Raw genomic sequence first — 243,793 nt, forward strand, 5'->3', positions numbered from 1 at the left:
ATCCCACATGCCGCGGAGCAGCTGGGCCCGTGGGCCATGGCCGCTGGGCCTGCGGGTCCGGAGCCTGTGCTCCGCAACGGGAGAGGCCACAACAGTGAGAGGCCCGCGTACCGCAAAAAAACAAAACAAAACAAAACAAAACAAAAAAAAAAAAAAACAAGGGAGAGAGAAGGCGGGTCACAAGCTACCTCAGGACCCAGGCCTGCAGAGCCTTTCAGGGGTGGCGAATCAGTGGTCCTGGCTCGCGCTGTGGGCCTCCCGCTGAGAGAATGTCCTGACTCCTAGTGGGGGCGGGGGTGGGGTGGGGAAGAAGGGACACTGCACCCACAGTGCCCTCCTTTCCTGCATCCCAGGAGCGGAAACCTCTCTACCCCCTGCTGCATCCATACCTGCCTTTCAGGATTCCCGCCTGTCCTGATGGTGGGGAAGTGTCCCTTCTCCCCGACTCCAGGGCTTTGAATCCCAGTTCCCCGCTCCTCCCCTGGCATCTCGCTCTTTCCTGCCTCCTGCCCATCTGTGCTGAGAGTGTTTAGATCTTTCCCATTTAAAAAGTGCAATCAAAAGCACCTCAAACCCAAGTCCCACTCCACCTCTGCCCTACTTCTCCTTGTGTCCTCACAGTCAAACTTCTTGCCAGACTCCTCCTCCTCCCTCCCCCTGCCTCCGCCCCCTGCCGTGGCACTCAAGCCTATGCTGTGATGCAATCAGTAAAAGTCACCTGCCCCTGAAACTGGTGAATTATTTCCACCTAAGTTAGGCCATATTCAAGGTCCTCCCTGTGCAAATACCATCACCTTCACTCACATGTGGTTTTCCACCTCCTGTACTCTGTGATCTAGCCGCCTTGTACTGTGTGGGCTCCCCCCAGTGACCCTCCTGGCACATGCTGTCCCCTTTGCTTGTACTGCTTAGGCTCCCTTCCTCCTCCTTCCTCTTTCCTGGGGATTTCTGCTTAGATGTCCCTGCCTCTAAGAAGCCTTTCCTGATGCCCACTCCCAGACTCAGGTAAGACATGCCCTACTGTGGGCCACCAAAGTCCCCCCAATTTCCCTGGTAGAGCACAGGCCCCCGGTTGAGAGACTTACTGTTTGCTGGTCTGCAAGCATCGCCAGCCTGTGAGCTTCCTGAGGGCAGGGACACTGCCTGGTCTCTGTTCCATTCCCTGCCCCTAGCCCAATGCCTAGCTCCGATGGGTACGCAATTCCCAGCTCCAGATGGATGAATGGACCAATGGCGCTGTCCTCCTATGTGTGTGGGTGTAGGATTGGCGTGGAGCTCAGAAGTTCCGGAGGGCAGTGTGGGATGTAGGACGTTTTAACCAGCAGAGCTGTCCAGCAACAGGACTGACAGCCCGTCAAGGCGGTGACTGCGTGACTCCAAAACTGGGCTTCCATGGTAAAGTCTGGCCTTGGATGGGGAGCATGGACTAGAAGACCCAACAGCAGCCTGAAACTAACACTCAATATCTCCAACTGGCCTGGAACTGGGGCCCTTGCCTCTGGTTCCCCAAGACATGGACCGGCACTTACCACAGGAGACAGTGGCGGCGAGACCTCTTGGAAGAAGTGGTGGGGGGCCGGGTGGAGGTGGTGGGGGACTCAAGTCAGGATCATACACGCCTATCACCACAAGAGGGCGCCCTGGGCTTAGACGTGCCCTGAGCGTGCAGGGGGACCAGAGCATCACCTGGCCTGAGGTAGGCGGGGAGAGCCAGGGAAGGGCTGACAGGTGTGATTAGAGTGGCCGGACCCCGGCCCAATGCTGGCCCCGAGGTCGAAGAGTTCATTGGAGGACAGAACTGTTATGCTTTTTTAAAATTAAATACATATATTATTATCTATTATTCGAAACCTTCAAGAGCAAAATGGGCAATGAGTTTGTAATGTACTCCCCCTAGACGGGTGGGGTGGGATGTCTATGGTTGAGGCTCAGCATTAGGGATATCAGGGGCAGGAAACAGCTGTGTCCTCTCCCATCCACTTCCCTGGAAAGTTGCTTTATTCTGGTTCCCAGCGCCCCTCTCACTCTGTCACCCTGACACGAACCCCCTCCACCCCCATTCTGCAATACTCCTCCTGGCAATGGTGCCATCAGATTGACTCTGAGGTGTGATTTTAAAAGAGGCCTGGAATTTCTCCCTGCCCTCTATCTTCCTTCCATCCGCTCGTTTAGGAAGCCTGAGCACGGATTCAGTCCCTGTGGTCACCCCAAGGCAGGGAGCTGACCCCCGCCCCACATCCCCACGCTCTGGGCCCTACAGCCCATCTGGCAGACAGAAAGAGCTAGAAAGGACTTGTTACTTGGTGGCCTTCCAGGACGCCTGGTTCTCCACCCTTCTCCCAGTCCTGACAGCTCACACCAGCTGACATGACAGGAAATTAGAGTGAACAGAAAGGCCTGCAACCGAGAAGTCCACTTTGCTGAGGTAGGGAACAGGGCTGCGGACCCACCTCACTCCCCAAGAGCCTCCTCCAGCGGTATGGCCTGTTTCCAGCAATGTGTCTGGACGGGGAGGCTTAATTCCTAGAGCCTTCCGTCCTTGAAGCCAAAGAAGCTGCTAGCATGCTCACTTAGAAATGGGGCCTGGGGGGGCTAGTAACTTCCTAGAGGTGCAGCCGAGGGGATCAGACGTAATCCCAGGAGGACCAGAAGGACCCTAGGAGGGATCCACGTTGATCACAGTTTGGGGACAACAGGATCCTGGAGTTAGGCTTTGGCTGCTCTCTGAAAAAGCCCTCCAGCTGTTGAGAGGGGAGGGGGCAAAGGAGGAAGTGGTAGGTCATTTGCATATGATTTGTATGTAATTTGCATGTTGCTCTTTTGATGTCCAAAAGCACTGAAATTTCCTGTCCTTGCTTCTTTTCCACTTTCTTTCCTCTGTTCCTTTCTAACCTCCAGGCAACTCTCTATCTCTCTCCTCTTCCCCACAGCTTTTTCTCTTCCTGGCTAAACAGAGAAATGGAGTATTAGGCCCCGGAGATGGCACCTTCCCCACCTCCCATCTGCCCAGAACTCAAAGAGCTGATTTCATGGAGACTATGAGTGTTCCATAGAAGCGCTCATAGTCTCCATGAAGGAGGGAGGGACAAAGGGGTCTTTTGCACTCTTGTTCCAGTTCATCTAGTTGAAATGGTCATCAGGCAAGTCAGAGAGGGAAGGAATAAAAATCATCGAACCCTGCCCCTTGCCCCACCCAACCTTCGAAGGCCCAGGAAGAACATATGAAGGAGGAGCAGAGAGAATAGAGGGTCTCTGTTCTGCCTTTACTTGCTGTGTCGTGTGACCTTGGGCAAGTCCCACCCCCTGTGGACCTCTGGTCCCTCATACGATTATCTAGGTTCCTTCCACCTGGAGTTATATGCTCATAGAAGGGAAGAGAAGAGAAGAGGAGACTCAGGCTCAGTCACTGGAGGGCAGGATTAAAAGTACCAGCTTTGGAGTCAGGCAGGCCTGGTCTAAATTTCAACTCTGCAATCTACTAGTTGCATGAACCTCCCTGAACCTCAGTTTCCTCATCTATAAAAGGAACCTAAAAATTGTATGTTCCTCCTAAAGGTGTGCTGACTAAATAAAAAGGTACATGCCCAGCATGTAGCACTTTCTTGGCCTATAGGAAGCATTCAATCAATATGGATTGAATGAATGAGCAAATGAATGAAGGTGAGGTGCTGTCTGCTACCTCTCACCCACCCCTCTCACCTTCCCATCCTTCCCCCAATCACCCCCTCCCCTGGTCCGGAACCCCAAACTGTCCTTCCAACTATGAAGCTGTAACGTCCCATCTCTTCCCCAATGGGCCCCATCCCCAAGGGTTCCACCCCCACCCGCATCCCCAGGACCCCAGTATCCTAGGCTCCTAGAGCTGGAAGACCCTTAGAAATCATTAGGTACATGCTCCTCTGGCTTCTGGAAAACTAAAGCCCAGAAAAGAAATGTAACTTTGCACATGGAAAAGAGAAACAGGTTCCAGATACTGGTGGTCAGAGAATCAGACCCTTGGGGAACATGGCTATACAAATGCCATGCAAATAGAGATATGGAAATCACAAGCGCACAGGGGTATATAAACTACGTGCAGGCATTTTTCTAGGATGATGGTAGGTGAAGTGCAGTTGTAGATAAGAAATGGCCTCAGGCTTGGGGCCAAACCTGAAGTGGAGGAAGGGAGGGAAAGTAGAGGAAAGAGGAGGGAAGGAAAGGACAGTCTGGCAGTGTGCCAAGGTGCGGGGGGGGCGTGTCTCTGGGTTCGCTAGGCCTCCCCAAAGCTACTGATCTCTTTCCTCAGCCAGAAGAAACAGGAAGAAAGTCTCCTCCCTTCTTGCCAAGAGTGAGGGGAAGAAAGGATGGTGCGATTGGGGCAGAGTGGTTTGTGTGGACCCAAAGAAGCATTTGTTTCCCTCCTGGGCCACTGTGGCACCCACTGGGCCCTTTCTGACACCTGTTGTGTACCCTGCACTGTGTTTGGTGCTGTGGGGGCAGCCAATCAGTTAACAGCCAGGAGGTGGGATAAGAAAAGTCCCACAGAGCGAGCCACAGGGCTATTAAGAACATTGAAATGTTATGGTAATTTAATAATTAGATCAGTTCACTTCCAGCTTCAGAAAGGAGGTGGCATTTGAATTGTGCACGAAGGGAGTAAAGTGCAGAGCTTTAGAATAGGAGCCCTGATACTTACTGGAAGGGTAACTTTGGGCACACTAAACTCTCTAAGCCTCATTTTTCCCATCTGTAAAATGGAAATAATGAGTCCAGTTTACGAGTTGTTATGAGAACTAAGCAAGATCGGCTGCCTTTCAAGTGTTGGTTAGCACAGTGCCTGATGCACTGAAAGCTCAAAAAATGCTGGATATTATAATGGGGATTATTGGTGTGGATGGTGGGTGGACATACCAACTGGAAAGAACAGTGCAAACAAGGAATAGAGGCAGAAAAGCCCAGGAGTTGTTCTGTAAGCAGGTTGATAGGGAGAACTGTCTGGAAAGAAAGGCGAGGTCTGTCCTGCTGTGGGCACACGGCTTTCAAGGCTTATACGCAGGTGGTCTCTTCACCTCGGCACCTCTTCCTGGGACCTGAAGAGTGGAGGAGAAGGGTGGGGGGAGCTCAGGTGACAAGTCTATGATGGGTGCTGCAGAGAGCACTGGAGTGGGAGTCCAGAGACCTGGTCCCAGCCAGGTTCCTTCCATCACTAGGGAATTGTGTGCCTTTGGACAAGTCACTTCCCAGCTCTGTAAATGAGGAGGTGGCTGTTCCCACAGCCCCTGACACTAGTAAATAGCTTTCACCTCATACTCTCATAGAGCCTCGCAGCAACCTGGGACCTGGTAGGGCAGGCAAGAGACACTATCTTCACCCAGAAAATGTGATAATTAGCTGGGCCCCATCTAGGTCCCAGGATGTGGTGAGGATGCACGGGGGCGGGGGGCCTAGGTGAGCTTGACCACCTGCTAACTTCAGATAGATAGATGCCAGTCAAGATTAACACCTGCCCCGTTTTACGGATGAGTAAACTGAGTTCTGGGAGGTGATGAGCCTTGTCTCATGTCACAGAGCCGGTAAGCGGCAGAGAGGTAGGTTCCAACACCAGATTCTTCCCAGCGCACTCCCGCGGCTTCTCCAAACACTTCCAGAGCTCCTCGCAGAGCTGGGGAGTCTGTCCAGACGGAAGCTCAGCCCGCCCCCCCAACCCCCGCTGGTTAATCTGCCAGGGGTCCCTCAGCAGGGCAAACTGGCGGGCCGGGCGCGGTGGGGAGAGGCCGTTGGCGGGTCCGGGGCGGACAGGTGTTCCGCAGGGTCAGGACCCGCCCCGGCAGCACCGCCTGCCCCCTCCCCCGGCCCCCGGCTTCCCGAATGCAAATCGCTGCTTTGCCTGGGCTGGGGGCCAGGCGCGGGGGCCCTGCCAGGGGGCGTGGCCCGCGGCCCCCGCCCCGCCGCGCCGCTTGCTCACCTGGGGAGTGTGGCAATCCCGCCGCGCCGAGTGCTGCCCGGGTGGGCGGGAAGGAGCAGCGGAGCGCGCGACGGCTGCGGCCACGGCTCCGGCGGCGGCTCCGGCGGCGGCTCCCGCGGCGGCGGCGGCGGCCGTGGGCGGGAGGAAGGAGACCCTGGCTTCCCCGGGGGCCCGGCTGGGGCAGACGCGAGGGGCCTGGGGGGAAGCTGGCTTTGGCCCCGCCTGGGGCAGGATGGTGAATCTGGAACCCATGCACCCAGGTGAGGGGCGGAGGGCGCGAGCTCTGACAGGTGTCAGTGCGCTCGGGCAGGGGAGAAGGACAGGGGCGCCGCTCTCGGGGGGTGGGGGTCTTGTTCCCCAGCGGCCAGGAGAGGGCAGTGTGGATAGCGGGTCCCCGGAGCGGGCGGGCGCTGGGTCCGTCTGGGGGACTTTGGGGAAGAATGAAGGTAGGGGCTACCTACGGTGGAGGGTGGGAGGGCTTCTGAAGCCTCGCCTCTGGAGAGCGCTGGCATCTGGAGAGCCGCAGCCGTGCGGACCTGGGCGTGCTGAGCTGTGGTAGTCTCGGGGAAGTTGCCCTGTTCACTGGTTGCAGAAGGGTGGCTCACTGCTCAGCCAGGGGTGTGGACCTTGGAGTGCAGAAGTGAGGGAAATACGTGTATCCACATGTTGCGTGCTTGGTGTCCCGGGCATTTACGTGAAGTATAGGGAGACTGGATATTTGTAAGGTCTAGGGGGTGCCCAGGAAAAGTGAGTGGGGCTGGGCATTTACAGAGGCACACCTGGGGCAGGTGCCATGGTGCACATGCATTGATTAGGGCCTAGGGAAGCATGTGTCCATGTGTATCAGAGGTGAGTCTACCTGTCCCCAAGTGTGTTGGGAGAGGAGGTGGAGCAGACCCCACCCGTGGAGGTGTACCTGCTCCCCTGCTCCGTGAGTCTAGGCAGTGCTGTAGACTGGTGCGTGGCAGGGCTGGGGAGTCCCTGTGCAGGGGCTGAGCGGGAGCTCTGTGGGACCCCACGGGAGGAGCACAGGGCCCTGTGGGAAAGCGCTTCCATCTCTGTGTCTGGGGGCGTCGGGCAGTGAGAGATACATCCTCTGTGTTCCAAGTCCCGTGCATTTAGATACCAAGCCCTCCTCTCCTCAGGGGTGGGAACGTAGGCCATGGAAATACTTTTCCGGGAGTCAGTTTCCCCTGCGTGAAAGGTCTATGGGCATGGAGTGGACCAAGACCCCTCCATTCCCCCTGCTGATCCCTCCTTCCACAGCCGGGCAAGGACCAGAGCTACTAATCCTGGCGGTTGGACTTGGTGTCGGGGTGGGCCTTCTGGAGGTCTGAGGGCCTGAGCAGAGATGGACTCAACGTGGAGAAAGCTGAGCCTGATTTGGCCATTTCAAACCAGCAACTTGCCTCTTAAAGGGGGCAACACCCAATGAATGACCTTCACTAAGGACTTCAGGGCTGTTGACGGGAATTTTGTTACCTGCTCTCCTTTCTGGAGGAAGAGTGAGAGAGTCAATTCTCGTGACCTATACCCCAAGGAGCAGGGCAGGCTGGAGGCTTTGGCCCTTCCTGGAGCCGCCTATCCTTGAAAGCAAGCAGCAGCGGGTGCACAGAGGAGACCCAGTTTCCCTGACGCAGTCCTGGTGGGGCTGAGTGAAAACCAGCAGACGGTGAGGTGTTAACTCTGCGCGGATCCCCAGGCGCCAGGACACGGCAGGGAGGGCTCGGTGTGGCGGAAAGAATCATCCAATGGTTGGGGAAGGTCCATTTTCAGACCTTGTAGCACCAACGTGGAGCTGGACATAGCTGGGGGCAGATCCCGGGTTCTCCTTCCTCCACTTTCCACCAAGAAGGCCTAGGTGTGCATGGGAGCAAGGCTTGAAGGCACGCCCCCAGCGGGAAGTTCTTTAGGACCAAGATCAGAGACTTCCTGGGGGTTTTCCACCTCACTGTCTACTGGAGGCTCCTGCTCTGGGGGAAGTGGGAAGAGGCAGGGCAGCTGGGACCCAGCAGGGAGGCCGCCTGGGGGCTAAGAGGATCTAGTCCAGAGCAGGAAAGAGAGGGTGAGGATGAGGCGAGGAGGCCAAGCCCTGCATGCGTGGCCTGGGAGGAGGCTCCGGGCTGAAGCTTTTCAGAAGCCCGGGCACCTCCCCCAGCCCTGTGCCCTGCAGGCAGACACAAAGGGGGTGATTGAGCTAAGCCCAGGGTGCGCTGACTCCTCAGGTGGGTTCTGCACCCACCCGTCTACCTGGGGTGGGTGACCTGAGTCATCTCTCTACATTTGCTTTTGCCACTGCTTCCCAGCCCGCTTCTGTAGTCTATCTCCCCTCAGGGCTGTCTGGCCTCCCTGTGAGGTTTCCTGGCCCCTCTGTGGTGTGTGGTTCCCCTTTGGGGACCTCAAAGGGATCGCTCAGTTTGGGACTTTCTGTGGGGCCTCTCTAACTAGGTCTCCATTTGAGGGCTCCCTTTGCTGGGTCTTCTCAGTGGGCTTTTTAGTCTGGGGTCATCTTTGTAAGGTCTTTCATCGAGGGCCCTGCTGTGAGGTCTCTGAGGGAGGATCCGTCTAGGGAGTGTCTCCCCGTGGACCCCTCTCTAGGGTCTCTCAGTCCAGGATCCTCTCTGTGGAAATCTGATCTCTTTTGAGCCCTATTTTTCCCCTCCCAGTGATCCTGTGTCCTGCGGATGCTTTATAAACAGCACTTGCCCTGTAAATCCCCAGTCCTAGGCCCTTGGGGATTCCCCCTCCATTGATCTATTGCAACAGTTTGGGGGGGATGGAGGGGGAGCAGGGGCACACAGAGTAGTGTGTAAGGTCCCCCACTCAGCAGCTCCACAAGCACTGCGGCCCCTGAGTCAGCCCCTCTTTTTGCTCTGATATCCTGGGCACCAGCCGTGATTCAGGTTGGCCTGGGACCTCAGCACGCTGTATTTTGTAGAACACCCCTCACGTGGGAGCACAGACACCTGAGCAGGCATGAGGTCACCAGACACAGGGGCACCCTGGTGAAGGAGGGGCTCCTGCCTCCCAGGCCCAATGCAGGTAGACAAGAGTCAGACAGAAAGCTCAGGATGGAGAGAAGAGACGGAGGAAACCAGCCAGAGGGGTCACCTGGTTAGTCCCAGAGCATCTCTTTTTTGCCCTTTTCCTCACTGTGAGCTGTTCCCTATCAGCGTTGGGAAAGAAGGATCAAGTCTCACAGACTGATACCAGTTCCAGCTCAGGACCATTGGGTTGGAAGGTCTCTTGAGAGGAAGTGCATTTCTCTTGAAGAAGAGGCAAGAGGCATCTCCTCCAGGGGAGAGTTGGAGCCCTGGCTAGCTCAGAAGTAGGACCAGTGGGCCCCTTGAATTCCCTCTGGTAGAAGTGCCTGCAGCCGTGGGTGTGGGAGGGAGAAGTCAGGAGGGAGCTCCAGTCCCTTCCGAAGAGGTGAACATGCGCAGTAGGAGAGAGAGTAGTGGGCCTTTTGCTTTCCTGGAACAGCCTGGACCCAGGAGGTCCAGGACACTGTGGACCCTCAGCCTGCAGCCTGGGGAAGTGCTGCCCCTTGGACTTTGCTCCTGCAGGTTCACACACGCATCCTGGTTCACAGATGTGTAAGGAGGGGCTGCTGCTGGGTCATGCCAAGGCACAGGGAGGGCAAAGCCAGCGGCCAACATTTCGCTCCCGCTTCCGGGGGTGACAGCGCCGGTGAAGCAGATGAGGCGCTGCGTCTGGTATCTGGGTTCTTACATGGAGCAGCTGAGCCTCCCCAGGGAAGGGACTGATGGCAAGGAGTCTCCTCAGTTGCCAGCTAAGATTAGAACAGCAGAGAAGCCTAACCGCACCCCACACCTCTCTCACTCACCTCCGGCAAGTGCTGTCCGCCAGGCGAAGGGTTACGGCGTCTCGGCGAGTTTCGGTGTTGACCCATTTTTAGGCTGAGACCCAAGAGCTCGTACCGCCCATCAGCCTCGGCCTCCTACCCAACAGGAACAGGTTCTCAGTGTCTTAGCATTCTGTGGGAGTTAAGAGGTTTTACAGATCCTCCCACAGCCTGACCCTCCATTCAGACTCAAATCCCTGTCCAATCCCAAAGTGTCACAATGTTGCTCCCATAATGGGTACATCCAATGAGTAGATGTCCTGGCAGAGTGTGGAGGCTTTGACTCCTTCAAAAGTTATTTTTAGACATGATTAGGACTACCTTTTTTAATGTTAATTTAAAACATCAGAGAGATGGCTTTTGGGTAGAGTTAAAGATGGCGCAGGGAATGGGTGTTGGAGGAGTGTTTGGGTTACAGGCATGGAATTATGGTTTAGCTAAAAAGTTACCCTTCTTAAACGTCAGATGTTTGAAATAAGTTGATTCAGAATACCTGGTCATCATCCCACCCTCACCACCTCTTAAACTCTTCTTGTCCCCGTGAGCATTTTTCCCATGAAGTCAGAATTTGGAGAATGCAGATGGCTTCCCAGGTAAAGGACAAATTACGATATTGCTTAGACAGAAAAACCAAAGCTGTTTACTGTAATGGGAGAAGGGGACTCCGATCGAAGCCTAAGTATCTGTTTGGTTAATTCATTTATCACGTGCTTCCTTTGTGCCAGGAACTGTGCCAGGCAGTTTTCATTCAGTATCTTATTTGCTCCTCGCTATAACTCTGGGAAGAATCATTTTTCTCATTTTATTTTTTAGCTGAGAAAACCGAGGTTCAAATATGTGGCCAGGGTCCCCCTGTGCTAGTTAGGATAGCACTGGGATTAAATCCAGGTCTGTCTGCTGTCAAAACCCATGCTCTGAATTCCTGGCGCTACTGAAGCAGGTTTAAAAGCCCACTGAGGGTGAGCACTCAGCCCCTCCCACCCCTTCCCAGCAGTCTCTGACGTTTCCTCAGCACTGTTGAAGGATCCCTATGGGGAAGTGTGACTGAGCCGATCTGGAATAGGCAATGCCCAGCTCCAGCGTGGGAATTCATGGGTGGGATGAAGCTAAGCCCATTTCCCCCCTGGGGCAGAAAGCGTGGAGTAGTGGAAGCCCTTTGCAGACGTGTCCAGGTGGCCCACACTAGTTACTCTGCATATTCATGCATGACAGACTGTACAAAATGTTTCAGACTGCAGCAGGAAGGACTTTGGTTAGGCTGGAGAAATGCCTTCTTAAACGTAGTGCACCGAGAGGGGTGGCAAGTGTGGCTGCAGGGTTTCCCCTAGAGGTCTGTAACCACACAGGACAGTGTGGATGTCTGGGGAGGTCTCTATGGAGCTCCAAGTATTTACCTGTGAGTCATCACTTTGACCCGTCTCAAAACTATTCCTCAAACTACAGTGGCTCCCAAGGTTGCTTACTCCCTCCCCTGCTCCTGGGGTGTTCCAAGGGCTGGAGAACCTCGGGACTCCCCATCTCTGTCTTGCTTGGCATGGCAGTCACCCCTCCTGCATCGCAGTCACTACACCCCCTGGGACCACACTTTCAATCTCTGCCAGAGCCACACACATCATTGCCCTAAAAAAAAAAAAAAAAAAAGAAGAAGAAGAAGAAGAAGAAATAAAAGTCAGTTTCTTCCTGCTTTTCCTGGGGTGGAGGTCCACCCTTCTCCCTCATCCTGATCATCTCCAGACCTCAGGCATCCAGACTGTCAACTGCCCGATTACTTGGAGCAAATTAAGATGGCCTGCTTACCCGGGATTGGCTGGGGAGCCGGGTATGCAAATTGGCTCACCAAGACTTTATCTGGTTTGAAAGAGTTAAAGTGCTGCCCCAGAGAAGGGGTGTGTGGGGGGGTCAACATGATTTGAATAAAATATTCTTCTGTCTTTAACGGCTTCAGTATTTGGGTGGTTTCATAAGGAGAGGAGCTGAGAGTGAGTTAGCACAAAGTTGTCTCTTTCCTTCTCTTTGCTGACCCTTGAGGAGACTTAGGGGCCTCTTAGGCAGTGGCAGCTGTCTGTTGTGGGTAAATGTTTAATTTATTGAAATGAAGCAGGGCAAAGAGGCCAGACCCGCAGCACTTGGGGGCTGAGGCAGGGGGCCTTGTGTAGGTTTTCTCTCTCCGCGGGGCACTGACCTGCCTGCCATCCCTTTCTTACTGAGAACGTTGAAGGAGTAGGAGAGAAGGTAAGGGTTCCCAAGGAGGGCTACGCAGGAACTAGGGTTTGATCACCGGACAGTGGACTGACCTCCGAGAATCAGGCAGAGAACAGAGGCAGGATTGGCTAAAAAAGATGAGAAGGGCAAGCCTTGGTTCAAGGGTACTCTTAGCTCCCAAGGTAGAGTTATTGTGAGGGGGAGGACGACGGGAGATGGATATTTCTTATGCTACTTTAAAAAATAACAGACATTCCCCAAATCTCAAAGGAAATGAGGATGGAAAATGAGAAGCATTCTCCCCCATTCCCCACCCTCCGCTGTACCCGTCCCCTTGTTAAATTTTTACCAACCGAGGCTGGTGATAGAAGGAAGTAGCAATGAATGATGCAGAAGGGAGAGACCCTGCAGTAGCACTGGAGAAAGGGGGAAAGGAGACAAGTCGGGGAGGAGGGGCTATGTGCCCCGAGCTTATGAATATTCTAATGGTTGTATGTTTAGGAATCAGGAATTTGAAAGTCTGATGCTTGTTGTGATTACACGTTCATCTTCGCTGTTTAGTTAAAGCCACATATGTCATAGCGAGAAAAATTGTGACCTGTTACTAAACTCAGTTGTGTTTTCCCTGCAGGTATCAAGATGAGTGGGGATGTAGCAGATTCTACAGCTACTCGAAGTGCTCTCAGCCAGGTGGAGACAGGTAAGGGTCTTCTCTTCTGGGAAATGAAACAGAAGAGCAAGGGCAGGACAGAGTTACTGGGATTCATCGAATAATGGAATAATGTGATATCCCTTCTGGCTTGGTCTTTCAGCCAATCAGACCCAAAGGCTGGGTCTTAGGAAATGAAGGGAATCCCTAGAGACAGGGGGTATGACCCTGGAGCCTTTGAACAGTAGACATTGGTCTACAGTGGAACAAAGCCTCTGAAACTAGGCTAGGAAAGGGCCAGACCCTTAGAAACAAACAAGAAGTTAGGAAGGAGATTCACTGTTTTTGGTTTTTTGTTTTTTTTTTTTCATTTTTAAGTAACATTTGTTTTTTTGCTTTTTGTTTTTTTTTTTACTATTTTTCAAAATAGATCTTTATTGCAGTATAATTGCTTCACAATACCCTGTTAGTTTCTGTTGCACAACAAAGCGAATCAGCCATGTGCATACATGTGTCCCCATATCCCCTCCCTCTCGAGCCTCCCTCCCACCCTCCCTATCCCACCGCTCCAGGTCATCGCAAAGCACCGAGCCGATCTCCCTGTGCTACGCTGCTGCTTCCCACCAGCTAACTATTTTTACATTCGATAGTGTATTTATGTCGATGCTACTCTCACTTCGCCCTAGCTTTGCCCTCTCACCCCATGTCCTCAAGTCCATTCTCTGTCTACCTCTTTATTCCTGTCCTGCAACTAGGTTCATCAGTACCATTTGTTTTCAAGACCCCTAGAAGCAGCAGGCTGTGTTCCCAGCTTCTACTGACTGACGGAAGGCAGAATGTGTCTCTGGTAGATGGGAACTAAGGCCTTTTAGCCCCAGATTTCTCAATAATCCTACTCAAGGAACTAATCAAAGAGGCCCATGTACAAGTGTTCCTCTCCCAAATTACATGCATGTGGGTGGCAAATAGACCCAGAAAGGAGGGCTTGGTGCCTGTAGGTGACTTTGCTTTGTGAATAAAAGGAAGAGGACAGGAAAGAATTGAGAAGAAAGTTTCATAGCTCTCTGCTTTTAACTCCATAGTCCAAACCTTGCGTTGAAAGCTCCATATAATTAAAAAGAACTTAAAGAAAGATGAGCATAAATTGTAACACCACCATATAACTTTAATAGTATCCCAACAAGACCTCAATTAGTCTTTCATCTGGATCATTAGAGGCATAGAAATTAAAGTGGAAGAGAATCGATGTCCCCCAGAGCTAAAATCTTTTCCCAAGTCTTCAGGTGCGGTCTAGTTCCATTCTTGAAGCTAAAAGACTCAAGATCAGGGACACGATAATTGGGGGTCTTGTGGAGGCATCTGCAGGATACATTTACCATAAACTTTTCTGCCCCTCTGCCCTCAATTTAGTATTGAAACTGTCTGTTTACACGGGTAGTGGTACATGTTTTATATTTTGCTTTGTGTCTGGGAATAGTTATGCTTGGAGAGGGTGGGCCAATTTCAAGCACTTGTCATTGATTTATTAGCTGAGTATGTTTTTTTTTTTTTTTTTTTTTTTTTTGCCGTATGCGGGCCTCTCACTGTTGTGGCCTCTCCCGTTGCGGAGCACAGGCTCCAGACGCGCAGGCTCAGCGGCCATGGCTCACGGGCCCAGCCGCTCCGCGGCACGTGGGATCCTCCCGGACCAGGGCACGAACCCGTGTCTCCTGCATCGGCAGGCGGACTCCCAACCACTGCGCCACCAGGGAAGCCCTAGCTGAGTATGTTTTACTAAAGGTCTGTGGAGTGAGGTATCTGTTCTCCCCTGTTGTGAAGAAAATTCCCTTTAATCTCCAGAACTCCAGCAAGGCTTTCATATCAGTTCACCTGATGAGTAGTAATAGATACATCTCTGCTCTGAACTCCTCCCTAGAGAAAAACCAGAGTCCAGAAGCCTTGATTCAGAAGTTGAGTCACCCTTTCCCAGTAGCAGGCTGACTAGAGCCAACTCTGCTCACCTGGGCCAGGTATATTGCCCCAGGTATGTGGTGACACAGCTAAGAGAGTGTCCATGTGGGTGGAAGACCACACCTGGCAGGATAGCTCTGGTGCTCTGTTATTAGTTATGGGACCAAGTCAAGGCAACTGTGTCAGGAGTGAGAAGGACCTACATGAAACCCTGAAGAGCGATCCAGAAGACAGAGGGAGTTCAGAACCTAGGTGGGGATAAGGAAGGTTAAGGCGTTACAGGCAGTCTCAGCAAGTTCTGGCCTCCTGTCTGGGACTGTGGGAGCTTGCACAGACTAGGTTGAAGGAGAAAGAATCTGAACATAAACTGGGACTTTCAGAATACGAGTGTCATCTCAGTGTCTGCCAGTTCAAAATGTGACCCTGGACCAGCCACTTTGCTTCCCTAGGAGGCAGGAACAGATGACTTTTGAAGAGTATGGATTTAGAATCAAACAGACCTGGGGTAAAAATCACAGCTCTGCTGCTTGCTGGTTATATGATCTGATGAGTTAATTTAGCCTCATCTCTTCTAAAGAGGACAATTAACGTCCATCTTAGAGAGTGGGCTGAGAGTTAGCCGAGATATTTAAAGCCCTTAGCACAGTGCTTGGCTCATGACAGCTGCGGTCATCATTTCCTCTAATGGCATCATTAAGATTCTGTGACTCTGTAATGTACACAACGAGACTTTCTGCTAAGTGTTCTGGGGCTGCAGGTAGGTGGGGCGCCCTTCTCCCCTTCACTCAGGCCAAGTGGGCCAACCCTACAGGTTGATTTTGTTCCTTCCACCATTCAGGGAAAGATTCTGTGTGGGTCCTCCTCAACTCCAAGGAGACCCTTTGGTTCCTGCTGTCAGAACGCCTCCATTCCCAGATCCTTCACTTCTAGCGGCTCAGCTTGGTGGCTGGTAGCATCCTTACTTAGGTGACTGTCAAATTACTGCATGTTTTTAAGGGCAAGAAAAAAAGAGGCAGCTAATTAAAGTAACCAAACTTCCTGGAAAGTCATTCTGACTCATTTTTTACAGAAGAAAGCCTATCATGAGTCACAGTGATTACCAACTCGGTTTAATGGCTTCCTTTGGATTTTTAAAAGGCAGATTCCTCTTCCAACAGTGGCTGAATTAAGGGGTGGTTTGTCTCTGGGTTTTAAAGAAACTATAAACAAAGGTGACTTAGAAAGCCCCAGTTCACTGAGAGCACCCTTTGTGTTGTGTGACATCCCCGAGGTGCACGAGGTGGGAGCTGGGAAAGGGAAGTGAATTTCCGCTCCACACTGGCCAGGACTGCAAAGGAGAGCGTTCTCTAGTCCAGACACAGACCTCCCAGTTGGTAGAGACCTGGCAGGGCAGCTAGCTCATCCTTTCCTTTCCTTCGGTCTGTGAGGAAGCTGAGGCATGGGTGGAGAGGGGATAAATTCAGTGTCTTTGTGACAGCACTCGGGACCAGAGAAGGCTCCCGATGCCCTGGCCAGTGTTGTTTCCACACCCCGCAGAAGACTGAAGCCAAGCTGTTTCTAGATTTCTGAACTATCAGCTTTTCTATCTTTCCTTTTACTCCCCATTTTTACTTTTCATTCCTTCTTGAGGCTGACACCGATTTTTTTTTTTTTTGAGTGGTTGATAAGAACATAACCTTACCCACATTTCAAAAGCTCCCAGCTCCATAACCGACCATCCCCAAGCACCCAAGCAGATGACCCTATGACTTTTGACCTCTCTGGTCACAGTGTAGCCTCCTACACAGGGGGGGACAAATACGGTGGGCTTGGGGGGAGGAAGGGAAAGGCCAGTCACATCCACGGAGGCTCCTTCCCATACATACCCAGGCACATGGAGCCAACTGTACATGCATTACCTCATTTAATTCTTACAATTGCCTTTTTTTTTTTTTTTTGCGGTACGCGGGCCTCTCACTGTTGTGGCCTCTCCCGTTGCGGAGCACAGGCTCCGGACGCGCAGGCCCAGCGGCCATGGCTCACGGGCCCAGCCGCTCCGCGGCATGTGGGATCTTCCCGGACCGGGGCACCAACCCGCGTCCCCTGCATCGGCAGGCGGACTCTCAACCCCTGCGCCACCAGGGAAGCCCACAATTGCCATTTTTATCAATGAGGAAATTGTGACTCAAAATGAGAAACTAACTAGCCCAGGATCACACAGCTTCTAATCAGTAATCAAACTCAGTCCTGACTCCAGGCTATTAACTCCTTGCCGATTATTGGGCAAATGTTTTCCCACCCAGACATTTATTTTCCTCCCCATTAAGGAGTGTATGGGGCTGGATAGTCTCTAAGGCCTGAATTTTTAAAGATGTGTATGCAGTCCTGCTTTTCCAAATTCTCTGCCATCAGTTCCCACACCGTGCATTTGTGTGGGGACTTCCTCAGCCCTGAGCTCTGCCCGTCTACCCCGTCACCTCCCTCAGCCCTGATAGCCCCTCCTTCCACCATCCCTCTCAGCCCGCTCTCCTCTGACACCTCCAGCTGCCTTGCTCTGTTCAGGCTCCATCCTCTTCTCTGACCTCGCTGGCAGTCCTCGCTTGTGTCAGACCCTGGGCTCAGAAAGAGGACGAAACAGTCCCTGTCTTCCAGGAGCTTTTCCTCCAGGGCTTCATGGTGGAGTGGATCACAGGGCCAACTTGCGTTTGGAAGAGCACGTTCAAACAGTGTACCTGGACTTTACAACAATTCTGTGAGGCTAGATGGCACCATCCCACTTTGCAGACGGGGCAATTGAGGCTGGTTAGCTGATTTCCCCAAGATTCTGTATCGAGCAAATGACAGAATTAAACTTGGGTCTTTCTAGTGACTGTTTACCCAGAGATGGTGGTGGGAAGATGGGACCAGCGCAGGAAACCAGGGACAGAGGACACAAGAGAGTGGTAGCATCAGGGAGATGCCGAAATTATGGCAGGTGTCTCCAGCCAAGGGGCTTGGCTCTCCTTCTTGGCCAGAGGAGAGCCAAGCCCCTGCTGGGTGGTTGGTCTCATCCAAGAGGCAGAAGCCTTGTCTGGTGCCAAAATGTGCTTGCTGGGGAAGAGAGGGACAGAGCTGGGGTCCACTCACTCCCTTTGGTAAACTGTGGAGGGTGAGAATCTGGCCTTGGAGAGAACTGTCTCCATCTCTTCTCTCATCCTGAGCCAACCTCACCAACACACCACCCCAGCTCCCCACATTCCGCAGGCTCAGTTGTCATTGGTGGAGTGGGGGGTTGCAGGCCCAGATGACAGTGGAGCAGATGCCTTAGGACCCTTGTCCTGCTCAGAGATCTGGAAAGGAAGGGCTCCACGAGGGGAGCCCAGGGGAGGAAAAGGGGAGCAAGAAGTAAGGGGGTGGGGACTGGACTCTGTCAAGCATCCCTTCCTGCTGCCTTTCTTCTTTGCTTCAGTTGCCTGAGAGGTAAAATGGCTCACCGTGTCCCACCGTCCGGAAGGACCACCCAGCGGAGTTAGTTGTGTGGGGACCCTTTGCAGAAAGTCTCCTCACTTAAATCTGGCAACTTTCTGCATGGTTTTAAGATGGAATGGACACGATTATATGGGAGAGCCCAGAGAGGTTAGTGATTCTCCTTAAGGCCCAAAGAAATAATGAGTAACTGACCCAAGAAGAGAAAGCCCCTCTTGGTCAGTTCATTCCTGGGACCTCGCCACCTCCACCCTACTGAGTCCCCAAGAAAAGAGCCAAGGATAAAGAAACTACGTCTCACTGCAACGAAGAGATGCAGTTCCAGGCAGAAATAGGCAGGAGGCTCTAGAGATGTGTGTGGGTTTTAACCCAAATGTTTATGGAATAAAACTATTCTTTCAATGACAGAGAGGACGAGAGAAGTCTAGGAAGTACCTGGGGAGAGGTGAGACTTGGGGGAAGGTGCAGAACAGTCTCTTATTGACAGCTCTTTCTTTTTTTTCTTTGCGGTACGCGGGCCTCTCACTGTTGTGGCCTCTCCCGTTGCGGAGCGCAGGCTCCGGCCGCACAGGCCCAGCGGCCATGGCTCTGCGGCATGTGGGATCTTCCCGGACCAGGGCACGAACCCGTGTCCCCTGCATCGGCAGGTGGACTCTCAACCACTGCGCCACCAGGGAAGCCCTACAGCTCTTTCTAAACGAGACACATGGGTGCACGCACGCACACACACACACACACACACACACCCTTCTATGATTAAATGACAGAGTGGGTATGAGAGCACTTTGCAAAGTGTATGTCACCATACAAATACAGTCCATCACTAGGTTGATAATTATCAGAAATGTTCAGGAGACAAGACAAAGCTCTGTCACTGAGAAGTGTGGGACAAGTCTGCTTGTGCCTTAGACTCGAGTTTCCTTGTCATAATATGGAGGGGGAGAGGGCTTGGGGGAGTAAAGTGAAGAGAATGAGCTGGGTGGGCTCTAGGATTCAAGCCTGGTGACTCTGGTCCTGTGTCTTGGTCTGTACCCACTCTCGCCCTTACCTCTCTGGAGGAGAGAAAGGAAGCCACAGCCTCTCCAGATGTCCAGGGGGAGCTGATAGGAATCCCTGGATTCGGAGAGGATATCTTGTCCATACCTCTCTCTTCCTTTGAAGACATTTCAAAACCATCCCTGGAAAATAAAGGATCTTGTTCTTAGAGCTATTTTCCCCTCATTTATCCTCCATCCTTAAGAAAAGCTAACCTCACAATTTCTCGTGGCCACCTATTCTTGTAGGATACAATTCTCAGTGTCGGGAAGTCCTTTCTTATCTCTTGTCTACAGCCCTTATGCTGCAGCATAAGCCCCTTGCCCCTGGTTCTGGCCTTCTCAAACCAGAGTGGCTTCCATCTCACCATGTTTCCAGTTTCTGCGCAGGGAGATGAGGAGGTACTAATTCACCATCCAGGCCTCATACTGTGGCTGTGTGTGCCAGAGGTCTCGGGAGAGCGGCCTGTGGTGTCAGGAGGTGCCTGCCTCTAGCACACAGAGAACCTCTGCAAATAAAGGAGCTCCTACAGCAGCTCCCACCTGTGCTACCCTTTCTCACCCATATAGTCCCAAACCCAACCCCACAGGGCAGGACCATGCTGCTCAGATGAAAGTGTTGTGAAGTGTTTTTAATAGCAGTGTTTTTTCATATGTTGCTTGAAATCAGGGGGTTTATAACACATTCATGTCCAGAAATGAGTCAAGATACTTTAAAGTCTGAACACACTATATATGAGTGTGTTTAGGAGAGTGTACGTCGCAATCTCAAGAGGGGTAACAGTCCATATGGACTAAATTATTACTTGCCTCTGGGTAGCAGGTATGTTTGTAAATATAAAATTATGTTAAACCTTAACACCAGTGCAGGTGAATGAGCTACACCCTGCCTGGCACCCGTCCCTCTTCCTTTTGGAGATCTCTTTAAGGAAGGCCACCTTCCGCACCCTAGCTGCCATCTCTGCAGCCCCCAGAAGAACGTGGACCTCCTTTTCTCTCCAGCCTAAGAAGAAACAAAGCGAGGGGGCCGGGAGCCGGGGGCGTCTGTGTGCTGTCTTTTAGCATCTGGAGTTCCGCGTGGTTTCATCAGCGGTCATTCCTTATTTAGGGCACCGCTTCAAGCAACGTGGGCTGCAGGACCGGTCGTTTTACTTCCGGTCTGTCACAGAGCAGTCCACAGTCCCACCGTGCAGGACTGGTATGCAGCTCGTACCCACCACACACATTCAACAGGGCTCAGGCTCGTCTACACTGTGTGCACAGGGAGCGCTCGCTAATGACGTACTTGGGGTGCTGTGAACATTTCTAAATGCTTACTCTCTGTGTTTGGAGCATCTGGTCTCCGACCGTAATGAACAGTTGAGACCAGCCTGGCTGTTGGACCACACTTGGAGGTGCCCTGCATTAGAGGATAAGAGTGTGCGGAAGAACGTCCCTTTCCTTTGGCATCCCATGGGCAATGGATACGTCTTATGACCCTCTTAGCATCCCTCCTACTTCCACTGTTGGGGCCGTGGGGGCAATGATGGGGAGATCCAGCTGGAGAGGTCGGTCCCAGGCTATCCTTTGCTGCCAGGGGTGAAACGACACCCATCCCCAACCCGCTACCAACACACACACACACACACACACACTCACACACACACACACACACACACGCCCTGAGCAGCGTCCAGAGACTCAACGCTGTAGCTTCTGGGCCTTAGCCCTTCACTAAGGCACCCAGATTGCAGCCCCCCCCCCCCCCTCATAAGCTGTGAGTAAATGCTTTTGGTCTCTTGGGTCCACCCTCCTCCTTAAGAAACAGTTACAGCAATGAACACCTGGTGTGGAAAAACGCTGAACAAGTGGAAAAAGAATTTGAAAAGAAATGAGCAGCCAAATTAGGGTTCCGTCTTAGGGCTTGAAGAGCAGCCCCAATCCGGACAACTGAAATGCAGTTACACTCGATCTGCCCCGCTCCCAAACACACACACACACACGCCCACCTCACACTCAACGTGCAAGCACACAGACTCACACAATCCCCACCTCAAAGGCCTCAGGGCAGGGTGGGCAGCCTGGCGGTGGGGTCCACACACTGGCAGACTTCCTTTCTGCTCAAGGCTCTATCAAAGGCAGGCTGGGGTGGTCAGGGGGGTTTGTGAAACTACAGGAGGGGCAGGGGAGACGGAAGCTGGAGTCTCTGCCAGCATTTGCTAGTGGGTCCCTCTCGGGAAGGGAAGGGCTCTGCCAGGATGACCCATCCTTAGGAAGAGCTGCTGAGGGGAGAAGCACGTGCAGCTCGCCTTGCATCCTCTCACTCCCCACTCCCCACAGCCAAGGGGAAGAGGGGCAGACGTGTCCTTAAAAGGGAAGCAGCATGAGGTCGTCCCAACTGGGGCTGCGTTTCTCTCATTGGAGCCTGAGGGTCTTGTAGGACAGGGCTGGGGAGGCTGAGAGAATGAGCAGAGTCCTCAAAGGAGGCTGAATTTCGTTTCTAGGGACTTCAGCCACGGACAGTTCACAGTGCCCTCCTGGATCCTCCATGGGCTTAGAGCTGACTGTGGAGAGCTCCCGGGTAACAGCAGGGCCCTGGGAGACTCAGGGAGGGCAGGCCTTTGTGTCAAGCTAGGGGCATGGGAAACAGAGCTGTGGGCATCTCCCCAAAAAGCACTAGTGCTCTTGACTCAAAAAATAATAGGTATTAATTTGCATGGCATTTTACATACAGGTTCTGTGTCCTGCTTTCCATCTCCTATATCACTGGCACCACCGAAGCCCCCTAGGTCTCTCCTCTCCTGTCTCCCCTCTAGGAGCATCGCTATGTCCTCCAGACTCCAGAACTTCCTCACCACCATCTAGCCCATCCTCGGATTAGGCTAGCCTGAGAAAAAAACAGTGGTTGGTCTCGCTTGGGTGAGACCAAATCTGGGTCCAAATTTGCACTAGAGAAGCAGGCAGGAAGCCTGGCAGGTCTGGGCCCCGTTGGGCACCTCGGTGAGGGGTGCCCCACCTGCCTGCTGGGAAGAGGAACAAAAAAATCTAAGCCAGAGAGCCCAGAGAGGGGCCAAAAGGAGAGGAAACCCAGTGGTTGCTATGACGATGGGGTCCTGGCGCCCAATTTGCATAGGGCAATGATTTCCATACTGCAGGGTGAATTTCCATATCCCTGCCTCAAAGCCTGTTGGGGTAGGGAGTGGGGAGAGGGGAGAGGTCATTTGAAATTCAAATGAGGATGATTAAGGTTTTCTTGAGAAGGGAAGCGTGCACAAAAAGGGTTAAGCCGGTTGGGAAATGTCTGCTCTGGACTCCAAGGTATCAAAGGGAGGTAGCACTGGGCTGGCTGCTCCCACCCTGTCCCTGTCCCCTCCCCTCAGGCCCCTGGAGGCCTGAGGGCGGTTGGCTGAGTGAGGTATCAGTGACCTCTGCCTCTCAGGAGAACCAGCTGGGTCCCCATCCCTGCCTAGTCCCAACTCAGTTTACCCCCAGTGTCCTAAGGATGCTTGGGCTCTTAAGAACCATTGAGCGAGTTCTGGTTCTGGGCTCAGGCCTGTCTCTGCTGACGACAGACTAGTCATCTCAGTTTTTCTACCAGGGAAACTGGAGAAACAGTCTGCACCTTCTCATTTGGCTGAGGAGATGTGAGGAGAGATGGAATCTGGACTCATCTCTACCATGAACCTGTGGCAGCAAGTCACCTCCCGTCTTCAGGCCTGAGTTCGTGCACTGGACAAAGGGTCTGAACTTGAGAGTCTCTAAGATCACTTCCGGCTCTAAGATGCTGAGATCCGTGAGCACACGCTGACCCTTTGTGCTCACTGGTTATTATTTGAAAGATGGGGGTTGCTGTACCTCTCAGTTCCTGTAATGTGTTAGGAAGGGCACTGCTGCCTCCAGCTTACCAAGGCAGAGGCATTAAGGGCATAGACTTTGGAGCCAGAGTCTGCATTTGAATCCCAACTTTTCTACTTACTAGTTATATGACCTTGGGCTGGTTACTTAATGTCTCTGCTCTGTTTCCTAGACTGTAAAATGGAGGAAATAATAGGGATAGGCTCCTAGAGTTGCCGTGAGGATTTTTTTATTTGTTTTTCTTTTTTAATATTGTGGAGAGTGAGGAACTTTTTTTTTTTTTTTTTTGGTTTTTCTTGTTTTTTTCTTTAATAAATTAATTAATTTATTTATTTAGGGCTGTGTTGGGTCTTCGTTGCTGCGTGCGGGCTTTCTCTAGCTTCGGTGAGCAGGAGCCACTCTTCGTTGCGGTGCGCGGGCTTCTCATTGCGGTGGCTTCTCTTGTTGCGGAGCACGGGCTCTAGGCACGTGGGCTTCAGTAGTTGTGGCTCACAGGCCCTAGAGCGCAGGCTCAGTAGTTGTGGCACACGGGCGTAGTTGCTCCGCGGCATGTGGGATCTTCCCGGACCAGGGCTCGAACCCGTGTCCCCTGCATGGGCAGGCAGATTCTTAACCACTGCACCACCAGGGAAGCCCCTGCCGTGAGGATTGAATAAGTCAACATGTGTGAGGCACTTAGAGCAGAGCCTGCCATACAGTAATGCTATTTGCCAGTATTAGTAGCAGAAGGACAGAGTGTCCACACGTGACCCAATGGCCAATCTAGGGACCCTCTATTAGGAATATGGGCTGTCTCCTGAGTAGACCTACCTGTGAATTCATTCACTCATGGCCAACACACTGTCCTATCCACCTGCGCTTGGGAGTGGGAAGCTTGCTTTGGTGAAGGACCCTCAAAGAAACTGACTCCAGGCAATCAGGAAATGGCTGGAAGAAGGGGAGGGAGTTGGTGGAAAGACCCCTCTTCCCAGGATCCAGTGTTTAGGGATGGTACGGATTCAAGGAGACTAAATGATGTTTATAGTTCTGGAAAAACCTGAAGGTCTTTTTTTTTCCCCCTTAAGTTTCTGTGGCGACTCCCTATGTGTTTTCACTTGGAGATAGTATGTCAATATATACTGTGGTGCGGTCAGCCTTGGCTGGTGGGCAGACGTGGGCTTGAGTTTCTACTCGGCAATTTACTAATCAGTAACCTTGGGCAAGTTGATTAACCTCTCTGAGCCTAAAGTTTCCTCGTCTGTAAAACGGGGATAATAAGAGCACCTACTCATAGGGTGGTTGTGAGGATTAAATGCTGTCCTATGTATAAAGTGTTTAATACAAAGCTTGGTGCATAGTAAATGCTCACTAAATGTCAACTATTAATTAATCCCTATTATTTGAAAATAGTGTTCTCCTGCCAAAATGTTTGAAAATTCTCTGATCTAGTCCTATTCTCCTATTTTATGGGGAAAGAGAGTGGGGTCAGAAAAGAAGAATGACTTTCTCAAGGTCACAGCAACAGGTTGAGATCCCTGTTTCTTTAAAAGCCCTTTCCCTACCCTAGAGGCAGTCCTCTGTCTTTTGCTTTGTTTTGTTGGACTAAGTCTCCCCCCTCCCCATCACCCTTCCCTCAGAAGTGGCCCCTCCAGCCCTAGGAACACAGGCCCCAGAAGGAGAGGAAGCGACATTACCCCCGGTGAGGGAACGGGCATGATGTCTGGAGGCGGAAGACGGCTGTGTGACATTAACCAGCCCTGCCCTCTCTGAGCCTCAGTGTACTCACTGGTGAAACAGGAGTTCTGGAATCCTGGCCCTGTACAACTCACAGGCAGGCGAGACTCTAAAAAGGACTGGATATGAAAGTGTACTGCACAGAAGGGAACAAACCCAGTGCACGCCCCAAGACCCATGCGTGTTGGCCAGCACACCAGCCCTGCAGCCAGAGCCCTGAGATCCAACTTCCTTTCCTCCAGCTCAGGCGCCGCGACCCAGCCTCAGTTTCCTTATCTGTAAAACAAGTTGTGAGGCATGAATGAAACAAGAGTGTATCTGTGGCAGCTCTCAGAAGTGAGAGTTGTTCTACAAAGGTGAGATAGCATCTCCCATCTAAGCTTTCTTACCACACACGTGCCCCTCTGAGCTGCACAAAGGACGTCTGTGTGCCCGCACCAGGACCAGCGCCCGGCCGCACGCCCCTCTCGGTAGCTATTCCGGCTCTTCCAACCCACCCTTCTCACCCCCACTTCACTCAGTCCCGGGAAGCGGGTGGCAAAGTGTCTCTTACCAACCTTAAACCTCTTTGAACCTCTTCTCCTCTCAGGGCTGGGCAAGGAGTAGAGAAGGGGCTGGTCTGGAGGTGACCTGGGCTATGGTGGAGAGTCAAGTCCGGGCATCGGAGCTCGGGCTTTGTTCCTGCTTTGTCATGTATCACCTGTGTGACCTTTAGCTCATCACTCATCCTCTCTGGGACTTAGTTTCCCTACCTGTAAGTAGGGGGTGCTGCTCTGGGAGTCTCTGTGTGTTCCCCTCGAGCACAAGAAAGTTCTGATAGAAAAATAGCAGCCAAGGTGCTTCTCTGACCTGTGCTTATTTAGAAGTGATGGAAACCCTGGGTTTCTTTAACAGAGTTTTTCCTTTGAAGTTGGATTTTTATTGTTTTCTAGGGTCAGCAGATTATGAGTGGAGGCGTTGCTGGGGAACCTGGCCCTTTGCCCCCGTTCCAGGCAGGGGCCTGAGTCCCTGGCCTCTTCAGCATAGCCTCTGATCATGTTGCTCACTTTAGGCCTCCGTGTGAGGCCAGCAGGAGGTGCAGGGGCAATGCAGGGCGCCCCAGAGAGTCCCATCTATAGCTCAGACTGAGAAGAAACAGGGATTTTATTTCCTAAACAATTCGAAGACCTCGGTGAGGAGCCTTTCATTTATCAAACAATGACGACAGATGATAAAGGGAAGTCGGAGGAGGCTGGGCTTCCCCTTTAGCAAAGGTGGGCAGAGGGTGCCTTCCTCATCCCCACGCTCCTGACAGGTAAGGGCCTGGACAGCAAGGCTTCGGGGTTCAGTCTCATGACTGTACAGGTGGAGAAACTCACTGGAATGCTGATACAGGCCGGGTTGCAAGGAAGCCCTGAGGTCAGTCGTGTTTACTCTGCCATTCTAGAGAGGAAGAAGCTTTAAATCATGAAAATCCCCAAAGCCACAGACGGTTAGAGGTGGAGGGACCCTGTAAGATCATCCTGTCCTGGGGTAGCAAGTGGGTTTCTTCAGGAGAGCTGCTCCAGATCATCAGTGGTGGTCACTATGCACTGAGTTTAGGAAGAGGAAGCAAGTGAGGCGGTCCGTTAGTGATGTCTGCCCTGGGCATGGCTCACACGCTGCATCTTTGCAATCTGCTCTCCACAGCCGGGGACACTCAGCTGGTGGAGAACTGAAGCTCAGATCTCCCGTCCCCTGTGCCAGTGTTCTTCCCACGGCCCATCAAGGACGTCCTGTGTCCTGTTCTTCAGGTGGCTTCAGGGGCCAGCCTCAGTTTCCTCCTGGTCATTTCTTTGCTCCTACGAAGAAGGCGGCAGGAATATCGGCAGCATTTTTTGTTTTAACATGTAAGGAAAACTGAAGGCTATGGAGATCAAGCAACTTGCCCAAGGTTCAGCGTAAAACAGCCTTTGAAGTAACCCTCAAGCTCAGTTTACAGTGTGTTCTCTGTACAGAACTCTGACCGTTAGGCAACTGTGCCCAGTTCCTTGGAGGGATCTCAAGTAACAAAAAAGGTAGGCATGGTGTCTGTGGGGTCTTGGGGAAAAGTGTTTTGACTGGTTTGAATGACCTCACTGGGAAGTCTCGTGGTTTGCTCTGGCGGCTGCCTGCCCAGCAGTGCTTCCAAGGTCCTGGTTGCTTTAATCACTGCTGTCCCAAGAAGTGCCAGCACATTTGCCAAGTGGCATAAAATGACAGTGGAAGTCTTGCTGGGTTAACCTGGGAGCGGAGCTGGTGAGAAGAGAAGCAGCTCAGAAATGGGAGAGGTTCAACCGCATTGCAGAACGCTCTCTGCATGTTTACCAGGCAGGAGTGAAAATCCTGCTGGAACAGGATTCTTGTGCTTCCACCTCCCTCACCCAGAGAATTGCTCCCCAGGCAAACTCACATCCCAGCTCTGCCAAAGCATGCAAATCAGCGGGCCTGTGAGGCTGTGGCTCAGAGGTGGGAAAGCAGAGGGCTGGCGCCGGCTCCTCCTGTCTACTGTCGGACAGGGGTCCTTGCCAGATGGCTCGGACTGCTGACCTGGTGCCCACCAGCTGCCAGGGAAGGAGAGGCAGAGGTGGAAGTTGCCTTTGACCCTTGCGCACCTCCTACAGACTGATCCTTGGCCTTTCTCATGGGGAGTCCATTGGGTATTACCGCCATCCTGGCCTAAGGAAATTCTATCCAGAATCCCGGGTCTCCCCGCCAATTCAAGGTGCCTTTTACCCTCTTTTGGTCACTAAATCCCATTTTCTATGAACTGGGATGTTGTCTTCATAATTAACCCAAATCCCTCGAACTGTATTCTCGGCCTCTTCCTTTGTCTGGAGCTCTTTGGTATAGATGAACAGTTTGGGGTACCATGTGGGACCAGGGAGATTCAGGAGTTGGGGCATTTAGCTGGAGCTTGGATGGAGTCCTCAGACATTGTCTGACTTTTAGAGACGCTAGCAGTGGCGTTACGCCAGCGTGGGAAAGATGTACCACACTGGGGTTGGAGGCATGGGTTTTTGTCTTCCCCTGAAGATCACTCCCAACACGTGCCCATACTTTAAAAGCTCTGTTACCTCGTACATATTATCACTTAACCTTGTTGAGACTCAGTTTTCTCACTGTAAAATGGGGGTGAATAATAATGCTTCATTTTCCCAAAGGCAGAGCGCCCACCCTGATGATCTCTTCAGGTCCCTCTCAGCCCCGTGAGCCATAGTTCCAAGGCGTTTGCGCTCTGGCTTTCTTGCTAGAAGCTTCATGGTCCACAGATTCCCAGGAGACCATGAGAACCAAAAGAGGCTTGGAGAGACCTTAGCTGGTCTCCCTTCCAGCTTGGCACATTTCTTACCCATTTGCCCCCGGGACATCCAAAGAGAGGATTCTGAAGCTTCCTTTGTGAGCCCTTTCTGCCCCATCTCTGCCCTCTGTGTTCATATCTTTTAGCTGTGGGCAGAACAAAGAGGACAGAGGAAACGGTGGGGAGAGTTCTTTGGTCCTTCCTTGCCTCCCTTTGCAAATGCTACACAGTTACCAGCTTCTGGGAGGGGATGAAAAAGCTCTGGTACATTTCAATCAGTTGCATTGAGTCCTAGGACTTTAGAGATGGAAGGAATTTCAGTCTCCTGAGATCACCCCAGATCCCCCTTTTGATATTATCAAATTACCCCTCAATTCAAATACCACTTCTATAACATCCCTGAAATAAGCAACCTCTGCCTGAATATTCCTAGCAGTGGGGAGCCCTGTTGATATGAAACTGTGGGTTTCACTGCTGGACAATTCCACGTTTTACAAAATTCTTCCTTATAATGAGGTGACTCCCGCTTCCCAGGAGCCTCCACGACTGACCTTTGTGGAGCTGGGTCTTTGGAACTGCAGACTAAGCCTGCTTCACATCCATGCCAATATTGGGGGAGGAAGGAAGAGTACACTGACGTTTACTGAAGCACTTACTATGCACCAGGCACTATGCCAAGTAGATCTTTCAAATGTTTCCTCATTGAATTACTTTAAAATTTTTATTTTGAAAAACTTCAGATGCATAGAAAAGAGAAGAAACAGCTTAATGAACAGCCATATACCCATCACCTGGATTTCATAGTTGTTAACATCTTACCCTATCTGTTTCATCCTTCTTTGGGGGAAATATTTTATTTTTAACGTTTTATTTCAAATGCACGCAAAGGTAGACACTGAAACGATGAGCCCCATATACTCGTTGCCTACTCTCAACAACCATCACATTTCTGGCATTCCTGTCACTGGAATATTTCCTTGTAAATTATAGACATTATAACTTTTCAATCCTAAATATGGCAGTATGTGTCTCTAGAACGTAAAAGACATCCAAGGGTAAGTGTTCTCCTCTCTAGGCTAAACATCCTTTCCTCATCTGGGGTGACATCTAAGCCCCTGACCATCTTGGTCCTTATGTTGCACAGCCCAGTTCATCAGGGTCCCTTTAAAAAATGTTGCCCTGAACTGGACGTGATGCTCTCAGCAGAGATCTGCAACGGTCTGCATGCCTGCTAATGCACAGGATAGCATTAGCTTTTTAAGCAGCTACACCGCACCTGTGCAGCACACTCAGGCCAATATTAGCTTCAGTCAACTAAAATTCTCCCTTTTTTGGTTTCTTTTTCACATGAGGCACTAGCACCAGCCTCCTCTCTCTTCCCCTCCCCCACAAGGAACTGCAGTTTGTTTATTTCCAGATACTGTCTGCCAATAAACAGAAATGGGAATCACTTTTTTGTTTTTGTTTGGGAGGGAGAGATGTATTATATTTCTTTAGGAGATTTAACCTCTTTGAAAATGTAAAATACAGAGTATAGATATTTTGATGGTCAAGTATCTTAAATTATGCACACTTGAATTTTTAATCACCGTATATATCTGCTGTGTTATTCCATTGCTCCAGTTTGAGGTTGGTTATTGGTATTGTTGAAAAAACTCTTTATCAGGTTTCACATTGTAGCACAGAGTCTTTTGTTTAAGCTTTATTGAGGTGTAACTGGTAAATAAAATTGTAAGATTTTTACAATGTACATCATGTGATTTGATACATGTATACATTGTGAAAGGATCCCCACCATCTAGTTAACACATCCATCACCTCTATATTTATCTTTTTTTTTTTTTTTTTTTTTTTTTTGCGGTACGCGGGCCTCTCACTGTTGTGGCCTCTCCCGTTGCGGAGCACAGGCTCCGGACGCGCAGGCTCAGCGGCCATGGCTCACGGGCCCAGCCGCTCCGCGGCATGTGGGATCTTCCCGGACCGGGGCACGAACCCGTGTCCCCTGCATCGGCAGGCGGACTCTCAACCACTGCGCCACCAGGGAAGCCCTATATTTATCTTTATATGTGTGAGAGAGAACATTTAAGTTCCACTCTTTTAGCAAATTTTAATTACACAGTACAGTGTTGTCAACTATAGTCACCATGTTATACATTAGATCTTCAGACCTGATTCATCTTATAGCTGAAAGTTTGTACCCTTTTACCAGCGTCTCCCTATTTCGGAACCCTTCCAGCATCTGGCAACCACTTTTCTACTCTCTGTTTCTATGAGTTTGACTCTTTTTTTTTTTGGATTCCACATATAAGTGATACCTTGCAGTATTTGTCTTTCTCAGTCTGGTTTATTTCACTTTGCATAATGCCCCCAAGGTCAATCCATGTTGTGGCAAATAGCAGGATTTCCTTCTTTCTAGTGGCTGAATAATATTCCACCATATAACATGTTATATACATGTAACATTTTCTTTAACCATTTATCCATTGATGAACACTTAGGTTGGCTATAGTGAATAATGCTGCAGTGAAGAGAGGAGTGAAGCTAGCTATCTCTCTGATATCCTGTTTTCATTTCCTGTGGAGGTACACCTAGAGTAAGGATTGCCAGATCATATGTAGCAGATAGGCTTAAAGGTAGGGCATACTTCTGAGCAATTTGACTACTGTAGTTGCCTACCCAGTATGAGGTAGAAAATTAGCTTTATGGGTGAGAGCAGTCGTCAAAACATAATTCCCTAATTTTAAAAAACTCTTTACTTTCTTCTCCTTTTTTTGGTGGAAAAAAACATACAATATTACATTTAAACATAGACTTTACCACCTTAATCATTTCTAATTTCAGCCTCCTCTATCTTTTATGTATACAATTGACCTTTTTTAACCTAAATGTAGGGCTGAGATTTATTCCTGTTACATTTTATGTTGTTGGGTTTGGCCTCTTATTAGAATCAACCAAAATATTTTCTAATCCTGATTTCATCATCCAGTTGTCTGACTTAATCTCGCTCTCTGCTTTAAATCACTTCCGGATTTGATCGGCATCAATACTGCTTATTTGCCTAAACTGTCGGTTACAGTCTAATACTTGGTTTTCTCTGTGTTGGACTTTGGATGCGGTGGGTTTCTTGGGAAAATTGTACGAGTATGGGAGTCGCAAGATCCAAGCTTTAGTCCGAAGTCAAGGTCTCTGAGGCTGTGTGACCACTGCAAGGTGCTCCCCTCTGAGGTTGGACTTCAGCATCTTTCCAATGCTAAAAATAATGCTCCGGCCCCTCTGTGTGTCTGTCCTGCTTTGTTTTCTTTCTGCAAGTGGCTGCCATCTTTCAAAGCCAGAACTTGGATAATAGAATATGATCAGGTTTCTGCAGGTGGTGGCACCTGTGATTTCTTAGATCTGAAGAGAAGATTCGTTTCTGTAGCAGCTTCTTAGTGATTTGGATCAATTAAACACATAGTCATTCAGTTCCTACTACGTGTTAAACACTGTTTTAGGCTCTTGGGGTACAAAAATGAATCAGCTGTAATAACCCTGGCCTCTAGGAGCTCCCAATTTCATGAGGGAAACAGACACACAAAACACTGAGTTTTTAAAAATGTGGTAGATGCTGGAAGAGATATAAACCAGAGAGGTGGAAACACAGAGGAGGAAATCCCTCCTTTTGCTTTGGATAAGTTTCATGGAGGATGTGACAGCTGAGCTGGGTCTTTGGAGGATGAATGTGTATTTTCTAGGGAGAGAGGGCATTCTAGTCAGAGGGAAGAGCATATGCAAAATCCCTGACGAAGGAAAAGGCTCAGCCCTACGGAGGAGTGGCCCGGGACGTGTGGAGCCCAGCCCGCAACTGGAGAGTGCTTCCCAGCATGTAGTTGAGCTTTACTGTATTCCTGGGAAGTGGGTGGAATTGAAACTATGACCTTACTTTGCCGTCAAGATGCCTGAGGTTCTGGAGCTTCCTGCCTTGACCAAGGTCACACAGCTTGGGAGCGATGGAGCCAGGACTTGAACCCCAATTCTCTGACTTCGAGTCCAGGACTGTTTCAAGTATGCCCTGCCGCTCCTGCACACCACAGCTTAAAGGGGCAGAAAACAAGTTTCTGGTGATTGTGGACCAGGATTTCCCACAATACGGTGATTGCGTCCCTTTCCTTCTCTAGGAAAGAGGGGTGCCCTCCTCGCTGTTTCAAAAACGAATAAATTGGGTCCTGGGAATGGCTTGTCGGTCACCTCTCAACCTAGATCATTAAGGCAGCAGCAGAACCCCAAGCAGTGAGCTTGATCTTGTCCTAGGGTTCCCAGACACCACCTCCCAGGCCTTTCCTGTAGGCTGGGTGGGGAGAGGTGCCAGGTGCAACTAGGTCCATGGAACATGGGAGAGAAGCAGGAAGAAGCAGCAGTAAGATGAGGGCTGAGGCCATTTCCCCTCAGCCAGATCTGGAGAGAGAACCAACAGTGTCATCAGAAGTGAACTAACGCCTGTATTAGACTATGTCATGGTGTCTCCACCTAGGCCCCCAGATGCTCTGAGCTCCTTCTCCCCAGCTGGGGGAAGCCATGTCTCCTGAGAATACTCTGACCTGCTTAGCAGTGGAATCAGAATCAGAGGTGAAATCACTTTGGGGGACTGAACCTTTATTCAGCTCCTGGTGCTGAGCTAGTGCCGTGCTCTGCTGTCCCAGAGTAAAGGGGCCTGTCTCCTGGGAGGCCCTGGCTGGCCTGGGCCCCGCCGGTCCAGCCATTCAGTCAGCCTGGGACTCAAGGAGGATTAGACTATGATACCGATGCAGGCCACGGTGAGTTTGATGAGAAGCGGAGACTCCGTCTTCAGGCTCCAAGCGCAGCAGGTGCGTCCTCAAGGGGAGAGGCCTCTGGAGAAAGACCCCGGAGAAACTCCTGGACAAGAGAAATTGTTCTCTTGTTGGCTGGCGGGTTTTAAAATTAATCTCTGAATGCTGTTTGCTCATCTTTGGCATTTTGTGGATCTCACAGACGACACTCTAACGGCATCCGCAGATATCGAAAGTAAAGACTTTTCTTAATTGTTCACAAACCTGATGACCTCTCCAAGACAGACTGTTTTGGCCCTCAAGGTTTCTCTCCCTTTCTAGGTCTCATTCACATGTATGTTATTACCTCTTCTGGAGGTAATGATATTACACCTTCTCTTGCCTTCCAGACACTGTACCTGCCTGGTCTTCCTCCTACCTGAGTGCCCACCCTTTCTCAGTCTCCTTTGCTGGCCCTTCCTCTTCATTCCCAACCTTGACCTTTTTATTCTCCTTCATCTGGACTCAGTTCCTTTGTAAACTCATCAAGTCCTATGGCTTTAAATACCACCTATAAGCTGAAAACTACCCACCCTGTACTTCCGACCTGACGCCCATCCTGAGTCCAAACTCCTCTCCCTGTCTCTCCTGGGATCTTGAATTGGCCTCTCAAAGCTAACAAAGTTAGCTTTTGATTTTATACCACCAGCCAGCTCCTCCCCGAGTCACCCCCATCTTGGGGAATGACTCCACCACTCACTCCATGGAGAAAGCCCAACCCTAGGAATCACCCTTCCTCTCCTTCCCTTGCACCACTCCTTCCAGCCATCAGCTGGCCCCGTCAGCTGTCAATGCAAAATCCAGGTCCTTCTCCCTGCCTGCACGGGTGCCCTTCTATCCTGCACGCTGCCCCCTCTCACCTGACCCACCGCGACGGGCTCCTGGTTGTTCTCCCTTCCTCCTCGCTTATCCCTACCGCTGATCGCCGCAGGTGTAAACACTGAAGTCACATCATGTCGCTGCTCTGCTCAAAACCCTCTGATCCCTTCCCAACGTCCTTGGCATGAAAGCTGAAGTCTTCAGCACGACCCGCCTGCCAGCTCCACGTCGTCTTTCCCCTGGTCACACCCATCCACATCTCTCCAGCCTTGCTGGCCTCACCGCTGTTCCTCAGCAGGCAAGCCTGTTCTTGCCTCACTCAGGTCCCGATCCTTCTATCTGGAATCATCTTCCCCAGACCACCCTGCTTATGGACAGCCTCTGACACACTCTTCCCCTGACCATGTAGTATTGCTCTCCATAGTAACTCTCTTATTCCTTTTATGTCTCCTCAACTAGAAAAGAAGCTCCGTGTGGCCAAGGACTTCTGTCTATCTTTTCCAGTATTATATTTCAAGTGCCTAGAACAGTGCCTGGTATAGAGAGTGTACTTAGCAAATACTTGTGGAATGAATGAATTTGCTCTTTGGTCAAATCTTAAAATCACTTCTTACTAGGCCACCTTTACAATGTCATGAAAAAAATTTTAATATAAAAGCAATTTTATCTTTAAGTCTACCTTCTACGCGCACGCGCGCGCAAACACACGCACACACGCACACACGCACTATTTTCACTTTGTGGGCCCTTCCCATCTTAACTCCCCTCACAGATTATCTATTTAGTCTTCGCTAGTCTCAAAATCAAGCTGCTATTCAAAGATGACTTCCCGTCTCATTAATTTCCTCTTTCTCGGAGTCCTGTAGCCCTCAACCTCTGCTGTCATCTTGCTGGCCCAGCTGCTCTCGGAGATGCTTCACAACCAATCATACAGGCAAGGGCTTCACTGACCCGTTGTTTAGAACAGAGCAGAGCAAAGGGGGCTTAGATGAAAGCTCCAGAGGATTCTCCTGGACCCCATTCATTCATCTATCAGGTGTTTCTTGAGCCTCTGACCCATGTTAGGAACTGCGGTGGCCATTGAGGAGAAAAATGAATGTCATCCTCCTCGTTTTCAAGGAATTCATAGGCTAGAGGGAGAGAGAAGCATGCAGACAAATAAAGAGTTACATGACATGTGCCATGCGGCTGGTAGAGAAGCCTGAAGGACCAGAGAGAAGGGGGACCAACTTTGTGGAAGGGAACAGTGCATGGAGGTGTGGAAACAGAAGAGGTGTGGCGCGTTTGGACATTAGCGAGCTTTCCATGAGTCTGGAGCACAGGGTACCTGGGAGGGAGGGAGATGAGATCATGAGAGGCAGCAGACAAAGCAGGGAAAGTAGGCAGAAACCAGGTCATACAGGGAATTATATGTTATACTAAGAAATTTGGACTTCATTCCAAAGCTATTGAAGAACTGATGGCAAGCAGAAGAATTTTCTGATTGAAAGTTCTGAATTTATTCACATGTTCATTTATTCATTCATTCAACCAATATAATTTGAGCTCCTATTATGTACTAAGCCTAGTGCTAGGCTCTGGGTGGTATTTAATATCATCTTCTTGCAATTATAGAGCCAATAATCCATGGGGCATAAAGGAAGATTGTTTGGCAGCTCCTGCCCTGAAGAGCTATATGAATAGAAAATTTAATTATAGCAAAGAATGGAAGCAATTTCCCTAATAACAGGTATATGTTTAAGCAGATTTTGGTATCCCCATAAATGGAATATTATGTAGCCATTAAAAATGATCTTTGCAAACATAGGAGAAAGATTTATGATGTTCCTTAATAGTGTAGGAGAAAGATTATGACGCTCACTGGAAAAAGCAGGGTAAAAAATCTATACAGAGTGATATATATCAATGAGGAAAAACAAGCATAAAAAAGACCATAAAATATACAAAAATATTAATTGCAGCTGCCTCTCTGCAGATTGATTTTTCTGCTACTTTGTATGTTTTCTGTACCAAAAAGTTTTCTCTATTAAGCACACATTTACTTTTTCAACCCAACATTTATTATAAAGGGAAAAATATGAATAAAACCAAAAATGAAAAGTTGTGGGGGTGGAAACAGGGGTGACACTCATCTACCTGACATGATTTAGGTGTCATCAATGCTGGAGGGCTGGAATAGTGGGAGGCCTTCTTGCCTTCGGGCAATTCCTTTAGGATTTGTGGCTGGTCGTTCCTTGCTCTTCCATTACAGCATGTATCACAGCCTCTGTCTGAGGGCATTTGGCAGAAGCAGTCTGGTGTGGCAAGTTCTAATCTCAGTTAGATTCTATGTGACCTATGGATAAGCCAGTCTCCCCTTTCCCTGGTTACCTACCTTCCTGAAGGAGATTTTCCAAAGACTTTTCCAGGAAATAGGATAAGCAAGAAGATTCTGGCCACAGGGCAGGCATTTTGTTCTTTTTCAAAATAAAGATAAGCCCATTCCAACATCCTATTTTCCACTAACTTTCAGTCTCTTCCAATCCTGCTAGCTATTAATGTTTTCTTTTTTTTTTTAATCTCTTCCAGGAAATGATCCAAACGGCTTAGATTTCAACAGGCAGGTAAGGACATTCAGAAGAAAACCTTTACTCCATGAATTTTGGGGGTCATTCATACTATGTCGGGTGTGGGGACACAAAGAAGATTTGGGAAGTTTGAGGGTGTTTATTCATAGACTCATAGCTCTCAGAATTGAAAGGGGTCTTTCAAGGGCTTTTGCATCCAACCCCTCCACCAATCCACTATCCAACGTTGGGGTCACCTCTTCATTACGTCCTCAAAAGAGTACTGACAGCACAGCCCTATTTAGGATTATCTGCAGGCTGGATGTGGTCTGGAATCTAAGACCACAACTCTTTTCCCATCAAAGCTCAGCTTGAGTTGCCTCTTGGGCAAGTCTGTTTGCATGGCCTGACTATGTGTAGAGGAATTTGTGGAGGTACAAAAGATGGAGGGTTGGGTTCCTCAGGGAACTCCTGATTTATTCTTTTTTTTCTAACATTTTTATTCGAGTATAATTGCTTTACAATGGTGTGTCAGTTTCTGCTTTACAACAAAGCGAATCAGTTATACATATACATATATCCCCATATCTCCTCCCTCTTGCATCTTCCTCTCTCCCACCCTCCCTATCCCACCCTACTAGCTGGTCACAAAGCACCGAGCTGATCTCCCTGTGCTATGCGGCTGCTTCCCACTAGCTATCTATTTTACATTTGGTAGTGTATATATGTCTATGCCACTCTCTCACTTTGTCCCAGCTTACCCTTCCCCCTCACCGTGTCCTCAAGTCCATTTTCTAGTAGGTCTGCGTCTTTATTCCCGTCTTGCCCCTAGGTTCTTCATGACTTTTTTTTTTTTTTTAGATTCCATATGTATGTGTTAGCATATGGTATTTGTTTTTCTCTTTCTGACTTACTTCACTCTGTATGACAGACTCTAGGTCCATCCACCTCACTATAAATAACTCAATTTCATTTCTTTTTATGGCTGAGTAGTACTCCATTATATGTATGTGCCACATCTTCTTTATCCATTCATCTGTCAATGGTCACTTAGGTTTCTTCCAAGTCCTGGCTATTGTAAATAGCCAAAGGAACTCCTGATTTAAAAGAAGAAGATAGAGGACAAAACAGGGGAGCCAGGACAAAAAGAGCTCAGGAAGGAGGGTGTAACCCAGCTCAGTGGGACAATGGAGATACAAGCTGGGCACCTTTAAAGGAACAAGCTGGGTGGAGTTCAAGTTAGTTGGGGAGGGTTTCAGGCAAGGGAAGGTGGTGTTGGATGGATTGAAGGATGGATAGATCTGGATGTGTAAAGAGGGTGAATGAAGAGAGGACCTTCCCATTGAAGTTAGAGGCTGATGGGAAGATCGGAGGCTGAGGGTGAAGACAAGGTGTGATGTCAGAGGCAGATTATGGGAGGGTTCACTGGGGGGACAAAGTCTAAATTGGAGACAAGCAGGAAGCAACACTGGGCCCTAGAGTGAGGCAGAGACGTGAGAATTAGAAACAAAGTCAGAAAGCCTGGTTTTGTGTCCTGTTTTGGCCACCATCTAGCTGTGTAAGTTTGCTCAAGTCACTTAATATTTTTAGTATGAGTTTTCTCACCTGAAAACTTAATTTATTTCATAAATTTGGGGTGGGGGAGGGAACATGTACCGTGCCAGATGTGGGAATACAAAGAAAATTAAGACATGGTCTCTTCCCTGGAGGAGCTCACAGTCTAGATTGAGGAGTGGGGGAGATAGAGATAGAAGGAGAGGGAGAGGGGAGGGGAGAGAGAAACTCTTGAGTGGATAATTATAATACAATCTCATTCATGCTTTATTGGAGGCGTGTAAAAAGCATGGTGTCAAACAGAAATGAGAATACTTCATTCTTCCCGGTAGCTCAGGGCAGGCTTCATGGAGGAGGTGACATTTGATTCTAGCTCTGAAGAGTCAGTAGAGTCTGTCAAGCAGAGAAGAGTGGGCTAGAGTAGGAGACAGCCAGGGGGAAGGAAAGACAACCCCAATTTGGGGATACATTTGATACTCACTAGGGGTCCTTCCTACTCATATCCAGAGTCCAAGTTTAGAAGGAAGTCAGGGGTGGAGGTCAAACTCAGACATATGTTCTTGTCCTCCTTTATCTGTAGAGTGATTCGAAGTCCCTACTAACATTTCCTGAAAGGCTTTTAACTCTGGGTACATCCTTCACAGTTGGAGAGGAACAATCTGGAGTCCTAACCCAAAACCTCTTAGGCAACTTCTGCAATTGTGTTCATTGGGGAAGTTTGCTAACACATGGAGGCCAGCTACTCTCACTCTTCCCTCAAGACCTCAGACAGAGGTAGGCTTCAGTTAAAGACACATCTAAGTGAGCTACAAGGAAGGACTTGCAGCCAATGTGGCTTATCAAACACTGGAAGAGCTACCAAGGGAAGGAGACTGTAGAATCAGCTTCTCTCTCAAGGTCTTTAAAGATGAGACAGATTCTCATCTAAGGGATAGTTTGGCCAGGTTTGTTTCCAGGGCAGGAGGATGGAGGACATTCCCGAGGATTCAGTGATCCTGAAGGAGCTCTCAGCAGGTTGGGATGTGGCCTGTTGCCTGTGCTTTCCGAGGGTCCCAGCCCAGGGTCCACCTCTCATGGTCCCTTGGACGAGATGCACGTGGAGGAGCCCATCCCACACCAAGATGTGGTGGCACCAGCCCAGCCCGGAGGTGGCCCGCTCCACAGGCCTGGTGGGTTTGGCCGCCTGTGTGATCTTTCTAGAGCTTGGGAAACCCTCGTGCTTGGGACAAGGCTAGGGACAGCCCCTCTGGCCCCAGCAGCCTATAGAGAAGCCCCGACACTTTGAACATCCTTTGGGGTAATGTTTCCCCACCAGTTGGGAGAAAGTTTCCTGGCTTCTGTCAGGGGAGGGCCTCACTAGCATTCGCTTCCCTTCGATGAGCCTCATGGGAAGGGGGCAGTTCCACCCTCCCCTGGGAAGGGTTTTTGGATTTCTCATTACTGACAAGAACAGATACATAAAGATCTTTTCTTTAAAGAGGTTGGAATTTTGGAGGAAGAGAGGCTCAGCTGGTCATGCTCATTTACACACTTAGACTGGAGCTCTTCTCTGTGCACAAGCACACATGTCCACGCCCTCCTAAGGCCCTCCTCGCTCCCTCTCACTGCCTCTCAGATGCCTCAGATACCAAGGCCCGCACCCTCACATTCTCACCAGTTCACTTGCGGGCCTGCAGGTTGGCACCAGGATTTCTCAGGCCCTTGCACTGACAGTGATACCCTCATGCTTCATAACAAGGGAAGTAAACCAACGTTGGCGACCCCGAGGCACTGGGCAAAGTGCTTTTGGCACTTTATCTCATTTGATTCTCACTGTATACCAAGTGTTACTATCCCCCATATACAGGTAAGGAAATTGCCTCCCAGGCAGCCCCACCTGATTTGGCAAAGGATTTGAGAGATTAAGTAATCTGCTGAAGGTCACGCAGATTGGTCAGCTGACAGAGCCAGGACTTGAACCCACATCTCTTCGGCTCCAGAGCTCATTTTTCCCATGATACCTTGCAGCATCCTCCTCTGCATTCTCTCAACTCCCCTCTTCCTGAGCATACACACTGTCCTTAGACAGAGGCCTGGGAGCCAGCGGCTGAGTGTGACCTCACCATGACTAACTGGGAGGAAGTGGGAGGTGCAGGGAGTGGGGAGGGGAAGAAGAAGTGTTGTGTAGGAGCAGCCTCTGTGTCTGATACAGAGAGATGGGGTGGCGGACACAGGAGAGCAAAGGATGAGTCGCTGCCCTTGGTGAAGCTCACATTGGAAGGCCCCAAGCCAGTTGGTGCAGTTGGGAATTGCAGCCAGGCTCCAGGCGCACTGCCGTCCTAAGGTTACATGAACGAAGGACGCTGCCGCATCGTGAAGTTTCATGCTGAGCCTCTTAACTTCCTGGTCCCCAGAAAGCAGCCTGAGACTGTTTGGGAGGTAACTGTGAGCTGACCCAGAGACCCAGAAACGGGGCCACCCCTCAGTCCCCAAGAGAAATTAAGACAGAGTTGGGAAGCAACAGAACAAGGCCAGATCCCCGGACAGGGAATCAGAGGTCCTGGGTGCCAGTGCTGTTTCCACCCTCCACAATCCTCTTCTCCCTTCTGGGCCTTAGTGTCCTCATGAATAAAAGGAAGACACTTGCTTGAGATGATTGCTAAGGCCCCTGCAGTCTGTATGTTATGGTCCCATCAATATTCTCGTGCCATATTCTGTTTGGTTTTGCTTCCACTTTCCTTTCATGTTTTTCTTTGAAGAGAAATGGGGAAGAGAGTGTCCGTTACTTCACCCTGAGCTGTAGAGAGTGAGGAGAAATATGTCACGTGGAATCTTTTCAGCCTTTATGATCTTGTGTGATCCAGCGAAAAGAATCTTTTGAAATTCAAGGGGCAGAGACAGGAGGACCCAGCAGGCTGGATCTGGAGCCAAACACTCATTCTTTGAATATTTAGTCATTCCTAAGAGCTGGTAGAGGGTGTCATTTGTAAGAAGATAAATGGCAATGAACTCTGCAGTGCATTCTGTAAGAGACATAAGAGTACTGAGCTCTGAGATACTGCCCAAGGATGTCACCAAAGAGATGGTGTTGAAGCGGGTGACAAGGGAAGAGAAGGGGGTTTGATTGACTGGCAGAGAGGGGCGGCAAGAATATTCCAGGCATAGGAGGCAGTAAGGGTGAAACCTCACTATGTGAAAGGGGACTGTGAGAAGGTCAGCATGGGATGTAATGGTGGAAGATGAGGCTGGGCCAGATTATGTAGACCTTTGAATGCCCAGCAAAGAAGTTTATTTATTTATTTGTTTATTTTGGCTGCGCTGCATGGCTTGTGGCATCTTAGTTCCCCGATCAGGGATTGAACCCGGGCCCTCGGCTGGGAAAGCGCAGAGCCCTAACCACTGCACCGCCGGGGAATTCCCAAGAAGTTTAGATTTTATTCTGTGGGCATTTTCAAGCATAACTAGTTTCATTTAATGGAAGAGCCTTAGAAGGGGGTGTGGGTGAGGAGGGAAGGAAGGATGAATGATGCACTGATGCAAGAGAGGCCTGATGGGATGCCATTGTGGCAGGAGGAGTGGGCAATGCCAAGGAGAGGGATTAAGCACACAGACTTAGAGCCAGACGACCTGGGTTTGACTCCTGGGCTTGGCACTACCTGGCGGTGTGACCTTGGGCAAGTTCTTCAACTTCTGTGTTGCTCAGTCTCCTCATCTTACAGGTGGGGAGAATAATGGTACCTATCTCACAGGGCTGGGGTGTGTGTGTGTGTGTGTATACCTCTTAGACAATGTCTAGAACATATAAACTGTATAGGTATTTGCTGTTATTATTCCTCTGTCAGTAAAGCATGGAGAGACTCAGATTTGAGAGATTTTTGGTATAAAATCAGGAGGATTTTGGCAACAGTTTGGATATGGACAGCTAAGGAAGGGGAAGTGTCCAGCAGGATTCTTAGGTTTCTAGCTTGGGATACTGAGCATTAGTGGGACTGTAACCAGAGATCAAGAGAACAGGAGGTCCAGCCAATTTGTCCAGATAATGGGAAGAGGAAGAAGGGAAGATAATGAAAAATAGGTGCTCCATACGTGATGAGAAATTTGGATCTGGAGCCCAGCAGACAGGTCAGGATGCATACTGAGGAGTCACCATCGAATCGTGTTAACCAAAGTGATGGGAGGGAGGGAGGTCACCTAGGGAGGGTGCGCAGACTGGGATGAGAACCCAGGGCAGACCTGGAGAGAAGGACCATGTAGGGGACAGGCTGAGGAACGGACACCCATAGATGAGACCAAGAAGGAGTGGTTAAAGGGATGGGAGGAGAACCACACCCACAAAGGAGAGACTTTCATGTGAAGGTGGGGATAGCAGACAGCATCACAGCACGCAGAGATATCGTAGAGCCCCAGCCTGGAAGTGGCCATGGTTTGGCAGTGAGGTGAACACTGGTGGCCTCATCATAGCGTCTCTAGCGTCTGTGGCGAGAGCAGAAGCCAGGTTGCTGTCGTCGAGGGATAAGGAGAAGTTAGGAAATGATGGAGACCAGGACTGCAGAATTCCCTTTCAAGGAGTGGGACAGTAAAGGGATGCAGATGTTGGCTGAAAATGGAGACAGTGTGAAGGGAAGGTTTGGGGGGTGAGGGAGACTTTGGTCGTTTGTGGGCCTGGGGAGAGATAGGAGATGCCATAGAGGAGACAGAAAAGAGAGAACATGGGTGGAGGGTTTAGCCTAGAAGAAGAGAAGGGCTCTTCTGGGAGGGAGGGAGGGAGGGAAGGCTGAGTGCCCTGTGGGTGAAGTCAGGAGCCTGAGGGACAGCCTCCCGTTCACAGAGTTTCTCCACTTCCATTTCCTGCTCTTTTTTTTTTGGCTGCGTTGGGTCTTCGTTGCTGTGTGCAGGCTTCTCTAGTTGTGGCGAGCCGGGGCTACTCTTCGTTGCGGTGCGCGGGCTTCTCATCGCGGTGGCTTCTCTTGTTGTGGAGCACGGGCTCTAGGCGCACGGGCTTCAGTAGTTGTGGCGTGTGGGCTCTAGAGCGCAGGCTCAGTAGTTGTGGCGCATGGACTTAGTTGCTCCGTGGCATGTGGGATCTTCCCAGATCAGGGATCAAACCCGTGTCCCCTGCGTTGGCAGGCGGCCTCTTAACCACTGCGCCACCAGGGAAGTCCCCATTTCCTGCTCTTTCAACCAACAGCTAACTTCAGAAGAACATTAGGATGTATCATTGGCTTAAAGGGGCTTGGAGAGTCCACAATGACAGGTGCACACCTGGGGAACCTTGCCCTGCTCTGTGCTGGTGACTTCTGGGCCCCTCGTCATCCAGGGCTGTGGGTGTCCACCAGACCCATCAGAGCAATGTCTCCATCTATGCTGTTGAAAGCGAAGTCTTGCTAGAAGACTTCACAAAAGTTCTCTGAGGCCAGAAGAGAGTCTGAAGCAAGTTGGCAGGTGTCTTTGTCCCTGAGCTTCCTAACCCCAAAGCTGAGACCCAGTGGCCTGGGATTCTATCTCAGCCCCAGGCCTGGCAGCATTCTCAGCTCACCTGCGGCCGCAACATTCAGCCCCCCAGTGCCTCTCTCGGGAACCCGTCCAGCTAGTCCAGAGCAGTGGTCCCACTGCGCTCCCATAGAGTGTTTGGTTTTGAATCAAATGGGATTTTCCTTCGCCATTTTCACGACTGTGAGCTACCACAGATTCTTTTCTTTTCTTTTTGAATTTTATTTTATTTATTTTTTATACAGCAAGTTCTTATTAGTTATCTATTTTATACATATTAGTGTATATATGTCATTCCCACGTATTCTGGCTGCTCCTGGAATGCGTCGTTTGTAGTGTTTAATCAGCTCAATGGGACATCTTCTCTAAAGTCAACAAAATTCAACCTAAGGAAAGGTCTCTGAGGATTCTGAATGACGGAGAGGCTTCTCCGGGGAGGCCCATGATGGAGACACAGGGGAGGGAGGACCAGGCTCTCAAGTGAAGGTCTGCAGTGAAGACATAGTGAGCCCCTCCCCCAGGCACCCAGGGAGCAGCCCCAGGAGGGCCGGCACCACGGTAGCTGAGCACCAGACAACAAGGGAGGGAATTAATAGACCACATTTGACGATTTAGTTGCACAAACCTGTGTCTAGCTGTGAGGGGTCAGAGGGGAGTGGAATGTGGTCCCTGCCCACGGGAGCTCCCAGCTGGTGGGAAGAAAATGTAGCAGAGGCTGCGGAGGGGAGGGAGGGCCCCTGCACTGTAATAATGCTGATGGGGCTGGTTCAGTGAGTCTAAGAAAGCCAGGCAGGTGTGTAGAGCCGGGGGTAGTTGGCCCAATAAGCTGGAGGGAGACTCTGAGAACTCCCTGTGAAAGACCTTGGAGGATGAGAATTAAGGATGGTGAAACTCTGGGTTTTTTTGCGGTACGCGGGCCTCTCACTGCTGTGGCCTCTCCCGTTGCGGAGCACAGGCTCCGGACGCGCAGGCTCAGCGGCCATGGCTCACGGGCCCAGCCGCTCCACGTGGCATGTGGGATCTTCCCGGACCGGGGCACGAACCCGCATCCCCTGCATCGGCAGGCGGACTCTCAACCACTGCGCCACCAGGGAACCCCAGGATGGTGAAACTCTTGATCCTCTGAGGCTTGTTTCCCTCTGCTGCAAGATCTAGCTTCCGGTCCTGTAGTTCCGGGTTGAGGCAGGATTATTGAGGGTAGATGGGCAGACTAAGAGAAGAGGATGCGGAGCCAGCAAGCCACATTTTGCTCAACCCTAAGCAGTAGGGTTGGGTTTTAGAGTGTTGATGTATAACATCCTTCTTCTTTCCCCCTCCAAGCTACCAAAGCAGTTGAAAAAAATAGATACAGGAGCCTGACAGATAGAGCTGCAGGGAGGACAGGGTTGGTTTTTTGTTTGTTTGTTTTTAGAGTGTCTTTATCGCCGAAAAGAAAGTGACACGGCTACCCTAGGACACGTTGCTATAAAAATCATTTAACAGTAAAATTATAAAGACAAAATAATGACAAAGATAGTGGATAATTCTACCAGAAAGCCTAGATGGACAAAAAATGTATAGTGGATATCAAAACATAGCTCTTATATCTTTGTCAAACAAGAGAAGAGGAGACCAATAAAATATGGCTTTTAGGAGATACCCTTTAAAAAATGTACAATTTATTCTAAAAGGCTGAACTGGAACAACAGGCCAGAACTTATATTCACTTAACTTGTTGGGGGACATGGCTTTGATGTGTAGCCACAATGGACTTTCAAAGGCCTTGCTCCAGAATTAAATACATCCACCTGGCACAGATAGAGCTGGTGGAGAACAGACCTTAAAGTACCCTCCTAGCCAACAGGCAGGTCTCAGAAGGTGCCAAGTCGCACACACCCGCTTCCTTCTAAACCTGGGTTCTTAGCCTCATCAGACCCAATGTTCCTTGTAACAAGGATGCTATAAAGCCCCTTTAATATCCTAGAATGAAATTTATAGAAAACATACATAAAAATCGGTAAGATACTCTAATTTATTATTATTTTTTTTTTTTTGCGGTACGCGGGCCTCTCACTGTTGTGGCCTCTCCCGTCGCGGAGCACAGGCTCCGGACGGGCAGGCTCAGCGGCCACGGCTCACGGGCCCAGCCGCTCCGCGGCACGTGGGATCTTCCCGGACCGGGGCACGAACCCGTGTCCCCAGCATCGGCAGGCGGACTCTCAACACTGCGCCACCAGGGAAGCCCAGATACTCTAATTTGAATAAGGATTCAAAGGAGAGTGAAAAAAATTAAAATGATATAATATGTATTTCAGCAAGTAAATGCTTGGGCATTACATTCCTCTGGAAGGTTTGATGAGATAGTAGGATGCTTGCACCTATATGAATGTGACAGACACAAGTACAGACTGATATTGGTATGCTCTACTGGCAGCTGAAAAGCCATGATTTTCCAAAATGTTAAACAACTCTTGGTAAACTTCCAAACAAAATAAAATATAATCTTTCCTCAATTTATACAGAAAATGGCATCCCGGAAAAAGTCAGTGCATATCAGAAGTGTGCAAAAGATATGTTGTGCCTGCATAAAAACTGGAATTGGGCTCTAGGCTCGTGTGATGCGGGCAGGCTTTTTACTGACACGAGTGTCCAGTGGGGCGTTTGAAAGTTGGATGCGAGTTGTACAGGACACGAACAAGAGTTTCTTGTCTGGTACTGTCTTCTGCATTGCAGGATGTCTAGAATGCCTGTCCTCTGCCTGGTGAATGCAAATAGAGCCTCCTGATTATAAAGACAGAAAAACCACCGCATAGATTTCAGAGAATGACCTTCAGGTTTGCTGTCAACCCCAGTGAGGACAGCTGACCTAGATTCACCAGGGACATAGGTCACTTCTACCAGGAGGCAGAGGGCGAGATGTTCCTCTAGCTGTGATCCTTCCACACAGAAAGACAAGGCAGTGGAAAATGGAGTCTCCCCAGCACTGGGAAGAGGCACCCCCAAATAATACCCACAGACCTGCCCTCAGAGAACTTACTTGCTATCCAATGAAGGAGACAGGTCTGAAAAGTTCCTTAAAATGTCAGAACAAGGGATATGTAAACCAGTGCAGCTTCAATGGGGAATAAGCTGGGCTTATTGAGTAACAAGGTCGATGGAGAACAGAATTTTCAGGCAGGAGATCATTGGTGAGAAGAAATGATTCCTTTCTCCAAAGTGATTTCCCCATTGTAGTCAAGATAATATAACAATAGAAATAGGTATTGGATCCTGCCTGTGTGCAGGCGCTGAGCGCCAAACGCTTCGTATTTATTGTTCCCTTTATTACTTAGAGCAACACTGTGAGGTCATTGGCACCATTCCCATTCTATAGATGAGAAAACTGAGACTCTGAGAGGTTAAGGAAGTTTCCCCAAATCACTCCATCCGTAAGTGGGGAATTTAAAGCCAGGCTGGCCAGACTCCAGACTCCATGGCTCTCCCGCTCCATGGCCCTGCTCGTCTTGGAGGAGGCGGTTCCACGTAGCAGTTGAGCCGATTGTCTGTGTTGGCCGACCTCTCCGCGTCTCACAGTCTCATCCAAAAGCGAGAACAGTCATAGAGCCTACTTTCCAGTCATGTTGTAAGGGTTAGTTATAGATAAGATACATAACTTAGAATAGGCTCTGACATAACAGTCATCGACCAATAAACATTAGCTGCTATTACTTCTGATGAATGAGAACCCATAATTTTCTCTTCCCCTTCTCTCCTTGGGTGGCTGCTGCACTGGGCTTGCACCAGTTTAGATGGGCTGCATCTAAACTGGTGTTTAGATGTCATCAGAAAGGAAATTTTTTTCTGAGATCCACGATCTCTCCATCTGAGCTTCCCCCACCTACCCCAAGTTTGGGTGGGAAGCAAATGAGGAGTGTCTTTGCATTTGGATAGGTGGAAATGTGTCCTCCTTTGCCAATCATGCTCTGCTCTTTGGCCTGAGGCTCAGATGTCAACTGTCTCCTGCCTGTGGCCTGGGCAGCAGCCTTGGCGTTAGATGGACTGAGTCTTGTTGAGAGCAGCACGGTGAGGAGCAGGTAGGAATGGGAGCAGCCGGGGTTTTCAGGAGACCTGTCCCTAGAACACCCTGGTTGACCCAGCTACCCACAACACCACCACCAAGCCTCTCTGGGGTACTGGGTGTCGGGCCAGCTCATTCATGCTGCAGCACTGGCACAAGCCCACAGTGCATCTCTATGGGGAGGGGAGACCGAATGTTCCTCTCTGCTCAGGGGTGGGGTGGAGAGTGGTGAGGACACAAGAGGAGGAGGGAAGTGTCAGAACCCTCTCCCTGATTCTGCAGGGATCCAAAAGGGGTTCTTCTTTGGAGATTTGAGTGAGTTGCCTTTGGTGGGTGTAGATTCTGGTAAAGCAGGGCCAGTTCATCCCCCTCTCGCGTAGGAGTCTTTTTGAAGCAGGGGTCTTGAAAAGGAAGCTGGATTTGGCCCCACTGGCAGAAGAAATTAATACCACCCTGAGTTGAAAGGCACTGGGCCGTGCCCTTCATAAGCAGTATCTCCTTGAAACCTTATAGCAACCTAGAGCAGTAGCTTTTAGAACTCCCATTTTACAGATGAGGAAACTGAGTCTCAGAAAGGTCAAGAGACTTGCTTGGAACCAGGATTCAAACCAAGGATGATGGGATGTGCGAGGCACTTTACCTAAAGTTATATCTTACTTGATATTACTTTATCCTTACGACAACCCAGTGAGGTAAGCATGATCATTCCCATTATATAGCTGGGGTAACTATAGCTCAGAGAGGTTAAGTGATTTTTACCCAAGGTGGAGCTCAGATATGCAACAGGCCTGTCTGACTCGACACTGTGTCAGGCTGCTTTTGCGAGAGACCGAGAGACAGAGAGATCCTGCAAATCGACGAGCCCTAATGTTGCCCAGAGCCCCTCATCTGATGTCTGCACAGTACTTTTCCACAGGTCCCAAGCCTTCATGCTCACACCGCAGACCTCTCACGGCCGGGGCTTGCCAGCTTGCATGGCAGAGATGCTATCTGCAGGCTCAGGGAAGGCTGCCAGGGGAAGGGTGGGGCGAAGAAGGGTTCCTACCCAGAGGGTTCCCCTACCCTGAGTGGAGGTACACCTCCCTGGGCCTGTGCGTGAGAAGGGTTCAGGGAGGAGAGGAGCGTTTTCTTGTGTGTGTGCCTGCAGGGCAGGGGGTGGGACCTGCCCTTCTCTTTGCCCCTCTGTCAGAGGGCTGTCGAGGCAGCTCTAGTACCTGGGAGATTCTCCTTCTCCCAGAATCACAGCTGCGGCAGAAAATAAACTTTTCCACCTCAAGCTTCCCTCTCCTAGTCTAGCCTGAGAATGGCTTTGGAGGCCACGCTTAGGGCTCAGGAGCTGTTTCCTTGTACCTACTCAGTTTCCTACCAGGCCACATCCCATCTCACGGCCCCCTCTGCTTGACAGCTTACAGAGGACCCCATTAAGCCAATAAGTTTTAACTCACAATAGCTATTAAACAAGTGTTATCATTCTCATTTGACAAGGGAACTGAGACTCAGAATGGTAAAGTGACTTCAATTAAGTGGCAGAGCCAGGACTTATTCAAAGTACCTTTATTCAGTGTCTACTTGATAATAGGCGCTGTGTCCAGTGCTGGTCTGCTGTCTCCAAATGCAGCTTATTCTACTAATCGGCTGACCCCATCGCCCCCATCACCGCCTGGGCCTCTGCTGCTTTTGTTCAGATCCAGTGTCAGGACTCCCTTCCCTCTCCCCTGCGAGGCCACTAAAGTACCCTTGGCTCCCAACCCCCAAGGATCCTTGGTTCACACCCTGTTTTGTTTTTCTGTCTTGGCAGCCCCTCCCCTGTGCTGGCATCTTCTAACATTTTCTCCACAGACTTTGCTGGCATGGACTGCTGCAGGGTGTCTGGTTTTAGGCTTGCAGACGACAGTGTAGTGGTTAGAGGTCCAGCTCTGGCGTCGCCCAGACCTGGATTTGAATCTCAGCTCTACCGACAGAAGCTGTGGAACCCGGTCACTCACCCTCCCCAAGCCTCAGTTTCTGCCTTTGCAAAAAAGGGGGAAATCATAGCATCAACCTAATAGTATTGTTAGGAGGAGGATTACATGCAATCTTGAGTGTAAACTGTCCGGAACGTAGTAAGTGCTCAATAAACTGGGCTATTGTTGCTCTTGCAACAGTACTGGTTCTAGCTGCCCTGTTTCACATCAGCCTGGCTCCAGCCTGCACTTCCTCTTAGCTCTGCCCTTGGGAGCCTCTGAAGGCCTGAGGTTCACCATTTTCCAGATGGCAGTTCTGCTCATATTCCCCTCAACTGCTGGCATCCCTCTGAGTGCTCTTACTTGTGCCCTTGTACCTGACTCAGCCTGTTACTAGAGGAATAATAAGAAAAATATGCCAGACTCAGTTGGTGCCGGGTAAATACAGGCATGCCTCACTATACCTAAAAGGATGGTTCCCAAAATATTGTACCTAAGTCAAAGTTTTATCAACTAAATTCTATTTTTTTTTTCCACCAAGAGCCTACTATTTAAAGAAATGTTACACTGGATCTTTTCAGAGAATAAAGCATGCCCTTTTACAGTCAGTTGGAGCCAAACCTCATTTACAGGGTTTGCTTAAAATGAGTTACCTATCAGTTTGGCTTTCCCTCAATGACATCTTCTCAAAGAAAGTGTGTGATCCTAACAAGGAAAATTTTAAACTTTACCCCATCACTGTGGACAGGCTCACTTGAGGGCTTGGAAGTGGGTTTGCAGGCCAGTTGGGTAGCTGGCAAACCGAGGCCCAGAAAGATTGGGACACCCAGTCCCTTGGGATAGATGTTGATTCGTGCCGGAACCGGTGGTGCTTCTGTGCCCCCTGTCCCGGGCTGGGACTCTCAGAGGTGAGGCTGCGAGGGTAAGAGCCCCCAGGCCAGAAGGGGTTCCTGAAGCCAACTTCCTTTCTGAGGATTTGGTGCTTCCACTTACACTGGGCCTGGCGGGGCAGAGGACAACGCCCTGGCTATCAGGGCGCTCCCCAGCCTGGCCTTGCCCGAGGCCTGGAAGAGACAGACACTCTTCTGGAATAAAGCAGGGTGGGGAATGGCAGGACCTGGGGTTTGGGACTTTGCCCAGAATCTGGCCACTCAGCCAGGGCACAACACTCTCAGCGTGGGCTGCCCCATCCTGCGTGGGTGGGAGAAGGGTCGGGGGAGTCTAACCTCACAGGGGACCTCCAGGCCCCCTTCTTCCCCCAGCTTAAGGACTTCCAAGTACCGCCGGGAAATGAGCCTCTTTGAAATAATGGAAGTGTCCTGAAGGTAGAGAGGAATAAAGGAAGAAGCAGCACCCCGACTCTGTTTTGAATGAGCCCTAGGACTGACCTCTGGACCCGCGCACACCCCCGCCCCAGCCCCGCCCCCTCACTCCCCATCGCCCTGCCAGCCCGTCATTCATCTTTCCAAACTCAGCTCAAATGTCTTCTTCTCCAGGTAGCCCTCCAGAAGATGGGAAATATTTGAGGAAACAGTCTCTATTGTATTGATTACGGTAGAGCAGTGCCTGACGCAGAGCAGACATTCAATAAGTGTTTCCTAAATAGATGGATTGATGGATAGTTGGAATGAAACTACCTGCCCTGTCGTCTTTCTGCTGCTCTGCTTTTTTCTGCTCTGCTCTGCTTTTTTTGCTGCTCTGCTTCCTGTCGTCTTTCAGCCAGTGATCCGCAAAGACGCACCCCTTTTCCCAGGGAGGTGAGCTTGCTGGGTGTCTGCATACAGCGTGTGTGGTGGGCTCCATCCAGTCCGCTCCGGTAAATATTTCCCAACTTCGCCACATGCTGGCTGGGCCCCAGGAGTTGTTGGATGAGGCGTCTTAGCTGTTTGCTCAGTGGGTGCTGGGTGCCAAGGCCTGCCCTCTAGGGATCCAGGGTCTGCACAGAGGACTCTGGCTAACCTAGTTTTTTAAACTCTTTAAGGTTGAGAGTTCGGTACCCAGCTATATATCTCAAGCCAGAATAGGCCCTTTACAAATGCCCCTTAGGGAAGACAGGACTGAGATTCTCCTGGGACTGCCTTCTCCTGGCCACTTCAATGGAAAGTATGGTTGGGGATATCCAGTGACATCTGATATCACTGTGACTTTATTTTTCATCCACTGTGGAGACATATTTGGGTTGAGCTTCTAACTCTGGAGTGAGTCAGAGACACATAAACCCTTAGGGCTAAAGGGTCCCTTAGCACCTGTCCCCCTGTTCCCAGAAGGCTTCCACAGATCTCTGCTGTCTGGCACCAAGGCTTTCTTCTTCCTTTCTCCTATCCAGTCTGTCGATACACTTATTTATTCATAATATTACGTCTTATGGCTAAATTTTCACCATCTACAGTGACATCTTAAAAGAAGATAACGTAGCAAATTTTTATAAAGCTCAGTATTCAATTTTAACAGTCTGAGATTTTGCATATTTTTGGTATTAAAATATTAATTGTATGTAATGAAATGATGACCTGAGTAGGTGATACTTGTTACTTTAATATTATTTGGCAAAATAAAAGAACACTCTCTGAACTCTGAAAAAAAAAATAGATTTACTTGTCAGGAGCCTCAAAAGCTTAGAAACCAGCGTGATTCCAGCCTAACCTACCTCCTGGGGCACACGTTCTACTGCTGACACCCCTGACAGACGGCCGCTGGCTCCATACCTCTGCCAAAGCTCTCCCACGAATCTGGGACTCACCACCCAGGATGCAGCCCCCTCCAGGGTTGAGCGGGTTGCAATGCTTGGCCATTCTTTCTCCTGATAGACCCCATCAACCTCCCCGTGATGGTCACCCCGTGGTCACCACTCTACCTGCCTCAGCGCCAAGACCCGAGCCCATCCCCTTCACTTGACAGCTGTTCAGTATTTGAGAAGAGGTCTCACGCCTAAGTCTTCCCCTTTCCATGTAAACATCCAGAATTCCTTCAATAATTTCACGTATCAGGTTTCTGATAGCCTTATTTAAAGCAATTATACACATAGTACATGAATGCTATGTATGCTTTCTTGTAAAAATATTTACTAATAGAGATAAACAAGAAGAATTTTGTTCCCTGTTCAGCCTCAGCCCTCTTTCCAGAGGAAACGCCTCTTATCGGTGTGGTGTGTATGTGTTTAGAAGAATCTTCTCTCTGCACATACATGGATATGGATACAATGGAAATGTATAAATATACGTGGAGTTTTAAAAATGCATATATATGTACATATGTAGGTAGGTATAAATTATACAGTGTGTATTCTTTTGAGACTTTCTTTTGAAATTAAAAAATAAGATTTATAGATTGTTTCATGGCAGTACATATAGGATTGATTATGATTATTGTTAATGACCACATACTGTTCTACGGTTTCAATGTGATTTTACTGTTCCATTGCCCTATCAATGGGCATTAGATTGCTTCAAATATTTTTGTGCAATGCTATACAAACTCTTTGAACTTGTTTGTGCCTTGACGCCTTTATATATATAGGTTTCAGTCTGCCAATCACCCTCTTTAAGTGTAGTATCCACAGGCGTACAACATTCAATACCCAGATGACATCTGGCTAGGCCAGAGCACAGTGGGACCCTTGGTTCATTCATTCATCCATTTATTCATTCAAAAAAACTTGGTGGAGCAGGTACCATATCTTTATTGTGCCCTGATTTCTTTCCAAGCGCAGGTAAGACAGTGGCAGGCCTGTCTGCCTGAACTTAGATCCTCATTTCTAAGAACCCTATATAAAAGGTTAAGTAGGGGAACCTCACTCCATACTCTACAGTACTAGGATGGCACAGCCTACCCTACAGATTTTTTAAAAGATAATTGTATCACACTTTCAACTTACATGCTTTTAGGGTCAGTTAACACCTCTCAAGCCCTTTTAAAAAAATCTACACTGTTGCCTCAACTTGTACAGTTAATTTTCATTTTCTTAGTAAAAGATTTTTACATTTCCTCTTATGTTTTATCTTATTACTTTCTTCCCTTCCTTGCACAATTTCAAGATTTTTTTTAACCTTGATGTCATTGTGCAAGGTACTAGCTAGCCCTGCTCCTCATACAGAGGTGTATGCAGGGCACATACATCATCATACTCTAAGGTACTGATAACTTTCTTAACAAGACTGTACAATGAGCAGAGTCCCATGACATGCCATTGGAGACATCCCTCCTGGATGACATTGATTCATTAACTAACACTATCTCAGCCCTTATGACCCCATCTTGACCTCCAGGGACATGTATATATGTATACATACAATAATTGCAGCATTCACCTGATCCTCATTTCTAAGAACCCTATATAAAAGGAAATGAGCCTAGTTTGGGATGGCTTTTTTTTTTTTTTTCTCGGTATGCGGGCCTCTCACTGCTGTGGCCTTTCCCATTGCGGAGCGCAGGCTCCGGACGCGCAGGCTCAGCGGCCATGGCTCACGGGCCCAGGCGCTCCGCGGCATGTGGGATCCTCCCAGACCGGGGCACAAACCCGTGTTCCCCGCATCGGCAGGAGGATTCTCAACCACTGCGCCACCAGGGAAGCCCTGGGATGCCTTTTTAAGTCAGTGTGACACAATGGAAAGAGGGTTGATTCTGGATCTGGTCAGACACAGGTTCAAATTCCAGCTCTGCCACTTTCTAGCTGTATGGCTTTTGGGAAATCCTTTAACTTCTCTGAGACCCAGTTTCCTAAATTCAAGGATTATTGAAAGTATTTATACAGCAATTCTGCATCTATTTAATTAAGTACTTACTAATGGACAGACAAGCAAGATAGGTGTCCCAGGTAATAAATGTGCAGAATCATTAACTTCTTATCGTTTTGGTGACAAAAGCAGGGAAAGCTCTTCCTAGAATAGGTTTTATAGACATTTAGCCCTAACTCTTGAGACCTGGGTAAGACTCAGAGATGATTTTCCTTTTATAGGTAGGGAAACAGATATACTGTCAGAGAGTCCCTTGGCTCAAGTTCACTCCGCCTTTTGGCAATAAATTTGGTAACTGCTCCTTAGCCTTAGAGAATTTAGCTTACACTGTCAATTGTGTGGGTTCAGCCAACCATTGTGCCTGGAGCCCTGTCGCAGGCTAATAAGGGTAACAGGATAGATATGTAGTCAGTAAAAATTGAACCAAAGGGCGAGCCCCCTGTCAAACAGCTACACAGAGCCACTGCAGTGCCTCACTTATCCAGAGAGCCAGCAGCCTCACCAGTTTACAATCCAGCTGAGAATAAGGAAGCAAATGAGACCTGGAGCCAAACCCTTTCTCAGAGCCTCAAACTTTTATTTTAGAAACAGTGGTAACAAACTTAACTCTCTGTTTTTTCTAGCCCTTAGCAAATAGAAGTTGCGAAGTTGAGCTGAAATAGGGGCTGCTAGAAGCAAGGATACCAACAGTAGGATAAAAACCTGGTTGTGAGAAAGGAGGCAGAAAACCTGGAAAAAGCAGAGCTGCAATTTAAAAAAAAAAAAGGCAATTCAGGGCCATTTAGTGCTACTGCCAACAAAGAGACCAAGCACTTCAGTGTCCCCGAGGGCATGATTGCTTTTAAAAAAGAGTTCACAATTAAGATTGAGTCATTGACTAAATTCTTTCAGGTGTTATTCAAGGCAAAGAAGAAATGTATATAATACATTAATAAATATCGAAAACAAAACCAATAAATATCTATCCAAAACTGAAATAAAGACTTGGAGCTACAAGGGATCAATTTCAGCGATTGAAAATCCACTTATTTGCGGAGGCTTCCTCAGGAAATCCTAGAAATTTGAAAGACGTTTTGAATGTTTTCTTATTGAGGCACAGTTGATTTATAATATTATATTCGTTTCAGCATACAACATAGTGATTCAAAAATTTTATACATTATACTTCATTTATTATTATAAAATATTGGCTATGTCCCTGTGCTGTACAATATATCCTTGTAGCTTGATTATTTTATACATAGTAGTTTGTACCTCTTAATCCTCTACCCCTATCTTGTCCCTCCCATCTTCCCTCTCCCCACTGGTAACCAACCACTAGTTTGTTCTCTTTGTCTGAGTTTGTTTCTGTTTTGTTATATTCATTCATTTGTTTTATTTTTTAGATTCTAAATATAAAAGATAACATGCAGTATTCATCTTCCTCTGTCTGACTTATTTCACTAAGCATAATACCCTCCAGGTCCATCCATGTTGCTACAAATGGCAAAATTTCATTCTTTTTTATGGCAAATATTCCATTGTATACATATACCACTTCTTTATCCGTTCATCTGTTGATGGACATTTAGGTTGCTTCCATATCATGGCAATTGTAAATAATGCTGCTATGAACATTGGGGAATTTGAATGAACGTTGGAGAATTTTTGAATTAATGTTTTCATTTTCTTTGGATATATACCTAGTGGTGGAATTGCTGGATCATATGGTAGTTCTATTTTTAGTTTTTTGAGGAATCTCCATACTGTTTTCCACAGTAGCTGCACCAATTTACATTCCCACCAACGGCATACAAGGGTTCCCTTTTCTCTATATCCTCACCAGAATTTGTTATTTATGGTTTTTTTGATGATAGCCATTCTGACAGGCATGAGGTGATATCTCATCGTGGTTTTGATTTGCATTTCTCTAATGATTAGCAATGTCAAGCATCCTTTTCATGTGCCTGTTGGCCATCTGTATGTCTTCTTTGGAAAAATGTCTATTCAGTTTCTTCCCAGGTTTTAACTGAGTTGCTTGATTTTTTTTTTTTTTTATATTGAGTTGTATGAGCTGTTTATATATTTTGGATATTGACCCCTTATCGGTCATATCATTTGCAAATATTTTCTCCCATAGGAGAAAATATTCTCAGTAGGCTGTCTTTTTGTTTTGTCGATGGTTTTGTTTGCTGCACAAAGTTTAATTAGGTCTTATTTATTTAATTTAATTTAATTTTTTAAAATTTTATTTTGCCTTATGAGACAGATCCATCCAAAAAGTATTGCTACAATTTATGTTAAAGAGTGTTCTTCCTATGTTTTCTTCTAGGAGTTTTATGGTTTCTGGGCTTACATTTAGGTCTTTAATCCATTTTGAATTTATTTTTGTATATGGCGTGAAAACCTCCTGATTTATTCCAAGGTATTTTATTGTTTTTGATGTGAATTTAAAGGGGATTTTTAAAATTTCTCTTTCTGATAGTTCATTGTTAGTGTATAGAAATGCAACAGATTTCTGTATATTAATTTTGTATCCTGCAACTTTACTGAATTCATTGATGAGCTGTAGTAGTTTCTTGGTAGTGTGTTTAGGATTTTCTATGTGTAGTATAATGTCATCTGCAAATAGTGACAGTTTTCCTTCTTCTTTTCTGATTTGGATAGCTCTTATTTCTTTCTTGTCTGGTAGCTGTGGCTAGGACTTCCCATACTATGTTGCATAAAAGTGGGCATCCTGTCTTGTTCCTAATCTTAGAGGAAATGCCTTCAGTTTTTCACCATTGAGTATGATGTTAGCTGTAGACTTGTTATATATGGCCTTTATTATGTTGAGGTATGTTCCCTCTATATTCACTTTGTGGAGAGTCTTTGTAAAAAGATGTTGTTGACTTTTGTCGAAAGCTTTTTCTGCATCTATTGAGATGATCATATAATTTTTTGTTCTTTAATTTGTTAATGTGGTATATCACACAGATTGATTGGTGAATACTGAACCATCCTTGCAACCCTGGAATAAATCCCACTTGATCACGGTACATGATACTTTTAATGTATTGTTGGATTCAGTTGGCTAATATTTTGTTGAGGATTTTTGCATCTATGTTCATCAGTAATGCTGGCCTGTAATTTTCTTTATTTGTGATATCTTTGTCAAGTACTCATTTTTTTTTTTTTTTTTTTTTTGTGGTATGCAGGCCTCTCACTGTTGTGGCCTCTCCCGTTGCAGAGCACAGGCTCCGGACGCACAGGCTCAGTGGCCATGGCTCACGGGCCCAGCCGCTCCGCGGCATGTGGGATCTTCCCAGCCTGGGGCACGAACCCATGTCCCCTGCATCGGCAGGAGGATTCTCAACCACTGCGCCACCAGGGAAACCCTGTCAAGTACTCTTTAAGGGAAAGTAGAGACGTATAAAATACAAGATCTCTATTCAAAAATGAAACCAATAAATATCTATCCAAAACTAAAATAAAGGGTTTGGAGTTGTAAGAAATATATTTCAGTGACTGAAAATCCACTTATTTGGGAAGCTTCCTCAGAAAATCCTAGAAATTTGAAAGAAGTGTTGAATTTTAAATCAGATAACTTGAGTTCAAATCAGAGCTTTCCTGCTAGCCAGCCATGTACCTTGGATAAATCATTTACCTTTCATGAACCTTGTTTTCCTCAACAGTAAAACAGGAATAGCATCACTTGCCTTTTCAATCTCATGGGAATATTCTGAAAATACACCAAACTGATATGTTTGAAAGTACTTTGTAAGCTGTAGAACATCATGGAAAGGTATAAGTGAGGTCTGTAGGCCACAGACCTACAGGTGTTGCCTGCTGGTAGACAATGACTCAAGATGCAGCAGAAGAAGGAGATGGATTCCCAAGTATTGCTAAAAAAAATCCACACACACACACAACACACACACACACAGAATACACATATCTGCATACATGTGTGTTTATTTAGAAAATGTGCCCCTAAACCTCTCAATACTTCCCTTTCACCAGGTAAAGAAGGGAACTGTAACTAACTTAAATACCTCATAAACTAAAAACTTCCAGACTAATGAAATTTTGAGTGCTTACTATTTTTAATATTAATTTTATTTTTATTTATTTATTTTTTTTTATTTTTATTTTATTTTATTTTTTGGTATGCGGGCCTCACACTGTTGTGGCCTCTCCCGTTGCGGAGCGCAGGCTCCGGAAGCACAGGCTCAGTGGCCATGGCTCACGGGCCCAGCTGCTCCGCGGCATGTGGGATCTTCCCGGACCGGGGCACGAACCCGTATCCCCTGCATCGGCAGGCGGATTCTCAACCACTGCGCCACCAGGGAAGCCCCTAATATTAATTTTAAATTAAGATTAATCTTAATTTTTTCTAATTTAAAATGAATAATTACCTTTAAAAATTTGAACACTGCAGAAATATCTGACTTAGAAAGTAAATACCTTCTGAAACCCCAAATACCCTCCACTCCATCTATTATATTAGCAGTTGGATTGATTATGTTCTTTCAGAATTTTTTCTGTGTTAGTTCCTTTAGTCCTTCAACAGAGAATTCCCGAAATAGTCCTTTGTTATAAAGGATAAACCTTTAGGGGTGGAAATACATTTTCTATCCTAAAAACTTGCCATTCTGTCTCTTCTTCTCCGTTCTTACTGTTTTGGCCTTAGGCATGTCCTCATCAGTTCTTTACCTAGACTATTGCAATAAACAGCTTTTTAACTAGTTGCCCCACTTACAGCTGTCCTCGCTTCAAATCCATATTCCACACAGCTGTTAACATAATCGAACTAAACAAAAATCTCGCGTGTCCCTGCCCTTTACTTGAGTTACACTTTGCCCCCGAGTCCATCCTCAACTCCTTTGTGTGACCCCCCCAGGACCTCTGTCGTCAGGCCCTGGCTGTTTGCCCAGGCCTCTCCCACCCCACGCTGCTGCAACGCTGACTTGCTTGTCGCTCCTGAACGTGAAGCCCCGTTTCACCATCTGTGACTGTGTACAAGCTACTCCCGCTTCCTGGTATATGCCCTGCTTTACCTTCTCCTGGTGAAACCGTCTTTGTCCTTCAGGGCTCCTCAGAGGCTCCACTTCTCTTCCGTGGAGACTTCCTACCTCATTCCCCTTTCTCTAGCTATCCTCTGCCCTGACAAAGCAAATCACAACCTTTCCATGTGACCACTGTACCGCCTTCCATTGCTGTAAGTACTGCACTCTAGGTAACTGATTTTTTTACTTGCTGTCTCCTAATTAATCTGGAAGGTTCTATTCACCTTTGTGTCCCAGTTCCTCTTGGTATACAATGGGTGTATACCAAATATTTATTGAGCTAAACTGGGAAGGGGACCTTTATGGGGCAGGAAAACCTCTGTTTAAAGCATGCCACATGGAAGACTGTCTACTCCAACTGCTGTTGGAGCAGACCTGGTGTCAGAGGGCCACAGAGGTGCCTCGTTTTATTGGGGGTACCAGAAGAATACAAGAGATAAGGGCCTCAGCCTTACTTAGAAGACCGTTCTCAAATATGAATGTTACCAGGGAAAAGCCTTTTACGTGCATTTATAGCCAACACTCAGGATTTCAGAGACAGGCTTCCAGGTCACAGGCAGTTCCCCAGGGGATGCCAAAGAGAATCTCATTCAGACTTGTTGAAAGTTTGCTTTCAATAACTATGTCAGCCTCACATCCATGTAAAAGTCCCAGGCTACACTTGTGGATGGAAATGTTTACACCAACTGTGTACCACACATGAAAACAGCATGGCACATGGGGAGGCAGAGGTCAACAAGCTCAGTTTTACGTGGGAAATTCTGGGTGGGAACCCAGTGGGGCCGCCTTACAGAGTGGTGTAGGCAAAAGAGGGCCTGGAGGCCAAAGACCCAAATAGAAAGTCAGGCTCTGCTTTTCCTGGCTGTGTGGACATATTAATTCCTCCTAGTCTTGGCTCCTACATCTGTAAAAATGGTTGGATAAGATTTTTTTCCCTCATTGAATCATCATGAAGAATAAACGATGATACTTTTGAAAGTGCTTTTTGATTTCTAAAATCCTTTAAAAATATTCCTTTTTCCCTTTCTCGAACTGATGCTCTTGGAGCTAATCTGTGTGTAGCGCTTCATAGTCACAAGTTGGTGTGTACGCATGCGTGTGTGTGCCTGTGTGCCTGTGTGTCCGGGACGAGCAAGGCATCTGTCCTTCCTTTCATTAGTCTCCTTTGGGCCCCAGAGTAAAATGTACACTGGCGTGAGGATTTCAAGGCATGGCTGAGCCTTGTCTTTCGAAACCCTCTCTACCTCTCTTCTTCATGATGAGGGAGGAGAAAAGCAAATATCAACCCCCTGGAGTTAATTTGTCCATGTGAGAGTCAAGGGAATACAGAATGCTGGTTCTCAAACCAAGTATATTAGGTTACACATCAAGTAGATGTGTGCTTTATCTGTGTCTAAACCTTACCCTGTGTAGGAATGGAGAACTCTGAATAGGGACTGAGATTAAATCTTATTAGAGCAATGGGATTAGGGTTACTACTGAGTTACCTGAGGAGCCAGAATAGGCAACGACATCAGAGTGATAGAAATAGAAGATAGAGCCGTGCTGCAGTGCAGTGGAATGGACCAAATACGGGGTGGAGAGTTAGGAGACCGGTCCTTAGGGGCCCTGCCTTAGTCTCCAGGACTGGCTTGCCTGCAGCTCTAGCTGTGTTGCCCTGAGCAGGTGATTTCTCCTCTCTGGACATCAGGAGTCACAGCTGTAAAATGAGCCGTTTGAACCAGGTGCTATCTACATTTCCTTCCAGTTCTGATGGGGAAGGAAGGGAATCAACACTTGTTGAATGTCTTCCTTGCACCCGACACAATCCGCGCTAAGCTACCTTGAAGAGTCTATGATTCTATCACACATGGTAGTCAGGTTTAGGTAGAAGAACTATGGAGTCAGATAGACGTGGATTGAAATCCCAGATCTATTATTTACCAGTAGTGTAACTTTCAGCCAGTTTCTTAACTTTTCCAAGCCTCAGTCTTTTCATCTGCAAAATGGGTCTAGTGACACAATAAACATACTCGTAGGCTCACAAGTCAACGCCCACTCTCTCTTCTATACCTTCCAAATTTCTTAAGTAGATTCCATCTCATCTATTTTCCTCCTTTTGTGGAGGCATAATCTAGGCCTAGATGGATGAGTGAAGTAAATAAATATTAGATCATGCAGATTTTTAGAGGCAGGGATAGAGCCCGAAGTCAGGTCTCCTGGTTGATTCTGAGCCATGTGCTTGTTTCCTCGATGTCTTTTTTTTTTTTTTCTATACCCTGCTCTAAAAAGGATCACAGAGTCTTTCCATGATAGGCAACCCAATGTATGCAAAAGAACCCAGTGTGATGACAGCCAGTATTCACACACAAGATGATTCCCAAGAAGAGCCACTGGCAAACAGTTCTCAGCGTTTGATTCTGAGACCGTGCTCAGCACTTCTTACCCCACCCCACCTCCTGCCATTCCACTTCTTGGAGAGGCAGAATAGCCATCTATGTGGGCGAATCAACAGTTCTGTGTGGCGCTCCTTCCCAGCCAAAGAACCAGAGAAGGTAGCTCTGTGCCCTTGTCCAACAGGTAGGCGACCAGGAAAACCAGAAGACTCTGATTCAAGACAGATCAGGGTTGGGAATTCCCTGGCTGTCCAGTGGTTAGGACTCGGTGCTTTCACAGCTGGGGCCCGGGCTTCAATCCCTGGTCAGGGAAGTAAGATCCTGCAAGGTGTGCGGCGTGGCCGAAGAAAAAAGATCAGGGTCGAAAAAGAGAGCTTGCATCAATCCAGCTCCTCACTGGAAGCAGACGCTGCTGGCATCTCCCGAGGGCTGGGAAGTGGTACAATGGTTAAAGTTGTTCAAGTCCTGGGCACCAAAAATATCTGGGAGGATGTGTGCTCAAAGAAAGCACAGCCCCTTCCTAGAGTTTTTAAACTTGAATGCACGGACCTATATGCCAGAGGGAGAAGAAAACTTTTATGGGCTTAAAATGATGGGGTTTTTTCAGATATGTGTCAGCACTAGCAGTGCTGTGCCCTAAGAACTGAAGCCAAAGCATTAACTAACGTGACTGATAAGCTTTTTGCATTTCCAGAGGAGGTACAAGCAGGAAAAACAAGGATGCCTCTTTGGAAAGCTGCTTTTCAGGAGGGAACGACCCTAAGTGGCTCCAGCCTCCTAAGAAACCATATGTTTATTAAAGGGCTCCATGTCTCCTCACTTCCATCACTCCTTTGTCTAGAAGTTCGATGCTTTCCAGGAGAAGATCCCAATGTGCACGGGCAAAGGTGTGCCTAGACTGGTCTGTCGTAGGTCTGACTAGAGACCAGGGACTGGATGAGGCCATCTCCCCAGGTAATTCAGGGGAGCATCCAAAGAGGCAGGAGCCTTGGACTCATAGGGAACAGCCAAGAGCCATGGAGAAAGGAGAGTCCCCCAAGCAAAAATACAGCCAGCATTTCTTAGGGGACTCTCAGCCTTGTTCATCTGAGATAACAGATGAACACTTGCTCTACTCTACCACTTGGAATATATTTTTAGGATCTCTTCATGAGCAAAACGTTGTCAACCCTTTTATAGATCAGTTACGAAACAGAAACTCTTCCTGACTGCTACGGAGACGTATAGAAGGGGGGAAGAAAGAAAAAAAAAAATCTTGCCTGTAATTGAAGGCAGGTTGGGAGATGTTCACGCTTTGAAATTCTCCTTCTTGTGAAATGTTTATGAAACACTTTCCACAAACGAGTTATGCAACTGGCACTACAGCTTTGATCATTTTCATCGCCAGTGATATAGTCATTAATGTTGAGTTGTTTGCCCCCCAAGAGAGTGTCATGTGAAATGTCCCGGGGACGGGGCTAAGGCTAAGTACTCCAGCCCCATTGCATGACCCCAAACAGATGGTTAATAAGGAGGTCCAGGTGTAGGTCTGGGCCAGAACATCACCTTGTGGTCTGTTCTCTCTCCCATCCCTGGGATGTTTGTGGTATTGTTTGGTAGATAGAGTGCCTGGGGAGGGTCAGAGGACCATTCTCTTGTAGCATTTAGCCAGTGCCTTGTCGTGTAACGTTACACGGATCTCTGAAGCACTCCTGGTCTCTGTGAGACGGGAAGATAAACATTCATCCCCACACTTCCTGGCTGGGCGGTGAAGCCAAGTAAGGAATGTATGAAGGGCTTCCCGTTCCTCAGAAGGGGCTCTCTCTTCCCAGAATGAGGCTATTTCTTTCTAAAGCAGGTGATGTCAGGGAGTTCGCTGGGATTAGAAAAGATAATCACCCATGATACCTTTCTACCTCCCTGGTCACTGCCCAAGACTCAGTGTAACACCTTTGCACAGCTCAGTGGGTGGAGAAGATCCTGAACTAACAAGCCATGTCTGACATATGGACGGAGGACCGATGGCTGTGGCCAGGCAGAGGCCTCTGTGGTGGCCCACGTCCCCAGGGATTAGTCCTTCCCAAACAGGGCCTGGAGAAATATTTCACTTGCGTGAGAAGAAGCTCCAAAGGGACCCTGGAGACGATCTTCACGGTTCCAGACAGGCTGTGGGTTTGGTTGGGTTTTCACAAGTACGGGGGAAATTGGATCTTCATCCAATTTGCCTCCGGTCCTCACATTAGCAGTCAATGGGATCCAACAGAAGTCTCTCTATCTTGTTTTCCCAATCCACAGCCAACACCCAGTTGCCTGGAAAGGCTCCCATCTTTTCCATTCGACAGCTGAGAAAGGGATTTGTGGATTTGGAAGGGACTTGATTTCTTGATTCCTTATTGTTTTAGCTAGCCCCTGAGCTCTCAGAGAATCGTTGGAGAAGTAAGTGTGCCGGGGTCGGGAGGGAGGGCAGAGTTGCTGCTGTATTTCTTCTCCTAGTCCAGTTCTGCTCTTTCTGAGACCCACCGACCAAAGTGGAGATTTTAGAATTTGTCACAGGAAAAGTAGTCTGCTTTACTGTCTTTCAATTTGGTTTGTTTAGGATCGTCTCCCTTGGGGTTTACCGTCAGCAGCTCACACACAAGGGGTAATGAATTATGAAAAATGAAAGAGTAAGAGGTCAATAAAGCAAGAACTGAGAAGAGGAACACACAGAGTTGTCAAAACGCCCCAGGTTAACACCCAGAGGGATTTTTTTTTGCTATCAGACACTTCATTTTCAGAAGTGGGAGGTCCGCAGTGCCCCTAAAAGAGTTTGGAGGGCAATTGATCCAGGAAGCAGATGAAAGAGTGAGTTTTCTTTTATGATGGCGCTGGTTTCTGAAATTAAGTGTTGCAGGAAGACCTGGCACTGATTCTAACAGATAGCACCCAGGTTGGAGGCAAAGCACATGCTTTCGAGCTGTGTCATAGCTGCACCCCCTTATCTCCCCGTTGCGCATAATGAGTCTATAAAGGAACCCTGCCACTTGCCTCTGAGCTGGAGCCGCGCCAAGCTGCCTGCGGTGGTTCCACCAGTGTGCTTTGAGCTCCAGTCTTCCATGTTCTGCCTCTGTCCCCCTCCATCCTGCCTCACCTATCCGCACTCGGGATGAGGGATGTCCAGGAGCAGGAGGGGGCTGCAGAAGGGAGATGTGGGGAAGGGAGGCTTTGCTTAGTTAAAATCTCCCCTCTGAGCAAAGCTTAAGATTGGTGGTGGTTTGAGATAAGTAGTTTATCAACTATTTTGAGCTTTTTAAAACCTGCTAACAAATGTTTCCCGGGAATCTAGGATGTGAAAACTCTGATTTCTGGGGGAAGGACTAGGACAGCAAGCTTCTTAGATGCAGATGCCAAGTGTGGGGGTGGGGAGAGCTGAAGGGCACTGGGGGCAGGGATGGCGGCTGTCCTGGAGATCACTCCTGGGGGGCAATGCCTTTGGAGTTTTCTGATGTCTAGCTCTCTGCCCCCATTGTGCTACTTCCTGACACTCTCCCTTCCTCTTCTTTGCTTCCAAGACTCCAGAAAAGCCTCCTTAGGTGAGAGAAGAGAGGAGCGATTTGTAAAGACTGTCCCTAAAAGAAGCATCCTCTTACCAATTTTGGCTCAACTAGGACTTCCTAGTGCTGTTTAGATCTGCTTTATCTAAGAACAATACAGCACCATGGACTAGCCAGATTCTGCCAAATACACCACGGAGCTGGAATTTTATAATTCCATTTTAGGACTGAAAGAAAAATGATGTAGAATCACACAACAGATGGGGAAACCAAGTCTCATAGAGATGAAACGATTGCTCAAGGTTACATTGTCAGTTAGAGTCAGAGTTAGGACTGGAAACAAGTTCTAGCTCCCTGTTTGATGTCTTCCTCGCTGTATCCCACTGAAGGATGGAGAGGTGGATTCTGATTATGTCTTTTATTCAGTTAGCACGCATTCGGTTCCGACTATGTACAAGGCACCATATTTAGGACATGAGCTCCCTCCTCAGTCTCTGTCACTCAACAAGATCTTCCTAACTCTCCAACCAAAGGGAACTCTTGATTTACTAATCCAAAGCACCATTGTTCCACAGCAATTAAACACAAGTAGAGGGCTTCTCTGGTGGCGCAGTGGTTGAGAATCCGCCTGCCGATGCGGGGGAAGCGGGTTCGTGCCCCGGTCTGGGAAGATCCCACATGCCTTGGAGCGGCTGGACCCGTGAGCCATGGCCGCTGCGCCTGCGCGTCCGGAGCCTGTGCTCCGCGATGGGAGAGGCCACAACAGTGAGAGGCCTGCGTACCGCAAAAAAACACAAAACACAAGTAGAGCTGTTAGTCTGAACCTTTACCTTGGGTTAAACTAATACAGAAAAGATTCCAGGATGTCAGTGATATTCCCTGTATAAACCAAGAAAATGGTTCAAGCCAGGGTCACTATGGCCAAGAGGTTCCATCAGAGGGTCCCCCAATGTCTTTTATAAGGTATGGTCTAGATCCCAAGCTCCCTGCCATATTATATGAATCCAAAGTCACTTGTATACTCCCTACCCACCCACCCCCCATCCCCACCAGGGACTTCCTGAAACGCTGCAAAAGGATACAGTAAGTCCCCGACATACGAATGAGTTCCATTCTGAGAGCGCATTCGTAAGTCCAATTTGTTCACAAGTCCAACAAAGAGAGCCTAGGGACCCAACTAACACAATCGGCTATATAGTGCTGTACTGTGATAGGTTTATAATACTTTTCACACAAATACATAACAAACAAACAAAAAATAAAGAAAACATTTTTAATCTTACAGTACAGTACCTTGAAAAGTACAGTAGCTCAGCACAACAGCTGGCATACAGGGGCTGGCATGGAGTGAACAGGCGAGAAGAGGTACTGGCTGGAGGAGGGAGAGGAGGTGGGAGATGGCAGAGCTGAAGGATTGTCAGCAATAAGAGATGGAGGGCAAGTTGCAATTTCACTCATGCCTGACGTTGATGGCACAGGTTCTGCTTCCTTGCTGGAACCAGATGCATGTTCGCATCTCTGAAAGTTTGCAACTTGAAGGTTCGTATGTAGGGGACTTACTGTAGTTGTTCTCGGGGTGGGAGGAGGGGGGGGCACAGGTAGTGCTTCCTGCCCTGCCCTTGGGGTGGGGCTGCCACCGAAGGGTGGTGGAGGCTGGAGAGAGTTTGCAAACTGCCACGGTCCCCTCAGGCTGCAACTACAGCAGTGATTGTGAAGGAGACATGTCCCCTCCTGTAGGGAGACAGGCAAGGACTGTCACCTAAGCCACATGGGTGAAGAGGCCAGCTGCAAAGGCAGCTCAGCACGCAGAGGGCAGACAAGTGTGGAAAAAAACAAGGGGGGATGGAGGGGAAACTGGTTCGCAGACTTTGGGATTTCATGGAGCAGGAAAATAAAATACCATAATATAAAGGAGATTGGTAAAGGGTTGCCAATTTTTTTTTTTTAATTTGTGAAAGTGGGGAGTTTTAAAAATACCATTTAGGATCACCATCATTTCCTAAAAGAAATTCTAACATACCACCCCCCAAGAAAAAAGAACATCACCTCGGAATCTAAAAGAAATGTTTAAAGTCACTACAAAAATTCCTCGTTTTTTAGAGTTTCAGTGAGGAAGAGCATATATTGCACTATGTACCAGCACATGGCCCAGAATGGTGTTCGGGAACGATCAGTCCAGGTGGATTCCCCATCTCGAGTATGGTTACTACAGAGAGACTCTCACCTCTGTCCCTTACCGGCTGCCCCGGCCCAAAGGGCTCACTCAGGCAGGAAAATGAAGCTGCAGCCCAGTAGACGCTGAGCTAGTTCTTTGACTCTCCAGGCTTGTCACTTATCTCCTGCCTCGGTCTTCTCTAAGTTTCCACTTCTGTCTGCCTGTGGGGGCCCAGAACTGATGCCCTCCCCCTGCCTCTACTTACAGATTAAAACCGAGGACCTCAGTGACTCTCTGCAGCAGACCCTCTCTCATCGGCCATGCCACCTGAGTCAAGGACCTGCCATGATTCCTGGAAACCAAATGTCTGGGGTAAATGGCAACCCGAGTCGGGAAGCCCTGATATTCTAAGAGGGCCAGTGAGTTTAAGTCAAGCCTCCTGCAAAATGCTTCACCTCTAGATCTGGCTCTCAGTGAATGCAGATTGGGCTAAAAAAAAAAAAATCCCCTGCAGGGAAACTTGGAGGCCTGCATTGGGAGGGGGGCTGGGTTACAGAACAATCCTCTGAAAGATGAAGCCTGGCTAGTTACGGGAAGAAAAAGGAGTCAATCTTGCCAAAACAAAGGAGTAGCCCCTACAATGGGGTTAGCTAGCCCCTAACAATAGGGCTGGGGTCTGCCAGCCATATTCAGGGGAGCCCCATGATGACAGCTACTGCTGTGGTTACAGAGCATTTCTGTCCCCAGTAAGCCCATTTCCTCCCCCAAGGTTTTGTCATACTAGAAGGAATAAAGAGGCATCTGAAATAGTAATGACAAATGTCTGAGAAGGCGGGTGTCCACGCAGCAAGCCCCTTTCTTGACCTGGATTCCCAGGGGAGGAAAGAGCCGACCCTTCCCTGGAAATATTTAAGACTAGAACGTGCATTTATTCCTTCACTTCTTTATTCAACAAGGCTCTACCAAGTCTTTTCTTTGTGCACAGGCCTAAGCTCAGTCCTGTGGGGTCACAGAACCCTTGGGGTCTAGGTCACAGAGGACTCCCAGATCCCCCAGATATTGGGAAGTAGTATTTATTTCCCTTTTGGGGGCTATTGGGAGGAAGCCAGGGGAAACGGACTTTCTGTTTAATCAAAGTGGTTTTATTAAGAATGAAGAACGTGCCTCTTCCTCCAGGAAAGGTTCAGGACCAGGAAATGGCCAAGACAAAAGCGGCTTTTAGCATATCAAGTGGCGTGAGATTTTTTTTTTTTTTTTTAATTAGAAAATTGGGATTGCCTGTCATTTCTAGAGTAAACCTCTGAGAGATGGGTAATACCCACAATCTGTGCCCTCGGGGCATTACCAGTCTAGCTGGGAGACCGTTCTGATACACACAAAAGTTAAATAACAAGGAATGGTTTAAGCAAGACACAGCTTGGCTGAGTGCAGGAGGTGTAACAGCACCGTCATTAATGGGGTAGCTGCTATGTGCCAGACACAGGGAAACAGAGGCATAGGGCAAGGTCCCTATGGAGACCCACAGGACAGGTGGGCGGCGGGTAGGTGGAGCCCACACTTGCAGCTTTTGTAAATTCTGTGGTGCCCGTATCTCCCTGCACAGGACATGGCTTCCATCCATCCGCTCCAGCAGCTTGTACTGGTTCCCGGACACCTACAGTCTGTCTCCCAGTTCCTACTATCTCAGACCCAGCCTGGGCAGCAAGGTGAGAAACCCTGGGGGCTTTTACATAGAAAAATGTGCTAAGGATCTGCTTCTGCCTGCTGGGACCCAAGTGTGGGGCGTGGCTGACTGGCTCATCCTCTAGTATTAAGAGTGGCTTGTCCACCTCAGGGCCCGAGGAAGCGACCTGTTGTGGCCCTCCAGGTTGAGTCTCCTTTTCTGCTTCCCCCCTCCCATCGTCCTCAGTTTCATGGCCAGTTGAGACCGAAGGCGCAAGGGTGGCAGGATCTGGAGCAGAGCAAGGAGGGAGGAGCTCCTTGGGAATCTCGGTCCAGATTAAGTCCCGGATCCTTGGAAATCTCCTCAGGATGTGGATGTGGACTCAGACTTCCACCCTTGGGAAGCTGGAATTCCATTTGGGTAGAGCGGCAGTGCCACCCACAGGCTGTGGAGAGCGTTTTCAGGTTTTCTTCGGCCGGGAGGTTACCCACAAGACAACTTCTCCTTGTCCAAGAACAAACAGATTAGAATACTCACAATAATAGCTAACGTTTCTTGAGCATGGTATGCCAGGAGCTCTGCGGAGTGATTTTCCTGACATCTTTCAAAATAACCTCGTGCGGTAGGTAGTCATATTATGTCACCGGTGACCTACTAGAAAGTTCCATAAACGTCTGTCGGAAACCCATGTTCTTGGCATTGCACTGTACTGCCTCTCCCTCTCCCATCTCCACCAACTAGGGCTGAAAGTGATGAAGTATAAGCTTCCCTCCATTGTACAAATCCCAAGGAGAGGCTTTGGAAATCCAGAATCCAAAGGAAACGCGACTCTGCCTTCTGTCCTTAGCACCTGCCCAAGTTATAGTTATCCTTAGTTACCAAGTCATCTCAGAGTGTTATGATGATGAATGAGAACATATGTGAACCTGTGAGTATTTATGTTAGCTAAACACTATATATCATACTCCTGGAATAGGAAAGGGAAGGTAACCGTTCATTCTGTTTCTTTTTGAAAGGCGGTGTTGTGAAACTGGCTCAGGCATATAACCAGTGAGGTCAGTGTATGACACAGGGGGAAAGAAACAGTTTAGTATTTGGACTCAGAAAAACTCATTGGTTAAAAAAAAGTCCCTTGCTAGCTGTGTCTCCTTGAGAAACTTACCTAACCTCTCTGAGGTTCCATTTTCTCCTCCCTAAAACTGGAATCATAGTAAACCTCTGCCTCACAAGGTTATTGAGAGTTATTTGAAATAATGCATGTGAGAAGGCTTTGTACATTTCAGAAGGCAATGTAAGTGTCAGATTACTATTAGTACTCAAGCTTCCGCCTCCCAGTACAGGGCTCCTTCCAAGAGCTTTTTTGCTTGTGTATTTTAATAACGAAAAATTAAGCCTTGGTTGTTTTAGACCGAGGAGCAAAATGGTCAGCGTCAGTAGATCTACACATCAGTGACCCAGAACAGCTGAGGGGCAACAGAGAACCCAAAGTTCTGCTGTGTGCTGAGTGATTGGGGTGACGTGCCTCACTGTGTGCTTTGGTAGTTTGATGGCCCCATTCCCACAGTGAGAGTGAGAGTTCCTGGCTGTGGCTCTTCTTAGAGGAAGGCCACTGTCATGACCACCATCCAGGCAGAGCCCTTTATGGACAGTTTTCCTGGAGAGAGCCATCCTCCGGCCGTGCAATGAGCAGGTAGAGTCCACACCACCGGGTAGAGTTGCCTCCTGCTCTTCCCTTCTCTCTCAGCCTTTCCTCCCAAGTGTTCAATGTCTGAGTCCTGCCAAGAGCCTCTGACGATTGGCTGCTGCCCTTTGGAGCTGCGTGGCACCATTCCCTTGATCCGGCATCTTTGCAGATCTGGCTCGGCCTTTGCAGCCATCCCAGGGGCTTCTGCAGGCACAACGGAAGCCCTCAGCTCCAGCTTGAATCCTTAGTAGTCACCCCCACATCTCCCTCCCTCTTGGGTTTCTGCAGGCCTGCTTATCAAATCCCAGAGCAGGCTGCCTTGACCCTCCTCAGCCTTTGCACCACTCCAGGCAGGCAGGCAAAGCAGAAGGACTGGTTTGGGGACTGCTGTTGACATCTGTGTATCCCTGTGTCTGATTCGCCTCCACCTGCGTGTGGCGATCCTGACAGTGCCCATGGGGGCCTCTCCACAAGGCTGGAGGTGGGGTGGATGGACATGATTAGGTAGCGGGGGGTGGGGGGGTGGGGGGTGGGGGGTGGGGGGGGGACAGTTATCACGGTTCCAACGCTGTAGATCATGTCTTTTCAGCTGGCCTGGATTTGATTCGTTTGCTCCTTTGTTCCTCCCCTTTCACCCAGGTCTGCAGTCAAATCTTCTCCCCTTTCCCCAGCAGCAAAGCTCTCTCCTCCTCCCACAGACGGGGCTTGGCCTGGCGTCCCAGGTAAACACCCACGTTCTTCCTGTCCCAGCTCCTGACAGAGTTAAGCTCCTAGGCTTCCCCCATCCCCTTGACGGTACACTTACCCCTCCAGGAAGAGGGAATCACAAGGGACTATCCCAGTCGGCACGGGGGCAATTTCAAGCCACAGCCAGAGGAAATGAGGGCCCCAGCATCACTGGTGGAGCCAGAATTAGAAATCAGAGATTTCAGATCCCGGGCTAGCCTGCTCTGTGGGCACGTATTCCACTCCCACCCCCGTCAGGCCCTGGCATCACTCCTCTGAGAACCAGGGATCAGCCAACTTTCCAGGGACGCCAAGGTGACCGCCAGCCCTGCCCAGGTGCTCTCAAGCGCCAAGGGGGAGACCAGAAGCCCAGAGACCTGATATCCTGAGAACACCAAGCCAGGGCCTCTCACCTCTGGGCCTCTCTTAAGAACTGCTCTTCTAGACTGCTTCCTGGAAGGGACAAAGCACGGGTCAGGAGGACGGAGGCCTGCGAGAGGGCCCTTTGCAGAGCTGCTGTGGTGCCACACAGCACCTGTTTGCCAGGGAGAAAAAAGGCACCTCTTCCTTTGGCCAGACGCGGCCTCACGCCAGGGAGTGTGGCTTGGCGAGGGCAGCAGGAGCTACACTGGAGCTGCCACTCCTCCCCTTATCTGGGTGACCTGGTGCAGTTAATGCCTGCACCACTGCATGAGACGCCTCTGCAGAGACGGACATGTGGCACAGTTGGGAACGACTGCAGAGACCCTAATGTCCCTTTTCCGGGCTAAGATCCCCGTGGATCACTCAGGGCCCTGGCTTTACAGGGCTAGAGTCCAGTGGAGGCCCCTAGAAGGGGGTGGGTGCCCCCTAGTGGCTAATAGAAATGGGGACACCAGAGTCCTGAGCTCTTGGACCTTCTCCTGACTGCTCTCAGAATCGCATCATCACAGACTTAGATCTGGAAGAGATCTGAGAGAAGGTTCAAGATCACCTCTCGTGTCTTATAACACGAGAGCCGGGCGAGACCAGAAGCAGAGAGACTGTTTGGAAGCTTATCAAGATCATCCTGAAGCAGCAGGAAAGGGACTGGCTTTGGGTGGTGGCAATAAGGGTAGAGAGGAGGGACTGACAGGGGATGTTGGGGAAGTTGACTCAGTGCAATTCGGCCGCTGATTGGATGTGAAGGGAGTAGGGGGAAGGTCTAGCAGAGAGCTCAAGACGTGTTTGTGGGCTGAAAGAACAAATGAGTTCATGAAAAGGAAGGCTGAGAGAGGACCGAGGCCTTGTCCTGAGAGTCTGGTCCACGCCACATCCTCTCCCGCGGAACAGGATCAAAACCTAATGGTTTCAAATCATTCTGTTCTCAAAGACCCTCCCTCGGGGGAAAAGAGTCCTTAACTTCTCTCTGGTCATCACAAGGCTGCCTGTCTGAATGGGAAGCCTGAATATCTTGGAAGAAAGGAGTAAAGTTAACCCCAGGCTCGAGTAAAAAAAGAGTAAACTGGAAAGGAGTGAAAAGAGGGTGGACTCAGGCCACGCCATCCACATCGGTAGCAGCCCCTGCCCTGGACACAAGCCCATTAGGACCCCAAGCCTAACGGGTTTCTACTCCTTCTCTGTGGACGGGTTGGATTTATTCCTGACCCCAAATGGGCACAACATAGATTCTAGGTATAAGGGTCTGTTCTCCTCTGAAAATAAACTAAAGAAAGAATATCTCCTGACAACCACAAATGAGATCAAGGTGCACGTAGACAGCATTGGAATACCTTTGATTTAAAAAAAACCCAAAAAACAAAATACTCTCATGAAAGAAAATGATTGTTTAGAAAGTAAAACGGCAGTCACAAGAGTTTGGAATTTTATGGAAATTCCATTAATGCAATGAATCTCAGTTGCTCTCTGTTATCTTCAGTTAATGCCTGTTGAACACCTCAAGTTAGTTTCCTTTGTGGAAAAGAACAGGCAAGGCAAACAACCTTTTCCTTGTCCTGTTCTGAGATCTGTTTGGGGGATCTTTGTAAACAAGTCTGCTAGCTCCTTTTATGGTAGAAAACTGAAAGGAGGAAGTTACCTGCTCAGGGTCAAATAGTGAGTCATAGACTAAAACCCAGAAAGGCCACCTCCCTGTCCCACACTCCTACTGTTTCTACCCCAGCTATTCCAGCTATTTGCTAGTCCTTCATAGAGACTCCAATTTCCACTTCCACACCATCAAAATAATAGGAATCCAATCTGTCATCCTCTAAGTGGGCCTATTAGTACAAAATATCAGGAAATGCGTTTGATCTGTTGACTGTTTGTGGTTTGGCTTGGTGTGTGTCTGCTCTTAGGCAGTTGGACGCCCTGGGGTGCCAGGATCCTCTTTAGAACCGCATCTGGAAGCATCCCAGCATCTCCCAGTCCCCAAGCATCTCCCCAGCTCTGGAGGAGCTGATGAACCCAGTGACTTGGAGGAGCTGGAGAAGTTCGCCAAGACCTTCAAGCAGAGGCGCATTAAGCTGGGCTTCACACAGGTTCGGTCTGGGGCAAGGAGGTGGCAGAACTTGGGTTGAGTGAGTAGAGACTGGGGTTCCCGAGTGGAGGTTTCAAGAGCTCATTGTGTTTGGGGCAAACCCACCGTGTTCCTGTGTCCCCTGAGAATGGGGCACAGTTGCCACTGGTAGGGAAAATGGGAACATTGCTGGTGGAGGGGAGAGGAATGAGAGCCAGGCAAGGAGCTAGGTGCGAGGGCACAGCGCACCCAGAGTCTAGGGAGAGAAATAACCAAGTCTCCACCTTAGAGGGAAGAAACTGGAAGTCAGCCAGGGTGAGCAGAGGTTCGCCGGTTGTGGATAGGTGCTAGGATGGTGAGGGATGTGGGCAAAGGAGAGAAGGGGCCTACCTCTCAAAGTTCTTCCCTCTCCATCCCTGCGTGCAGGGAGACGTGGGTCTGGCGATGGGAAAGCTGTATGGCAACGACTTCAGCCAGACTACCATCTCCAGATTTGAGGCTCTAAATCTGAGCTTCAAGAACATGTGCAAGCTCAAGCCGCTGCTGGAGAAGTGGCTGAATGATGCAGGTAGGCCTCAGGGACATGAGGATGGATGGAGCCTTAGAAGGTCTGCAGGGAAGGGGATGGTGACTGGTCCGTGGTGGGGCTTTCTTTCTTTTTTTTTTTTTTAACAACATTTTAAAATTATTATTTATTTTGGCTGCTCCAGGTCTTAGTTGAAGTGTGCAGGATATATTTTTTTAGTTGCACCGTGGACTCTTAGTTACGGCATGAGAGCTTCTTACTTGCAGCACGCGGACTCTTAGTTGCAGCATGCATGTGGGATCTAGTTCCCCGACCAGGGATGGAACCCGGGCCCCATGCACTGGGAGCATGGGGTCTTACCCACTGGACCACCGGGAAAGTCCTCTGTGTTGGGGCTTTTGACAGTCAGTACATAGCACCCTTTCCTCTCCTCCTGAGTCTGGAACCAATTGAGAAATAAGACACAAGAGGCAGCCAAGTAGAGATAAAAATGTCAGCTTCACTACCGATAAAGCACATGGAAGACATAGCTTTAAGTCTGTGGCCACGAAGACTTCCCCCATTTTATTCCCTACCCCAGACACACCCAGCCTAGACCGTAGGACAGCTCGCCAGAGACAAAGGTCGGGTCTGCAGAGCAAACACACTTACCCAGACTGCTGTCTAGACTATGTCTAGGTCAGGGGGGATAGGGAAGTAGGTACTCTAGGGTCTCATGGCTGAGAGGAGGAGGCAGTAGGCACAACACGAGATCTTCATCTGGCTAATTCTTGAGTAGGTTTTCAGAGGGCAGGGAGTTACTCCAAGCTAGACTGGCTGGGAAAGCCTTACAGCAAGAGTGAGCTTTGCAGGAGGATTCAGTCAGGCGTGGGGGGCCAGGAGGTCCGGGTTGTAAGCCAAGGGCAAAACGTTTGCAATAATTAATGGAAGAGTTTTGTGTCATGGCATAGCACGGGACAGAGTTTCTCAACCAAGACATTAGCAACAGCTTGGGCCAGATATTGCTCTGTGGCAGAGGTGGTCCTATGAGTTGTATGCTATTTAGCAGCATCCCTGGTCTCTCCCCACTAGATGCCAGGAGCACCCGCCCCCTGTTGAGACGTGTAAAAATGTCTCCAGATAGCGCCGAACGTCCCCTGGGGGAGTGAGGGTGGTACAGAATCTCGCCCCAGGTTGAGAACCACTGGTCTAGGAGCAGAGCCAGTGTCAGGGCTGGGCTCTCGTCTGTAGATAGTGTGGGTCAGTGGTTACTATGGAGAGAGAGGAAAGCGGGGGACGGGCAGCCAAGGGTGTGACCCTCTCGGAAGTTGCTCCACGTGGAAACAAGGGAGGGGGTGAGGAAGCTCCCCAGCCCACGCCGCCCCGCCCCCGCCCGTGGAAGGCTGATCCTTCGGCGGTTTTACTGGAGCGCCGAAGTGAAAGAGGTGATCAGGAGGCCTTAGGATCTTCGGGAAGGGATCTTGCGGATCGTTTCTTGTGCGATTCCCTGGCTGCGCCTGAATCCTTCCTAAGGGACCTCCGCACCGACCCCTGAAAAGGAAGTGGCTTCCACACCAACATTCCGCCACCAAGTGCCACTGCCTTTAGCTCAGAACACCAGTCCTCATTTTCCTCGGGATTCACATCCAGGCCTACTTATGAAAGACAGGCTCATGAGCATCACTTGCAGGAGCTCTGCCTGCACCCACTCACACCCACACATGCCGCTGATGTCTGGGTGTCCCTGAACCATGACCGCAAACGCCGGACGCACGGCAGTGAGAGGCATGGAGGACCTTTGCCCAGAGCAACGAGGGGAAGCAGGATTCTTGGTCTGTCTGGCTCCCCTGTGTCGGGGAGGGGGCTGCAGAACCTGCCGGGAAGGGTCATTGGACCCCAAGTCCATCGAGCCAGAGCCTGAACCAGCGGCCTTCCCTTCCCTGAGCCTCCTCTGTTCTCCTCCCTCCCCACAGAATCCTCTCCGTCAGACCCCTCCGTGAGCAACCCCAGCTCTTACCCCACCCTCAGTGAAGTGTTCGGGAGGAAGAGGAAGAAGCGGACCAGCATCGAGACCAGCATCCGCCTGACTCTGGAGAAGAGATTTCAAGATGTGAGCGGACCCTTTGGGTGGGAACGGGTGGGCCGACTTGCACAGGGGTTGAGCAGACGCACACAAGCCCCTCGGCACCACCCCTGCTCCCCCATACACCTGCCTTGGGAAAGGCTCGGGACACAGAGACACGCTCCCTCTCCAGGTGTCCCGGTGCTTGAATGAGAGGCTGGGTTCCAGAAACTTCCACTCCCACTGACCCTTCTCTCCCTGACCTCTGTTTGGTGCCCATTGTCCCTCGAGCCCGGAGATTTAAAGACTGGGGTATAGAATCCCAGAGGAGAGTGCATCTCTGTATCCAGTTGAGATAAAGGGAGCAAAGCCAGGGCATTGTATATAAATTCTTTATCTTCTTTGCATTGTTTTGTAGTTTTCAAATTATATATATAATAAATGCTCATTGTAAACAATTTGGAAAATGCAGGGAGGCAGGAAAAAAATCCGCCACCAAATGCCATCTAAATGCATGTCTTTCTATTTCTTTCTTCTACGTACATTTAAATATTTGTAGTCATATTACATACAGACACCTTTTTGAACTTGCAGCAAAAGTATATTCTTGAGCCAATATGTGGACACTAATAATACCAGTTATGTGCCCCGGGGGAGCTGGGGAAGAGAAGAGGGATAAACAGGTGTGGTCTAAACAGGCTCTAATCAGGATCCTTGAGGTACCGGCCTCCAGAGCTTCCATCCACACCACACAGTCCCTAAAGGGCTCTCCTGTGGCCTAGTTCCACCTTGCAGGCCCCAGGCCTCCAGGACTCCTGTCTCTCCAGCAGAGTCTCCAGCACATATGACTCAGGACTTGACGGCTGCATCCTGCTGGCGGGATGACAAGACCCAGCTTTTCCTTCTGATTAAGTTTCTCAGAGCAGCAAGAGTAAGGGAGGGTGCAGAAGGGAGAGCAGGGAGCTACGATCAAAGATTGGGTGGGGGTGGGAGGGGTCAGAACAAAGGAGTGATGGATATGTATTGGAATGTGTGTGTGTGTGTGTGTGTGTGTGTGTGTGTGTATATGTGTATATATATATATACATATATATATACACACATGTCTCCTTTATAGTCTTGATGGGTCCACATGTTTTAACTTTATCATTTCCTAGTTTGAGATAGGCAGCAAGAAATGACGCAGGAGAAGGGTATCAGATTCTGAGGAAAGAACAGAAGGGAGCGTGTGTTCTGGGGATTCTGCCTGCCCTACCTGACTCATCAGTGGGCTCCTCTTTTCAGAACTTCTGAAGAAGGAGCGAGAGAAGAGCCTCCACCCTGTGTCAGGCCCTGTGCTTGGCAGTTTATCCACATTTTCTCATTTAATCTTCATAATCATCCTATACGGTAGGCATTAGTTCTCTCATTTCATAGATGATAAGACTGAGGCTCAGAGAGGTTCAGAAAGTTTCCTAAGGCCACAGAGTAAGTGCTCAAGCCACTATGCCATCGTAGGTCCGATTCTAAAGCTTTTGCTCCATCTATCGTTCTATCCTGCTTCTTTGGATCATCTGTTCCCCACGCACAATTCTTGATCCTATTCTCTTCTCCTCCTGACTACTCTATCCCTTTGGTTTCTGTAGAACCCCAAACCCACCTCAGAGGAGATCTCCATGATTGCAGAGCAGTTGTCCATGGAGAAGGAGGTGGTGAGGGTCTGGTTCTGCAACCGACGCCAAAAGGAGAAGCGAGTCAACTGCCCTGTGGCCACACCCATCAAATCACCCATGTACAGTTCCCGGCTGGTGAGTGGCCCGGAGCCAAGCTGCCTGCCAAGCACTGGGGGAGATGAAGCCTGGAGGGCAAAGAGTCCTCCCTGTCCTAAAGAAGATGGGGGTTGGGGAGCAAGGAATAAATATATAAACAGAGATGCTGTATACAAAATATATATAAGATAAAGAAGAATAAAGAAGGATAAGGAGATAGAAAGTGATTACAGGGAGATGCTTTTATAGTAGAGGGGTAAGAAAAGACCTCTCTGATAGGGTGACATTTGAGCAGGGATCTAAGTATTGAAAGGGAACGAAATATCTGAGGGATAGAGTGTTCCAGGTAGAGAAACCAGAAAATGAGAAGACCTGACATGTTTGAGGAACAGCAAGGAAGCCAGTGTCGCCAGGGCAGGGTGAGGAAGGACATGATAAGCGGGAGATTAAGTCAGAGAAGTAACAGGGAAGTAACAGGAAGCCATTCACCACGGTCTCGCAGGCCATCGGAAGGACCTTAGCTTTTAGTTTTAGTGAAATAAGAAGCCACTGGAGAACTGACATGGGCTGCTATGTGGAGATTAATTTGTGTAGAGGCAGGATACCAGCCTGAGAATTACAACAATCAGGCTGAGAGTGGTGGAGGCGTGGGCTAGGGTGGAGATCATGGTGGTGAGGAGACGTGGCTGGATTCTGAATGTATTTCAACCATGAGCCAACAAGATGTGCTGTTAGCTCAGATATGGAGTGTGAGAAATAAGGCCAAGATGACTTCAAGGGTTGTGACCTGAGCAGCTGGTTGGAAGGTGCTGCCATTTTTGGAGATGAGGAAGAGTGCAGGAGGAACAGGTTTGAGGGGGGAAAAGACTAAGTATTCAGAGCTGGTCGTATTAAGTTAGATTTACCTCCTAGGCATCCAAGAGGAAGGGCCATGCAGACAGTTATATCTGTGATTCTGGAGTTCAAGGGGAGAAGTCAGGGCCGGGAATAATTTGAAGTTCAGGCAGAATGGGAGGTTTGGAGGATACGAAATGTCTTCTTCATCTAGGAGAGAGGTGGTGCCTGGAGGGTGGGGGGAAGGGGGAAGGTTCTTCTTCAACCCTAGGAATGGTGATGGTTGAAGGTTAAGGGAATTGGGGATAATGGTGTTGTCCTCTGTCTTTTAGTACTCAAGGATGGGTGAAATTCAGCCTCGATCTGGGTGGGACATAGCTATTTCATAAAACTATACTATTGTCTATTCTTTCACCAAACATTTATTGACCATCTACTATGTTTTGGTCTCTGTGCTGAGAGATGGGGATGCACAAATAAGTAATGTTTGTTCCCTGTCCCAGAGGACCTCACTGCCTAGCAGAGGAGGCAGACAAATAAACAAATGATAAACAACACGGTGATTTCTCTTGGAGAACTTAGGAGTAGCAGCTAACAAAGCCTTGGGAGGTGGTGGTTAGGGAAGGCTTCCCCAAGGAGATAATTAATACCTGGGCTGAGTCTGAAAAGACAAGAAGGAGTGAAGAGGCAAATAAGTGAGGGGTGGAATTCCCCCAGGGGGATAGTATGAGAACAGTGGTATGGAGGAGGGAGAAGAGGGCACATGCACAGAATCGCAGGTGGTTCCACATGGAGGGATGTTGAAAGATGTGGCTGGATAGATCAGCAAGGCCCAAACAGAAGGGATTATGAACAGGGCTAAGGACCTTGAAGCCCTGGGGAGTTGCTGAAGGGTTTGAAGTAGGGCATTAGTGTGATCTGACTGCTTTTTAGAAGGATCACTTTGACTGTAGTTATAAAGGGTGGTTTGAGAGGCATCACATTTGGTTTCAGAGAGACCAGTTAGATGTGACTGCAGTTATCCAGCAGAGACATTACAAGGGCTGAAGCAAACCCATTTGGTGAGAATGAAGGGGATGGGAGAGATTCAGGAGATAATTAGAAGGTAGAATTATTAGGTCTTGGTTAATAAATTGAAAACCGGGTGGGACAGGGAGAGCGATGAAGGAGAGAGAATACTCTGGGATTACTCTCAGCATTCAGGCTGGGCTGATTGGGTAGAAGCTGGTGCTGTAGATGGAACAATTAATTAAACACAGGGGGAGGAGCTGGCTTAGGAGCAGGAAACCATGATGATTTCAATTCTTTACATCATTATGATATACAGAGAGGCCTGTGCGACACCCAAGTGGGAATGCCCCTGGGCACTTGGAATAATGGGTCTGGAGGTCAGGAGGAAAGGCTAAGATAGAGAAATGGACTGGGAGTCATAAGCACACAGGTGGTAGTTGGAATCCTGGGTAGGGAGGAGCTCACCTGTGGAGCTTGTACAGAGGAAGCAAAGAGGAGAGTTGAGGTCTCAACCCTGGGGAACACTAGCTTTTGAGGGATGGGCAAATGGAGAGCAGCAAGGAAAGAAACTGAGAAGGAGGAACCAGAAAATGCAAAACATTGCAATGAAGTAGATGGAGGGGTGAAGCGGATGTGAAGAGCCCTGCAAGAGTGCTTTGGGAACACAGATAAAAGACCCCCAAATCAGAATGGGGCGTGGGAGGGCTAACCCCCTGATTTGTTTGGAGAACAGATTAGGAGTTAGCAAAAAGAACAGCAGAGTTGGCAGAACGAACAGTGTGTGAGAGGCATGGAATTATAAAACAACATGATGCATCTGGGGAATCACCAGCCTTCTGGTCTGGCTGGAGCTAAGGGTTTAGGACTAAGCCAGAGAGGTGGATGACAGCTAGATCGTGGTGGGTCGTGGATGCTAAATTACTCTCAAAGATATGAAGAACCATTGACAGCTTTAGGTTGGGGACAATGTGATATTCATTCACCACTCCTGTCTTAAATACTTACTGAGCGCCCACCATCTGTTTGGCACTGGGATATGGTGGTGCACAGGATACTTATTGGTGATCTCAGCTTAGAGTCTAGCAAGGAAAACAGACATTAAACAAATGCAATTTGTGATGAAGCCTCCAGAGAAGATGTGCGGGTATTTGAGGGACCTAACCTAGTCCAGATGTCAGGGGCTTCTCGAAGAATGATGCTCAAAGTGACAGCAGAAGAAAGAGTAGACTTGAATGGGGAAAAGGTCTGAGTTGCCGTGGGAGACAGGACGGAAGGGTGGAGATTGTGTGGGGAAGAACATTCTCTGCAGAGGAAACTGTGTACAAAGGTTCTGAGGCTGGGGTGGGTGGGGAGAGGAAGCAAAGAAGGTTGGAAATGGAACCTGAGGAGTGAGGGAGAGTGTGTGAAAGAGGAAGCTGGAGATGGTAGGCGGGGGCTAAATCACGTAGGGCGTTGTAGACCATGTTAGGGAAACTGAACCATGTCATGAGAGAGTCAGATTCTTTAAAGATGGGGCTTTGTTTAGAATAGATGGGAGGCAGTTATCACTTTGGTTCAATCCCAGCCCGGGACACCAACGTGGAGGAAAGTGGCGGGAGGCATGGAGGAGCCGTAAAGGAGTGTCATGGGTTCTCATTGTGCATTCAACACATATTTACTGAACACCCGCAAAGTTCCAGGCACTGCAGTAGACACTGCGGACACAGCAGAGGACCACGCAGGCAGCATCCTGCTCTCATGAATTCCCCAGCCTAGTGGGGGAGGAAGATGTTAAATAAATAATCACATTAATCCTTGTGGCATCCTGAAGGAAGAGACTAGAGAAAGTGTTCTAATCCTGTCTTCTCCTCAGGTCTCATTGGGACACTCTCCATGGGACTAGGACATAGTTTCTTCTGCTTCTGATGTGAAATGATCTCTAAGATACACAGTTAAGGGGGAAAAAAAGAATGACAGAGAGAGAAGGAAGGAAAAAAAAAGGCAAAATTATTCAGACCAGTGTGCACAGAATGCTTCCATTTATATGCAAAATGTTAAAGGAACCATATCTATGTCTGCTTGCATATGTATAGTCTGTCTCCAGAAGGAAGCAGAAGAAGCTGGTCGCAGTGACTAAATAATTATTTATTTAAAAACAACAACAAATTTCTGGGGGTGTGGCAGCGGGGAGGGGCGGAGGAGAAGAGAGAGGGAGGTTATCTATAACATCTCTTACCTCTTACCACACCTGCTTCACACCTGTCTCCACCCTTGGTGGGCCCCAGCCGACCGAGGACGCACCTTGTAAAAGGGCAGGTAAATGAAAGCAGCAGAACCATTGCTGATTAATTAGGAAATGAGTACATGCTGCATCCTGTCGGGGTGGGATGTTCCAAACTGGGGAGGGGAGGATCTCCACTGGCAGCTCCCTGAGCAGAACTTCCTTGCAAGGTCCTTTGTAAAGGTTGATCTGAGTGTCCCAGGTCAGCATGAGAAGAATAAGGGGGAGGAAAAGTATGCAGGGTTCAGCTCAAATGAAGAACTAAACAGTTTCTAGCTAGAAACACACAACAGTTGACAGATTCCTGCTGGAAGGAAGGGAACTGACAGCCTTGTGCTGTTTGCCAGGCATCGAGTTAGAAGCTTTACGGACATTATCTCATTAAATCTTAATTAAAAGAAAATATGAGGGAGGTATTACTGCTGTTTTACGGATGAGAAAACCAGATCTCAGTGGGGTTAAGTAACTTGCCCAAATCACACAGACAGTGGTGGAGCCAGGGCTCACCCCCAGATCTGTTGTCTATTCTTTTTATTATGTCTTGTTCCAGGTTGTGCTAGGATAGTAATAGTAAGGGGGGGAATTCCTGAACTGTGTGGGAGGTTAAGCTAAATCATCTTAGGTCCCTTGCAAACTCAGAGCTGAGGGTGCTGTGAAGTATCCAGGGCAAGATGAAAGGCTTCAGAGACCACAGTTCACCTCCTGCAGTTACCTTGGGAGAGTGGATGGTCCACTCATGCATCAAGATGGGATGCCTGAAACAGGGTGGTTAGGGCTGGGTGCTCTGCTGCCCTGAGCAAGTGCAGGGGTCCTTTAAGAAAGAAGAAGAGGGACTTCCCTGCTCGTCCAGTGGGTAAGACTCCATACTCCCGATGCAGGGGGCCAGGGTTCGATCCCCGGTCGGGGAACTAGATCCCACACGCATGCTGCAACTAAGAAGTCCGCGTGCCGCAACTAAGACCTAGTGCAGCCGAAATAGATAAATAATAAATAAAATAAATAAATATTTTTTTAAAAAGGAAGAAGAAGGGACTGGAAAATAGGCAGCCATCCAGCAGTGTCAGCCGCAGCAGGGTCCAGGAGGCATGCTCCTCTCATCACTGGAGCACTTGAACAGGGCAGCTTCAGCCTGGCAGTGCCCAAGAGACCTCGCCAGGGGACACGCAGCAGGGAGGGCAGGGCCTGGTGTCAGCAGCAGGGAGACGTGGGAGCAGGGCAGAGCCAGAGCTGGGTGCTGTACGTGGTCCAGAGACCTTCCTATGAAACAAGGCACAGAGTGCAGGTTTGGGATTAGGAAATCATCCAGGAAGCTGAGCTCTGTCTCTGCAGAGTCTGGGGCACAGCATCCTGGGAGAAGTGCCAGAGGTGGGAGAAGGAAGCAGAAGTGGACATTTATAAGCTTCTGTTGCCTTTCAGGTGTCTCCCTCTGGGTCTCTGGGGCCCCTCTCTGTCCCTCCTGTCCACAGCACCATGCCTGGAACAGGTGAGCTCTAAAAATGAGGTTTCTGAATAGTAACAGAATTCTTTTAAATAATGGGATACTAGAACTGAGAGGTACCTGCCTAAGTCAGCATTCCCACAACGTATTTCAAAAGATGGTAAAGTCTGTGCTAGGAAGAAAAGGTTTCTGTGATCAAGTAAGTTTTGGAAATGCTGGGTAGGCAAAGTTTGAACAAGTGCTTGTTTTTGTTTTAATTGCCTCAGTTTCTCCATACAAATGAGCTGTATGGAAGGCAGGGTTTTCCAAACCAATTTTCTGCAGAACTCTATTTTTCAAAGAGTATTACAAAGCATTTCAAAGAACTAGAGAGGATGACCATATGACAGTTCCCAGTGTCTGACAGTCCTTTGTCCTGACATAATTATCAATACCAGTGCCTTCGACCCTTCAAAGCATCTTAGCTTGGAGGCTGAAATATATGTCACCTTCTCCACGGAATGCTGTTTGGGGAACTCAAATACAGTTTAATCCAAATCTGCCATATTACAGAGGTCAAAAGGGGGATGCAGGGAAGTGAAACAAGCTGCCACAGGCCACAGAGCTGCTTAGTGAATGGCCCAGGACTGCTCACTCCACAAACCGTCTGGAGATGGCAACAGCAGAGAGGCTGGCCGTCTCTACCTGTGCTCTCAGCTTCTCTTTCCTGCCCGAGGACTTTGCTTTCTTTCCTCCTCTCTTCCTTTTCCAAGGCTCTGGTTCTTTTGCTCATCCTGCCCCGTGGTCCGGGGCTGCGTATGCCCAGCCCAGGGTGTGTCTTGGAGTAGGATGATTTTGGCATCTGTATCTCCTGCGTTCGGCTAGTCTGGGACTCGCAGAACCAGCCATGCTGCTCTCCAGGGCCCGGGCCGAGGAGAGCGTGTATGAGGAGGGCCCCTCTGGGGCCGGGTGTCGATGCTAACATGGTAGGAGTTGGGCAGATGGGTGGCGGCTAGGGACAGGGTGAGTCCCCTTGGAGGACACGTGTCTGAATGTCACGAGGTCCCCAGACCCAGCCTCATTGTTTCCCCCTTGTTTTTGCCTCTCCTCGTTCTCAGTAACGTCATCCTGCTCCTCTGGGAACAACAGCAGGCCTTCGTCTCCTGGCCCAGGACTCCATGCCAGCAGCCCTACTGCATCTCAAAATAACTCCAAAGCGGCTGTGAACTCCTCCACCAGTTTTAACTCTTCAGGGTGAGGCGGAGGGGAGAGCCCAGAGATACCTCAGCGGGGCCGAGGGACATATGAGAAGCTGTGTCTGGGTCAACACCTTGGGAAGGAAAGCTTGTCACAGGGCTGGACAAGGGAAACGGGGGGTGGGGGGCAGGGAGGGGGCAGGGTGGAGCGCCAGACTGGCCTCTCTCCCTAGGGAGTGGGATTTAAAAGAGAAGCCTCGGCCAGTGAGCAGTCCTGGCAAGGAGCTGTGTCAACAAAGCCAACATTTCCCTCCTCACTGGGAGGGTGGAAATTTCCAAACCCTCCTGTCAGAAAGGGCCAGGTCCTTCACTGGGCTGAGGAGAGTTACCCTCCAGGCCAGCTCGTCTGCTCTGGGGTGTTCTGCCCGGAGCCTGAGCTTCCAGTGTGGCTGACACTGTGAGAGCAGGAGGGTGCTACCCCCAAACCTCGTGCTCCCACCCGGGATGCAGCGGGGAAAGCAGCCTCTCAAGCTTTGATTAATGAACCAAAGAATCTACTCGAAGAAGTGTTCTCAGCGGATGCCTGGAGAGATCCTTCCCCGATTCAGAACAGAACAGAGATTTGCAAGTTAGGCGATTGGTTGAAGACCTGAGCTTGTCGGAGGAAGTGAACCCGCTTGTCCAGACCCAGACTGTTCAGCGAGGCAGCCACCTCTTATGGGCCAATTGTCGCACAGCCCCAAAGGCTGGAGCTCCTCGACCGCCTCCACCAAAAAAAAAAAAAAAAAAAAAAAGAGAGAGAGAGAGAGAGAGAGAGAAACATATAATGTATATTTTAAAGAATTGTTTTGAGACATAATTCACTTTCCATAAGATTTACCATTTTAAAGTGTACAAGTCAGTGCTTTTTAGTTTATTCACATGGTTGTGCAATTGTCACCACGATCTGATTCCAGAACATTTTCATCACCCCTGCCCCCCATACATACCTGCTAACACTCACTGCTCATTCCCATCTTCCCTCCTCATTAGAAGCTGTCCGATTGACTTGTTTCTTCCTTCCTTCTAGATCTTGGTACCGATGGAATCATCCCACCTACCTCCACTGAGACCAAAACGTTTCTCCGAGGCCACCTGGCCCTGTTATTCCCCACAGGAAGGAAGGGAGTCACGCCTTCTCTGTGTGGACAGATTACTTTCAGGAGAGTAGAAGAGAATCGCCACTATCAATGAACCCAAACTCTTGCCTTCTTCAGGAGCAAGGGCCTCTGGAGATCCAAACTGTGACCGAACCATGTGCTGGCTCCTAGCGCCCTTGAAACGCACAGCCCTCCTAGGAGTTGGCCATTTTTACCTTCCTTGCCTGTGCCCTTCTCCTCTCATTCCAAATATGTCAGATGGCTTCACTGCGACAGTGGTCTTTCAAAAAGGACCTCTTGCCATTATTCTCCAGCTCATCTCCGGCTCATTCTGGGCACAGCCATTTGCCTGGTGCCAAACCACCAGACAGGAGACAAGGTTTTGACTCTGAACTTAGCCACAATCTCCGAACTGATTCTAGAATCTATGAAAAGATTTGAATCTGATGTCTCCACCAAAGCTCTGATGTCTTCTCTGTTCAGCAAAGCTTTCTGACTGAGTCTTCATGTCACCCTATTTTCTCTTTAGCCCCGCCCCTTTTCCAGAACCACATCCATTCATGATTGTGTTCTCCGAATTCCCTCCTCTTTACAGAACGCTGAGCCACGCTCAGCCCCCGGGCACATTGCTCTGCCCACAGGTGTTCTTCTGTCTGCTCCGTCCGCCCCAGAGTTCAGGAACGAACGCCTGTTCTTTCTCTCCTTTCCTGTATTTCTCCTTATCTCGTCCTCTCTCCCTTCTCCTGGTGCAAAAGGAAGAACACAAAAGCACACACGCAAGAATTATGCTTGCAAAATACCTGTATATAGCCCTTTCCTTTTTTTGCATTATGTTCTTCTCTCCTTAATGTGGAATTTTCCAGCAAAATGTTTAACTCAGGTGTGAATTTTGAAGATCTCTGTAATATTTTATCTTCTTTAACAAAAAAGAAAGAAAAAGAAAGGAAAAACAATACCAAAGTGTGAAATAGCGTGCTAGCTTCCACAAGAGTTCCCACGTGGGCTGGGAATCCTTGTTGATTTCTGCGGGAACATTCTTTCTCGAGTCTCCTTCTTTGTGGGCCAGTGTGTAAACATGTAACATGAAGCCATTCCAGAAACGGTAACTTTTTTTTTTTAGAGACTGCATATCCAAGAAAATGATGAGATTCAAAGGAATCTCTCTGTTCCTAAATAAATTTGTATGGTGATGATATACAGTATTCCACTATTGGCAAGATAAGGTTTAGATTATTCTGGGTCTTTTGTTGTGCAGGACATGTGAGTGCATGTAATGAAACGGGATGGAGAAAGGGTTTCAAATTGGTGGATTAAGTCTGTGACTCCCCGAACTGATGCTAAAGATGATATACATTAACACAGACTCCAAAGAGTTCAGAGTTTCTACTCTTTTTGACAGAACAGCCTTGAGGACAGAGTAGGTAAGAGATTGGCTTCCTCATTTTGTAAGTGGGAGAATGGAAAATGTTTAAGGTCAAGTCATTTGTAGACTTTAAGAGGTGAAGGCTGAGGCTAATAGTTCATATCTCAGGATGTCCTGAAGGTCAGTTATTCATTATTCGCAATGGAAAGTGATAGATATTTGAGACAAGGGATAATTCAAAAGTCAAATCTATTTGGCTTTGGGATGCACTGTGACTTTTGATGAGAGAGTTGAGGGGCAAGGAAACTATCCCTGTGGTTTTTCTTGGGTTAATAAAAATTTAAAGAGTTGCCATTTCTGAGGCAAACATTGACCTGTGGTGGGAAAGGGAGGCCCTTCAAAAATGTAATGACTGAAGGGAAGAAACTAAAATTGGCATTAAACATTTGTTGCAAATACTAATATCCAAGGGAGAAATCCATACCTAAATAACCGTAAGTTAAGTGTTTTTCATGTTTGGATGGGGCTTATACTAAGACTAATATTTCATGTCATGAAGTGGAAGAAAGCCTGTTGGTAGTGGTTACTTTGTCAAGAAAAGATCTAGTTGAAAGGGGCTCGGTATGTGTCAAAGAGACAAGAGGAGCCTGCAGCAATAATTTAAGTATGTAAAGAAATTACTCTGCCACCATGAGCCCATCTGTGCATATCTGTGCATACACGCACACACACGTATGTATGCACTGTTCCCTGCATACTCATGGGTGCCAGAGCTGATGCTTTCCTGCAGCAATCTTGGCCACCTTGACATCTTGCTCAGGTGACTGCTGAAAGCTGATGTCCTGCACTGTCCATGATGCTGGTTTTCACTCATTTGACCCTTTAAAAAATACTTTATTTTTTAAGAGCAGTTTTTGGTTTACAACAAAATTAAGAGGGAGCTACGGAGATTTCCCATAGACCTCCTGCCCAAACACGTTTGTAGCCTTCCCCATTATCAACATCACTCACGAGAAAGTAAAATTTTTTTTTACCAAGAATGAACCTACACTGACACATCACAATCACCCAAAGTCCATAGTTTACCTTAGAGTTCACTCTTGGTGTTGTACATTCTACAGCTTTGGACTATAGTATAATGATGTATATCTATGATTATAATATCATACAGAGTATTTTCACTGCCCTAACAATCCTCTGTGCTCTACCTATTCATCTCTCTCCCTGCTACGCCCTTACAACCACTGATCTTTTTTACTGTCTCCATAGTTTTGCCTTTTCCAGAATGTCACATGGTTGGAATCATAGTATATAGGCTTTCCAGGTTGGTTTAGTTAGTAATATGCCTTCAAGTTTCTTTCGTGTCTTTTCATGAGCTTGATAGCTCATTTCTTTTTTTTTTTTTTTTTTTTTTTTTTTTTTTTTTTTTTTTTTTGCTGTATGCGGGCCTCTCACTGTTGTGGCCTCTCCCGTTGCGGAGCACAGGCTCCGGACGCGCAGGCTCAGCGGCCATGGCTCACGGGCCTAGCTGCTCCGCGGCATGTGGGATCCTCCCGGACCAGGGCACGAACCCGTGTCTCCTGCATCGGCAGGCGGATTCTCAACCACTGCGCCACCAGGGAAGCCCAGCTCATTTCTTTTTAATGCTGAGTAATATTCTCTTGTCTGGATGTACCACAGTTTATTTATTCATTTACCTACTGAAGGACATCTGGGTTGCTTCCAAATTTTGGCAATTATGAATAAAGCTGCTATAAATATCTGCATGCAGGTTTTTGTGTGGACATAAATTTTCAGTTCCTTTGGGTAAATACCAAGGAGCGTGATTGTCGGATCGTGTGGTAAGAGTATATTCAGTTTTGTAAGAAACCACCAAACTGTCTTCCAAAGTGGCTGTACCACTTTGCATTCCCACCAGTAACATTGCCAGAGTCCCTGTTGCTCCACTTTCTCACCAGCCTTTGTTGTCAGTGCTCAGGATTTTGGTCATTCTAATAGGTGTATAATGGTATCTCATTGTTGTTTTAATTTGCATTTCCCTGATGACATGATGTGGAGCAGCTTTTCACATGCTTATTTACCATCTGTGTATCTTCTTTGGTGAGGTGTCTATTAAGATTTTCAGCCCATTTTTTAATCAAGTTGTTTGTTTTTTTACTGTTGAGTTTTAACAGTTCTTTGTATATTTTGGGTAACAGTCCATTCTCAGATGTGTCTTTTGCAAATATTTTCTCCCAGTCTGTGACTTCTCATTCTCTTGATATTGTCTCTCACAGAAGTCTTTAATTTTAGTGAAGTCCAGCTTGTTAATTATTTCTTTCATGGGTTGTCTTTGGTGTTGTATCTAAAAAGGCATCACCACACCCAGCATCATGTAGGTTTCCTCCTTTGTTATCTTTAGGAGTTTTATAGTGTTGTGTTTTACATTTAGGTCTGTGATCCGTTTTGAGTTAACTTTTGGGATGGTGTAAGGTCTGAGTCTACGTCCATTTTGTCACGTGTGGATGTCCAGTTGTTCCAGCTCCATCTGTTGAAGACACTACCTTTGTCCCATTGTGTTGGCCTTTGCTCCTTTGTCAAAGATCAGTTGACTGTATTTATGGGGGTCTATTTCTGGGCTATTTGACCATGGTTTTCATGAAAGAAATAAAGAGAATTACAGTCTAACTGCTCAGCCTCCCGTAGCTTCCATTGTCCATTGACTTGGACAGTTGCTGAACAGAGTCAAACCTGCAAGTGGGTCCCAATTCACATTCCATGTCTGCAAGATTCTGTAAAACTCATCATTCCAGTCAAGTTTAACCGTACCCTGGTTAGCTTCTTCAGCGTCTAATTAAGCACAAGAGAATCAAAGGGCAACGACCAGTCATTGTTTAGGAGGAAGGAAAGGGAAAAAGAGCTGCTGCCGCTGCTTTTTGAACTTGCAAAACTTCGATCTTTAGTTGACTCAAGACTGGTGGGCCCAGCTGTGGGCGCCCAATACTAAGGGCTTTTGATCCAACTCAGAGAATGAGTTTAGTCGCAGACTCAAATTAGGAATCCTGTCCTGAGGCCCCAGGTTGCCGGTTCACTGCCTCTTTTCCCTGTGCACTCTGCATCCCCCTGCTACATTCATGGACTGCTTTTGCTGACTCGCCTGCTTCTCGTGCTAGACTGTGGGGAGCTCCTTGTAGCTGAGTCTGTCTTTTTCTCTGTATCCCCGTGACTAGCATTGCGACTAGTACATAATACGCAATTCAGGTTTTTAAAAGTTGAATACTTTCTTTTAACCTCTAAACAACTTCTAGTGCCTTTCACTGACGTTAGGAGCTGTGAATATAGAAAAATATAGTACCATCTGTAGTGGAGGCAGACTATCTTGGTGGTTAAGAGCATGACCTCCAGTGCCATATTGCCTGGGTTCATACCCAAATCTGCCTCCTATTAATCATGTCACCTTGAGCAAGTTCCTCAAGTGCTCTGTGCCTCAGTTTCTCACCTGTAAAATGGGGATAACAACAGTATCCATCTCGTAGAGTTGTTGTGAGAATTAAATGAATTTATATATATATATATATGTAAAGTGCTTGGAACAATGCCTGATACATTAATAAGTGTTATCTGTTATTATCATGATTATTATGATATTATTGTTATTGTTATTCAAATAAATTGGTGGAGAGTTTCCTGTCCTCTGCTCTCTCTAACAGCCCAGAACTTTCCTGGGGGACACCACAGTTGACAAGCATATGATTTGGTGGAACAAGGGTTGTGGCCAAAGATATGTGAATTAATAAAATTTAATCCCAAGTAATGGAGCTTGAATCTGGAATCCCAGTCACCCCATGATAAAGGCCCAATAAAGACTCCACTGGAAGAACTAGTACCTTCCCTTATCCCCTCAGTCTTTAGACTCCTGAAGCCTTTAATATGTACTCTGTTCCTTCCTGGGAAATGGTGGCAGCAAGAAGATAATTCCAGATTCAGATCTAGAAGAAAAAAACAATACTGCAACAAAAACAAATGGGGAAAAGGTTGAGCTGTGCATACTATATGTTCATTTAGTGAAATGGATCTTTACTTGTTTTCTTCCTGAAGGCTATTACTACCTCTTATCTGGTCTTTTCCAACCCACTTGTGACAGGCTGCCTTCTCCAATTCGTCTTATACTGATTTTCATTGAGTTTCTATATAGCAGTGATTCTCAACTTTGGTTGTACAATGGAATTACCTGGGAAACTTGAAAAAAAATTTGACACTCACACAGATTTTTTTTTTTTTTTTTTTTTTTTTTTTGTGGTACGCGGGCCTCTCACTGTTGTGGCCTCTCCCGTTGTGGAGCACAGGCTCCGGACGCGCAGGCTCAGCGGCCACGGCTCACGGGCCCAGCCGCTCCGTGGCATGTGGGATCTTCCCGGACCGGGGCACGGACCCGCGTCCCCTGCATCGGCAGGCAGACTCTCAACCACTGCGCCACCAGGGAAGACCTACTCATGCAGATTCTGATTTACTTTGTCTGGGATGTGGCCCAGGGAATTGGGATTTTAAACAGCTCCTCAAGTGATTCTGTTGTTCTGTCAAGGTTGAGAACCACTGCCTGAATGTGCATACAGATCATTGGGGACTTTGTTAAAGTGCAGATTCTGATTCAGTAGATCCGGGGTTCGGGTCTGAGATTTTGTGTTTTTAACAAATTCTCAGGTGATGTAGATTTTGCTGGTCCCTGGACCAGACTTTGAGTAGCAAGGATGTGGAGAACGTGGTAAAATTATTCCCTTTGCCCAATATCATCATAAGTTTCCTATTATCCGCATAATAAGATGCCTCAGCCTGGCATCTTAGGCTGGCATCAGCCATTTAAGGTCCTCTAACATCAGTGGTCACCAAATGTGACTAATCATCTGAAGCTCTGTGGGCAGATTTTAAAAGATACAGATTCCTGGGCGTCACACCAAGCCTAGTAAAGCACAGCCTTCAAGGTGCAGCCTGAACAAAGGGTATTTTGAAAACACTTCCCAAGTGGTCTAGATGGTCATTAAGGTTTAGGAGCTTCAATATGTTTCCAATATACATTTCCAGGCTCATTGCCCATTCATTCAGCAAACGTTTATTGCACCTGCCTCTGTACCAGGTACTAGGGAAACAAAAATAAAAAGAGTGTGATCCTTACTCTTAAAGGGCTGGCAAGACAAATGACCCAAACAAGACTATTTATTATTTCCCAGACACGGCCTAAATGCTCACAATTCTGCTCAAGGTCTTCTCTTCTTAAGAATGTCTGGGCCCCTCAGCATCCTACCTTTGCCTGTCCTGATCAACCAACTCAGATGCTCTCTTTACCCCATTTGCATCTCCACACTTACGTTTGGCTATCTCTTCAAACTTACGTTCCCTGGTATTAAAACAGATCCAGAGAGGAGAGAGGATTAACCCAAAGTGAGATAACAACAACAATAATTAACATTCATATAACGACTTCCATGCACCAGCCATTGCTGTAAACACTTTACACATGTAAAGTGTGTAGAATTCTTGCAATAACTTTATGAGACAGCTATTATTATTATCCCCATTCTATGAATGAGAAAATGGAGGCACAGAAAAGTAACTTGTCCAAAGATACACAGTCAGTAACTGAGCCAGGTTTACCCTCAAGCCTTATACTCTACTGCCAAGTTGGTGACAGGGTTGACATGAGAAGGAATATGTAACTCTAATTTTCAGGCCTGAGCGCTTCCCTGGAAATTAGTTATTTGTGTGCTTGTTTCACAACTTAGACTCAAGCGTGAGGTCAGGGACTATGTCTTTCATCTCACACAGTGCCTAGCAGGGGTGCAAGCACTTAGTAGGTGCTCTACAACTGGTTATGGGATGGGCTGTCCCATCCTGGGGGGAGGCGATGGATATTTATTTTAACAAACAGACAACAAACAAACACATAAGCAAGGGCAAGAGCCTGCAGGTCTCACGTCACCACTAGGTCATCATCACCCCTCACCACCACCGCCCCGCCCCCTCAGGCCTGCGCGAAGAAGGAGGACCCTCCCGCCCGCTTTCTGAACAGTCTCTGGTCCAGCTCTGGCTGTGCGCTCCGTCCTCCCAGCCAGCAGGTGCCCCCAGACCACCGGCTCCTCCTCTGCAGCCGTCAGAGCCTCGTCCTCTCTCCCTCTTTCCGCTGCTTCCTGCTCCCGGGATCCGGGCCCTGAGCTCCGGGGCCGAGGTTCCCGAGGCTTCCCGGGGTGCTCGGCCAGGTAACTGCGCGGCGGGGACCGCCCGGCTCCCGCGGCCGGGCTGGGCTCCGGACGTGGATGGCCCGGCCTGCGCGGTCCGCTGCGGGGGAAGGAAGCGGGCAGATGGCCTGGCCTGGCCTCTGAGGGGAGGGGGCTTCCTCCTGCCTGCGGGCGCCGGCGTGGGCGCCGGGTGGGATGCTGGCATAGCGGTCCGGCTCAGGTGTGCCCAAGCCGGGCGTGACCACAGTGTAGGTAGGCGCGTCCGGGGTAGATGCGCTCGCGGTGCCTGCCAGGCGCCGAGATTGCTGCTCGCTCCAGCCACGCCTGCTCCGAGGCCCAGAGCCAGGTGGGCCCGCCCAGCGCTCCTCCTCCAGAATCTGGCCCTGGGCCGGGAGAAGCAAGGACAGGAGCCTTGGAATTCTGAGCTGGAACGGCCATCTGCCATCTAAATACCCTGTCATTCTTTCACCCAAGAGTGAAAAGCCGAAACGCGGAGATGGAGTGACTTTCCCAAGGTCACAGAGTTGTATCTGCCATTTATAAATGTCTGTTCTTTTATTTGTTTGTAAATGGGGTACCGTGTCCTCTGTTCTGCCAGGGAATTAGGATTCAGGGAAGAGGACTCTAAAAATACTAATCGGCATATCCAAATGAGCTGATCCGTATTACTGGCCGGTGACCCTGGCCTTTAAAAGGAAGTGAGAGAGGACAGTTCTTTTCACTCTGGGTCCCTTGTACTTCTGGCCCTTGCTCTGAAAATTGGCCTGGATGTTTTATGAAATTATCTCAGGACTCCTTGTCAGAACTGGGCCGAATCATAGAGTTATTTTCAATCCTTTTTTCTTTCCTTTCTAATCTCGTTTTTTTTTTTTTTTTTTTTTTTTTTTTTTTTTTTTTTTTAACTGAGGCTCAAGAGGTGAAAGTAATTGCTCACACTCTTATGGCTATTTAGGGGCAGAGACAGAACTGGAACTCAGGTCAATGACTGACAACTGCTGTTTTCTAATCTGATTTCAGATGAAAGCTGTACAGCACTTGACCTTGTTCATAAAGCCCTCTCTGAATAGCATTCTTGGGAGTGGCTTGTGTGTTGAAGTGTGTTGGTCCACAGATACTATTTCACTTGTCAGAATAGGGTTAAGCAATAAGTGTAGCCATGCAGAAAATTCCTGCTGAGATGAGATAGATATCTGAAATGTTTTTTACTTTTTTATTTGTACTTTCAATAGAGGAGCTAATGAATATTAATAAGGACATCTTGGTTATTTTCAGATTTTAGTCCTATCTGGCTATATTGACTCCATTACACTCATTCTTGTCCTGAAACATTTATCACCAGTAAAAATTTCAGTCAGTGGCTTTCTGACTTTGTTTCATTTTTAACTAAATAATTATCTTTAAGATATTTTTATATCTTAACAAAAACTCCCCACTTGTACCTCAAAATCCTGCTTCCCCCTTGGTCAATCTTCGAGTTGGATTTCAGAACTGAATCGAACTAGGAGTTAATTTTTTTTCCCTTCCAAACTATTTAGGTCTTTGTTTAGTTCTGTCTTTAGGTTTACCTCAAGTTTTGATTTTGACTGATAAACCCATGATCCAAACCCAGACTTCAGTTGAGTTTAGTATCAGCTTAAAACCACATTAAACTGACATGTGTCATATGACTTCTAGCAGAGACCACAAGTGGTGGAGGTTTTTTTCCATGAGGGCTTCTTATTGAGATTTTTGAAATATGAACACATTATCTAATACACGTATTAAATTACTTGTGTATTGTAGTCCAAGGTCAGTCATCACTGGGAGGTTATTGATATTTACTCATCATAACAACATATACCATATTAGACCATCTGCTAACTCAGAATGCAGTTCCTGCTTTTTGGTTTACAGTTTTGACCAGTTATCTCTAAGGAACACGCAATCAGAAATACAGCCACGCTTCAGTAGAAGATTCTTGGCTCTGTAGATAAGGAAAAAGTGTTTCTGGGAAGGCAATATTTTCGTACTGTCGTAGAGTAGAAATGAAGACGTATACACAAAATGACCCAATGCTGTTTTCTTAGGGTGCATCCTTTGTTTTTCTGGTTTTGGTCTTTTCATCGTAGGATGGCCTTAGCTCTGTGTCTGCAGGCGCTGTGCAGCCTGGGGGGCTGGCTCTCGCTCTACATTTCTTTCTGTCGCCTGAATAATCACCGAAGCTATGAGTGGAGCTGCCGGCTGGTAACATTCACCCACGGAGTCCTCTCGATAGGTCTCTCAGCTTATATTGGCTTCATTGATGGCCCTTGGCCTTTTACCCACCCAGGTAGGTGGGAGATATTAGAGAGTTTCCCTTAGCAATTTATGATTTGGGGGTAGTCTTAGAAGGATGGGACTTTTCCACAGAATTTGTATAATACTGAAGAATATTGAAGAATAATTACTATTATAATGTGCTTTGGGAGTCTCCATCTTCATTGTTAATGCTGATATTGTATGTGTCACCTATTGTTTCTGCTTTTCATAACTCTATTTTTAAAACAAATCTTAATTGCTTTTTATAATTTAATCGATCAAAATGTATAAATCATAAAGCTAATATCAACATCTACCACCAGCCCCAAACAGACACTAATGGACTGCATTATACATACTTTTTGGTAAACATACTTTTTGGCAACTTTTACTTGATTGTATATTTAAAGGACATCATCTTTCCATGTCTATGTCTATAGATCTTCCTTATCCTTTTCAGTTGTTATATGATATTGTTTTGTATGCATTTACTATCTTTTATTTAACCCATGCCTCATTATTTGGGGGCAGCTATATTAATTTTTAAGCTGCTAGATGTACTGATACAAGTGTTACTTCCTTAGAATACAAAACCTATATCCCCTTGAATTAGTTTGCTGGGGCTGTTATAACAAAATACTACAGACTGGGTAGCTTAAACAACAGAGATTGATTTTCTCACAATTCTGGAGGCTAGAAGTCCAAGATCAAGGTGTTGGCGGGTTTGATTTCTGCTGAGGCTTTGTTCCTTTGCGTGCAGAGCTGCCTGCTTGCTGTGTCTTCACATGGTCTTTCCTTTGTGCCTGTCTACGTCCTAGTCCTAATGTCCTTGTTTTATAAGAACACTACCCTAACATCCCTATTTTAACTTAATTACCTCTTCAAAGGCCCTATTTCCAAATTTAGTCACATTTTGAGGTAGTGGAGTTTAGGGCTTCAACATACAAATTTTGGAGGGACATAATTCAGTCCATAAGTCCCCTAGAATATGATTTTTTAAAAATTCCTTAGATTCTTTCTTTTTATAATTTCTTTAGATCCCCATATTGAGCTTCTGAGTTTCCCCCCAAACTGTCAAACTGATAGGAAGCAACTGTTAAGCTTTATATTTTATATGAAGGTTCTTAATGGATTCAAACATGTCAGGTCCTTGCACCCTATGTTCTTGGACATGGGAACATACTAACTTTGGGGGTTCTCTCCAGAGTCCACTTTCAAGACGAGTTAAGGCCACCAGTGTCCACTAATCTAACCCATTAAGCTAAGAAATTAATCGGACATTTGGGACAGAATAACTTTTCCATTATGGTTTATTACAGGATATTGACTATAGTTCCCTGTGCTATACAGTAGGACCTTGTTGTCTGTCCATTCTATATATAATAGTCAGCATCTGCTGCTAGTGGGAGAGAATAACTAAAAGAGTCTAGAAACAGAGCTTTAGCTGGTTAAAAAAAAGAAGACAAGAAAGAGACTGTGTAGGATTTTAATTGAAAGAACAAAATAACTGGATTTTATGCTGCTACACAGAGAGGATGATGAGATAATTGCTGGTACTTAAATCACTCACTGAGATCTGGTGCATCAGAACAGCATTTCCTGGGCCCTGTAACATTGGTTTGATAAAGACCAAAGTTTTAGATTTTAGTGTTTGGGTTTTTTTTGGTTTTTTTTTTTTTTTTTGGTTGCCTTTAAAAAGCATGTGCCTGCAATTGTTTTTGTTTTCAGTGATTCAGAAAAGTTTGAGAAAGAACAACACATCTCTGTGTAAGGTAGCACAATTCCCAGCTACTCAATTTGCTTCTGTCTTGGTTTATTTCAGGCTCACCCAATACACCTCTCCAAGTGCACGTTCTGTGTCTCACCTTGGGCTACTTCATCTTCGACTTGGGCTGGTGCATCTACTTCCAGTCTGAGGGGGCCCTGATGCTGGCTCACCACACACTGAGTATTTTGGGCATCATCATGGCCCTGGTGCTCGGAGAGTCAGGCACAGAGGTCAACGCAGTCCTCTTTGGAAGCGAGATTACCAATCCCTTGCTACAGATGCGCTGGTTTCTTCGTGAAACAGGCCACTACCATAGTTTCACTGGAGACGTGGTGGATTTCCTCTTTGCAGCTCTGTTCACTGGAGTGAGGATTGGCGTAGGAGCTCACCTCCTCTTCTGTGAAATGGTCTCACCCAAGCCCAAGTGGTTTGTGAAGGTCGGGGGAGTTGCGATGTATGCTGTGTCTTGGTGTTTCATGTTTAGCATCTGGCGTTTTGCATGGAGGAAAAGCAGCAAGAAGTACCACACCTGGAGAAGCAGGCGGAGTGAGGAGTGGCAGCTAAAACACAATGGACATCTCAAGACGCACTAGCCAAGGCTTGCTCCAGACAATCGATTGGGTTAAGTCAGCCACGGGAACCAGGCTGGAGATATGGCTGTTGCAGAATCCTGCTTATGACAAGCTTAGGTTTCAAAAAAGGGCTAAATTTATCCATCCGTTTGGTCAGTCTTAGAGCAGAACACATCCCGATATTAAAACACTAACTTCTGCAGCTGTGCAGTTGTAGGAAGTGAGACTCCCAGCAATAGTTGTAAGTCAGAACTGTGAGGTGAGCATGCTGCGTTCCTTTTAAGTTATGGTGACCCCGGCTCCTTTGTCCCTGGGAGGCTTGATGATCAGACAGCCTAGAAAGGAACTCAGAAAGCATTAGTGCTGTTTCTTCCTTATTCCTTTGAGAAGTGACTCCTTCAACAAATATTTATTCCTACTTTTTTTTTTTTTTTTTTTTTTTTTGATACGCGGGCCTCTCACTGTTGTGGCCTCTCCCATTGCGGAGCACAGGCTCCAGACGCGCAGGCTCAGCGGCCATGGCTCACGGGCCCAGCCGCTTCGCGGCATGTGGGATCTTCCCAGACCGGGGCACGAACCCGTGTCCCCTGCATCGGCAGGTGGACTCTCAACCACTGCGCCACCAGGGAAGCCCTTTATTCCTACTTTCTGTGTAGCAGCTTAAAGAAATGCACCTCATTTACTACAAAGTGAGGAACTTCCAGGAAGCTACATGCCTTTGGCATTCTGAACACTGGATCAGGAAATTAAATGGGGGGACAGAAGGATGAGAGAAGGATGTGGGTAAAACCGTGACGGTGGGGGGGGGCTACTTACTGAGCCTCCCTATACCATATACTTGGTATATACCATAAAGGACTCCCTGTACTTGGGGGGTCCCAAGATCACCCTCAGGCTTGGTGCTTTGCTAAGAGGACTCACAGGACTCAGCACATAGTTGTCCTTAGAGCTTTGATTTATTACAGCGAAAGGATACAACAAAAGATCAGCCAAGGGAAAAGGCACCTGGAACAGAGTACAGGGGAAACCAGGCCCAAGCTTCCAGAGCCCTCTCCCAGTGGGATCATGCAGGATGTGCTTAATTCCCCTAGCAACGATTTATTCACAGTATGTGTGAGATGTCTAGAAGGAAACTTGTTAGAGACTAAGTACCCAAGGTTTTAATGGGGGGCTGGTCATGTAGGCAGCCTTTTCCTGACTCCCTGAAGGAAAGGAGGTTTTCACCATGAACCACATTGTTTGTACAAACAGTTTAGAGCCAGTGAGCCAGTCTCATCAGTTCATGTGGGAACCTTCCCAATGAAATCTAAGTCTTCAGATGTCAGCCAAGGGCCAACCTTGCAAACAGCCCTTTCTAGGCCTACTATATTAACTCTTTTCTGCACAAAAACCGTAGAGCTAGAGCTTTGGATGAGAGATGAATGAGGTGTGGGCAGATTTACCGGGTCCTGCCTGCTGTATGGGTTCTGCCCTACCAGGAAAACTCTGCCAGTTCTCAGGGCTTTTGTGCATTAATCTCCTAGGCATGAGAGGCTGTGACTGAATTCCATAGGGATTTACCATGTGGATTCCACTGGGCTTGAGATGCCAGTTCAGGTTTCAGCTCTGCTATACATACTGCAAACCAGAACCAAAGACCAAATGTCCTGGCCTCAGGGTGATGAGGCTATTTTTTTTTTCCATTTCAGATACATTACCTGTTCATCCTGCTACTACTTTTTCTCTGGAAAAAGTGCCACTCTCTCTGGATAATGTATTACGACAAGGCCTGTGTTGGAAGGAAAAAATATTTCTTAATAGTCTCTCAGCTAGGAAAAGCAAGAACGTAAGTGTAGAAGAAGGGCTTAGGGATCGAGAATTCTTCATTTCTTTGAACTAATTTGGCTACTCACCTGCCAGATCATTTGGGCAGGTCACTTGTTTGCTGTGCTTCAGTTTAAACCCCATTGTCAATTAAGAAAATACCCCACTGTGAATTTCAGAGACATTAGGTGGTGTTTTATTAATGCAGGTCTTTAATGTAGGGCTTTTATGGGAAAAAAGGGAAGTTTTATTTATTTGTTTGTTTGTTGTTTATTTATTCATTTGATTGTGTTGTTGAGACCAGTGGTGAGCGAGTAGCTCAGCTGATGAGCAAAGGGTATGGGAATGTTGAAGTCAAGGCTGGACGTGAGTAGGAAGTATCAGCCCATTCGATGGTAATCCTAGCCTAATGAGTGGTCTTGAAGATGGACGTCATTGTCCAGGCATGACCAAGTGGATGGAACTGCATGAGGTCATCATTGCTCTGGGAAAAGCGGCTTTAAAGGCATGTTAAACGTGGGTCTTTTAAAATGACTGTCTTCTGGTTAAGGAGATTTGCTGGACATGAGAATAATCTGACAGTAGCATCTCCATCTCTTTTTTTCTATGATCAGTATCCCTGAAATGCTGGTTAGCTTCTTTCCAACAAAATTGTGGTCCAAGTAGGATGCTGGGGAATGCTGATTTTAGCAAAAACCTAGTTAGAAAAAAAAAAAGAGTGGCTTGGCACAAAAGAAAGAAAAAAAAAAAAAAAGAAAAGGAAAAAGCCGTCTCTTGAGTTTTGGCACAGTGCGAGCTGTCCCATACCAGACAAATGAATAGACTTAATCTGGTACCATTCTTTTCTCGTTCCACCTCAGAAGTGAAGGGATTGCAGACCTTGCTCTTTCAGGGGAATGTACTTAGGTTTCTTGAATTTCGAGAAATCTACCTAGTGATAAGGGAAGGAGAATCCCTCATTTCAGCTTTTCTTGCTGTTGTAGCTGATAACTCTGAAGGAAACTCGCTGAGAGAAAAATGTGAAATGAAGGTGACTCAGCAGTTAAGATGCTGAGTCTGTACATGAGAGGTACATGAAGGGCTAATTAACATGTGGTATGGTTGGACACATGAAGTACTCATTTGCATTTAGATTACTATGTAATAGTCATTAACGCTGCTTAAGAAGGATTTATATTTCAGTGAGATTTGTACTAAATTTTATAAAAATAAACAACTTTTTATCAACCCAGAGTCTGGCTTTATGTCTTTGTTCTGGTTCTGCCAGAAGCTTAAAAAAAAAAAGGCTTTTGGCCTGCAGAAATGTTGACCAATATTTATACTTATCGGTAAAATACTTCATAGCTGTTCTTACCATCCACCATTCCTAATACCGCTTACTTTTTGAGGCAACAATCTACATACAGAAAACAGTTTGCCAGAAGAAGGAGGAAGAACTTAATTTCTTTCTTATTTTGCCACCTGTTTGAGCAGTTGCCTTGAGAATGATGATGTCCAGTTGGGTCCACAGAGACAGGCCCTTCGGCTGTCCTCAGACTCTGCTTCCCATGCCTGGAACAGTGTTAGACACATAGTAGGTGCTCAATAAGCAGGTTGAAAGAATGGATGAAGGCATGAGGATGTAGCTTAGAATTACCTCCCATTGGAAAATGTTCTCAAAGAGCATGCACAGTGGATGGTGTCACCAATGTCATTTTTCTAGGTAAAGGACTAATGTCCCTGGGGCATGTGTTCTGCTTAAATTGGTGTGACTCTTCTGAAGGTATTCTATACACAGACTTAAAACAGTCTAGAGCTATCAAAGGCTGTAAAGAGGCTTTCAGGGACATTTTTTACCATTAGAGCTTTGGGCCTGAATATAGACATTTTCATCATTAAAAAAAAAAATACCTCTGGAATGAATAACCACTGACTTAATTAAATCCTTTGCTTACCATCTTCTGAAGCTTTCCCACAGCAAATGCCCTCTTTGCTCACAGCTAGAACTTTGGGTCTGTTTAAGTTTGGAAAGATCTTGAAAGCAGCCTGCCAAGAGGTTTTATATGCAAGGAAGAGAAGGTGAATTAGGAAACTTTCCCAGTTTGTTTTATCCTGAAGCTCGTGTAGTGAGGCATTCTTGAAGAGAACAGGGGAACTCATTTTTAAAATGCATGATTTGATGAGTCATTGGGTCCAATTAATTTGATACCCACACTATAAAATTATTAGAATAGGGCCAAAAAGATATTTAGTATGTCTAAGAAAGACAAACGTTTGGGGATTAGGTTTGCATTTTGGTTATTTTTTATAGATTGATGGAGCTCTTTCCAGTTACATATAGAAAATGTGCAATTATGAGTTTTCAGGATAGAATTATCATGCTAGGGTACACCAGCAGGTGGCAATGTGTCCTGGTCGGATCATTAGGAAAATGGATTGGAACCCTAATCTGCTTCTATTCTTTCCCAAAATAAACATTACAAAATTAGCTGGCTGTGCGCTGAACTTAAAAAAAAAAAAAAAATCAAGCAATAAAGAGTCATCTTTGGCCTCTGTTTATCTTTTTCTTTTTTTTACCCGTTCTAACGTCAGCCTTAGCTCATGCATCTATTCAGGGATAATGATCCTTTTATGCACTGTTGCGGATTGACTTTTAGAAACAGCATTGTTAAGAAGTAATTGTTTCCCCTCTCCATGTCCACTGTTTGTTAGATTTGCTTTGCCACTTGATTTCCACAAAGAGGCTAAAGACCCTTACCCATCAATACAGGTTTGAACTCAAAAGTCTGAAAATAGTTGGATAAAGAGACAGCCACTTCAGATGTTTGCAGGCGGAATTGAAGAAATACATTATACATGGTACTTGAATCGCTGTAATCCTGAATTATGCAATCATAAAACTGGACGGTTATCTAAATCTACCCAGCAGGAAAAAAAGTATTATTTGGGAACTCTTCAAAGAGAACTGTAATGCTATTTACTGGATAAATATATTTTATTTTCTGCTCCCATTTCTTTCCACAACAAGCTTGTTAAGTCTTTGCGGAAAGCACCATGCTTGCTCAATTTGGCAAATAATACATATCATTTTGCCAAGGCAGAAGCAGCCTAAAAGCAACATTATACGAAGAAATCCTGGCTCCAATTCCCCAGCCCTATACACCTCCATCCTCCAACCCTCTGCGTACAGCCAAGACTGGTGCGCGGCGGCCCCTGCCCCGGGATGTGGCCAGCAGGTGCCCCAGGTGAGCGGCCAAGGCCAAAACCTCTCTTTGCTGGGGTTTGTTTCACAAGAGAGGCGTGGGGTCCGGCCACCCGGATCTGAGTTCGCTTCCATCGGCCAAAAGCAGTCTGTGCGTATTATCGGAAAAGGAAAACAAGAATGCTCCCTTAAAGAATACAAGTTTCGAGGACAAGGGGGTGGGTAATTTCCAAAAAGCCTCTTATCCACAACTCCTCGGTATTGGGGGCGTGCTCTTTGGGCGGTCTCAGGCGAAAGCCGAGTTGGTGCAAACTAGACCCCCAAAGTACAGATCTCCGGCATTCCCGGGGGACCTGGGGACAACGGTGGGTTGCCGAGTGGAACTCCCAGAGCCAGACGGAACCCACCTCCCTCCGCCCCGCAGAACTACTTTTTCGCTCCCTCCAACAAGCCTGTGGCGGAGGCGTCCGCGCGGGTGCGGCGCAGATCCGCGGTCGGCGAGCGGAGGGCGGTACGCGGGACAGCGAGCGCGGGTCGCGCGGGCGGCGGGGGCGGCCCGGCGCGCCGCGGAGGGATCCCGGGTGAGGCGGCTTCCCGAAGTCAGAGGGGAGGAGGCCAAAAAAGTCGACGGGGGAGGGGAAGAGAGAGCTCGCGCTGGATGCGGCCGGGGCCGGGAAGTCAGAACCGGAACCGGAACCCGTGCGCGCGCCTGCGATTGTCGCGAGGCCCCCACCGCTGGCGGCCTCCTCTCCCCGCCGCGCGCGCTCCCGCGAGGGCCCCAGGACCCGGCGAGCCGGCCCTGCGCTCCGAGTCGCCGCCGGCCTCTGGCGCTGGTGCTTCCAGACCGGGTCGGACGGGAACCTCCCGCCCCTCGCGGGAACCGCCGCCTACCGGCGCGTCGGGGAGGAGCCGCCGCCGCCGCCTGTGCAGACCGCGGAAGAGCCCGGGCCTCCGAGGGATGGGTAGCAGCCCGCGGCGCTGAGAGACCAGGTTCCTGTCACCTCCGGCTGCGGGACCCCCTTTGCCCGGCACCCGCGCTTGTCCCGGCGCCTGGAGCCTGGTGGAGGCGGCGAGGAGAACGAGCGGTGTCCCCCGGTCTGGGGCCATGGAGCCGCGCGCGCCTGGCGCGGGGCGGCCCGAGACGCGGCCGAGGCTGCGGCCAAGAGCGGCCGGCAGCCCCAGATAGACAGCGGAGCCCAGCGGGCCCGGCCCGGCGCGGGGACTTTCAGGCCCCCAAGGCCGCGAGGAGGAGCCGACATCCAGCCCCGAGCCGATCCCACCCCGGCCCCGGAGGGACTCCCGGGCCGCCTTCCCCGAGGCTCTCCGACTTCCCTCCGTGACAAAGTTTTCTCCGGTGCCTTGCCGAGGAGGATCGCTCCCTAGCTCTAGAACTCGCCTGCTGGCGGACTTGCTCGGCTTGATTTGGGAGATAACTTGCCTCGCTCCCACCCACATCCCCTTTCCTTGACCACTTCCAGTCGGACGTTCTAGATGACTGAATGGAGTTTTGAGTTGGACTCTTGTGTCCCCTACGGAGTCGGGCCTGATCCCGGAGCGCTGGGGGTGGGGTGGAGGTGTTACTGTAAAATGCAAGTTGGATAAAAGGAGGACCTCTCGCCAAGGGCCCCAATGAGTGGCACACAGTCTACTATCACCGACAGGTTGGTATGAAGCTCCCCCTGCGCTTAGCCTCCCTGGATGGGGCCCGACCTAGCAGGAGGGTCAGTGATTGCTGATTGCCTTTGCCGAGTGAAGTTGACAGGCAGCGGACAGAGGGTTATTTCCGAGCTCTGCAATTAGTCTGGGGTTGCTGCCAAGTTACCCGGTTGATTGAATTTGGAAACTATTTTTTTTTTTTTTTTTCTGGAGAGAAACTGTTCTCCAGATTCTCGGAGGAGGGGTAGGTAAAGCCATGACTGTGTTTTTCTGCCCGTAGTGTGCATTAGGATTCTGTACTGATCTTGGAACCAGAGAGAGGAAGGTCATTTTGGGTGAAGGTCAGTGCCCGATGTCGGCTGGGGTATTGGTGCATCATCAGTTTTACTCCTGTCCTGTAGTTCTCTAGAGCCTGTTGCATTTTAGGACTTTATGTTTGTGAACTTCACTCTGAGACTGCCGCATGATTTATGAATTTGATGTCCTTGAAGCATTGACTTGCACAGTGTTTATTATCTAATAGTTTTCCAGAATGTTGGAAGTACTAGTAAATCACAGGTTCCTGGTGGGAACAGTAGCAAGGAACTGAAAAAGGGCTCGGGAACATCATGGGGCTTGATCTTAATTATTGCGTTTTTAGGATTTCATATATTCCAGAAACTTTTGCATTTAAGGGGTGTAAAGTCTAAGCGAATTATGTAGTAGAAGCTGGCAGGTGGATTTGTTGAGGTGGGTGAGTTCTTTATAGTACTTAACTGTGTTGCTTGGTGGTGGTTGGTGAATTGAGCTAAACCATTTGTGGTTTCAGTGGAGTTCCCTTACTCTTAAGAGTTATTCTTTGGAATGTTAGGTTAAGTGATAAAAGCATATTCCTTTACTACATTTTATTTCTCAGTTTAATTATGACATTGTATCCAGGTCCCAAGTTTCAGTCAGCTTTTTTTTTTTTTTTGGTCAACCTTCAAACTATTACATCATTAAAAAAAAAAGATCAAATAACTGAAGTTAAGGGGCCAAAGAAAGCACTTTGATGAGAAGTACAACAATAGTACTCCAGCAGAAAGTAGTTGAATTTCCTAATAAGAGAGTTTCACCCAATTGTAAGACTCATTTGTTGATTTTAAAAGGGCCAAATTCCATTGTCATACCATAACAGCTACTCCAGAAACAGAATTTCCTGTTCCTGTTGATGCTTTTCAGTATCACGTGAATGTTCACCTAAAAGATTCCATTAAATATTTAAACTGTTTATTCTTTGTTTGTGTATTTTTTTACTGTGTTTGATTTTCAGCTTCTCTGAGAGTACATTTAACACGAGTAGCAACAATGCTTATCTTGATTTCTTCTAGTTATTCCAGTTCCTTTCCTTTCAGGGTGTTTTTTGCCTCTGAGAAATCACTTTCATGGGTGTGTGGGTAATTGTTTTCCTTGTTCATTCAATTCTTGCCTTCTCTGTTGACCCTGCAGACAAGTCTCATTAGGAACTAATGTGGTGTTGGTGGTTTTCATTGCAATAGTAAGGGTGTTTAATTTTGTAGAAGCAGAACTTAGGGTCACTAGCTCATTGCGCATGAAAATCACCTAAAAGCCCCCAAGTAATGACGTTTCTTCTTCTTTGCTTCTCAGAGATTTTTTTCCTCTTTCCATTATCTTGGAAATAAAATCTTGGGATTTGTATTCTTTTTATAACTTAGATGAGATAAAAATGTACAATAAGCATGAAATTAATTAATGCCTGTTTTTTGCCAGGCACTGTGCTAGGCACAAAGGATTACGAGATGAATATTCTAAGATGAATCTGCAAATTGGTTTGGGTATTAATATGCTTGGATGAGTTCAGGTGCTGCCTGATTTCACATATTCTTTAAAAGAAGAAAGTCTTTAAAAGCCACCTAATTGAATGTGCATTGCTGAGACAGTATAGATTTGTGTTTCTTTGGAATTGACTACTAGTTCCCCCCCCCACAAGATTTATTCTTACGTGACCATTGCTTTTTCTTTAAACATATCTTATTCTGTAAATACCAAGCATCCATTGGCTCTTAGGAGAGTGGTTGTCCCTGATTTGAACATAGGTTGGGGTGAAATCTGGAAGTACTGGTTTAGCATTATTTCTGTGCCAGGATGCCTTAATAAAGTTATGAGTATAGAATAGTTTCTAGCTTCTCAGCCTTACCTACCTCATCCTCTTTTCTCATTGTCTGACTCCAGTGCCCTGTAGGTATAGTTTGCTGATTCTAGAGCTATTGGCAAATTAACAGTGTCTTTTTAAAGGTCCTTTCAAGTTTGAAGTACTGTATGTGGTATGGCTTTGTTTTGTAGAGTGTGCTGACCCACCAGGCCAGCTGTGTGAGTTAGAGTTCTTTCATTGTGGTGCTTCTGACTACAGAGTCTGTCTGTCCTCAGTTGAAATCAGACTAGCTGGTTTTGGGCGTTGTTCTGTTTTGCAGTTTGTGGCAGGCGACACATGGCTGAACAAGATAAGAAGGGTTTTATTCTTGTGTTAGGGACGTGCTGGGGCTGGGATGGAATTCAGCTATGTTTAGGCTCTGATTGGTCACTTTGGATACTCAGAACTCTGTTATATCCTATTATTATTTTGCAGTTAAATTAACACATTTGTTTACTACCATTTTTTTCCTCTTCATCCTCTACTCCTCAGGCTCTCCAGCCCCCCTTTTAAAGGCATAGTTATCAATTTAAAACTCAAACTATGTGTTCATGGTAGCTACCGTTTTTATGTAGTGTATCTGAACTGTTAAAAAAAAAAAAAAAAAATCTAAGCAGCTTTTGAATACCACCCAGTGCCTTGCTTTGTAACTTCTTTGAGACCTGGAGACTATATTTTTCAATTTTTAGAACCAGTGCTTCAAAAGTGGTAGAAATACCTGATTGCTGCTGTTCAGTTTACACTGATTGCTGCATTCAGCCCTAAAATATATCCTAATTGTTTCTAATCCTCCTAGATGCTTGTGTCTCCCTGAGAGTTTAGGGGTCGTGTGGCAATTGGAATTTCTTCTGAGGGATACGAGGAGAGAATGCTTTTTCAACGGACTGAGTAAATTATTTCGGGCTATCTTCTAGAGCAGTGAGTTTTCAGGGACAATACCGGTGGGATTTTGTTATAAAGGTCTTTGTTGAAGTAAATGAACTTATGTCTTGTCTAGGACTTGTGGATTTTGTTGTTTTTGATTTATAGATAAACAAAGGTTTTAAATATATTGGCTTTTTTTTTTAGCACTGTACAGTCAGCTTTAAGCTTGTTTAACTGAAGCAAATTTTTTGTTCTTTGTGTTTTTTGTTTTTTTTTGAAGCAAGTTTTTTAAAGTGAGTCTGGAAGCCTGTGGCTTTATATGCATTTACCCAGTAATTAGCGTTTTCATTCATGATACTTTTTCTGCCGACACTGCCATATAAGAATGCTTTTGGTTAAAAAACAAAACAAAACGAATTCTGTATGTGTGCTATTTTCAAGGCTGCTTGAGTCATCTGCAAGGTGAGATTATTGGTCACATTCACTTACAAAATCAGTCATTTGATAAATACCAAATTGAAAGTGGGGACCAGGATCACAGTGCTAGCTTTGTATTCAATTTTATGTTGTCTTTTCTTTTAGTTGTTCAGTTTAAAATCCTGATTCATACAGGTATGCAGTAGTACATTCACTTGTACACTTTTACATGAGTCAACATGTACAGTCCAAAGTAAATTTTTTTGAAAGTACAGAGCTATAGTCTTACAGATAAATGGCACATTTATAAGATGTTCATATGTATTCAGTGAGATGACAAGAGAAGCTTTATTTGACTCATTACAAAAATATGTTAACCTGGTAATACCACTTAACACATTAGTGGCTTCCAGTTGTTAAAATGTAGCATATAACATTGAGTTAACATGTATGATCTTTTAAAAATTCCAATTTAGGAAATGATATTTGAGGCATACATTGATGAAACCTATAAATGGTGGATTTTACATATTTTTCTGTGGAGCATTGTGATTCTAGGGAAAACAGTTGGAAAATCTTTGAGTAAACAAAATGTGATTGCCTCTTCTGAAAGCTGTCTAGAAATGGGTATGAATTGCCTACCAAACTGATACAGGTTATAGAAGCAGCAGAATATATTAATGGTTTTCCAGAGGTAATTGGAGAAGCGCTTTTACATCATGGTTGTCTAACAAAGTTACTAGAAATGTTTTTTATCATATAATTGCTTATCGCCTAGAAATTGACCATGCCACATTTTTACAAACAGGGAGCTTAACTTCATTATGTCTCAACTATTAAAACTTGGTTTGGATGATGTTTTAAAGCTTCATTTGAAGACCTGCTCCTTTTCCTTTTAATAATTAAGGGTCTTCAAAATAGTGGTATTTGAACTGAAGTTTTAAAATCAACAAAATTATAAATACTTTGTTTCCTTTTGTGTGAAATACCCTGGTGTATGTAATGATATCCAATAGTAGTAGTTCTTCAACTCAGCGTGAGGCAGATCATCACTTACACTTTAGGCAACTCATAGCATTTACGTCAAGATTATAAAACTGGAAAGGATAGACCCAAGATATGACCTAGATTTTCTAGCTCTCAAGTCCCCCACTTTTCACTTTAAATTATTGTCTTTCTGTGTGTATTTTTTCTGTCCTACTTCTCTTGTAACTTTCCAAGCTGACTAAATCAGAGTTGGATTTTTCTCTTACAGGATGCTTTCTAGTACCTTATCCATTCTAATTTTAAGTATCTCTAGAGGATAAAGCTCTCGTCACTTCCTCAGGAGACTGAACAACAATCTGATAGATCTTGTAGTCAGGAAGTTTTTCCTGATCTTTAGCACAGACTTTCCTTTTAAGTTGTCCTGTTACTTGTATATACTTGCTGTACCAGGCTAAATAACGATCTCCTCCCATTTTATGTTTATGTGACTGTGAATGGTTCAGACAGTTATCCACCACCCTTTCCTTCCCCCACCCTTATTCTTTGCTTAGCCAAGTTGTATGTTCTGTTGATTCTTGTCTAAAAATCAACCTGTCCTCTTAATATTCTGTTAAGTTTTCTCCAACTGCTCTTCTAGTGCAGAAGGATTTTTTTCTTTCGGCACTGTCCTACTACAAAGTGTGATATTCTATATTTTATGTTTACCCATATGCTAGAACAGCAAGTTCCAGTTTAGTTTTACTGTAATACAGGGGTCTTCAGTTTTCTCCAGGCATAGCCCAAAATTATGAGTAAAGAGATTCTCAGTATCATTTTAACTCAGTTTTATTTTAGATAGTTTTTAGAATGGATGTGGGAGATGTCACCATCAAAAAACAAACAAACAGGTTTATATAAACAGCATAATTAGCAAATCAACTAATTAAGCAATTACTCATGTTATAAAAGCCTTGTTTACGAAGTGATTCTTTCCAATATGAGTGCCCCTAATGTTACCAGTGTTATCAATTATGTGTCAAAAGTGTAGCAAATAATAAGCCATCCTTGGTTGAAAATTAATCAGAAATGAAGATGAAACATTTCTGAACCTAGAAGTAAATGAAGAGATGTGATTGTAGCTTTAAAGTAAAATATGTGTTACCATATGGTGAGATACATCTGTAAGTTGTTATTCCTTTTTTTTTTTGCGGTGGTTTTTCAGTCTTATCTTAAATTGTGTGTCATTTTTTCCATTGTTCATGTGTTGTTTTACTTTTTCTTGTTATTTCCACATATTGGTGAAAAGAAACAGACTTTCAATGCTTAGCACTATTTTTCGAGTAAGATATACTGTTATTAATGTTGAAATAATGTTTTACTTTCTTACTGTATTTACAAGAATTGTTATTAATGATAAGTAACAAAAGGAAAAAGTGGGTACTTAAATTATTATAAGATATATATATATATGATTATAGAGCTTTTGAATGTTGTATTAGTAGACCTTTATCGTTGATACTTAGTTTAAAATTATTTAAATAGATGTCTTTGTTCTTTTGTGTTTTGCTAGTGATTTTGTTTTCTCAAACTTTAGAATTTTGGAAACAGGCCAGATTTAGGGCATTTTAACTTTCTCTACTTAGGATATCTAGAGTACCAAGATAGCCATATAAGAAAGAAGTTTATAAGAGAGTTTCTAACTCCAAGACAAACCTATGAAGCTAGTACCAAGAATAATTTTCAGCTTTTTGATTTTGCAGAGGTAATAATACATCATGGTGCCAAAGGTCAGAGGCCTTGCCTAAATTGCATAAGAATGCATTACTGACCTTCAGTAAAAAGTAGAAATATACTAAATTTTCCGTACTAAATTAACATGCACCAATGCAGCTGACAGTTTAGATTCATACCAAAACAGGATCTCTTACTAATTCAAGTGCTGAATCCTGGTTTTTGAGATCCCAGTCACATGATAGGTCTGGGTGGCTTCCCAGTGTTGAGAGAGAAGCAAATCTAATGGCAGTGAAAAAGTAGATTTCTTGTCGTTGGACTGTAACAATTCATGAAGAAATTGGAAATATGTAAGAAAATCTGGTTTAGTTAATGTTTACTCTTAGCCACTTGTCACACTGCTTTGTATTTTGATGCCTGTTGTAGGCATTTAAAGATATTGCTCTGAGACTACAGTTTTGGTTAAATATTACATTTAAATGCTGATCTTAGGTTCACACACTCGAGCTTAAGGAGGATTTTGCCGGTCTTCTCTGGATTCAAAAAATGTAGATTATTCTGTTGTTGAAAAACTGGAGACTTCTCAGCGTCTGAATAAATTATATGTGAAATTGATCATACAAGGCAGAAGGTGGCTATGTCTTGTCCAGAAGAGTAACAAGTCCCCCAAATATACTTATATACTTAAATACATATAAGATATCTTGTGAAGGTGCTTAGACATATCCTTCCATAGATTTTAGATGGAAAACTCTGCCTGTGTTCCAGACACAAGCTGATCTGTTGTGGTTGTCCTGTACAGTCTCTGTGGTTTACTCAGGGGAAGTGGTTCTTGTGGGTAAGGGTCTGATCTTTTCAGAGATTGTTGGTGGCACATGCACTTATTTCCTGTCTTATTGGCTGTTTGAGCAAGACCTCCTCAGGGCAAGTACTGCCAAAGGGGTATTTAAATATTTTGTAGTGGCGGGATAGATGGTTATAATGCTGTATAATACTTAACTCTCAGGTGATATGAGGGTTAAATTAACGTTTGTAAAGTGCTTTGAGATCCTAAGTTGAAAAGTGCGGACATGTCCCTAATCATATTTGCAGGTTATTGCTCAAAATAAGTAAAAACAGTCATGTAGTAAAGCATTAGTTTATTGGCCTTGAGGCTTTTGTAACCATTCAAGTGTTGTTTAATCACCACAAGAGTCATGGTTAGAATTTTTTCCTTTTCTTTTTTCTTCTAATGCTTTTTAAAATAATTTTACCCTACATGGGTTAACTTAGTGGAGTAGATACCTTGTCTATAGTTAAGGCTTGTCTATGGTTAAGGCTTATTCACAAAACTTGACACCTAGAGCGAGCTTCTTCACCAGCTTAATTAGCATACTAAAATAATGTAATTGAGAGAATTTCCTTTGAGATCGGTAGCTGCACCACCCATATACAAAACCCCGTATTTGCTTTGCTGAAACCTTAGGATGAGCAAACTGATAGAATTGCATGTGTTATACTCCTAATTTTTTAAAATGTTGTTTTCGCAGTTAGCCTTTGCCACTTTAAAGAATTAACAATGAATGTTTTATGGGAAGAAGTTTTCTTTAAAGCTAAATTGCAACTAATTTTCGAGTTCCTTAAGGGTAGGAGGATAGTTCTTATTCATTTGTAATCAATTACTATCTGCTTTATTATATTTTTATTCCCTTTTAATGCTAAAAAGCATAAGGAAGAAAAAAAATTGCCCAAATTATCCAGCTATCCAGATGACGTTATTCAGGTCACACACACACACACACACACACACACACACACACACACACACGTACACACGCATGAAAATTCAAGTGATAGATAATATGATATAATACTATATAAAGTCTCCCTCTGATCTTAGCCCTATTCGTATACACCCTCTGGTTCTCAGACTCTCCCCTCAAAGATAACTATAGTTCATTTTTTTGTGTGTCTACTTTCCTAAACATTCTTATAATATTTTAATATTCCTGGTACCTAGCCTGTAGTAGGTGTATCTATCAGCTTTTGCTAGGTTGTGCTACCATAGCAACACCTTCAAATATCCGTGGCTTACTGGTTTACTTCTTGCTTACATTGTGTCTTGTCAGCTGTGGATTGGTTGAAGCATTTTTGGAACCCAATATTTCATTACTGTGGCAGAGGAAAAGAGCAGGAAAACTGCTCATGCAAACATACAATGGCTTTTCAAACTTTTACTCAGTCAAGGTGTACATTATATCACTTACATGTCCTTGGCCAAAGCAGTCATATGGTCACACTCATTGACAGTGGGCTACAGATGTATACTCCTCCCACAGGTGGCATTGCAAGTCAAATGATAATGGGTGAGGCTGTATAATCCTCTTAAGGAAGGAAACGGGAAAGTGAATAATTAGGAGCAGTAATATAGTCTACCACTGGAGGTGATCAATAAATGCTTGTTAAATATAAAAGGTTTTTTTAATGGAATATTTCAAACATATACAAAAGTATAGAGAATAGTATGATAAACCTCCATGTTCTCGTCATTAGCATCAATAACTTTCGGTGTATGGACAATCTCGGTTCATCTGTTTCCTTTCCCTGCTTCTCCACTGGATTATTTTGAAGCAGTTGCTGGATATCATAATTTCACTCATAAATATTTCACTGAGTATCTCTGAAAGATAAAATATGAAAGTGTAACTTCTTTTAGTAAATTCTTACTATTTAGTTGGAGGTAATGGTACTGTGGACTGACAGGTGTCAAGTAGGAAAGGATGTTCATGAAGTATGTCTAGAATTTGACAGCCAGAAGTTGTTTTGATTTCATTTTGAGTATTTCTGGAGGAGGCCTACAGCAGAATGTCATCTATTTTTCCAATTCCTCCTTTTCTCGTGTGTGTGTGTTGTGTGTGTGTGTGTGTGTGTGTGTGTTTTGTGTGTGTGTGTGTGTGTAGCATAAGCAGGTAATTAACCTCTGGAAAAAATAACATTGCAACAGATTTGATTTGCAGGAGGTTCCATTTCTCACTGAGCCTCTGTTGGAATGATGCCAATTGAAAGGAATCCCAGCCCTTAATGTCTCTAAGTCTTCTGGGAGTTCCCAGTCAGTGATGTTATTTACTCTGGAGATGAACATCAGATTCATTTATAAAAATTCTGTATTCACCTCTGCTGTTTGCTGTGCAGAGAAAGGTTCTATCAAATCTTTAAGGAGATCCCTAGGATGATATAAAAGTATGGAAGTGAGTCTGTCTAATTTTAGTTTAGAAATAATTAAAGTCACTTTCAACTGCTTGGGTTAGTTCATCTGAGGACCTTTTTAAAGCCTCCATTTTGACTCGATTTTACTAGCATATAGTGTGATACAGTAAGTTTACTTATCATTTCTATGGTTATGGGAGTAATGGACATTATGGATCTAGAATCATAAGTTTCACAGGACATTCTTTGTGGAGGGGTGTTATATAACAGTGGGAATCAAATTGAACAGATATAATCCCTTCAGTTTGTAGATTGGCAGGTGACAATGAGGTGATCAAAGAGGATTTATGCAGGCTAGTGAATAAATTATTGTATATAACATGATGAAAATAGTTTATTTTAGTATAGTGTTACCTAATTATGTTTTCTTAACTGGCTCTTTCACTGTGCATAGAATACTTAGATTAAAATGGTCTTTCTAGGTATCCAAGTAGTTTTAGTTTTCTTTAATTAAGTTATATTGTTAATCTCATTTCAGAATCCATGCAGTGACTGAAGTAGAAAATTGGCTATCATTGACTTGCACATAAAATTTTATTTAAATTTTATTTTTTCTTGGCATTGGATTGATGCTGGCTTTGGGGCAATACAGTCTATTTTTAATAAAAATAATAATAAGCAGTTTTTTCCCATGGAGAATAACTCTTTGACTTGCCTTTTGTTCATATTATTTTTCTGTTGTATCATGATTGAAAAACATTCATTTTCAGAGATAATAGTTTGTTAGTACCTTTGTCAGAATAATATACTTGCACTTTGGTTACATTTTAGTTGCATTTGTTAATTGCATAATTTGGGGAACGGTTTGTGGTTTCTTGTAACTTATGTATTTGTGTTTACTTGTGTTTCTTGTCTATTTATTCAGAAGCCCTACATGATCAGAATTCTTGAGACAGTGTTTAAAAGTAAGTTGGGTGTGTTAGTAAATGGATGTGAATAGTAAAAAAAAAGAGAAAGTTCTTATCATGCAATTATTGCATAACAGGATACAAGGTATAATTTGTTTCCAAAAAAAGAATTAAGTAAAATATATCTATTGATAAATATTAGTAATTATATTAATTTTGACTTCCCTGGCAGAGTTCTTTTTGAGATTTTCTCTTTGTTAGAGATTAAAAGTAGCTTTTAAAGGAAAAGATATTTTAGCTCTTAATTATATATATTTTAATTTTAATTTTTTAGCCTTTGTAAGAGAGGAATAGTAAAAGGGAAATGAATGAGGATAATATAGAGAAAAGAGCCTGGGTTTTGGTATATCAGACTTGTTCTGCTTACAGACTGGAAGACCTTAGGCAAATTTATGTCTCTGAACGACAGTTTAGTTTTCTCATCTGTAAAAATTGGAATAATATCACTTACCTTTAGCGTCATCATGAAGATTAAACAAGAATGTATTTAAGTACATTAAAGAGGTCAGTAAGTTATAATAGCTCTTATTGTTTAAACCTCAGAAATTAGTTAGGTTTTCCTACAACTTTGATCTATACATTTAAAATGATTTTTAATTCATATGTATTTGCTGCTGCTACTGCTGTGACAGTGTTTTTTCCTTGCTGTGATAATATTCCCTTTCTCTTATATTTCAAATTATAGGCTGTTCTTAGAATTAAGGTACATTTGGAAGTGAGGAATAGACTAAAGAGACAGTTATTTCAACTCAGACTGTGAAAAAATAACATCTCTAGTTACAGAATCAGTAAGACTTTTTAGGATTGACAATCAACCTCTTTTTGTTTGTTTGTTTTTGAATTGTATTTTTATACAGCAGGTTCTTATTAGGACAATCAACTTTTAAATCTGCTTTTGATCACTCAGAATTTGTCCAGTTCTGTCTTGACAGCATCAGTTCATTTGTTTATTCATTTGTTCAGTTAAATATTGAATGGCTACTCTGTGTAGGTCACTGTGTTGGCAGAGTTATTTTGTGTCCTTGTTACCTGCTGATTTACATTTAAGAATTAAGAAATTTACCTGTAAGAGTGATATTCATTGATTAGTGTTGAAGGTTAAGGTGAGAAGTCATGTGTATTTTGGGGAAATAGTGGTATGAAATCATAATTAATAGTTAAATTTATCTTATTTTTTAAATAAAAAATTAATGTTACTTTTTATCATATACTATCTTTTTATGTTTCATTTCTGTTTTTCAATTTAATTGTATTTTGGTGAGTTATCTGAACTAAGATGAAAAGGGCATGGAATAGATTGAAATTTAAGAAGCTTTTAGATGTCCATTGCTTTTGCATAGAAGAAATCACATTTTATTGATTAGGCATTGCTTTAGTCACTACTTGAAGGAGAACGTCTCTACTCATTAGCTACCTCTTTGAAGGTAGTAGCAACCCATTAAGCCTATACTTTGTCATCCAGTGATAAATATGGTGATGAGTTGATCAGTGGAAGATTCTGGAAACTACAGTAGTTTGATTATTAGGAAGACTGCTTAAGTCATGATGACTTGTTGCTCTAATAGTTTACACATTAGAAAGGTGGCAAGGTGAAACTAGGTGAAAAATAAACATTTAAAATGAGATGAAATTTAGTTTTATAAGGAAATTTGGGATGTGGTAAAGGAGTTTATATTTATTGAGTACATACTAAATGCTGAACACTGTCCTAGGTACTCTCTGTGCATCGTCTTTTTAAATTTTTCTCAGCTATGTAAGTTAAATATTGTTGTTCCTATTTTAAAACAGAGAAAAATGATGTTCTGAGACAGACCTTCACTACCTTGCTCAAGGTCACATAGTTTCTAAACAGAAGAATTGCGGTCATATTGTTTCTAAACAGAAGAATTGGGATTATGATTCCAATGCCTACTTTCTTCTGGCCTACTGGTCTCAGGTTTGCTTATACTATGATTGGCTCATCTGGATCAGTCAGTGGATCTTTTAAATCAGTTGGATGAAACCCAGAAAGTGGATTTGTCTTCAAAACCATTAAAGTGTTGTCTTTACATTATAATTTCATAACTGTGTTTTATTCTTTTTACTCTTAATCACCTATTATTCCCCTTTCCAGAGGGATTTTGTCTCATTTCCTCTAAAAAATGGCTACATTGTAGTTCGGTTTCTTACTCAGTTTTTGAAAATATATACATACATCTGTAAACATTGGACTTTTTTGAAGCTGAATATGTGTTGCTTGTAAATCATTTTCCATTATAACTATTCCAAAGTTCTTTTAAGTAGTTGAAGGGACTTTTCTGGTGGCGCAGTGGTTAAGAATCCACCTGCCAATGAAGGGGACACGGGTTTGAGTCCTGGTCCAGGAAGATACCACATGCCGCTGAGCAACTAAGCCCGTGTGCTACAACTACTGAGCCTGTGCTCTAGAGCCCACGAGCCACAACTGCTGAGTCTGTGTTGCACAACTACTGAAGCTCACGTGCCTAGAGCCCAGGCTCCGCAACAAGAGAAGCCACTGCAATGAGAAGCCCGCATACCACAACGAAGAGTAGCCCTCGCTCGCCGCAACTAGAGAGAGCCCATGAGCAGCAACGAAGACCCAATGCAGTCAAACAAACAAACCAACAAATAAATAAATAAAAGAAGTTTAAGGCCCATCTAATACAAGTTTTATTTATTTATTTATTTTTAAATTATAGGCACACAAAACAGCAGTGAGTCAAAAAATTGTTATACTGTGTACATAAGAGTAAGAAAAGGCAGCAGATGAATGATTTTAATAGTAAGTGATTGGGCCTTTGTGAAACAAATGATATAAGCAAATTGGGCTTAAGTTTTTTCTTAGCGAGTATCTATGTTTGGTTAAGTGGTAATGGAGACTATATTTTCTTTTTAAAGATTTCTTGTTATAGTAGTGATCTTCTCTTCTTTGTCATTTAGTTTATATTTTCTGCCACTTAAAGAAATATTATCCCTTTTATTCTAGCTCTAGATGCATCTTCTGTGCCATAATACATTGTTACTTTTAATCTTCATTTCTTCTTTGTAAATGATTTTTTTATTGTTGTTACAATTCCGTGGCATGAATCATTTTAGTCTAGCCACTCTTTATGCCATTAACATTGGAAAACTTGCTTAAGAGATATTTCAGTGTGTTTTTTAACTTAACTCTTTTTAGCTATGAATTGTTTTCTTGCATTTTCTTAGTAACCCTAGAGAATCTGAACAGAGATAGGCAGATAGTTGGTTTAAAAAAGAAGCCCACAAACCAAATCATTATTTAATAAGTACTGTTTCTAGGTAGAGAAAGGCTAGAGAATTCTAATTTGAGAATTTTACTAGGTTTCAGACTTACAAAGAGGCTGCATGCAAAAAGGCAGTGCCCTTTGAAGCATTCTTATGGATGTGGAGACTTTATAGCCCTTAGGGAGATCTACAGACATCCGCTATGCTGAGTTCTGGGAAGCTGCTTTTTCCCATGCTTGCAGCCTCCCTGTGGGGTAAAGTTCTGTTAATTTTGCATAAATATTTACCATATCTCATTTTAGCTAGCATTGCTTCCTCACACTGTTAGCAATAAGGAAATCTTTGCTTATCCAGCTTGCAAAGTTTGTTATCGATATGACTCGTCTGGAGAATGTTGTTATCTTTGCGGGTTGATGAAGTTAAAAGTCACATTGGAAAAAATAATGAGAAGGTAGATGACAAATTCACAGCCCGTAAGTAATCTATTTATTATAGAAATATTTGCCCATGCTTATTTTCCATATTTAAAAATGAGCAGGTTATTATCATATAAACAATATGATTCACTTCAATCTTGTCACATCTAACAAGTCAAATCATTGTCACTTTCATATATTTTAGTTGTTTCCTCATTTAGTAACAATGAGCTTCCATTTATTAAGTATAATTCTAGGTGCTTTATAGGCATTATATTTAATACACACAGCAACACAAGACAGATGTTATTCCTGTTTTACAGATGAGAAAAAACTTAGATTCAGAGACATTCATTGACTAGCCCAGTATTTCCCAGCTAATACATATTTGTGATGAGGTTTAAAATCCAGGTCTTATGACTCTTGGTTCATTGTATTTGTTACTGCACATAATTTTGGCTAACTATGATTTCTGTGAAGTTAGAATCCAAACACAACTAGAAAGTATAAAATTCAAATGAGAGGGTTCAGCCAAAGAAGGTTATTTATTTAGTCTCTTATCTTTTAATGTAAATTACAGCAGCAATTTCTTTTTTTTTTTTTTTTTTTTTTTTTTTTTTTTTTTTTTTTTTGTGGTATGCGGGCCTCTCACTGTTGTGGCCTCTCCCGTTGCGGGGCACAGGCTCCGGATGCGCAGGCTCAGCGGCCATGGCTCACGGGCCCAGCTGCTCCGCGGCATGTGGGATCTTCCCGGACCGGGGCACGAACCCGTATCCCCTGCATCGGCAGGCGGACTCTCAACCACTGCGCCACCAGGGAAGCCCTACAGCAGCAATTTCTAAATTGTGTTCCAGAGAACACCCAGGACACTTTAATAGGAAAGTAATTTTTTGTTTTCCATGATTTTCTTAGGAGCCCTACATCGTCTCAGGCACTCAAGGCAAAAGGTAGAATGTAAAATGGAATTAATATGTAATCCCCCAAATTTTATTATTTAAAAAAGGTCCAATTTATTATTTTTGAAATGGACCAGTCTGGTTTTTTAGTCAAAAATAGTTCAATATTTGCAGTTTCATGTGATTTATCCTAGGATCTATATGACTACATCTTAGATCTTGTTGTTGCTTGGAAAGATTCTACTTTCAAGTTTTTGTGTTTTTCTACTTCTTACCTTCTACTTCTTTCTCATTCTCCCCCATTCCCTTCTGTATGCATTCTTTGCCTTCATTGTCATCACTGGGCTTCTGATCTCGCCCATCTGACCCCATCTAGAGTCTCTCCTCTTCCTCAACCTTTTAGTTTCCTCAACCTTTTATTTGTTTCCAATTGAGTCCTTTTGCGATTCCCTGTCATTTTCTGACTCCATGGTAGATACGTAAGAGGCTTCCTGTATTACTTACCAATTTTCTTCAGAGTATCCTAGCAAAAGTGATTTCAAAGATGATACCTTTTATTTTGACCTATCTCACCCTTTCTTTACCCACCTAGGAGGTAGTAACTCATTAGTCTCTTCATCCAAAATACATTTATTCATTAAGAATCATGCAGTAGGCACTGTAGCATTTTATACATAATAGTTTACTTATTCCTTACAGTGACACTGTGAGGTAATGGGTTTTATTATATAATCTTCATTTTGCAGGTGAAGAAACAGGAGCTCAGAAAGTTTAAGTAGCATGCCTAGTGAGTGGCAAAACTGGGATTTGAGCCTTAAGTTTGTCTGACTTCCAAACCTGCACTCTTAACACTTAATACTGCCAGATAGAATCAGCATTGAATTGGGTACTCTTTCTGCCTTTTAGGAGCTTCTAGTCTAACAGAATGAGACATGTAGGCATGTAGACATGTAGGCAGCTAGCTGCACAGAGTGCAGTGGGACTTGAGAAGAATCAGTACTTTCTGGACAGATCAGAAACAAGAGATGAATACTTGCATTGAATCCTTGAAGGTGGGTTGTAGTTATCAGACAGGTGAGGAATAGAAGATCATTTCAGGTAAAGCAAGAGTATGAACAAAGGCACAGAGGTGAAATAGCTCACCTTTTCTAAGAACGCATGTAGTTCAGTGTGAGAAGAGCATGGAGGTTGACTTCCGTCACAACATTTTGGTAAAGTTGCAGTGATAGGAGGCATCATATTATTTTTATGCTCTTCTGAGGAGTTCGGGTTTTATCCTCTGGATTGTGGGAAACCGCTGAAGGTCTTTAATCAGAGGGGTAATACGATCATTGTTATGTTATAGAAAGATCATTTGGGTGGCAGTGTGAAGACATTAGTCTTGAGAAGTTTTAGGGGCAGAGATACCAATAAGGAGACATTTTTCAATAATGAAAAAGAATGAAGTATTAAAGTTGTAACATTACATTTAAAAGAGAAGAGACAAATAGAGCTATTAAGAAAATGTTAAGAATACCAGTAGTATAAGAAGGGTCGGTGGTGAAAGTGAGGGCCTTTTTGGCTTGGGTGTTTGGATGGGTGTTGGTACCGTTCACTAAGGTGTGGAATATAAAAGGGAGGAGGCACGGTTTTGTTTTATTTTTGTTTGGTTGACTGATAAGATGAAAGATGGAGAAGAAAACAGCGGTAGTAAGGGACAGATTTAGTTTAAGGTACTGTGTCAGTTATCTAACGCTGCATAATAGATTATCCCAAAGCAATAAATAAACTTGCACTATACGACATGGTAGCCACAAGACATGTGGCTATTTAAATGTAAATTAGTTAAAATTAGAAAAAGTTGAAAATTTAGTTCTTCAGTCACACTAACCACTTTCAAGTGTACAGTAGCCATGTGTAGCCAATGGCCACTGTTTTGGACATTGGACATCGAACATTTTAATCATCACAAAAAGTTCTGCTGGACAGTGCTAAACCTTTATTATCTCACACAGTTTACTGTAATAAAGAACCTGGGAGCAACCTAGCTGGGTGATTTGTGGTTCAGGGTCTCTAATGAGGTTGCAGTTGAGATGTCTGCTACTGAAGCAAGGGCTTGAGTCATCTGAGGGCTTGGTTGGACCTGGTGGATCTACTTCCAAGGTGACTCACATGCTGGCTAAGTGAGTGCTGTTTGTTGGTAGGAGACCTCGGTTTTTCACCAGGAAGACCTCTCATGGTGGTGTTTGAGGCAGCTGGCTTTATCCAGATCAAGTGATCATAGACAGCAGGGTGGAAGCCATAATGACTTGTATGAGCTAACCTCAGAAGTCACATTCTTTTTTGTCAAGTTCTCTCAGCTCAGCTGAGAGATCAGCTCTGTTCAGTGTGGGAGGGAACTATACAGGGCCTGAATTCCAGGAGGCAGAATTAACTGGGGGTTATTTTAGAAGCTGCCCACCACAGGTACCTATGAAGCATCCAGGTGCAAATGTCCAGTAGGCGACTAGATGTAAAGGAGTGAGGGCTTGGCTACTGCTATTGTGTCTGTGATGGTAGTCGAAGTACTTTGAATAGGTGAGTTCAACAAGAAGGAGACTACACCAGAAGGATGGCCCATATAGTATCATGGGTCACATGTTTTGGGGAGGAGAGAAGTGCTTTCAAAGGCTATTGAGAATCAAAGTTACAGAGAATCAAAGGAATGCTTACAGAGGAGTAGGAGTACCAGGGGAGTACTTTATAAAGGAGCCTTCATGAAGGGATAAAAGTTGAAAGTAGAGTGTAATTAGCATTGCTAAATGATACAGACTAGTCAAGTAAGAGTCATTCTTTCGAAAATTATTTATCGAACATGCTGGGAACCAGAGAAAGAAATATAGATGAGTAAGACAAAGTCTCTAGTAACATATAATACAGCCTGAGGAGATATGGTTATGGAGAATTTTTGGAGGAAGGTAATACCTTAGTGTAGAGCCTCTTTAATGTAAGGAGTTAAGTTGGGTGTTAGGTATAGTGTGTGTGTGGGGGGGGGCATGGTCTGTGGAGGTGGTGGTGGTCATAATATTGGTAATAGAGTAGACATTTTAGGCAGAAAGGATGGTTTGTTATGTGTGGGATATTGCTAGAACATGAAGTTTGTGATGAGGGAAAGTGGTGAGAAAAGAGACTGGAAGGATAATTAGAATGATCTTAAATGCTTGTAAAGGAACTTGCCTTTATCTTGAAGACTGTTGTTTCCCATACTTAAATTATTTGGATATTAACTTAATGACTTAGGTAGTATCCAAATAATTTAATCCCTCATCTATCAGTAACTTAATCTTCTGTAACATTACTCTTTAAATTGAAAATCCATTTCCAAAGGAAACTTTATTTCATTATTATAAATAGAAAATCACTATTTTTGCCATATACAGAAGGTAACAGTAGAAAAAATTACAAACTATTATTAAATTTTAAAAAATTAAAAATCTGCCTGAAAAATCAGTTCCTCAGTGCTAAAGACTGCTTTTAGTCAACAAGAAAGGGATACTTCTTTGGACATTGCTTGGTATATAACTCACATGAGATTTAAGGTCATTGGGACAGTTTCATTTTTAAATTTTGGTGTTAACAAGCACCAAGAATCCTAACTCTCAAGTGTTTGTGGTTGGAAAGATCAGAAAATAGTTAATGCTCAACTTTGTTCTACATTTAAATACTAATAAAAGTTAGGCCTTTTATTCAAAGAAACCATCTAACATAATCTTTAGAATCTGTTCTTCTGAATGTGTCAAGTTATTAGTTCGTGTTCATGAAGTAGAAAGGGGGTTCTTCATCTCCTCTTTGCTGCCATCCAGTTTGGGAAAATTCCTGTGAAAAATTATCAGATCTTCCATGCATCTTTTCTAATATTCAGAATACTTTCAGTGGTTTTTCAGAGGAATCCTTAAGTAGTCTTTTCAGAGGGGAACAAGAATCCAACTCACTTATGTATTTCATAGTTCTAGTTTGGCACCTATCTTGTTCACTTTGTTCTGTATGTGGAATGCTTAAATTTGTCGGGATAAATGTAAGTTGTTCGCATGAGCAGATATATTTTTCAAGATGTACTTATTTGCAAAAGTTGTCTCATTCATGCATATTATCTCACAAATTGAAGATTTCGTCCAGAAATATTTGAAATTCTTCTTGCAACTCAAATGGATGTGTGAAGACTTTTCCATTATTTCTGCCAAACTCTGTAATGTAGTTCTAGTTTTGAAGTTAAGATAGGGAATACTTTTATAAGATTTTTAATGAATGTTTTTGAGCTGTAATGGCTAACAAAAATAATAGTGTTAGAGATGCTGCAAAAGTGCCGAGAAAGAGTATCATTCTTGATGTTAAGATAAAAGTTTTGGAGTGTCTCAAGGTGGCTGATTACATTTAAGGAACTGTTGGAGGAAACGTGGTAAAGATGAGTGGTCATTTAGGAATTCACAAAATCCTGTAATCAAGGGAAGCTAACATTATCCAATCTTGAAAAATGTGACCAATATATTTAAGAAGAGAGGGGAAAAGTAGTAGTTGAAATCTCTTCTCTTAGTTAACCTCAATTTAGTGGACTCACTCCATTTCCCCTGTAGAGCATGACTTTTACCCACAGTGGGTTAAATGCTTACATCTACAGGCTACTCTTGTAGTATGTTTGAATATTTCTGCTCCTTGCAGTTGAACTGTATAATCCCAACCTTTTGTACTTGTATTGGAATTAGATAGTTCAGTTAAATATTATGAAAGCTGATGAAATATGAGCATAAAAAAGAAAGTTATTTCTATGAAAACTGAGTTGTACGTGCTTTGGAAGTACGAGTAGGGACTTGTAACTAAAGAAATTGCTGTCAAATTAGAGATGGATGAAAAACAACTATTAGTTATTTGGGGGAAAAAATGAGTCCAGGGAATATCTTTAGTTTCTTTGTCTACTGTAAGGAAACTGACACAGGAAATAAACATAGCATGTGTATTTTAGCATGGCGTATAAAAGAAAGATCATAGGGCACTCCTCCAACACATTGTTACTTAAAGAAAAGGCCTTGATCCTGCATTTAAAAATTGGCAAATAAATGTACACATATATATTTTAAATTAGAATGAAGTTTTAAGTTGTGTATGAGTGTTTTTATTTTTTTTGAAACGGTTCCTTACTCTAACTGCTCTTTTCCATTAAATGACCAATCACTGGTACCAATTAATTGAATAGGACAGTTTGTACTGTATGGCTAGAGGCATGTCATAACTTTAGGAGGTTTGAAAGGAAGGAAACATGAAATGCTTCTTTTTCAAGGCTGCTATAATGACCATGTTACAGGTGCGCTAATTGTTCGTGTTCCTATTTCCAGGAATGCTTTACTTGCATTTCATCTTAAATTTTTAAAAATTTAATAATAGTTTGTGTATTTTGTCTCTTGTTGCTTTCTATGTCAAATAATACTGGTTTTTAAATTTATAATAGTGAAGTAAAGTTTCCTTTTGAAATGAAAACAGAACATTGGCATGTTATGTTATGTGACTGTGGCAGATGATTAAGGCAGAGTTGAAGTATTTGGGGACTAATAGCCTCCAGGTTAAAGGCAGGTTCCTTAACGTACATTTAAGACTGTTCACTACTTGGCTTTTGTGTGACTTCTCCAGCTTTATGTCTCACTGCTTTCTGTTATCACAAATGTCATGTTGATCAACATAGGGACTGCCTCTTCTCAAGGACTGAGCCCAGACCAGACCCATAAAGTAGTTAGTAGAGAGGGAATTTGATAGCTCTGAGGACAATCCTTTGGATGAAGGAATCATGGAACTAATTTTTTCAGCTTTACTGAGCTTTTCTGTCTTACTCACTTTTGTGTTCCCAGTACCTGGAAGACTGTGAAGTAAATATTTGAATTGATGAATGAATGAACAAATAAATCCAAATAAGAGGTATAGTGCCATAGCGTAAGGCATAACCTTGGGTACTGAGCAGAAAATTTCTGAGACAGTGCCTTACTGTGTTGGGAACTTCATTTTTTTTTTTTCCTTTTCTAAATTGTAATTTAAAACAATACTGAATGCTAGGGAGGATTGTGATAAGGCAGTGTTTTTTGTACTCTTCAGTTGAGGATATAAATTGGTTTAAACTTTATAGAAAATAATTTTACAATATAGCTCAGAAGCCTAAGACATATTTAAACCTTTTGATCCAATAATGCCAATTTTGGCATATATCTCAAGACATAAAGGAAGCAAAGATTTAGTTATCAATTTTTATACAAAGATGTCAGCCACACCATTATTTCTAGTACGGGCAAAGAAGAACCAATCTAAGTCAGGTGCCTCTGAAGAGGTGATGGCACGGAGCTCCCAGGAGACTGGTGTTAATAAATTACCTTATGACATTTGATAGAGATTTATATAAGCACTAAAGACATTTTCAAGTAAACCTTAATAGGAAGGTGTCCATGGTGTGTGAAAAGTAGGAGATAAAACTCCAAATACAATGCCAGTTATGTTTTTAAAACCATACATATAATGCTTAAAAAAGAGACTTCTAGGTCATGTGCTATTTTTTTTAATGTTGCTGGGTTGTGAGATTATGAATGATTGTTTTACTGTTTATATTTATCTGTATTTTCCAGGCTTTCAACCATGAATATATATTGCTTTTGTAATTAGAGATGTTTTGTTTTTAAGTAAAAACTCTATTTAGTTTTATTTATTTATTTAACTGATTTTTATTTTAATGAAAAACTATGTTAGTAATTTGATAGAAGATCAGAAGGAAGTAATTCTTGAGACTAGGAATGCACATGGGAGACGGTAATGGGAGATATGAGAAGTTTCTGCACTAGGGCAGGGGTGATGGATTGGAGAGGACTGTAGTGACCAATGAATGAGCTCGAGGGACAAAGAAAAATGAGGAATCTAGGATGACTCCCAAATTTCTGGATGTTTAATGTAAAGGTTTTGAGATGAAAGTTTGGCTCTTTAAAAAAGGTATTCTTATTTGGGGAATATTTACATTTAATGAGGTTATTAACAACTTCAGGTTCCTTTTCCCATTTACTTCAATTCTTTAAATTTTATATGTTGTTGAAGATCTTACTTCTAATTTGTTATGGTTAAGAAGAACAAATAGGTGATATGACTATGAAAATAATGTGTTTCTGACATCTGTCACCCTGTGGATTGCCGGTTTAGTGAACCTGGTTATCTTGATAAGTATTAGCTGACTTGCTCACCAATTTATGTGCACCACTCCTAAAGTTATAATCTTAGTGAAAAACAGCGCCTCACAAGTAGGGAAGGATAATTTTTATGTTAAATTGTAGAAATTACATGTACCCCTGGTAGCACTTTGAACAGCAAAAGCCAAAAAAAAAAAAAAAAAAAAAAAAAATCCTGCCAACTATTCCTCCATTGCAAGACTCTGGAGAAAGGGTCAATTAAAAACAGAAAATGATACCAAAGGTATCTTTCTTGATGACCTGAAGTTAAATTTAAGTTTAAATGTATCTACTTGGGGGTGTTACATTAAAAATTTTTTTAAAGCTTTTCATGATGCTGTGGGCAATAAAATAATATAGCGAATGTTTTGTTCTTGCATTGCAAATATGAGCTTCCTTATTTTTCCACGAAAGTATTGGCTAATCTCTTTCTGGTTGTGAGCAACAGGTAAATATTATGACCACATTCTGACTCCAGCCTCCTGACTCCAGTTTCCTAATTCTGAACTTACCCATCTTCCCTTCTTCAGGGTCACATGATAACATATATTCCATTGGTGGATAGAAATAAATAGGAAAGAAAAAAATTTTAACTAGACTACACTGTGGCAAAGTACTTTTCTGGGCTTCCCTGGTGGCGCAGTGGTTGAGAATCTGCCTGCCGATGCAGGAGACACGGGTTCGTGCCCTGGTCCGGGAGGATCCCACATGCCGCGGAGCAACTAAGCCCGTGAGCCATGGCCGCTAGGCCTGTGCGTCCAGAGCCTGTGCTCCGCAACGGGAGAGGCCACAACAGTGAGAGGCCCGCATACCGCAAAAAAAAAAAAAAAAAAAAAAAAAAAAAAAAAAAAAATGTCTTTTCTAATCACCTTTAATAAAAAACTGAGGAGGTATTATCAAGCATAACTCACTGAAACTGACTCTTTGAGTGGACTAAGCTACTGTCAGTTAGATATTTTGTAATCTAATTAATAAGGCACTAACTTAGGTTGTAATCTAGAGAGGTGGTACTCTATATAAACGTTTTTGTGATACCTTCATCCTTTTGAATATTGGAATTTTTGGTGACACCCTTAAAGCCACTAAAATTTTCAAGAGAATGCTAGATAAGTAATAGTAATTACAAGGTAACCACTACCACAGTAAAAATACCTTATAAATTTCAGAAGAATCCACAGCTATCTCATTATTTAAGCAGTCCCCATTAGCACTGCAGTCTGGGTTTCAGGAGAACTATTTATCGCTCTAATAATGTTTTCTTTTGTGTTCAGGAAGCAAAGTTCTTATATGTTCTAATAGATTTACCATCTTTAACATTGACTTGATATTGTTTAATGTCTCTGAATTATAGTTGTTTGTGCTTCACTACACACTGTGTCATGTACTAGGCCAGTGCAGAGTTCTTTTAGCAGACCTTTCTCCCAGTGTGTTATTAATCAGTTTGCTTTGCAGGGTTGGATCTGCTCTTAAACATACCTTGATCTTCTCTAGGCAAGTGAGCAACAGAATGTAAGAATCCTTTCTTGCTTAACTCCTTGTATTTGAAAGATTTATTCATAGAAAACTGAAGTTTGTTTTTTAGAAGTAAGACAGGTGCTCATTTTTTGTGGGATTTCCCACATTTTAAATGTCTCTATAGCAGTTCAGCAGGTTAAGCATTGCTTGGATATTTTATTCTTGAGAGGAGGAGAAACATTCACTCCTTTTGATTTAATTGCCTTTAAAGAGTAGGGAGGTACTTCCGGAGATTAAGTTGGATTATTGTTATAGCTAAGTATGTGTGTGAACATTATGATACTTGATAAAAACAGCTTCACTGAGCTACTGAACATCTCTAGCTGATTTTTCTGCTCATTTCCATCCAGAAGTTTACAAAGCTAAGAATTTCTTGAAGTAAGTTTCTTTCTTTTTTAAAAAAATTGAAGTATAGTTGATTTACAATGCTGTATCAGTTTCTGGTGTACAGCAAAGTGATTCAGTTTTATATATATGTATTCTTTTTCAGATTCTCTTCCATTATGGTTTATTACAGGATATTGAATATATTGGGTTGGCCAAAAAGTACCTTTGGTTTTTAAGTAAAAATAAAAGACATATTTTTCATTTTCACCAAGAACTTTATTGAGCAGCGTATTCACCCCTTTTTTCCACTACCTTCTGCCATTTTTCATGCAACTTCATAATTCCATCTTCCCAAAACTTTTTATCTTTTTGAGCAAAGAACTGTTCCAGGTGCCTTTTACAGTCTTCCAGGGAATTGAAATTTTTTCTGTTAAGAGAGTTTTGTGAAGACCTAAAATGGAAATCCGAAGGTGCAATGTCTCGTGAATATGGCAGATGAATCAGAACTTCCCAGCCAAGCTGTAACAGTTTTTGCCTGGTCATCAAAGAAACATGCAGTCTTGCGTTATCCTGATGGAAGATTATGCGTTTTCATCTGACTAATTCTGGATGCTTTTCGTCGAGTGCCGTTTTCAGTTGGTCTAATTGGGAGCAGTACTTGTTGGAATTAATCATTTGGTTTTCTGGAAGGAGCTCATAATAGAGGACTCCCTTCCAATCCCACCATATATACAACATCACCTTCTTTGGATGAAGACCAGCCTTTGGTATGGTTGGTGGTGGTTCATTTCGCTTGCCCCATGATCTCTTCCGTTCCACATTATTGTACAGTAACCACTTTTCATCGCCTGTCACAATTTGGTTTAAAAATGGAACGTTTTTGTTACGTTTCAGTAGAGAATCGCTTGCAGAAACACGGTCAAGAAGGTTTTTTTCTCTTAACTTATGTGGAACCCAAACATCAAAGCGATTCACATAACCAAGCTGGTGCAAATGATTTTCAACACTTGATTTGGATTTTAGTATGTCGGCTGTCTCCTGCGTGGTATAACGTTGATTTTTCTCAGTTAATGTCTCGATTTGATCCCTGTCAACTTCAAACTGGTCTACCCCACCATGGAGCACCGTCCAGCAAGAAATCTCCAGCACAAAACTTCGCAAACCACTTTTGACACGTTCGATCAGTCACAGCACCTTCTCCATACACCACAAATTTCTTTTTGCATTTCAGTTGTGTTTTTACCTTTCTTGAAATAATAAAGCATACTATTCTGAAAATGTTGCTTTTATCTTCCATCTTCAATATTAAAATGGCTACAAAAAATTCACCAATTTTGATGTCTTTTTTTTTAAATGCATGCTGATATGACAGCTGTCACATACAGTCTAACAAAATCGTTTTGAATGAAGTTAGACAACTAAGTGCTACTAGAGCCCTCTTACAGAAAAAACAGAACGAACCTTTTGGCCAATCCAGTAGTTCCCTGTGCTATACAGTAGGACCTTGTTGTTTATTTTATATATAGTAGTTGGTATCTGCTAATCCTTAACTCCTAATTTATCCCTCTCCCACCCCTTTTCCCCTTTGGTAACCGTAAGTTTGTTTGCTGTGTCTGTGAGTCTGTTTCCGTAAATAAGTTCATTTGTGTCACATTTTAGATTTCACATATAAGTGATATCATATGGTATTTGTCTTTCTCTTTCTGGCTTACTTCACTTAGTATGATCATCTCTAGTTGCATCACGTTGCTGCAAATGTGGCATTATTTTGTTCTTTTTTATGGCTGAGCAGTATTCATTGTATATATGTATTACATCTTCCTTATCCATTCATTTGTCGATGAAGATTGTTTCCATGTCTTGGCTGTTGTGAATAGTGCTGCTGTGAAAATAGGGGTGCATGTATCTTTTTGAATCATAGTTTTGTCTAGATATATGCCCAGGAGTGGGATTGCTGGAACATATGGTAATTCTGTTTTAGTTTTCTGAGGAACCTCCATACTGTTTTCCACAGTGGCTGCACCAACTTACATTCCCACCAAAAGTGTAGGAGGGTTCCCTTTTCTCCACACCCTCTCTAGCATTTGCTATTTGTAGACGTTTTAGTGCTGGCCATTCTGACCAGGGTGAGGTGGTACCTCACTGTAGGTTTGATTTGCATTTCTCTAATAATTAGCGATGTTGAGCATCTTTTCATGTGCCTATTGGCCATCTGGATATCCTCTTTGGTGAAATGTCTGTTAAGGTCTTCTGCCCATTTTTTGATTGGTTTGTTTGGGTTTTTTTGTTATTGAGTTGTATGAGCTGTTTGTATATTTTGGAAATTAATCCCTTGTTGGTTGCATCATTTGCAGATATTTTCTCCCAGGCCCTAGGTTGTCTTTTCATTTTGCTTATAGTTTTTTTTGCTGTGCAAAACATTGTAAGTTTGATTAGGTCCCATTTGTTTATTTTTGCTTTTATTTCTGTTGCCTTGGGAGACTGACCTAAATCTTTGTTTTATTTATTTAAATCTCTGTTTTATTTCCTCTCTGATCTTTAGTATTTCCTTCCTCTGCTGACTTTAGGTTTTGTTTGTTCTTTTCTAATTCTTTTAGGTGGTAGATTAGGTTGTTTATTTGAGATTTTTCTTGTTTATGAGGAAGGCCTGTATTGCTATGAACTACCCTCCTAGAACTGCTTTTGCTGCATCTCATAGATTTGTATGGTTGTGTTTTCATTGTCATTTGTCTCAAGGTATTTTTTTCATTTCCTCTTTGATTTTTTTTTGTTGACCCATTGATTTTTTAGTAGCATATTGTTTAGTTTCCATGTAATTGTTTTTTTCTTTTTTCTCTTTCTGTGGGTGGTTTCTAGTTTTATGCCCTTGTGGTCAGAAAAGATGCTTGAAATAATTTCTATCCTCTTAAATTTGTTGAGGCTTATTTTGTGTCCTAGTATGTGGTTAATCGTAGAGAATGTTCTATGTGTACTTGAAAGGAACGTGTTTTTTGATATAATATTCTGAAAATATCAATTAAGTCTAACCTATTGTATCATTTAGGAACTCTGTTGCCTTATTGATTTTCTGTCTGTAAGATCTATCCATTGATGTGAATGAGGCGTTAAAGTCTCCTACTATTATTGTATTCCCATCAGTTTCTCCCTTTATGTCTGTTAGTATTTGTTTTACGTATTTAGGTGCTCCTATATTGGTTGCATATATGTTAGCAAGTAAAATATCCTCTTCTTGTATTGATCCTTTTATTATTATATAGTGTCCTTTGTCTTTCTTTATGGCCTTTGTTTTAAAGTCTGTTTTGTCTGATATGAGTATTGCTATCCCTGTTTCCTTGTCATTTCCGTTTGCATGAAATATCTTTCTCCATCCCCTCATTTTCAGTCTGTGTGTCCTTTGCCCTAAAGTTGGTCTCTTGTAGGCAGCATATTTTAGGTTCTTGTTTTCTTTTTTAAATCCAGTCTTCCAGTCTGTGTCTTTTGATTGGAACATTTAGTCCATTGACATTTAAGGTAATTATTGATAGATATGTGTTTATTGCCATTTTAAACCTTGTTTTCCAGTTGATTTTGTATTTCTTCTTTGCTCTTTTTGTTTTTCCTTTTGTGGTTTGATGGCTTTCTTTTGTATTATGCTTGTGTTCTCTTCTTTTTGATTTTTGTGAATCTGTTGTGTGTTTTTGATTTTTGGTTACCCTGTTTTTGAATTAAGTTTCTTACTTAATTCAAAATTCAGTAATACAACATATATAACATTGTAGAAATTACCTTTCAGTATTTAAAATTAACCTTTTGAATTTTGATATAACATTCTCAGTCCTTATAACTTGCAAACTTAGAAAAAAATATTTTTAAAAACACATTTCTCTTTGAATAATGAAGAATTTATGTGATGGTTTTAGCAAAGAATATGTTTTGATGAATAACATTACACTGAATCATGTAGATTAGTGATTTAAATCACCAACATAGCTCTATTAAGTTAAATCTGTGGTACAGAATACAGATATTTTGGATTTTGAAGTTTCATAAATGTTGGAATCCACCCTCAATTTTGAAGGACACACTAACAATTTGCTTTTACCCAACCAAATCTTTTTCAGACTTGTAAACGAAATGAAAGAGATTGGTATTTCACTCTGGTTTCCCAGTGAAGATTAAGAATGAGAAGTTAAATGACTTAAAAAGCTAAGAGAGAAGACTTAATTTAAATTTAATTTAAGCATGCTTCGAATGACCCTCTCCATTTCTCCCCTTCCTCCTCCCATAGTTCACCACTATAATTCTCAGAGTTTAAGCAGAATTAGTTTTCTCATCATGGAAACTGTTGACATTCATTAACAAGTGGTTTTACTTTGAAATTTATACAGCAAACACCAAAGAGTGAATTGTTGCTATAATACATGGGAGTCTTGAGATTGACGTCAAAACACTAGTACAGCTGTATAAGCAGTGGGAAGAGTATTTTTAACATCCTTGTTAGATCATCTTTTGACCTTTTTTTTGGTGCATTCTCTTCTTCCACTAAATAGTTAAAAAGAAAAAAGGCTTCACAATGTAATTTTCTACCAAAACTGTAATGATGTTCTTTATTATTTTTTATTTATTTATTTTTGTGTGTGGTACGCGGGCCTCTCACTGCTGTGGCCTCTCCCATTGGGGAGCACAGGCTCCGGAAGCACAGGCTCAGCGGCCATGGCTCATGGGCCCAGCCGCTCCACGGCACGTGAGATCTTCCCGGACCAGGGCACGAACCCGTGTTCCCTGCTTCGGCAGGCGGACTCGCAACCACTGCGCCACCAGGGAAGCCCTGATTTTCTCTAAATTAGCACCTGTACCATCCTTTTCTTGATCCCCTTCCCATTGTTTCTTTCCCTTCCTTTCCTGTAGTGTTCTAAGTTTTTCTGATGAGATGGACTTTTTAATTTGGTAACGGGGGAATGGAGGAGGGAGAGCTTTTTTTTTTTTTTTTTTTTTTTTTTTTTTTTTTTTTTCCCTCGGTACGCGGGCCTCTCACCGTTGTGGCCTCTCCCGTTGCGGAACACAGGCTGCGGACGCGCAGGCTCAGCGGCCATGGCTCACGGGCCCAGCCGCTCCGCGGCATGTGGGATCTTCCCGGACCGGGGCACGAACCCGTGTTCCCTGCATCGGCAGGCGGACTCTCAACCACTGCGCCACCAGGGAGGCCCAGAGCTTTTTTTAAGAGTTTATTTTTTAGAATAGATTACATTTATAGAAAAATTGAAAAGCTAGTACAGAGGGGAATGTGTATCCCATACTTGACCTCAGATTCCTGGATTATTAACATATTACCTTAATACTGTACATTTGTTACAATTAATCAGTGAGTTTTAATACATTATTATTAACTAAAATCCAAAGTTTATTTTGATTGCCTTAGTTTTTACCTGTTCTCCTTTTTCCGATCCAGGATCACACCCAAGATACCACATTACATTTAGTTGTCCTGTCTCCTTGGGCTCCTCTTGGTTGTGACAGTTTCTTAGACTTACCTTGTTTTTGATGATCTTGATAGTTTTAAGGAGTACTGGTCAGGTGTTTTATAATATACCGCTACATTGGAATTTGTCTGATGTTTTTCTCACAATTAGACTGGAGTTATGGTTTGTTGGAAGGAGAATCACAGAGATATAGTGCCATTTTCATCATATCATATCAAGGGTATATACCATCAACATGATTTATGACTTGACAGTGACATTGATCACTGGGCTGAAGTAGTGTTTGTTAGGTTTCTCCATTATTGAGTGTTGGAATGTTCTGGTAAGAATATCCTAGTTAGGGGAATTGCTCTGGTAATTACTTGGCTTTAGGTATTAAAGTAAGTCATCAGGCTTCCCTGGCAGTCCAGTGGTTAATACTCCACTGAAGTGCTTCCACTTCAGGGGGCGCAGGTTCAGTCCCTGGTTGGGGAACTAAGATTCCGCATGCCAGGTGGCGTGGCCAAAATCATCATATTGATATAGTGCTCATTGAAATGTTAAATATTTTTACAAATAGTATTTTCAGAGCTAAGAATTAAATTTTTAAAATGTTCAGCCTCTCAAGTTTTATTTTTGAAATAAAAGTTTATTTTCCTATGTCATTCTAAAGATTTTATGTTTATCTAAAGCAACAATTAAGGTTTTAATATTTTAGGTAGGAAGTTACATAAGTTAGTCAATTTATAAGCGATTTAAATTCTGGACTTACTCTATTTTATCTTTTAAAAAATAAACTGATTTTGAGATGCAATTTACATATAATAAAATCCCTCATTTAAAGTTATATTTTGATGAGCTTTGACAAGTGTATATAATTTTTAATTAACACTATGGTTTAACTAACACTATAGTTTAACTAACACTGTAATTAAAATACAGAACATTTCTGTCACTCTCAAAAGTTCTCTCATGCATTTATTCACCTAAAACCATTGATCTGCTTTCTGTCACAAGAGGTTTGTCTTTTCTAGAACTTCATGTACATGAAATCAAACAGTGTATAATCGTTTTGTGTCTGTCTTCTGTAATGCTTTTTTGATTCATTCAAGTTGTTATATATTATAGCAGTTTGCTTCTTTTTCGTGCTATATAGTATTCCATTTGTGTGAAGAGTTTCTTTATCTATGTACCTGTTGATGGGCATCTGGATCATTTCCAGTTTGGGCTATTTCAGATAAATCTGAACATTTGCATATGAGTTTTTGTGTGATACACATTTTCATTTCTTTTTGGTAAAAGCCCTGAATTAGGATTGCTGAGTTGTTTGATAAGTGTATGTTTAACTTTACAAGAAACTGCCAAACTCTTTACCAAAGTGATTAGCATTTTACATTCTCATCAGCAAGGTAGGAGAGTTTCACATGTTCCACATCTGTATCAATACTTGGTATTGCCAGTCTTTTTGGTCATTTTTCTCAATGTGAATGGCCATTTCATTGTATTTTTTATTTACATTTCTCTTTAATGATGTTGAGGACTTTTCATGTGATTTTTGCCATTTGTTTTCTTTTGTGACGTGTCTGTTCAAATCTTAAAAATTTGGCTAATCTTGTTATTGAGATACAAGACATGAGCCCTTTATCAGGTATGTTTTTGGTAAAATTTTCTCCCAATGTGTGGCTTGTCCTTTTATTTCCTTAACAGTGTCTTTCAAAGAACAGACATTTTTAATTTTGATGAAGTTCAATTTATTAACTCTTTACATTTTTGCTTTGTGGATCCTATCTGAAAAATCTTGACCTAACCCAAGATCACAAGAATTTTCTCCTGATTTTTTTCTAGAAGTCTTGTAGTTTAACTCTTATGTTTAGGCATTATGATACATATCAAGTTAACATTTGTATATGGTATGAGGTAAGGATTGAGGTTTGTGTGTGTGTGTGTTTATTTCGGCATATGTTTTAGTGCTATTTGTAGAATGGACTATTCTCTCCTTATAGAATTACCTTGACATCTGTGTTAAAAACTTACCATCTTCGCCTGGGTCTATTGATGCTCTCTCTGTTATGGTTTTTTTTTCTTTTTTTAATAAATATGCCTATCCTTATGTCTTGTTTTAGCTTTACCTTAAATCTTGAAATAAGATAATGTAAGTCTTCCAACTTTGTTGTTTTCCTAAAAATTCTTTTGGCTCTTCTAGGTCCTTTGTATTTTCATATGAATTTTAGAATCAGCAAGTCACTTTGTGTATTTTTAAAAAGTGCTGTGATTTTGAGTATGATTGTGTTGAATCTAGTTGAGATTGGGGAGAAACAGTATTTTAACAGTATGAGTCTTCTGATCCATAAACGTATTCTCACTCTTCATTTATTGAAGTCTTTAGTTTCTCTCAAAAGATTCTACAGTTTTCAGTGTACAGGTTTTGCACATAGTTTAACTTCATCTCTATCTAGTTCATGTGTTTTGAGGTTATTTTATTTTATTTTATTTTTTTTATTTATTTATTTTTTGCGGTACGCGGGCCTCTCACTGTTGTGGCCTCTCCTGTTGCGGAGCACAGGCTCCGGACGTGCAGGCTCGGCGGCCATGGCTCACGGGCCCAGCCACTCTGCATCATGTGGGATCCTCCCGGACCGGGTCATGAACCCACGTCCCCTGCATCGGCAGGCGGATTCTCCACCACTGCGCCACCAGGGAAGCCCTGAGGTTATTTTAAATGGTATTTAAAAATTAATTTTTGACTTGTTGCTAGTAATAGAAATATAATTGCTTTTGGTGTATTGATCTGTGTACTGTTTTCTTGCTAGACTTATTAGTTCTACTAGTTTTTAAAAATAAATTCCTTAAAATTTTTTACATAAATGATCACCTTTCATTAAAGAAAATTGTACTGCTTTCTTTCCATTCTGTGAGCCTTTTATATATTTATTTTTATTGTGTTACTCCTCTGACTAACATGTTAAATGGAAGCTGTGAGAGTAGACCTGTAGACATCCTTGCAGTGTTTTTGATCTTAGAGAGAAGGCATTCAGTCCATTACGTATGATGTTAATGTGTTTACTTTTTTATAAATGTCCATTATCAGTTTGGGGAAGTTACCGTCTATCTTAGTTTGCAAGAAATTTTATCATTAATGGGTATTGAATTTTGTAAAATGCAGTTTCTGTGTTTACTGAGATGATCATTTTTTTGTTTGTTTTTTTAGACTGGTGATATGGTGAATTACATTGAATTTTGAATGCTGAGCCAATCTTGCATTCCTGAGATAAACCCCATTTCATCATTATGTATTATTTTTTGTATATATTGATAGATTTGGTTTGCTAATGTTTTGATAAAGATTTTTACTTCTGTGTTCACCAAGGATATTGGTTTTTCATTTTCTAGTAATGTCATTGGCTTGTTTTGATAACAGGGTAATGTTGGCCTCAGAAAATGAATTGGGAAGTGTCATCTGTTTTCAGGAAGAGTGGGTGTAGGATGTTATTGTCTCTTTCTCTTTTTTAAAAAAATTTATTTATTTTGGGGTGCTTTGGGTCTTTGTTGCTGCACGCGGGCTTTCTCTAGTTGCGGCAAGCAGGGGCTACTCTTCATTGCAGTGCACAGGCTTCTCGTTGCGGTGGCTTTTCTTGTTTTACACGGGCTCTAGGCGCGCAGGCTTCATTAGTTGCAGCACGTGGGCTCAGTAGTTGCGGCATGCGGGCCCTAGAGTGCGTGGGCTTCAGCAGTTGTGGCACGTGGGCTCAGTAGTTGTGGCTTGTGAGCTTTAGAGCTCAGGCTTAGTAGTTATGGTGCACAGGCTTAGTTGCTCCGCGGCATGTGGGATCTTCCTGGACCAGGGATTGAACCCGTGTCCTCTGCATTGGCAGGCGGATTCTTGACCACTGTGCTACCAGGGAAGTCCCTATTATCTCTTTCTTTACGTGTAGGTGAGAATTCACGAGTGAAGTCATCTGAGCCTAGAATATTCTTTGTGGGAATGTTTTTAACCAACAGTTGCAGTCACTACCTAAGAGTGCCTACTATTCTGACTTTAGCATCGTAGACTAATTATTCAATAACCTTTTTATTTTGGAATAATTTTAGATTTAATGAAAAGTTGTGAATAGTATAGAGAGTTTCCATATACCTCATACCTAGTTTTCCTCATTGTTAACGTCTTATATTACTGTGGTACATTTGTCAAAACAGAGAAACTGACATTGGCATTACCTACACTACAGATTTTATTTGGATCTCACCAGATTTTTCATTAATGGTCTCATTGACCAGGATACCACATTGCATTTAGTTTTCTTGTTTCCCCCGTCTCTTCCGGTTTGTGACAGTTTCTCAGGCTTACCTTGTTTTTCATGACCTGAACAGCCTTGAGGAGTCCTGGCTGGGTATTTTTTAGAATATTCTCCAGTCTGGGTTTGCTGCTGTGTCTCATTATTAGGATTATGCATTTGTGGAAGGAATACGCAAAGGCAAAGTCCTCTTTTCACTTCATCTTATCAGGGTATATGATGTCTACATGACATTCATATAGCATCACTGATGGGATTAACCTGAACCACTTGGCTAAGAGAGTGTTTGCTAGGTTTCTCCACTTTAAAATACTCTTTTTCTCTTTCCATATACTATTCCTTTAAAGCAAGTCACTTAACTCCAATCCACACCTGAGGGAGAAGGAAGTATCTACATATTTGATTTGGAATTATTCTGTAAGGAAAATTTGTGTTTTCCCTCACTTATTTACTTATTCTATTATCTATATCAATATTGATTAATGTATATTTATTTCATATTTGAGTTCTAATCCAGTACTGTGTTTTTATTTTGTTGCTCATATTGTTCCAACTTTGACCACGGGAAAGGCTTTCAGATTGGCACTTGCCCCTATGCTTTTGTTTTTTGAGTGCTTCCTTACTTCCTGGTACTGTAAGATGCTCAGCCTCATATTGTATATTCTTTTCCCTGATTATAGAATCTGCTGTTTTCCCAAGGAGGTATGATTCCTTTTATTGGAGAATGGTTTTTAGAAGCCAAAATGTGGGCACTGGGTGTGCTCATTGCTTTTGAGGTGCCATTGCTTTTAGGCCCTCTTGAGGGGTAGAGCTAGTAATGTATGCATATATACACACATATGTATAATTGTTTCTGTATGCATTTGCAGCTGTATTAAGTTGAACATGAGTTCATACTGATCTCTGATTTTAATCCAGTACCACAGGGTTCACTCTATTCTTCCTTTCTTGTTTATGTGTAACTTCCCTATCTGACAGTGAGAAACCTGGCTCTGACCATCCATTATCCATTTACTTATTTGTTCAACTCCAGTATACATGAAAAGCTATTTCAGAACCATTACTCCATATAACCACGAGAAACACATTTTCCATTTAGAGTACAGTGTTTATTTTTGTTTATTAGCCTTACAATTTCCAGTCAAAACATTGTTTTCCAAAGTTAGTTAGGTCAGCTCCTCCCTTCCCCCATCCCTTTGGTGCAGGTATGTCATAATTTGTAATGCTGTTAGATTCATTCGTTACACTCCACATTTCATCTTGGAATCTTCCAACAGTCTGATTGGTGGTTTTTGTTGTTGTTGTACGGTCAGCATTCAGTGAAGTTCACTCTTCCTAATGTGGAGTTAGTTCTCTGGGTTCTGACAAAAGAGTCATGTATCCACCACCCTAGTATTATACAGAACAGATCCTGCATTCTGAGTGTTCCCTTGTGTGTCCCCTTTGTAGTCAGTCACTCTCCCTTCCCCTAGTCCCTAGTAATTGCTAATCTGTTTTTTGTCTTATCTGTTTTTAATTTTTCCATTTTCTAGAGTTGCATATGAATGGAATGGTATGAAAATCTTTGGATTTTGCATCTGACTTCTTGAACATAATAAAATGCATTTAAGATTTATCTGTATTGTTGTGTGAATTAATAGTTCATTCTTTTAAAATTGTTAAAGAGTATTCTGTTGTGTGGATGAATCATTCTGCCATTGAAGGACATCTTGATTACTTCCAGTTTTTAGCAATGATGAATAAAGCTGGTTTGAACATCCATGGACAGGTTTTTGTGTGAACATAAATTTTCACATCACTTGGGTCAGCACCTAAGTGTGATTTCTGGGTTATATGGTTGTATGGTAAATCATATCACTACTTCTCTATTAAGTACTTAGAAACCATAAATTCAGTAAATCTGTCCTTTAATATTGCCCAAGAAGAGCATTAAAATCAGTCTCTAGTTAAAAAAATCTGTAAAATCTACTCATTTATCTATCCTTTTGTTATTCTTTTGTTTATTTTTTACAAGCTACATTTGCCATGGTGTGCTTTCTTAGAAGGCGACTCTTCATAGATCACTATTTGTGGTTCTGAGATTCTGTGAATTCATCCATAAATCCACAGAACTCTGGGCTATAATTTATGTGAATGACATGATTACTGGGTTTAACTTATGATTAGATATATCCAAATGTTCTAGGGAATGTGTTTTATAAAACAAAGAGTATGGTTTTCATTCATTACTAATGTATTGATCCCAGAAATTTTGTGTGTGCAAATTGTCAAGTTGGCTTGATTCTTCAGAAAAGGAAAGTAAAGGCTAATGAGTCTTCTTAGTGTGGCAGTGCATTTGTTAGAGAACAGTGTTTGGGGAAAATTACTGTTCTAGAAGAATTACATGGCTTCTAGGGATTAGATTGAATGAGTGTGTGTATTGTCCCTCCCTCATTCTAGTGTAAGTGGCAGGGATACTAGTTAACAGAATGCCAGACATCATAGTGCCTGGGGCATATTTAGAGACCAGGGAAGATTTACAATAATCAAACACAAGTTGACAGAGTAGCATGAAGAAATTTCAATCCTCTCAGCCTTGCTTACAAACTTAATTAGGCTTATTGGGTCAGAAAATATTTTTCCTCCCATTTTTTATCTGTTTTTCTTTCACCCCCACCTCCTGTCCCACAGTATCTTTGAAGGGGTCACACTACCAACAAAAGGAGACTCTTTTGGTTAATCCTAATATATTTGGTTTATTTGGCTTTAGGGAAAGGAACAGTGGCAACAACAAAATTTTAAGATATATGAGGAACTCCAGTTTTGATAGAGATACTATATGTTTTTCTAAAAATCATACTTTATTCAGGAAATTATGAAGAAAATTATTTTTTTGTGGCTCTAGAACTGGATCTTTTACAAGTATTTTTAATTTGTGGGAGCTGCTTGGCCCACCCCCTTAACATATTGCCAGCTGCATCTTTGCTTTATTTATCATTTATGTAATTTTACAGTGTAATCTTTTAGAGCAGTGTATGTGGATGCTGTTCTTTACGTTTCCATTAGCAGCGCAGTGTTGGGCTTCACTTGATGATGGTGGATGATTGGGGGGTGGAGAAGAGGTGGAGTTTCTTCATATCATCCCTCTTGTGGTCAGTAAAATCATCCGACAAATGCCTTTCCAAGGATGTCGACTGTATATAAAGGAAAAGCCTAGGAATGCTAAGGGAGTGGTGTTTTAGTGAGGATTTCATTCTCCTCCACTCCATGGAAACGAGCCTTTTGAGCTTTTACTTGTCTGCTGATTTGTTCGGTGATCCAGGTAATCTATAGCAGTCTTTGTTTTCTCGGTGGTGTATGAAATGTAGAAATGTAGAAAATGGTAGAAAAATAGCTTTAGTGAAAGGGATATACTTATAAAAGAGGAATAAAATTTAAAAGGAAAAGGGTATTTTTACATTGTTCATTATTCTTAAAATAGCTTTTAAGGTTTTTTTTCATGTTTAAAGAGATTAATTTGACCTAAAGGAAGAAAATTCCTAGTTTTAAAAATCTGTGCTTTAATTGCTTAGCTTGAGAACAAAGGTTTTAACATCCAGCGTTGCAGGGATATTTTTATTCAAAAGGATAGGAAGCAGCATCCTTCTTTTACCTTTTTAGAACTGAATTGACATAACTTCTCTAGAATCTTAGCTAGGGACTCTGATTTATTATTCTATAAATTGTGAGTTAATTATCTGAAGCTTCAGGATGCTTGTTTCCCTTTGATACCTAAGAGACCTTGGATGGGATATGAGGGGGCTAGGGATTAATCCTATCGTGGGGGAAGGGAATGTTTTTACAGAGTAATCTTCATGATTGTTCTTTCATTTGAAGCTAAATTTAAATATACAATCATTTGGAAACGGTGATATCCATGATACCAAACACTCTTATCAATTTGAATTATTTTATCCTTTGTTCAGTTTGTGGTATTTTTGCTCTTATCAGCTAAAATGTTGGTTATAAATAAGAAGAAGCTGCCAGATTACTATGTGATGGCATTGGAATCGCAATTCTGAGAGTTTTTTTTTTTTTTTTTGCATTCGTATCTGTGAATACAGGAGCAGAGGCATGAATGTAAAAAGTAGAAGTGGTATAAAATGCTGCAGGCTTTTTTGTTTTCTCCTGAAGGTGTTTTTCATTGTGGAAGCTGTTTTCTTTTAAACAGAAAGACTGAGGACCATAGTTTATGATACTAAGAAGTGTTTAGTGCTACAGACTTTTCTGTTGAGGAATGACAAACCAAAAACATTTTGAAGTATACTCTGAAGCTTTCAGTTAATTTGATGATCTCCATCATAGTGATATGAGTTATCATACTATTTGCCACATTTTAAAAGCTGATTGTTTCCTTAGAATACTAATAAATTAACAAATGCTCATTGAGTTTACATTACGTTTAGTACTTTAGATATAAACATGGCTTATAGTCTAGCAGAGGGTATTAAAAAACCTATGCATATCATGCACTGTTTTTTTTTTATGTGTGTGTGTGCTGGAATACAAGTATTGTTTATATACTTAGGTACTGACATGCAGCTATTTTACATAAGCTACTACATTTAATCCTCATAATAACATCATCACAAAACTATCACCATCCCTCTTTTATAGATGAGGAAATTTATATTTTGAGAGGTTAAATAATTCATCATAAGTAACGAAACCATAAAGTGATGAAGCCCAGGTCAGTCAAACTCTAAAACTCTTTCCGTAGTTTTAATATGAGTGGATTAAAACATTTTATCACTATTATTTGACATCACAAAGAGTGATGCCAATAGAGTGAACAGGAGATCCTAGTCTCTGCCAGGAATTGAGTGGATAAAAAATTTAGCATCATATTTATAAAATGTCAAGGTTGGACTAGGTCACCTAAAGTTCAGTTCTAACATTATATGATTGTATTCCATGTAAGAGGTTTTCATGTGTGGCTTATGGAAACAAATATCATTACTTTCAAGTTTTTATTATAAATATATTTAGTTTCCATTCCTGATCCTTTATAACCTGCTTTCCTTTTTCTTCAGGGGCTCTCTGTAGTACATATCACCACCTAATATATTACAGTATACATTTATATATTAAGTCATTGTTGTTTATTGTCTCCCCTTTCCCCCAGATGCATTGCAAGCACATAGACCACTGCTTGACTACATAGTTATAATTTCATTTATTGAGTGAATGAATGAATAATAGACTTTCATAGTACATTGGTAAGATATATAAGTAACTTCATACTTTTTAATTACCAACATATTCTCTTGGGGCTAACATTATTCATTTTGCTATCATAATGACCATTTAAGGAACTAATTAGTGTGAGAGTTTTGAAAAGAAGAAAACCTACAAAACAATTGAGTTTAGGCGAGTAAACTTAAATTTGTTGGAACTTCCCCATACAAAATTGTTGATAGTACAGAACTTGCCAACCATAGGTTTACCCAATATTCTATTTTAAAATACTAAAGTATTTTTAAATTCTTTCACATATGCAAAGAAAAACACAGTAGCAAAGTTCCTTTTTGGTTTATCTGTTAATTTATGTATACTTTCAAATGTTATTAATTTACAATGGATAGAAAATATTCAGACCCCATTGAGTCTTTTACTTAAAAGATATTTCATGAAGTATGAAATTATGTTAACTGGTAGTTTTTGTTCATTTGAATGTTAGACTTTTTGAGATTTCAGTAGCTTTATTGAGGTAAAAATTGATGTATAATAAACTGTGTATGTCTGAAGTATAAAATTTGATACATTTATATATATATACACACACAACTGGGAAACTGTCCACCCCAATCAAGATAATAGACATATCCATCACCCCATACCTTTTGTAATTCTTCCCTCCCAACCCTCCCCACCCATTGTCAGGTACCCACTGATATTGTCATTATAGATTAGTTTCTATTTTCTTGCTTTTTGTCATTTAGATTAGTTTGCATTTTCTTGAATTTTATATAATTGGAATTTTACAGTGTGCTCTTTTTGTTTTTCTTTCATTCTGCATAATTACTTTAATATTTGTCCATGGTGTAGTGTATACGAATAGTTCATACCTTTTTTTTTCTTTTACTGTATAATATTCCAGTGTATGGATATACCACAATTTGTTTATCCATTTATCCATTGATGGACATTTGGGTTATTTTCAAGTTTTGGACTATTAAGAATAAATTTGCTTTGGACATATAAGTCTCTGTATGGACATATATTTTCATTTTACCTAGGAGTGGAATGGCTGAATCATGTGGTAAAAGTGTATTTAACTCTTTCAGAAACTGCCAAACTAGTTTTCTGAAGTGGTTTTATTTTATTACATTCCTACCAGCAAAGTTCCAGTTGCTCCAAAGCCTCATCAATACCTGGTATTGTTAGTCTTTCTAACTTCAGCCATTTTAGTGGGTGTGTAATGGTATCAATGTAGTTTTTATTTGCATTTCATCTCATGAACAGTGATGTTGAGCATCTTTTTATGTGTTATTTACCATCCCTGTCTTCTTTCATGAATTATCTATTCAAATCTTGTTTTCAATTGTGTTCTCTTTTAATATTGAGTTGTAAGAGTTCATTATATATTCTGGATATGAGTCCATTATTATATATATTATTTGGAAATATTTTGTCCCAGTTTGTGGCTTGTCTTTTCATTTACTTGGTATTCTCTCTCTTTTTAAAAACCCTAATTGAAATGTAGTTCACATTTCAAAGATCAGAAGTTCTTAACTTTGAATCTCAGTCTGTCAGTATTTTCTTTTATGGCTTATGCTTTTGGTATATCTAAGAAATATTTACCTAACCGGTATTTTTCCTGTGTTTGCTTTTAGAAGTTTTATAATTTTAAGTTAACTTTTAGGTCTGTGATACATTTTGAGGTAATTTTTAATATGGCTTGAGGTGTAGATTGAAGTATATATATTTACATATGAATATCCAAAAGTCTAGCACCATTTCTTAAACTATCTTTTCTCCACTTAATTCCCTTTGAACCTATGTTGGAAATCATTTGTCCATATACATGAAGTCTCTATTCTGTTCTATTGATTACTTTGTCTGTCTTGACCCCAAAACCACACTGTCTTGACTACTGTAGCTTTATAATAAGTCTTGAAATCAAATAGAGTTAGTCCTCTATGTTCTTCTTTTTTCAAAATTGTTGGCTGGTCTAGGCCCTTTGCATTTCTACATTAACATTGGAATCAGTTTGTGAATTACTGAAAAAAAGTATGTTGGAAATTTAATTGGTATTACGTTGAATCTGTAGATCTTGTTGAATCAGTGTTGCTAAAATGATGTCTTAACGATATTGAGTTTTCCAGTCCATGAACATGACATATCACTGTACTTATTTAGGTCTTAATTTTTCTCAGCCATGTTTTCTAGTTTTTCATTTTCAGGTCTCATATATCTTTTGTCAGATTTACTCTAAGTATTTAATATTTTAATGCTATCATAAATAGTATTGTCTTTTCAATTTTAATTTCTAATCATTCATTGCTAGTACAATATACAGAAATACAAGTGATTATTGATTTTCAATCCTACAGTCCTGTTAAGCTTATTAATTAGTTCTAGTAGCTTTTTTGTTGATTTCATAGAGTTTTCTAATGTAGATCATCGTGTAATCTGTGAATAAAATAGTTTTATCTCTTCCTTTCCAATCTGGCTGGATACCTTTAATTTATTTGTTCCTGACTTACTGCACTGGCTAGAGTAGTACAGTGTTGAGAAAAAGTGGTTAGAGGAGATATCCCTGTCCTGTTCCTAATCCTAGGGGGAAAGCATTCCATTTTTCACATTAAGCATGATGTTAGCTGTAGGGTGTTTTATAGATGCCATTTATCAGGTTAGGCTTTTCATGAGTGTTTATTGTTATAAGAACTAGAAATGCAATTTATAACACTATTGCTCAAATTAAATAAAGGCTTTTAAAAGTAGAAAAGATCACATTTACATTTTTTAAGAAGAAAAACTTTCGGAGTATTTTTCAATATAATACTATTTTAACAGGTGAATTCCACCACTGCAATATTCTGGCATTGCAAGGGACATCATAACTAAACATTTTTAGTATTTTTTCTACTATGTAATTGTTGTGACATAAATTTGAAGTCAAAAATATTATAAGAACATGATGGGGAAGTAGAAACTATAGATACATAAAATGTCCTTTAAAATAAAGTTTTTTCATAAGTTTATGGATATTTTGATTCCATAAAAATCAATAATAAGGAGTAAAATCATATAACTTTAGCAGTATATCTCAGATTTAGTCTAACCCTTACATTTTACAGATGATGTTAAGTGAATCTCTTGGGGAGTCTCATGTACTTTCATGGTTTCTGCTATCATGCTGATGTCATCCAAATCTGAATTGCCAAATCAATCTCTTCTCTGAACTCCAGTCCTTAGTAGACATGTCTACTATGATGTCCTGCAGGTACCTTGACTAACATAAAACTGCTTATTTCCCAAACCTGCTCTTGCATTTCTTTCCATGGTGAGTGGCACAGTCAAATGTCTTGCTACCTAAGCCAAAATCCTTTTCCACCTTTTTCCTAAATCTGCTGGAACTTCAGTGCTTATTTTCATAGTATTATTTTTGGTATTTATCCCCTTTTCTTCATTTCCTTTGTTACTGCACGCTTCATCATTTTTTAATCTGTAATGTTATTATTTTCTAATTAGTTTTCCAGCACTCAGCTTCATACTTTTCCTGCCCATTCTTCATGCTGTTTGCAAGGCAGTATTTCTAAAATACATATTGGATCATATTACTGCCTGGCTTACAATCTGTTGGTGTTCCTGCATTGTCTTTAGCAGTGGTTTTTTGGAGGAAGAATGTTATGGGCCTCTTTTGAAATCCTCTTTAGAGAGTCTCATAGTCTAAAATTTTCAATACCTATAGAAGCTGAAACCTGGGTTAAGAACCTTTCTACAGACCGAAGTTTGAATTCCTCTGTATGGTATATAGACCCCCTTTGATCTGGCTACTGTTTATCTCTCCAGACATCATTACTCTCCTCCCACCCAACCCCTATCCTCCAGCCATACTGAGCTACTTGCATTTTCTCCTAACACATCAGCGTATGCTTCTTCCCTTGCTTATAATTTCCCTAGTTGACTCTTTTCTTTGGTTGAATTATTAATTCATTCAACAAATATTTATTGAACATTTTGAGGAGCTATGCCAGGTGCTGGATATACTGTGTACTTACAGAGCTGTCTAATGATATAGACCAACATTAAACACAAAATAATTAAATAATTATAAAATGTGGTAAACAGCATTAAAAAAGAAAGAAAAGGGTGATTATGGGAGACAATAACAGGAGGAGCTTAATTTAAATTGGAGAGCAGAGGTCAGGAAAGGCCTTTCTGAGGTAGCAACCTTTAAGCAGAGACCTAAAGTATACGCAGGAGTTGGGTTGGTAGGGAGAGTGTCTCAGAGCAGAATACAAGATATCCTTTTGGGGGGAAGCATGCATGTGAAGCACTAAAGGTAGGCCATTGTGGCAGGAGCATAAGCAGTGAGCAGGAGAGTGGTAAGGTTGAGATTAGAAAGGACAAGAGTTATGTTTTATATTTGGGCCTTGCATGTCATGTTTGGTGTTTGGATATTTTCCTGAATGCAGTGGGGGAGGACACGATAAGATTGGTGTTTTGAAATTATATGGCTGCTGTGTGGGAAAATGAATTGGAGGATGTGTGCAAGACTAGAAGTGGCAAGGCATATTAAACTATTGCAGTAGTCTAGGTTTGAGATGAGATGGCTAGCTCTAGGCTAGCAATGGTAAAGGTCAGAAAAAGACAAATATGAGATATGTATCAAAGGTAAAATCAGTAGACTTTGATGATGAATGTTAACTCCTTGAAAATAGTGACATTTATTTTGTGTCTTCAATTTCTAGAGCAGTGCCTGGTATACAGTTAATGCTCAATAAATATTGTTGGATGGACGGAGAGTTGGATGTATTGGATGTGGGCCCTCACGGAGAGGAAGCTGTCATTAATGATTTCTAGATTTCTGACTGGATCAGCTAGGTGGATGGAGGTCTGTTTATTGAGATGGAGAAGCAGGTTTTGAGAGGCAGAGTAAGAATTTAGTTATAGATTTATTGAATTTGAGATGCCAGTGGGATATCTAAATGCATATGCCCAGACAGCAGTTGGTTAGGGCCCAGAAGGTAGAGGAAGTCCATCTGACAATGTCTAATATCCATTCTTTCATTAGACAAATATTTATTGAGCACCTACTCTGTGCCTAGTACTATCCCGAGATATAGCGGTGAACCAGAGATCCTTACATCATAGAGTTTATATTCCTGCAGGTTAGGGGTAGGATGAGTGATAGATCAACAAATAAATGATTTTTTTTAAATGAGTACAATATGGGGTATAGTGAGGGCACAAGATTAAGACAAATTCTCCATTGAGGAAACACTTATCTTTCACTGGATGGCAGTGGGGGGTGGCTTTTGTTACAAGTATGTATTAATTTCTGTATGTTAGTTGATTTAGTGCTTACCCTCAATTCTCTTACCTTAGCTTCTACATTCCTGAGTTGTTTATTTTATCTTTTATTGGATGGATTTTGGCTTTAGGTAGATTATCCACCCTCTCCAAGAAGAGCTCATAGGTGCTTTATTACCTTATTTCTCTAAAGATTTCTTTTATTTCTATTTCCAGTATGTATAAAAACTTTTAAAGGAAATTTAGACATTGTATCATTTCTCTTCTCACACTGGAGTCATATCTTCTAGCATGTGGTGTCTTATTGTGGAGAAATCTTGAGGCTAACTTAATCTTTCCCATTTGCACATAACTTACATTTATTTGTCTAAGTGCTCATACAGCTCTTTATTTTAAAATCTTAAATTTCTATAACTTTAACAGTGTATGTGTTAGGGTTGATTATTTTGTGCCTGTTTTTATAGGGTGCATTGTATCCTTCCCATCTTCAGATACAAAATATTCTGTATTTTTTGGAATTTTTAAAAATATATTTTTGAATATTCTTTTTATCCCTATAAAGCATAATGGTTACAAACAAGGCTCTAGAACTGTAAGGTCTGGATTCACAACTCAGCTTCTCTGCTTACTGTCTGGCCTTGGGCAAGTTCCTTAATCTTTCTGTTCCTTAGTTTCTTCATCTTTAAAACAAGGATAATAGTAGTATTTACTGAGGATTAAATGAATTAATATATATATAATGCAGTAGCAACAGTTACTGGCATATGTTACATGCACGGTAAGTGTTAGCTATTATTATTAACTATTCCATTTTCCTGTTACCTACTGTTCTTTTCTGTTAGTGTTCAGAAGGCCTGTGTGGCTCACAGCAAAGTTCATGAGGTCACAGGGTTTTTTGTGTTGTGTGGCAGTTGCTCTGTGTTTCTATCGTTATCTCCACTTTACCTCCAGCATTTTCCTAAACCTAGGAATGTTTCAACATGTTTTGTTTTGTCGTTTTCCTTTTAATTTTACTTCCTCCTGTTGTTCTGTTTCTACAGAGACCCGCTATTCTCTTGTTCTAGCCACACATCTGGATGTTGTGTTCCTAGTTAAAGGATAGTTAGATCTTCATTTCAGATCTGTGATCCTTAGGCTTAAGGAAATATGATTCCTGTTCAGGTCTGCTAAGACTTCCTTGGTATGCATCGAGAATTTAATAGATTTGGCAAGTATGTTTTGTAGTTAGTGGTTTAAGGTTATACTCATGTCCTTCTTTCATGGAAGATGGATTTTTTTTTTCCCCTCTTATTTTTGCTTTTAGTGTAGAGGAAGGCTAATGGAGTAAAATTGCTTTCATTCTTTTCCATCTTAACCTGGAGTTTAATGCATATTTATTGCATTGAAGGAATGAGTGGTTTGTGAGAACATTGCCATGAATAAACACATTCGGGTGGAAGCAGATTTCTCCTTAGATGCAGAGCTGGCAAGTTGCCCAAGTGGCAAGTAGATGTTAACTAAATTCTCAACCAAGCTTTGAGATTTGGAGACACGGATTCTGTAGGGTTGGGAATTCTTTCATAACCAGTTTTTATTGGCTTATCTTTGCATAAAATGAATAAAGGGTATGAATACCTTTCTAGCTAAATATTTTGTAGTTATACCAGATATAGTTTTCTGATTCTCACTCATATGAAAACTTTTAGTTAACTGTAAAAAACTATACAAAGGGAAGATAATGTTTTGTTGTAAGGTGGTAATCTAGAGGTTGAGAGTAGGGACTCTAGTTAGACTATGAGGGTTTCAGTCAGAAGTCATCCATCTACTAGTTATATAACTTGTATAAGTTACTTAATTTCTTTGAATCTTACAGTTTTCTACTCTAAAAAGAAGCTAAAAATAATATTTCTCTCTGAATTTTTGTTAGAATAAAATTAACTAATATATACGTATAAAATACTTCATGCAGAGACTGGCATATGGTAAGTACTCAAGTAAAACTACTCAAGTACGTTTTAGCTAATATAATCATGATTTTAACTGTTAATGATTATTCTTATCCTGGGTAATGGAAGACATATATTTGGAGCAATCTGCCTAGCATAGTTTTTAACTACCAAGTGTAACCTGAAGGTATTGAGTGTTCCTCAACTAATAACCATTCTTCCCAAATGAGTATTTTTCAGGGAATCTAACCTCAAGAAATATGGACCATCTTACTGTGTTATTCTTTTTTTTAAATTAATTAATTAACTTATTTATTTATTTATGGCTGCGTTGGGTCTTCATTGCTGCGTGTGCACTTTCTTTAGTTGTGGCAGGGGGGGCTACTCTTCGTTGCAGTGTGCGGGCTTCTCATTGAGGTGGCTTCTCTTCTTGTGGACCACAAGCTCTAGGCGTGCGGACTTCAGTAGTTGTGGCACGCGGGCTCAGTAGTTGTGACTCGCAGGCTCTAGAGTGCAGGCTCAGTAGTTGTGGTGCACAGGTTTAGTTGTTCCATGGCATGTGGGATCTTCCTGGACCAGGGATTGAACCCGTGTCCCCTGCATTGGCAGGCAGATTCTTAAGCATTGCGCCACCAGGGAAGTCCTACTGTGTTATTCTTTACCTCTCTAATTTATGCTTATTTCCAGCAAGTTTATCTCTTCTTTAAAATACAAGTTCAGCAGAACGATTTTTCTCATAAGAATTCAGAAACCTTTGTTCTGATGATGAGCCCATTTAAATTTGGGTTTGAGCACTGATAGAAAACTAAGCTGGATTCCCTAAATGGGGAATCTGTCCATTCACCCTCCCAGGGTAGAATTTTTCTCAGGAACTAAATAGCTTTATCTAGCAGGGTCTTCCTGCCATTAGCAGTGGAACAGTACAAAGGCCACATTGAGCATAGCTGCTGGGGAAACCTTTTTCCTTCTCTGGCCTGTAAATGCTGTTCTGTCTCTGTGAAAAGCCCTGACATCAGCTCTTGGAAAAATCCAAATACTTGTGTAAGAACAGGGCTGAAACACTTGCCTGGGCAGAGACTAAGTGGCTGGAATATGGTTCTCAGTTTACCAGATGGCTCTCAGTCATGTTATGGTTAAAAAAAAAAATTGAGGGGCTTCCCTGGTTGTGCAGTGGTTAAGAATTCGCCTGCCAATGCAGGGGACACGGGTTCGAGCCCTGACCCAGGAAGATCCCACATGCCACAGAGCAACTAACCCCCTGCGTCACAACTACTGAGCCTGCGCTCTACGGCCCGTGAGCCACAACTACTGAGCCCGTGTGCCACAGCTACTGAAGCCCATGTGCCTAGAGCCTGTGCTCAGCAACGAGAGAAGCCACTGCAATGAGAAGCCCGTGCACCGCAATGATGAGTATCCCCTCCTTGTTGCAACTAGAGAAAACCTGCGCACAGCGATGAAGACCCAACACAGCCAAAAATAAATAAATAAAATAAATTTTAAAAATTGAGTCTATGAGTTTCAGATGTTATCTAGAGAAATTAGGATAGAAAGGACAATCTTAACAGGTACCCCCCTTTCTTTGCTAGTTTCCTCATTTTATTCTTTTTCCTAACTTCAAGATAATGTGGAATTCATGCTCGGTGGGGACAGAATATATCAACATTATAAACTTTATATAGTATTCTCCACATATTATGTGCCTCATAAGTATTTGATTTTGGGGGCAAAATACACTGTTACTGTAAACATAGACCGAACTTAACTTTCCTAATGTTCAAATCTATGGAATATGAAAGTTCATTCATCAGAGAGGGCTCCTTTAAAACATAAATCAGGTCATGACTTAAAAACCTACAGTGGTGTTCCATTGTACTTTGAATAAAATCAAAAGTTGTTGACATGGCTCATATTCTTACATTATCTGGTTCCTGTCAAAAGATCTGTTGATCTTGTCTTAGTACTTCTCTCTTGGTCTTTATGCTCAAGTCACAGTGGACTTTGTATTTTTTGAAAACAGTAAGCTTCTTCTCCCTTGTGACCTTTGTACTGGCTGTTCCCTTTGTCTGTAAGCCTCAGGCTCCAGATCTTCTCATGGCTGACTCCTTTACCTCATTTATGTCTCAGCTCAAATGCTTTAGACGTCTTTTTTGAATAAACTAAATTAACTCATTTAATCACAGTTACATGTCTTTTATTTTTCTCATAGCACCTACCACTATCTGAAATTATTTGGTACAGTTATTTGTTTGGTCTGTTGTCTTCTTGTAGAATGTAAGCTTCTTGAGAGCAGAGGCCTTATCTGTTCACTGATGAACCTCTAGTGTCTAGAACAGTGCTTTGGCACAGATTGCTGTTCCTGTAACTCAGTATGCATTTGGCTGCCTGTAACAGGAACTAAGTCAAACTGACTTAAGCAGTAAGGACATTTACTGGCTCACATAAAAAGTCTAGAGGTAGGGTTGAGGGAGTTTTGACTTAGTGGCTTAACTGTGTCAGTGGCCCAAGTTCTTTCCATTTTTCCACTTTTGCCATCATTGTCAGCTTCATCTTAAACTAATCTTTAAGACTGAATGCTAACTAGCAAGTTAGGGCTACTCGCTTCCTCATTCACATCCAGTGGGAGAGGAAAAGAAGTTTCATGTCGTTCTCTCTTAAGAGTAAGAAAATACTTTCACAGATGTGTCTGGTAAACTTTGTTTCTATTCTCCAGTCGCTTTCTGAATCAATCACTTACCTGAGAATGGAATTACATTAGGCCAAAAAGTCCCATCTCTTTTGCTACAAATGGAGTCATCTTTCTCTGAGTCAGCTGGGCTCTGAGGAAAGTAGTAGATAAAATAGTAGTAGAATAAAATTATGGTTTCTGGATTGGGAATCACTATATCCTCTGTAATTCTAAATAAAAAAATTTTTTAATGAATGAATTAATTTAGTAAACCTGTATTGAATTGTCACATATATGCTCAGCACTCTACTAGTTAATTGGAATACAAAATCAGATAGAACATGTTTTTCACTTTCAGATAATTTAAGGTTTAGTGGGAGAGTCAGACAAGTTAACAGAATATTAAAATTGTTTTAAAAATCAACATGATGCACCATGATGACTGTAGTTTACACTGCTGTATAACTTATAGGAAAGTTGTTAAGAGAATGAATTCTAAGAGTTCTCATCACAAGGAGAAAATTTTTTTTCCTTTTTTCTTCTTTCCTTTTTATTGTATCTTTAAGAGATGTTTGTTAGCTAAACCTATTGTGGTAATCATTTCACAATATGTGTAAATTAAGCCTTCATGCTGTACACCTTAAACTTATCCAGTGGTGTGTGTCAATTATTTCTCAATAAAACTGGAAAAAATCAATCGATTAATTGATTAAAATAATTGAATCCAAGAGAAAGTGGAAAAAAGTGAAAAGAGGAAACAAAGAACAGATGAGACAAATGAAAAGCAAATACCAATGATGATAGACTTAAACCTATCCATATCAGTAATCACATTAAAGGTAAATGGCCTAAACACCTCAATTAAAAGGCAGAAATGATCAGATTGGATAAAACAGCAAAGCCCAACTATATGCTGCCTACAAGAAACACATCTTAAAAATAAATACACACAATTTAAAAGTAAAAGGATAGAAAAAGATATGCTATGCCAACACTAATCAAAGTAAAGTTAGCATGACTACATTAATATTAGATAAAGTAGATTTCAGAGCAAAAATATTATTATGAGGGATAAAGAAGGTCAATTCATAATGATAAAGGGGGTCAATAAAGAAGAAAACATAGCAGTTGTAAACTTTTATGCATCTATTAACAGAGCCTTAAAACTCATGAAACAAAAACTGATGTAACCATGACAGACAAATCTACAATCATTAACAGTGATTTCAGTATCCCTCCATAATTGAAAGAACTAGACTGAAAGTCAGCAAGGATACAGAATACTTAACACTATTGACCAATTTGATCTAATTGCGTTTATAGAACACTCTAGCGAACAACATAATACACTTTTTTTTTTTTTTTTTTTGCAAGTGCACTGTGGAACATTTACTAAGATAGACCATATTCTGGGCCACAGAATAAGTTTGAATAAATTAAAAAGATTTAAGTCATACAAAGTATGTTCTCTGACCACAATGGAATTAGGTTAGAAATCAATAAAAGAAAGATTTCTGGAAAGCCCCCAAATATTTGGAAATTAAACAGCAGAATTTTGAATAACCTATGGCTCAAAGAAGAAATGAAAAGGAAAATGGGAAATTATTTTGTGCTGAATGAAAATGAAAACACAAAATATCAGAATTTGTATAATGCCACTAAAGCATTACTTAGAAAGTTATAACATTAAATACCTATTAGAAAAGAGGAAAGGTCTAAAGTCAATGACATCAACTTCTGTTTTAAGAAACTAGAAAAATAAGAGGAAATTTAAACCAAATAAAGCAGAAGAAAGAAAAAATAAAGATCAGAGTAGGAGTCAATGAAGTAGACACAATGGAGAAAGACAGTGAAAGTAAAAGCTAATTCTTTTGAGAATATTGGTAAAGTTGTTAAATCTCTAGTCAGGCTGATCAGGAATAAAGACAAGAAGACAAACATTACCAATTTCAGGAATCAGAGAGGTGCTATCACTACAGATTCTATAAATATTAAAAAGATTATAAGGGAATATTATGAATAGCATGCCAGTAAATTTAACAATTTAGGTGAATTATGGTTTGGAATTTTATAAATCCTAACAATATTAATATATAATACATAAGTATGTATACCTATGTATTATATAATATATAAATAGCATATAAAATACGTATATATGAACATATAAAAGACATATGTGTGTGGGGTGTGTGTATGTATATATATACACATATACATAGTTGGGAGCTAGATTTCTCACTGTCAGATTGGGAATTTAAGCAGAGAGGGAAGGTGAATGAACTCTGTAGTACTGCATTAGAATCAGAGACATCAGTATGAACTCATGTTTAGCTTAATAAATATGCAGATGGATAGATACTCTACATGAGTTAGTATACACACATGAATTTCTTAGCTTTGTTTGCTGAGAGGGCCAAGAAGTGTTGACACCCCAGTAGCAGCAAGTACACTCAGCACCCAGATCTTGGTTTCTAAATACCATTGTCCAATAAAATGACTCCTTAGAAAAATGGTTGATTCTAGGGTTGGAGTAGGGAAGATATAAGATGAGCCTAAAGCACTTTGTAGTGCCAGAAACAGGAAGTACTCAAAAAATAAAACAGTGGGGGCATGTCAAAGGGATACAGGTGAAAGAACTCTCAGTGGCTTAAGCTGAAATCATTTGAGCAAGAAAACAATGTAGTATTGAATTAGAACTCAAAGTATAAAATAAGTATACATGAGTTCATGCTGATAGAAATTATTGCATAAATAAGAGGAGAAGACACAAATTTTCCTTATGGGAAGAATTCCAAGTAGCATATGTAAATTCTGCCTCCTCCAGGAGATGGAGCTTAATCTTCCCAACCCCTAGTATGGACTAGATTTAGTGACTTGCTTCTAAAGAATAGAGTATGGAAAGGGGAAAAAAGGAACTTTACAGGGAGAAGTCTGGCAAATGCTAACTTAACCAAATGACCAAGGTTAGCATTGCTAGTGATGTCACGTTGATATTGTACATCCTTTGATAGGTGATAAGAAAGGCATTTCACCTCTGGTATGCCAGAAATAGGCCCACGTATATATGTACAACTGATTTTCAACAAAAGTGTAAAGGTAATTCAGTAGAGAAAGGATGGTCTTTTCAACAAATGATGCTGGAACAATGGGATATCCATATGCAAAGAAATAAATTTCTATCCATACTCATGCCCTATACAAAAATTGTTGCAAAATATGTCATAGACTTGAAAGTAAAATTGAAAATCATTAAGCTTTTAGAAGAAAATGTAGGAGAAAAGTCTTTGTGACTTTGTGTTAGACAAAGGTTTCTTAGATGTGACACTGAAAATGTGTGCAAAAGACTGTTTCCAAATGAGATCACATTCACAAGTACCAGGGGTTAGAACTTCAACATATCTTTTTGGAGGACACAATTCAATGCATAGCAAGTGTAGTGGTTCCCAGTTTAGGGATTGCTTTTATGTTTAATGTAGGGGAACTGAGAATTTCTCTTTATACTAAGTGCAATTCCCATACTGTGTAAGTAAAGCATCTTCCATATCTTTGCTTACTTTTCTTTCAAATGCAATGATGGTGTTGTAATTAATAAATACAAGTTCATTTGAAAATATTGTGAATTTGTTGTAGCTTTTTGGCATTTATTCAATTTGTGGATAATATACCTCTAACTGCTATTATGTGGATCTCTGCTTTGTCTGTTTTTACTTTTAACAGCAATAGTCTCTTTCACCTATTTCGTGCCAAACTTTGACACTCGACACCAAAATAATGTTACCTTGGCCCTTTGTCTTATAAAGTCTGTTCCGAAAACAGCTCCTTCAGCTTCTTGCTTCTGTGTGTTTCCTTAAGGGATAGAAATGAGTTCATGGGATTGAGCTAGGGGACTGCTGTGTCTTCTGTTTTCTGTTTACCTGGTACACACAGAAACTCCTCTTTACTTCTAGCTAAACTCCCATGTGGATTCCTTACTGTAGATAAACTCATCTTAAGGAAGAAATCAAGAGGGAGTGCATAACTTGAATTACAACGATATTTTGTTACAACATTGTTTATCATACTAAAAAGTGGATCTAGCCTAAATATTTACAAACGGGAATTGGTTAAATTAATTAAATAGCTATATCACAAACCACTTTGCAGGTATCAAGAATTATCTAGAGCCCTGTTTTTTAAATCTTTATCTCATTTGTAAGTTCACTATATAAAATAAATAAAAGCTAAGCAGCTCTGATGTATGGGGAACCTAGAGTCTTCACCTACCCAATTTTGTCCTCTGAGGGACCTCTTTCGAACCTCTAGGGTTTTATGCAGCACAGTTTAAAACCAGTGCTGTAGTGAAAAATGTAATGATGTAAAATTATGTTGATGTTAAATTTAAAAAATTACCAAAACAATATGTCCAGTATGCTTTAAGTTATTTATTTGTTTTGCGGTACGTGGGCTTCTCACTGCTGTGGCCTCTCCCGTTGCAGAACACAGGCTCTGGATGCGCAGGCTCAGTAGCCATGGCTCACGGGCCCAGCCGCTCCGCGGCATGTAGGATCTTCCCAGACCGGGGCACGAACCCGTGTCCCCTGCATCGGCAGGCGGACTCTCAACCACTGCGCCACCAGGGAAGCCCTTTAAGTTTTATAAAAAGAACTTTTATACACTGTTTATACTGTATACAAATACAGTAATCTATATCTTGAGAAAAGATGGGGAAAATATTCATTGAAATGCTAGGTGTTGAGATTATAGCTGATTTTTTGTTTCTGTTTTGTCTTTTTAATTCTTAAATTGTGTACATGTATTTCTTTGGGAATAAAAGATATTCTTTCATATTAAAAAGTAGAGAACCATTGCTTAATAGGAATCTTTAGATTTTGGGGAAGATAACATGTTGTCTCATTCCTCAATCCCTTGAGAGAGAGGAATTATCTTGAAAATGTTATAAAAATGATATTAGTAGCATAGATTTATTTAGAAATTATTAATATCAGTAGTCTTATGTGTTAAGTATGTTAGGATAAGTCACATTTTTAGCATCTAAGGGAGAAAATGGAACTGAACATCAGTGAATTCAGAATGAACTGAACTTTGTAAAGCAATGATTCTCAATTCTGGGATGATGTAAGAAGAATGTCAAAATAGTTAAAACACCCTTTCTCTCCACCTTTCCAGATTGAGTGCTCTGGTGAGCCATTGTTACTGATAAGAGTATATACCTCAGCTCTAGTTCCTTGGTTTTAGATCAAGAGAAACTTCTGCAGAAGGAAGGGTGAGATGGCATGCATATCACTGATTTTCTCACCTTTGCTCCACAAAATCAGAGTTTTTTTTTTTCTTTGTGGTAGTTTGGAAGTTTGGGGTATTCAGGTTTGGCAGCAGAAAGTGTGGTTTTATGGTAAACTGGACAGTTAAGAGGAATTGAGGAATTGTTAATATTTGATGGCAGAACCAAAGTGTTTATGAAGAGAAATGTCTCTAGTTTAAAAGCAAATTTTCATCAGATCATTCATTATATACATAGACAGTAAAAGTATTTTCAATGAAAAATAATTTCCTCAGAAGAAAATAACACACTTTTATGGATGTGGAAGGTGTGTTATATAGAAAATTTAATTGTCATGATATTGGCTGTGATCAGTTTTTTTAGTAGTCTTATCTTTACCTATATTTTATATCCATATAGCCTCTAAATTTTCATCATTTATAAAAATATTTCACCAGCTAAGGAATATGACTTAAATATAAGGATATGTCATCAAAATACTTACCCATAAAGCATTTCTTATATAATTTATACAAATCGTAAGTAGAAAACATAGAATATGCTCAATCCTTACTCCCTTCGAGTTCTTCCTGGAAAGTGTATGAGGTTTTTATCTCCTCAAAAGAAACAGACATATGTTGGTTTAGTTGAAGGAAATTGTGAGCATTTTTAGAGTATGTGGGAACTAAGTTTATACTTTTCTCACTCCCTATATTTTCTTGTGATTTTGGGAGCAATCCTTGTCATTTAACTTGGGTTAAGTATAGCTATGGCAGTGATTAGCCTTCCTGTATTCAAGGAACGAGTGCACACCAAGTACCAACACCTGAAGGTAAGCAGAGATCAAGAATAATCTTTTGTGATTTGGGAGTTAGTGTAGTTTTGGTTATTTTTCCTTCTCCCAAGATTTTAGAAATAAAAGAGTCCTGTTCCTGTAATTGTGTTGACACTTGATAAGAAATGTTTAGGCGCACTTAAGATAAATCCATTATAATTTGTTTTCTTGTTTAATTGGTATTCCTTGCTACAGAATTCTGTTTTTTAACTGATACATAATAATTTAAATTTTGAGTAGAACTTTTTTATATAATAGAAAATAAAATGTTATTTGACATATTTTATATTATAATTTTATATTTTATGAAATTGTCAAGCTCTCATTAATGCTGAAGCTTGTCTCAGTGGCACCTCAATGCAAAAGGTAAAAAGCTAATAACTAAGACTTTCTACTTCTTCATAAGCACAATTGTATCTTCTGCAAATTTGCAGAAAGCAGCTTGTCCTAACAAATTTTGCACATTTTCACTTCAGTTTACAAAATTTGAGCATTTAATATTAATATATGTTATGTAAAATCTTGTTGGGAAACATGCCTATCGCAGATTGAGGCCTTTTATTCTCTCTCTCATTTTTATCTTCACAAACATATCCTGAAATAGGGAATTGTGAAACAAGATTAAGATTTAAATCCTTATCTGATGAAAATCATACATTGTCCCTGATTTATAAGTCATGAGATTATTCCATAGAGTCCAGTTTCTTGCTGATATTTATTTAATAATGGATTTGATGGTTTGATTGGTATCTAATGAGATGAGGATACTTAAGTAGTTTGAGGGTCTCAGACTTTTTCAAGTTTTTTTTTTTTTACGCGTGAATAATTTGAAGTCTAAAAAGACACTAAGTTAATGGTGATACTCATGATCTCAAAGGAAATTTATTTAGAAACCTTATAGGAAATACTCACAAAAGTGATAATGTTCCAGATGGTCAATAAAGACATGAAAGTTTAATAAGCTGTTATTTTTATTGTGAATTACTTTTTCCAGTTCAGAAACAACCAATATGCAATTTATAATAGCTCTGGTAGAGGGAATTAAAATAATTTAGAATTTACTATTTGATTTGTCAAAGTATGTCCAAGAAGTAAGAGACATTTACTTAAGGGTCTGTCTTGTGTTTAAGTTCTTCAGTAAAAGTGCAGTATACTAAGCTATGTTTTAAAAGTTAATTTGAGATCTTACATTACATTCTAGTGAATCATTTTTGGATTTTACACAGAACTGAGCTTCTTTTTCCTTGTCATTCTGTGGTTTGTATTGCAAGGTCCACAAGTTTAAAACTAATAACACCATGAAGAATTCTCCATGAGTCATCCTGTCAGCTGTAGCTTCTGCTTTAGAGCCTGTCTGATATAACTAATTAATGTTTTATTGCCAGCTCTGCTAAACTTTTCATGCCTTGGATCTATATGCTAATAAAGAAGTACCGTGGTAGATAATGTTCAGACTCTTGTTTTGGCTAGTTCCAAAATTTTTAGTTCTTTTAGTGACTCTAAGCTAGACCAGTTATAAATTATAGGTGGCAAAAGAATATGACTGGTGTTTTCTTTTTGGTGGGGGAGGCAAGTGGTAGTGGTCATTTAGTACTTTTGGTTCTGTGAATCTTGCTGTCCAGAGATCTAAAGATTGAATTAACAATTCAGCTGAAGTCAGTACTGTGGTCTGAATCCCTATACTTATGGGCATTGTGTATTGTAGACGAATGTTCTTTTAGCTGTTACGTTTGTTATTTTGTGAAAAATGATATAATACTTGAGCTAGCTGGTTCATATTCATATTAATTTCAAAATTAAGTGCCATGCTTCAGGTTATTTAAATTATTTTTTTGAAACATATAAATGAAAAACTCGATTTCCATCTGGGACTCAGAATGCCTTAATCATTCTTGATATTTTAAAGGAGATGAGGAAATAATGGACTTTTTTGCTAAGTGGCAGGTATGGTCAACATAATTTCACTATGTTTAAAAAGAAATCACTGACCTTACTTGCCAGGAAAATTGAAAGTTTAGGTTGTAACCTGATATTTTTTCTTACCCTGTAGCCTCTGGGAAGTTTGTTAACTTGAGTATTGCCATTAATTTTATATAATATGACTTGGCAAGTTAAGTTTATCGTTTCATCACTGGCTTTGAATTATGCATTTCCGTGAATTTTACTGAGCTAAAAACCGATTGGAATATTGTTAGTCTTTATTTTTATTTTCTATTGAACTTGAAGCCATGCAGCTAAAGTTCAGATTTTACTTTTGTTCTTCCTAATAGGTAATAATAATTAAGTGGTTACTATGTGCTAGGCAGTGCTTCTCATTTAATGCTTCTCATTTTCTGATTTAATCCTCAGAACAGACTTGTGAGGTAGGTCTAGTATTGTCACTGTTTTACAGATAGAGAGGTTAAGCAACTTGCCCACGTCCAAGTACCTTTTCATTGTGAAACTAGAATATGAACCTAGTAATATTTTTTCTGAGGAGTCCCTGAACCTAAGGCCCTGAGATCACTTGTAATTTTCGTTGACTATAACAATATTGGAATAGTCTGGGTTTTTTTTTTTTAAGATGTTGAGGATAGGAGTTTATTAATTAATTTATTTATTTTTGCTGTATTGGGTCTTCTTTTCTGTGCGAGGGCTTTCTCTAGTTGGTGGTAAGCGGGGGCCACTCTTCATCGCGGTGCACGGGCCTCTCACTATCGCGGCCTCTCTTGTTGCGGAGCACAGGCTCCAGACGCGCAGGCTCAGCAGTTGTGGCTCACGGGCCTAGTTGCTCTGCGGCATGTGGGATCCTCCCAGACCAGGGCTTGAACCCATGTCCCCTGCATTAGCAGGCAGATTCTCAACCACTGTGCCACCAGGGAAGCCCAGAATAGTCTGTTTTTTTAACTATTGTTCATTATCATTTTATGAGGTGTTGAGCCTTAGAATTAGCTTAATATGTTTTGCAGAGTTCTTTGTCTAGTAACTCTCCTCACTGGAGTGATTTTTTTTCCCCTGCATTTTAATATCACTAAAATCAGGATGTATCTTACAATGGAATTTTTGAAAATTCTAAATTTAGTAGCTAACGTTGTTAATAAAAGCTTGACCGCTATTCAATGTAGGTAAGATTTTCTTAACTTCCTCCCCTTCATTTCAGTTATCCATTCTTAAGAACCATCTAACTCCCAAATTCCTCATCATAACTAAACCCAAGGGAGAAAAATCTAATATCTTGGAGGAGGCAGAGAGTAGGAATTAAGGTTTGATTGTGATATCCCTATTTCTTCTTTCAGAACACTTCTCACTGGAGTAGTATCAAAAGGCTAGCTCTTTTCTCACCAAAATCAATAAAAGGAAAATACGATTTCTAGTAGGCTATTTATTATAAGCAAATATGTGATGACACAAAACTTTGGCAGTGGGCTTCCCTGGTGGCACAGTGGTTGGGAGTCCGCATGCCAATGCGGGGGACACGGGTTCGTTCCCTGGTCCGGGAGGATCCCACATGCCGTGGAGCGGCTGGGCCCATGAGCCATGGCCGCTGAGCCTGCGCGTCCGGAGCTTGTGCTCCGCAGCGGGAGAGGTCACAACAGTGAGAGGCCCGCGTAAAGCAAAAAAAAAAAAAAAAGATTAAAAAAAAACTTTGGCAGTTCCTTGCAATATTTTTGATCCAGAAGAAATTCTGTTTAACGATCTTAAAAGTTATAAGTTTTAAAACCTTAAAAATAATTATAACATCATGTATGTGTACGTATATTGTAGAATAGTTAAACCTGTCTGGGACTTCCCTGGTGGCACAGTGGTTAAGAATCCGCCTGCCAATGCAGGGACACGGGTTTGAGCCCTGGACTGAGAAGATCCCACATGCCGCGGAGCAACTAAGCCCATGCGCCACAACTACTGAGGCTGCGCTCTACAGCCCGCGAGCCAGAGCTACTGAGCCCACATGCCACAATACTGAAGCCTGCGCGCCTAAAGCCTGTGCTCCACAACAAGAGAAGCCACCGCAATGAGTAGCCCGTGCACCACAACGAAGAGTAGCCCCCGCTTGCCGCAACTAGAGAAAGCCTGCGCGCAGAAGCGAGGACCCAACACAGCCAAAAATATATAAAAATAAACACATTTATTTAAAAAAAACTGAAAAACAAAAACCTGGCTAAAAAATGGAAGTTTTACTCCATTATATATTAATTATAGGTTAGGGTTATTTAATTACCAAATCACATTTCCCTCTATAATAACATGGGGAGGAATGGGAAAATAAAAAATTGGGGGAGGCCTCTGTATATTGCTACCTAGTGATTTAATACTAGAGCTCAGAACTAACAAGGAAAAGGCATCCTGAGTCAAGTGAGTGAAAGTATTGTGACATTTAAGGCCCTTGGTTAGGATTTTTGGCATACGAATATGCTTAGTATAGGTAATCAAAAATAGGGGCATCTAGTCACCTTATCCCAGTGGCTCAAATTCCTGATAACCCTTTTCTTTACATATTATGGTTCTTCATATTGGCAGTTTGACTTTGTTTTATAGCTAGCAGAATACATATACACATATATAAATATGCACAAAACATGTTCATTGTTGGCTAAATGTCCACGTCATCAATATGATACTTTCAAAAGCCAGACACATTTGATTAATTAGGCATATGCAACATGTCAGCATTCAAATACAGCTGTTCTACTTAAATATCTAACCAAAGGAGATTTTCACAATTTTATGATTGGACTATACAATGGACAGGGACTTGAAAATGGGATTTTGTACACCAGAATTGTTTCATCAGCCTTGTGTTGGGTTACTCTGTTGCTTAGAATATGGCCATTTCTTAGCCTTTAGACCTACCTTTCTGTAGCATTTGATAGTATTATCTCTTCTTTATTGGTTCCTAGGACAGCCCTTTCTCTATTCTGATTTATCTTCTTAATCTCCTTCTTTGGCTCTCACATCCTTTCTCAGTTGTTCAGAAGCTAGGTTTCTTTTCCCCAGAATTTGATCCTTGGTGTTTTCTCTTTACCTGCTGTTTTAAATTTAATGGCCATCAGTAGGTTGGTGACTCAAATCTACAACTCTAGCCCCAAGTTTTTCTTTGGGGTTCTAGCTTTCTATTTCCAGCTATCTGATTACATCTTCATCTCAATATCCAGCAGATGGTAGGGATTTTACAAAACCATGAGATTATCTTGGTGATTTTCTTAGCTGGAGCAGAGGGAAGAATGAAATAGCCAGGAGGGCCCTTGACTTTGTTACTTGCATACATGCAACTGCACATACATAGGTACATACATATTTGTTTGTTTTAGCACATATTTTAAAGTGGAATTTGGTGACCAGAGAAAAAGTGTTGTGATGTTAAAACAGATTTTCTTGAGAAAAGTTCTTTGTACTTTATGAATATAGTAAGTCGATTATGTTAAGCGAGTTATACTGTAGGGTGGCCCTTCTTTATCCTCTCATTCCACTTTTGTCCTCTTTCCCTTCCTTTCCATTCCCTTGTAAGAGAAAATAACTCAGGAAACTGGTTTACAGTCAGTAGTCTGGGAACTTCCAGGTTTCTTTACCAGAATCTCCCTGGATGATGCAGTTTCTGACGCAAGCAGCATTGTTTTTGGGTAGGAGTTTTTATAATGGCTGTCAGGCCAAGTGGCTAAGGTTGCTAACTGCAGGTATTATCCTTTGCAGAAATTCAGCTGGGAATTCTTTTCTGCCAACTTTTATGTTCATCTTTAAATTTAAATCCCATTCCCTCCCACCTCCCCCAACAAGTAAGGATGGAATACTTAGGAACTCTTATTTCTGAAGATTTGGTAATCTTTTGTAATCAGTATATTCTCTAGAGCAGTGTCCTCTCTTTTATCCCAGAACCCCCTTTCCTTGTTATCCCTAACTTGGTTGTAAGTTAATATGCTATCGCTTATTAGGAAAATTTTTAGATTCTCTGTCTTTTTCTTAGCATCAATTTTTATTTATATAGGAGTTAAAGGGATTTGTAATTAAAGTTATATTTAGACTAAGGTTTTTTTTTTTTTTAAACTGAACTATCTCCATGCCAAATAAAATAGTCAGGTATCATTTTATGTTTATTTCTTATTACCGTTACTAGTAGCCTTAAAAAATTTACTGATATTCTTAATAAGCCCTGTTCTTATCACCTAAATAATCTTTACATAAAATGTTATAGGTTGAGATAATTCTAAAAAGGACAGAAATGAGAAGAGGAATGGGAGGATGTTTGAGAACACTCCTTTAGACTTAGGTTAGCATTTATATATAGCATCCAACTCTTATCAAGAAGCCTCCAGTAATATTTCCTTTAAAAAAGACAACCAGGAGAAAAGGCTGTAGTTCTTTTAGCTTACAGAACTGAAAAAAAAATTTAAGTACCTTTGTTTTCTACTTTGGGAATATATTTTTAATAACTGATAGTACCCCAATGGTAATTTTTTCTAGGTTTCTGGTATTACCTAAACATAAATAATTGAGAATAATGATTTAATCATGATTAAAGGTTAGACACAGACCAACCAATAGAGCAGTAATAAGTACCCAGATATTTTGGATGGGGAAAGGTCTTGAAGAAAGAACTTTTCTTGCTAGGAAAACTAAATATAATATTTTAATGGTAAAATATTTCTCTTTGCTTACATTTTTTTAATCTGTAAAATGGAAATAATATCTTCATAGTTATTTTTTTAGGATTAAAATATAATACATGTGAACAGTTTAGAATAGTGCTTAGCATCTACTAAGCTCTCAATAAATGTAGCTATTGCTATTATTATTTGAATTTTTAAAAAGAGAACCCATACTCAGGGACAGCTGATGGTAAATGCACCTGCAATTTAAGATTTAACAAAGTAGTTAAGATACTAAAAAATGGTATCCAACTCCACCTGTTTGTTGAATCTTGCTTTGGGAAAGTTAGTATAAGATTTAAATCCCTTATTCTGGTTTTGTATAATTAATAAGCTTAATAACAATCTTGCAAGTGAAATAACTACATCTGTTCTTTTTGTTTTTTCTTTGTTTCAGGTTTCCCCTCAAAAAACCTATAAGGTAAGTTGTTCAGTTGCACTTCATATGTTTAGGTTAAATTTTACTTAGAAGTGTTCCTTCAAAATTATGGTGCATTTTTGTGGTTTTAGAAAATGTGGATTTAAGTGGTTTAAAGGTTCAAAATGTTTTACAAATTTAAAATATAACAGGTGTTGCATATTTTTTCTGGAAGACAGCATTATTTTGATAACATTTCCAATGTTTTTAATATAAGCATTTTAAGAGTTTGTTCAAATTGATACTTAAGATCACTCCCTATGAAGAGATTTAATTTTAAAATCTATTGTGACTGTTTTCAGTTGTGAGTAGCTTGGGGAGTGTAAATGGATTGCCAGTTTTTGATGTGTTTTATCACTTGGGTAACTGTAACTGCCTTTTTAGTTAATGAACTTTGACAAACTGGATCAGTCTTAATTACCCTAAGATGGTAAAGGAAAAAATCCAAAATGTCCAAATATGTCTGTGCCTATATCTGTATCTCCATGTTTATTCATTTCCTGGGATTAAATGCCTCTTCCTCAGTACTCATTCTTCAGCATCTTTTTTCTCTCTCATCTTAACTGTTGTACGTATTATTTAAAATGTAGGTAGTATGTCATTCCTAATTATTATGGTACTTTTATCATTTCTAGTGATGGCATAGTCCAGGATACCAATGCTAATCTTGGCATTTCAAGTAATTAGAAGTGTATGTATTATAGTAGTGGTCTTGTTTGCTGCCCAGCCATTATCTGATCAAGTATAATTGGGTAGGTCATAGGAAAAATAATAATTCTTATGTCATCTGAGCCTTGGAAAGACTTCTATGGCAAGAATTAAAGGCAGGCTTTAAGAGAGCCTGGCCCTAGAGAACAAATGTATGGACACCAAGGGGAGAGAGCAGGGGCGGGGGGGTGGGGGGAGTGGGATGAACTGGGAGATTGGGATTGACATGTATACACTAACATGTATAAAATAGATAACTAATAAGAACCTGCTGTATAGCGCAGGGAACTCCACTGTACAGTAGAAACTAACACAACGTTGTAAAACAACTATACCCCAATTAAAAAATAAAAAAGGCTTGCCTAAGATTTTTCTTTTTTAAAACTGTTCTCATCCATGCTGTATTTACACAGTGTTTTTGAACCTGGCCATAATGTACATAGGGTTGGGGAATATGTTTAATTACTTTTAGGTACTGTTCTCTTATCTGTTAAATGGAAATAATAGTTACTAACCTGTGAAAACCACTAAAAGGTTTTAAGCAGTTATTTCTCAGAATAAAATAGACTTTATTACTAAATACCACTCATTATTTTTAAGCACTTTTTATAACCAGGTAAATAGACTCTGTATTAAACCTAGTATAGACTGAATTTTAAAACTTCTTGAAAAATATAAATTAGAGAGGTTTATGAAACTGTGTAAGGTAAAATGATTTCTTGGTTTCTCTTTGTAAGACACACTTGGGATTTTTAAATTAAGTTTTTCTTCCAGTTATTTTCCTATAGTAAAATATTTAATTGCTTTTATTTAATTTAGGCATGGAAGTATTTTGAACCGAGAGTCACCAACAGATAAGAAGCAGAAAGTTGAGCGCAGTACATCACATGATTTTGACCCCACAGGTAAAGCGCTTTGTTCTGCCAAAGAATATTGAGAGTAGTGAAGTTTCCAGTAATAACACTTTAAGCTGCATGACCACCTGAAACACCCAGCAGTAGCTGTTTGATCTGTTTATAAGGCTCTCCTTCCTCTTCAATTACATAATATAAAACCTTTGCACTCAAGAGGAATCCAAGCATTTTTAACTTTCAACACTATGGATTCCACTATGGAAGCATCATTATAGACTTTATTATATTTTAAAATAATGATGATAATAGAAATGGCTGTTGTATCATAATTGGCGATTTGGGTCAGACCAAGAACGTGGGCAAATCCTAGGTATGAACAGTAGTATGTTTATAAAATCAAGGCTAAACTCAAGGCTTGATAACAACTGCATACTCTGTAGTCATCTAAAAATTCAGGTGTGATCATGGTAAATGGAGTATTAGATAAAATAATTTAAAAATAATGATCATCATTTTAGAATAAGCAAATTAATAGAAATCCCTTTTTCTTCAAAGAGTATTCTAAACTCAGACAGGTGTCTTTCAACCTCAGTAGTGTTGATCTTTCCTAGAGTTTTCATGCTGGTGGACTTTTGACTGTTTATATTCTTAATTTTGTATGTATAGGATGAACCCCTCTTGTAATATATAGGCCTTTGCTCCTTTGCTTTCACCTTGTAAACTCACTCAGTATTTAATTTATAAAAATTGCTTGATAATTTTGCTTTTGTCATTTGAAACTTATTCTTTGTTCATATACTCTTTTATTACTTGTATGTTCCTATGACAAAAGATGAAGTAAGTAAATGCTAAGGTCTCAGCTACATAAATATAATATATCTATTTTTAAGTGTTTTCACTTAGAAGTAAAATTTTTAAATTTTAATGGAGTATTTTTTGTGTCTAATTAAGATTGTTTATACTTTTAGTATAGACTGCTAGTTTATTTTGAAAAATATAAATATTATCTAGGAAGGGAAGGATGGGAAGTGAATAGCTACTAAGTTACCTGCATCTTGGGTGGTAGGTGAAAAATGAAATCCCAATCATCAATTTAGGAGGCTTTGGTGGTGGAAGTATGTAATATGTAACTTCTTGCATCTCCATTAAGAAAAATTCTTTATTTCTGACACCTAATTTTGATGTCATAGGGCTCAGAGGCTTTCATTTATATGATTAGTTACTGTCTTGATAATTAGGGTCACATGTTTCTGCCCTATGCTCATCGAAGCATTATAGTCTTGTTAGATTGACTTACTCTGTATTGGTCATCTGTGACGTGCCTACCTCCAAAGACAGATTAGCAAAGTTGTATTCAGTGCTTCATAATGAGATTATTACAGCTTTTAGTGCTTTTGTCATCTCTACAATTGTCAGATGATATATTTTGTAGACTTTTCATGTATTGTTTTGTTTGAACATATTTTTATTGCACTCTTTTCTTTGATAAATCTAAAATATGTCATTACCTGTGCTGTTCATGACTATTCTAAGGGCTATCACCTGTGATGTTCATACTTTGTGTTTGCACGATTTAACTTGATCATGATTCATTCTTTTTTCCCCCATGAATTTTTCCCCTTACATTGGTCTCCATATTTTCTATATCTCTCTCCTTTTCTCCCGCTCCTGTGCAGATAGCTCCTCCAAGAAGACAAAGTCTAGTTCAGAGGAGAGTAGATCCGAGATATATGGTAAGCTAATGTAGCCAATTCAGCCTTGCACCTTTGGAGCTTGCTTCATGCTGTTTCTTTTCTTTCTTTCTTTCTTTTTTTTCACTGCAGTCTCTTGTGTCTGCTCTGCATGGCATGATCTATTGCAGGGAAAGGGAGCCTGGGGTTTTAATGTGGCTGTGATGTGGAAGCTTAAGGTTGCTAGAAACTAACATTGTAGAGTAAGAATAGGCACATTACCCATCTTCTCTTTTGTCTTGTTCATGTTAGGAAAGTGATTATCTCTAATATGTTTGGGTCAAGTTTCTCCAAATAACATGGATGAGCTTTGAATTCTTGGCATTTTCTTCCCATGTCCCATTTGCAGAGTTTGGATCATGTAGAATTTCATCAGTGCTACCAGTCTTTTTCTCTAAGTATAGTACTGGTATAGTTTGATGTGTTAGCAGTTCTTCGGAATTTTAATTTTATTTTTAATTGTTTCTTTATTTTCAATTGCCTCATCATCTGGAAGTGCCTGTTCTTGTGTAATTTATTTACAACAGCAAAAATAGCCTAAGTATTTTATTTTTGTAGCATGAAGAATGTCTCTGCCTTTCATAAGTTTCCCCAAAGCTTATTCTGAATGGGAAAATTTCGAAATGACACCTTTAAAAACTAATCTTCACAAAGAGCAGCTTTAACCTGAATGGTCAAATTTTGCAACAGATAATTAAACACTAATATTTCCAGGCTATGTCCTGTCTTCCAAAGATAATATAAACCATATTTGTGAATTTCAGACATATTTTTCCTTTTCCTTTTCTTCTGCATAGTTTTACCTGTCCTCTTTTCTTGATTTGGCATCTAATTAGTGTTTTGAGAAAAGTGGATAAGAGAAGCACTGCCTGGAACCTACACTTTTAAAATAATCTCTGAAAGACCAGTAAGGTTTTTTTTTAAAAGAAGATTCCAAATTTGGCCTCAAAGGAAAACCAGGTCTTCTCCAATAGATCCAAAAGTCTATCAAGTGGAAGTTTCCCTGGGTGTAGCTGTTTCCTAGCTTGATATACACATGAAAGGAAAAAATACATGAAAATGCCCCCTTTCCCTTTTAAGACACTTTATAATTTATATCTCCTGACACTTGAACACATAATGTCAGGTACTATTTAGTATTATGAGGCCTGTGTTTGGTTATAAATCAGTTAATGCTTCTGTGTTAGACACATACATATAGTTCTTTGCTTGGGTTTATGTGACCAGTACTTTTTCTGTGTAGTTAAACCTTTTACAGTAATGTGTACCATGCCCTGTAGCATGTCAAGTTCATGCTTTTTCTTCCTTCCAAAGTTATTTGGCTCCTCATAAGTTCTTGAGACTCTATGTCTTTTTGTTCTATATAAAGAACTTCCTATGGTTTATTCTCTTCTTAGGAATGTGAACACTATCTTTATAGCACCATTCTTTTCCAGCAACCTTTGCAATGTAATTTCATCTCCCCCACCATTTTCCTAGATCTGTGGTATGTATGCAAAAGCTTGCTGTTTGCTTTGGATGAGACTAACAATTTAGGAATCCATGACTAGAAATAGTATACTAAGATTTTTCTTACCAGAGATGGGAATATTAACACTAGTTCAGACATGCCATTGGCTTGGTAGTAATAGAAACATTTTAAGTGGTAATGGGGAAGTAAGGTGTGGCTTCTCTGTGTTTGTTTCTTGAGAACCCTTGAAATACCTTTTTTGGAAGGAACTGAGCCATGAGTTCTCAAAAAGCACTTTTGAGAGGGATGAGTTGATCAGAACAGAGTTAGCATGCTAACTTAAATCTCTTTGACATTACAAATATTTTATCACCTGTGTGAATAGACTTCTTCAGACTGTGTGCAGTTAGCGTGGGTGAAAAGGAATCTCTAGAGAGTTGTGGAAAGCTTGGAAATACTGGAATATGACTGAGTAGAATCATAGCAACTGGTGACATTGCTTTAGTGTAGGGTCTCTTAACAAGCCCACTTTTAACTTTTAAGATTATACATTGTCTTTTCTTGGGGTAAAATTGTTAGCTGGGTACTTCACACAAATACTAGTCATTCACTTACAAATTATTTATTTAAACTTTCCTAGCCATTTTTAGAGCCATTTTGTGAGATAGATTTACTTTGCTCATTTTAAGAGGAAACCAAATGTTTGTTTTGTATTCACTTTGTTAAGTTTCTGCCCAGCCCAGTAGGTCAATATTTGTTCCTTTTCCCCTCTGAACCTTTTGGAGTCTGTTGACCATGTACAGATATATTTTCTGATCTGCAGTTTTAATGATACTTAATTTTCTGTTTTCCTTACTAATATTGTAATGGAGAAATATGGTGGGGGTTTGAGGAATATGAGAGATTTAGCCAGGGGAATTTTGAGTTAGTCTGCAGCTTCTTCCTAACTTCTGTCTTGGTGTCATGAAGAGATTATAGCTGATGATATTATGTACAAGAAAATAAACCATGTCGTTTTGAAACTGTCTTAGTCTGTTTCAAAAAGACTTCTGTAATAAAATACCAGAGGGGCTTCTATAGCAAAATACCAGAGACTTGGCTTAAACAATAGAACTTTATTTTCTCACAGTTTTGGAGACTAGAAATATGCAGTCAGGCTGCCAGCATTGGTCAGGTTCTGGTGAGAGCTCTTTTCTGGGTTTAAAGACGGCCACCTTCTTGCTTTGTGCTCACATGGCCTTTTCCTTGGTGCAAGCACGTGTAGAGAGGGAAAGAGAGAACAAGCTGTTTGGTATTTTATAAGGATACTAATCCCAGCATGAGGGCCTCACTCTTATGACCTTATTTAACCCCAATTCCTCCCCAAAGGCCTCATCCCCAAGTACTGTCATGTTGAGGGTTAAGGTTTAAACATATGAATTTTGTGGGAGTGACACAAACATTTAGTCCATAACAGAAGCGAATTGTTAGTACTTGAAATATCCAGGTTTGGATACTTCAGAGTGTGTTTTCTTTTAATTCATATATTTTTTTAATTCCAGCTTCTCATATCTATAAAATGAAAACTTCTTGGTTTGATTTTTACTCTCACCAAGTTATTATTCTCTGTTTTTTCTTCAACCTTGCAAAGAGCATTCTACATGAACCTTCTGTGTCCTCATAAATCACTCACTTCCTAACCTCTTAAAATCTGACTTCTGAACACATACTATCTGGAAGGTGAATCAAAATATCCAACTTGAAAATTTATGAACTTTTTCTCAGTTCTCACCTTCCCCTTGTGCCATTGGGCAATGTTGATGCCCTTTCTTTGGTGTATATAATATTAAATCAACCTGCTTCTTTTCTCTTTATAATGGTTTTGCCTTTTCTGTACTTGATTTCTTTTTCCTTCTTATAAATATAGGCATGACTCAAGTTTCTGTCCCTGATCTTTCTCCCTGTTTCCAGTCTCATATTTATAACTGTTTGCTGAATACTTGCACTCTAACTATCCTTCAAATACAAATGAGCAATCTGGAATTTATCATTGTTAACTATGGCTGGAAATCAATCTTCCCCTTGATTTCCCTGATTCTTTTAATGGCATGGTCATTTTCCCATTTATTTAGTCTTATTTTCTTAAATTTATCTTTGACTTCTCCCTTTCTCTTGTCCTCTATTGTCAACTACTTGTCAGGTTTAATTGGTTCTGCCATCACATTATTTTTCACCCCCTGCTGTTTGGTTTCATCTCCACTGCTTTGTTCAGTTTGTCATCATGTCATTAGACTATTTTAATAGACTCATAACCTTCTTTCATGTTTATTTCACATTGATTCACTTCCTTTTCTCCATTCTACAGTATTCAGTCAGATGAGTGTTACTAAAGTAAGGATTTGGTCATTCACTTTTTGGGAAAGTACAAATAGTTATTAAGATATGCCATAATTTGTTTCCAGTTCATCATTCTCCATTAATCTAGTACTGTTCACCCAAAGGTACCAGACTGTCCTCCAAATTTTCCTTTCCCAAATGTGGCTTGGTCCTCTTTCTTTGCTCATGCCATTCCCATTGTTTTGAATGGATTATCTCCTGTAACTCACTATGAGAATCCTCCCCATCCTTCAAGGCCTAGGTTCAAATACTGCCTCTTTCATAGGGCTTTCCTAGGTTTACCCAGTTACTTTTGTTGTCTGAACTTTGACATCCTGCTTTGTATCAAGTTATTTGTATTTATATTCATCTTTGCGTCTCCCATAATGCCTGACACACTGGGGTCACTCAATTAAGTGAGTTTTGAATGAGTGGTTGTTGAGATTGGGATGAAGTATTTTAGTAAAGAGAATTGATGGAATACAATGTTGATTCATCATAATTGGATTTTTCTTTGCTTTGAAAAATTTTAAGGTAGAAGAAAATGTAACTTTGAAAAGAGACTTACTGTTGGTTATAGTCTAAAAGAATGAAATCGGCATGCTTGGAACTTAAGCCTCCTCTTGCTGCCAGCATTATGCATTTAGAATCAAGAAACTTCTTAATCAAAGGATTATCTGAAGTCTAACTCATAAAACATGATGTCTGGCAGCAGTTTAAAAATGAGCTGTTTTTATGGAGTTGCACATGGTCTTTCTCCACACCCTTCCCTGAAGCTAATTTTTAAGAGGTGAGACTTAGAGAAGTTTGGTCATGTAATAAAATCAAAGCTGAAGAAAGACTAATGTGCTTTTCCTAAAGTAAATGCAGTATGAAAGGTTTAGCATGTTGCCTTGCATTTTCATTAGTTTTCTGTTTGGCAATATAGTTGTTGCATTGTTCAAGGAATGTATTACAGTGAAACTTAAGAGTACTTTTTCACCTTTTTCAGAATACCTTAAAGACTTCTTCCCTTCCCCACAGCAAAGCATTACAAAGACTTAATTTTTTTCACTTTCAAAATACAATCCTTGGTAGTTCACTTTTGAGTAAAAAACAGTCTTTTTTATATGGGTTTCAAATGCTGCATTGGAAAGGCGGATCAAGGTGGTGGAGTAAGAGGATATGGAGCTCATCTACTCCTAAAAACATGAAAAATAATCCACATGAGGAAAAATTCTCACTGAAAACTAACTGGAATCTGGCAGAAAAACTCCTATACAACCAAAGCTGCAAGAAAGATTCCCACATAATTGGGTAGGTCGGGAAGAAAAACATCACGCTGAGATCTCTGCCCTTAGAAGGGAACTAAGAGGAAAAGGGAGATAGCATGGGTGGACACTCACCCTGGGGAGCCACAGACTGGGCATCCCAGTTCTGGGATCCTGTGTAGAGGAGACAGGCCTCCTTGCTGCTTGGAGAACCAGTGGGACAAATAGAAAGGCTGGAGAAGCCTAGACTCCACTTGTGAGGAGTATGCAGGTACTGGCTTGCCAACAAAACACACACTTAAAAGGAGCAGAGCCAGTTGGAGCCTGACCATCAGATTCTGCTCCAGCAACTTGAGAGCAGACTCCACCCCTGACAAGGTGGTGACTGCCACTAAGTAGAGAGGAAATCTAGCCTTAGACCCTGTGCAGCCTCTAGTTCCCCCAACACCAGCCATACCCCCTATCAAGGTGATAGTGTCTGGCATACCCTGAGGAAAAATGTGGCTGGCATCTACATCAAGTTCAGCCCTCACACCAGAGACACTGGCATATACAGTCTACAGTGGGATGCTCTCAAATAAAAACATCCCTCAAGACCACAATGGATAACTGTTTCACCTAAATTCATAGAGACAGAGAACATTAAGTAAAATGATAAGGAAGAGGAACTACTCTCAAAAGAGCAAGAGAAAAACCCTGAAAAAATAAATAATGAAACAGATAATCAGTCTACCAGATAATTAATTCAAGAAGTTTATAATAAAAATGCTGAATGAATTAAGAAAGAGAACTGATCTAAGCACAGATCATTTTAACATGGAAATAGAATCCATAAAGAAGACCCAATAAAAAATAGATAATTCAACTTCTGAGATAAAAAGCACTCTAAGGCTTCCCTGGTGGTGCAGTGGTTGAGAGTCCGCCTGCCGATGCAGGGGACACGGGTTCATGCCCCAGTCCGGGAGGATTCCACGTGCTGCGGAGCGGCTGGGCCCGTGAGCCGTGGCCTCTGAGCCTGTATGTCTGGAGCCTGTGCTCCGCAACAGGAGAGGCCACAGCAGTGAGAGGCCCGCGTAACGCAAAAAAAAAGCACTCTAGAAGCAATGAATAGCAGACTGAATGACACAGAAGAATGCATAAGTGATCCAGAAGATAGAATAATGCAGATCACCCAATAAAACAACAAACAGAAAGACAAATTAAAAAAAAATGAAAGCAACATATGAGAACTTTGGGATAATATAAAACATGCCAATGTTTATATTAAAAGGGTTCCAGAAAGAGGAGAGAGAGAGACAAGGGGATCAAATATGTATTTGAAGAAATTATGACTGAAAACTTCTCAAACCTAAAGAAGGAAACAGATACCCAGATACAGAAAGTACAGAGGGTCCCAAACAAGATGAACCCAAACAAACCCACACCAAGACATATCATAATTAAAATGGCAAAATGTAGTTAAAGGTAAAGAGAGAAGTCTAAAGACAGCAATAGAAAAAGTGGCATACACAAGGGAATCCCCATAAGGCTATCAGTTGATTTCTCTGCAGAAACTTTGCAGGCCATCAAAGTCCTGAAGGGGAGAAACCTGCAACCTAGGATACTCTACCCAGCAATATTATCGTTTAGAATAGAAGGAGAGGTAAATAATTTCTCAGAGAAGCAAAAACTAAAAGAATTCAGCAATACTAAGCCTACCAGAAAAGAAATGTTGAAAGGTCTTCTCTAAATGGAAAAGAAGTAAGAATCTACAGGAAAGGGAAAATCGCAATGGGATTGGTAAATATACAGTGAGGATTGAAGATCACTTTTTAAAAATTGTAAAAGCAACTATAAATACAATAAACAGTAAAGGGATAAGCATGAAGATGTAAAATATGACCTCAAAAACACAAAATGTGTGGGAGAGGAGTAAAAAATGTAGATCTTTTAGAATGTTTGAACTTAAATGATTATCAGTTTAAAGCAAGTAGATATAATTATGGGTCAACATATATGAACCCAGTGGTAAGCACAAATCAAAACCCTATAGTAGAGGGTACTGTAAAAGAAAGGAAGAAAGGAATTCAAGCATACTACAAAAGAAAATCATCAAACCACAATGGCAGAAACAAAAAGAAGAGGAAATGAACAAAGAATTACAAAAACAACTGCAAAACAAGGAATAAAATGGCAATAAGTACATACCTATCAATAATTCCTTTAAATGTCAATGGACTAAATGCTCCGATCAAAAGACATAAGGTGGCTGACTAGATTAGAAAACAAGAGCCTTCAATATGCTGCCTACAAGAGACTCACTTCGGGGTGAAAGACCCACACAGACTGAAAGTGAGAGGATGGAAAAAGATATTTCATGCAAACAGAAACAACAAGAAAGTGGGGGTAGCAATACTCATATCAGACAAAGTAGACTTTAAGACAAAAGCTATAATGAAAGACAGAGAAGGGATAAAGGAATCAATACAAAGGATTATACAATGAAGAAGGGATCAATACAAGAAGAGAGTATTACACTCATTAAGATATACATACCCAGTATAGGAGCACCTAAATATACAAAGCAAATACTAACAGATGTAAAGGGAGAAACTGACAGTAATACAATAATAGTAGGAGGCATTAACACCCCACTGTCCTCAATGGACAGATCATCCAGACAGAAAGTCAGTAAGGCAACAGAGGTCTCAAATGACACAGTAGTAGATCACTTCGACTTAATTAATACCTACAGGATGCCACATTCCCCCCAAAATGCAGAATACACATTCTTTTGAAGTGCACATGGAACGTTCTCCAGGATAGATCACATACCAGGTTATAGAACAAGCCTCAACAAATTTAAGAGCATAGGAATTGTATCAAGCATAATTTCCAACCACAACAGTATGGAACTAGAAATCAACTACAGAAAAAAAACAGGAAAAGAACAAACATAATAGAGACTAAACAGTATGCTACTGAAAAACCAGTGGGTGAATGATGAAGTCGAAAAGGAAATTGGGAAATACCTCGAGACAAATGAAAATGAAAACACAACTTTCCAAAATCTATGGGTGCAGCAAAAGCAGTTCTAAGAGGGAAGTTTATAGTGATACAGGCCTTTCTCAAGAAACAAGAAAAATCTCAAATGACAACCTAACCACCACCTAAAAGATTTAGAAAGAGAACACACAAAGCCCAAAGTCAGGAGAAGGAAGGATATAGTAAAGATTAGAGAGGAAATAAATTAATTAGAGATAAAACAATAGAAAAGGTTAATGAAACCAAAAGATGTTTTTTGAAAAGACAAACAAAATCTATAAACCTTTAGCCAGATTCACCAAGAAGAAAAAAGGATGCAAATAAGAAATGAAAGACAATAAAACCAAAAATAAACAAATAGGACCTGTTCGAGCTTACAAGCTTTTGCACATCAAAGGAAACCGTAAGCAAAATGAAAAGACAACCTACAGAATGGGAGGAAATATTTGCAAATGATGTGACCAACAAGGGCTTAATTTCCAAAATATACAAACAGCTCATACACCTCAACCACAAAAAAAACAAACAACCCAATTGAAAAATGAGCAGAAGGCCTAAATAGACATTTCTCCAAAGAAGAAATACAGATGGCCAGTAGGCACATGAAAAGATGCTAAACATTGCTAATTATTAGAGAAATGCAAATCAGAACTACAATGAGGTACCATCTCACCCTTGTCAGAATGGCCATAATTAAAAAGTCTACAAATAACAAATGCTGGAACGGGTGTGGAGAAAAGAGAACCCTCCTACACTTTTGGTGGGAATGTAAGTTGGTGCAGCCACTGTGGAAAATAGTATGGAGGTTCCTCAGAAAACTAAAAATAGAATTATTATATGTTCCAGCAATCTCACTCCTGGGCATTATCCAGACAAACCTATAATTCAAAAAGATACATGCACCCCTATGTTCATAGCAGCACTATTCGCAATAGCCAATACCTGGAAACAACTTTCATTGACAGATGAATGGATAAAGAAGAAGTGGTACATATATACAGTGGAATACTACTCAGCCATAAAAAAGAACAAAATAATGCCACATTTGCAGCAACATGGATGCAGCTAGAGATTATCATACTAAGTGAAGTAAGTCAGAAAGAGAAAGACAAATACCATGTGATATCATTTATATGTAGAACCTAAAATATGACACAAATGAACCTATCTATGAAACAGAAACAGAATCATAGACGTAAACAGTAGACTTGTGATTACCAAGGGGGAGAGGGGTGGGAGAGGATGGATTGGGAGTTTGGGATTAGCAGATGCAAACTGGTATATATAGAATGGATAAACATTAATGTCCTACTGTGTAGCACAGGGAACTATATTTAATATCCTGTGATAAACCATAATGGAAGAGAATATGAAAAAGAATGTGTATATATGTATAACTGAGTCACTTTTCTGTACAGCAGTAATTAACACAACATTGTAAATCAACAATACTTCAATTAAAAAAATAACAAAAAACAAAACAAATTAAAAAAAAGAAATGAAAGAGGAGAAATAGCATCTGATACCACAGAGATACAGAAAATCATAAGAGAATACTATGAACAGATATATGCCAACAAATCAGACAACCTAGAACAAATGGACACATTTCTAGAAACATACTGCCTTCCAAGACTGAGTCAAGAAGAAACAGACAACTTGAACAGACCGATCACTAGAAGTGAAGTTGAGTCTATAATTTAAAAAAAAAAAAAAAAAACTCCCAGCAAACAAAAGTCCTGGACCAGATGGCTTCACAGGGGAATCCTACCAAACATATAAAGAACTTATACCTATCCTTCTTAAGCTAGTCCAAAAAATTGAGGAGGAGGGAACACTCCGAAATTCATTCTGTGAGGCCACCTGATACCAAAACCAGACAAAGACATTATAAAAAATTACAGGCCAGAATCTTTGCTGAATATAGATGCAAAAATCCTCAACAAAATACAAGCAAACGAAATCCTACAATACATAAGAAGTATCATGTACCATGATCAAGTTGGATTTATTCCAGGGTCACAAGGATAGTTCAACATACACAAAACAATGTGATACACCACATTAACAAAAGGAAAGACAAAAATCACATGATCATCTCAACAGATGCAGAAGAAGCACTTGACAAAATTCAGCATCGATTCATGATGAAAACTCCCATCAGAGTGGGTATAGAGGGAACATATCTCAACACAGTAAAGATAAAACAAACACACAGCCAACGTAATACTCAACAGTGAAAAGCTGAAAGCCTTCCTGCTGAATTCAGAAACAAGGCAAGGATGCTCACTCTCACCGCTTTTAAAATAGACGTGTGAGGTATCACCTCACACCTGTCAGAATGGCTACCATTAAAAAGTCTACAAATAACAAATGTTAGAGAGGATGCGGAGCACAGGGAACCCTTGTACACCATTGGAGGGAGTGTAAATTGGTGCAGCCACTGTGGAAAACAGTTTGGAGGTTCCTTAAAAAACTAAAAATAGAACTGCCATATGAGTCAGCAGTTCCACTCCTGGTTATATATCTGGAAGAACGAAAACACTAATTTGAAAAGACATGCACACCACAATGTTCATAGCAACACTATTTACAATAGCCAAGATTTGGAAGCAACTCAAGTGCTTGTCAGCAGATTATTGAATTAAGAAGATGTGTAGCACAGGAACTACACTCAATATCTTGTAATAACCTATAATGGAAAATCTGAAAAAATCGGTATGTATATAACTAAATTGCTTAGCTGTACACCTGAAGTTAGCACAATATTGTAAGTCAACTATAGTTAAGTGTAAAAAAGGATGTCTTGTGTATACACACACATAGAGACACATACACACACATAGAGACACATACACCAAGGAATATTACTCAGCCATAAAAGAAAAAGAAATAATGCCATTTGCAGCAATGTGGATGGGCCTAGAGAGCATTATGTTTAGACAAATACTATATGATATCACTTATATGTGGAATCTAAAAAATAATACAAATGAATATATCAATATATGCAAAACAGAAACAGACTCACAGATATAGAAAACAAACTTTCGGTTACCAAAGGAAAGAGGGAAGGGAGGAGGGACAAATTTGAGGTATGGAATTAATAGATAGATACAAACTACTATATATAAAATAGATAAGCAACAAGGATATACTGTATAGCACAGGGAACTATATCCAGTATCTTGTAATATAATGGATTATAACAAAAACACTGAATCACCATGCTGTATACCTGAAACTAACAGGATATTATAAATTAATGGTACTTCAGTAAAAAAGCATTTAAAAAGAACAAAAGCCACATTATTATAACAGGAAAACGTCCTTTGTTTCTAAAGAGAAATAAAAAGGAAAGGATAATATTTACATAAATTTGATAGACCATCCGTCTTTACTTCACTGATAATATGAAGCATGTCATTTATTATCAGCTTCCAGGTGAAATATCATATTCCTTAAAAGACAGGAAGTAAAGAAGTAGAGGAGTTATTTTAGGGTAGATGGAGTATCAAATTACTTTGGTTAGAATTTAGCCAGGGCAGAAGGTTAGTGTCTGTGTAGAGGTATTTCTCTACTTGGCATAGTTTTCATGGATATGATTTTACTTTTTCTTGAAAACTGACTGAGTATGATTTATTTATAAAATAAGTTCAGATTTACTTAGTAAATATTCATTGAGCACCTATTATATGCCAGGTACTATGTTAAGGAATAGATATCAAGATAATAGGAGACTGTACCTGCTTTTTTGTAAGTATGATAATAGAGCTATGCACTTGATTACCAATATTCCATCTTCACTTTAAACCTAAATAGTTGTGGGGCTTCCCTGGTGGCGCAGTGGTTAAGAATCCGCCTGCCAATTCAGGGGACACGGGTTCAAGCCCTGGGCCGGGAAGATCCCACATGCTGTGGAACAGCTGCGCCCATGCACCACAACTGCTGAGCCTGCGCTGTAGAGCCCACAAGCCCCAACTACTGAAGCCCGCGTGCCACAACTACTGAAGCCCAGGTGCCTAGAGCCCATGCTTCACAGCAAGGGAAGCCATCGCAATGAGAAGCTTGTGCACCGTAACGAAGAGTAGCCCCCGCTCGCCGCAACTAGAGAAAGCCCACGTGCAGCAATGAAGACCCAATGCAGCCAAAAATAAATAAATTAATTAAAAAAAAAAAAAAAAAAAACAACTGGATAGTTGTGGAAAAAAATGTTCATATGGCTCTAAGAACAATGAGAGTGAAGAAATATTCCTGTGACAACATTTCAAATTTGGGCTTTATCGTTACCTTACTTGTTGAACACTCTCTCTGCCTGCCTTCATACAAAGTGCTTAGTTACAGCTCTTTTTTTTTTTTTTTTTGCGGTACGCAGGCCTCTCACTGCTGTGGCCTCTCCCGTTGCGGAGCACAGGCTCCGGACGCGCAGGCTCAGCGGCCATGGCTCACGGGCCCAGTGGCTCCATGGCATGTGGGATCTTCCCGGACCGGGGCATGAACCCATATCCCCTGCTTCGGCAGGGGGGCTCTCAACCACTGCGCCACCAGGGAAGCCCACAGCTCATATTAAACAGTTCATATTAAAGTGATTTTGTGACCTTATAAAAACTTATATTCAGAGATAAACACACTTGTATGGTCATTATAATTAATACTCTTTATACCAGAGAATAAGGGAATTAGCAAAATAAGCCAACAAACAACAAACAAACCATGGGCTATATGTGTTTGTAAGAACCAGAAAAAGTTAAAATGATGGAAAGTTTTTTTTTTTTAATGAGTGAAATTCAAAAATGGTTATTTTGGAATTAGGAGTCCACCTTTTCTCTCTCCCTTCTTTAATAATATATAGGGCCTGTTATAACATTTTAGTTAGATGTTGCCATTGTTTCCCTATTTGTTTCTCTATTATCCTTCCCTTTCAAGATTTTAAGTTCTTTGAGAGCAAAGACTCCTAGTTGTTTTATATTCCTCATGACACCTACAGGTTACAGTGTTAAATAACTAGCAGACAGATGCTCAATACAAATTTGCTAAAACAAAGTGGATTTTTTTGTTGTCAAAAAGGACATTTCAAAAATATGATAATCAGTAATGATGATGTCAGTGTTAAGGGTGGAGTTTATCCTGTGTGGTGGGTTAAAATAGCTTCTGGTCTACAATAAGTAGAACATTTCAGTAATTTGAATTCTACAGATTCTGAATTGGCTATGTATGTATGTTTTCTTTTTGTATTGGTAGTCTCGTAATTCTTAGATATTCAAGTATATCAGAGTCTCAGATTAGTAGATGGACTTAGAATAATAATATTGATAAATGGACAGTATAGTGGGGTTGAGGAGAGGAAAAAGATGAATATGATGCTCACATAGCTCTTTCCCTTTTTCCTCTTTCTTCTTTGTTCCTCATCTTCTCCTTTGAATGTAGAAGTAAAGGGGAAAGTTATCATGCTGAACAGTTTTGAATTGGAGGATACAGGTTTTCAGTATTCTGAGGCAACCCTAATAAATTTTTTCAGTACTTAGCAGTCTGTTAGGACCCTAAGCATATTTGCTAAAGTTAACTGTGTGTAGTGATTTTTTTTTCTCTCTCATCACCTCCCTTTCTGAGCTTCCATTCATCTCTAGACTCCTATACTTTTGTGATTTTCGTTAATTAATTAGCAATTTTTAAAAATTTCATTTTATGCCAGAACATATGCCAGGTCCTGAGATAAGTTTGTAAACAAGATAGAGCCCCTGAACTCTTTCATGGGAGTATTTAATCTAATGAGAGGATAAAAACAAATTCAAGTCAGTTGTGAGTGATAAGATACTCTGAGAGTAAATAGAGAGTGCAGTGGGAGTCTAGAAGGGGGCACCTAACCCAGTCTTGATATTTAGGGAAAGTTTTATAAGAGACGATGATTTGTTTCTTGAGGGCATCATGCTGTCTCTCATCTTCTAAAGTTACCTATCACAAGAAGCTCTGTAAAATTTCCTTACTTCCTTCCCCATCTCAAAGTAATTTGCTGGTCTATTAAACCAAAACAAAATTCACACAAAGACATCATAAATGAGAACTGATCCTTCTAAGGAGCATTTACATTAATGATAGGAGTTCGTTAACAGAAATGTATTTTTAATTGATGGCATGGGTAAATGAGTAGTATATTTCTGAGCAGGAAAATCCAAGCGCAACCCACCCCTAGTCATAATAAAATAATACCTAACATTTATGAGCCCTTAGTATTTGTCAGGCATTAAGCTAAATACTTTAGGTACATTATATTCAAGTGAAATACATAAAGATAGCAAACTCTTAACCCCCACTACTCCTCTCCGTCATTGTGCACAAGTACCCGATTCTCTACAGGGACCTGGAAGAAAGTCTGCTTAAGAAGTCCAGTGGCTTAGCACAGGAAACATCAATATTAGAATCTTTCAATTCACTCATTTTCAGCCCTTTGGAAGTGAGATGAGATAACTGGGAGGGATGATTATAGCATGAAAAAAGAATATATTCAGTGCTGCAGTTGTCTTGACTTTTAAAGATTCAAAGTATGTAATTTATTTTGAAATTTCAAATGACTGTAAAGAAGGTCATCAGATGTTTATGCTTCCAAAAGTGGGTGTGCATTTTAAAGGATTCCTGTAAAACATTATTCTCTGATACTTATATTTATTGTATTATGTACTAGAAATTTATAAAGAATGGCTTTTTCCTTGATTTTATGTATTTATACCCATTCTATTTAGAGTTTTTCCTAATTAGTTGAAGGAAACAACATTAAACAAAAGAAAAATGGTTAAATTCTGATGGGTTATCTTTCTTCTGACCCCATTGCAGTTTCCTATTTTGTAGGAGTGGTGACACTGTGAATTCAAATACTGTTTAGTATTTAGTATTCTCTAGAATTGAGGTCTCACTCATTTTTTAAATGTTGAAAATTAACTTTTTTGAGATCTAATTTACATAAAATAAGATGCACTCATTTTAAGTGTACAGTTCACTAAGTCTTGACAAATGAATACTCATGTAACCATTACCTTAATTAATGTATAGAACATTTCCATCAACCCAAAAAGTTCCTTCATGTCTCTTCACAGTCATTCTTACCTCTCCACCCCAGCCTGCCCCTAGGCGACCACTAATCTGCTTTTTCTTACTAGTTTACTTTTTGCCTGTTCTACATTGGAATCATGTGGTATGTACTCTCTTTTGTATCTGCCTTGTTTTGCTTAACATGATGTTTTTGTGATTCATCCATGTTTGTTGCCTGTGTGAGTAGTTCCCTTTTTTTCTTGCTAAGTAGTATTTTATTGTAATGGCTATACCACAGTTTGTTTATCCATTTGTCTGTTGATGGACAATTGAGTTGTTTCTAGTTTTTGTCTCTTATGAGCAAAACTGCTGTGAACATTTGTTTACCAGTCTTTATGTGGACATCAGTTTTCATTTATCTTAGGAGTGAAGTTGCTGGGTCATATGTAAATATATGCTTGCCTTTATAAGAAATTTCCACCATTTTACATTCCCACCAGCAATGTATGAGAGTTCTAGTTGTTCCACATCCTTGTTAACACTTGGTATTATCAGTCTTTCAATTTTTAGCCATTCCAGTTAGTGTATAGTGGTATCTCATTATGGTTTTAATTTGCATTTTCCTGAAGACTGCAGATGTTGAGCACCTTTGCATGTGCTTATTGGCCATTGGTGTATCTTTCTTTGTCTGTTCAAATCTTTTGTCCCTTTAAAATGTGTCTTCCATTATTGGATTGTAGAGTTGTTTTTTAAAATATATGTCTGGATACAAGTGCTTTGTCAGATAATTTGTAATGTGAATATTTTCTCCCAGTCTGTGCTTGCCTTTTCATTTTCTTATCAGTGTCTTTAGGAAAGCAGCTATTTAAAATTTTGAGTCCCATTTGCCAGTTTTTTCTTTTATGGATGCATTTTGCATCCTAAAAGATCTCTGCCTATCCTAAAGTCTTGAAGCTTTTCTCCTATGTTTTCTTATGAAAAGTTCTGGCTTTTATGTTCAGGTCCATAATTTGCTGTAAGTTAATTTTTGTGTAGGGTTATAAATTAAGGTTCAAGTTCGTGTTTTCTCTTCTGGGATCCAGTTATTCTAGTTTTTCATCTGTAGTAGGCTCATACTTGTGTCATTTCATTAACAGCAAGAAATATGCATATATATTCATTAACGTGCAATCTTTAGCATTTCCTTTGTTTTGTACATCAGACTTATTTAAAAGATCATGGCTCTTTGTATAAAAATCTTAATTTTGAAGTAGTTTTTTATTTTCTAATCATCATTATACTTGTGTTAGTTTACATGTTTTACATACTGATTTTTGGTAAAACACTTAGATTCTGAAAAGCTGGAAGTATATATTAAATCTTTGGCTAACAAAGAGTTCAGGATCTTCTGATCTTGATCTACAATAAAACAGCCCTGGGCACTAATCAGGGTTCTGTTTTGGGACATCCCTATTCCTTTGGTTGTGGTCTTCTTTTTCTCACCTTGCCTTGACAATTTTTGTTTGCTATTTAACTAGAAGGAAAACAAATTCTCTGTAGGAATCAGGTAAGTATATGAAAGAAATCAAAGAGTTGGTTGAACTCACAGGTTTTTTTCTTTATCTTTCCTACTTTTTTTCTCTTTTCTTTTTATTTTTTCTACAAGCCAAAGTCTTTCTTCCCTTGGACTTTTCCTTTTCTTTCCTTTGGACTTTTTCTTTTCTTTCTCCCTTTCAGGAGAAGAGCTGCAGGTGCTCTGTAAGCACTTCCTTCTTTTTTATAGTCTGGTTTTTTTGAGTTTATTTTATTGAGAGTAAGATTGGACTTCTCTAGAGTTTACCATGGGAGTCTTCTAGCCTAATGTCCCCAAATATTTGATTATCTTGGGTTTAAACACCAGTTAGAGCACCAAAAACATAGGGAGGTGGCAGAGGATTTTATATTACAAATAAATTGCATAGATGTGAATAGGCGTTCTGTCTGTCTCCTCTCTAATACTTCATATTTTCCAGTTTGCCTTAGCTGTTTTTAATCTTGGAGCAATTCTGCTGTACCTCCCCTGTGAGAAACCAGTATATATGATTCTTTGTGATATTCTTGTATTTGTTTTGCTTATGGGGTTAGTGCTCTTATTTTTTATATGGGTTTCATGTGCTACCTTGTGTTTCTCCAGATAGACTACAGTTCATTACTAATATGTAATTATTGTCTTTTTCTCTGTTTTCTCTTTCCTTCTCTCTTTACCCTTTGGTTCTTGTGCAGGTCTTGTTCACCGTTGTGTGATCATCCAGAAGGATGACAATGGATTTGGGCTGACGGTCAGTGGAGACAATCCAGTGTTTGTACAGTCTGTCAAAGAAGGCAAGGCATTTTTAAAAACAGTTTTGTCACTTGGGAGCAAACAGAGTAAGAATAGAATAGTTTAAAAATGTCTATTGCTTAGAATAAAATAATCACATACATTACTGGTCATACGACATTATTGTGCTAGAATTGTCTCTAGTGTTACGGTTATAGGCATGAATTTACCCCAGTTGATTTTCTTTTGTACTTTATGGAAAGAAAACAGTTCTTACATTGTTTTAGAACATATGACTCCTTAGTCATGATACTTTACTCATCACCACTTAGAGAAGTTTGTGGAATTTTATTTCTTAATGGCACCAGGGATATTTGGGTAGAGACAGATTAAAGAAGTGGTTGTAGACTCAAAAATACCCATCCTTTTCTCCCAAATGACAATAATATCTTGAACTACTATTACCGTATATGGAATACTTCCTTTATCTTGGTTGCTGTAATTTGAGGTAGGTATTTTTTGTCTCCATATTACAGGTGATGTTGAGGCTTAGAGTAAAAAATAACAGAATCTGTCCATGGTCATCCAGCTAGTGAGTGGCAGAGGCAGGATTTGGACCTAAGTCTGTCTGACTTTACAATCCATGTTTTTAACCATTTTGTTACACTGCCTCTCTTTCAAGAAGATTATCAGTGAAGGTAAATGAATTACATTTTAAGAATTAATTTCTCTTACAGATGGAGCAGCCATGCGGGCTGGCGTACAGACAGGTGATCGAATCATCAAGGTAAGGAAAAGACTATTATGGAATTTATGATAGAATTAAAAAACAGCATATATTAGCCATATTTTGATTTTTTAACTTGGAATTTTATTAAAAGCTGCAGATTATATATGATGGATTTATTGACTATAAAAACTTATTTCATTCATTTTAAAATTAACATTACCCTTTACTGAAAAGCATAATAAAAGGCTTGAATAAATGGAGTCATAACTCACTGTTGTAAAGATCATATTTCTCCAACGTAATCTCTTAGCAAGAAATTCTCTTCAAAATATATTAATAAATTTGGGGAGGTGTGCCATTCCTTATCAAGCTTCCAAATGATTATTTGTTCTAAGTGAACTTTGCAGTGGTATTATGTGTATGGGTAAGTGTGAGGTGAGATGGTGCAGATGAATTTGAAGCAAGTGACTCTAGTATACCTGTGGACCTATCTGTGGAACACAATAGAGTCCAGAAACAGCCCTTAAGTTCTGATCAGTAGGGAAAAAATAGATTAGTCACTAATTACTCTTAAGACAACTGACTAATGTGATTACTTAAAATCAAATTTTACTATACAGGAAAAGACACCATGAACATATTTACAAAGAACTATCTGAAAATAAATATTTGAAATATATTACAGAATATGATATCCTTAATTGTAAAGAGCACTTTCAAATTACTAACAAAAGAATAAATAGTCTGACAGAAAAAAGGACAAAGAATTCTATCAGGCAGTTCTCCAAAGTAATTGAAATAATATATCGATGAGGATATGTCCAACCTCACTGATAAGAAAGAAGTAGAAATTAAATGATAGGTGAAAATATATTTGGTTGTCAGAAATTTTAAAGATTAATAATACACATTTGTCATAGTTTGGGTATGGTAAAATGGCTACTCTCATAAACTTGTGAATATAAATTAGGTAAAATCTGTTTGGATGGAAATTTGTGAATATGTATCAAAAGTTACATATTTTTAAAAAGTATATAACCTTTGACCACAGTTTTGCTTTTAGGAGCTTATCTAAGGTAATAGGTGTTTAAATGTGAAGTGATATGTGTACAGGAAAATTCATTTAAGCTTTATTGTATCGAAAACTTGTAAACAGTCTAAATATGCATACACTGAGGACTAAAGAAATAAATTGCATTTCACCTCCAGCTTTTAAAAAGAATAGATTAGGTCTATTTGTACCTATATTGAAAGAAATCCATAATATAATAAAACAGTGCTTTTTTTTATTTGCAGAAAAAGGCAGTTACAAAGTATATGTATGTGTGTCTGTGTATCTGGTGTGTGTATGCTAGAATATGTCTCAAAGATTAAACATCATGCTTAACAGTGGTCATCTCTGGCGGGCATGACAAGTGTACTTTTACTTCCATTTTATACCCTGATATATTTGAACTTGTAAAAATTAGTGTTACTTGCATCAGAGAAAAAATAATGTTAGATTCATGTTTGATATTTTTACCTTAATTTGTTTGGTTTAGTGGAAACTTTGGATAACACTTCCTACATTTAGCCTGTCTGAAAATTAATTTTCTTTGTAAAGGTTAGGTGATGATTGGAAAACTAATAGTAAATTGAATATTATTGTAGAAATATTGCTTATTCATCTTTTAAAAAATTTATTATGCCTTTGGAAAATCAGTGAATTTGTAATTAAAAGCAAAGGGAGTTTTTAATTTGCAAGGTTTCTTCACTGTGAAGGATTTGCAAATCTATTGCATAGTATGTTTCGTCATTTTTCATGGTGAATAAGTTTTAATGGTTATACTATCCTTTTTATTTTTTTAAACATCTTTATTGGAGTATAATTGCTTTACAATGGTGTGTTAGTTTCTGCTGTATAGCGAAGTGAATCAGCTATATGTGTACATATATACCCATATCCACCCCCCCACCCCCCCCGGCTTTGCATCTCTTTAAATCAAGGCCTTTTTTTGTGCTCAAGTTCATTTTGTTGTTGAGTATACCTTATAGAATAGTGGTAAAAGTGACTATTGAACCAAATATATATGCATTTTAATATAGTCCTGTTTACTATGTTATAATTGCTTGTATTACATATGATAATTCCTGAAGACAGTTTATCCATTGTCTCAACTAGAATTATCTGACAGACACTATTTTCATTTTCTTACAGGTGAATGGAACTCTGGTGACTCATTCAAACCATTTGGAAGTGGTGAAGCTAATCAGATGTAGGTGAATGTTATCCTCAGTTTTGTTTTCTGAAACCCTTATAGCAAAGATAAGCGAACATTTTCTGCAGTAGCCCAGATAGTAAATTTTTTAGGCTTTGTGGGTCAGATAACCTACTACTCGACTCTCATTGTAATGTGAAAGCAGCCATAGACGATGCATAAATGAATGGGTATGGCTGTGCTTCAGTAAAACTAAATATTTGCCAAAACAATCTGTGGGTTGAATTTAGTCCCTTAGCTGGAGTTTACTGACCCCTGTATTAAAGGAAAGTCTGAGGTAAAAATTCTTAATTTACTAATAACTATCTTTAGTCCACTTCATTTATGTGGTTGATTATAATGTCCTTGTTATTCTTGGTACTAATGAAAGTATATTTGAAAGAAATGCATGAGTTGACTGAAAGAGAAGAGGTTGAGAAATCAGACATAGTGGCCTGGATGAACTGAAATGGAACTTTCAAAATCATGTAGCATAATCATGTTCCCTCAGATAAGTAAATGGTTAAATAATCCAGGGGAGTGGTCTTCTGTTGGAAATCTCCAGGTTAAGAATTTGTAGTCTTCTGCATCGGACTATTCCACAGTGTAATAGACTACAATTAAGAGGTAGTTGTTTATGGCCAAGCAGAAATACTACTTTTTAATTTCATATTACTTCTTTTCATTAAGTGGACATCTTTAGAATAAACTTAATAAACAAATCCTTCTTGGCCTTATTACTGCTTAGATAAAGGAACCCGTGAATTCCTTTATCTTTTCATCAGAGTACCAGTGCTCTAAAATGATCACTTTGATCTTAGTTCTTAGCTTTAGTACATTTTAAAAAGCAATGGGATGATCAGAATTAGATCCTCATACTAGAATAAGTTTGATTACTTATTTAATGAGATTGTGATTTATGAATTTTTGTGTGCTACATAAATATGATGGTTTATGATAATATATTCCTGGTAACTAACTGTTGCAGAGTATAAAAAGATTATTTCTTTAGCTTTTTAGGTTATATATTTTACTTGTTCCAATATCAATTTTACTTAAAAAATTAAATCCTAAGTCTGTAGCAGTAGATTACATATCCAATAACAAGAGCCTAGCTAAAAACTTAAAATAAGCATAAAACACTCTGAGTATCAAAAACAGATATAAATTTGAAATGCCTAAACCCTGTGTGCTATACTTGTAGTAGAGCTCCCTCATGTCCTACTCTTCAATGCATATTCTAGACATAATAAAAGTGATTTCAAATCAAACCAGTTTAAAAACATCTAAAGAAGGGAAGGAAAGAACGAGGAAGCTATGAGAACCAAGCACATGGATAAGTCAGTGAGATATATTAGATGACTTTGTGACAGAGAGAAATATGATTGAAAAACTTTAAAAAGTGTATGTGCTTAAAATCTCCCCAGTATCACAGCATTTGTGATCATTAAGTATAAAAAAAATTTTTAGAACCCCAAACACTGTGAAATAATCACCAGCGAGTTTCATGGGAGGATTAAATTGGGAGAAAAAGTATGAAATACAATTTAAAGTTCTACTGAAAAGTCTAAGAAAAAGATTTTGTCATTAAAGGTCAATTATCTAGAAAAGTTTTTTATTTGGAAAGCATTATTTCTTCTTGATTCTAGATAACTCATGAATGTCTTTCTGGTTATGGGTAATTTTGCTTTCCATAGTTGTTTCCCAGTAAAATGCCTAGTGAATTTGTCTTCTCCAAATTTTTAAAATTAAAACTCACTACTTATTTGTTGTGGGTTTTTTTTTCTGGTTTTTGTCGGATATTTTTGTCACACTCATTTTTTAAAGTTAATTTAAAATTGCATTATTACAGAAAATTAGTTAAACCTTGTCTAATTAGTATCATCTTAATATGGTGATTTTTAAAATTTGCATTTGAGAAATTGATTGAACATAGCCATTAGTAGATACTTGATAATATCTCATTCTTCTCTAAATTAAAAAAAAAATTACTGGGGTTATAAATCTTACTTGCTTTTAAGTAATATCTGACCTTATGAGTAGGTAATTTGCTGTCTGAAAATTGCATTGTTCTTTTAGAATTTTAGGGGAGTCATAAAAGAGAAATGACAAATAGGATTCTTTTTCTGTGGAGAAATGATTAGCAGATGATGACATTTTCTCATATAACTGGATCTTTTAGAACTATCAAAGATTAAGTAGTAAAAATTTTTTGACGATGTTATTTTCCCTTCCCTCCCCTTTCTTCCATCTGCCCACCCCAAGCGGGTTCCTATGTAGCTCTCACTGTTCAGGGACGCCCACCTGGGTCGCCCCAGTTTCCACTTGCTGATTCTGAAGTAGAGCCATCAGTCGTTGGACATATGTCTCCCATCATGACATCCCCTCATTCACCTGGAGCATCTGGGAATATGGAGAGAATTACTAGTCCTGTGCTCATGGGGGTAAGAGTGGGAAGACGTCTTTGTAAATGCTCAGTTGTATAATAATGCCTTTGCTTTATGTTGAGTTTCAAAGTGTTGAGTTGATAAACAAATTTAAGTTTAAGATTTTAGAAAATAACTTGCTGATAAAAATAATTACCTAATAATTTGGAATGATTACAGGGTATTGGGATAGCAGATTTAATTCAACAAATATTTAACACCTACCATATACAAAACAGGGTGCCACCCACAAAAATGTAATTAAGATATCCTATGTTCAAGGTCCTTTGTTATGTTATCTTAGAATATATACTCTAAGAGGACAAGGGTTTTTTTGTTTATTTTATTTATTGTTGTGTCCCCAGAGCCTCAAATATTGCTTGGTATATATAGTACTAAGTACTTAATAAACCTTTGTTGTTTGAGATTGAATCAAGAATATACAAGTAATTTTACTATAAAGGCAGCTGTAGACATTATGAGAAGGAAAATATTAAGTTCTATGAGATTTCAAAGGAGGGAGAAAGCACATCTAGTTGTGATAAGGAACGACTTTATGGAAAGCTATTATTTGAATTGAGCCTTGAAAAACAGGTAACATTCTAATGGTGGCAGTAGGGAAGAAGGCAACCCAGGTAGAGGAAGTAGGATTAACAGAGGTAAAGAGCCAAGAAAGCATCAAGTATTTTGGGGAAATAGCCAGGACTCTTGTTTGGCTGGTGCCCATTAAAGATTTATGAAGTAGGAGATGAGCTAGAAAAAAGTAAGACTATTTATTTAGAAAAGTCACAACTGTGAGGCTAATTTACATGTAACTGAATGGGCAGTAAGAATATATTACAAATTTTTTGAGGAAGAGAGTGATGTGATTATAACAGGATTTTAGGAAGACTTATTTGATAAAATATTATAGGGTTGTAAAACAAGGAGAAATGACAGGAGATGAATTAGGGATCTGTCTTAATACTTCAGGTAGGAAATACTGGGAATTTGAACCATGCACGGGGGTCGATAGTAAAAATCCAAAGGAGGGAAAGTGTAAGATATTATTCTTTTTTTCTTTCTTTTTTTAAAAAAAATTATTTATTTATTTTTGTCTGCATTGGGTCTTTGTTGCTGTGCTTAGGCTTCCTCTAGTTGCGGTGAGTGGGGACTGCTCTTTGTTGCGGTGTGCAGGCTTCTCATCGTGGTGGCTTCTCATTGCGGAGCATGGGCTCTAGGCGCGCGGGCTTCAGTAGTTGTAGCATGCAGGCTCAGTAGTTGTGGATCACGGGCTGTATAGCGCAGGCTCAGCAGTTGTGGCACACGGGCTTAGTTGCTCCGTGGCATATGGGATCTTCGTGGACCAGGGCTCGAACCCGTGTCCCCTGCATTGGCAGGCAGATTCTTAACCACTGCACCACCAGGGAAGCCCAAGATATTAGTCTTACACTTAAAGCAACTTCATTTCTTCAACTAATATCAATATTTAATGTTTTTTGAACCTAGTTTAGCAAAAGTGAAAAAGAAGAGTTGACATTTCCCTGTAACCTTTTATCTTTAAGTGTCATGTCTAAAAGTTTGTCTTCATAACCACCAGAAATAAAGAAAATCCTGATAGGTATTGAAAATTGGAGCTGAGACGTAACATTGTATGACTCATTTTCGATACTTAGCTTCACTTTCCTTGTATTGGTTCCTGTTTTTTTGTTTGTTTTTTTATCTTTTTCTAGGAGGAAAACAATGTGGTTCATAACCAGAAAGTAGAAATTCTGAGAAAAATGTTACAGAAAGAACAGGAACGGCTACAGGTACTAAGTTAGAAATGGGGCTGTTTTATAGGCCAGTAAAAACGTGAGTGGGCATAGTTGAGTTGATATTTATTATAATCATAATTAAGCACTATTGTAATCAACGCCATCAGCTATTTTATTAAGAATAGACTTAAAAGATTTTCTTGACATAAGTAATTAATTCTTGAAATATTTTTATAACTTTTCAGTTATTGCAGGAAGATTACAGCCGAACACCTGCCCAAAGATTGCTAAAAGAGATCCAAGAGGCCAAGAAACACATTCCTCAACTGCAAGAGCAGTTATCCAAAGCCACAGGCTCTGCTCAGGTAGCATCACTATTAAAAGTGCTACCCAACCTTTTGCAGGAGAATTTTCTTCTGGGAATGTGTCAGAGTGTTGCAGTTGCCTTTTTTAAAAGTTATTTTTTCTAGCATAGGCCAACAGGATGTCCTGTGTTGGATGTTACAGAAATAATGATTAAGTAAAAGAAATGTGGGCTTCTGATTGTTTGCTTGCTTATGATATCATGCTTCTTTGTTCCACAGTAATTTTAGAAAGAATTGAGTGTTTTTGCTTTGATATCACAAATTACAAAAATATATTTAGATACATATATTCACATTTTTGAGATTTATTCTGCCATTGTAAAACAGAACAGCAGTTATGTTTTTAAGTAGGGACGTATGATTTTTCTTATTTAATCTGCACAACACCCTTTGAGATGAGATGTTACTGTTGTTTCCCCCCATTTTACATAAACACTTAGAGAAACTCAGAGAAATTAAATAACTTATCTGAGGTCATGTAGCTCAAACGTGATGGAACTGGTATTTAAACCCAGTCTGATGAATTCAAAGCACATTCATATTAATAACTATTTTTATTCTAATTTTAAAATAGATTTCAATAGATTTGCTATATAGATATGTTTTGAAGATGGTAGTCTCACTAGAAAAATAGCTTAGCATTTATACATCAACCAGATTTAAGTTCCATAATATTTAGATTGAGGATATGGAAAAATGAGTAAAAGCTGCTTATTTGTTATTCTTTATGAGTTAGGTCTGTAGGTTCACAGAACTAAAAGGATTCTTTGAAATCATCTATCCTAATCTCATTTTAAAGTTAAAAAAAAATCATGCAATGGTTGAGAAAACTAGGGCCTAAATTGGTTAAATGACTCAAACAAGGTCACACATTTGTAAGGCCTCCTGACTTCCTGGTTCAGTGTACTTTTCATTACACATTTTTGTTGTTGTTACTTTTAGTCCCATTAACTATATGAAGTTTTGAGTATTCTGCCTCAGTAATATCGACAGTTTATGTTGTGGTTATTACTGAGCAAAGACAACAGTCTTACTCTGTTTGAATAGTAAAACTGTTGTTCCTGATTTAAAAGCTTATAATAATATACGGTATAGCATTGTGTCCCAGAATTGGCAATTTATTAAAATTCTAAAGTGTTGGAAGGCAGTTAACCACAAGTTATAGTGTCATAATCTTTACTAAAGGGCAGGGAATATAAATTATATAAGTTAAACCGTTTTATTTTTTTGCTTTATTTGAAGTTTGAGATTTTATTTTTACTGAAATACCACCTTCCCTGTCTTTAAGGTCATGCCATTTGAGAACCCCAGAATTAGTAGTCATTTATGCTTTTGACTTTTAGAGCTTTAAGCATTCTTGATTACATCAAACTGGGTGAATTTAAACAGTCTCCATTGAGGTTGCAGTGCAACTCTGTTTCTTTATACAGTCCATAATGAAAGGGTTTTTTGTTGTTTGTTTGTTTTTAATGTGTGTGTGTGTGTGTTTGTGTGTGTGTGTGTGTGTGTGTGTGTGTGCTTGATCTGTTTTAGGATGGAGCTACAGTTACATCCTGCAAGCCATTAGGCGATGGGCTAGCAGTCAGTGAAATAGAAGCAGATCCTGGTGATGGACTAGGCAGAATTGACTATGGCAGTGGAGATGCTTCTCGGCCCAGTAGTGACAGTGCAGATGTAAGTGTTCTACATCTTTACCTTCTTGTATTTTTCTCTACAGCCTCTTTCTCGATTTGATCGTAAGTTTTCTGAGCTACAGGTGTTTTCTTATTACTTACTTTTTATTGCCACCATCTTTAATACAGCAATTTGAAGAACAGAAATTCTGGATACTGTTGTGTATGAGCTTTTAATTCCAGACTTCGCTTTTTCCCTTGGACACCATTGCCAAATGTTTCTTTTGAGGAGATGGAATTTCCCAGCAGGCGTCTTGTTTGTGGGTAGAGAAGTTAATAATGCCAGTGCTTTCTTACTGAACCGAAAGGCCAACTGTTGATATCTTTAAGAGCATGTTAATATTCCATTTGTGGTCAGAGTGACTCAGTGTTGAATCATGGGGCACTTTGCCATTACAAAGAGGAAAAGCCTTAGTCCTCTTAGATAGACTTTAGTTAATAGCCCCTGTTTAGTAATGCTTTCTTGATTAACCCAGAAATTACCAGATGTACATGGATTTTTGTTAACAAGATGATCAGAAAGTATTTTAAGCTGAATATGATGTAGCACCATAGTTATATGAATACTTAAAAGCTAAGTTCAGTGTTACTTACTCAGCAATACTTTGTAAGTAGTGTGCAGTAATAGGAATAACGAATTAAAAATAGATCACCCTCTTTAAAAGTGATGAGGAAAGTAATCTAAATCAGTTTTTTTTTTTTTCCAATGTGGGTCTTAAAATCAATTTAGTGGGTTGGGGCCAGCATTTTAAAAAAATAATAGGTTAGGAAGTAAGAGTACTTTTCATGTAGAAGAGCTAAGTGTTACTTTTTTTTTTTTTTTTTTTCTGTACACGGGCCTCTCACAGTTGTGGCCTCTTCCATTGTGGAGCACAGGCTCCGGACACGCAGGCTCAGCGGCCATGGCTCACGGGCCCAGCCGCTCCACGGCATGTGGGATCTTCCCGGACCGGGGCACGAACCCGTGTCTCCTGCATCGGCAGGCGGATTCTCAACTACTGCGCCACCAAGGAAGCCCAGTGTTACTTATTTTTGACTTGTTGTACACACACACATATGTGTGTATATGTACACATGTATCCGTGTGTGTGTGTATGCATGTGTGCGCATGCTGGTTAGCAGTGTGAAATTTCTCTTATTGGAGGTTGTTAAAAAAAAAAAATGAAAGCTACTGGTCTAAGCCATCATTTAGGGTATCTTTTGAGGCTTAATGCTCAGTGACTCAGTTCCTCATGCAAGGAAAATTTGAGGATTTTTTTTATTTTTTGAAAGATGTTGATAGGAATCTTATGGTTGGATAGGCTGTCTTAATATAAGATTTCAATTTTGACTCAAGAAAACAATTATAGTAGCTTACATTTATTGTGCATATATACCATAAGCTTTAATATGTGTTATACATTTTTTATCTTAGTTAATTCTCAGAACAGCCTTATGAAGTAGTAGTATTGTTATCACAGCTTAACAAAAGAAATAACTGAGGCCAAAGTGAGTGAACTAACTTGCCAAACTTACCCAGCTAATAAGTGATCTGCCTCTACCTAGTTTCAAAATACCAGTACTCAGAGGCTCCAAGGTATGCAAATGCATAACATTTGGGGAGAGCAGTGAAAATTTTACAGGTATACTAGGATTATAGATGAAATGGCTGGAATTGATCTTAGAAACAAAGCCTTGAGTCCAAGTTATAACTTGTTCTAGCAGTACTGCTTTGGGGAATCCTTAACATTTTTCCTCTTTGATTTAGTGCTGGTTCTCCTCTCTGTTTTCATGGCTTGTCTCTACCATTAGATGGAAAGTTTGTTGAGAGCCAAGCACCCATCATATTTGACTTTATGTCTACAAAGACTGGCAGATTGTAGGAATTCAGAACAAGTGATACAAATGAAAATTTTGAATTTTATCTTGTATTTAGAGAAATGTTAATGATAAAATCTGTGGCTTAGAAATATAATTTTATGAAATACAGAGTGTATTGGCAAGTGTAGAAACAGGCATTCCAGTGAATTAAGACTCTTTGACACACGATTGTTGTTTAATCGGTGTTTGAACAACAGAATGAATGAGTAAAGTGTTTGGGCTTTATCATGCATGCAGAAGAGAGGCACAGTCAGAAACATGTCAGTGTGGAAAATGAATTGGAGTAAAGAGATAGGGAGATCAGCAAGAAAAGAAGACTGCTTGGCTTAAGAGGAACTTAACAAATGTGTGTTAAATGGCTGATCAATTGTCACCATTTATTGGATACCTACTTTGTGACAGCGGCTGTACCTAATGCTTTACAGATACTCTTTTTAACTTTCATTGTAATCTTAAAGGAGCAATATCACCATTTTATAGATGAGGAAATTGAGGCCAAATAAGTGGATGCTGTGGAAATCCAGGTGAGAGATGATATGGTGCAGACTAGGATATTTGCTGAACACCTAACAAACTCGTGTAATTCCTACAGGTGTCTTTTTGAAGCTAGAGATGTGCTGCTTTTAGCTTACGGATTTCCATGTTTGTTTCAGTTGTACTGTGTTAAGATTGTAGGAACCGATCAATGCTTTTAATTTTTTTTTTCAATTTTCTGCTCCTTTTTTATAAAATAATCTCTTCATGGTGTTTGTGATATGGTTATCATTGTAAAATTCCCTGCTTTTGATCCTCAGAGAAGGCTTTAAAGAATACCCACATTTCTGGTTCTCACAAGAGAAGCAACCTGATCACAAATCATCATCTAAAGCTTAGAACATCTGCCTCTCTGATTTTCATTTTGCACCTAACTTTTTAAAAATTATTTTCAAAAATTTCAAACCGGGCTTCCCTGGTGGCGCAGTGGTTGAGAGTCCGCCTGCCGATGCAGGGGACACAGGTTCGTGCCCCGGTCCGGGAAGATCCCACATGCCGCGGAGCGGCTGGGCCCGTGAGCCATGGCCGCTGAGCCTGCGCGTCCAGAGCCTGTGCCCCGCAACGGGAGAGGCCACAACAGTGAGAGGCCCGCGTACTGCAAAAAAAAAAAAAAAAAAAAAAAATTTCAAACCTATTCAAAAATAGACTAAGATAATGATCCCCCTCGTGTACCTAATCATCCGTCTCAGCAGGTCATCAACAAGTGCTCAAACTTGTTTTGTCTATATTCCTTCATTCCTCACACCCTCCAAATGCTGGATTATTTTAAAGTAAATCTAAGACATTATTTCATTAATATGCATCTTTAAGAGAAAAGAAGACAAAGAAATGATAGCCGTAATACCATCATCAGATCTGAGTTAATATTTTCTTAATATGCAGTTTGATTACCCCAATAGTCTTATAATGATCTTTTTTTTCAGTGAGTTTATTTGAATCAGGATCCAGTCAGCATCTTCAGCCTCTGGTTGATAAGTCTCTTAAGTTATAATAGTTCCCTCCTCTTATTTTTTTTTTTTTTTTGCTATTTTGTTGTTGTTGTTGTTGTTGTTAAACTGGGTCACATGTCCAGTTAAACAACCCACATTCTAATTGTATTTTCATGGTGTTGTTTAGCATGTTCCTTGAGTATATATTTGCTGAAAATTGGTAGTAAGATCTAGAGTCTTGAACAGATTAACGTTTGAGAGTTGTTGTTTGGCAAGGACAATTCAAGGGCGGTACTGTGTATATCTTATTATATCACATCAGGAGGAGAATGTCTGGTTGTCTTTTTGTGACTGTTAAGTTTGTATAAGGTGTTCAGATGATGTCAGCACGATTCCTTCGTTATAAATTTCTCCATTAAGCTTTTATCTAATGTTTTTACCTGCCATTGATAGCAAGATGCCTGCATCCATTATTTAATTAGAGGTTTCAAAATGATAATATAATATTGTCACTCATTCTGTATTTATTAGATGGAATTATTTTATAAAGAAGAATTTTCTCTTACTGGTTTTAAGTTGCCCTAAAATATAGCTTATATATAAACATTTGATTATTTTCTTTTATGTATGTGTTTTCAGGAGAGTTGATGCCCTAACATACTCCAAAGGTCACTAATGTGGGATTTGTGCCCACATGTGTGTACCTGTGTAATATTTTGAATTTATAGATTTTTAACATATTTGTTTATTGCATTGCAGTCCATTGCAGTCATTTTTCTTTTTGATACTTATTAAATAGTCCCTTTTTGGGGGCTGGTGGTAGTCCCCTCAATTTGTCTTCTATGTTCTTTTGACATGACTCCGCAGTAACATAGCTTTCTTTCATTTTGGTGTGACAAAATTATTCTCGCTTTATCTTTTATAGCTCTTGACCCAGAGTCATCCATTTCTCCCAGGTGGGGCTTATATTTGAAACTACTGTTTTCTCTATCTTGTGGTATCTAGCCATATGTATAGGTAGCATGTATCTTCCGTATAGGCATTCACACAAAAATCTCTTTTATCTCATTTTCAGCTGCTCTGCAGAATGGCTCCCATTGCTTGGGGTGTTCTTCATCCCCCCAAAATTGAAGTTCTGTGTATCATATAGTTTGTATTTTACATTAGGTCGTCCCAAACATACCATGTAAAGTTTATAAAAATCCATAGATCAGTTTACATGAGGTAGTAACAGAAAAATAGAAGCTTATTTTCATTCATATAAATAGGCCAAAATGCTTTTAAATTGGTTAGAAAGAATAGTTTGGGGCAGAGAGGTTTAGAGGAAATGGATAAAGATACAGTTTGATTTTGACATAATTTTTTTGTGGGGGGGGGCTACGTTGGGTCTTCGTTGCTGCACACGGGTTTTCTCTAGTTGTGGCAAGTGTGGGCTCCTCTTCGTTGTGGTGCACAGGCTTCTCATTTCAGTGGCTTCTCTTGTTGCAGAGCACGGGCTCTAGGCATGCGGTCTTCAGTAGTTGTGGCTTGCAGGCTCACTAGTTGTGGCACACGGGCTTAGTTGCTCCGTGGCCTGTGGGATCTTCCCAGACCAGGACTCGAACCTGTGTCCCCTGCATTGGCAGGCGGATTCTTAACCACTGTGCCACCAGGGAAGCCCTGACATAATGAATTTGTGATATATAATATATCTGGTTAGAGTTATTTGATAGAAATTAACCCTTAGGCCTAAAGATGAAATAAAACTATTCTATATTGTTTTATCAACATAAAACTAAAAAGCTAAGAGAATAAGTGACTTGCCAAAGTTAGGTAAAAAGTAGCAGAGCCAAGTATTATATGAAAGATATTCAGTAGTTTCAAACACAAATATGAAATTCAGAACATTATTCTTTCACACAGTTTTTCTTTATCTCCTTTGGTGAGCCTATCGAAATGAAATGAATGTCTTTTTTTTTTCTCATTAGAGTCCCAAGAGTGGCCTGAAAGAGAGGATTTATCTAGAGGAAAACCCAGAGAAAAGTGAAGTAATTCAGGACACTGTGAGTATGAACTCCATGAAATGATAGTGTTTTCTTTAGCTTTCCTTATACTTAAGTGACAGACATATCTGATTGTGTGTGTGTGTGTGTGTGTGTGTGTGTGTGTGTGTGTGTGTGTGATATTTTGGAGCACAAGCTTAAACTTATTAAAGGAACTTAATAAAGATTTGATAAATGGAGAGCTACTCCATAGTTAGTAATATTAGGTGGTTAAATTTTTTTTTATAGTAAAGTGCACATATCATAAAATATACTATTTTGACCTTTTTTAAGTTCACTGGCATTGTTACCGTCACGTCATTGTGCAGCCATCACCACATCTATCTCTAGAACTTTTTCATCTTTCCCAACTGAAACTTGGAGTCCACTAAACACTAATTCCCCATTATCCTCTCCGCTCAGCTCCTGGCAACCATCATTCTGCTTTCTGTCTCTTTGAATTTGACTAGGAACCACATATAAGTAGAATCATACAATATGTGTCCTTTTGTGACCAGCTTATTTCACTAAGCATAATGTCTTCAGTGTTCATCAATGATTTAGCATGTATCAGAATTTCCTTCCTTTTTAAGGCTGAATAATAATCCATTTTGTGTATATACCACATTGTGTTTATCCATTCATTCATCAGTGAACACTTGGGTTGTTTCCACCTTTTGGCTGTTAGGAATAATGTTACTCTGAACATGGATGTACAAATAAATATCTGTTCAAGTTCTTCCTTTTAGTTCTTCTGGGTATATACTCAGAAATGGAATTGCTAGATCTTGCATATTCTTAATTGAATACTTTTAGCATTCTGAGTTTATTTTTTAATTAGGACTTGTATAAAGTTTTATAGTAAAAGATTTAACAGCATATTGTGATTCATCTATTATTAGCAACATAAGGACTATTGAAAAATCAGAAGCATCACATCAAAATAAACAAAGACAAAATAAAAAGTTGTCTCACTGATACTCTAAACAAATTTCTGTTGTTTCACCTGATTTTTAAAAAAAATTATTAAAGGCTTGTGGTTTAAAAAACAAGAGTAAAAAAGGCGGAATCAAGTTCAGGAAATGCAAATACATAGAGTTGCAACACACTTACGGAAGAAAAACTACAGCTATGTATTATTCACTTAATTTATAACTTGTTGTGGTCCATGTATATAGTTTCAGCTGTAACTACTGTGCAGATAACTCCCAAATCACTATAGCCTCACTCTCTTTGCTCAAATCCAGATCGTACAGCATTCAACTGCTGTCATATTTAAGCCAAACTCATTTTTTTCATATTTGTTCCAAATTTTCTATTTCTCTTAACACTGTGTGGTCTCTGATTTCAGTGTTGGTAATATTCAAATATCCCATATTTTTTGCACTATACAGTAATGTTCCACCACTACCTTTTTCACGTGAAATCCAAATTTGTAAGTGAATTGACACATAGATGAGCTATTGCACGGGAGTGAGATCTGCCGCCCTACAATTTGTTTTTACAGTCTCGTTGTCATTGTTTCTATAGCAGTGTTTGTGTGATTACTTGAACATTTTATTGCATTATGGCAGTGGTTTTCAACTAGGAGTGATTTTGTCCCTTGGGAGACATTTGGCAACGTCTGGAAACATTTTTGATTGCCATGACTGGGAGGCTGCTCCTGGCATCTAGTGGGTGGGGAGAAGCCAAGGATGCTGCTACACATTTTACAATGCGTATGACAGCCTCCACAACAAAGAATTATCTGGCCCAAAGAGTCAACAGTACCAGGATTGAAAACCCTGCATTATGTACTTATGAAAATGAACTTAAAATGAAAAAATAAGGTTCAGTGACAGCTTTCAATTATATGACCTTAATAGAAATTTTTGTATTAACCTCTCTGCTAAACTTATTTCTATTCTCATGTTTCCTTTGTCCTGTTGTCTTCATTCACTTTTAATCTAACTTTTTTAAAATTGTTAACTATTTATGTAAGCCCGCTTTATTTCTTTCTATAACAAGGTCTAGATATGTATGAAATAATAAATGAAGTATACAGAGAGGGATTAGAATCAGATAACCAAGGGTGTAGTAAGCAGAGGGTGTTTGTTATTTCCAGGGGAAATGTTCTCCCCCGCCCCCAAGAAACAATCAACACTGGAAAATTTGAGAACCACTTTGAAAATAAAGTACCTAAAGAAAATAAATAAAAAGAAATCCAGTCAGTTTAGTGAACCATGTCTTTTTGATGGTTTGGCTTTTTCCTGTCTCTGAAATTGACCACCGGATAATTTTTCTGTTCCTTTTCTCTGAATGTTACCAGGACACTCAATCACTTATTGGGAGTCCCTCTACCCGTATAGCACCTCATATTATTGGAGCAGAGGATGATGACTTTGGTACTGAACATGAACAGGTGATGACTTTTGTTCTAAAAAACAAATTATTAATTTTCTGAGATGTTTGATTTCTTGCAAAACTGAACACTTTCTGGAGACTGAAATTATATTTATAAGGATTTGAAGCTGAAATCTTAGAACTAAGATTAATTGGGTAATTGCCAGTTAATTAATTGGCTATTGCTTATTTTAGCTTTGACCAATAGAAATGGCTTTGCTTTTGAAGCTGATAAGAAGTCATTTATTTATACCTAGGTATCTCATCTTGGGAGAGGGGCATGCTATTATAAATTTTTTTTTAAATTTCAAATTCCAGTTGTTTATTGATGGTATATAGGAATATGATTGGCTTTATTCTTGTCCTTGTATCCCATGATCTTGTTAGTAAACTCACTACTTCTAAGAGCTTTTTAAAGTAGCTTTTTAGGATTTTCTACATAGACAACCACGAACAGAGACAATTTTTATTTCCTTGTTTCCAATCTGTTTATCTTTTATTTCTTGCTCTTACCTTTATTATACTAGTTAGGATTTCCAGTATGAGGTTGAATCGGTGTAGTGAGACAGGACATCCTTTTCTTATTCCTGATCTTCGGAAGAAAGCATTCAGTCGTTTATTATTAAGTATGATGTTAGCTATAAGTTTTTTGTAGATACTGTTTTTTTTATTGAGAAAGTTTCCTTCTATTCCTGGTTTGATAGGAGTTTTTATCATGAATGGATGTTGACTTTTGTTGAATGAATGAGATGATCATATGTTGTTTTTTTTAAATTTAGTCTCAATATGGTAAATTACATTAATTGATATTATTAGCATTTTGAAACAGCTTTGTATTCCTGGGATAAACTGCAGTTAGTCATAATGTATTTTCCTTTTCATAATAATGTTGGATTCAATTAACTTATTTTGCTGAGGATTTTTGCATCTGTGTTTATGGAGGATATTAGTCTGTAGTTTTGTGGTTTTTTTATAATGTCTTTGGTTTCGATAGTTGTGTAATGCTGAACTCTTAGAATGAGTTGAGAAGTGTTACTCCTCCTGTATTTTCTGAAAGAGATTGTGTAGAATTGGTATTATTTGTTTAGATTAACATGTGATTTTAGGTTACCTTAAGTTTAACTATTGCTGTTTTCTGTGTTCAGTGTAGTTTGGGAATATACAAGTATTCTAGGAGTTGTCTTATTTAAAATCATACAGCTCCCTTTTCTACCACCATTTCTACAATTAGCTCGAAAGGAAGACAGCTATTTTGTTATTAGGCAAAAAGCCTTCCATTACATTTTTAGAAGTGTTATTAGACTGTTTTTTTGCATGCTGATTTGTAGACATGTGAGCTCTTTGATAATCATCTTCTGGACTTTTATTCTCCCAGGATGGTCTTCCCTCCAACCTATTCCCAAGAGATTATTTTCAGAGGAGGAGATTCCATAGCCTGTGTTGCTAATAAATTCTAGTGAAATTTTTTTTAATCTTGAATTTTTTTAGGGTAGGTTAAAGTGAAATTTGGATAGTTACGTTTGATTGAGCTGACATTACATTTTGCATTTATACATTGGCATTATTAATGTATAATTACTTCTTTTTCTAGATCAATGGGCAGTGCAGCTGTTTCCAGAGCATTGAACTGCTAAAATCTCGCCCTGCTCACTTGGCTGTATTCTTACACCATGTAGTTTCACAGTTTGACCCTGCAACATTGGTAATATATTTTATGATTTCACCAATTCAGAGTTCTTACATTGATTCATATACCATAAAACTTTTCACTTCAGCAAGATGAGTGGATGGACTTCTTTCAGTTTTTTAAACATATTAGATATGAAAGATGATTAAAATGTTACTAATTTATTTTTTATAAGACTTGGTTATATGGTAATAACTACATTGTTTATGGTGACCTACTTGTTCAAGGCATTCCCACTCAATGAGGATCCAGCAGATTACATTTTTCATGACTTCTCCCCCATTTCTTTCTCTACCACAGCTCTGTTATCTCTATTCAGACCTGTATAAACAGACCAATTCCAAGGAGACTCGTCGTGTCTTCCTTGAGTTTCATCAGTTCTTCCTGGATCGATCTGCAGTAAGTTACCAAGTTAATATTATAATCTTTGCTTTAGTACATTGAAGTATTGGCCTCCTACTTCTAGTCTTCCCTCCCATGTTTTTGGACTTCATTGTGCTTTCTGACATCTATATTATATCTCAATTACTGATTATTCTTGACTGTAATTTTTTTTTATCATTTCTGAGTTAGTTGTAGGCATATGAATTCTCACGGTAAGTTTTAAGGGATATATATATGTATATTTGGGTTTATACATGTGCATATTTAGGATGAGGGAGTGAAAAAGAGAACATAAATGATATACATATATATATATATATATATATATATTAGGATTGAAAAGGCAATACTTGTATAATTGAACTCTGGTTGGCCTCTTTGAAGTTTGGAAGCACAAGGATAACTGAGAAATGGTGGAAAAGATCTTACTAGTATAAATGATAATAGATAATAGTAGTGTTTTATTTTACCAATAGAAATCTTAGTAAGGTTTTTAAACTAATAATAGTTTTTCTTTTTTATGTAATTTTCTTTTTTGTGTGTTATCTGTCTGGTTTTGGTACCAGGGTGATGGTGGCCTCGTAGAACGAGTTTGGGAGTGTTCCTTCCTCTGCAATTATTTGGAAGAGTTTGAGAAGGATGGGTGTTAGCTCTTCTCTAAATGTTTGATAGAACTCGCCTGTGAAGCCATCTGGTCCTGGGCTTTTGTTTGTTGGGAGATATTTTATCACAGTTTCACTTTCATTACTTGTGATTGGTCTCTTCATATTTTCTATTTCTTCCTGGTTCAGTCTTGGAAGGTTATACCTTTCTAAGAATTTGTCCACTTCTTCCAGGTTGTCCCTTTTATTGGCATAGAGTTACCTGCAGTAGTCTCTCTATGATGCTTTATATTTCTGAGGTGTCTGTTATAACTTCTCCTTTTTCATTTCTAATTTTATTGATTTGAGTCCACTCCCTCTTTTTCTTGATGAGTCTGGCTAAAGGTTTATCAATTTTGTTTATCTTCTCAAAGAACCAGCTTTTAGTCTTATTGATCTTTGCTGTTGTTTTCTTTGTTTCTATTTCATTTATTTCTGCTCTGATCTTGATGATTTCTTTCCTTCTACTAACTTTGGGTTTTGTTTGTTCTTCTTTCTCTAGTTCCTTTGGGTGTAAGGTTAGATTGTTTATTTGAGATGTTTCTTGTTTCTTGAGGTAGGATTGTATTGCTATAAACTTCCTACTTAGAACTGCTTTTGCTGCATCCCATAGGTTTTGGATTGTCGTTTTTTGTTGTCATTTGTCTCTAGGTATTTTTTTTATTCCCTCTTTGATTTATTCAGTGATCTCTTGGTTATTTAGTAACGTATTGTTTAGCCTCCATGTGTTCGTGTCTTTTACGTTTTTTTCCCTGGAATTTATTTCTAATCTCATAGTGCTCTGGTCAGAAAAGATGCTAGATATGATTTCAATTTTCTTAAATTTACCGAGGCTTGATTTGTGACCCAAGATGTAATCTGTCCTGGAGAATGTTCCATGTGCACTTGAGAAGAAAGTGTAATCTGCTGTTTTCAGCTGGAATGTCCTGTAAATGTCAATTAAATATATCTGGTGTATTGTGTCATTTAAAGCTTGTGTTTCCTTACTAATTTTTTGTCTGGAGGTCCGTCCATTGGTGTAAGTGAGCTGTTAAAGTGCCCCACTATTATTGTGTTACTGTTGATTTCCTCTTTTATAGCTGCTAACATTTGCCTTAAGTATTGAGGTGTTCCTCTGTTGGGTACATATATATTTATAATTGTTAGATCTTCTTCTTGGATTGATCCCCCTTGATCATTATGTAGTGTCCTTCCTTGTCTCTTATAACACTCTTTATTGTAAAGTGTATTTTATCTGATATGAGTATTGCTACTCCAGCTTTCTTTTGATTTCCATTTGCATGGAAAATCTTTTTCCATCCCCTCACTTTCAGTCTGTATGTGTCCCTAGGTCTGAAGTGGGTCTCTTGTAGACAGTATATATATGGGTCTTATTTTTGTATCCATTCAGTGAGCCTGTGTCTTTTGGTTGGAGCATTTAATCCATTCACATTTAAGGTAATTATCGACATGTATGTTCCATTACCATTTTCTTAATTGTTTTGGGTTTGTTTTTGTAGGTCCTTTTCTTTTGTGTTTCCCACTTAGAGAAGTTCCTTTAGCATTTTTTGTAGAGCTGGTTTGGTGGTTCTGAATTCTCTTAACTTTTGCTTGTCTGTAAAGGTTTTGATTTATCCATCAAATCTGAATGAGATCCTTGCAGGGTTAGAGTAATCTTGGTTGTAGTTTCTTCCCTTTCATCACTTTCAATATATCGTGCCACTCCCTTCTGGCTTGTAGAGTTTCTGCTAAGAAATCAGCTGTTAACCTTATGGGAGTTCCCATTCCCCTGTATGTTATTTGTTGTTTTTCCTTTGTTGCTTTTAAGAATTTGTCTTTAATTTTTGTCAATTTGATCACTATGTATCTCAGCGTGTTTCTCCTTGGATTTATCCTGCCTGGGACTCTCTGAGCTTCCTGGACTTGGGTGGCTATTTCCTTTCCCATGTTAGGGAAGTTTTTGACTATAATCTCTTCTAATATTTTCTCAGGTCCTTTCTCTCTCTCTTCTCCTTCTGGGAACCCCATAATGTGAATGTTGGTGCATTTATTGTTGTCCCAGAGGCCTCTTAGGCTGTCTTCATTTCTTTTCATTCTTTTTTCTTTATTCTGTTCCACAGCAGTGAATTCCACCATTCTGTCTTCCAGGTCACTTATCCATTCTTCTGCCTTAGTTATTTGGCTATTGATTCTTTCTAGTGTATTTTTCATTTCAGTTATTGTATTGTTCATCTCTGTTCGTTTGTTCTTTAATTCTTCTAGGTGTTTGTTCTTTAATTCTTCTAGATCTTTGTTAAACATTTCTTGCATCTTCTCGATCTTTGCCTCCATTCTTTTTCTGAGGTCCTGGATCATCTTCACTATCATTATTCTGTATTCTTTTTCTAGTAGGTTCCCTATCTCCACTTAATTTAATTGTTCTTCTGGGGTTTTATCTTGTTCCTTCATCTGGTACATAGTCCTCTGCCTTTTCATTTTGTCTATCTTTCTGTGAATGTGGTTTTCGTTCCACAGGCTGCAGGATTGTAGTTCTTCTTGCTTCTGCTCTAATATGTTTTATTATTAGCCTTGCTATAGGGTAAGTTACAGTTAGCCCTTAATACCTCTTGAAGAATCATGCTGCATGTCCCTAGTTCTTTCATATTTGCATTCCTCTTAGATGACTGTTTCACACCTTTTCTCTCTTAAACTCTCCATCACTTTCTCTCCTGTTCTTTTCTCAACTGATGACCATGCTGTTTCTTTGAGAAATTTAAATTATACAGAAGATAACTTCTACCAGATATATCATCCTACCTCTATCATACCATATATGCTCTGCCCTCTCTCCTGATGCTATGTAGGGATTGTTCTGCTTTTATCTAAGGCCACCTCTTCCCCTGTTTATCCAGAGTGTATTTTCTTATACCTACTCAAAGAGTAGTTATTCTAGCAATTCTTCTCTCCTGCATCATCAGTTTTTTTGTTTTCTCCTGAATCATTCATATTAGCATGCAGACATGGTTAGTTCTCCTATCTTAAAACAAACTCACACAGAAACATTTTGGCTCCCCTTCTTCCTCCAGCACTTGCCCCATTTTCTTTGTATTTTTTGCAAAGTTGCCTGTACACCTACACATGGCTGAATACAATTACCTTCTCAATGAAGCCTTCCCTGACCAATTTACTTAAAATTTCATCTCCCCCCACTTTCTGTCACCTTTCCCATGTTATTTTTGTCCATAGAATTTATATTTTCTTTTTTAATTTATTTTTTGTCTATATTCCTACTCTTCTACCCCAAATGTAAGCTCCATCAGGGCAGATATTTTTGTTCTGTTGGTTCACTGCTATTTCACCAGCACCGAATAGATCCTGGCAGAGTGGTCCCTCAGATAGTTGCTGAATGGATTACTTAGGGTTCTGATTATACTGCCATTGTTTAAAATGTTACACAATGTATTTATTAAGATAACTTTCTTTCATGAAGAAATGACGGTATATTTGAATTTCACATTTCTTAAGAGTGCCTGCTCCATGCTAAGTCAAAACTTTATATTTTGCTGCTTGTGATCTATATAAGTTTATCGAAATGAAAGTGTAAGAACCCTGATAGATTAATTTGCTAATTATTCTTTTATGCCACAGGTCATATTTATTTCATATAAATAAATACCTACATACAGAAATGAACAATATATATACTTTTTTGCATTTGTGCTAGAAATACTTTTAGGAAAGTTGATTTGAGCTACTTTATGGCAACTTCAGTTAAAGAGAAAGCTTTGAAATCCATTTCACTGTTCTTCAGACCAATATTAGGGATCTCATAATTTTTAGCAGTGACTTATTTTCAAATGTAAAACTTCAGATCTCATGTTAATTGTTTAAATTCTGGAAGGGTATGACTTAGGTAGGTGTATAATACAAAGTAAACATGAAGAAGTTAATGTATTTTCTCCAAATGCAAAACAATTTTTTTCCAAGACATTTCCCAAATTAACAGGAGATAATTATCTGGTAATGGGACCAAAAACTGCAGTTATTGTGTGAACAAATCCTAGCTAAGAAGAAGTAAGTTGTGACACAGTCATCTTAGTTCAAGAGTAAGAACTACACATGAAAGAACTAGAGATTTAAAACTCCAAAGCTTCAACATTGATATCCAACACTTTCTCGTTGGGAGTGTGACTATTACTGTGAGGGTTCTTTAGCTTTACATAGCAAAATGGTTGGGAATATCATAGTCTGTTGTGTGAGTATATCAAATACAGCAAATAAAAATCATCATTATATATGTGTAAATTTTTCATATGATATACACATAGTTGAGGTTTTACCTATATTGATTCAAATGATGTATAACTGATTATTTTAACCAATGATTCTAGAAAGCCCAAGCCAACATTGATTCATTCTAGAAAACTAAAGGCAACAGGAATAGGTAAGGCACAGAAGCATTGAGTCATCTAGTAAAACGACTGTAGATGTTTCCATTATAACATGATCCTTGGGAAAAAGGCTTATTTTCAAGTTTAACAATAGAACATTCCAGAGCTGTGAAATTTAGATGGGTGAAACCCCAAAAATGAGCTTATATATGAATATTCTTGTAAAAATAGATATTCAAGTTGTATCTCTTTATTTTGTATAAGTCCTTATATGCATCCTGAAAAACTCTTAGTACTATTTCACTTTTTGTTTGCATTTTTGTTTTAGCACCTGAAAGTTTCTGTTCCTGATGAAATATCAGTAGATCTAGGTAAGTCTGGAGCACCAATATGCTGGAGAATTACATCTCTATAGATACGTAGCTCAGCTCCTCCCTAAGGTTTCTATCTGTTACGTGGTGACTAGTAGGTGATATGAATCACACCAGAAAAAAAGCCTATAATACATCTAAGGGTAAGTAAAAGATGAATTCTGAGATGAAATACATAAAATGTGTTGAACTTCTCTTTGTCTTACTTCAAATTAAGTTTGCACCAAATAGTGCTAGTTAGAATGCGAAAAATATGCTTTAGATCAGGTGACTTCTTCTATTTATGCAGAAAAAAGAAGACCTGAGCTTATTCCTGAGGATCTACATCGCCACTATATCCAAACTATGCAAGAAAGAGTCCACCCAGAAGTTCAAAGGCACTTGGAAGATTTTCGGTAAGCTCGGTGGTAAGCTGATATGGTTGTTCTGAATTTTCTTTTTAGGTAGGAAAAGGTTATACATTAAGTCCATGGCTTAGCATATCGTCTTTAGCACTGTTACTAAAACCTAATGCACATCAGCAGTCAAAAAGTTGGCCTGGTACTGAGAGTGCAGAATCCCTATTCCTTATGCTGTCAGGAATTGTGCTTAGTATTGGTACTCTGTGCTAAGTGTGTCCTTCAGGATATGTGCTCTGTTGAGTGATTGCCTCTAGAATTTTCTTCCTCCAGTGTCCTAAGTGACATGGGCCCCCAAATAGAAAACTGTGACATTTTGCCTGTTGCTAGAAATTCACAGCTATGGAAACTCTGATGAAATATCTCCAGAGGGAGATAGTTTTTCTCTAGGCTACCTCAGGAAATTTCTCCTATTCCCTTTAGACAGAAACGTAGCATGGGGCTGACCTTGGCTGAAAGCGAACTGACTAAAATTGATGCAGAGAGAGACAAGGACCGGGTAACTTTGGAGAAGGAACGGGCATGTGCAGAGCAGATTGTTGCCAAAATTGAAGAAGTGTTGTAAGTAACAGAAATACATGTAGAAAGGCCTTCTCTACTAAGATGCTAATTGTGCTTAAAGTGAACAAATTTAGAAGGGGGGTCAGGTTGTCTATATGGAGCTGTTTATTCTGTCATAATACTTGAGAAGCTGGAATTTTAAATTTATGCTGATATTTTAGATGACATTCTTGTATTTCTTTTTCTGGGTATTGGTAAAATGAGTAACTATAAAATTTCTAACTGATCAAAAACAGGTTGAGTACTTATATTGGCTTCAATTCACAGACTTTGGAAATGTTTCTTGCTATAAAACACTTACAGTTGATGACATGAGTGTGAAAAGCATATGGTTCCTTCAGGGATTAGAATTTTTCTGATGTTTTATTCCAGGTGACAGAGATTTGGGGTGGGTCCCAAAGCATTTGGCTCTGTTCTGCTGTTTCAGTTATCTGAGTTTAATAACAACTCTTTTATTAAACTTCAATGTTTCATTTTTAAATGTTTTTATTTTTAGGATGACTGCTCAGGCTGTAGAAGAAGATAAGAGGTAATATAATGATTTTTTTCCTAGAATTTTAAGGAAAAAAGAAACTATCTTGTCACCTGCCCTAAATTATGATTTATTTCTTTTAACATAAAAATATAGACTGTCTCCCTCTGGTGGCCTGTATTTTACTTGACTAATATTCTAGTGTCTTGAGTAGAATCCTTTACTATTCACAGTGAATAGATAGCTCCTTATTTTTCACTTGATGAATTCTAAGAATTTCAGCATTGGGGTTTTGGAAGTCATTTGATATCTTTATTCTACCCACCATCCCTTCCCAGAAGTCTTATTTTACTTAATCCTTTCTCCCTCAGTTCAACAATGCAATATGTTATTCTCATGTACATGAAGCATTTGGGAGTAAAAGTGAAAGAACCTCGAAATTTGGAGCACAAGAGAGGTCGGATTGGATTCCTTCCAAAAATCAAGGTAAGACTAGAATAATAATAGTGTGTTCAGGTCTCTGTGCTTCTTTACATTTGATTTCAGTGCTTTCCTTCTTCTTAGTGTTTACTTTTTCAGCAAATTAGTGCTAGGCTTGCCAATAGGAATAAGATATGGTCCCTGTTCTCAAGAAACTCAAAATCTAGTGAGAAATCCAGCCATACAAACTAATTTATTACGCAGTGTGAAGAGTGAAGCTAGTAGTTTATACAGAGAGCTGTCCCTAACTGTTGTGGCCTTATACTTTTCTTTTATGGTACCTGTCAGTGTTTGTAATTATGTATGTTTTGGTTTTATTTTTGTTAGATTGTAAATCTGGAGGAAGATAAGGACCTCCTTCATTGTATCCCCAGCTTTTTGCATAGTGCCCTTCGTACATTATTAGCTTAGTAACTATTGTTCAACAGATGAATGAATTACTTAGAACAGGCTCCCAGTAAATGTGCTATAAACCTACCTTTTACTTTCCAAAATTGTCAGTTCTGAAGGGTTTGAAAAGGCATCTTGAGTTTGGTGTGTACATAGTACTGTGTGCCAGCCTCTAATGAGTGCCCTGTGTGTGTCTGTGTGTGTGTCTTTCATTTACATTTAACCAATTTCTTTCAAATGACCATTAGAATGTGTTTCTGTTTAAAAGCAACAAAAGAAATCTACTCTGTTACGTGTCTCTTATCTTTTTGACTGTACCTCAACTCTAGCAAAGTATGAAGAAAGATAGGGAAGGCGAAGAAAAAGGGAAGAGAAGAGGATTCCCCAGCATCTTGGGACCCCCAAGGAGACCAAGCCGTCATGACAACAGTGCAAGTACGTTGAAGTTTAAAATGCTGCATTCCCACCATTCCATGCCATCTTTACATTTAGACTCATTTAGCTAGAGTGGGTTGCTGGAGAAAGGTGTTCTAGAAGTGTTTCCACTGAACTTCCGTTGTTTGTATTCAATGTGATTTCTGAACTAAACCCCCGTGTGACTTCACAGTTGTCATAAACATCTTATTTAATGTCAGTAGAGTATTCCATTAGTTGTCCATAACATAATTTACTCACCTGTTCTGATTTTGTTTGCACTCAAATTCTGATTGTTAAATTTATAAAACAAAATGTGCATGGATTTCTCCACCATACTTTGGTTTACCTCTTTATACATATATTACTCACTTTCTCCATACTTCTGCAGTTTTTCCACCTCTTCATTGTGTTTTATTTCCTGATGTCCCTCCACCCTCAGGCCTACTGGAGAGGCAGTTCCTAGAGAGGGCTGCAGGAGAAGTAGGGGTGGGCGTGCTGCTGTGAGGAGAGAAATTAGCTCATATAGTGGTCTTCAAGGTGACAGGTACCACATTTGAAAATATTGGCATGGTTGGAGTGGGGGGGGGGGTATTGTGATACAGTGAACCTGAATGTCCCACACACTGAGGAACTCTCACTCAAAATGTCAGTGGTGCCCCTTGCTGAGAAACACTGAGAAGATGAAGGAAATTTTTAGAGAAGAGGTTGAGGAGAGCAGAGCATTTCACAGATGCTGACCATGAGTTCCAAGGGATGCAGAAGAGGAATTGTAGGAATTAGGGAAGGAAGAATTTTAGGATTAGAGATGTACCGAGCTGTGTGAGGATGTGCCAGGTTAAGGGGGGTGATGGCCTGAGAGTCTTTAGCATCTCATGGTGACCGATGTGAACAGTGACAACGAGCAGCATACGGATTGTTCTGCACGGTCTCTGAGGCATGTCGTGATGGTGAAGTTGTGAGTGTCAGGGAGGAGCTAGGGGCTTGCTAAGAGCTCACAGAGCCAAAAGGCTTCATCTTCTCTCTCACAAATGAATACAGCTTCGCACGTGTCCATCTCTGGCTCTCGGCATCCCCTCTCCCCACCCACTGTCGCTCTCCTCAGCACCTTTTCTCATGACCCTTCTTCTCCGGCCTCTTCTCACGCCCTCATCTTCTACCGTCTCCCACCCTTTTCTCTTCATCCTCCTTCACCTTCCCCTGCCTTTCTCTCTTTCTCTCTCTTTCTTTTTTCTCTCTCTTTTTTTTCTCTCTCTCTCTTGCTCTCTCTTTCCTGCCTTCTTCCTTCCTTCTCTTTCTTTCTTCCTTTCTTTCCTTTCCCTCCCTTCCTTTCTATCGATCTGTTTATCTATCTATCTGTCCCTCACTCTGTATAATAATTCATGTTATATTTTTCTAGGGTCCACCATGTTCCAGACATTTTTCTAGATTCTTTTCATCATCTTTTTTTTTAAAGCTGTTTTGCAGCATGAATGATTAACTATTGCTTTCTGTTCAGTTGGCAGAGCCATGGAACTGCAGAAGCAGCGCCACCCTAAGCACATATCCACACCTTCATCTGTAAGTCCTGAACCTCAGGACTCTGCTAAGTTGCGCCAGAGTGGATTAGCAAGTGAAGGAGCAGACATTGGATACCTGCCAGCCAATTCCATGTCCTCCATGGTTTCAGGGGCCACTCTTTCCCAGGAAGGAGGGAAAGAGAATGATATGGGTGAGCTAATGCTGTAGTTCCACTTAGCTAAGTATCAGGATTTTAAAACAACTATACTAAGAAATAGAGTGGCAGGTTATTTAAATCAAGACTGAATCCCAGTTTTAGTTTTAATATTTTAATATTCTATAACCAGTGACAAATCTGTGCTGAATGGTAATTTTGAGTTCTTATCCATTCAAAAAATATTTATGGACTTCTCTGTCAGGCATTAGCTCTGTGCCAGATGTTAGCATACAATAATACGTAGATTCTTGCCCCATGCAGCTCAGTCTTCTGGGAAGATAATTCATACAAATAAAAACTTCAAATCGTGGGGAGTGTTGAGAGGACTGGTCAGAAGTTAGAGGCAGATGTGTGTATGTGGGGAGGTGCGGGTGCATCTAGAGAAGACTTTTTTAAAAATCTGAGATTACCAGGGATTTTTTTTTTTTTTTTTTTTTTTTAATGCTAAGGGGAAGCCAGTTGAGAGGAAGAGGTTGAAAATGCGGGAGATGGACTATGTATCCAATAGAACAAAAGTTTTGAGAAGGAGAGAAGCGATGATATGTGGGGTGTATGTGAAGGGCAAGGTTATTAGCTGAGAGTTAGGATTTAGTGAGAAGGGCAAAGGGGATTTGAAAAGTAAAGAAAAAGATAGGAAGTCATTGTCGATAATTGAGAAAAGAGCTTATTACCATATTTCTTCATACTTGTTATAATGGGTTTCTGAAGCAAGTGAGCTGGAAGAATTAGGTGGTTTTATTTGGAGAAGGAAATGCCTCTCTATATTGGTGATTTGGGAAGCAGTTCAGTTTCTGGTATGACAAGATCAAGGATAAATCTGTGGGAGTGGTCACCAAGGTGGCAAAGAGGGGGTTACTAGAGATGAAGAGGGTAAGGAACCAAGGGTATGAATACCTTTATACCACAGACTTTGAGATCACTGCATGTGATCATAGCACAGAGAGGAAAACTGTGATCCGGCAGCCAAAGGTTCAGTGTTGCTAGATGGTTCTTGGTAGAGGGAGAACATGTGATATTATTCAGAGTGAGAGCCTCAGTAGAGCAAGGGATTTTTTATAAGAAGGTAAGATAATAGTCTAAAAGTAGTACTGAGGAAAAAGAAGGGTCTCTATCTCATCTCCACCCTGTAGTACACAGTGTATGACCGAAACATCATTCTCTGTTTGAGAGGGCTGCAGCAGAAGAGGTTACCTTCCATGGGATAGGAAAGTTTTTACTTAAGACAAAGAAGTAGGGGTGACATTTGTAGAGAAGTCTGGAGGTTCTGTCTTATATGGAATTCTGAAGTTGTTGGATTGAGTAATGCATTAATTCATGGCTCTCATGTCTCATTGAAATAAAAGTATGGTAGGTAATGCATAAACAAAAATCATAAAGAGAAAAGAAGTAGAGGAAGAAAAGAAATTATCATTCAGTAAGAGATTTCAACAAATTTGGGGGAGATTGAAAGTAGGGAAGAGTGGTTTGATGGATAAAACAACATAAAGGAAGTTGGAGCCTGTAGTTCGTTTAAGGAGTCCAAGGTGGGAGCCAGTCTGTCCATTAGAACCCAGGAGAGACTTTGGACTCAGAGTTGGCATAAGTTACAGAGTACATGAGTAAGAAGTAAAGCTGAAAATGATGAATTAATTGAAAGTCTGTAATCAAAACAGTTATGTCAGCAGCTTCTGATCCTTACATTGTAGAATATAAGCAGTCTGTCATTCCTGTATCAGAAGAAAATGAATATGCTCTTTGTTACACAAGTTGAGTGAATTGTGTCGGGAATTAAGTCCTCCATGGTATTAGTGCCCTGGAGCTCACTTTAGGGGACCTGTAGCATGACAATCGGCATGCCAGGGGCTTACCCTGCTCCGAGGAGCTTCCAGCTGAAATGGCCCTACTTCCACATAGCAGAATGGAAAGCCAAGTCAGCTGCCGAGTCTTTTATTCTTACATATGAACAGCATTACTCACTTCTGGCAAAAGTTATTAGAGTCCAGACCTAAGGTAATACATAATGCCAAACATATTAGTGGCATAAAAAAAAAATACAAAATAAACACAAAAACTGCCACTAGCAGAAAATAATTTAGGTAATAAGAAGAACTTATAAAAATACCTCTAAATTAGATAGTATTCTTGAAGAAATTAAAGAGGTTATTATATCTAAAGCAAGAATAGGATGTTATAAAAAAGGAGCAGAGACCAAAAAGTTTTAATGTAACTATTACATATAATAACTGTTTTATTAGTTATAATTGCTTTGTGATAAATTACCCCAAAACTTAATGGCTTAATACAAAAAATATTTACTACTTCGCATTTTTGGTGGGTAAGGAACTCAAGAGCAGCTTAGCTGGGCAGTTCTGGCTTGGAGTCTCTCATAAAGCTGTAGTCAGGATGTCAACCAGCCATCTGAAAGCTTAATGGGGCCCGGAGACCTCTTCTGTGTTTCCACAGGTGGCTGGTGGCAGGAAGGCTTAGCTCCTTGCTGGAGGCCTCTGCTCCGCCACCACATGGGCTTCTCCATAGAACTGCTTGAGTGTTCCCTGACGTGGTAGCTGACCTTCCCAGAGTGATCCAAAGGAGAACAAGAAAGAAATCCCAGTGTTTTTCTTTATGACTTAGTCTGTATGGATATACCCCCTTATTTCAGCAAGTTAGAAGCAAGTCACTAAATCCAGCCCACATTCAAGGAGAGAAAAATTAGGTGCCACTGCTGAAGGGAGGAGTAGCAAAGAATTTGTGGACATATTTTCAGACCACCACAGCTGCTAAAAATTAAATAAGAAGAAAAAAAAGAAGTCCCTAAAAATAAAGTCAAGGAAATATTTCAGAATCTATATCAGAGATATCAAGAGATAGAAATTGGAGAGACAAGAATTATGTAGAGAACCACCACAGAGATTCAACCTCTTCTCTTTCACAAAACATCAGCAGAGGAATTGGAGGAGAGACAGTTAGAGAAATGATAGAAGAGAGCTTCCCAGGGCTGAAAAAGAATACATGTCTTTCAAACAGAAAGGGCTCACCCAGAACAAACTACAATGAATAATAATGTTTTAAAAAAAGACCCATGCCTAGAGTAGCTTTGGAAATGTCAGTGCATCAGAGATGAAGAAAAAGAACCCTGAAATCTTTCAAGAGAAAGAAAATGGAGATTATGCTGTGTCACATTTCTCATAACATTAGGTGCTAGAATACAAAGGAGCCAACTTGCTGAAAGAAAATGATATTGAACTTAGAATTCTATATCCATCCAAACTATCCATCGAATATGAAGAAAGATATAAAGACATTTTCAGACACTCCAGGATTCAGAGTGTAACTGAAATGCACCCTTTCCTTGAAAGTGATTTAAGATACACACTCCAGCAAAATGAGAGAAAAATTAAGAAAGAAAATCTCATGGGGGCCAGGAAACAGTGGAAACAACCCAGGAAAGTGGTGAAGGGCAGTTCTAGAATGATAGTTGTGTCACAGGCCAAGGGAGCAGCTGTTCCAGTTTGGAACACAAGAACCTAGGGAATAAGAGAAAAGGAGATTTTAAGCAGTTTATAGTTTATAGTAACAGATGGAAAAGTTTGTGACTTGATAAAATTATATTACTCTGACAGCAATAAAAGAAAGGCATTTAGAAATGCTAAGAAGAACAGAGTTGTTCAAGAAAGTTGTCATGATTTGAACATGAAGCAAAATTTTTAAATGGCATAATCTTAAAGTAATTGATGGAGTATATGACTTTACTGTAATAAATACTCTATTTCAAGTGGCCTAGGAGTTGTATCATTGGACCAGTAGAAAGGAAAACATAATCCTAACTAACATGCCTCTTAACCTGGCATGAATAATATGTATATGTATGTTGTATTACAATATGTGTATGGTCATAATAATGTAAGCACGCTATTTGTTTTCAGACTTTTAGAATCAACCTAATAGGCAAAGCACAGGATATTTAGTTGTGGCTGCAGATCAAAATGGAAGTGTAAAAAATCCTCTTTATGATACAAGTAAAAATGTAACTGAAAGAAATACAAGGTAAAAGGAAGGAAATACGATTAAAGAGAAGGTTATGGACACTAAATACCTAATTTGACATAGAGGAGAATTAAGATAATAATGCCTTGTTGGAACAAAGATATATACATATATAATTCTATCATTTAAGCTTAGGGAATAACAAGCCAACTAGGAATAATAATATAGTTATTAAACAGTGGGAAGAAAAAGGGGAGGGAAGTGAAGACGGGGCATATAAGTGAGCAAAATCCTCAGAGGAAGAAGAGCTAGATATTACCTAAATATAATAAATCAAGAAAAAGAAGTATGAGGTTATTATTTGGAGGTGGACCCCCATAATAACTAAAATTTGAATGAAAAAGATGGGCACTGGGGGTAAAAAAGGATAAAGAGAGTGTTTCTCCTTATATGCCCTTCTGAGTTGTTGCCATATCTTATGCTGATTTTTTAAAACCTGCTTAAAAATGATTTTCCTGTTTATTTTTTAGTGCATTTAAAATTTTATCTTAGAATTTTGTTTCTAACTAACCTGCAATTGTTTAAGTAAGAATTTGGCTATGGGTGAGGCTGAAACTTTGTGGGTTACTAATTCTTTGTTTTTTTGTTTTTTAATCATTGTCTTTAGTAACACCATCTGAATGTCTGACTTGTGTCTTTTCAGGATCAAAGCAAGTTGGAGAAACGCCAGCATCTGGAGACTCCTTAGATGGCACACCTCGTACTCCCAGTACCATCTTTGACTTCCCACCTCCTCCATTGGACCAAGTGCAGGAGGAGGAATGGGAAGTGGAAAGGTAATTCAGTGATATCTTAGGGGCATTTAGGACATTACTTGAAAGTTTTTCACTGTATGGTATGCCTACACTCTGTAGCATTTTTCCCCCCATGTGTTTTTTGGGGGAAGAAGTAGAACTTAACTGGTAGTAAATACTAGATAGGTACTGAAATGTTTTTTAATTTATTTGATACTAAATCATTGCAATATCCAGAATTATTTATCAGCCACTGTAGTTGAGCACAATTTTGAGTATCTGTCATAAATTTCTTGATTTCTGTTTTGTTTTTGTGTTGACTCTCTGTTCTCCATCATTTTAGGGTGACTGAACATGGGACACCAAAGCCCTTTCGAAAGTAAGTATTCCTGAAGTAGCTTTCAATAGGGTATATTTTAAGAAATATATCTTTTTTCCCCCAAAGTCCTCGTTTTAAAGGAAAAGAAACCCTGTACACAAATCTGTTAGATAGTATAAAAGAAATTTCTTAATAAGCACAATTATTTAAAAGATATTTATAGAGGTATTTATAACACACGTAAGCTGTTTTGTAGGAGAAAATGATGTATTTATAACGCATGTAAGCTATTTTGTAAGAGAGGATGATGTTTCAGGCTCTGTGCTAAACAGTACTTCAGAAATATGACTGATTTACTGTAGCGTAAAGACTTGTGCTATTTCCGATTGTCCATGTGATATCCTCAAATAGAATCCATTATTTTTTCTTCATTAGGTTTGACAGCATAGCTTTTGGAGAAAGTCAAAGTGAGGATGAACAGTTTGAAAATGACTTAGAGACAGATCCACCCAACTGGCAACAGCTGGTTAGTCGAGAAGTGTTATTGGCACTAAAGCCTTGTGAGATCAAAAGACAGGAAGTAATTAATGGTGAGTTTAATTAGTATTTGTTGTTGTTATTCACATATATTGAGTTTTATTAGAGTTAAACCAACCCCTGAGCCTTGGCGTTTGCTTTGAAGTGTCTGCTAGCCTTTTGTTTTGAACAGAGAGGAAATTAAACTAATAGATCGATGATCCTTGAACTTCCCAACTTAAAAATGCAAATGATTGTATGATTCTTATTGATAATTTAAAAGGAAAATGTATTTAGCATTCAGGTTATTTAAAATTCATAGCATTATAGATCTTAAACTTGAAAAATCATTGCGACAACATTTGTCCCATCACTTTACTTTCAGGCTAAGTTATTTTTATGCATAGATTGTAAATGAGGAAGCTAAGGCTCAGGATGAGTGGTTGAATTAGTCAAGATCATACAGCTGATAAGTGATTGGAAGAAAACTAGAATCTAGGTCTTCCTTTATCCTCGTGCATGTTCTTTATTTTATCCTAGCATATATGTGACAGAGAGATGACATGGAAGCTGTACCTGCTACTGTCTTTAGGCTGTGATTTGAATAAATATCCTTCTTGTCTCTAGCAGCATTGAGACATAGTGAGATTATAAAGTCTGGCCTCAGAAATAAGAGTTTGTAGACAAATTAGGTAACACAGAGTGCTATTATTTCTGAAGAGGGTTCAATTCAAAGTCTATATGCTATTTGGGCTTACAGTTTTCTAATGCTGTAGTTGTGATTGGTTGGTGCTACCAACCAATGGATTTTGGAGTACATTGTTAAGTTTTAAGTACAAAATAGTTTTGACGATATTTTTCATTTGCCAGTATTTATAGCTCTGAAGGATAATTTCATGTAATCAAGAAGTGACCTCAGAGATACTATAACCTTTCAAAACTATAAATAATTATTATATAACTCATTTGCTACTTAATTTCAGCTAAAGCCTATGTTTGATCCCATTCTAAGTAAGGTAACATTTTATATTTCCTTTTTTTCTGCTTAGAATTGTTCTACACTGAAAGAGCTCATGTTCGAACATTGAAGGTTCTAGATCAAGTGTTCTATCAGCGAGTTTCCAGAGAAGGAATTCTGTCACCTTCAGAACTACGGAAAATTTTTTCAAACTTAGAAGATATTCTTCAACTTCACAGTAAGAGAAATTGACTCTGATCTTTGTCCCTAACATTTCCAGTAGATAAAAGATTGTATGTAAAGGGACCCTAACAGTAAAATCTTATAAATGTATCCATGTGTTAGCTTTCCTGAAATTATATAATTAAATGTAAGCATAACATAAAGAAATGACTGGATCTTTGAATTTCTCCCCAACCCTTTACCCCCACCACCCCTGCATCAGCCTTTTTTATACAAAGTGTTAACGCAGGGTTTAGGGCCTATAGTCAATGCCTGAGATGAAAAATATGAATAGTTAAAATTACCCTTGGAAATTCCCTATTGATTGCAATATATATGTTTTCAAAAAATATATTCTATATAATAATATATGTATAAATATATTTTGTAAATAGTAATATACAGCATATAATCCCATGGTGAGAAAATTTTCAGGAATTAAATTATTTTATTGTTTTGTTGCTTGGAATGCTTGAGTGAATACATAAAAAATCTGTCTTGCTGGCTTTCCCTGGTTGTAGTTATCTTGGACTTTTGTAGACAGTGGTATCAGTTCCTCTCTTTTTAAGTCACTGTTTCTCCAGGACCCTTAGTTTTCAGTCTTTCTTTCGTCAAGGATGCCATCACCACCTACCAACACCCTCCCACCAGATGGTTGCCTTTTGCTCCTTTGTGGGTGATCCTAGGTCTCACCAGTGTGCATGGACACATTCAAGCATGATGATGTCCATTGCCTGGGAACACACACATTTTGAGAGGAACAGTGGATGATGGAGTCACCTGTACAATTGAACTTTGTTTTTTACGAACATGGTTGGTTATAGACGGAGTCTTGAGGTTAAATGTGTATTCGATGCACCTATACTGTGTATAATGTGCTAGTTTCCACATTGTTTTATGCTTTGGCAACTGTTTTTCAGATAGAACTCCAAACATTTAGGTATATAGGAATTGGGTCCAGATTTATATTTTAAGGCGATCAGAAGCATCTATATACTACTCTGAAAATCCTTTTTTTTAGGTTCGTGGTATTACCAGTATCTCAGCCTGAAATGAATGTATGCTTAATTTTTTTCATTGTTTTTTTTTCTCCCTTAGTTGGGTTGAATGAGCAAATGAAGGCTGTTCGAAAGAGGAATGAGACGTCTGTTATTGATCAGATTGGGGAAGATTTGCTGACTTGGGTAAGGAGATTTGCTATTTAATTTATTTAAAAAATTTCGTAGACACTTGATCAGATTCAAGGTTAAGTTGCTAACCTTCCCAAGTATGCAGACTCATCCATTTTGCAAAGCTCATGTAAAGATGAAAAGTGTCCAACTGTGTATTCTTACTTATTCTTCTAATAAGTGCCCAATCAACTACATGCTCTTTTCTCATCAAATTAAAGATACTAGTCCTTTGTGTTTAAAAGAATGTAGAATAACATGGATATTGATAAAAAATAATTTAACTGATGTAGAATTTTAACTATCTTCTGTTGTCAAAATCTCAGAATTGTACTGTAAAACGTTAGACAATTGTAGATCCAGAACTACCATCACAAAAGTAGAAAAGTGAAAATTACTTAATCTTATGTACAAGGAAAGAGTTCAGAGACTATAGTAGCTGTTTGTCAAATTGTATTTATCTTTCCAGCTGACTCTTTATCAGTATATACTCCATAATATATACTTACGTGCCAAGCACTGTTCTAGGTACTGGGGATGCAGTAGCAGTCAAAACAGATATGACTCCTGCCCTAGTGGAGCTTATAGTCAATGGGAAAAAAAAAAATAGAAAAACAGTCGTTAGTTATTTCAAGTGTGATTAGTGTTACAAAAAGGGGAGAATACAGGTTATTATGGGAATAGATAGCAAGGAGACCTGAACTGGAACATACAGAAAATCTTCCTAGGGGAAAGTGGGTTTGATCCAGACATTTAAAGAAAGTACTACAGTTAAGGCTGTGAATAATAGTAAAATATGTGATGTAGTTCTCAAAATTTTAACACTGGTTGAACAAGAACTATTTAGCTATGCCGGCAGATATTTACTTCAATATGTAGACTGAGGAAATGTCACAAGATTTGGTAATTTTACAATGATAACTTTTTGGTGATTTTACAATGATTGATAATTTTACAATGATTAAACACTAGAAAGTTGACTTAAAACAATCTTCATCCTACTCCTTTCATTGATGGTGAGACTGTGACTCAGAATCTACTAATCTATTAGTAGAGCTCTTCTTAGCCATTAGCCACTTGACACGTAGAACAAGATCAGGGAATCATAATCCAGTCTCATCTTGCATTTACTGAACTTTCCAAAGCATTTTCTCCTTAGGCCCATGCTGGCATCATTGTTATTAAGGAGACTTAACTTCCTTGAAAAATCCAGCTTATTCTGTGGCCACTCTGTGATGGTGGGACTCATTTTGTTTCTTGATCTCTGCGTTCTGTTGCCTTGGCAGCACCCGACTCAACTTGAAACAGAAAATTCGTAGTATGACATAGCGTAGCAACAATTTTCTTGTTAAGTTTGGATTAAAAAGTTGTAAGTCATATGGACTTAACGATATCAATCTTGATTCCTAAGCAGTTTAATTTGCATCTCATAAAAATAATGTTTAACACCAAGTGTCAAGTGAGATTCATCATTAATAAGGTACAGAAGTACATTGGTCCTCTTAACCACAGTCCTTTGGACTGCATAAATCTACTACATGGTAAAATAAAGTGGAGATACCTCTTAAAAGTGGGACCACAAATTTATTTTAGAACATTCAAAACGAATTGTATTCTTGACAATGTGATATGCCTATAAAATGTTGAGGAAAAGCAGAATGGACTAACCAATTTGGTCAGTAGCTGCTTAGGTACAAAAGGTTAATTTAGGGCAAAACGTTGGCCAGAAATACTAAAAGCAAAAATCATAAATGGGGGGCTTCCCTGGTGGCGCGGTGGTTGAGAATCCGCCTGCCGATGCAGGGGACACGGGTTCGTGCCCCGGTCCGGGAAGATCCCACGTGCCGCGGAGCGGCTGGGCCCGTGAGCCATGGCCGCTGAGCCTGCGCATCCGGAGCCTGTGCTCCGCAACGGGAGAGGCCACAGCAGTGATAGGCCCGCGTACCACAAAAAAAAAAAAAAAAAAAAAATCATAAACGGGTGTCTAGATTTACTCTATTTAAAAAAAAATAGTTTTGGAGAATATTTTTCCTATATAGGTCCCTTGAGGTCACCTTATATATACTTATGCTGCTAGTAAAACCACTGTAAAACTGCTTGAGGCTAGGGCATTATTTTCTTTCGTAAACCCAGCCGCTGTTAGTAATTGCGTGGCACCTAGATTGACTAACATACCAAAAATGCTGCCAGTCTCATCTCTAAATATGTCGAGTGTTATATTTATAATAGAATAAGAATACAACATTGGAGCAACCTATTAAAATATCACTTTGTATGTGTCATAGTTGAAGAAAAAATACCCTGAATTTATCCACAAATGCCCTACAAAAGGATTTTTTACAAAATACCTTTGTTTATAAACTTTTGGAAATATGGCTTTAAATGGGAGATTTTTATGAAAAGCTGCTTTATAAACCATAAAGCAATTATTACAAATGTAAAGGTGGTTTTGAAAATCATCTATTCGACCTGTACTTATAAGAATACCTATTATGAGTGAAGCACTTGTTAGGTGTCTTATAGGAAACCTTAAAATCATGGCATATACAAACTTAAATTTACAAACGAAAAATATCAGTAAAAAGTATAATTTTTAGTAAAGGAGGGTCATAGGCTCATGAATCTTCCCCAAGAGAAATTCAAGGGATGGATCCCTACCTTCTACATAGGTGAAGCAGCAGTGATTTAATTTTGTTGTGACCCAGAAAAGTTATGACCTGCCCTGGATTTCACAGTAAGAAAGTAAGCTGGAATCCCAAGGATTTTCTTCTTAGAGCAGTAAGACAGTAATTTTTGTGAAGGTGTCACATTCTAAGAAAACAAATTTAATCCCAGTCTTTAAGCATTTGGTGCCTCATATTTCCCAAGTGTCAACGTTTCTATCTGATTTAGGAGTGGAATAGACTGAAAAAGTAGTAAGTTGTGGAAGGCTACAAGCAAGAAAATAGTGGACTATGATCAGAAAAGGTCTGGATATGTCAGGGGCAGACCCTTTTTAATGGAGAATCATTGATAATCCACATAAAATGTGTAGATTTCTGTTTCTTGTCACTTGAGGACACTTACTGGAATATTGGAAGGATTGTGGCTGTCTCTCATTTTTGCCTGGCCTTATATAAGCTCAGTATCCCATTCTCTATTGTGTTCTTTGCGTTCTTGGCACAGTTCAGTGGACCCGGGGAGGAAAAGTTGAAACATGCTGCTGCTACCTTTTGCAGTAACCAACCCTTTGCCCTGGAAATGATCAAGTCTCGTCAGAAAAAGGATTCTCGATTCCAGACTTTTGTGCAAGTGAGTTGAGTGAGTCACGTAAGAAAAAAGAAATGCAATTTTTTTTATCAATTATGGAACAAACTAGGGGAATCCTAAGACTAAATTTTTTACAAGGATTATATCTGTGTTTACGTTTTTAAAGCCATACATTTTCTCTTAAATTACTGGAGGATATAAAGATGATATTGGAATGGTGAATAATAAAGAATATATGGCAGGATTACAGTACTTGACGTAGAAGTCCACATTGCCATGGAGATACCCTCAGGAAATGGCCCGTGTACACTATTAAAATAATACCGTCAGAACATCAGAATGGCCTTATGTCAAGCCCAGGGAAGAGCATAACAAGCAGTCGTGCTTACTAGGGTATATACTGGTGTAGATCAAGGGTCAGTAAACTATAGCCCACCAGCCATATCCAGCCTCTTCCCTGCTTTTGTAAATAAAGTTCACAAAGCTGTATTTACACAGTTTATATTTTATTGCTGTATAACAAATTACCACAAATGTAGCAACTTAATGCAAATGTATTATGTCACAGCTTTTATAGTTTAGGAGTACAGATATAGTTTATCTGTGTCCTTTCTTCATGCTTTCACCAGGCTGAAATCAAGGTATCACCTGCAGCTGCAGTTCTCATCTGCCTCTCTTCTAAGCTTACACTGGTTGTCAGCAGAATTCATTTCCTTGTAACTATAACCGGGAGCCCTGTCTTCTTGCTGCTGTTGACTAGGAACTGCTCTCGGCTCCTAGCGAACGCCCAGATCTCTTTGCTACGTGGCCCTTGTAGGCAGTTTACAAGATGGATGTGTCCTTTTCTTCCAGGCCAGTGGGAATGTGTCTCTCTGACAGAGCTCTCTTTCAAAGGCTCCTCTGATTAAGTCAGACTCACCTAGGACAGTCTCCTTTTTGATTGACTCAGAGTTAACTGATAGTCACCTAATCACAGGAGTGATACCCCGTCATATTCATAGGTTCCGTCCACACTCAAGGGCTGGGGGGATTATATGGTGTGCACGCCAGAAAGTGAGAATCTTGAAGGCCATCTTAGAACTCTTCACTACACATAGCCAAGTTCATCCCTTTATGTATTGTCTGTGGCTTCTTTGTGTTAAAACAGCAGAGTGGAATAGTTGTGACAGACAGATGGCGTGCAGAGCCTAAAATATTCACTGTCTGGCACTTGACTGAAAAGTTTACAGAACCCTATTACAGTTGAGCCGGTATATCGAGACTGGTGATCCATTGTGCCTGCTTGGAGTGGCAGGTAGCAAATTAACTGACTAGCTGTTGGTAGGAATGCCAGTCGTTGAAAAACGTAACTAGATTTTTTTAAATATGTGAAGATAAAACTTTTTTCACAAGAAAGCAGTTCTTAGAGTTGATTATGGATGCTCTCAGTCTTTGCTTAAAGAGATAACACAGAAGCCATTGGCTGAGTGATAAAGGCAACATTTTGTGATTAAAGGAGAAAGCAGAAGTGTAGTGTGGCAGTGGTATGTCTTGGCAGGTTTTAAGTCTTGATTTAATAACCAGAACTATGTTGCTGTAGACAGTTACATGAGGAGTGTGTGGTATGTGTTAGGTAATCACAGTCCTAATAAGAATTACAAATTCACTTATTTGACTTTCATTTTAGGATGCTGAGAGTAATCCACTGTGTCGTCGTCTGCAGCTGAAAGATATCATTCCCACCCAAATGCAGAGGCTTACTAAGTACCCTCTCCTATTGGATAATATTGCCAAATACACAGGTACAACATTCTCACTGAAATTAAAGAGCTTAGGAACAACAACAACAAAAACACATATTCTGCTGAATAATCTCTCACAGCATCCTGGTGTCTGGACATTGAATTTCCAAATAGTATGGCAAGAGGTTCGAACAAGATTCAATCCAGTCTTCTTTGAGCTATTTGATTTAATGTACTCCATTAATAGCTCTAGCACAGGGTTTAGCAAACTCTGGATCACGGGTTAAATCTGGCTCACCATGTATTTTTGTAAATAAAGTTTTATTGCAACATAATCATACTCACTTGTTGAAATGTTGTCTCTGACTACTTTTGTAACACAGCAGCAGAGCTGAGCAGTTGTGACAAAGACTATTTGGCCTATAAAGTGTACAAAAAATGTTTACCAATACTTCCTCTAGCATATATCATATTTGCTTTAAAGAAGGCTTATACTGGGTTGCAGAGATGTTTTGTATCTATATATGTACTTTTCATTAAGTCCAACCAATGCATATCATTCCAACTCTCCTGTTTTGAAACATGAAGTGAATCTTAGTTTCTCAATTGAGCTTTAGGCTCTTATATCAGTTCTCATTAATAATTCTATGCAATCAAACGCCTGTTTCTTATGCCTGGGAATTTGAAAATACTCATACACATTAACTTTTATACTTTAATATATTTATTCAGTATAGTTGGACTATTGTTTGGAGGATTATAATTTTTTTTTTTTTTTTTTTTTTTTTTTTTTTTGCGGTACACAGGCCTGTCACTGTTAGTGGCCTCTCCCGTTGCTGAGCACAGGCTCCGGATGCGCAGGCTCAGCGGCCATGGCTCACAGGCCTAGCCGCTCCGCGGCATGTGGGATCTTCCCAGACCGGGGCACGAACCCATGTCCCCTGCATCAGCAGGCAGACTCTCAATCACTGCGCCACCAGGGAAGCCCGGACTATTATAATTTTGAATATTCTGATTTTGGTATTCTTTTCCAAAATAGAGCTTCAATATAATTTCAACACATTTTGGTGAAGTTTATCTTCTTTTTATGATACAAATGTTGTAAACTATTTTCTTTATTTAATATAATACCAATTCAAAGAAACATATTTTGGAGTTATTTTGAATTGTTTTATCATTCAAAATATATTGTTTAATGGGTCCACTGTCCATAATCATGTAGGCTGTGCACTTTGATAGGGGAAAAGGGGTTCCATTTATATAGCTTACAGCATGAATGAAACCTACTCCTTTGGGTGGGCCTGATACTTGATATAAAGCATCTCTCCTTGGATTTGGTTTCTTTTTAAAGGTTAGTATTGATGCTTAAAGTACTATGATAACAAGTCTTACCTGTCCAAAGACTACCTGAATTGAGATTCTGCTGTAGGATTTTAGCCTGGTATAAAAATATGCAAGGTCTTGGACTTCCCTGGTGGCACACTAGTTAAGAATCCACCTGCCAGTGCAGGGGACACAGGTTCGATCCCTGGTCCGGAAAGATCCCACGTGCCACGGAGCAGCTAAGCCCGTGCACCACAACTACTGAGCCTACGCTCTAGAGCCTACGAGCCACAACTACTGAGCGCACATGCCACAAATGCTGAAGCCCGTGTGCCTAGGGCCTGTGCTCCGCAACAAGAGAAGCCACCGCGGTGAGAAGCCCACACACTGCAATGAAGAGTAGCCCCCGCTCGCTGCAACTAGAGAAAGCCCATGCACAGCAACGAAGGCCCAACGCAGCCAAAAATAAAAAATAAATAAATAAAAATAAAAGTTAAAATAAATAAACAAAATATTCAAGGTCTTGCTATGCTTTTATAACTGTTGAAATAAAGTGATATCTCATTTATGTACATACCTAACATTCTTTTCTTATTTCCTCCATTTTACATTTTGGATTTCTTTGCCATATTTAGAGTGGCCAACGGAAAGGGAGAAGGTGAAGAAAGCTGCAGATCACTGTCGTCAGATCTTAAATTATGTAAATCAGGCTGTTAAGGAGGCAGAAAACAAGCAGGTAAGAAGGAAAAAGCAAGAAGACACAGGATGACAGTGAGAATAAGAATATTAAATTAGTTTTACCTGGAATCTGTTAAATATTCATTGAAGCTGTTATTACATAATTGAAGGGCGGGACATTTGTTAACTCTTCATGTAGTAGGTGGGTCCACATCAATTTGGGATAGAACATCAGAGTTGTATTTGGCTTTTTTGAGCATCTCTAGCTGCTTGTTTGCTCATTCATTCACTCTGTTGGTGAGGCTGTAGAAAAACGGGAACTTCCAAATGTATTGTTTGGAGTGTAAAATTATAAAAACCCCAGAGGACAATTTGGCAATTTATACTTAAATTTAAAATGTATGCATTCACACATCCATTCTTTGATCCAGCAATTCTCTTCCTGGGGATTTACCCAAGAGAAATGAAGATATGTGCCCATAGACTTGTACAGGAATGTTTATAGCGTAAACCAAATGTAAATATAGTCATAAACTAAAGTAGTATTAGCAGTAATGGATGATTCTCACAAACATACTGAGTGAAAGAAGCCAGACACAAAAGAGTACATATATGTAATTCTATTTATGTGAATTTCTAAGGCTAAACTAATTTATGGTGGAAAAAATCAGAAAAGTGGTTGTCACTGGGAATCTGGGGACAGAGATTAGCTAGGAAGAAGTATGAGAGAGCCTTCTGGGGTGATCGATAGTCATATTTCATATCTTGATAGGAGCTTGATTACACAGGCATATGCATTGGTAAAAACTGGTGGAAAGGTATACTTAAAATGTGTACATTTCACTGTATGTAAATTTTAGTTTAAAAAAAGAACTGTCAATTAATATTGAACTCTTGTTAATGATATGCATGCTAAAATGTTTAGAGATAAAGTGTGTTATATCTGTAACTTATTTTGAGACACATCCAAAATATAAGATGGATTGATGGATAGATAGAGGGATGAATATATGATAAAACAAATACAGCAAATGTCAGTTGTGGAATGTAGATGGTGGGTATATGGCTGTGTACTATACACATTCAGACTTTTCTGTATATTTGGAAATTTTTATAATCTTGGGGAAAAATGTACCCTTTAGTCTAACAGTTGATTCTCTAGAAATTTATTCTACTATACATGTCCATCAGTAAGGTGTAGTTAAAAAAACTATAGTTCATTCACAGAGTTGAATACCATGCAGCCACTGGAAAAATAGACTACTGTCTCTCTATGTGCTAGTGTGGAACAGCCTCCAAGATATATTGATGACTGATACACACACACACACACACACACACACACACACACACACAGGGAGAGAGAGAGAAATGTGTATATGAATATATTGCATTACCTTTTCAATGAGTAATACACATATGAATGTATTATGTTACCATATATTTCTTTTTAAAAAGCTATATCTACGTGCAACAGAGCCAAGCATGCTTACAGCCATATGTATTCTTTTTTCTTAGAGTTTTTCTCATAGGCTACCCAAGAAATGGGTATTAGAGGTTTCTTCTTTAGGGAAAATTGGGGCTGGGAAGGCAAGAGGACAGGGTTAGAGGGAGACTTACTGTTTATTGTGTGCCTTATATTACCTTCTGAATTTTGTACCATGTACATTATTTACATATTTAGAAAGTAAATATATGCTAGTTAGCAGCCAGAGAGTTTGAAAAGAAGATTGGAAAAGAACAGCTAACGAGGTGGGAGGAAACTTAGGAGAGGGTAATATCGCCAAAGACAAAAGAAGGGAGTGTTTTAAGGAAGAGTGAGTTGTCGGTTGTGTCTGATGTTGCAGAGAGTTCAGCAGAATGCAGGTACAGTGTCCATTTGATTTAGGAACAGGGAGGTCATTGATATCCAAAGCAGTAACCTTAGCTGTGTCCTGTCTCATTTTCAGCGCTTAGAAGATTATCAGCGTCGCCTTGATACCTCCAATCTGAAGTTGTCAGAGTACCCAAATGTTGAAGAGCTCAGGGTAAGGGATGGTCTAATCATAATTAAAAAAATAAAATTTGCTAAAGACTTGGCAGGTAATTAACATCTCAGTGGGAACATACATCACCTGAAGGAGTTCTTGCATCATAGATTGTCTGTATTTATTGTTCTATTCTTCCTTTTAATGTCTTGGTCTGTGTGAGGATTGCTTTAGTCTTTCAGTAGGGGAATATTTTATGTGAAACTAACTTTTTGTGACAAGGATTTGTAGGAGACCAAGGAACATTACTTATTATTAAAATTAATTTTATTGTGTTCTGTAGTTTGAATAAGAGTAAGGCTGTTTACTGTGGGAACTTTCCAGATTTTTGAGTAAAGGAAGATAATTATTTTTCTATGAAGCTCTTCAAAAGCATAAAAGTTGGGCTTCCCTGGTGGCGCAGTGGTTGAGAGTCCGCCTGCCGATGCAAGGGACACGGGTTCGGGCCCCGGTCCGGGAAGATCCCACATGCCACGGAGCGGCTGGGCCCGTGAGCCATGGCCGCTGAGCCTGCGCATCCGGAGCCTGCGCTCCGCAACGGGAGAGGCCACACAGCAGTGAGAGGCCCGTGTAACGCAAAAAAAAAAAAAAAAAAAAAAAAAGCATAAAAGTTGAAACCATTACAGGAATGATAGTAAAATATTTATTAATTGCCCCTTCTAGTACATGGAGCTTTTGTATTGAGTAACTTAGGATTTTAAGTCTTTCTTATACTGTTTCACTGGTTGTTCTGGCACATTTATTTGGTGGCTGTTAAAATAGACTTTTATTTATTTATTTTAAGAGCTTATCAAAAAGCATGCTAATATGCTGAGCCCCTTAACTTCCAGAGAATAAGATTTTTCTAGAGCTACTTATGCTAAAAGATGATTCTCTTATTAAGTTATTAATATTTAGAGCAAGCCTCAGTACTACCTGGACTTCTGTGAAATGCTATTCCTTCGAACTTTTTTTGGAATGAGAGCCTAGATCAGAGGCTTCTTATAGATAAGCTATACATCATCTCCATCTAGTTAGTTATTCATAGAAAAAATAAGGAAGGGGTTGAGAATCTAGTGGCTGAATATTTGCAGCTCCATTTTCATTAGCTGTTAACATCTGTTTAGAGTGAAATTTGGAAGACAGTGCTCCTGAATGTTTTTACAAGATGCTTTTTCCTTTCTAGAAAATTTTATGCAGCTTACTTTAACCTGGTTTTTATTCCATTTTCAGTAGTTGACAGATATCAATCATAGTGAATGTAAATGGTATCTTTTATAGTAAGAATTTCTGGAAAGGAGACTAAATGGAATATCATCTCACTAAGTGCTTGGAAATAACTTGTGTTTAATTCTCTTTATTTTGGCAGAATTTGGATTTAACAAAAAGGAAGATGATTCATGAAGGGCCATTGGTTTGGAAGGTGAATAGAGATAAAACTATTGGTAGGTATACTGTCTGTCGGTTTGGGGGAGAGTGGAGAAAGGGAAAGAATAGGAAGTTTTCCTTATGCCAAAGAGAAGAGATAGCCGTTCACATTTTTCAGTGACAGCAGTTAGCAGTGGTACTTTGTGTTATTACTCATTTACAGAAGATCTGCTTATGTTATTTTGTTATATGTGAAGCATGTTAAATACTCATTTAGGGATGAAGCAGAAAATTTTGTCACGATTCAGTCCTGTCTCCATCCTTGTATTCTAATGAGTCTCAGCTTCCTTTAAACCACTGTATCTCAAACTATCTGTGGTGAAGAACCAGTGTTTTTTATCTCTGTCAGTCACAAACTGACACTTTGGTGTAATACATTAAAAATGAATTATTAAAAAATGAAATAAAAAAATACAATAGCAAGTACATTTTTAAAATTTACTAGATTTAACAGAAATCAGTTTTTGATGTCAAATTGTTATAAAGTTTATAAAACACATCTCAATTTCCGTACTAATCACCTCTCCTACATTTTTATTTCTAGATCTATACACTTTGCTGCTGGAAGATATTCTTGTATTGTTACAAAAGCAGGACGATAGACTGGTGTTAAGGTGTCATAGTAAGATTCTGGCATCTACAGGTGATAGCAAACACACATTTAGCCCTGTCATCAAGTTGAGTACAGTGTTGGTTCGACAAGTGGCAACAGGCGAGTATGTGTGCTGAATGACACTAACCTCCAGGTTCATCGTAATGTTGCATAAGATACCCAGTGTCATTGAAGTAGCACGACTGGCGTAGAGTTTTGTGCCTTTTATATTCTTATACAGATTAAATGAAATTTATTTACTGCTTAGAACGTGAATACCCCAAAATTATTCAGGATGCTTAGATTCTCTGAACAATTTTCTTCATTTGAAAATTTTCTGCATATTCCTTTTATCTTTATGTCATGTTCAAATCATTGATGACACTAGTGAAGACAATGAATTGGAGGTAATCCCATTGAAAAGGCTTTCATCTTTTGATATGGTGGGGAAAAGGCAAAAACTGAAGAAGTAGGTGTGGTTTAGATTTCTAAACATCAGTTTCAGTTAGGAAGTTACCTATTAACTGTACTAATAATGAGATCCCTTTTAAAACTTGTTAGTTCCATAGTGGTAAGATAAATTTATGACCTCTTTTCTCCAACACCCACTGAATGTTACTGACTAACCATTTAGCAAAAGGGCAATTCAGAATAAATGCAAAAAGAGCAGTAGTGTTTATAGTTCAGTAATTTAGATACATTGACACTTTCTTGTTTTAAATAAATTACTGTGAAATTAGTGCTTACTTTTATAATCTTTGTTTTATTAAAGTGTATATATAGTATAACATACAATAATTTTGCACAAATTTTAAGTTATAGTTTGATGAGTTTGTACAAAGTGAATGTGTGTTTACAAAGTGATCAGGTGTAACCTTTGCCTGGATTAAGATGCAGAATAATACCAGGACCCTAGAAACATCTTTCCCAGCCTCTGTGGGTCATATTGTTAGAGTAATTTTTGTCTTGTTTTCCCAGATAACAAAGCTTTATTCGTCATCTCCATGTCTGACAATGGAGCCCAAATTTATGAACTGGTGGCACAGACAGTTTCTGAAAAGACTGTGTATGTACTGGATATAGCTACCTTGTGCTAATATGTTTTATTATCCTGAATATAATATTCCACAATTTCACTGCCTTTGTAAAAGGACTTTCAAAGCCAAAAACTATGTTGAAACAAGTACTTTCTCTATATTCTTTGAGAGGTGTTCTTCTAAGAATTTGTTCCTTTTTAGATGGTTCTCTCTTATTTTGGTTCTATTCTATTGAAAGTATCTTTTCTAAAGAAAGAATTCTCAGAAGCGTCAAGTGAAGTTTTTTTCATGGGTAGTGTATCCATAATGTTGTTCGGTTTTATAATCTCTACTTAATAGTATGTCACCAAAATAAAGATATTCTCTGGCAGAAATAGTGTTTTTTGACTGTTGGTTTGGTTTGGTTTCTGGTATGGTTTGTTCGTCTTTATTTTTGCTTTCTGAATGTATTTAAACTGTGTTTCTTTTTCCTTTCCCTCCTGTGTTTTGTACTCTTTTCCAACTTGCTGCAGCTGGCAGGACCTCATCTGTCGGATGGCTGCATCAGTGAAGGAGCAGTCCACAAAGCCAATTCCACTGCCACAGTCCCCACCTTGCGAGTGAGTGTCCCTTTGCTTCCGAGCAGGAACGACTTAGTGGTTTTGGTCCGAGAAAGAATGGATGATTCTTATCATTTTGTTGCACTGATGTTCAGGCACCTCATGACGCTGAAAGATGGTTTTTTTTTCCCTTCCATAGAGGAGACAATGATGAAGAAGAACCTCCAAAATTAAAAGTGGAACATCATGGCATTTCGGTCACTGGTCTGCAGAGTCCAGGTAAACTGATCTGTTAAGTTAACCTGGAAGAATGGAGTATACATATTACTCAGTAAAATGTGAAGAAACGTTAACTCTTTTGGCTTGTGCAGGATCTGGCGTCGGCTATTCACTTTAACAAGCTTTGCTTGCACGGCTTCTGTGTACCGCTACCACACCACACTAAGTGCCGTGTATTTTACTTGGCAGACAATCTCTGTAGCTCACGCGGTTATTTTTTTCCAAATATTTCCTGAATGCTTCACGTTAAAAGTTTTGTTAAGATACGTTCTACTTTTTCTGTTCCATTGAACAGACAGAGACTTGGGATTAGAGTCTCCTTTAATGTCGTCAAAACCTCAATCTCATTCACTGGATACCTCTGGGAAATCGGAGGTGGATGATCTCTTTGTGGCTGAGAGACAGTTTGCAAAGGAGCAGCATGCAGATGGAACTCTAAAGGAAGTTGGAGTCAATCATCAAATCACAATCCCAGATCCACACTTGCCTGTCTCAGAAGAACGGTGGGCGTTGGATGCACTAAGGAATTGTAAGTTTTATGCATAAGTTAATACAGATACTTACCAAGCACCAGAGTTTTATAATGTACCATGAATTTTCCCTTCAAGAATTTTACAGTCTAGTGGGAAGATGAGAGAAAACTTTCCCTCACCTCCTTAAGTAAAAAAACATTATAGGGGCTTCCCTGGTGGCACAGTGGTTGAGAGTCCGCCTGCCGATGCAGGGGACACGGGTTCGTGCCCCGGAGGATCCCACATGCCGCGGAGCGGCTGGGCCCGTGAGCCGTGGCCGCTGAGCCTGTGCGTCCGGACCCTGTGCTCCGCAACGGGAGAGGCCACAGCAGTGAGAGGCCCGCGTACCACAAAAACAAACAAACAAACAAACAAAAACAACTCTGAGGGTGTTCAGAGAGCAGTGGGTAGGGCAGCTGGCCTGGGGCAGACCACCCAAGCTAAAGGAGGCATGGGGGACAAGGTTAGAAAGGTGGAGGACGCGTTGTTGAGCCCAGCTGTTGTGGACCTTGAAGAGCAGGTTGAGTCCTCCGGACTTGAAGGGTGGCAGGCTGCAGGGTTTTGAGGACTTATTCAGGCTACAGATATTCTTCTGTTTTCCTGTGGAGATTGTAGTATTCTTCACCACGAGCCGTCCTTCTCTCTCTCACACACACGCGCACACACACATGTGTGCACACGCACGCACACGCGCACATGCACACACACGAATGGGTGGTCCTTGCCACTTTGTTAGCCACCCACTCCCTCTCCAGCCTGGTTGTGAACCCCTGCTACAAGTGGGAGTGGATCACACGTCTCAGGTGTATTGAAAGTGGGCAAAAGGCTGAGAATGATCGCTTTAGCTGCAGAGAAAGAACCATTTGAAGTTGCTAAGCTAGGGTGTATGCCTAGTGGGAAAAGATTACTCCGGCTGAGAGCTGCAAAAGGATTTGAATGGAAATAGAGTTGGAGTGGAGTGGTCTGGGCTAGAATGGTGTTAGAAGAATAAAAATAAAGTGAGAAACCAACAAATACTTAAAACAATTGACTTCTTTGGCTGTGAGGGCAAAGGTAAGGGACTATTTGGAGATAATTTCCGTATTTTTGTCAGAAATAAAAATTAGAAAATAACCACCACTGCTGCACTTTCTTTTTTCCTTCTTTTCTTTGCCATAGATTATGGGCTTAATTTTAAAACATGTTGAGATTATGTTAATGAATGGCGAGCCATTTAAGAGGAAGGATGAACAGGAAGTTGAGAGATTTAAGACTGGAGCTTTGGAGGAGGTCAGGGAGAGAGATGGGTCTGAGTGTCAAAGCCATAAGTACTCATAGCGTCTCTCAGGAAGTGACTGCAGAGCAAAAAGAAGGAGGGTCAAAGACCCAAACCTATGTGGAAACTTTATTTAAAGAGACAGAAGATAGAAATTAAGGCCGAGTTGAAAGTAGGGAATTGGTCAAGTTCTTTAAAACCTAATTTATTCTAGGCTCATAGAGTTAACAGTGGTAATGATTTCTGATGGCTCCACTAACATAGTCCAGGTGACCCTCTCATTGTGTGTGACCTCACAGCATGCACTTGCCCACTTAAAATTGAATCCATTCTATATTCAACAACCAAAGGAAGCTGTGGTACTAGTGAGGTCATTTTTAAAAACTAATAAATGTTTCCTTATCCTTTGAAATTATGCATGCTACCAAACATTGGAATTAAATTTACAGGGCAGTTTTATTTTCTTCTTCACCATTTAAGGAGGTTCTTTGGGTTATTATAGATGATAAAATAAATGTTCTCTGTGTCTAATAACATTAGAAAAAAAATAATGCCTATGTAGGTAGTGTCTGCTTCTGGAAAAAGCAGAACTTTCAGGTTCTTTTGTCTAGATTAACACGGCTTTTCAACATCCTTTTAAGAAGTACCTTTGGGGTATTATTCCAGTTATATGGTAGAAAATGTGGAGGTAGGGCATAGAGGAGAATAATAGGAGAATCCCCACTGAGAATTCTTAAATTTTTTAAAAGTCAAGTTTAATGTTAAGTTTTCTCTAGATGGTGTTTTATTTCATTTCTCAAAACAAAAAATGACTGTATGAAATTAATATTTTTGCCTGTATGTTACTAAAAAGGTACTTACTTTAAGAGAGAATTGATAATTCCTCTAATTTAATTCTGTCAGTTTGAGGTTATAGTTGTGAATGCGTGTGTTTTCCCCCCCCTTCCTAAATCTTTTAGTGGGTTTGTTGAAGCAGTTGCTGGTACAACAGCTGGGTTTGACCGAGAAGAGCACTCAGGAAGACTGGCCACATTTCCCAAGATGCAGGACAGCCTCTCTGGGGGTGCAGGCAGACAGTGGAACCCAGAACCCTGAAAACATTAAGGCCTATCATCCTTGTGAAGGACAGATGCCCTTTAGAACTGGAACTGGTGACATTTCAACTTGTTACAGTCCACGGACTTCAACTGAATCTTCTGCTCCACGGGATTCAGTGGTACTGGCATTCCAAGATAGCCAGGCAAGTAACATTTTAGTAATGGACCACATGATTATGACCCCAGAGATGCCTCCCGCAGAGCCAGAAGGGGGTCTTGATGAGAGTGGAGAGCACTTTTTTGATGCCCGTGAAGCACATAGTGATGATAATCCGTCAGAAGGTGATGGAGCAGTTAAAAAGGAAGAGAAGGATGTTAATTTGCGCATCTCAGGCAAGTTCCTTTCACATTTAAACTTTGATTTCAATCATTGTTATTTGTCCTATGTGCTGAAATGGATGTCGCTCGGGTATCCAAGCATTCTCTCGTGTGTGTGTGTCTGTGTGTGTCTGTGTGTGTGTGTCTGTGTGTGTGTGTGTAGTATCTGTTCTTTCATGCAATAAATAAATACTGAATCTACTCTGTGCCACACCCTATCCTAGGTGCTGCGAGATATAGCATGGAATAAAACACAGAAAAATCCACCGTTGTCATGATACTTAAGCACTTCTTGGGGAAAGAGCAACTAACTGTAAATGAGTTAATAAATAAATAGATGTAAGATAGTAAGAATTAGGAGGAAAAATAGTCAGTCAGACTGAGGGGCAGAGGGTAATGGGGGCAGACCAGTTGATCAGGGAAGAAGGCCTCTCAGGAGGTAGCATGTGAGCAGAGACCCAAGGGAAGTGAAGGAAGAAGCCATGTGGGTACCTGGAAGTAGAGTGTTCCAGCAGAGAAGAAAAGCGCACAGGCTGTGAGTTAAGAGCAGGCGTTCTGTGGTTAAAGAGTCCAGGGTGAGGGAGACAGTGGTGGGAGATGAAGCAAGGCAGGTGTTTGGCAGGGAGGCTGGTGGCAAGATCATGTAGGCACCCGGTAGTTTTCAGCTTTTCACTTTTAAAATGCTAACGGGGCTTCCCTGGTGGCGCAGTGGTTGAGAGTCCGCCTGCCGATGCAGGAGACACGGGTTCCTGCCCCGGTCCGGGAAGATCCCACGTGCCGCGGAGTGGCTGGGCCCGTGAGCCGTGGCCGCTGAGCCTGCGCGTCCGGAGCCTGTGCTCCACAACGGGAGAGGCCACAACAGTGAGAGCCCACGTACCACACACACAAAAAAATGCTAACGAATATGAAGTTATTCAGAAATTACCAGGAAAGTGTGCTAAGTTTACCTTTAACCTGACGTAAGAAAATTCTGAGGTACTTAAAACTTAACCTGTGAATTTGGGAATTAATGGCCTTTCCCTTTCTTTAGTAGCTTTTCAAGTTGTCAGCAAATCACCCCACATCTGTTTCCTGATGTGATGATGGCAGCACTAATCTCATCAAACCGTTCTGTCTCTACCGATAGGAACCTGTTTGATCCTTGACGGCTACGAAACAGTGCAGGAGAGCTCCACGGATGAGGAGGTTGCTTCCTCGCTTCCCGCACAGCCCGCTACAGGCATCCCCGCTATGGACTCTACCCGCCGGCAGCAGCGCTCCCCCCAGAATGCTCATTTTCATGGGGCAGTTTCACCTTTCACCCCAGAATTCCTGGTCCAGCAGCGCTGGGGAGCTATGGAGGATTCCTGTTTTGAGATCCAGAGTCCCTCCTCTTGTGCAGATTCACAAAGCCAGATCATGGAGTACATTCGTAAGATAGAGGCTGACCTTGAACACTTAAAGGTACCTCAGACTTCAACATCCATAGGACTCGGATATAAAAACCACATTTAACAGAGAGGAAGTGTAGAATGATTGACAGGCTGTTGTCAGTAACCTTGCTCAGGGTCTAGATTTGTATGTTTTCCTTGACGATTGTCTGTGAATAGACCTGGATGAAAACCTGAGGTCAGCATTTTTTAATCTGATCACAAGAACCAAAAAAAAAAATGTAGTTCTGTAAACTGTGTGTTTGTATGGGTTTCTAAGTTTAAGAACCTAAATATATTTGGCATGATTGGCTGTCCTCCATGAGAAGATGTGGGCAGTAAGCTGAGATAGGTGGGGTTTGTGTAGTTAGGAATCTAGGCTGGGAAATGCTTTAACTTGCCATAACCTATTAATTATCTGAGAATTGTTAGGTGATGTTGGTAGTTTCCCAGGTGCTGTGACAGATAGAAATTGTCTCCAGTGGCTCCTGTAATTAAAGGCCTGCCTATGAGTAGGAGTTCTGTAAATTGGTAATTGAAGATGTCACTGCATAAGCCACCACTGCAAAACTGACCCTGTGTGGTCATTTCTGACGACAGGACTTTGTATAAGTTTGCCATCAGTAGGCACAGCTGCCAGAGCCCAAATGTTTGTCATGACATCATTTAGTAGAGGTGTCAGGGACCAGAGTTTAAAGTGTCCTTAGCCTCTTAGCTAACGACTGGTCTCCCTTAGTTTTGTTCTGTTTTTTATTTTTTCCCCTTAGTTTTCCTTTTAACTTCATGTGGTAGGTTTTCCCTTCTTCATATGATTATATGTAGGGTCATCCTGTGGCTGATAAGATTCTAAAAGGCCCCTGAGGGCACGTTGGCTCTAGTTTAGTTCATGCCGCATGTGGGACCATTTTCAGGGCGACTCCGGGCCGGGGGGGGTGGGCAGTGGGATAAGCACCGCTGCCGGGTGCCCCTCCTCTACTTTCTTCTCTATGGGAACATTTTCAGTTATTCACTCAAGAGAGAAGCAGGTAAAAGGAATGAAATTTACTTTTCTCACCTACTAACAAAATTTTTAATGATGTTAATGTTGAAATTTGGAAGCATGTCCCTATAATATAAAGAAGCCTTCTTTCCTATTTTCAAAATAAATTTTTCACGATGTTCAAATGAAAAACCTATGGGTTTTATTTTGCAGAAGGTGGAGGAAAGTTACACCATTCTTTGCCAAAGGCTGGCTGGATCAGCCCTCACAGACAAGCACTCAGGTATGTGAAAACTGTGGAGTTTCAGACTCAAGAATCATCCTGCCTGAACAGTGCATTGAATGACATGATTGATTATTCTTTAAAGTGGAAACCTTCTGAGATTCCATTTCTTCTCTGTCTTAGAAAAACTGCTTGTCTCCAAACATCATATATCAAGCAGAGGCCGCTGGCTGCTGACTCAGCTCTTGTTTTCTAAGAGAAGCTGCAGTTGTCAGTCCCCACGCCACCCTCCTTCTGTCTTTCTTCACCTTTGCAAAAGCAGAAGGCAGAGCTGTGGTGGGCCCAGGAAACCGAGGCTCCCTAGTGGTGGAGGCAGGTCCTCCTCAGGTCTTGCTGTGCTTTTGTGTCTCCCCTGACAGCGAAAGCAGTGTCCCCCTGTGACTACAGATGGATTTGTGTTCAGTGCAGCAGTTTGTACTCGTTTGCTTTCATGCTTTTAAAGGATGAGGCTATTCTGATCCAGAAACAAAGATGTTAACAGTGTCCACAGATTTCAAGTATATTCTCTAAGGGTTCATTTTAATTCGTTCTTTCTTCCCAATTTGATCTCCACATCTCCTTGTTCTTCCCAGATAAAAGTTAGAGCCGCGTGTCCTGGAGGTGACTGCAGGTTGTTGGATTTGAGCATCGGCCTTGTATCACCACGTCCTGGCTCCAGTGTGGACACAGAGAGAGCGTGTGACGGAGGATCTGCCTGCGAGCACCCTGGGGTAGCCACGCCCCCGGGGCCCAGAGTGGGACTGGTTCTTCACAGCCTGGCAGCTGCACTAGTCTGTCAGTGAGGGGACGTCGTTCTCTCACTCTGCTCTCCTCACTATCAGAAATTCATTTTGATTCAGAACAAAAACCAAATGTATAGAGCTTTGGGTGTAGAATATGAAATTTTACTTAGACTTAAGAAAAAGAGAAAATCAGATGTATTTATTTGACTTCATTCCGTATTTTGAAAGCACATTTTAATTTTTATTTTGCCATGTTTTGTTTTAATTGAGTAGTGAGAGTTTTAGCCCTTTGTATTTAGTACACCCAAGCATCGATCGCTCCCGAAGCAGAGAGTTCAGTATGGGGTATAAGGAGGTGGGGTAGAGAGGTGAAGAGGAGGAGGGGCTAAGCAGGGGAGGGAGGAGCATGTGGCCTCCACCAAACTGTATCCCATGCCCTCTGCTGTCCAGTAGGCTGCTTGTCTGAGGGTCACCTCAAAAGCGTAGTCTGCTGGGACTCCTAAGTGCAGAGGACTTGAGCTCTGTGCTCCCAGGTAGGGCTTCCTCCCACCCGAGGCAAGCACCTCTTCTCTGTAGCTGGGATCCACTCCCAATGAACAGGAATCCTCAATGTACTAAAGAGCAGGCACTTGAAAATGGGTGTATTTTCTTCTATTGTCTCTTT

At 41.3% G+C, this 243,793-nt stretch overlaps 3 protein-coding genes across 10 annotated transcripts; all 3 read left to right on the forward strand.

Annotated features, from left to right (window-relative positions):
* The first annotated feature begins 6,176 nt into the window (after nt 1-6,176).
* On the forward strand, nt 6,177-86,414 carry POU2F3 (POU class 2 homeobox 3). The gene is made up of 13 exons (XM_059067874.2): nt 6,177-6,204; nt 12,643-12,711; nt 36,144-36,178; nt 67,193-67,297; nt 68,529-68,631; nt 70,912-70,994; nt 73,314-73,496; nt 73,901-74,042; nt 75,953-76,089; nt 77,667-77,828; nt 83,311-83,377; nt 84,430-84,565; nt 85,577-86,414. The coding sequence occupies exons 1-13, from the start codon at nt 6,177-6,179 to the stop codon at nt 85,614-85,616; spliced, it is 1,290 nt and encodes a 429-aa protein (XP_058923857.1). The 3' UTR covers nt 85,617-86,414.
* Nucleotides 86,415-93,041: 6,627 nt separating this feature from the next.
* On the forward strand, nt 93,042-100,870 carry TLCD5 (TLC domain containing 5). 3 transcript variants are annotated; one of them, XM_067039146.1, is made up of 3 exons: nt 93,053-93,239; nt 95,327-95,526; nt 97,318-100,368. In XM_067039146.1, exons 2-3 carry the CDS (start codon nt 95,328-95,330, stop codon nt 97,854-97,856), a joined length of 738 nt encoding a protein of 245 aa, XP_066895247.1. In that variant the 5' UTR covers nt 93,053-93,239; nt 95,327; the 3' UTR covers nt 97,857-100,368. The 3 variants fall into 3 exon arrangements, with proteins under 3 accessions (XP_058923867.1, XP_066895247.1, XP_058923864.1); XM_059067884.2 differs by lacking the exon at nt 95,327-95,526 and having other exon boundaries at nt 93,042-93,239; nt 97,318-100,870; XM_059067881.2 differs by lacking the exon at nt 93,053-93,239 and having other exon boundaries at nt 95,262-95,526; nt 97,318-100,358.
* Nucleotides 100,871-103,421: 2,551 nt separating this feature from the next.
* ARHGEF12 (Rho guanine nucleotide exchange factor 12) lies at nt 103,422-243,326 on the forward strand. Of its 6 annotated transcripts, none has more exons than XM_059067871.2 (41): nt 103,521-104,480; nt 166,312-166,335; nt 167,860-167,945; nt 169,571-169,627; nt 186,968-187,066; nt 187,742-187,791; nt 189,932-189,989; nt 192,237-192,415; nt 194,110-194,187; nt 194,379-194,498; nt 196,032-196,172; nt 201,462-201,536; nt 203,824-203,916; nt 205,489-205,599; nt 205,885-205,983; nt 211,287-211,329; nt 211,619-211,724; nt 212,151-212,288; nt 212,785-212,817; nt 213,132-213,246; nt 213,960-214,065; nt 215,543-215,755; nt 220,428-220,560; nt 220,862-220,897; nt 221,273-221,427; nt 222,403-222,549; nt 223,632-223,717; nt 226,868-226,993; nt 228,618-228,732; nt 230,631-230,731; nt 232,623-232,700; nt 234,049-234,124; nt 234,652-234,819; nt 235,678-235,765; nt 236,249-236,335; nt 236,475-236,554; nt 236,850-237,083; nt 239,281-239,751; nt 240,863-241,179; nt 242,338-242,407; nt 242,980-243,326. In XM_059067871.2, the coding sequence occupies exons 1-41, from the start codon at nt 104,449-104,451 to the stop codon at nt 242,988-242,990; spliced, it is 4,635 nt and encodes a 1,544-aa protein (XP_058923854.1). In that variant the 5' UTR covers nt 103,521-104,448; the 3' UTR covers nt 242,991-243,326. The 6 variants fall into 6 exon arrangements, with proteins under 6 accessions (XP_058923855.1, XP_058923854.1, XP_066895250.1 ...); XM_067039147.1 differs by lacking the exon at nt 103,521-104,480 and adding an exon at nt 141,238-141,410 and having other exon boundaries at nt 242,980-243,303; XM_059067872.2 differs by lacking the exon at nt 169,571-169,627 and having other exon boundaries at nt 103,422-104,480; nt 242,980-243,303.
* The last annotated feature ends 467 nt before the right edge of the window (nt 243,327-243,793 follow it).

Source organism: Kogia breviceps, chromosome 7 (genome assembly GCF_026419965.1).
Source record: "Kogia breviceps isolate mKogBre1 chromosome 7, mKogBre1 haplotype 1, whole genome shotgun sequence".
NCBI classification, from domain to species: Eukaryota; Metazoa; Chordata; class Mammalia; order Artiodactyla; family Physeteridae; genus Kogia; species Kogia breviceps.

What these genes read in the sequence shown, in the direction of transcription:
- ARHGEF12 (XM_059067871.2), top strand. Translation starts at nt 104,449, where the DNA reads ATGAGTGGCACACAGTCTACTATCACCGACAG. An exon ending in CAGGTGATCGAATCATCAAG is followed by an intron (nt 187,792 to 189,931) that starts GTAAGGAAAAGA and finishes ATTTTCTTACAG; the next exon opens with GTGAATGGAACTCTGGTGAC. An exon ending in GATTCCAGACTTTTGTGCAA is followed by an intron (nt 226,994 to 228,617) that starts GTGAGTTGAGTG and finishes CTTTCATTTTAG; the next exon opens with GATGCTGAGAGTAATCCACT.
- TLCD5 (XM_059067881.2), top strand. Translation starts at nt 95,262, where the DNA reads ATGACCCAATGCTGTTTTCTTAGGGTGCATCCTTTGTTTTTCTGGTTT. An exon ending in TTGGCCTTTTACCCACCCAG is followed by an intron (nt 95,527 to 97,317) that starts GTAGGTGGGAGA and finishes GGTTTATTTCAG; the next exon opens with GCTCACCCAATACACCTCTC.
- POU2F3 (XM_059067874.2), top strand. Translation starts at nt 6,177, where the DNA reads ATGGTGAATCTGGAACCCATGCACCCAG. An exon ending in TCTGGAACCCATGCACCCAG is followed by an intron (nt 6,205 to 12,642) that starts GTGAGGGGCGGA and finishes TTTTCCCTGCAG; the next exon opens with GTATCAAGATGAGTGGGGAT. An exon ending in CAGCACCATGCCTGGAACAG is followed by an intron (nt 83,378 to 84,429) that starts GTGAGCTCTAAA and finishes CCTCGTTCTCAG; the next exon opens with TAACGTCATCCTGCTCCTCT.